A 288,358-nucleotide genomic window follows, 5' to 3' on the forward strand; every position below is an offset into this window, starting at 1 on the left:
TCTGATCCTCGGTCCGTTCCCGTATCTGGGCAGAGTTTCTCTGGGCGGCGTCCTCTGACTCCCTTGACGCCTTTGAGGAGCAGTGGGCGCTGTCCGGGGTTCTCTGCTCGATGTCCCCGTCCAGTTCCCTTTGTTTGACTTTCTGAACACACTCCTGTCCCGTTATTTCATTAGTTGTCCCCCGAAATTAATTGGAATCTAGGTCCTGTGGATCCCCTTCTAGGCTTCGCCCACCCACTTCCCAGATCCCAAAAGGACTATTCTTCCATAGCCATCTTGCCTTGCCCCGTCACACAAGGTAGGTGAGGGAATATATTTTATTGCACCAACTTCTGTTGATGAGAGGATGAGCTTACCCAGAGCTCTTCTTTGGACCAACAGAAGTTGGTTCAGTACAAGATATCGGTCCAGTACAAGATATCACCCTCCTTGCCTAGAGCCACATTTAACAAAAACGGTGACTAGTTTCAATAGTACAGAAACCCACTCAAAACTTCAAACTGATTTTAGTGGGGAGCTTATATATGAGAAGTGAATTTTTGTTGAAACTGAACTTGTATCCAGAATATATCTTCATTTATAAACTCCTCTTTTGGAAGCAGAAAGCAATATATTGTGTTAAGCCTGATATATATTATCTGGAAAAAATCAGTAACAAAGATTCCTCAAAGGATTCCATATCTACATGCTACATAACTTTGATAAATATGATCTCATAATAGCACACGAGGGAATAAACTTTCAAAAAAGCTTGCTACTTGCTTGTTTCCTAATTAGAAGGCTGTATGTAATTTCCTGTCTTCTGATCGTCATATTATGTATGGTTTACATAATTCTTTGGAGATGTAAAACTCTCAAAGTGTTAAAAAATAGGACCACTAGTAGTAGTATTTATTGCATTCTTCCCCCCGTGCAACTGAATGATTCTGTGTGTTTCATATTTGAACATGGGGCAGTAGGTTAGTTGTACTATCCAATTTATATTTTTGTGAACTATCACTGTAATACACTTTGGGTTTGATCCTGAGAAGTGCTGCACTTGCCCAACTTCTGTGGACTTTAATGGGAATTGAAGGTGCTCCGAAGTACACAGGATTGGGCCTAGGTTCATGGGTTTTGTTTTTTTTTGGGTCAATCACTCATGAGTTTCTCTAAATGATTAAGAACAATATTTAGTCCTAATGGATCTTTTTATTCCTGCTTTCTTTTAAATCTACTTACCTGAAATCTGTTGGGCTTGTTGTAACAAGCATTTGGACTCATTATTCAGTGGAGGCATTGACTTCCATCGTAAGTGTGTGCTCAGCCACATGAAAGTACCACACCCAGAGCTGTAATGTATACAGTATTATACACAGTTACCTACTTCGAACCTCATTTAAACAGCTGCATAAAACTTAAAACAAATGAAAAAAACTTTCCCATATAAGAGAAATATTGGTAAACTAGGACCCATCTCAGCAAAAACACTGGTATTTTTACATTGTATGTACTGTACTTCAGATGCCATATACAAACCAATACTTGTTTATTGCTATTAATAGTATCTTATTAAATATGAACATCTCTTTCTCAAGAGTCTATTTTATCTAGATAGTTGAAAACGTAATACTTAAACAACAGGAGCCTATGATCCATAGATCCAATAGTGTGATTTAATGTAATTTCTTGTCACATATCATCAAAATATTTTCTTCTGAGTGAGGATAAGTGTCAGACATCATGTGTGCTTGAGTGATGACAGATGCTTGCTTTTTATAACTTAATTTATTTTTTAAACTCAGTTTGCAGCACATATTGTATCTGGGGACTGCAATAGGGATTAAAGAAAAGAGCGGCTATATTACCAGAATGCGTTGCCTTGAAGATGTAGGCAGTCACAGTGAGTGAGTCTGCTACCAGCTGCTCTGAGTGCTGAGGACTCTCCTTTAAGAAACAAAAATAGCAGCTGCTGCGGCTGCTCCTGAAAATTTTGCCACCTTGTTATGCAAATCTAATTTGTACGTACAGTTTAAATCACTCAGACAATTAAGCATATTTGAAGTTGTTTATGGAAACTTTTCTCAGCTATTTGTTGGGGACTGTACTCCAGAAATATCTGCGACAAAGCTAAGAGTATATAAACCAAAGTATTATTGGTTAGAGCTAATCTACTGCATATGCTAGGTGTATTTTGCATTATCAAGTTGAGTCTGACTAAAAAAAAAACCCAACAAACAAACCTCCATACCTCTTTTCCTTCAATTTTTTTTCACTGATGTATGGCTTACAGCAAAGTTAATACTTTATGTGGGCCCAGGACACATTACAACCTAAAAGGCAAGGTTCAAGGTATACGGGATTTGAGAAGCGTTTTAAAAGAGTTACAATATATTTTATCAGTATATATACTATCACTTACGTAGCATTTCTGGAGAGGCAGTCTATTAGCAAATCTAAAAGAATATTTGAAAGTAGTCAGCCCCCAAAAAATTGGCACACCCATTTTCTGGGATGATTTCAATGTGAGGCATTTAAATTATTTTAAAATAATGGCTAAATAGCATCTTACTCTAACACTTCCGTAAATGTGACTGAACGATTTTACCTTACATACATCTACAGATTTGTCAGTTTTTCAGGACTAGACATTCAGATTAAATCATTACTACTTGACTCAAACTGGTGTACCAATATATCATTTACACATTAGTGTATTTTATTGAGGTAGACAATCACACAAATGGACAAGTTCTTCCTTCTTGAGCAGCAACACCAGTGACCCGAAAGAGGTATATTATAATTGTACCTAAAGTGCAACTGAGATGTTTGTCAGTCTTTCAAACACCAGGGAGAGTTTGTAGGGCTGGCAGTGAGGAAATCCAGTATTTGTAAACAGAGCAAAACTGACATGGAATCATGGACGACAATAAACAAGGAACCTCAGGATCCATTTATACAGTCACTCTTCAGAGCAGTCATGTGGTTTCTGAAAGCCTCCCTTCACAATTTTCCACTTTTCTGGTGGCCTGGTTGTTTCTCTCAGATGTATACAGAATATAAGGAATCATATTATCCAGGCCTGGGGTGACCAAACACTGAGACCTGGAATGTCACATCTCCGGAAGCCTGACAATTGTACTTAATGTGCATACATTTGAAAATTTTAAAAAAATGAACATCTGACTGGACCTGTGCCTTCCTTAACATGACACAAACTGTTACTTTGATTTATTGTATAGTGCCCAGAAGCGTCACAGGCACTTCACAGAAGAGAGAGAAATTCATAGAGTAAAATCCTGACCCCACTGAAGTCAATAGCAAAGCTGACTGATTTTAGTCATGCCAGAATTTACCCGTTGTCTTTGACCCAAAGAGCTTAGGCCCAAATCCACAAAGGTACTTACATGCTTAAGTCCCAGTTTTAGGTTCCACTGCAATCCACAAAACCCCAACCAAACTCTGTAGGTGCCTTAACTCATTCAGCACCTCAGTTTTCAGGGTAGAAGTGCCATAAGTGATTGTTTCTGCCTCTGGGCACAAGTGCTGCTGCCTCCCTCTAGGTATGTCACACCTAAGCCCCAGGGCAAATCACAGACTTTGGGAAGATAGGCATTCATAGTCATGCATGGGGCCTGATCCAGTAGGTAGCCTTTGAATACTCCAATGGGATCAGATGCCATTCCAAATGGCTGGAGGTAGTGATGAGGCCCAGCTTATAAGTTTAGCCCCATGATTAGCATATTCACCTGGGATGTGGATGACCTAGATTCACTTTCTCCCCTTTCTATCAGAGGGGAGAAAGGATTTAAACAGGCTTCTCCCACATCTCAGGCACTCCGTGCTATGGGACTCCCTCAGTCTCTCCTGTTGAAGCTGCTCCCTGGTGGTTAACTAGTGAAAGTGATAGGAACTGGGGGACTGGAGCCAGGGGTCTCCTACCTCCCAGATGGCTGCCCTAACCACTGGAGTGGTTTCTTTCTCTCTCTCTGGTCCAAAGACCATTTAAGTAAGTATCCACAGTGGAACAGTTATTGGGCCTGAGAGAGAGCAAGCAAGAGAGAATGACTATAATCCCCTGGTTAGAGCACCCACCTGCGATGTGGGAGACCCTGGGTCCAGTCCCCCAGCACCTATCACCTTTCCTTGGCATCTCCCATTGGCTACTTTCGGTGACTCTGCACCTAGTGTGTTGCCTTTTGTGGATCACATTCTTAGGCACCTGTCTCTCCTCAAACACTATATAGGGAGGCTGGTGTCTAACTCAGCTTTCTGGATCACAGTGTTGTTCGTGTGCTTTTCTAGGTGCCTAAAAGTTAGATGCTGCAACGTTCAGTGATGCAATGCCGAAGTCCTTTCATAGATCCCTCCTGGCCAAAGTAAGTGTAGACATGAAGCAACGAGTTAGAATGACAATCAGGAGGAGATGGGGCAGGAAACGATGAGAGCAACATCAAGATGATCATGTGGTTAATCCATTTAAGGCACGTGATTGTCTTGGTGTTTTCTTTAAATATAAAGCAATAACTGGAAACAGTAAATGTAGTTCTGGCTGTTTAAGTTCATCAGCAGCAATAGACATTGGAAGTTGATTATCTCTGTGTTTCCCCTGTAGTTAGGGCAAGAATGCAGAAGCAACACTTCAGGACTGCATGGACTTCCTTTGGCTAAAATATCTAGATTATGGTGGCCTGTCAAAATCTGTGGGAAGCAAACTGCTCAGCCTCCCACTCTGATAATGCTATTATTTTCTTTAAACATGGATTACTAGAGATCAAAATACCAGACTTTACAAGTGACCACACATTAAAAAAAAAAAAAAAAAACCACGCTGAGAATTTCATGCAGCTTCTCATAAAAGTGGCATGGCTGTAGGGAAGAACCCCTGGGAGGTATCTATGGAGCGTTCTGGGGGAATGGAGGGGTCATAAAAGTGGCAGAACCAAAATAACTGTGCGCCTCCCTTGTCTTCTCGTATGCTTGCCAAAGCTCCTTTATTTTCACACAGCACTGCTGCATGTCCCTAGTATAGTCCTTCTCCCCCAAGCCCTGTGCAATCTTGGCATACATGTCAGCATTTCTTCTGCTGGATCGGAACTCTGCCTACTCAGACTCTTCTCCCCCACCCTCCCAAACAATAAGATCCACCACCTCCTGTGTCCTCCATGCTGGAGTGGGTTTGCAGCCTTGAGTCTCCATGATCAGCTGTGCTGGCGAGCTCTCCATACTGATCAAACAGGAACTGAATATTCCAAAGTTTCCGGGGCTTTAACAGAGAGCAACCATTTCCTGCGTACCTGGCTCACATGCAGTAGAGTTAACCACTCTGGAGAGTGCTTACAGCAGAGCATTGTGGGACACCTCCTGGAGGCTAATTCATTCAAATTGCACAACGCAGTGTCTACACTATCCCCATGTTGACCCATGGATGTCAAATCAGGCACTATGCCTCTTGCAGAGGTGGAGTACGGAAGTCGACTTTACAGGCCACTTAAGTCGGTGGAAGGGACTTGGTAGCGTAGACACATACAGACGCTCCCCAGGTTACACAAGACCCGACTGACACAAATTCGCACTTACGGAAAAAGTTCCATCAGCTAGAAATAGGAGGAGTTTTATTGGCGTAACATTCGGGTATACATTTCCGACTTACACAAAACTCAAGTTATGCAAGGCTTTCTGGTCAGACGCAGGTCAACTTAACGCAGGTTATGTCAACCTACGTTTGTAGTATAGACCAGGCCTGAGATTCTGCTCCATAGCAAAAAGCTGTATAATCATGGAGGACTCCAATTTGAGTGATATAGGCTTGAAATCTCATGCAGCCATTAAAAAAAAAAAAAATCCTTGGAATTTCTAACATTTAGATTAGTTTCCTAACTCAAAATGTGTTGGATGTCTTCGTGATATATAAAAATTAATGGTACCTTAGGTACAAATTGATCATGACATTTTTAATGTACAAACAGAAAGTTCAGACCAGTGATTTTTATATATAAAATAAAAAAGTGTGTGCGCGCGCGCACACACACACATCCTTTAACAGGACTGAATTCACAAAGCTGAAAACGATTCTGAGCCAAAAATCAGCTGGGAGGAAGAACAAATCAGAAAAATGTAAATAATAATTAGGAATTGTTTAAGAAATCTTCTCTAGATGCCCCCAAAGCCACAATCGAGGAAGATGGCTGTTAAAAAACCACTTTGGGCTAAAAGGGAAGTGAAGGCAGCTATAAAGAATAGTAATATGGAAGAAAGGGGAAGTTGACAGTAAGGAAAATAAACCAAACTAGTAATTGTAGAAAGTAGATAAGGGAGGCAAAGGGACACAAGAAAGCTATAGTCAGGAGAGTTAAGGACAATAGATGGTTTAAGTTTTATAATTAACTGTCAATCAACATGGGTTTGTGGAAAATAGAACCTGACAGACTAAGCTGATAAAATATATCTTAAAAAAAAATTATTTGAGATTACAAATTTCGTTGATAAAGATAGTTGTGTTGATCTACCATACTTAGACTTCTGTAAGGCATTTGACTCAGTACTGCATGACATTTTGATTAAAAAAATATATATATAAAATTAACATGGCACACAGGTCTCAAAATGTAAATGGGGAATCATCATTGAACAGGTGAGTTTCTAGAGGAATTCTGCAAGGATCAGTTCTTGGCCCTAGGCGCATTAGCATTTTATTAGTGACCTGGCTGGAAACATAAAAATTTGCAGAAGACAAAAATTGGGGGAGTGGTAAATAAAGAAGACAAGTCACTGATACCAAGTGATTTGAAAGCCTGGTAAACTGGGCGCAAGCAAACAATATGCATTTTAATATGTCTAAATGTAAACATACACATCTAGAAACAAAGAATGTAGTCATGCTTACAGAATGGGGGACTCTATACTAGAAAGCAGTGACTCTGAAAAAGATTTGAGGATTGTAATGGCTAGTCAGCTGAACAAGAGCTCCCAGTGTAAAATAATGGACTAATGTAATCCTGGGGTGCACAAACAGAGTAACCTTGAGTAGGTATAAGAGAGATTATTTTAACTCTGTATTTGGACTGCTGCTAGAATACTGTGTCCAGTTCTGCTATCCACAATTCAAGGATGTTGATAAATTGGAGGGGATTCAGAGCAGGCCTACAAGAATAGTTAAAAGGATTAGGAAACATGCCTGATAGTGATAGACTTAAGGAGCTCAATCTATTTAGTATAACAGAGAGTTAAGGGGTGATTTGATTAGTACCTAACACAGAAAAAATATATAATAATGGGCTCTTCAATCTAGCAGAGAAAGGTATAAACACAATCCAATGGCTAGAAGTTGAACAAAGACAAATTCAGACTGGAAATTATGCATACGTTTTTAACAGTGCAAGTAATTAATAATTGGAACAGTTACCAAGGGTCATGGTGGATTCTCCAGCATTGATAATTTTTAAATTAGGATTGGATGTTTCTCTAAAAGATATGCTCTAGGGAAATTCTATAATCTGTGTTATACAGGAAGTCAGGCCAGATGATCACAGTGGTCACTTTTGGCCTTGGAAGCCATGAATAAAGCTTGAACTGTTCATATAATACCTAATTTAAAATAATTTCTACAAAAATGTAACTTTTGATGAACAGTACTGGAAGTAATTTTTCTTAATTATATTTAATCTGGTATGGATAATCTATGGCCAAAAAAAAGATATTGTGTAGCTCTAAGAGCAGAACAACCTTCAAGTGTTCATATAGCATATTCCTTACAGGAAGAAATCCCTCGAATGCATGGCAATAAACATTTGCAACAGATATTTGCAAAGTCCAATAGATATTTTCCACCTAAGCAATGTTTAGTTCATTGTTTAAAGTACATACATAATGTATTTCATTTTTTAATGTTCTTTATGCAGTGAATCTACAAGTTGAATTTTAAAAGTACCTTTATGGACGAAATATTGAAAAATCTCAATGTTTAATGTTTCAGGCTTACAGAAAAAAATTAAAATGAAAAGCAATTATTTTAATAGTGTGTGAATCAGACATATTGAACCACATATACAAACTAACCCTAAACATCTGACTTTGACCAATAAGGGAAAGAAAATTAAGAGTCAGGTTGGGTTTGAAATAAAATTTCAGCCCTATTTTATTTACAAATTACAACATATCAAACATAAAAGTAGTTGCCTGGCATTTTAAATACAGGGAAGATTAGAAACCTGGTTTTACTATTTAAAAGGAAGAAATTAAGTACCTTATTTTGGTAAGCTTATATTTCTTATCCCAACTTTGAAATGGCCAAATCAATATACGTTACATTTTTAAAAGGCTAAAACTTTCAGGGTACATTTTAAGAGGACATTCATGACTCATAGAAAGTTTTGCAAAGTAGTGTATTCAGAGACTTGTCATTTTCTACAGGATCCATTTTAAAACAAACCAGGCTCCTCCAATTCTCTACTACTCTATTTATTCCCTGGTTGTAGTGAAACTACTGTTTTCTTTGACGTTGCTGTGGATTCATTATGTTGTCGGAGACAATCAGGGAGCAAAGAGAGAGCAGATGAATGTCTTCAAAACACTGATCTTAACGCAAGCAACTTTCTTTACAGATAATGTCCCTCTGAAGTACTTCAACTAATTTCCCTCAGACAGGCATTCTGTTGCTATTGCTTGTGTAATGAAGTCACATATGATGCTTGGTTTCTTATTTTCATTTCTCCCCACCAAAGCATACCCATATAAAGACATTACCACCACTGTAGCTTAAATTCATGGCAGGTATTATTAAAGTATAACTGAGTTAAAACAATTAACAAAAATGTAATTAACAATACAAACCTTCACAATCCTTACATATAAGCACACATAGATTGTATCTTATAAAGGCTAAGTCCTGTATAAAACTGCTTTTCATATAAGAAAGTGAAACAACAAGGAATTCTATAAACAAAACAAAACAATCTCAGAAATAATGATCCATGACTTTTTCCTTACTAAAGATGGTATTTTAATTATGTCCATCTTTGCTGGGGAGGAGAAGGAAAGTTGTCCCATTATATCATTAATTATGGCTACAGTCCCACAGTTAGAACTGTACATGTGGAACCTCTGTGCTATGTATTATGGGATGAGAAATGAGTAGAGGTTTTGTGGAGATTCAGATATTACGTGGGAAACTTTTCAGCAATGAGTGATATACAGTACTGAAGGGTAACAGAAAAGCCCACCCTGAATTATGGAACAAATCCAAAGCCCATCAAACTCAATGAAAGACTGACTCCATCTGATTGTAGGACTGGGGCCTGAACATGTATATTTAAATGTGGTTGTATGTGTTAAAATTAAAGTGATCTTACAGTGGTTCTGACAAAGCAATATACCATGCAACTGTTTCTCACACAGAGACTATAGAGCCTGATCTAAAGCCTATTGAAGTCAATAGGAATTTTTCTATGGACTTTGGACTGGTCCTATATGAAGCATATTTCAGACATTTATTTTTCTGCAGCAGGCAGAATTTAAGCCTCAATTATTTAATGCTGAAAGCCAATTTGCTCCAAAACAAAATAATCATTTATATAAGCCATGCCAGTGAAAGAAAAATAGAGGCACACATTTGATTTGGTTGTTTTCTTATTTTAACTGTGTATCAGAGTCAACACGGAAAACTTCCTGCATAATAGCCATCCCAATCTTTTCTAATAAAATCTCTGCTTGTTTCTCATCCCCAACTACATAGAGTTCTGCGCCGATAACAAATTTTGTATCTGCAAACATGGTCTGTGGGTATAAAGTAGATAGCTACAGATTTGCAGGGCTCTACAAATACACAGCTTTTGTTCTTGTAGTTTAATTTTTTTTTCTTAATGCTGTTGCCTCAACATTCAGTTTCTGGAGCATTTTTCAATTTATTCATTCATTCTTGGTTGGTCCCAAGTGTGTGTGTGGGGGGGTGGACAGGGGAGAAGAAGACCCTCTCCTTTTTAAATAGGGTTTATTTTAGATTTTTGACTGCAATAAAGAGCCACATGGTTTATCACTGAAGTCAGACACTATAAGTCTGATAAAAGAAAAGGAGTACTTGTGGCACCTTAGAGACTAACAAATTTATTAGAACATAAGCTTTCGTGAGCTACAGCTCACTTCATCGGATGCATTTGGTGGAAAATACAGAGGGGAGATTTGATATATACACACACAGAGAACATGAAACAATGGGTTTATCATACACACTGTAAGGAGAGTGATCACTTAAGATAAGCCAGGCTTATCCACCAAATGCATCCGATGAAGTGAGCTGTAGCTCACGAAAGCTTATGCTCAAATAAATTTGTTAGTCTCTAAGGTGCCACAAGTACTCCTTTTCTTTTTTGCGAATACAGACTAACACGGCTGCTACTCTGAAACCTATAAGTCTGATAGTTTCTTATTGCTCTCTAAAGCGCTCTTTGGAAATATGTAGACTCTATGTAAACTGTCTCTTCTTCAGCATATTAGGTATTTATTGTATTTCTTAATCAATTAAGTCCTTGCCCTCTGCCCCGCTAAGAACCCAACAGCCACATGTTTTTACCATGTGCTTGGTCTTTTAAGTTCAGTCTTATAGGCAAAGCCATATATGGATTTCAGTTATTTCTTCTCTTCCCCTGCATGCCCCTCCGGGGGATCTTTAAACTCACTCTCCACCTGCACTATTAGTATTATAGTACCTAGGAACACTAGTCACAGCCCAGGACCCCATTGTGCTAGGTGCTGTACAAACAACGAACAAGACAACAGTCCCTGCTCCCATGACCATACAATATAAGAGACAACAGATGGGAAACAATCAGACAATATTGGGCAGCACGAAGAAGTGGTTTTCATGATCTTCAGATCAAGATAACAGGCATTCTCACACCCACTTCCTTTGTGTGGACTGGCTAGCTCACTCATGGAGGTGGTTTCTAATTATACTGTTGGTTTGGAAATTGAAGGAATGTTTTTATGCAATAGAATATATCACAATTTCTACAATGTTGTTCAAGCCATTCTTCTTGCACAAAAAGGTTTCTTAAAACTTATTTGGGTTTCAAATCGCAAACAAATTAGAGAACCCTTTTAAACATTTAATTTATGCATTTTGGCTGCATCAGTATAATGCCTAGAATTTATTTTAGTGATAGAAAGGCAACCATGTTTGAAACATGAATAGACTATTCATGAAAGACACCCAATTCTAAATGCTCTCTTCCTATCAAATATTTTGAGGGGAGGAGAAAACGATAAATCCTGCACATGCTGAGAAGGCTTCAATAGGAATAATATCAATAGATCCTTTTGTACGTATGCAAAACAAAACAAACTTATAAAACTAATTGGGCTGAAACAGGAAGATGCTTCATTTAACTCCACTATTGGGTATAAGCTTCTGTAGTAAGGGAAATTACCTACTGGAAGTTTGTCTGAGCCATGACCAAGGTGGGTAACTAATAGAACATTGCCCATCCTGTTTTATTTAGGAAGGGCTAATTCTTATACTTCCATGCTGTGGGCAAAGAAAGACTGGCTCATTAGAATGGAAGACCACACTATTTTCCCTTCTCAACTCCACACCTTCTACACAGTAATTATAGGGAGTGTTTACTCAGAATATTACATAAATTACAATATTAAAGAGGTCAGATTAAAATTTAACGGGATGGATACAGCTGCCTGGTTACATTTCCACCCCATCCACCCATTTTGTAGATGAGCCATTTATTCTCCCTGCCTATGGTATAAGCAGCACTGAAACCCTTCATATTGAACAATTAAAGATGGAGCCTCCAAATTCACACTTCAGTACGGAGTTTTAGTACACTCGGTATTTGTACTGCCAACTTGTAATTTTCATCATGAGTCTTTCAATACTTAGAGGGTTTTTTCCTTGAAGTTCCACCCTCCTGCAATTGAGAGAATCTCAGATTTCAATTAATTAAAAATAATAAATTTCTAGCCCTTACCATTGCAGGGAAGAACTGGAAAATATGGAACTTCAATGCTCAAAAAAGCAAACAAGACCCAGCACTTTTTTTTTTTTTTTTTTTTTTAAGACTCCGGATTTAATGCAATCTCGTGATTTGTGTTCTGATTCTCATATTTTGAGCATTTAGGATTAGCAATGCTGATTCAGTCTGTTTGAGCTTACTACAGATTCAAGGCAACATTACAGCAGTTAGAGTCAGATTTGGAATTGAGAGAGCTATGAGTTTAAAGATTAACATTCTAAGCATTGCAGCAAAATCCACAAAGCCACCCTACTCCCACTGCTTTTTAAGAAGTTTGCCTCATGATTGTGCCCTAGAATCGAAGAACTACTCTACATGAGGGATTTTTGCATCTATGCAATTTACCACAGCCTGCTGTACTGTATGAGTATGAAGTGGGGCTTGCACTGGTGCAATTAACCTTGGTTTCAAGTTGTGGTAAGTCACACCAGTGTACTGTCTACACCAGGGACTTGCACCAGCCTAGCTGAACCAGTGTTAAGGTCCGTAATGTAGACAAGATCTAGGCCAGGGGTTCTCAAACTGGGAATTGGAATCCCTAAGGGGGTCGCAAGATTCTTACATGGGGGGGGGTCGTGAGCTGTCAGCCTCCACCCCAAACCCCGCTTTGCTTCCAGCATTTATAATGGTGTTAAATATAAATTAAAAACACTTTAAATATATAAGGGGGTGGAGGGTGTCACACTCAGAGGCTTGCTATGTGAAAGGGGTCACCAGTACAAAAGTTTGAGAACCACTGACCTAGGCTTTCATAGGGAGGATGTTTGCCCTCACATCTATTCAAAATGCTGTTTCTTCAAAGCACATCACATCCACCACCACTATGTCCCTCCAGTACATTAAGCACAAGCTGCTTGTCTTTACCAAGAAGCAGTTCTGGATTGCAATGGCGCCAGTGGCTCCACGGAGCCAGGTCCATGCTCAGAAGGGGCCCTGGCCTGCTCTGCTTGCACTGCGCCCCAAGACCCTGCTAGCTTCCCCCCCATACTTGCTCCTCTTGGCCTGCCTGCCAGGTGGCAAAGGGTTCCTCTCCGCTCCCTGGCCCCACCCCCTGGCCGGACCCCAGTGCACCTCTGCCTCTCTGCTTCCTACCACCTGTGGGGCCCTTCCTGTCTCCCCAGAGCTGAGCCACCTGGGACTGGTGCAGACGTCTGGCCAGTCTCAGCCGAGGAGGGGAGGGGGGAGAGGGCACAGCAGAAAGACAATGTGGGGGCCTTGGCTAAGCCCCTCTAGGCAAGTGCATCTTGAGAGAGCCTGGCAAGGGCAGACTCTGGCCTGGCTGATCGCACCTCTCCTGAAGAGAAGGAGCAATTCCTGGCCCTGGGACCAGCCTTGGCTGCGCTGCCAGCTCAGCCTTGCAGACACAGTTGCCTCCCAGCAGGCCAGTGAGTGTGGCCAGGAAGCAGGGTGTGGGGGAGTAGGTCTCTTGGGAGCTGGGGGTGGGGCTGCGCTGTGAGGGGGTGGGGAAGGTGTGTGTGTTAGGGCATGTGGGAGGGTGCTGGGCAGTTGTAGTGGGGCTGTGGCAGGGGTGGTGCTGTGCAGGGCACTGTGCATTTGTGGGTGGGTCTGGGGGGGCTCTGGCCATAGGGAGTTGGGAGGGGTGTTGGGCAGGGGGACTGTGTGATGTGGCATGGGCCTGCCCCCAAGGGGAAGAGGCATGCTGGCAGCATAGGGCTGGGCAGGCCACTGTGCATCTGGCAACTGCCAGTTTGTAAATAGTGCCCTCACACTGGGCAGAGTAGGGCCGCCCCCGCCATGGCATGCCCCATTGCCTCTAGCTGTCCCCTCGCTCTGGAGACTGACCTCCCCGCACCATGCTCCATTGCCTCCATGGGGGCCCACAAATATGTTTGGCACTGGGCCCACAAAAGGTTAATCCAGCCCTGCCAAGAAGCACTTCTAATCCCACTCTACCTAGCTGATTGATAGAATAATAAGGTACTGTCTCCTTCACTTGGCTGACATTCCCAGTCTTCACCTTCTCTTTTGCTGACCCATATACACTGGAAAGCCTCCAACAAAAACTCATCTAACTATGCTGCGAGGCCTACAAGACACCCGCTGGCCCATTGTCACTGGCAAGCCATGACTCACATTCATTGTACTAAGTCAATAACTTACTGTTGTCTCCTAACAACCCTACTCCCCAAAACAACTCTAATTTGTTTGAACCACTTTTCTAACACATGGTTGATTCTTTGTGAGGGTAAGGACTATCTTTAGGAGTGTGTAGTCTCTCCTTCCCCTCCCCCCACAACTTAGTACAATACCTCCCCTCCACCCTGTGGCATCCCTGAAGCCAAATGACCATTAAATATCACATTTGCCAAAAACAAAAAAACCCAACAAACCACACCACCAGCAGTTAGTTATCAGCAAGCATAAGAGCTTGCTGTTGGCAGTAGTAGCACATCTCAATGGATCTGGTGAGTGGGGGAAGAGCAGGGAGGAGACAGAAAGCACTAAAAGCCACTGGAGCTAAAAGATCATCTCGCATGAGCTCAACCACCCCCCACCCAACTGAAATTTCCAGCCAATAACTGTAGTGTAGTCATGTGTTTTCAATACAAGTGAATCTGCAAATACTGAAAATATACATGCAACAAGTAAATAGCAGAATAGAGGGAGACTTTGGTAGCTGCTGCCAAATGTTCTGGTTTGCTACTGGGAGACAGAGCCTTGCAGCAATCTCCAGGTCCAGCATGCCATACATGACGCCTTGGTCCCAAAGTACTCCAGAATTAGGGTTCCCCAGAAAACAGACCAGTGGTTAGACTAAGAAGGCATGATGGGATCAGAGAGCTCTACTCTTGTGCACTTCTAGAAAAATCAAATACAGAAAGAAAAAAAAATCCCAATGAAAAAGAAAAAGTACAACTCTGAAAATGCTTCAAATGGGCCTTGGAGCCTGAGTTGGGGGATTCTTGTCATATAGACTGAAGTCTCTTTAGATTAATAGATATTGGGTCTGGACAGTAGCATAAAGGAGTTTTGCTCAAAAACAAGAACCCCAGTTTGTTTTGCAGCATTTCAACCTGGACAGGTTTAGCTTATAGTGAGTCTTGGAAGTCCTTGTTCAAGCTCTGTTCTATTTGAAAAATGTAGACATTAAGATAATCTTAACCCTTTGCCTGTTTATAAAAATGATGACAGAGCAAAAAAACAGTGGACCAGTTCCCCTATGTAAACACATATTTCTATTACCCTACTGTTACACACACACACGTGTGTGTGTGTGCATGCATCTGTGCCTCATTCTAAATTATATATGTGTGTACACACACACGCACACTTATGAGAGTAGGGTCTTCATCCCATTTACAGCTTCTGGGAGCTACTGCAATACAAATATCATCTTTGCTATTTTATGTACCAATGGTGGCCATTACAGTGCTCTACACCATTTTCTTCAAACATAACACTACAGTTTGGACAGGATCTCAAGTCCTCACAAGTTAATATGATGCCAACATACCTTGTTAAAGAGACTGCAGCCTTACCCCCTCCACTCCCATCAAATATATGATTTGGGAAGGCTGTGCGCAGAACCTTATTTGGAGGCATTTTAAAATCCAAACCTTCCCTCTCGCTCCCCCCCGACTGACCCTATTTTAATAATAAATTCTATGCTGAATTATATAGCTGGATACTCAGTTCTTTGGCTGATCTTAATAGTTGCATTCAAAGTTACTCTATGTGAGACATATTTAGAAAAGATATTTATACCTGGTATTGATACTCTTTCAAGTACTCTTTTAACCTTGTTGGTAAAGGCAGTTCCAAGATCTTATTTGTACATTTGTTTATAGTTATTCTACAGTGATGTTGCAGAGATGGAGTTGAAGTATATAGAGGTTTGTTCAAATAAAGATGCACTGTTCCATTTGATGGAGTTTCAGGCCCAGTTTTTCTATCCTTGCATGTAAGAACATAGTATTCAATCAGATGGACCACACTATCAAATTGTTTAAGCCGAGATCTGACACATACGATGGAGTCCAGTCTGAATTTGCCGTCTTGATACTCGATACGCAGATTGGTTGGTCCAGCTGATGTTTTTACAGAGATAGTCAGTAGGTACTCCGAATGGGAGCTGTCTCTAACCAAGAAAGTACCTTCAGGAGTATCCTGTAATCTCTCTTTGGCTTCAGCAACATTCATACTGCCCCAGTACCACCCTGTTAGAAGAGGGAGATGTTGTTGTTGTTGTTTTTTCTCCACACAAAAATTGCAAAAAGTTTTTATGGTATCTTATTTCCTTTATGACTAGAAAAAGCAAGTACTATAACTTGCCAAGAAGCAAGCATCGTAAAATGTCTATTAAATATTTAACTTAGTTTATTGTACAATGTATCATCATGACCCTGTCAGGTCACTATTTCCATGTGTATTCCTGTGTGAATAAGTATTAGATTTCAAAATTTGCTGACAACTATAGGGGGAAACTATCATATACCATCCTGTGTACAACATCCCAAATAAGTTCATATCAAACTACATAAATGCTTAAAGTCAAGAATGATCCTACTTTTAATAATTCTGGTTAGCTTATTAGTCAAATGATATCTGTATTAATTAGAAATAAAACAGTACAAGTAAGAGGAAATCTATGTTGAGAGACAAGGCTTCCATTCTGGCAGTCTAATGAAGATAAAAATCTGCATTTTGTAATGCCTTTGATTGTCCCGTGACCTACAAGTATCCTTCACTTTAAAAACCAAACATTTCTACAGCTGTATGATGAGTTATTTTTCCTTTTCCACATTTGAGTGATATAAATATAACTGAAGAGGTTTTTAAAAAAAAAGTGTATGGGAATTTCAGAGGGCTAAACTAAACTCTTCTGGAGTTTGGGAAATTCAAGTTTGATACTATTTTTAACAATTTATTTTTCCCTGGACAGTAATTCCAAATTCCATCTGGGATAACAATGTAATGTAAGTGTTTCATGATTTTATTAAGGCTTAATTTTTATATATAAAGTGAAGCTATCTTTAACAAAAAAAGATGGTTCTCACAGAGAATTTGTAAGAGTAGTTTTTCCACCAGATACCATCTTTCCAAAACAGGCAACTTGAAGTTAGAGGATTTAAAAAAAAAAAAAAAAAAAAGTTTTCTATTTATTTTTAAAATAGAAACCCAGTAATCTACAACTGGATTTATTTCCTCCCCCCTTCATTGCTGCCTATAGGATTAAGGTTTTGTCTCTTCCTTCTTCTCTACCTAAAGATAGAGAGACAGGAAACAAAGCCCCCGCCCCGAGCTGGTTTCTAAGAAGCAGTCAGCACAGCAAGACAATTTTTTTTTTAAAAAACCAGCAGTTAAAAGCGACGTGGTTGCAGGGCGCGCAGCGCTGGGTGACTCAAGGGCGAGCGGATTAGCATGAAATTGCTACAAATCGCTAGTCCGCCCGCAGCCCGAGGGAAGGGAGCGCGGGCAAGGCGGCTCCTCGCGAGTCTCCCGCGCCCCGCTGTCTGGCGCAGAGCTGACCGGGCCGGGGCTAGCCCGAGGAAGCGGCACCTCTGCCCGCGGAGTCGGAGGGGAGGGCAGCGAAGCCAGCCCCCGCCCAGATGGGGATGTGACCCAGCCTTTGGGCTAGCAGGCAGCTTATCTGCCACTGAGGGGAGATACGGGACGCTCCCACCGGCCGCCCGCCCGGCCAGACTCCCGGGGCCCGGGGAAGCAAGACCGGCCCTGCAAGGGGCAGCGATAGGTTGAGGCACCTCCACGCCGCGGCTACCTCCGCCTCCCCAGGCGGGAGATAAGTGCCCCGGGACCAAGCCCTGCGGTAGCCCGGCTCAGCCGCGATGCATATGCCCGGCCGATTCCCCGGGGAAAGCGCTTGTGCCCCCGGCTCGCTCGCTCACCTGCCCGCCTCAGCTCCTCCATGGCCGCGGCCAGGCGCTCCGCCGCCGCCGCCCTCTCGGTCACCTCAGCCCCGGGACCCCGCCACTCGGCCCCGGCCCGCTCCGCACCATCCGAGGACTCGGAAGAGCGCAGAGTCATTTGGGGGGGAGGCAGAAGTCGCCCGGGAAGGCTCCGCTCCAGCCCCGCGGCGCCCGGCTCTCAGCGCCGCTCGGACATGCCCCCAGCCCCTTGCCCGGGGCGCCCGGCCGCAGCCTGCAAGCGGAGAGGGGAGCGAGATTTACCGCCGAGCCCCCCAGCCCGCGCTTCCCCGCACCCAGCCCAGCGCCCACTTCCCGAGGGCCGGAGCGACCTCTCCCCGCGCCCAGGCGGGGAAGGAGCCGCCCGCAGGCAGACGGGGCAGCCCCCCACTCGGCGCCGAGACTCGCCTCTCCCCCGGGGCGGCGGACCTGGCTAGGAGCCCCGGGGGCGCAGCTCTAGCCGACGGGCCGAGTCCGCAGCGCGGGGAGGGAGCGGAGGGGCCGCCTCGCTCCAGCCAGGGCACCGCCGCTGTTGCTGCTGTCGAGGAACACGCGGCCCCGCCAACACCACCACCTGGCGCGGCCGCAGAGGAAGGCGCCTGGGGAACCGAGCCCGGCTCTTACCTTCGCCTCACCAGCGTCCCTGGGTCAGTAGCCGGGCGGGGGGGCGGGGAGGGGACTTGGAGACAAGAAGCCAGGCGGGGGCCGCCGGGCGGGCTCAGGTGGGGGGCAAGCAGGTTGCTCTTATTCGCTGGGCTGTGGCTGCGCGGAGCAGGGGGCGCCGGGGCGAAGCGGGAGGCGGACGGGGAGCCCCTCTCTCTCCCCCCCCCCCACCGCGCAGGCCTCCGCTCAGGGGAGCGGGCTCGGGCCGCCCCGGCGGCGCGGAGCCGCGTGCACGTATTTAGCCCGGGGCGCCCCCCGCCTCTCCGCGCTGGTGACTGCACAGGCTGCTTTCCAGGAACTTTCCAGGAACCGCATCATGTGACAGCGCCAGCTCTGGCGCCTCCGCGCTGAAGGGGAGTCGGGCCGCCGCCGCCGCCGCCGCCGCCAGGCGTGGAGCTGCCCCAGCAGCCGCCCCTCCCACCCCGCACGGCAGGGAGAGGACACACCCGGCTGGGGTAGGGCACGGGGCCTCCCGGGGCGAGCGAATCCTCCCTCCGCCGGCGCATCGCTGCTCTGCGGAGCCCCGTCCTCGGGCCCACGCGGTCGGGGGCGCGGCCGGAGGTCGAGGAGGATAGGCTGGGGTCGGCGGGCGAGGCAGCGCGTCAGGCGGCTGCTGTGATCGCAGCGTGGCTGGCGGCCGCAGCCCCGGGCCGGGTGCCGCTGTAGGGTCGAGCCGCCCTCCCACGCCGTCTGCCCCAGCGTCGCATGGCCGGCTGCAGCCCACACATGCTAGCTATTCCCTGTGTCCCTGGGCTGACTGACCCAGGAAACCCTCTTCTCCGCCCGGGAGCAGTCGTTGCTTTTCGGGATACAAAACAGGGTCCCTCCTTAAGAGCCGAGTGGCGCTTCTGGAGAGACTCCCGCAGCAAGCGGATCGCCCTCGCCCTGCCTGCACGCCTCCGGAGTTGGGCGTCCCAACCTCTCGCTACGCTTGGTGTTGTTTCTTTTTCCCAGGGAAAGTCGGCACTCGGGAGGTGTAGTGGCACCTGAGCCTTGCGCAGTGATAACAGTGCTCGGGAGTTCCCTTTGGGGAAATCAGTCTCAGGCCCATTAGGTGCTTAAAGGGGCACTGCCAAGAGTTACAGAGTAGCAACCTGTATCCGCAAAAAGAAAAGGAGGACTTGTGGCACCTTAGAGACTAACACACTTATTTGAGCATCACAAACAGCCACGTGGGGCAGGTCCGTCTCCCCTGGGGACCCGGGGAGCCAGCACCCTAGAGACTAACAAATTTATTTGAGCATCACAGACAGCCACGCGGGGAGGCCCGTCTCCCCTCGGGACCCGGCACCTGCCAGGCAGGCCCGTCTCCCCTCGGGACCCGGGAGCTGGCCGGGTCCCGGGTCCCGAGGGGAGACGGGCCTGCCCCGCGTGGCTGTCTGTGATGCACAAATAAATTTGTTAGTCTCTAAGATGCCACAAGTACTTCTTTTCTTTTTGCCAAGAGTTAGAAACTCTTTACACAGATGTTTTTATAGTTGAAACTCCTGCCCCCCACACATCCAGGCACTAAAATATCTTATTATTACAACCATCTACTAGGCTGTTATTCCATTTTTATATAATCTGTAAACTGCCTTTGGTGGGGCTCACAAAAATGATGCACTGTAGTCCCTCCCCTGGCTTTGCATTAGCTCCTAAGTAACCAACACCATTCAGCATTGCTCAGGGCCGTTGCTGTTTTGGTAGGAGGCTTGTAAGGATTAGATTTTTGCCTGGAAATGTTGATAAATGTGGATTTCACTGGACAGACACCTGTGGAAAATATTTCCATTGATGATAACTGAAATTTACAGATAGGCAAAGTAAGAAAAATGCTGCTTGATAACTGCTTGATTTAAGTGTATTTAGTTTGTATATTTTGATGTGAGTTGACAGCTAGTGTTTTACCAGTTATAAAGTTATGTCTCAACATCTACTGTCATTGAATAATTATTATCAAACCCCCCAATTGTCTGATCCACCATAATTTCTGACCGCTCTGAACATTTAAAATTGATAAAAATAGAAAAATTATGCTTAAAAATAAAAAATATTATCTGTCAAAATTATAAAATAAATATTGATTTCTGCCAAGCCTGTTTATTATTTAAAAGCAAACAAAATTATAACCATGTTAATATCAGCTCTGTTCAAAACTGGAAAAATGTCACCAATTGCCCAACAGAAGAGGGCAAAATTGGGATGGAAAATTGTTTTTAGGTATCATGAGATAAAGGATTAGAAAGATTTTTTTAAAAAATCCTAGAGACTCCATTAAAATACTTAATTGTGTCTTTAAAAAAACTCAAAATCTGTGACACGGGGAAAGATGCAAACATATGTATAACATTGCTAGGTTTTGTGGCATAGCAAGCAAAAGGGTGAGGTCTCGTGATAAGGTAATGTGAACTTTACTATTAATATGACTTCTGAATAAAAGAATGTAGGTAGAATATGCATATGGATTCACTATCAATACAGAGAGAAAGCTCTGGGAGTGTCAAATGTCTTTTGAGTTCTTTTGGGGTAACTCCTGAAACAACTACTTTAACATCTGAAAGGGGGGGACTGTTTCAAACAGCTGTGTTAAAAAAATATTATTTGTAATATATAAACATAGTGTTGAGGATGTGGACAAGTGGAGAGAAAGATCTGAGTTTTGTTTAGTTTGATAGTTGCCAAAGAGAATTGTTAATATTTAGCTGGCCACTCATACAATTCATGAGGCTCCTTTGAAAAAATCTACTTTGCAAAGTGACACTGTAACTATGGCATTATGGGCTTCCATGTTCATAATGTTTCAGTGATTCCAGATCACATTTGTTTAGTTTGAACAAAAAGATGGTTTTAATTACTGCTAGCATCTCAAATTCAAGATGGGAGTTCAAAATCAAGCAGGCTTCTTTCTGACTCATGCATCGTCACCAGTGATATAAAGTAATAAAGATTTTGAAAACCATATTCTGTTCCTATTTTCATCTATGCAATTTCAAATGTTTTCAAATTCACTCTCTGTTACTCCTGTAGAGCCCTTTTGTTTCCAGCTGCACACGTGAAGGGGATCAGAATATGTCCATATAGTTTGGAACTTAGTTAACAATTCTCATGTTGATGATGTGAGCACTTGAATAGGATTTAGCTCACTCTTTCAGAACTGTGTTACTTCTCATTGTTAACAGGAGTTTTAAAAAAAGTAGTGCAATTGTATTTTTGTTGCTAAAATAATTGTGTCTCTGAAAATATGCTGGGAGCAGATCTGTTGCTCAGGAAAATGCTATTTTAATAAGGGAGCTTTTCAGATTACGATCACATTTTAAAGCCACTCTGATTCATGCTGGAAAACTTTGTAATGTATCCCACCTAGAGAAAAAGCTGCCCTTATTACAGATTTTCTGTATGTATCTTCTCTTGTTTTGTTAGTGGCATTTGTATGTAGATTGTATTTTAAGATTTCCTTTGCTCTTGCTATTTATTTCTCATTTGAAGTACTAATCCCCTGTTTGTAAAATCACAACTGGCTGCTGTAAAAATGATTGTGATATCACAAGAAGGAAATTATGACTTCAGATGGAGAATAAACCACAAGGACAAAGAAAATTTTAAGAAGTAAATAAATTATTTTCATTCAAATATCACTATAAAAAGGCTAGAACAAAAATAAATAGAAAGTATAACAGCAGGATCTCTTATCACACTTTTGTGTCTCATTACTGTAGTTCAGTACATGTTTAAGTTTATAGACTGTTTTGAGACCTCCATAACTAACTGTAGGCTTGACAGGATGAGTTAACAGTTCTTTGTTCCTATCTATAATCTGTTAGTCTGTTTTCCTTTTTGCTTGTATGAGTCTTTCAAAATGAATAGGGGAGAGAAACATTTTTTTAAATGTAGGAAAATACAATTCATTTAAATTAGCTGTGGGATTTGGGGGCATGTGCAGTATGTTAAACTATACAGTATATACATTAAACTCCTTTTCTATAAATTGTCTAGATTGCAAGATGATGGTGCCCCTTTATCTTTTTTGACACTGTTATTTTGGGTGCATACGTGGTCTACCCTGTACTACACAACAAAATTATAGAGAATTGAGGAAAAGGAAAAATGGAGAGAGGGGAGAAAAGAAACACAGTAGTAAATGCAATTCTTAAAGTTTAACATGGAGTAGTGCAAACTGGAAAAAGGATTTTAAAATCTGCTCCCTGACAATGGTTCCTCTGGTCAAAGAGTCACAGATGTGAAGGGAAAAAGAGTTAATTTGTTACAAAACAGGGTGTTCAAAGTGATCATTTCAACTTGAACCAAAAAGTGTATTCTTCTGTCTCTGTGCTTTATGGGAACAATTCTAGGGGAAGTATCACATACATGTACAGCTGAAACTTTCAGTTCTTTGAGTGTGTTGACTAGTTAATATTCTGAAGCAGTTCTGAGTATTCAAGACAGGTTAAGTCAGTTTTTAGGGCCAATTCATCCAATGAAAGATTAAAAGCATGAATTTCAGAAGTCTCTTGGGAACCTTTTCCAGACACTTTCTACAATGCACAAATCTTCTTGTTTAATCCAGTGCACTCTCCAATAGTTGAACTTATTAACATAGTTTTTGTGCTACTGAGAATACTTATATTTTCAAAGTGCTATTGAAAATCAGGAACAGAATACACTGGCATTTCAGACATGCTTTCAGTGATGTGCTCACAAAGAGGAGAGGTGAGAGATGAGGATTTATTTGTGTATTTTCTCATTTAAACAAAATACTTTTTTTCATAATCAAGGAGGGAGGCAATAGCTTTTGGCAAAAACATGAAGTGCCTTTGATGGAAATGTTTTTACTTTGTTCTTGAAAAGTATGCTGAATTTATTGGCAGGTTAGCACAGTGTTTTATTTGTGTAATGGAATGAATGGAGGAGGGGGGGGCTTTGCTCAGATTATTGGCCAGGTTAAGGTTGCTTTGTGCTGCTAAATAGATGTAAAGCAGGTTTATCCAGCTACTGAGGGGAATATATGGACAGTGTAACTGAGCCTTTCCTAATTCTTTCCATCCCTGCCCCTCAAAGTCCCAGTGCAGGATACATAACTAGAACATCCTTGTATTCTGACAACCCCCAATTACTGGAATAGCTCCGTCGCCAGGGAATATATTTCTTAAAGAGTTCAGTATTGTTTCCCAAGCATCCACAATTACTGATTATTTGTTGTATTTTGACAACTCCTTACCAGAATTGATTTAAATAACACTATAACCACCAGCCCTCTACCCCATCCCACCTTTGTAACAATCAACCAAACACCCTAGCCCAGGGATTGGCAAACTTTTTGGCCTGAAGGCCACATCGGTGTTGCAAAACTATATGGAGGGCTGGGTAGGGAAGACTGTGCCTCCCCAAACAGCCTGGCCCCCACTCCCTCCCACTTCCCACCCCTGACTGTCCACCTCAAAATCCCTGACCCATCCAACCCCCCCCCATCCCCTCACCCCCCCCCCCAGGACCCCACCCCCTTTTCAACCCTGACGGCTCCCTGTCCCCTGACTGCTCCGACTCCTATCCGCACCCACACACCCTGACAGGCCCCCTGGGACTCCCATGCCTATCCAACCGCCCCTGTTCCCTGTTTCTTGACTACCCCCCAGGAGTCCCTGCCCCTTATCCAACTCCCCCGCACCTTTACCGTGCCGCTCAGAGTGGCAGGACTGGCAGCCATGCTGCCCGGCTGCAGCCATCCATGCCGCCATGCTGCCCAGAGGGCTGGTGGCATGGTGAGCTGAGGGTGCAGGGGAGGGGGGAAAGCAGGGGAGGGGCCGGGGGCTAGCCTCCCCTGCCAGGAGCTCAGGGGCTGGCAGGATGGTCCTGTGGGCTGTAGTTTGACCACCTGTGCCCTAGCATTTCGGCTGAGAAATGGGCATGCCAAATTTCAGGCCTTGCAAGTTTTACATACACCCCAAGAACAGGGTTTTTGATGGAACCCCTGAAGACTCCTTTGGTTCCTGACTGCAGCCAGAAGAAGAAGGGCTGCTTCTTCTACAGACTGTTTTTGTTCTTTCCATCGGTTTAATGGATTGAGTTAGATAGTTCCTAAAATGTAAATAAATTCAACAGAGATACAACAAATATTTTTGTAAATGGTATTGACCTGCTCTTTCCAGCCACTGAAGGAACAGAATGTTTTTGTGAAATAAATCATGATTTCTATCAAATAATTTTCCTGTTAATCAGCTGCCACCAATATTTCCTGCCATTTTAGCTATTTAGATGTGAATTCTTAATATTCTTTATGAATATGAAAGTGCTAAATGAGAATACTCATAGATTCAATATACTCAAAAAGAAAAGGAGTACTTGTGGCACCTTAGAGACTAACAAATTTATTAGAGCATAAGCTTTCGTGAGCTACAGCTCACTTCTTCGGAAGTAGCTCACGAAAGCTTATGCTCTAATAAATTTGTTAATCTCTAAGGTGCCACAAGTACTCCTTTTCTTTTTGCGAATACAGACTAACACGGCTGCTACTCTGAAACCTGTCAATATACTCAGTCATTTTTCTTTTATAAATCACTGAAGTTGTCAAGAGACTCTAGTTATAAAAGAAATCTAGATCAGGAGATATCTGAATTAAAAGAGCAAAATTAAATGACAAAATAAAAAGACCTGAAGAAGGGCTTGAAAGAAGCTTGAAAACTTGTCTTTTTCACCAACAGAAGTTGATCCAGTAAAAGATATTACCTCACCCACCTAGTCTCTCTAAAATAAAAATATAATTTTCCTGCAGAGATTGTGGTGAGAGAAAAGGATCATTTCCTTTTTTGGATGGCTAGATGAATGTTGCCAGCAAACCTAGAACTCTGAACATAATCATCTTCCTTTTGTCATTCTAATTTGTTTTCCTCTGTCTGTTCCTCTGCTTTGGTGGTGGTGGTAGTGTGTGGGGTGAAGATATGGCACTAGGACCCTTCTCTCATCTCATGATATGCTTTATATTATCATGTTTATATTGTGGTAGCACCTAGAGGCCTCAGCCAGGTGGGGGCCTCATTGTGCTAGGCGCTGTACAAACATACTTAAGGAACTTTAAGAAATATGTCAAATTCAATATTTTCATAAGTTTTGCAACTATAGTAACTGCATTTTAAAGTAAACTAGAAACATACATTCACTTGATACTTTGGGAACTGATTGGAAATGCTGGTGCAGGAGAGGTGGAATCTGATGGCACAGAGAATCAAACATAAATCATAGCATTCCATACACTTATACAGGTCTTGTCATATTAAAGGATCTCTAGGACTCTACCAAATAATGGGGCAAATCCTGTTCTTTGAGTGCTTATTCATGTCAATTCCAATCATGTGTGTGTGTGCGTGTGCGCATGGCAGCCGGAAGATTTTTCCCCTAGCAGCATCTGTCGGGTTGGTCTGGGCACCCCTTGGAGTCACATCTTCATGGTGCTCAATATAGAGCCTTGCTGACCTGCCACTCCCTCAGTTCATTCTTACTGCCAGTGATGGTTAGCTGGAACATCCGATAGCTCTTGCCTTGGCAAGCACTGTTAGCAATGTCCATTGTATATAGTTCACATACATTAGTTAGTGTTAGTTATTAGTAATTGTAGTGTAGATATAGGTAGGTTTTCTTTGGGGGTTCCCCCCGCCAGTGCTCCCAGTGCCATGGTATGCCACAGTCCCTGGGTTTTAAAACTTGTGAGGCCTGTGGCAAATGTATGCCTAAAAGTGACCTGCACACCTCGTGTTTAAGATGCCTAGGAGAGAGTCACCAGAAAGACCAGTGCAAGATCTGTTGCGAGTTTCACCCTAGGTCTTTGAAAGACAGAGACCAGCACCTTAAAGTCCTTCTGACGGAGGCTGCGCTCCAGCCCCAGTCAGACCCCAGGTCATGGGATCCCACGCATAGCACCTCCTCCTCGGTGTAGAGTACCCCGGCACCATCTACAGGGGAATTGGTGCCAAGAAAGGACTCATCTTGAGACTTTCGGCACCATCACAACTCCTCCCAAGTACAGGTGGCGAGCAGGAACTGGTCGTAATTGCTGGTGCCACAAAAGAAAAGGAGGCCAGAGAGGGGGTGCTCTCACCCAGCCAAGACCAAGGAGCCGGCCGCTGTGAGACCCCAGTCGGGCCATACCACCTCGGCCCCTTCATGTGCTAGGTCGCGTCGACCCCTGCCCTAGTTGCAGCGCAGTTGAGTCCAGACCTTCCCCGTTTGCCGGCCTCATGGAGCCAACAACTACAGCTCCCATCGACTCCTGAGACATTTGTGGCAGCCCAGGACTTGTTACGCCATTCGGCGCCGTTTTTCCCTCCCAGAAGGGACTAATCACAAGCACTGGGCTGTCCCATGGCACCGACAAGGGGAAAGCCAGCTATGATGTTGCGGCACTCACCATCCCCAAACCTCCCCCCAGCAGCAACGGCCCAGATGCAGGAGCCATGCCGGTCCATTAGCCCATGCCACAAACTGTCAGTGCCCCTCATTGCAGTTCCTCCATGGTCCTCTTCAAAGACCTCCGAGTCAGAGTCTGATCCATTTGCTCAGACAGGAGTATGAGCCAGAGATCAAGGTCGCTGCAGGATCATTGTGCTTCCCCGGCACCATAGCCTGCTCAATGGCAACAACTGACGCAGTGGCCCTTCTGGACACCCTGGGCCTTGCACCAAAGCCAAGGGCGAAGCCAGGGGTCCCAGTCTAGAGCGGCATTGGTAGCTTCGGTTACCTTTGTACCACCTCCAGCTTTGTTGTCTTCCGGAGTACCAGGAGTGGCTCTGGCACTTACTGATAGCAGGTTACCACCATCCACGGCACTGACGTTGGTTCCCACGATACTGTCTCCGATCACATGGACGCCATCGGCACCAATGCTGGCACCAACAGTCCCAGCACCGGTGGTCCTGATGTCAGCACCAACTCTCCCGGCACTGGCTTCTATAGTCCCAGCACCGAGAGTCACAGCACCATTGGGGTTGACATCAGCGTCCCAGGAACCACAGGTGCCGCAGGACCCCCTGGGCGTGGAGGGAAGAGAACAGCCACTACTTTGGGGGTTTTCTTCCTCTTCCTCACCAGATGAGAATCTGGCGGGCACTGCTATAGCCCCGGCCCTAGAGGACAGCAGTGTTCTGCAGCAGCTTGTGTGGCGGGCTGCCCAGGGCCTGGGCATCCAGGCAGAGGAATTTGTGGAGGACGCCGATCCCATGGCAGATATCCTCATCCCCTTGGGACCTGCACGCGTTGCCTTGTCCCTCATAAAAGCTATCTCTGACACCACAAAGACTTTGTGGCAGACCCCAGCCTCATTGCCCCCTACAGCAAATATTAGTGAATATTCACTGAATGTGAATTTTAAAGCTCAGATCACAATATAAGGAGGTATAGCTGTAACATTCAGGCACTTGTATTTCTGGCTGAGATAGAGGGCACAGACACTATCGTGTTTCTTCTATATAAACTCCCTTGAATTTCTGGATATTTTTAGAATAGTGTGTGTGTACATACCCACACACACATCTCTCTCTTCCAAAATCCAACAGATAGCACAGTTGGATGCATTACAATATTTCTGCATTAGTGTTCTAGAAGTTGCCAGGAAAAAACAAGAATTTACACTTCAAGGAGCCCAAAAGTTTTTCTTCACAGTTGTTAGTTCTGTTGTTCAAAGTAGAAGAAAGGAGTTAATGTCTGTGAAACATGCTTTTCTGGCAGACAACATGTAGGCAGTTGTCCTGTCCCCTGCCAGACTATGGGTAATTAGCATTTGGTTGGTGGCAAAAAGTCAGCTCTGAAGCTAATAGGGAAAATTAAAACAGGACATACAACAGACAGTTCCAAAGCAGAGAGCTGGGAGTACCCAAAGTAAAAGAAAGACAGTACTTAAAAAAGTCTCTGACCCATTGGTCTCTGTTCTGCGTAAGAGTATGGTAACGTTAAATTACTGTTCTAAATCTTGTATTAAAGAAGATAGTTTCAAGCACACTGAATAAGTTGAACTTCAAGCTGAATTCTCTATAATTAATTCTTTCTCATTAAAATAACTAAAACAGGCAGGTGAAGATCATACAGGAGTGCTGTGAATCATCGAATGGTTTAGAAGATAAATGATTACTTCCCTCACTTCATTGTAGACAGGGTTGGACACGGAATATCATACTCACAAACCAGACTAAATTAAGAACATAAGAATGGCCACACTGAGTCAGACCAATGGTCCATCTAGCCCAATATCCTGTCTTCTGTCAGTGGCCGATGCCAGGTGCTTCAAAAAGAATGAATAGAATAGGCAATCATCAGGTGATCCATCTTCTCATCTACTCCCAGCTTCCAGGAAACAGAAGCTAGGAACACTCAGAACATGGTGTTGCATCCCTACCCATCCTGGCAAATAGCCATTGATGGACCTTTCCTCCATGAACTTATCAAGTTCTTTTTTTGAACCCTGTTATAGTTTTGGCTTTCACAACATCCCCTGTCAAAGAGTTCCACAGGTTAACAGTGTGTTGTGTGAATAAATATTTAATTTTGTTTGTTTTAAACCTGCTACCTATTAAATTTCATTGGGTGACCCCTAGTTCCCATGTGATGTGGAATAAATAACATTTCCTTATTCACTATCTCCACACCAGTCAAGATTTTATAGATCTCTATCATATCTCCCCTTAGTCATCTCTTTTCCAAGATGAAAAGTCCCAGTCTTATTAATCTGTCCTCATCTGTATGCTGTTCCATACCCCTCATCCTTTTTGTTGCCCTTTGTACCTTTTCCAGTTCCAATATATCTTTTTTGAGATAGGGCGATCAGATCTACATTCAGTATTCAAGATGTGGGCATACCATTGATTTATATAGAGGCATTGTGACATTTTGTGTATTGTTATGTATCCCTTTCCTGATTGTTCCTAACATTCTGTTAGCTTTTTTTGACTGCCACTGCACATTGAGTGGATGTTTTCAGAGCTCTAGTCACAGTGACTCCCAGATCTCTTTAATGAGTGGTAACAGCTAATTTAGACCCCATCATTTTGTATGTATGGTTGGGATTATGTTTTCCAATGTGCATTACTTTGCATTTATCAACATTGAATTTCATCTGCCATTTTGTTGCCCAGTCACCCAGTTTGTGAGATCCCTTTGTAACTCTTCACAGTCTGCTTTGAACTTAACTGTCTTGAGTAATTTTGTATCAGCTTCAAATTTTGCCATCTCACTGTATATCTCTTTCTCCAGATCATTTATGAATACTTTGAACAGTACTGGTCCCCGTACAGATGCCTGGTGGATACCATTATTTTCCTGTCTCCATTCTGAAAACTGACCATTTATTTCTACCCTTCATTTCCTATCTTTTAACCAGTTACTGATCCATAAGAGGACCTTCCCTCTTATCCCATGACTGCTTACTTTGCTTAACAGCCTTTGGTGTGAGACCTTGTCAAAGGCTTTCTGAAAGTCTAGGTACACTATATCCATTACATCACCCTTGTCCACATGTTTGTTGACCCCTCAAAAAATTCTAATAGAGTGGTGAGGTATGATTTCCCTTTACAAAAGCCATGTTGACTCTTCTCCAACAACTTGTGTTCTTCTATGTGCCTGATAATTCTGTTCTTTACTATAGTTTCAATCAATTTGCCTGGTACTGAAGTTAGACTTACCAAGCTGTAATGGCCTTAGCATAATTGATGTAGACGGGCATGTGGGACTTAAACATCTCTGATTGCCATGTAAACTGACGTTAGCATTTGGTCCAGTGTAAACCAAATTCAGACCTGCGGTTGAGGTGACATTGTCATCACTGTCTTTTTTAAAGATGAACTCGAAAACAAGCAAACTTGAGATCCCTGAACAATAACAAAAATAAGTGAGATTTTTAAAAACACTATATATGTGAGCACACACGTGTGTTTTGGTAGAATATCTTTTCTGACTGCTCTGAGCTATTCTCATGCATTGTGGATTTTTAGCACTCATTTTCTTCTCTGAGCTCACTTTCCCGATCAAATTTATTCATAAAGGTATAATTTATCTGGAAAGATGCCTGAAGCACAGTAAAATTTCAGGCCACATCAGTCTAAGTCCAAAGAAACTGCAGCATCTTCTGCTGCAGAACAGTTTTCATTCTGGTAAAGCACTGAAGAGACAGTAAATCATTAAATGAAGTTTTTGAGACAGGCTGGACACCATGCAGGATGTTGGCACAGATACAAAGGTATTTAGGTGCCAAACTCCCAGGAGTCTCTGTGTCTAAAAGGGGGCCAAGAATAGATTCTCTGAGCCAGTGTCAGCAGCACTGTACTACAGGGTGGAATTTAGGGAAGACATTGCCCCTTCCCTGCAAACTGCAAGCCTCGGGAAAGCATGGAATTTGCTCCCCCACACATATGTGGCTCCAGCGATGAGCTGCCAAAATCTTAAAAACGGGTTCCCACCTCACCCCACGAGGGGGTCATTGCCCACCCCCACCCCCTGGGACTCCTGCCCTATCCAACCCCCCCGTGTTCCTTGATGCCCTTCCCAGGACTCCTGCCCCATCCACCCCACTCCCCTGTCCCCTGACTGCCCCCAGAACCAGGCAGGAGGGTCTTGTGGGCCACCGTAGTGGGTGCCCACCCTGCCCCACCCCTAAGAGCCAGAGGCACCTGCCCAGGGGTGAGGTGGGGACTCCCGGAGGTGCTTACCTGAGGCAGCTCCCAGGAAGCATCCGGCAGGTCCCTCTGGCTCCTAGGGGTGGGGGAACGTACTGAGGGGGAGCAGGGGGAGCGGCCGCTCCCCCACTGATCACATCAAAAGTGGTGCTTTAGGCGCTGACTCCCTGGTTGCTCTGGGGCTGGAGAACCCACGGGGAAAATTTGGTGGGTGCAGAGCACCCACCGGCATCTCCCCACCCCGCGCCCAGCCCCAGCTCACCTCACCTCCGCTCCACTTCCTCCCCTGAACGCGCCGCCCCGCTCTGCTTCTCCGCCACCTCCCCGGCTTCCCGCGAATCAGCTGTTGGGCGGATGAAGCTGGGTTGGAGAAAGCTGAGAAGCAGGCGGTGGCTTCCCACTCAGGCCGAGGATGGCCTAGGTGAGCTGGGGCGGGAAGCGGTTCCCCTGCACCCCTCCCCCACCTGGGTTACCTGCTGTGGCGCGGGAGGCCCTCCTCGCGCCCCCCCTCCGTCCCAGCTCACCTCCGCCTCGCTGGGCCTGAGTGCGAAGCCGCCACCTGCTTCTCAGCCTGCCCCGGCTTCCACATGAACAGCTGATTCGCGGGAAACCTGGGGGGGGGCGGAGAAGCAGAGCGGGGCGGAGTGTTCAGGGGCGGAGGTGGAGCGGAGGTGAGCTGGGGCTGGGGAGCTGCCGGTGGGTGCTCTGCACCCACCAAATTTTCCCCTTGGGTGCTCCAGGGCTGGAGCATCCATGGAGTTGGTGCCTAAGGTGCCGCTTTTGGCCGATTACATTTAGTAGCCCTTTTAGAACCGGTTGTCCCTCACAGGGGCTTCTAAATTTAACAGCTGGTTCTAGTGAACCTGTGTGAACCGGCTCTAGCTCACCACTGTGTCGCTCCATTGGCCTGACTGGAGCTGCCCCCCCCCCCACCAAGAAGTCAAACTACACCTATACAGTACTGCTAAATCAAGCAGAACTGGCCCTGGGAGGATCAGGTCAGATGCTCTCCAGTACCCACAGCATATCCCTTGTAGCTGGAGAAGGCGAAAGTGGTAAACACTTGTTTGAACCCCAGAGATCCTTTGCTGCACATACAACCCCTTGTGTACAACAGCATGACATACATACACAAGAGCAGAGGACTAGACCAGCACACAGTCAGTCCAGAGTTGGGAGTTCAAAAAGGGCACCTGTGCAGTCGCTTCCTGAGTTGTGCTGTGCTCCTTGGCCAGAGCTGAAGATCTGGGCCAGTATTTAGATCAGTACAAAAGCTGGAGTTCAAAATGATAGATCCTGAGCCTCGTAGCTTTGACCTTGAGGGTACTGTACCACCTGTGCTGAAAGATAAAATAACTATCTTCACATTTGGATGACCTAAAATTTAAGAGTGGTGAGGCTTCCAGAGGGAGCGGAATCCATGATGAAAGAGCATTATTGTATCACTTTGATCTTTTGGACAGATCTCTCATCAGAGGAGTTTTTGTTGTTGATAGCCTGAAAAATGGCTAAATGAAAACAGATGGGTATCAGGGTCTGTGTTTGAAGCAGTCAGTTCTGGTGGTTAGAGCTATAGTCAAGAACAGGTAAAGGGTTGAGCTGGTTGTAGAGGTGGGACTGGGCTGAGAGCAGCTGAAACCCAAGGTTGGGGACAGACTGTGGGTCAGAACCAAGAGTTTGTAGATGAGCCAATTCAAGATGGTAGTCAGAGTCCAAACACAGGGCAAAGATCAAAGCCTGATAGGAGTCATTCTGGGGTTAGAAGGTAGCTACAGGCCTGGAGTGGGTCAGTGAAAGGGCATGAACAGTCAAAGTAGGGCACAGGAAAGGCTGAAGCAGGCATGAATGAAGCTCAGGCAAAGTCTGGTCAGGAACTGGATCAAGGGCAGGCTGGAAGCCATAGAAGTGAGAAAGCAGGAGGGTTCCTGGCCAAGAAATGCTGTTGTGCAGACTCTGGCAGCTCTGGCATGGTCAGATACATACCAGTGCCTGGGGGTCATCCGATCCAAGTCTTACCCGGGGATAGGCTGCTGAAGTACACCTGAGTGCTGAGTTGCAGCAGGCTCTGCTTGAAGGATGAGTCAGTTGCAGCAGGCTCTGCTTGAAGGATGAGTTGTAGCAGCATGCCTGAATAATAAATCACTGCAGGCTCTGTTAGGAGTGCAAGTCACGGTTGCTTAATGAGCAGCCCCAGTCTGGCTACAGGTTTCCCATCCATTGGGTATCCTAATCCACATACGGCATTAGTAAAATGTGAATTCTTGGTCATGAACAAGTTTATAACACCTTCTATATCTATTTAGAACCTTTATATAAATCTCCACCTCCACCTCTCCTGCTTCCACAGTCTTGTACTAGAATTGTCAGAAGGTGAGTACACTGCTGCCTGTTTTTTAAGTTAAAGGTTAAAATAATATGCAAGTTACCCTGTTCTGCACCCGTTACTATTTTGTTATGCTTTGTCTTTAGCTATGTTTATTATACCAATGAATGTGCAGTACTGTAAAGAAAGTCAAACAAAAAATCCCACTGTTAGTTCACTCTTACTCCTATCCCAGGTTTCAGAGTAGCAGCCGTGTTAGTCTGCATTCACAAAAAGAAAAGGAGTACTTGTGGCACCTTAGAGACTAACAAATTTATTTGAGCATAAGCTTTCGTGAGCTACAGGAATGCATCCGATGAAGTGAGCTGTAGCTCACGAAAGCTTATGCTCAAATAAATTTGTTAGTCTCTAAGGTGCCACAAGTACTCCTATCCCAGACACCCTGACTCCATGTATGACAGACTGAGATAGGTCCATATCAAATTAGGAACTCTATTCTTTATTATGTTGTCAGAGGCCATGCCTGCCCTCTAGTGCTCCCTTCTGGCCAAATATGGCTCTGGTGAGGCTATACTCAGTTTTCCATTTACTCAGGAACCCTTAAAAAGTCCACATTGCCAAGATATTTAAAACATTCCTCATCTGGGGTCCAATTTATTAAGTCCTACACAAAACCTTACAAAAGAAAACTCACAAGGGCTTCCTCCTAGTTTCTACTGAGCTGACTCCCCAGGGTCTGTCTTCCTTCTCTCCCAGCACCTCTTGCCTAGGGCTTGGCCTTCTCCAGCGGTAAACTAGGATCTTTCCCCTCCTGACTCAAGGCACTGCAGGAGCCTTCTTAGCCCCTGCAGTGTCTGCAGACATTGGTTACCTACAGCTGTCTTCTCCTTTGTAAGGCCCAGGTGCCTTCCCTTTCGCCCAGTTGGGGAGCAGAAAATCAGCCCAGGTCACTGGACTCCCCTTTCTCTTAAAGAGACAAGTCATCCAGTGACCTCTCCCCATCCACAGAGTCTTCCTATGCCCAAAGTTAGGCTCTGTTATACTCTTTTTGTCAATTCTCCAGCCAAGGGGGCACTTTTGACAGGAAAAGGTCTTGTAAATGTTTATTGATAGCCCCCATCTTGGCATCTACAGTGTGATCAAAGCTTGGCCAGCACTATGTCTGGTGCACTTCATACAACTCCTATGGTCTTCAAGGGTTCTTGGCATGTCATAATTTGTACCTTTCTATATATTTTGAACATCCAGTCCTTGGGCTACCTGTGAAGTAAGTCAGCAAGGTCAGGCTGTGACTGGTTAAATTTGTATAAAGCTATTTCACTACTCTTCGGGAGTTTTCCCAAAATATGCATAACCCCCATCAGCATTGAGAATGACCGTGACAATATCTAGCCTCTTCTTGGGGTTTCCAATTACTCAGGTCAGAATCACTTTGCCTCAAACTTTTAGGGTTTCATTTTTCATAGATTCATAGATATTAAGGTCAGAAGGGACCATTCTGATCATCTAGTCCGACCTCCTGCACAATGCAGGCCACAATCTCACCCACCAACTCCTACGAAAAACCTCACCTATGTCTGAGCTATTGAAGTCCTCAAATCGTGGTTTAAAGACTTCAAGGAGCAGAGAATCCTCCCTCAAGTGACCCTTGCCCCATGCTACAGAGGAAGGCGAAAAACCTCCAGGGTCTCTTCCAATCTGCCCTGGAGGAAAATTCCTTCCCGACCCCAAATATGGTGATCAGCTAAACCCTGAGCATATGGGCAAGATTCACCAGCCAGATATTACAGAAAATTCTTTCCTGGGTAACTCAGATCCCATCCATTTAATATCCCATCTCAGGGGATTAGGCCTATTTACTCTGAATATATAAGGATCAATTAATTACCAAAATCACCTTATCCCATCATACCATCTCCTCCATAAACTTATTGAGTAGAATCTTAAAGCCAGATATGTCTTTTGCCCCCACTGCTTCCCTTGGAAGGCTATTCCAAAACTTCACTCCTCTGATGGTTAGAAACCTTCGTCTAATTTCAGGTCTAAACTTCCTGGTGGCCAGTTTATACCCATTTGTTCTTGTGTCCACATTGGTGCTGAGCTTAAATAATTCCTCTCCCTCTCCTATATTTATCCCTCTGGTATATTTATAGAGTGCAATCATATCTCCCCTCAACCTTCTTTTAGTTAGGCTAAACAAACCAAGCTCCTTAAGTCTCCTTTCATAAGGCAAGTTTTCCATTCCTCGGATCATCCTAGTAGCCCTTCTCTGTACCTGCTCCAGTTTGAATTCATCCTTTTTAAACATGGGAGACCAGAACTGCACACAGTATTCCAGGTGAGGTCTCACTAGTGCCTTGTATAATGGTACTAAAACCTCCTTATCCCTACTGGAAATACCTCTTCTGATGCATCCCAAAACCACATTAGCTTTTTTCACAGCCATATCACATTGGCAGCTCATAGTCATCCTATGATCAACCAATACTCCAAGGTCCTTCTGTTTTTTTTAACCAACCCCCCATCTATTCTTCTTCCACCCACATTGTTATATGAGTAAGACCTCTCCTCTCAGCTCCACTGGTTTCAGAGTAGCAGCCGTGTTAGTCTGTATTCGCAAAAAGAAAAGGAGTACTTGTGGCACCTTAGAGACTAACAAATTTATTAGAGCATAAGCTTTCGTGAGCTACAGCTCACTTCATCGGATGCATTTGGTGGAAAAAACAGAGGAGAGATTTATATACACACACACAGAGAACATGAAACAATGGGTTTATCATACACACTGTAAGGAGAAAGAAAAGGAGTACTTGTGGCACCTTAGAAATTTGTTAGTCTCTAAGGTGCCACAAGTACTCCTTTTCTTTTTGCGAATACAGACTAACACAGCTGCTACTCTGAAAACTGAAAAGGAGTACCGGTGGCACCTTAGAGACTAACAAATTTATTAGAGCATAAGCTTTCGTGAGCTACAGCTCACTTCATCGGATGCATCCGATGAAGTGAGCTGTAGCTCACGAAAGCTTATGCTCTAATAAATTTGTTAGTCTCTAAGGTGCCACCGGTACTCCTTTTCTTTTTGCGAATACAGACTAACACGGCTGCTACTCTGAAACTCTGAAAACTGTAAGGAGAGTGATCACTTAAGATAAGCCATCACCAGCAGCAGGGGGGGGGAAAGGAGGAAAACCTTTCATGGTGACAAGCAAGGTAGGCTAATTCCAGCAGTTAACAAGAATATCAGAGGTTTCAGAGTAGCAGCCGTGTTAGTCCACACAAAGATGGACTACAAGCCGTCAGGAACAGTATCCCCGATACTGTCACGGCTAACCTGGTGGCAGAACTTTGTGACTTTGTCCTGACTCATAACTATTTCACATTTGGTGACAATGTATACCTTCAAATCAGCGGCACTGCGATGGGTACCCGCATGGCCCCACAGTATGCCAACATTTTTATGGCTGACTTAGAACAACGCTTCCTCAGCTCTCGTCCCCTAATGCCCCTACTCTACTTGCGCTACATTGATGACATCTTCATCATCTGGACCCATGGAAAAGAAGCTCTTGAGGAATTCCACCATGATTTCAACAATTTCCATCCCACTATCAAACTCAGCCTGGACCAGTCCACACAAGAGATCCACTTCCTGGACACTACGGTGCTAATAAGCGATGGTCACATAAACACCACCCTATATCGGAAACCTACTGACCGCTATTCCTACCTACATGCCTCTAGCTTTCATCCAGATCATACCACTCGATCCATTGTCTACAGCCAAGCGCTACGATATAACCGCATTTGCTCCAACCCCTCAGACAGAGACAAACACCTACAAGATCTCTATCATGCATTCCTACAACTACAATACCCACCTGCTGAAGTGAAGAAACAGATTGACAGAGCCAGAAGAGTACCCAGAAGTCACCTACTACAGGACAGACCCAACAAAGAAAATAACAGAACGCCACTAGCCATCACCTTCAGCCCCCAACTAAAACCTCTCCAACGCATCATCAAGGATCTACAACCTATCCTGAAGGACGACCCATCACTCTCACAGATCTTGGGAGACAGGCCAGTCCTTGCTTACAGACAGCCCCCCAATCTGAAGCAAATACTCACCAGCAACCACACACCATACAACAGAACCACTAACCCAGGAACCTATCCTTGCAACAAAGCCCGTTGCCAACTCTGTCCACATATCTATTCAGGGGATACCATCATAAGGCCTAATCACATCAGACACACTATCAGAGGCTCGTTCACCTGCGCATCTACCAATGTGATAAATGCCATCATGTGCCAGCAATGCCCCTCTGCCATGTACATTGGCCAAACTGGACAGTCTCTCCGTAAAAGAATGAATGGACACAAATCAGACGTCAAGAATTATAACATTCAAAAACCAGTTGGAAAATACTTCAATCTCTCTGGTCACTCGATCACAGACCTAAGAGTGGCTATACTTCAACAAAAAAGCTTCAAAAACAGACTCCAACGAGAGACTGCTGAATTGGAATTAATTTGCAAACTGGATACAATTAACTTAGGCTTGAATAGAGACTGGGAATGGATGAGTCATTACACAAAGTAAAACTATTTCCCCATGGTATTTCTCCCTCCCACCCCACCCCACACTGTTCCTCTGATATTCTTGTTAACTGCTGGAATTAGCCTACCTTGCTTGTCACCATGAAAGGTTTTCCTCCTTCCCTCCCCTGCTGTTGGTGATGGCTTATCTTAAGTGATCACTCTCCTTACAGTGTGTATGATAAACCCATTGTTTCATGTTCTCTGTGTGTGTGTATATAAATCTCTCCTCTGTTTTTTCCACCAAATGCATCCGATGAAGTGAGCTGTAGCTCACGAAAGCTTATGCTCTAATAAATTTGTTCGTCTCTAAGGTGCCACAAGTACTCCTTTTCTTTTTAAGAATATCAGAGGAACAGTGGGGGGTGGGGTGGGAGGGAGAAATACCATGGGGAAATAGTTTTACTTTGTGTAATGACTCATCCATTCCCAGTCTCTATTCAAGCCTAAGTTAATTGTATCCAGTTTGCAAATTAATTCCAATTCAGCAGTCTCTTGTTGGAGTCTGTTTTTGAAGCTTTTAGAACAACGCTTCCTCAGCTCTCGTCCCCTAATGCCCCTACTCTACTTGCGCTACATTGATGACATCTTCATCATCTGGACCCATGGAAAAGAAGCTCTTGAGGAATTCCACCATGATTTCAACAATTTCCATCCCACTATCAAACTCAGCCTGGACCAGTCCACACAAGAGATCCACTTCCTGGACACTACGGTGCTAATAAGCGATGGTCACATAAACACCACCCTATATCGGAAACCTACTGACCGCTATTCCTACCTACATGCCTCTAGCTTTCATCCAGATCATACCACTCGATCCATTGTCTACAGCCAAGCGCTACGATATAACCGCATTTGCTCCAACCCCTCAGACAGAGACAAACACCTACAAGATCTCTATCATGCATTCCTACAACTACAATACCCACCTGCTGAAGTGAAGAAACAGATTGACAGAGCCAGAAGAGTACCCAGAAGTCACCTACTACAGGACAGACCCAACAAAGAAAATAACAGAACGCCACTAGCCATCACCTTCAGCCCCCAACTAAAACCTCTCCAACGCATCATCAAGGATCTACAACCTATCCTGAAGGACGACCCATCACTCTCACAGATCTTGGGAGACAGGCCAGTCCTTGCTTACAGACAGCCCCCCAATCTGAAGCAAATACTCACCAGCAACCACACACCATACAACAGAACCACTAACCCAGGAACCTATCCTTGCAACAAAGCCCGTTGCCAACTCTGTCCACATATCTATTCAGGGGATACCATCATAAGGCCTAATCACATCAGACACACTATCAGAGGCTCGTTCACCTGCGCATCTACCAATGTGATAAATGCCATCATGTGCCAGCAATGCCCCTCTGCCATGTACATTGGCCAAACTGGACAGTCTCTCCGTAAAAGAATGAATGGACACAAATCAGACGTCAAGAATTATAACATTCAAAAACCAGTTGGAAAATACTTCAATCTCTCTGGTCACTCGATCACAGACCTAAGAGTGGCTATACTTCAACAAAAAAGCTTCAAAAACAGACTCCAACGAGAGACTGCTGAATTGGAATTAATTTGCAAACTGGATACAATTAACTTAGGCTTGAATAGAGACTGGGAATGGATGAGTCATTACACAAAGTAAAACTATTTCCCCATGGTATTTCTCCCTCCCACCCCACCCCCCACTGTTCCTCTGATATTCTTGTTAACTGCTGGAATTAGCCTACCTTGCTTGTCACCATGAAAGGTTTTCCTCCTTTCCCCCCCTGCTGCTGGTGATGGCTTATCTTAAGTGATCACTCTCCTTACAGTGTGTATGATAAACCCATTGTTTCATGTTCTCTGTGTGTGTGTATATAAATCTCTCCTCTGTTTTTTCCACCAAATGCATCCGATGAAGTGAGCTGCAGCTCACGAATGCTTATGCTCTAATAAATTTGTTAGTCTCTAAGGTGCCACAAGTACTCCTTTTCTCTCAGCTCCACTGTGTCCTTTCACCACTTTCTCTTCTCCACGTTTTTGTTCTTCCATCACCAGAGCTGGGCAACTGATTCTCAGTCACAAGGTGGACCTCATGGTCTTACCCCCCTCCTTTTGCTGTTTCTTAGAGCTCTCCTCTTCCTCCCTCTGCCTCAGCTTCTGGTACATCTCTTTCTGCAACTACTCCTGTGTATCCTGAAGATGTGATTGTAGGGTAACAAAAACTTCAATGGACTTGAGTGACCTGCTTTCTTATTGGCTCAGAAGGCCTCTGACATTGTCTAGCTCGCTTTGCAGTCTGGTGACTTTATTAACCTGCTCCATGTACTTTCTCTCTAACTCAGCGAGTACACTGGTTTTGCATACATGTGGGGGTGCCTTATGTAATTTTTTAATAATTTAAAAAAAATGTTTGGAAGTGGCTTCCTTGTGTTCCTCTGCATGTGTATGTCTAACTTTCTGTACTTCAATGTGTGTGACTTGCCTTGTCTGTGGCACTAGCGGGCTCGGGAATTATTTTACTGGGTAAAATACAAATCCATTGACAAGTAAATTAATAAAAATGCACAGTGGCAATGTTTATTGGTTAAACAAAGTTACGCGGTGGCTGGAGAATAGAGCAAACGGTTTGCCCATAAACAATTCAAATTATACAACCTCTTAGGTAAAGGGGAAGGAGGGGGAGTTACAGACTTAAAGGTGATAGGAAAAGTTACATACATACCACACATCTGAGCCAACTGACCAGCAGTGCAGACACCAATCGCATGGTAGGCATAGGATAAGTTACAATGAACACGACATGACACGGGCCGGCGCTAATGGGAGGATTATCTCGGCTGAGGGATGATCAGTCTCCTTGCCGTACACACGGAAAATACCCCTGTTTCACTTGTTGGCTGCTGTATTTTATGGGGCTTTGTTGGGGTCGTCTTGTTTTGCTATAAGTCACTTAGCTTTTCCGCCTTCCGGGTTGCGGGTTGGGGCCCTTTTACGTCAGCGAGTCTGCTTTTGGTTCTCTGCACACGACACCTTTGATTTATGCACTTGACATGCTTTTTTGCCTCCCGGGTCCCGGGTTGGCACCCTTTATGTTAGCGGGTCTGTGCACGGCTCCTTTTGGTGTATGTGCCAAGAACCTGCTTTAAGATGGGGGGGGGTTTGTTGTTTCTTGTGGTGGGCCAACAATTGGCCAGCTCGGTTGTTTACCTTGGGTTGTGACATGCCCCCATGGCCAATTGTCGGTTGCTGCGAAAGGGTCAACCCACGTCCAGGGAGGGGATGTGAAGCCGGAGACGGGACTAAAACTTTATTAATGGGGGACTTCGGTGTCTGACTGGTCGTCTGATGCTTGGAGTGTGGAATATTTAACATTATTAATGGGGAAAGCTGAGACGGTCTTTACAATTAAGGCCTTTGTTCCTGCAAGACTTAAACAAAATACAAGAATAACAATAGCGATAACAATTAGCCATTGCTTAATAGATTGTGCCCAGGTTCCCAACCCCCATCCCGATAGGGTGGTTTGCCACCAGTCCCAAGATTGGTGCTCCTCATGGTTGCGAACGGCTAGAGATGAGAGCTGGCTGGGCAATAGCAGAAATGTTGTTCCATCCGGGACGTAGGCGAAGACAACACTGGCCTTTGAAACGGGGGTCAAGGTTTTCCAGGATCTCACAAAACTCTTGGTTGAGTAAGGTTTGTAACATGAAGTGGTTCTGCTTGGCATACTCAGCTAACACAGTAAGGGAATCATCAACGTGCAAAAATCCTTTGGCAGTAAGGTTAGTAAGCATTTCTAAATTAACTGAAAGACTGCGAAGCTGGTTGAGGGTAAAGGCGTAACTAAAGGGGTTAAACTGTACATAACCCCAGAAGAGGGCTTAGGTGGTGGATTTTAAGCGGGTTCACCCTGTGACTTCATGCTTTTGTAGACCAAACACGGGTGCAGATCGATGAAAGACCCCTCCTCCCTTAATAAAGACTTGCCCGAGGGCGCAGATGCCCTTGGGGGAGTGGAGTTGATTACAAGCCACACTGTCCCCACATAACCAATAAATTCCGGGGGGGGGCATACAAGGAGGATGTGTTGAGCCAGTTGGCAATATAGCCAGACGTTAATTATGCCGCCCACGGGTTGTTCAGGTAAAGGGCCGCCGTAAGCCAATATCGGCGTGCCCAGTCAGTGGCCTTGAGGCTAACCGTGCGAATAGTGGAATTCGTTGAAAAATGGGGGGAGGACCACCATAGGGAAGAGTTAAAGATAGTGATAGGCACGGATAATTGCTGGAGAATAGAGTAGAATCAAACTGTTGCTTATACCAGAGGGGAGAATTAATGATAGAGTCCGGGGACCATGTTGAATAAGGGGCCGGAGGCATATAGAAGTGGGAACAATTGGGATACAATCCCCAAGGACGAACTGAATTGGGATTCAAAAATACGAAACGGGCTAGCTGGTAGTTTGGGGCCAATAATGGCGATTGGGGTGCTAAGAGTTACAAAGTGGTCCGAGTTGGAAGAATTACAGGTAAACATGTGCGCCAGGGCCAATCTGTCTGGTTACACCAGGACGCAGGTTCCTCGCGTGTTACATTTTTCATGGGCAAAAATGAAAAGTAAAATAATGATTTTTCAGGGTAAGTGCGGGAGCTGGAACACACAATACAATGATGGTCTTGAGGGATGGAGGAGACATCGCTGCTGTTGGCCGCGAGGAGTTCCTGGCGGGCATATGCCAGGACCCAGTTGACCAGAGGATTCGGATTTGGCCGGGGTGGTCGGGAACAACCCTGAAACGATGAAACAAAACTAGGACGAGCTCTAGGTGGGTCCTGTTATGATCTCCGACTGAGCCAATTGTGATGAACCAGCTGACTTTCTGACTGGCCGGTGCACACAACATGATATGTATTGGGAAAATGGCCAAGCCCGGAGACAGTGGCCGGAAGGGGCTGAGAGCGCCCAGATGCCTTTGGGGCGCATAGCCCTACCGGCTCCTGGGGGGTAGAAACCGGCTTCCAAGGCGTGGGTGGTTCCGGATCGATTTGCGGTCACCGGCTGTAGGCTGCATTTAAGGTAATTAGGACCTGGGGTAGGGCCAGGTGCCAGCCCTTGTAGTCCGGTTTTCCAATAATGGCACGGAGTCGCGTTTTGAGAATTCCAATGCGGCATTCCACGACACTGTTGCTATGGGGTTGATAGGGAAGGTGGACGTGAAGCCGGGCGCCCCATTTGGTGACTATGGCTTCGAGGCTATGACTGGTAAATGGGGGGCCTCCATCAGTTTGGATTTCAGAGGGAATGCCCCAGGCTGCAAAAACCTGAGACAATGCTGTATTAACTGCTGGGCCTGTAGATCGTTTTAGAGGCAAGCAGTAAACTTGGCGGGAGCCTAGATCCACCACTACGAGTCCCTTTGGGAATAATTTGGCCCCGGCCAGGGGACCAATTAAGTCCAGTTGCCAATGATGCCCTGGCCTGAAAGGCTGGAGTCGTAATGCTCCGTGAGCTATGGCAGGCCGGGATGTTTCGCGACTTGCCTGGCACTGCTGACAGGCCTGGATGGCTTCGTTACAGCGCTGAAGGGTTAGATCTGCTTTGCGGCGCCCATGAGCCGTAAGCACTTGGTGGTGGGCTTGGCCTGGCAGGTGCCCCCACTCTTCATGTATCCATGTTAGGAGGGGGTTCTGAGGGCCAATTAGAGTAGTGGATGACACCTTGGGGTTACCAAGGGTCTCAGTCTTAAAGGCCCGGAGGTGCTGGTCAAGGGCGGTGTGTAGGGGATTGCTGTCAGGTCGGTGGGAGGGGCAATGGGTAATAAACCAGGGTACCTTGGTTTTATAAATGAGGGTAAAGATTTGCTCCCATAGATCCTCATGTGCTCGGGGCTGCCCCTCGCGAGTGAGGATGGATGCTCCGTAAGCAGAGTCGATGCCAAGCACGATCCGAGTGCGAGGATGGGTACAAGTGAGATGGGAGGCAGCCAGAAATATTCCTTGGACCTCGGCCAGCTGAGCTGAGGCATGGCTTGGGAGGAGTTCGGCCCGGAACATTTCACATCGTTGGCAAAACATGCCAGCGCAAGGGGAGGGGGCTGTGCCCCCGTCGGACATGATCCATGGCTCAAATGCACTAAGCTCCGCTAGGCTGGGGTTCTCCTTAATTGTGGAGCTTGGACTTAACTTCCATTGGCTAAAGGCTTCTTGTGTTATGAACACTAGTTTTTCCCAGGTGGCTGAGGAACCTTGAAACTGCGGGGCTGGAGTAAACGATAGCTAAGGAATAAGCTGCATGTGGGGCCCCTTGAGCTGTCCATGAGTTAACTGAGCCCAGGGGGCAGCCAGCCTAACCCCAAGAAGCATTTGTCCTACTGACCCATACCGGTGCTCTGGACCATTAAAAGCATATGTGCTATGATATACTGCTTGGTTCTCCTGGATAATGACGGCGCTGACGCCGTGGGCTGTGACTGATAACTCAGTGAGGACTGGGTTGCTTGGGTTCCACCGATAGAGGGTTGGGTTAGAGTGAAGCCATGCTGCTAAACTGTATATGGCCTGATTAGCTTCCTCGGTCCAGAGTAGTCGTTTGCTTTTTGCAAATTGCTGGATGGTGGAAAGTGCATTGACTAAAGTGGCCAGGAGGAAAGCTCGGTGATAGTTAAGTATTCCAAGTACCTTCTGAATTTGGTTTCGGGAGGGGGGGCGGGGGGATGAATCCCCACCGCAAACTGTGGCTGCAGTGCATGGTACGAGGAATGCTGGAGGATTCCCTCCCGAACGTTAAACCCCAAAAACTGGAAGGAGGTTGTCGGCTGCAGGAAGCTTTTTACTTTATTAACTTCCCACCCGTCGTCATGTAGGGTCTGAAGGACCTGATCTGTGAGAATTTGGACAGGGCTGGGATCAGGGCCGCAAATGAGAATGTCGTCGACATAATGGACGACTTCAAATCCAGGCTGGGGCGAAATGATCTTGAGGGTCCGACTTAGGGCCTCAGTGGTGCAGGCAGGCGAGTTTCAGTACCCCTGGGGGCAGACCCGCCACTGATACTAGGCACCCTCATAGGCAAATTAAGAAATCCTTGTGGGTCATAAAGGGGGATCTGATATAACATATCTTTAACATAGAGGGCACATTGCCCATTTGGCCTGACGATTAAGCAGGACATGTTCAATTGCGGGTAGATCCCACCGACTTGCAAACGCGATAGCTTTAATATGTTGATTAGCCGACCGATAGTCGATGACCATACGGAACTCATGAGGCTTGTTGGGTTTTGGAATGCCCCATGCGCTGGACAGGTATCGGCTGGTGGTAACTCGCAGATACGCTGCGCACTCTCTAGCTGGGTTAAAAGTTGATTAATAGAGGCTTTTCCCGGGGGTGGGGTGGGGATAGGTTGATACCTCCATGGGGTCAGGTTACTTGCACGGGGCTCGTGGGGTTTAACAATTAAAGTAGCAGATAGGATTTGAACAATGACAGGGGCCAATTTAAAAGCCCTTAATTCACTTACTCCAAGAATGGCCTGTTCCCCCAAGAGGGCGGTAAACTGAACGGGAGTGCCTTGAAGGGTGGCTTTTACTTGACCTCGGGTCAGAATTCGATACTATTGAGTCCCTGGACGTGAATGACGCGGCCAGTGCGTTTATTGGGTATGGACAGGGGAATGACGGACACTTGGGCGCCCATATCTAATAAAAATTGAACCTCCTGATTATCGGGGATAACAAAGGGAAAATACGGCCTGGAATCATGAGACCAGGCGTCGGCCGCCATTACGCACTCAGTCCCGTGTCGTTTCCCTGCTGTGAATTTTCTGGACGATCTTCCCACCCCAAGGTTTAGGCCATCTCTTTTTATTGTGCAGGACTTAATTTATGGGCAGCGTCCTTACTAAGCCCCCCTTTATTGAGTAAGAACCCAAAAATCTTTTATTCCATATAGGAGCGTTCTGGATACTTAGGTTTGGCCCCGGGGGTGACGACACCGGCAGCTGCCACAGTGGGTCGGGGAGTAGGCCATTTTAGCCGGTCCACGGCCTGAAACAGTGAAGTTACCGGTCGTCCCTGGAATCCGCACAGCTACAGCAGGGTGCCTGTGTCCCCCAAGGGGCTACTATCAAGCGCTATGTCTATGGCCTGCTCATTTACAAGGATGCTGGCGGGGTCAGTTGCGTGGCAGTAGGCTTGATATGGGGGTAATTGTTGTAGTGCCTGCATTAGCCCAGGGGTGTTTGTATTGGATCCCAATAAATGAGAGATTCCCCGGCAATAGTATAAACCAAACCGCTGGGGGTGGATATGCCTTCTGGGTGAAAGCTGAAACACTTGGGGGCTATTTTGGATTTGTAAATATGCAGCCGCCGGTAAAGAGATTGGCCAAACTGAGGCAGCGAGAAGAATTCTGCGGGCAGTTCCTCTAGACCAGGCGGCGCTTCGGGAGAGGAGGGTTGCCTCTTCCTGATCTACTAATTCCTGACCAAAGTCCAGAATGAACCGCCCTAACCAGGCAAATACTGGTTCATTTGGCTCTCGACCGGTGTCGTTGATAAACTCCTTCATCTCTGCCTTACTGCGGGTGCACCATTCAAAGGTGGTGGTTTGCGCTCCGGTTGGGTCTACCTTAGTGCGCATCAACTGCACCGGCATGGCTTCAACAATTGGGCTGGAGTCTGGTTTCTTTAGACTTGTCTCAAGGGTTTTTTTTTCTAGAGCTGGGGTACAAACTGGGAGCGGATGGGTACGGTAGGGGAGGGGGTTCATGGGTTTCGGGCGGTGACAGTGGATCAGGGGATTTAGGGGTTTCAATTAATTCTCGTGAGGTGGAAGTTAGGGCTCCCATAACCACAGTTAGCTTATCCAGAGCCAGACCCAAGATTTTATGATAGGCGCTGACTACGGCTTCTGGTTTATATTGGTCAGGGCGGAGTTTTTTGGACACCTTTCTGTCCTCCAACTCCTGTAAGACTTGAATTATGAGTTCGTGAGTGGGGTCCCCGCATAGGAGCCGGGGGGTCGGAGTGGTGGTTGGACAAGTGCCCCCAGCTGCCTTTAAGATTTTTTGGGCATCCTTCCATAACCGAGATGGGTCGCTGCCAGCTCCGGCCTCCCCAGTTTTCGTACAGACTGGTTGGTGGCGGGGCTTCGTGGGAGTTAAATGGAGTCCCATGTGGAAAGTTAATAGACAACCCGCTGCGGCCATGGATAGATTGATGATATAGGTTTGGCTGGAATAACCGGTCCTGATGATAGTGTTCCAAGTTAATGTGTTATGGTGTCCCTGGTCAAGTAAAACATGATACTGGAGGTGGTTAAACTCGTCCTCGGGGCTCCTGTCGGTGGTCATGGTTCGCCATGGACAATCAGTGGGACTTGTCAGGGGGCTTTTAACAGGGTTTGTGTTTTCCCATCCTGTTCGTGACGCCATGTCTATAGCACTAGTGGGCTCGGGAATTATTTTACTGGGTAAAACACAAACCCACTGACAAGTGAATTGATAAAAATGCACAGCGGCAACGTTTATTGGATAAACAAAGTTACGCGGTGGCTGGAGAATAGAGCGAACGGTTTGCCCATAGACAATTCAAATTATACAACCTCTTAAGCAAAGGGGAAGGAGGGGGAGTTACAGACTTAAAGGTGATAGGAAAAGTTACATACATATCACACATTCAAGCCAACTGATCAGCAGTGCAGACACCAATCGCATGGTAGGCATGGGGTAAGTTACAATGAACACGACACGACACGGGCCAGCGCTAACGGGAGGATTATCTTGGCCGAGGGATGATCAGTCTCCTTGGCATACATGTGGAAAATCCCCCCGTTTCGCTTGTTGGCTGCTGTATTTTATGGGGCTTTGTTGGGGTCGTGTTGTTTTGCTATAGGTCGCTTAGCTTTTCCACCTTCCGGGTTGCGGGTTGGGGCCCTTTTATGTCAGCGGGTCTGCTTTTGGTTCTCTGCACACGACACCTTTGATTTATGCACTTGACATGCTTTTTCGCCTCCTGGGTCCCGGGTTGGCGCCCTTTATGTTAGCGAGTCTGCGCACCGCTCCTTTTGGTGTATGTGCCAAGAACCTGCTTTAAGATGGGGGGGGTTGTTGTTTCTTGTGGTGGGCCGACAATTGGCCAGCCCAGTTGTTTACCTTGGGTTGTGACAGTCCTGATTACAGCTGATGTTCATGAGGTCCCTGTATGTATTTGCAAAATTGTCAAAGACCTGTTAGGTAAAAATCTATATATGCCTTAACTTTTCCACAAACTCCAGTTTTCTATGTTTTGAATAAAGAGAGGGAATGGGTGGTTGGGGCAATGTAGTCCGCCAACATGTGTGCCTTGCTCACCAAGTATGGGCTATAACTTCTGCCTCATTGGTCGTAGGCACAAGGGCTAGATGCACTCTTGCAATCAGACCTTTTGACAAACTAGAAGAAGTCAGAAAGAAAGCAAGGCAGCTTTTTCTGAAGATCAGTCATGTGAGCAATTTGTTTTCATTTTAAACTAGTTAACTATCAACCATTATGTACGTTTAGTTTGCAGCAGTGTGTATGTGTTTGTATCTGGGGGGATGTGTATAGTGCAATCCAAGATGTGACCACACGTCAGTAGACATACTTGTGCCAGTTTTACCTATGCTAGCACTGCTAAACATAGCACTGCAGATGTGGTGTGGGCTGTACAAACCCTCCTGGAATATGGCTGCAGATCTTTGCTGAAGCCCACACTGCCACCTCTACACTGCTATTTTTAGGCCTGCTAGCGCAGGCCTGCCTACCCCAGTTGCAGTTACACCTTGGATTGCACACCCTTAGGCTATGTCTACAGTGCGAGGGTGTGATTGTAGCAAGATTAAATATTTTGCTCATGTAGCAAACTACAAACAGAAAATAATAAGCATCAACCCCTTATGTGTAAATTGCAAGTGAAACTGTGATTGTAGCAAGGGTAGGCGGATCTCATGCTAGCTTTAATTTAGCAGCATAGATAACAATAGTAGCCATGGTGGCACAGGCTTTATCACAGGCTAGCAAGCAACTGAGTATATAATGCAGGCTCCCTGGACGCTTAACTCAGATTGCTAGCAGGCACTACCATGTCTACACTACTGTTGTTACTTGTGCTGGCTAGGTTAACCCTGGCACAGTTCTGTCTACCCTTGCTACAATCATACCTTCACCTGCAGTGTAGACCTATGCAAAAGGGATTCATGCTTTTTGTTTTCTGTATGTCGTTTGCTACATAAGCAAAATATTCACTGCTAAAGCATTTGATGTGCTGAATCTTACAGAAAGCCTTTTGTTTGTGTTTACAGTCTTACAAATACTAAAATGTACATTCTGAAAGAGTCAGTTTGTTAGCAGAATGGAGATACTTTGTGATAAGTACAAGCAAAAATGTTATCAAATCCTTTTACCAAGAATAGTTTAAGCAAAGAGTGCATTTTGTCTCTTAATTTACTCAACCCATCTCTTTACTCACAAGTTGAATAATGTCTCTCTCTGATAGAAATATACCTTAGGTATTTACTGTTAATTTCTTTTAAAGTAGGATGTTTGTGTTTTTACTATGCAATTATTTTGAAAAAACAAATATGAGTGTGTCTGCATGCTTTGGGGTTTATCTACATTAATGTTATCAAAGCTGGGTGTAAAACATGGGGAAAAGGAGAGGGGGAATTGGGACCAGGGTGTGATAGGAAGGTGACCTGGGCACCCTTGCCACCAGTGATTCAGAAAGCAATACCTTTTCTCTGTGCTTTATAAAAACTAGTTTTAACAGGTGTCTGAGTTACAGTGGAAACCTGCTACCTGATGATCACTGATAAAGCCCCTCTGAGAGGGTACAAGAGTGAAATCAATTGCCCCTTCAAGAAACTTTTCTCAGGAGTCTGGGACAGTTTAAGCAACAGTCCTATGACCCGTGCCTCCTGCTTGTGGGGGTGGGGAGGCAGAGTGAGGGTAGCTGTCTTCAGCAGTATCACTGAGCATGTTCAGTCTGTGCAAACATGGTCAGAAAAAGCCAAGAAGCAGGTGGGGGGGGGGCACATGACCTTGCATGCCCTCCCACATGCCTCGCCTCAACACGTCTGCAGTTTTCTTTTCCATTTGTCAGTGGGCAGCCACAACTAAGAATGTAGTTTTGTATTTTCAGTGCTTGTTTCTCTTCAATTACTCTGTGTGAACACACACTGGGGCATTTTAGTGAACATTTAGATTTATTTTTCTGTATTTTTTCCTTTATATTTTATCTTTTCTCATACTTTTAGTTGCAGCTCTTTATCATTGCTAAGGTTGGCACTACATGTAAATTATTGGCTTAAAGGATCTGGTTCATGAACTAAATCCTATTGGTTTCCTTCCCTAAAAAAGGTGGGCCTTGGGTGGGGTCATAGGATTTTAAAACAGCTTTCTGCTTTTGCATTTTAGCTCTTTTTTTCATTATTTTAGCTGCAGTTCTTTTTCATTGGTAGGGATGGCACTATAGATTGGTCTGGTTTTGTGGTTCTGGGCTATACACCAAATCCTATTGGTTTCCCTACATAGGGCCCTTGGGGAGGTCATAATGGCTTGGGCCAGGCCCATCTCCAGTTATTCATATGGGATCATTTAGATTTACAAGTATCTATTTTAACAAACCTCTGCACATATTTTAAAATATCTCACTGTGTTTATGTTCTAGCTTTTTTCATGCATTTAGTTGGGCGTCTTTATAATTTCTAGAGATAGTGATACTTATCAGTCACTGGTTTAGGGGTTCCATCCATCCAATTCTGTTTTCCCTTCCTAAGTGAGGAGAGTCTTTCTGTTGGGGATCAGGAGTAGAAAGGAATTAGGACAGAACCTGAAGGGCAAAGGTTTAGGTCAGAACATCAGTTTTGGGATATCATCATTTCCTATGCTGCTGTTATTTCTGATTAAGGCAAGACTTCTGATGACATTGAGGAAGCTGGGATTCATCCCTCCTTCTATTATCCCTCAATCTCCTTGCCATGTAGTACTACAATACAACTTGCAGGGCATGAACCAACCTCTAACTAATTGAAGAAAATTTTGCCTATGGGCAGATTACCCCATAACTGCCTACTGCAGGGTTTTTGTACCACCAGCTGGTGCTGGCCTTGGGTCATGCTGGCTGGGTCTGACCATGTGTCTGATCCAGTATGGCAATTCCTATATCTGCCCATTCCAATATAAAATTCCTAGCCATTTCTTTAACAGATATAATAGAGATTAGAATTATTTTAAAAATGATAACTGTTGGATGAAAGTTCACACCCAGATATTTAGCTATTTATACATATATATATATATATATATATATATAATATGAGTAGGAAATAAGTGTGAGAGAGTGAATAAAATGAACATTCTTTATTGGTTTCATAGTTAAAGTATTGAGATTTGTACTTAGAAACAGTATTTACAATCCTTCTACTTCACATGTAAATAACTAAATGTAGTTTACAAATCTATCACTAACTTTTCATGGATCCACTGAATTTTCCACAATATTTTCTAACTTTGGCAGAGTAACTTATGAAAATGAGCTCCATTTGAAATTTTTCTTGAGAGGCTCACATTTCTGGGGCTCTCTCTCTCTCTCTTTTATAATAGCTCAAGGACAAGGCCATTTAAAAATGTAAAACTTCAACACAAAAACAATTATTCCCCATATTTCATATTCACAAAAACCAGCTGACAGAACAGTCAAGTTCTGCTAGCTACTTCTATTCTCTGACACCACCAGCCTGTCTGACCTGCATCACTCTTCACAATGACCCTGGGGAGCCAGTGAGACAGGCATGGTAGCAGGGAATATGTTTGAAAGCTAAATGTGGTAAGGGATTTGAGAGTCCTGTGATGAGAAGCAGAGTTAGGAGGTGAAGTATGTTAAGGTGTTGTGCTGTGCAGATGTGGGTGCTTGGGGATAATTCCAGCTGTTGGGGGGATTTGGTGGTGCAGGGAACACAGGAAAGGACAGCATCTATGTGGGGGGTGGAACATGAGGTCCTAAAGAGGACATGTACATGACAAGCTATCAATATTGATATATTTTAAAAAACAAACAAAAACCTACCAGCTTGGAAATCCCTCCAAATTAAAATAAAATAGAATAAAAAGTCAAGATTGTATTGACTTTTGCACTTATGCAACCTTAACTCTGACCATTATTTCATAACATTAACCCTTCCTAATACATTCCCATCTAGTTACTACAATGACATCTTACACCATTTTTATTTCCTCTGTTGCACTGCTGTCACAATAGCTTCATATGCAAATGAAAAGAAACCATAAGACACTTGGGATCTGAATCCCTGTATTCATCCCTTGTACACTATTATGACAATCTTCATACAAGAGTGCCTTGTGAGGTATCATTTGAAACTCATAACTCACTGGTCAATATTGTCCTGATAAAATATGTCTAGTTTAAATTAGGCATTAGTTGCATTTTACTTTTATTTTTCTTGTAATCAATTCTGAGTTTTATGCCTCTTTATTAACTACAAAAGGATAGATTTTAAGTGAATATAAGTCAACTAGTTTTATTTTATCTAAACCAGTGTGTCTGAATGGAAGTGTTTGGGAAATTAAATTTGGGATAACAGGATTTGTGCATATCATTTTTATTAATAAAATGATGGACTTTATATGCACTTGTATTGTCCAAGAGAGAGCTGGGCAGTATAAGACATACATTTCTGGGGAAAGTCTGGAACTGGGAGTTGCTGGTGTCGCTCTGTAGTAAGATTCAAGAGTGGATGGCTGCAGCACTCCTACAATATAACTGGGAGTAATGTACAGGCTGGAGGCTGTGTCAGAGCAGAGCAGGAGTGGTAGCTCTCACAGAGAAGCGGTGTAAAAGGCACCCCAGGTTAGAGAGCTGAGGTGACACAGCTGTTCATCAGTCCATTGTGCCCTGGGTATGTCACAACACAACAATGCTTCTTCCCACAAACATTGGTGCACCTCTTATTGCCATCTTGTGTGTGTCTCTCTCTTGAGAACACATGTTCAGCATTAAGGTTGTGAGTAATAAGGAGGTATAATTGCTTCAATTATAATTTATTCTTAATCATATCACAAATTATACACATATATAGACTAATACTGTAAACAGGACCAATTTGCAGTCAGACTGGTGATATGCCTCTGTGACAGGGTGTAACAGGCCTTTATGGCCCCTTCTGCCACACCCTGCCCCAGGAAGCTGCAAGGTGGGAGGAGAAGAGCAGCAAAGGTAGGTCCTCCAGGCCTGCCTAGAGAGGCCTCACTGGGGCAGCCATCTTTGAAGCTAGAAAGCCCTGGTCCTCCAAGGGCTACAAACAGCAAATCAGTTTCCAGCAGGCTCAGATAAAAGGAGATGCAGGGCCTTAGCCTATTAGTTCCTGACTGGGACCAGAAGAGTGAAGAAGGGAGCTCCTCTTTAGCCTAAGGAGCGTGACAAGAAGAGGTTATGGTTGACTGAACTCCCACTAAGATTGTAGTGGGAGAAGAACCTGAGGATGTTGGCCCTGAGATGGGGCTGGAGATAAAAGGGCCCAATAGCAACAGTTGATTGGATTTGAGCAGTATGTGGCTGCTGTGTCTAGGATTCCTGGGTTGGAACTACTGGCCACAGGTAAAGTAGCATAAACTCAAAAAGGGAGCAGGGCTGACTTGGGAGCCCAAACAAAGGGCTGAATTTAAAGGGCCCAGAGCTTGGCTGAAGACCCAAGCAAGGGCAAAGAGACTTATCTGCTGGACTGTTTAATATCCCAGACTAGATTTTGTGACTTGACTGGAGGGCTAAACCACCGAAGAGATGCCAAGATCAGTCAGCAACCTGCAAGGCTCAGTAAGGGCAAGAGAAGGACTGTGATACCTCATCCAGTTGCTTGGAAGCTTCAAGAGGTGAGTGCCCTTTTACAGGCCCTTTGTGATATTGCCCTTGTTATATGAGAAACAATAAAATGTGATTATAACATCGTAATTATATCATGCTATGCCTCAAATCAAAATCAGGTGGCCCACTTTTTACTAGTTTAAGAAGCATAGAAGTCAAACCTGCAGGCCCATCATCATGCTTGTTGTACGAACGGTTTTCATTTGTTTTCTACTGCGCACAGTGTTCTAAATACCATATAGTTAAATATGGTAGAACTAAGTCTCTAAATTCTATTAAAAGTAGAAGTCAATGAAAGTTACTAATTGTATTTTTCAGAAGTGCCTGGAGGCTGCAATCAGTATCAGAGCCCCATTATGTCAGGTGCTTGAGAGAGATGGAAAACTTAATGTCCATGTTATGGGAGACCGGTGAACAAATATAAGGAAACTAAACATAACTCCAATTATTTGTAGTCTGTCTTTGAGACTTAAGGGGTTGATCAAGGTTTAGGAGTAAATGGGAAACTTAAAATGAAGAATTGGTAAAAATCAGTAACTTTGCAGAACAAGCCATCTTGTACAAAGTTCTTTAGCAATAAAGTTCTAAATATCCTTGTGGGTGTGTGTGAAGACACTTAACACACTTCACTGACTCATACACATCTGTATATGTTGATTCTTTTATCTGAATAATGTGCTAATGAGACTCAGCAGCAGGAAGGATCATCTTATCACAGGTCTAAATAGAAAGTCATTTTCCTCTTATATGAATACTATTGTAAGTAGCAAGAATGGTTTCAGATAGCTGTTCTATTTCTATGCTTTTAAGACTTGGAAACCTGCAAAATGTACAGAAATACCATTCATATAATATAGGCAAAGCCTACTTAGGTCCACCCTTATTTTCCTCTAGAGATTAAAAAGTGTTTTAAGACTGATGTGCAAATAACAACTACTATTGCTTGACAGTAATGCTAAAGATCAGTACCAGCTAATTCTGTCTGATATAGAGACAGAAGTGGAAGAGAATACCTAGAAACAGACATATGCTGTTCTTTAATATTTGCCATATGTAGCCTTTTTCAATGTACTCATTTGTCAGCCCTGCCTGCATGCACACCAGCACACCCCTTTTGATAAATGGAAAGGACAATAAATTCTGTTCAGAATAGAATGACTTTTCTGTGTAGAAAATATGGCCTCTAACTCTCCTACTGACAAAAGATATCTAAATTCTATAAAAGCGGCAAAGAGTCCTGTGGCACCTTATAGACTAACAGATGTATTGGAGCATAAGCTTTCGTAGGTGAATACCCACTTCCTCAGACGCATCCCACGAATGCTTATGCTCCAATATGTCTGTTAGTCTATAAGATGCCACAGGACTCTTAGCCTGGATCTGTAAAAGCGGCAAACACTGCTACCCTTCTGATATTAATTTATCTAAAGCCCATTAATGCCAATGGAAAGACAAAGATGATCCCTTTCTTCTTGTGCTCACTCAGTCTCGTACTAATTTTAAGAAGGGCATGAAAATATTAGAAAACTCTAGTAGAGCAGGCCCTTAAAGATTCAAAAGCAATGGGGACTTAATTTAAATTAACTGTAAATGACAGTTATTTTAGGATAGTAAAAATCCTGACTAGAATTGTCAAAACTTGAAGTTTGTTTTGTTGGAAATATGTTTAGTTCTGAATAGGAACTAAACATAACTTTTTTTGAAATTTCCTGCAAAATGAAAATTCCAAAATTTTTCTTCGGGGGTGGGGGAAACATTTCAGAATGTCGAAATTTTTCAATTTATTTTATAAATTCTATAAAATAAAACATGAAATTTTTGAAACTCCAAATTTTTTCCAACACTTTTCATTTCAAAATTTTTCACAGGAAATTGTCCAAATTGATAGGATTTCTGTGAAAATTTTCAGTTTAGATGAAAGGCTTTTCCCAACAAAAACTGTTTACCCAAAAGTTTTCTGTCCAGCTCTAATCGTGACTAATCAAATCACTGAGATGTGGTGATAGAACAGTGGTTATTTGTAGTATAGTAGAACCTAGTGTTCACAATTGAAATCAGGGCCTTATTATACTGGGCACTGAAAACAACATACGAGACCATTTTCTGTGCCAAAGCATTTACAACCTATGTAAACAAGGCAGGCAAAGTAAGAGGAAGGAAATATTATCTCCCTGTTAAACTTTAACTTTCTTGCCCAAGGTCTCTTCAGGAGTCTATGGCAATCCAAGACCCGAGCCTAGATCTTCTGCATTCCTGTCTCAGTGCCTTTGCCAAATGATCATCCTTCCTTTTCTAGTAGCTCATAGAAGAAGGAAATGGGAGGCAGCAACAGGTGGAGTGGGAAGGGGACTCAGGAGGCACTAGATAGGAAAGAAGTAGGCACAGAAGAGGAGCTTTACCCCTTTTATTGGGCTCAGTACTGGGATAATTGGATGACACGATGGCCTGTGACATATAGGAGCTCAGACTAGATCTAATGGGCCCTTCTGGACTTAACCTGTGTTTTAACCGGTGTGAAAACTCCTTGGTGCAACAAAGCCCAGATGTGTTCACCTTAAAACATCCTCCAGAACCTCTTTAATTCAAGCCTTCCTGAGGAGGAGGGCTGAATTGGAAGGTCTTCTATATCTTTGTAGTTGGGGCAGTCTTTTACAGCAATGGCTGATAATAGGTCTGCTTTGCCTTTTTATTGTAATGTATATTTAATTCATTTATCTGAACTCACTACATGCTGGTGGGAGAAGGGAAAGACATTCCCAAGGCTGGGTCACTGCATTACAAACCGCATCAGGGGTGTTACTCATCTCAAAGTCCCTCTCTTTTGTGCATGTGTCCTCCTACACACTTCAAGCTACTTGCTTGCTTGCCACAGATCCACTCCTGGCAGCAAAGAAATCAAGTGAGTATCCTCTTTTCTCTAGTGCAGGGAATGAGAGCGCCTCCTTCTAGCTGATTCCTGCCTACCTAGTGCATTTTCCAAAGTAACAGTGATTATTAGATTACTTTTTTTTTAAATAAAGGTATAAAAAGGCTCTCCAGTACCTTTGGCATAAATTACAAAAAACAAATCGGCTAAAACTAGCAAACACTAGCCATAGCCATCAACACCACTCCGCCCACAACAGAAGAACCCTCACTCCCATTCAAACACAGCCCCCTTCATACCCCTCCATCCTCAACATGCAAGGCATACCAGTCTTGCTGCATACATATGGATGGGTTAGTTCTCTTCTCAAGTATTTCAAAGCCCTGAGTCTACTTTAGAAAAAGCTGTTTAAAATAAATCATGCACTTCCACCATCCCTCCTTTCACAGTATTCAAGTATACAATTCTTTTAGATCAGCTCTGAGACTAATCTAATTGAGCTCTTTTACAAGACTGCCCTCTGCTGGTTTTATTAGTAATCTACAGAATTGCATCATTTGTACCTAGGAAAGGGAAGGCCTGGTTTGACAAATGAAAACCTCTTCTTATGCATTGCTGTGCTGTCTCAGGTGTGTTTGGGCAGTTTAAGATGAAACAATCTTCCTTGCACGTGGAGATAAAGAACTCAATCCACTTAAATTTATACATGAATCTGGGAACAAGCTTTCTTTGGTATTAGACTGAAATCAAACTTTCCCAGTCATAGGGTAGCAAGCATAGAGGGCTTTAAATCAGAAATAAATGAAGACCACAGTAAGCTGGAAGGAGGCAGTATACCAAACTCTCTGACCACAGATAGGGGCAGGTTTTTAAAGGCAACATTAAAAAAGCATCAGATACATGTGCATGCAAAACAGTGTCTATTAGAACTGTACAAAACTCTTGTAGCAAAACTCACAACTCAGAGAAATGTGCCTGCTTTCAGGTTTTATTGCAAACATAAAACTAGAGCCAAATGCGTAAAAGATTTTGGTAATTCTGGTCTGACTTCAAATGGACCTGGGTTGACTAGTTTCAAGTGAAAACTAAACCATTCAAACCCAGTTGGTTGGGTATGTACCCCTGTCATCTCTTGTCTTGTACTTAGATTGTAAGCTCTTTGGGGCAGGGATAGTCTTTGTTCTGTTTGTACAGTGCAGTCCTGCTTCAGGACTAAGGCTCCTAGATGCTACAATTAAACAAAAAAATCAAAACTAAGTCCAAGTGAGCTGAAACAATAGTCCAGAAAGCTCTCTTGCTAACCTCTAGTTTCTACACAGCTGTTTAAAGCATGGAAGAGAATCAAAGAAAACTACCATTGACTGATTTGGGTTTTAGAGCATCCAACTGGAATATTGGTATAGGATGATAATCTGGAGATGAGACAAAGCAGAATGGATAATTTTGACACCACATATGCCACCAAAGACTATGGGTTAATACAAAGAAAAGAAAGCAGAGGGGACTTCATAATAAGGATGTGTTTTAGACTCCAAATATCACTGAATAGGAAAGAAATGCTATTAATCTCAATATTTAAAGTCTTGGTGGCTAAAAATGTTCAAGGATATGTCTACACTGCAGCTGGGAATGAGCCACCCAGGCTAGGTAGACAGACTTCTGCTAGCAGGGCTTGAGGTAGTGGCCTCAAAAGTGTGTACATTGCAGTTTGGGCTAGAGTGTGGGCTCTGAAGCCCACAGCTATTTTAATTGCGCTAGCTCAAGGTTTGCCAGCACAAGTCTCTATATGTGGCCTGAGAAGATGTCAGATGTCTTGGGGTATGTCTACATTTTTAACTCTAGTTGAAGATATTTGACCACAAACTAACTGAATTTAAGATGCAAAGAAGGGGAAGAGTAGCAAGTAATATAACATGAGATTTCTGTAAAGCAAACTGTCATTATAATGGAGAAAGGCATTGGGCAACATAAAAGTATAGGTGGAGAAGGGAGGGGGAAATGGAAAATCTAAAGAACTTGATCAGAGGTGTGTTTTTTTTTTTTTTTTTTTTTTTTTTTTTTAAATTTTGGGATTAAGCCAAGGAGGGGTAGGTTTAGGCTCCATGATTGATTGATGGAAGTTTTAAACCATCTCTCTATTAGGGCTTTCTGTAGCATATCGTTGTAGTAGTAATGCTTAGGACACTCTGAATATTTAATAGGTTTGGGGAAAATTACTGAAGGAAATAATGCCAACTGGAAGGGTAAAAGGCAATTCTAAACATAGCAAGTTCTCATCAGGGGATTTTGCAGGACAGCATTATGCTATCACTGAGTATTTGCAGGGGAAAAAACAAACAGGAACAGGTTAAGATCAAGACTGACTTATTCCTCATGGGAAAACTTGACACGGTATTTCTTTGTAAGAGACAGCATGAAAAGGTAGGGGCAATATATTCAGAAGTGCAGAGTATTACCATGTTAATGGCATCGAATCTCCCCCACTATGTCAGGCCCATTTTAACAATGTCTCCTCTACAGTCTTTAGTATCTGGGGGCATAATCCATGTGCAAGACAATACACCCAATACTTTAGTCATAAGATCAAAAGTTGCAGGTCCAAACTACACACTAACACTATCCCTGTGCAATGTAAACTGATATGAACATGGACTTTAGACATTATGCATTTCTAATGGGTATTTCATAGGAAATAAGCATTTTGGCAGGTAAGGGGGGAAGAAATCCTCTCTCATTCAACTTGATTGTCATTTAATGTCTGGAGCAGACAACATAACCCTTTACACTGGCATACCAAATCCTCTTTCATGGTAGCTTGCTTTGTTTTTTTGCATGCTGGATAACTAAAGTACAATATCCTGCCAAAAGTCACCAGCCAATTTCAGAATTTTAAAGCAGCTAGCTTGACTGCACAGCAGCAGGGGGTAGCGTGACCACTTCATGCTCTGCTAGCAAGAATGTCTGTCTGGGGGGCTGGCTCATCAAGCCAACTTGCATTCAGATTCGGATAAAGCTTTTAAATTTTATGGGTTATCTTCTAAATACATTGAATTACCTTTTATGTATAGCTTTTCCAGGAGTATATATTGTCATGCAAAAATCATTCATGGTCATGTAATTAAATAAAATTGAATTATTTGCTACCAACTTGTGTACTGGAACTTTCAACTTCACACATCACTTGTGCTCTCTTTGGTAATATCTCCATTATCCCATTACTGTTTACAGCAACCTCCTTAGTGTACATAGCTCTTTAGAGGATGTTTAACCCTTACAGATTGACAGACCAGTTTTTCCACTCCCCCTCTCCTATGGAAATAAAAATGCTTTGTAACTATTACTCCCCCCCCATAGGACTTGTTTGCAGAAACAGTGACCAAAATGAACTGATGATTAAACCTGTGTGGTACTCAGTCTATGAAAAAGAACAGGTAACACACTAGAAGTGAGACTAGATGACCATGATTGCTTTTGGCCTTGGAATCTATGATTTGGTAGTATGACAGGCAATGCAATTGTGTGGGTAGGACAATGGACAGACTCAGACCACAGTTCTGTTCCTGGCTCTACCATTAACCTGTTTGACCTTAGCCTTCTTGTATCTGCTTGTTCCAACCCTCTTTCTATTTTGGTTTAGTTCTTCAGGGCTGTGTGACTGTACAGCAGCTGGCTATGACCTAGTTTGGGGCATCTAGGTGCTGCTCTAGAAAATGACCTGATCCTGCACCAAAGTCACTTGGATCTCTCCAGACACAAGGATCCATGCTAGCACTGCCTAACACAGGACTGGTGTCTAAAACAATAGTAGGCATAAGAGATCCAAAGAATCTCCTTATATTATTGAGAGGTGGCTGCTGTTGTAGAGCATTTAATATAAAAATACTTGAGCAGATGGTGTGCTCTGTATCAGTTTTTTCCTCTCTGAATTGCACTTAGTACCCATCTAATATCCAGCAACCATGACAGTTTCTTACCTAGGTAGGTCAGGCCTTAAAAGCACTGAGGACAATGATGCAGGAATAGAATCTGTAACGGTTGCTGGAGGCTTCATAGAAAAACAAAAAGCAAACAACCTCAAGTGCCCCAGCCCCATTTTGCTAGACACTATACAGACATTTTAGATGTTGGCCTGGAACTGAGCTTCAGTTACACTGAAGTGTTCAGAAGTAATGTCAAATACAGCAACAAGCATTTATATTTTGCCATACAGCAGAAGTCACTTAAACAGATTCAATGGGGCTGGTTTCAGTCCTCTGCCTCTTCCCATAAAATGGAGTATTTGCCAGGCTTTCAGCCTTCCAGGGTCCAAAAGGCAGCTAAGCTTGCCCTCTGTAGCATTAATCTATTAGCTGAAATTGCCTGTAGTCAAACCCTATTTTCTACTGTCCTGACTACCTACATGAGGCAAACTTCAACTAGGACATGTAGGATATAAACATCAATCTTCTGAACTTTAGAGACTGTACGAAAAAGTGCTTAAGGGCCAAGCCATCCTATGACAGGTTGGAAGGCTCTGGTATAGTCTGACTACCCTGCCATGGCAGACATCCCTTCCTCCACACAGCTACAACCATACAGTCACATGTATCTGACAACCTTACTGAATGTTAGCTATATTTGGGAGCACCAGGCAGTCTGTAAAAATGAATTATACCTTTAAACTAAGCTGGAACTAGAGCTAGCCAGTTTCAGTAAGATAATTTTAGACACTTTAAGATAGTACCTGGAAGCAATTAATTACTTGCAACTAACAGCAGTAGGAGCCTAATATTCTTTTCATCTCAATCTTAAAGGTCATCTATGTTTCACTTATTTAATTTCAGTCTTCTAGGAAGCCTGAGGCATTCAGCTCTATTGCTGGAACTTTCCATCCTGATTTTCTGTTCCTCCCCATACAAGAACTTAGAATAAGGTTTTATTTATGGAAAAAAGACAATGCAGAATTGATCAGTAAAACTTTTATTTCCAGTATAGTTGATGACAGAGCAGACACACAAATTACTGTAATCATCTGTCTTTAGGAGGATTGAGTTTCTTGCGTCTTCTGTGATACCTGGAAGAAAAAAATTGCAGTGATGATGATTTGGTATGTCATCTTGGATTTTCCTGGCAGGATTTGTTTGTAACCAGTAGTCTACAGCCTATGTATTAGAGCTTTAAAAAGATATACAAAAGATTAACACTTTTCTCCTGTTCACAAGGCATTACCTACATAAATAACATTGCCCCATCTACTGCTGCATGAACAAGTACCCAATACAACCAACTTGAAAATTCACAGCTGAATTTTGTATCTACTTTAGTTAGAACCACCACCAAGATTTAAAGCAATTGGCAAATGAAACCTCAGTTTTTCCAAGCTTATTTACTCTAGGCACTTGACAGCATTTTGGATAAAATTCATTTCACTAGATGGTCAGCTTCTCCCTTGCTTAAAAAGGGTCCTCAAACATCAAGGAAAAGTGACCTGCTCCTTCATCAGGATCTCCTCATGACTCCACCAATGACTCCCTCCCACTTTCTAAAAGCTTTAAAAAAAGTATGGCCTAACTGGTATCTTTAAATAGGCAATTTAACTAAAAATTCAAGTGGAGAGTGTCCTTTCAACTAAACACTACACTAGATCAGAAGATACCCAATTTCATATACAAGGAAACAATTTTGTTGCTTATTGTGAAAAGTTTAACTGGAACAAGTTTCTACAAGTTCCTCATCTAGTCCCACATGCTCTTATATAATTGCAATCATTCAGGGAATAATTCAGCTCTTCAGTGCTCTGTTAACTTCAGCTAACTTAAAGTGTTATGAAGCCACTTTAGAAAGGACTCATGACAGACTAAAACAGGCTTTTGCAAAAAAGGAGTACTTGTGGCACCTTAGACTAACAAATTTGAGCATAAGCTTTCGTGAGCTACAGCTCACTTCATCAGATGCATTCAGTGGAAGATACAGTGGGGAGACTTACACACACACACACACACACACACACAATGAAACTGGGTGTTACCATACACACTAAGGAGAGTGATCACTTGATGAGCTATTACCAGCAGGTGGGGGGAGGGGGGGGGAAGAGGAAGAAAACCTTTTGTGGTGATAATCAAGGTGGGCCATTTCCAGCAGTTGACAAGAACATCTGAGGAACGGTGGGGAAACATGGGGAAATTGCACAAAGTAAAACTTTCCCCACTGTTCCTCAGACGTTCTTGTCAACTGCTGGAAATGGCCCACCTTGATTATCACCACAAGTTTTCTTCCTCCCCACCTGCTGGTAATAGCTCATCTTAAGTGATCACTCTCCTTACAGTGTGTATGGTAACACCCATTGTTTGTGTGTGTAAAAAATCTCCCCACTATTTTCCACTAAATGCATCAGATGAAGTGAGCTGTAGCTCACGAAAGCTTATGCTCACAAATGTTAGAGTAGCAGCCGTGTTAGTCTGTATTCGCAAAAAGAAGAGTACTTGTGGCACCTTAGACTAATTTATTAGAGCATAAGCTTTCGTGAGCTACAGCTCACTTCATCGGATGCATTTGGTGGAAAAAACAGAGGAGAGATTTATATACACACACACACACACACACACAGAGAACATGAAACAATGGGTTTATCATACACACTGTAAGGAGAAAGAAAAGGAGTACTTGTGGCACCTTAAATTTGTTAGTCTCTAAGGTGCCACAAGTACTCCTTTTCTTTTTGCGAATACAGACTAACACGGCTGCTACTCTGAAAACTGTAAGGAGAGTGATCACTTAAGATAAGCCATCACCAGCAGCAGGGGGGGGGAAAAAGGAGGAAAACCTTTCATGGTGACAAGCAAGGTAGGCTAATTCCAGCCGTTAACAAGAATATCAGAGGAACGGTGGGGGGTGGGGTGGGGGGGAGAAATACCATGGGGAAATAGTTTTACTTTGTGTAATGACTCATCCATTCCCAGTCTCTATTCAAGCCTAAGTTAATTGTATCCAGTTTGCAAATTCCAATTCAGCAGTCTCTCGTTGGAGAGAAATGTTAGTCTAAGATGCCACAAGTATTTTTTTCTTTGAATACAGATTAACAGCTACTACTCTAAAACAGGCTTTGTTTCCACTGGCACAGCTGAACATTAGTGCTTAAAGTGGAAGTACCTTGATCAGGAGTGCTTCCTCCTCACAAATCTTACCTTTTAAGAGACTGCAAATAGAGCTGACACTGTTTCCCTATCACAGGTCCTTTCAAACAAGGAGCATCCAGTGTTTTTCACAGTAACTTAAGACTAAAAGCAATTAGTACTGGGAAGGATTCTAGAAAGTTATCACTGGAGAAGGTAAGTGTTCAAAAGGGGTAGATAATGCTGAGTACTTTATTTCCTAAGGGCTAAGTCTCTGAAGAGAAAATTTGACCAAAGTGGGAAAACTGAGGTCAGTAACTAAGGTCTTGTCTACACTACGGACATATTAACAAGCTTATCACCACTGCTAATTGGTGTAATTCCACTGTTCAGCATGGTGGAAGCTCTAGTGTAGACGACCACCGGTAAGCACCATGTCAGCTAACACTGCTCAGAGCGGGTCTAATCTACAGAGATACTAGGCAGAAACTCAGGTTTCAGAGTAGCAGCCGTGTTAGTCTGTATTCGCAAAAAGAAAAGGAGTACTTGTGGCACCTTAGAGACTAACACATTTATTAGAGCATAAGCTTTCGTGAGCTACTGAGCTGTAGCTCACGAAAGCTTATGCTCTAATAAATTTGTTAGTCTCTAAGGTGCCACAAGTACTCCTTTTCTTTAGGCAGAAACTGATGTTCTTGGTCAAAGGTACTTTACATAATTAATTGGTTTAAAGTGAGACATTAACGAAGAATGAGAATAATCATCTAATCAAATGAAGAAATCTCCCTTGACATTACAATACTCTTTTTGGGGAGATTCTAAGACAGTATCTCCAGTGAAAATTCCTTAAGGAATTTATCCCTACGCAAGTATTTTACATAACACTTAAATTTAACAGTCTGATGCTAACATTACTAGGTCATACCTAATGAGTTACAGTAGGGGTGAATTTAGCCCATGTTATTTATTCCTCTTTTCAACCCCCACAAAGAACAAATACTTCAGAAAAGACACTTACTGTCCCACAGGGTACCAGCGATGTTTTGTTGTATAAAACATTTTGCTGAGCTCCTCAAATGTAGGACCTTTGCTATTTAGCTCCTTTACTTCCAATCTGGATTTCAGCACTTGATCATATGTTTCTTCTTTGTTATCCACTGGATCTGGTCGAGGTATGGGCTACAAAATCATCAGTAATGAGCACATTACTTTAGTAAATTTTTAGTATTCTTTAACTCAAAGATTTTAAACACTGCTCTGAACTGTTTGCAATCCAATCATTGTAGTATTTTACTAATACATAAGAATTAGAAAGTGAAACTATCTAGTCTGTTTTATCTTATCCAATCTGAATAAGTGCAAAGAATACAAAGGGCACAAATGATGAAAAGAAAATTAATTTCTCAATCTAAGGTTTTAGAGACAGGTTAAGATCCCATAGACTGCCAGATTTGCTTTGATTTAAATCAATCCACTCTGCCTGTCCTACTCTGGTTACAATCTTTCCCAGAATTCCATCTCCCATGCCTACATGGGAATCTATTTGCATCTCCTGCAGGTGAATCTCTCCTGTGGAACTACAGCACAGAGACATGAACTGACTGGTCTAAGACCACACAGGAATGAGTGGCAGTCAGGAGGAGAACCCAGATCTGTTCTATTCAGATTCATATACTGCACCCATCTTCATGGTATATTTTCCCTGCTCCCACTAACAGTCTCAACTACCTCTAGATCGTAGCCAAATTCATTATAAAATTATATCACAACATTCTGGCTGTTACAAAGTGTATGGGTACACTGGATAAGAGCTAAAAAAAGGGATAGCTCAAAAGAACGTTATTGGCCAAATTAAAGATTGTCTGTGCTTTCAAGCAAACAGGAAACATAGTTGTGCAATCTGTATATACCTTTGTGTGCTCATATGGAATTTCAACTGAAGGATGGTAGCAGACAATTGTCCTTCCATCTGATGTCATGGAAAGTTCCACTTTACTATAAAAGATGAAAAAATTATATAGATCAGTGTATCCCCGTATTCCTATAAAGTCCACCCTCTTGCTCAGGTGAGAGCACTCTGGAAGAGACATGAGTCAGATTGGCTGACCAAGAAACCGGTGGAAAGGCTAGGGTATTCTGTGCACAAGTTGTCTGCTGTCTGAAGTTCGAAAATCTCGAAAATCTTACTATGTGGTTTAGCAGCTTAAGAACCACAGACTTTCAATGAGACTTAGACTCCTGAGGCCCTTAGACATCTTTGAAAATTGTACCCAGTACCAAGGTTAAGTACATAAGATTTCCAGATAGTTTCCTCAGAGTATTTTGCATAGTTTGGTTTTTTGAAAATATTTGAAAACTACGCTTAATGTCTACAAGATACCTAGAAACGCAAAAGACCATGACAACTAACCCCTCTCAATAAATTTCAGGGCCAATGCCCTACAGAAGCGTCCAGCACCTCTAATCCACTGGGCAGGAAAGGGAGCTGGGATTTCTACCAAGTGCTAGGCCCTACCGGTCAGCTTCTACCTAGTAAACATGATAAATGTGAAGCTCCACCAAACTCATTCTGCTGGAAGAGATGAGGCTTATCTCATCTTCCCTGGAGAGCCTGTTAGCGTCTGAGGTGAGAGGGTCTACACTATTCTACCCTCCCTTCTCCACCTTTTTTAGATTTTTACTCAGTAAAGAACTCCAGTAACAGATTATGTTGCTACTCAACTTTCCCAAGCAGCTGCATGAAAGTGCCATGATTTTTGTCTAAGTACTGAAAAGCAGCCATGCTCTTTAATTTCACCGGGCTTCTTGATAAACCTATGAGTATCAGCAGAGGCACGACAGCTCTTTGTCTATAGATTCAGGAAGACAACACTGCATTGATTTTTCACTTGATTCACATTTGGAACATTAGTTTTACAAGCCTTATGTCTAGGAACAAGGCTCTTCTTCAGAAAATGGCTAGATCAATCCAAAACTTGCAAAAGGAATAATTGGCATAAAGAAAACAGCAGGTAGGGCAATTACTCCAATATGTATCCCTGAAGCTATGGGTCAAATCAAGTCCACAGTGGGTCAAAATAGATTTAAGTGTGTACCAGTTATAATCTTCTGGAAGGACTGAATATGTAGACTTATGGCGAGCACAATGCACTGCTCCATCTGCAAAGATGAGAAAAAATACCAATGAGAACAAATGAAGCTACAGCAGAAATAACTTTACACCTGCATTCTGTTATCTCAAACATGAGTGAGCTCAACCAGAAATGCACGTTTAGTTTAAGTTTAACCAATCCATTTAGAAAGTGTCTGGAATATTATGCCAATATTTCAATCCTATTAGAATATATATTTCTAAAACTGCAACTGGCCCAGTATCTGGGTGCTATCCCAGTGTTATCCAGGTACTATTTCTAAGAAGCTGCAAAAAAACCCATACCATACCGGACAAGCACACTACTCCTAAAGTAAGTTTTACACAATGAAAGAAAAGGAGTACCGGTGGCACCTTAGAGACTAACAAATTTATTAGAGCATAAGCTTTCGTGAGCTACAGCTCACTTCATCGGATGAAGTGAGCTGTAGCTCACGAAAGCTTATGCTCTAATAAATTTGTTAGTCTCTAAGGTGCCACCGGTACTCCTTTTCTTTTTGCAAATACAGACTAACCCGGCTGCTACTCTGAAACCTTACACAATGAAATAACATTGCTATACTAGAAGGTTGCATTACTTTGTTGCTTCTGTAGGCCAAACTTGCACTCAATTACAGAAAGTCCCATCTTAAGCCACTTCCTGTTGTGAGCGTGTGTATGGGAACTATGACGGGAACCATGAGGGAGGCAGGAATAGGGACTGGGGAGATGGGGGTTACATTCCCCAGCCCCTGCTCACAGAGCTGCCTTGCCCTTTACCCTCTAGTTACTCAGCCTATGCCTCCATTGTCTTCTCACCTGATCCCAGAGGTTGACCCCTTGCTGGGAATCGGTTCCCCCAAACACAGGGCCTGCCTTTCTCCTTCCAGGCAATTTTTGCAGAGGTGGAGCTGAAACCCTAGGGTTTGTTATAGACAGTCTCTCCCCTGCCCCCACACTTCTGGGCCCTGATTTGTCCATCTCTGCTTCCCCCATTCCTGGTCCCTGCTTCTTCACCACTACAACTCCCAACCCCCTGCCTCTCAACCCCCAGGTCCCTGCTCTCCCCTGCCAACCCAATACCTGCTGCTTTCTCCAACCCAACTCCTCCCTGCTCCATGTCTGTTTCTCCCCGACACCCAAAACTCCTTCCTCTAAAACCCTTACTTTTCTTATACTCAAGGCTAGACCATCTCCCCATGCAAGTTAAGATACTGCCTCTGATATGCCACAGCAGGAGGCACCGCAGAGATCCCTCTGCCTGCAGTACTAGGCAGTCTGATTTTCCTGTAAAGCTGGCTGTCCTAGTTTTCAGATTTTCACCAAAATCAATACAATTCTGCCCACTGATGCCTAGAACATTCCCTGAAATGTTAGAATTGATCAGATGCAGTGTTCAAAAACTATCACATTACATACAGACAAATAGAAATGCCAGGAAGTTATGTAAAACCTTGCTTTGCCAGGCTAATAGATACATAGAATGAGGAAATTATGAATACAAAGACTTATCCATGACATCCAATTCCAAAAATGCTTTCATGTTTCATGGAATTGCAGCATCTTCACTTTTCCCCAAAACTGTATGGGGTTTTAGCTCAACAGTAATTCATGAGCTCATGCATCGTTTCTGGGTTCTGGCCAGATCAGAGTAGTAAAGTAAATTTTACAGCTATCTTATGATGTACTCTTCCACTGGTGTGGGTTGGGTTTTTTTAAAAAATACTTGTTTCAGTGCATCTCCACTTTGAGGATGATTTTATCAAGTAGCACGTGTAGTAGTAACCTGAACTGAGTTTTTTTTTTTTTTTAAAACTGATATTTTTCAGGGATTTGTTAGGATGATATGCTTATCTATGTAAAAAAATTAGGCTCAAGAACTCCAAACTCATTACTGATATCTGAAAGGGATCACAAAAATAACTAGTCTGGGTACAGTTCTTCTAATGTTCCATTATTTTACTATTTACTACAAATGTGGATATTGTTAAATACTCCATTGCTTATGGCAGATACAACACAAGTGTCTTACGTTCCACATATTTCACAAGAACAGGCACAGAAACCTAAAGCTAGGCCTAGTCTACAACAAGTTTTACTGGCAAAACTCTACATTTGTTGGCACTGCCTGGTGTTCATTCACACTTAAGCTTCAGTGTGGTGAGAGATATTACCGCTACACTTCAAGCTCTGAATTACATTCACAGGAAACAATAAGGAGTTTTGGAAGCGGAAAACCCAGAATCAGTAAAACTGACAATGTTTTTCTTCCAACTTTTGCTGTCACATTTTAGAAGAAGCGACATAGCTCATCTTTGATTTTATATCAAGATGGAGATACAAATACGGTGATCTTGGCACTGCCTACAACTCCAGATTCCCAGCACGTTTTCTTCCACATATTGCTACCCTCAAATAACACCTCCCCAAAAACCATTCTGAAATATTGCAAAATCAGGCAACATTACATATTATTGTTCCTTGTCCGCTTATGTCAAGGAATTACATTTTCTTAGACTCTCAGCATTATTTTTTTCAGTTCAAGAGAAGGTAAACGTGAGCCTGAGAAATCAAGTTTTCAAATCTCAGATTCCTCCTAATGTTAAAATGCTCTTTAAAGCTTGGTTAATGGAGCTAGTCTATTTTAAAGTTCAACACTGGAAACTTCAAGGGCAGCCAAGTTGAAACATGACTTATTAACACAGCACACAACTCCATAAATATCAAACTTTAAGCAGGTGAAATATAAAAGATCACTTCCCTGCCTGTGTTACTGTAAATTTTGCTCAGAAGTAAGTATCAATGCAAGAAGAGTCTTTGGGGAAAAAACAAAAACCAGAAAATTTCTAAACATAGGATTTTTATAAATCAGCACTATTTCTTACTCTGTACTGAGGCCTGCCTACTGAATGTTGCTAAATGCATCCACATGGTTCTGGACCACACAGCTCTTCTCAATACTGCTGCCATGCTCACAGGAGACAGAAATATTCTGGACATAAATGGTATCCTTTTTACTGCAGAGCACACTTCTGAAGGAGCAGGTTTCATCACTGTTCAGGAGACAAAAGGGATGACGATTAGTTTATTAATAAAAGATTCAAGATCTATGAAAAATATGACTTGCACAGCACCTTAAATATTGTTCAAGTGCTGGAAATATTTGTAATGAATTAAGAATTAGTACTCCTGAGGGAATTCTGTGCACATTATAAAATTCTGCAAAATAACACAATATAATCGCACCACTTTCAATTATTTGCTTACCAGCATTTTGAAATTAATTACCAAAATAATTGAAAATGGTGCGATTATATTGTTATTTTGACAAATAAAACTGTGCAGACCTTTAAAATTTTTAGGCACAGAATTTTAAATTTTTGGTGTAGAATTCCCTCGAGTACATTGTGCCACACAGAACCAAGCTGGATGTGGCCAGCTCAGTGGGGGATCCAGGTGTGTGCACGCGCGTATATGGGGGGGAGAGATCAGGATGCATAGAGGCTTGTTGGGGGGTTCTGGGTGCAGGGGGAATGGGGCTCAGGGCTCAGCCAGGGGGGAGGTGTGGGGGCTCAGGTGGTTTGGGTGCTGGGGGAGTGGGGCTTGGTGGGGTAGGGGTCAGGGTACAGCTGGTTGGAGTTCAGTGGGGCTCCCAATGCAGAGAGTGAGGCTCGGGGGGTGAGCGGGGTGCAGGGATTCTGGCTGCAGAGAGGTCTGGTGCCAGAGGCTTCTGATTCAGGAGGTCAGGCTCAGTGGGGTGGCTTGGTGGGAGGGTTCTGGGTGCAGGGGGGGAATGAGGCTCAACAGGGAGGGGGTTGGAGGTGCAGGGGGGGGAAGAATCAGGCAGACAGGGGAACTGAGGAGCAATGGGGCCGGGAAGGGATCACTGTATGCAATGCTGCTCCCCCCATCTGCCCAACCTCCCTGCACCTAACCCCTCCCTGCCAAGCCTCACCACCTCACTGATCCTGACCCCCGCTTCATGCAGACCTCCCCGCAACAGTGTAGAGCTTCCTGCAGTTGGGGGGAGATTTCTGGTGGTTGATTTCACCCAGCCCTGGCTGCTCCCTGCAGAGGAGGGGAAGAGAGATTTATCTGCACTGCCAAGGAGGGGTGAGTGAGCACTGGTGCACTAACACCAGAAGCTTTGCAGGAGGAGCCGCCTATGGTGAGTGTTCTACCCACTGTGCTAGAAGTTATACGGTGGATACCACCACCTCCTAAGCCAGATTTTGAATGGGACCCACTCTAGTAAGCAGCCTCTAAACACACCTACCAGATCAGGCCCAGCACTTGACTTATGTGGACAAATTTTTATCTTCCCTTCATGAACTGCCCTGCAGCTTAAGCAGGAGATAGGCGTCTGGATGCTTAGAGTAAGGAAGCACTGCACATGCTCAAAGGCAGGAAGTTAGATGACTTGGGAACTTTTATCCTGGAAATGTAGGCACTGAGTAAGTTTAGGCACCTACAAGGTTCATTGGAAGTTTTAGCAACATAAAACTTGGACTTGGGCTTTTAAGTATCTCTGTGAATCTAGGCTTCAGTCTCTCTAATGTGGTTATAATATACAGTATATGGGCCTGGCTTCTTCAGATCTTGGTAAGATCAGCATCCTGTTCAGAACACTTCAGAATTAGTGTTGTCAGCAAAACCACCCCCACAGCAGACATGTATAGCATCTGGCACTGCTGTCAAACAGATATATTTAAAACATTTCCCCTTAAGTCCTAATAGCTATGCCAATCAGGTGTGTAAAGAGGCAATGACTTGCCAGGTAGCTTGCCTATAATGAAAGACATCCTATGCAACTTCATGAGAAACAAATGCAGAGTATGTCTAGTAACTGCCACACCCCATTTCTGGATCAGGACATCTGCTCTGCACTTTTCAAATGTGCTAAGACATAACATCACAATGTGTAGTGAGCTGAAAATATTTTTGTTGTAGCCTATGCAGACTGTGTTCTTGCATGTTTGTGGGTATCGCACTAAGGACTCATTAATATTACCATCATAATGTAAGAAAGATGTAAGATAATGCTGTGTTTGTAAGTTAAATCTTCCTGGGAGCACATAGTTAATAAAGATAAGGTTTACATCATGTGTGGGCTGAGAACCAAAAGGAATCTTTACAGTTTAAAGCATTAAACTGTAGATGAATTGGTTAATTCTTCTGGGACAAGAGTGCCATCACTTCGTGTGCATTGCTTATACAGGGGAGTGCCAACAACCTCTGCATGCCTGGCAGGATCTACCATGATACTGCCAGGCCTTCATTGTCCTGAACAGCCCATAGCGCAGAGAAGGAGCACAGTCACTTTAAATTAACTTTGAACCATGTAGTGAAACTTTTTGTCAGCACAAAACAGATACCTGTGAAATACTGTAAAGGCTTTTTACAAAGAGCTGTACTCAGAAAAATTAAGCTCCATCGTTTCCCTCCTTCTCTTTGGACTTCAAATAAAAAACAAAACTAATTTACACTGGAACTATAAAAGCCTTTAGAAATGGTCAAGACCGATCAAAGGATGGATGATTAATATATCGTGTTTTGGGTAAAGACTCCTGTAATCTTCTAGATTGCTCTGTCATCAAAATTAAGGTGACTTTACTTATGAACAAGAGCATCCATACAGTGATTTAAAGAGCTGTAATCGATGTGCATTAACTTCACACCTCTATTGTGTCCATATAGACAAGCCCTTAGTAAGGGAAGGGAATTTGAGGGAGGAAGAGCCACTATTAATTCCTTTACATTAAAATGCTTTAACTGGTTTTCCATAGGTTTCAGAGTAGCACCCGTGTTAGTCTCTAAGGTGCCACAAGTACTCCTTTTCTTTTTGCGAATACAGACTAACAAATTTATTAGAGCATAAGCTTTCGTGAGCTACCGATGAAGTGAGTTGTAGCTCACGAAAGCTTATGCTCTAATAAATGTTAGTCTCTAAGGTGCCACAAGTACTCCTTTTCTTTCTGGTTTTCCATGACTCCCATACAAATGGGGGGCGGGGGGGATGCTGCAGACAATCAGATGCAAATGCTTCTGATGCAGTATTAACCACACAATCAGCATGAGAGTTGCAAAGCCATGAACAATAATGGTGCATCTAATATATGAGTCAGCATTATAGTCTGTCCCATATGCTAAGACAGTGTGTGTTTTTACCATGGAGTAACTAACGTGTATTCGCTATCCCACTGTAAAAACATAATGGACACAAGGCACTTCAGTTTCACCAAAAGACAAACTAGTTAAGGTCAGCACTAGGACTCCATCCAACCAATATAAAGGATTACGGTCCCCTTGCAGTCTTTTTTCCTCAAGACTAAACATGCCCAGTTTTTTTAGCCTTTCCTCAGAGGTCAAGTTTTCTAAACGTTTTATCATTTTTGTTTCTCTCCTCTGGGCTCTCTCCAATTTATCCACATCTTTCCTGAAGTATGGCGCCCAGAAGCGGACACAATACTCCAGCTGGGGTCTCATCAGGGCTGAGTAGAGTGGGACAATTATCTCCTGCATCTTATATAAGACACCCTTGTTAATACACCACAAAAAGTTATTAACCTTTTTCCACAAAGGCATCACCTTGTTGATGCATATTCAATTCCTGATCCACTATAATCCCCACATCCTCTTCAGCAGTACTACAATTTAACCGGTTATTCCTCAGTTTGTAGCTGTGCATTTGAGGTTTCCTTCCTAAATGCAGTACTTTGTACTTATCTCTATTGAATTTCATCTGCTTGATTTTAGACTAATTCTGTAATTTGCCAAGCTCACTTTGAATTCTAATCCTGTCCACCAAAACGCTCATCACTCCTGCCCAGCTTGGCATCATCCACAAATTGTATGAGCACACTCTCCACTTCCTTCTCCATTTCATTAAATGAAAACATTGACTAGTACAGGACCCAGAACTGAGCGCTGCAGGACTCCATTAGATATGCCCATGTACTCTGACAATGAACCATTCATAGCAACTCTGAGTATGATCTTTCAACCACCTGTGCACCCACCTTACACTAGTTTCAGAGTAGCAGCCGTGTTAGTCTGTATTCTCAAAAAGAAAAGGAGTACTTGTGGCACCTTAGAGACTAACAAATTTATTAGAGCATAAGCTTTCGTGAGCTACAGCTCACTTCATTTCGGTCACCTTACACTAGTTTCACGCAGGCCGCTAACAAGTTGTTAGTTTGCTTATGAGACGATCGTATGGGGACGCTCGAAAGCCTTAATGCAATGAACTCATCAGGTCTAATGCTTCACCCGGACAAAGGTGGTGATTCGGTTGGTTGGCATGATTTGCTCTTGACAAATCCCTGCTGGCTACTCCTTCGAAGCCCGTTATCCCCTAAGGGCGCCTTACGCACGCAGTGTTCCGGAGTCGGTCGGCCCCCCGGAAGCCCGAGGATCCGGAGAGCGCCCCAGAGACCCAACAAACGCGTTCGGAACCGGAAGCCACAAAACAGCCACCAGAACAGTTGTTTGACCCTCCGGGGCTCCCAGACCGCGCCTCAGACCCTGCCCCTCCCTCGCCTCCCCCTTCCAGCCCCGTGAACGGCAGGGACCAGGCTGGAAGAGCAACAGAGACGACAGCAGACGTTACTGCGCATGCTCAGCTCGCAGGCTGATTAGCCGCCGAACAACAATTCGGTTTGGCGGCAGGAGCAGATTGTGACGTTACGTCTCTGGCCGCTCACGCGCTGTTCAGGCTCCCGCCACAGCCCATCATCGCCTTCCATCCCTCTGCACCCCCTTCCCCCCAACCCGTGAGCCACGGCCCCGCCGAGCCCGCCGGTCACACAGCGCCGCTGGAGCGCAGAGCCAGGCCGCGCCCGGCCGGTTGGGAACGGCAGCGCTGGGGGAGCAGCGGTTACCTGGCCCAGCCCGGAGAGCGGCGCCATCATCTTGCTCTGCGGGGCTCTACAGATGCGACGGAGAGACGGTCAGTCAGTACGTTCTGGCCCGAGGCCTTATTCACGATGACCGGACGCGGCGCGACGCACATTTCCGGTGACGTAGACTCACCCGCAAAGCACGCTGGGAAATGTAGTCCGAAGCCGTGTATAGGCAAAATACAAACAGCCAGCGTCCCAGCCTCCCTCCCGCGGGGTGTTCTGCCCGGCCCAGACCTACCCGTCACTCCCACCCGCCCCCACCCAGGGGGGCCAGGCCCAACCCCCCCCCTCAGGTGCCACCAGTGGGTGTGCCAAGTCCAACCCTGCCCACCATCAGCTGGGGGTGCCAGGCCCAACCTCACCCCTAGGGGTGTCACGGGTGCCAGGCCCAGCCCCTGCCCCTGCCCTGCCATAGGGTGCCAGGCCCAGCAGCTCTGTCCCACCACCAGCTAGGCATGCCTGCCCGCCACCAGCCAGGGGTGCCAGGCCCAGCCCCACCTCTCTCTCCCTCCAGCCACCAATCAAGGGTGCCAGGCCCAGCCCCCGTCCTGCCTGCCACCAGCCGGGGTGCCAGGCCCAGCACTGCCTCTGCCACCAACTAGGGATGCCAGGCCCTAGTATCCCCCCAGTCCTAGTTGTGTTGGGCCCAGCAGTGCCCAGCCGCATGACCATTAGCTGAAGTGCAAGGTCATCTCTGTAATGTTACCTCGAAAGTTGTTCTCTTCAGTCTTTATTCAGATAATGCTTCCATTAATCTTCAGTGGTAGTCTTGCCTGAAATAAGGGTTGCAGGATTGGGCCCAGGTTATCTTCATAGGTCACTGATAAATACCCAGCATTAATTCTAGGCAGTTTACAGGCAGTGGCTTGTTTAATTTTTGGCTCCTTAAATGCTTCATGCTTAGATTCTTGTTTACTGGCTTTTGTTTCTCTCCTAATCGTCCCTATATTTGGACTAATATTTAACAGCTACTTTATTAGATGGAAACAGGAATTTCCACAGAGGAGATCAGACAAGTGGTCCATTTAGGCAAGTTGCTAAATGGAGATGTTTCAGTAAAAGCATAAAATCCTGACAATGTATAATGACATATTAACATGTCCATGGGGAATTTTCTTCCTAAGCATTTAGTAATAATTCAGTGATAGCTAGAAAATAAAGTATATTGATACAATAATTTGATGTTATGTTTCTAATTGATAATTATTACTGATTTCATAAACTTATGGCTTGGCAGCAGCTTTCTGCATTAAATTGCATAGAAGTTGAGGGCTTCAGTCTATCAGCTTGCTGAACTGGGAGAATAATTGTAACCTTATTTTGTAGTAATGGTACAGGATCTTTCAGAATGGAGTGGCTTCTGGAGCAAGAGCCAGTTCCATTGTAACTGCTTGGGAGGGGGAACGAAGGCATTTTTATTTCTGTTGACTTATAAAATTGAATTAGTTACATTTCAGATGCTTGAAGTATAGCGATTCAGTTGCTGTGGAGATGCAGTATTGATTTGGCATTTGAGTCCCAGCACAATTCAAGTGTGTCTTTATAGTCCCAGTAACAATGATAAAACTACAAAAATGAAGGAGACAGATCAATGTCATACATTACTGGTATGCCATTGAAACATCCCTGTCCTTCAAGGTCACTTCAGCCAGTTCTTAACTCCTTCAGTGGGGTCGTTTCCCATTTTGGAAATACTGAGATATTCTCCTATTAAAAGTCTGTAGGGCAGCAGTTCTCAACCTGCGGCCCAGTTAGCACACAGCTGCAGCCCAGCTATGTGCTAAAGGCCACCGGGCTCGCGCAGTGGGGTCTGGGTTCCTGGCTGTCCAGTTGTCTGGGGCGGCCAGCCAGCACGGTCAGCGGTCCGGGACACCTGACTAGCCTGGCGTAGGCAGGGGTCTGGGCTGGCCAGCAGGGAATATGTGGCCCACAATGATAAATATGTTGAGAACCACTGCTCTAGGGCCTTCGAGACATCTTCACACCATTTGATCTTGTTTACCTTTGATCCTAGGTGTCATCTTTTTTCAGTGCAGTCATCTTTGGAAACCTCACCCTCTTCAGCAAAATTTACCTCATTTTGCAATTATGTCTATTGCTGCAGAATAATTAGTTGCCCTGCTAAATTTGCAAGGCTACATGTAGGATTTTAACTAGAACTCACCAGTCAGTGATCTCTCAGTTCCAGCAGAAAAACATTTTTGCCCCTGATGATCTTCTCTTGTCAAAGGCAAACATCCATTCTCATCCTCCTGGACCTCTCTGCAGCTTTCGATACTGCTGATCATGAGATGCTGCAGTCCCACCTGAGAGAGGTGGCAGAGATGCTCTAAAATGGTTTAAGTCCTTCCTAGAAGGACTCAGCCAAAAAGCAGTGATGGGAAACTGCACTTCCACCACTAGACTCTGTCACTTGTGGAGGATCAATTCTCTCTCAAGTCTTATTCAGCTTCAACATGCTGCCTCTAGGTGACCTGGTGAGATGTTTTATTAGACAGAGCTGGCCAAATAACGAAGTTGTTGCTTTGCTGGCAATGCTGCAGTCAATAAAACCTTTGTTTTGGGTCATATTGAAAATGAACATCTTTTTAAATTGTGGATTAAACTAAACATTTTGACCTGAAACATTTCATTTTGGTTTCACGCATTTTTATATATGTTTAAATGCTTAAAAATAAGATTGGAGATTTCTAAATGAAAAGTCATTTTGAATTGAAAAATCTGTTAATTTCATTTTGAAAATAGCAAAACAAGACATTTCGATTTAAAAAAAAGTTTTTTTCCAACTCAAACTATTCAGCAAAACTGACACAAATTTGTAAAATGTTTCAGTGTCACACAATCTGTATTTTTCACCAAGAAAAGTTTGTCAAAAAATGTTGTCCAGACCTAGCTATGCACTCATGTGCCAACAATATGCAGATCAGACACAGGTTTATCTATCCTTCACCACATACCACTACCACCAAGATAGCCCAGTGATTGGAGTAGATCAGCTCATAGGGTACATCTACTACTCCTGGGGAAATTCTGTGCCAAAAATTAAAAATTCTGCATAGTATTTTAAAATTCTGCATATTTTGTCAAAATAACACAGTGTAATCACGCACAGCTGGGACTTGGGCTTTCAGCTCCAGGTGGTTGCAGCTCGGGGTATCAGCCCCAGCTACCTGGGGCTGACAGCAGAGTCCCAGCTGGAAAAACTGGACAAAGGAAGCATTCTGATGGAAATCACAAATTCTGCATGAAAAAATAAAATTCTGCAGGGACTATTAATTCTGTGCAAATTCTGCGTTATGTAGTGATAATCTATACTGCATTCTCCTTTTGGCAGCATGTATATACCTGCATAGCCCGCTAGCATGGGTATAAATAGCAGTGTAGATGATGAAGCATGGTATAGGCAAGTAGGGTAAAGACACACCTGAAAAGTGTGGGTATTTACGCTGTTATTTTTAGAAGTGAAGTGTCCTGCTGCCGGAGCCTTTCCTTCTCGCAGGGAAAAACTCTGGCAGTGGGGAAAGGCTCTGATAGCTTCTTGCTGATGGAGCCCTTCCCCTACCTTAGGGAAGTACTCCAGCTGTGGGAAAAGGCTACACCCTGCCAGGGCCTTTTCTCATGGCAGTGAAAGGCTCTGGCAGCAGAGAGCTACTAAAGCCTTTCCTTTCTATTTCACCCCTGACAGAGCCATACACTGTAGCATGTAGCTACATACCATGGTATAAACGCAGGTTGCTTTCCTCTGCGGCATGTAGTTACAAGTACACTACATGCAGCTACCAGTAGTGTGTAAAGTAGACATAGTCATAGGTGAACAGTTGGTTGAAGCCAAACCCAAGCAAGACAGAGGTTATGCTGTTGGGCAGAAGAAAGCACTTTGAAAAACTTGCAACCATGGTGCAGCTTTGTTTCATTTAAGGCATATCACAGGGTGGCACTGGCCCTTTGACAAGGAAGAAACCAGTGCATCTGTGTCAGCTGCTTTCTAACTGGGTCAAGAGAGGCACATGGGCCACATAAATGGGAGCTTCATGGAGGGTCAGTCAGGAAAAAGGAGAAGGGGGAGAGCTATTAAAGATCAGAAGACTGTAGGAGGTTCCTGAGGAAGGCTGAAGGCAGCAGACAGATTTGCCTGCTGACTTCTGAGCTGGAGAAGGCTGCGGGCCAGGGAGTGAGGGACGCTCTCCTGATAGGGATGATCTCCTAGTAGAGAGGCTGTGGAGGTTCCCGCTGGGAAGACCAGGGTTGCATTCCAACTGGCTGGCAGTCCTAGCAGAGGGACAGAAGAGGACTGACAAAGAGCCCAGGTGTGATGGAGTGTGGTATGAGGGGTGCTGAAGGACTAGATGTCTTGGGATTTTAAGGAGTACATGCAGGGAGGTGAGAAATGGACTGTGTGGGGGACTTTTGTTATGGACTATTTGTACTATGTTTTTGTAATAAACTGGCTGCAAGGAGGGTATTTCTGAGTCAAAAAAGAATGTTGTGGAGTCCCTGGGGTGTCTTAAAGGGGAAACTTAAGCAGACAGATCTGTTTGGCTGCAGGAGGGTGCTCCAAGTGGGATGACAAAGCAGACACATCAATTGATCAGTTCAGTCCGTAGCTTAGGAATGCTCCTAGATTCTTGCCAATTCTAACCTCTCGCATACAACAGCATCCACAAGTAAAGCTTTTAGTATCTCCAGGTGGCTAGAAGACTGTCCCATCCTGGCAGACAATGATCTGCTTTGGTTATACAAGCCTATGTCACCTCCTATCTGAACTACAGCCAGGCAATACACCTTGACATGAAACCATCAGTACTTAAGAAACCTCAGCTAGTACAGAATGCTGTAGCATGTGCTGGAAGCACATCAGACCTGTCCTCTGCTCTCTACAGGATAGATATTCTATAGTTCAAGACCTCAGTCTTATCCTCCAGATACTCCATAGCCTGGGCCTAAGATATCTACAAGATAACCTAATGCTTTGGAATGAAGACTACAGTTGACAACTCTGCTCCTCAGGCACAATGGAGCTTTGTACAATAAGGGTAAAGTTCAACTATTCAGGAGACAGATTTTTCTTGGGACAAGACTGTGGAGCAAACTCTCCCAGAAATTAAAGATCATCACAAACCTCACCACCTTCCAGTCCAAAGTTTACTTCTTCAACCTGTCTTCTCTAATTTAAATACAGACCAGCATGTGAATTAAAAAAAATTAAGCTCTACCAAAACAAAACACTACCCTGCACACACAGTTCTTCCCCTAGAGTGAGCATGAGAAAGAACAAACCATGTGACAGATGTTAGTCATGTTGCTTAATACACTACTGGAAGGTACATAGGTTCTTATACTGCCCTTATCACCATAGTATCTATGTAGAAAGAACAAATGCTATTTATATCGGTGTATTTGCTTGTACAAACATCATCTTTATCTTGAAGTAGTGCTATGTGAATTTGCTGGAGATGATATACGCGCGCACACTCTAAGTGTTCATTTTGATAGAAGTCTGGAAAATGCCACAATTCTAGAGTTTGAATATAACAGGTGGCTGTGAAATTACATTTTCCCTAACACTAGAAACCTGTAGCCCAGTGGCACTCAATCATGAACTGAACATAACATAGGAATGGACATACTTGGTCAGACAAAAGGTCCATCTTGCTCAGTATCCTGTCTTTTAACAATGGCCAATGCCAGGGACTTCAGAGGGAATGAACAGAACAAGTAATCATCAAGTGATTCATCCATCCCCTGTCACCCATTCCCAGCTTCTGGCAAACAGAGTCTAGGGATACCATCCCTGCCCATCCTGGCTAATAGCCATCGATGGACCTATCCTCCATGAACTTATCAAGTTCTTTTTTGAAACCTGTTAAAGTCTTGGCCTTCACAACATGCTTCGGCAAAGAATTCCACAGGTTGACTGTGCATTGTTTGAGGAAATACTTCCTTTTGTTTGTTTTAAACCTGCTGCCTATTAATTTCATTTGGTGACCCCTAGTTCTTGCATTATGAGGAGGAGTAAACAACACTTCTTTATTTACTTTCTCCACACCAGTCATGATTTTATAGGCCACTATCATATCCCCCCTCCTTAGTCGTTTCTTTTCCAGGCTAAAAAGTCCTAGTTTTACTAATCTCCCCTCATATGGAAGCTGTTCCATATCCGTAATCATTTTTGTTGCCCTTTTTTATACCTTTTCCAATTCCAATATATCTTTTTTGAGATGGGGTGACCACATCTGCACACAGTATTCAAGATGTGGGCGTACCAGGGATTTATATAGAGGGAATATGATATTTTCTGTCATATTATCTATCCTTTTCTTAATGATTCCCAACATTCTATTAGCTTTTTTGACCGCTGCTGCATATTAGGTGGATGTTTTCAGAAACTATCCACAGTGACTCCAAGATCTCTTTCTTGAGTAGTAACAGCTAATTTAGAGTCAATTAATCAGAGCATATCTCAACGAACCATAAAAAATACATAATTTGCTATCTCACTATTTTCAAAAAGTCCTCTTCTATCAATATACCTGCCACCCTGGCTGTGTTACTAATTTTCCATTGCCATTTTTTCACAATGTAAACACCACATGGTCCTCTGCAAGGGGTAGGATGCCTTACTGAACTCAGAAGAAGAGCCACCTGCACGAGTATGAAGAGCTGGTAGCCAGGGTTGTGTCTCACTTCTATACTCCTATCTTTTTGGTACGCTACTGGAGTGAAATACATTCAATTACTCCTGAGGGAATTCTGCACCAAAAAAATAAAAATACTGCACACAATATTTTAAAATTCTGCAGATTTTGTCAATAAATAAATGTGGAGACTCCAGCATGGAGTGGAGAGCACAGGCCACTGGTTACACAGAGATGACCCTGAAGCTCCTCCCCTCCCAGGGGCACAGACTTGGTGGTAAGGCTACATCTGACCCTGACACAGCTCAAGAGCTGGGCCTTCTCCAGAAACACCCCAGGGCCTTGCACCTTCGCACCAGGCACATCAGGTGTGGGACAGGCAAGCCCAGCCCTGCAGGATCCACATGTAGAGTGGCTTTATGTGGGGTGAGACTCATGAGAAGTTTCGGTGTGGGGCAATCTGGGTGCAAGTGGCTCAATGGGTGGTTCAGGGGGATCTGGATGCACAGGGGCTCATGGGGGGGTGTTTTGGGTGCAGGGGCAATGGGACTCTGCAGGGGGGTCTAGGTGACAGTGGTAGGGGCTCAGCAGGAGGGGTCTGGGTGTGGGGAGCATAGTGGGAAAGTTGGGCTTGGTGAGGTGGGGGTCCAGGTGCAGTTGCTTGGGGATCAATGGGTTGGGAGGTCCAGGTGCAGGGGGTTTGTCGGGGTTGTCCAGATGCAGGGGTGTTGGGGCTCCAAATATAGGGCGTAGTCTGGATGCAGTCATGGGGTCCAGATGCTGGGGGGGGGAAGAGACTCACTGGGGGGTCCGTGTGCAGGGGGGCTCCATATGCAAGAGGTGAGGCTTGGCAGGGTGGGCTTGACTGGGGAGGGTCCAGATGCAGAGGGTGAGGTTTGGGGGGTGGGATTTTCAGGAGTGGTGGGTTCCATGCAGGGTTGTCGGTGTGTGGGGGAGGTGAAGCTTGGTGGGGAGTCTGGATATAGGTGTGGTGACACCCTCACACCCCAATATTCATCACCGTCACGTAATTAAGATATGTTTTGTACAAAGTATGCCTTGTGTGGTATCATTCTAAAAGTCTTGATCTGCTAGACATTAATATCTCATTGGATTGTATGCCTTATTGTCATATGTGAAGTTATGAAGTTTGGCTATGTATGTGTTACTGAAAAATGTTGTGAGGTTGAAAACACCCACAAGCAGCCTTTCAGGTACAACAGTAAAAAGGCCAAACAATGTTAATGTTATTGAAGAAATTCACACAAGCATGAGGATTACCCCAGGAACTGTGTACAATAGAAACCTCTCAGAGGTAGCCCTACACAATGGGAACTGTTTGGCCCAGGTCACAGCAAAAGAGCTTTCCAGCAAGTGGGAAGAAGATATAAAAGGGGGGACAATGACATCATGATGGTACCTCACTCCCCCTACAACAACACACCTGGAAACATCCAAGGAACAAAGACGGAACTGTGGGAAGTCCCACAGTGTGTGTGGATGGTCCCAGGCTAGAGGGATTTCTAGCCTGTGTATGAAAACCTGGGAAACCCAAGCTGAAAAGCCAAGGCAGCTTGTGCTTTAAGAATCTGCCAGCCTGTTTATCACTCAGGGTGAGAATTTGCTAAATCATATCCTACCTATCTAGTGTGTTAAGCTCAGTTTGCAGTTTTGTTTATTTGCTAGGTGAGAATCTGCTTTGATCTGTTTGCTATCTCTTGTGATCACTTAAAATCTATCTTCTGTAGTTAATAAACTTGTTTTTGTTTTGTATAACACCAGTGTGTGGAAATTATAACTGGGGGCAGAAAGCTCTTGCATATCTCTCTCCACATTAAGGGAGGTGGCAAATGGTATGATCTTACGCTGTACAGTTCCCTGTGCAGCACAAGACGGTATAATTTTGGGTTTACACTCCAGAGGGGGCTGCGTGCCTTAGGAACTGGGAGGTGTCTTAACTGAGCCTTCCCATGAAGAGCTGATCTCAGCATGTGTGTGTGTAGCTGCAGCTCGGTTTGTCTCTACCCATATATGTGCTGGTGGGGGCCAGAGGACCTGTCACTGCAGTACAGTGTAAAGGGAGACCAGGCTGGTAGGCCAGGTGGGCTCAGTGGTACCCCAGTTCCAGGTGGCACCCTGGGGTGAACCCATCACAGGAGGTCTGGATGCATGGGGTTTGGGTGGACAGGGGAGCAGCTCCCTGTACAGGGACGCTTCCCCCACATCTGAGGTGTAATGGGGGCAGAAAGCAGGGGGGTGGGTGCTTCCTGCAGCTGGAGGAGGTTTCTGGGGGTGGGTCTGACCTATCCCCGGCCCTAGTCACTTCTTGCATGGGGAAGAGCAAGTCCTGTCCTGCCCGTCCCTAGCTCAGCTGGGACTAGCAACTGAGCCCGCTGCAGGGTTGGAGCCACCGACTGGGGCATTCTCAGCCCCCATGGTGATTTACCTCTCTGCCAGCTGCTCCGGGTGCCCAAAACAATGCACCCATACTTCTGGAGAGGGGTGCGTGACCGCTTTTACGTCTTCCCTTTTCTTCCCCATCAGAAAGTCATTTTTCTGTGGGGAAGCAAAGAAATCTTGGGGGAACATGAATTCTGCACACATGCAGTGGCACAGAATTTCCCCAGAAGTAATATTCTATGCAATAGTTTACCACAGACTACATGTAATCAACTATCCCATGTATAAACCTAATCTACTTGCCAATAGCTCTGGAACTGTGATTCCCAAGGCCTCCTTCCACTGGATTTTAAGATTCTCTAATTTTACATCCTCTGACCTAATTATTTCTAAATGAAGTAGCCCCTGGATTACTGAGCTATTCCCTTCCTGAAAAGTGTCCATTTCAGAGCTACGACTGAAGTTGAAAATCCTGTAACCTAACCCCTCTCTAAATTCTAAAAGGTCACAATTGGCGGTATCTGCAAAAAAATCTTTTCCAAGTCAACCAAATTCCCCCAGTATATTTCAAGATTATTTCTTGAAAACAGCAAACAGTTATTTAAGCTACAGTGTACTAACTCCATTTTGCCTCAGACACATAATGTTCCTAAAATCTATTCTTAGAAACAGGTTCTGCCAGATAACAGCTTTCTGGGAGACCGACAGGAATTGCTTCAGGACTCTTAAGAAGCATGACTGCACACCTCTCAAGTACGTCTGGAAATACAGTTAATAAGAAATGGTTTCTTACTGGAACTGTGGTTCTTTGAGATGTGATGCAGATGTGTATTCCACTTAGGGGTGCGCACATCCAGCATGCTGGAGCAAGAGATTCTGCCTAGCAATACCCTTTAGAGTTCTGCCACTTGCACCTTGTGGCTGTGGCCCCTCCCCTGGCTATATGAGGTGGTGCTGCCCTGACCCCCCTCAGTTCCTTTGCACCAAACACCCATGAAATGAGACTCTGATGCAGAAGGGACAAAGGGTGGATCACGGAATACACAATCTGCATCATATCGCCAAGAACTAGTTACAGTAATTTACCATTTCTTCTTTTTTTGTGTAGATGCAACATGTATTCCACTTAGGTGACTCCCAAGCAGTACCCCCAGGAGGTAGGGTTGATTGCATCCACTCTGGAAGATGCAATAATGGCATAATAGTCCATAAATATATGAATGGAAAACCACAGGGCAGCCTTGCAAATATTCAATATGGATATGTTACTGAGGAATGCTACTGACATTGCTTACTCTCTTGTTGGATGCACTCTTATCTGCCGAGGAGGCATAGCCAAAGCTATTTCATATGCAGTCTTGATACAGGATGTTATCCACTGAGAGATGGTCTGTGAAGAGACTACTTGACCCTTCACGTGGTCTGCATATGATATGAACAGGAAAAGTGAAATACAAAATGGTTCAGTCCAAGATATGTAGACTCTGCTCCTCCACAAATGAATGCAGCTTAGGGAAAAAAAACAGGTAAATATACTCCTGGTTCAAATGAAACTGAGACCCCACTTTAGACAAAAATTTGGGGTGTAGTCGTAAAATTATTTCGTCTTTGGAGAACTGTGTCTAAGGAAGCCCTGTCATCAGAGCCTGCAGCTCACACACCCTCCTTGTGGATGTAATTGCTACCAGGAATGCAGTTTTCTATCCCAAGAGGAGCAGTGGACAAGTGTCAAGGTTCCTTTCCCACTCTGAACTCTAGGGTACAGTTGTGGGGACCTGCATGAAAGACCCCCTAAGCTTATTCTTACCAGCTTAGGTTAAAAACTTCCCCAAGGTACAAACTTTGCCTTGTCCGTGAACCGTATGCTGCTACCACCAAGTGTTTTAAACAAAGAACAGGGAAAGAGCCCACTTGGAGATGTCTTTCCCCAAAATATCCCCTCCCCCAAGCCTTACACCCCCTTTCCTGGGGAAGGCTTGATAAGAATCCTCATCAATTTGTACAGGTGAACACAGACCCAAACCCTTGCATCTTAAGAACAATGAAAAATCCATCAGGTTCTTAAAAGAATTTTAATGAAAGAAAAGGTAAAAGAATCACCTCTGTAAAATCAGGATGGTAAATACCTTACAGGGTAATCAGATTCAAAACATAGAGAATACCTCTAGGCAAAACCTTAAGTTACAAAAAGACACAAAAACAGGAATATACATTCCATCCAGCACAGCTTATTTTACCAGCCATTAAACAAAAGAAAATCTAACGCATGTTCTAGCTAGATTACTTACTAACTTAACAGGAGTTGTAAAGCTGCATTCCTGACCTGTTCCCGGCAAAAGCATCATACAGACAGACAAAATCTTTGTCCCCCCTCCCAGATTTGAAAGTATCTTGTCCCCTCATTGGTCATTTTGGTCAGGTGCCAGCGAGGTTATCTTAGCTTCTTAACCCTTTACAGGTGAAAGGATTTTGCCTCTGGCCAGGAGGGATTTTATAGCACTGTATACAGAAAGGTGGTGATCCTTCCCTTTATATTTATGACAACAAGATACTAGGGGCTCCTCCATTTCTTTGGAGAGGTGCCTGCTCCCGAACATGAAGCGGCAGAGCTCTCAAAGCCCAAGGTTGATCTTTGACCCCATGAGGGCCTCGGTACCAATTCATGCCACATGGTCTTTTCTAGCAGGTGCTGCTGGAGGCGAAATGAGTCACCTGAGTTCTTTTCTTGAAAAATCTAGAGATCATGCAACATTCCTTGAGATGAGCCTTGCCGAGACAGCATCACATGTGGGGATCGCTCTTCCACCTGAAGGACAACGTTTAAACCCCGGTGAGGGCATCACTAGAGAAGCAGACAACTAACAAATACTAACTACTAACTACCACTAACTATATACAATAAGTCTATTTGCGAGGTTGTGAGGCTACAATCACAGAATGTTCTGGCTCCAGCCCTGGGTGGTGAGAAGGAACTGAGGAGGGTTGGGGTGGCGCTACCTCATATAGCCAGGAGATGGGCCACAGCCACAAAGCATGAGTACTGTCCTCTATGGGTACTGCTAAGCAAAATCCCTGGCTCTGGCATGCTGGGCACGCACACACCTAAGTGGAATACAAGTCTGCATCTACTCGAAGAACTACCAACTACTTCATTTGCCTTAGCAGGTCATGGATAGTGAAGAGGAAAGTCTCACTCTCTGTTAACTAAATCTAAGATAGACTGTGCTGCCCACTAACTGTTCAGTGATGAGGGCCAACGTAAAGGCATATACTTGTAATAATATGGGACTGTGAGTCTCGGCCCCTGGGAGCCTACGCCTTTGGAAAATCATATGGTGGTAAGTTTTATTCTAGACTGGCTTTTCTGCCAAATCAAAAACACATCTATACTTTCCTAAAAATTCAGATGAGAACGTTAGTAGGAAACATTCTGAGGAATTAGCTTATCAGCAGAGCAATACTCAAGCAGGAAGTGTTCCATGGTAATTAGTAGAGGGGCCTGAATGTCAGGACTTCTAGTGCTAGCTCTCCCATTGTCTTGCAATGTGACCTTGGGAAGCCTCTTCTCTGTGTTTCAGTTTGCCCATCTGTGAAATGTGTCCAATAGCTACCTATCTTACAGGGGGTTTGTGAAGCTTAATTAAAGTGTATGAAAGTCCTCTGAGATCCTTAAAAGAAAAGGTTATTACATTATTACAAAAATAATCATAGTTAGAAGTGCTAATTTAGAGGCTAATTAATTAAGATGAGCTATTATCAGCAGGAGAAAAAAAACTTTTGTAGTGATAATAGTTCATCTTAATTAATTAGCCTCTTAGAATTGGTGTGGCAACTTCCACCTTTCATGTTCTCTGTATGTATATATATCTTCTTACTATATGTTCCATTCTATGCATCTGATGACGTGAGCTGTAGCCCATGAGAGCTTATGCTCAAATAAATTTGTTAGTCTCTAAGGTGCCACAAGTACCCCTGTTCTTTTTGCGGATACAGAATAACACGGCTGCTACTCTGAAACCTGCCACAGATATTTAGGTACCTACTCCCATTTAAATTAGCTGGGGCTAGGTGCCTAAATATCTTAGAGGATCTGGGCGTGAGTAACTTGACCAGAACCAGAGCCGTCACTGAAGGGTGAACAGGCACACTGAAGGATTGCCATGGGAGAACTGCATAATTAAATTAATTATTTATGCTTGCAGCCTACAGTGGGACTGCAGCTGTGCAGAATGGAACGTTGGTGGATGACATGATGCTTAGCCTTGTTCTCAGAGTGAGTGCAGTCACAGTGATGGGGTGAAACACTAGTGCACCATTGTGAAAACTGTCATGTGTAGCTGCATGGTGTGGTACAAATTTCCTAGGGGTAGCAATGCTAACATTCTCCTAAAGCTTTATCAGCTTTAGAGTCAGTTTTCTAGTTTTAGTTAAACTAACATATCAATCTAAATTACTGCCAAAAAGGACAATCCTGGATAATTACCAGATCATGAAAAATTACGGCTTATGTCATGCTAGGGAGCAGCTGTTCACATGACGTTGCATAATTTCATTAATAATAATACTTTGGACTTGTATAGCACTGCTCATTCAAGACCCTCAGAATACAGTAAAATCACTCTTAAATGACCTCAGGGCATAGGCAATAATCAGTTGCTGAAGGAGGTGTGTCAGAGATGTACCTGGTGAGCCAAATTTATGCTTGGTGTAATTTCACTGACTTCACTGGATTTACATCAGCAAGAGGTTTCACCTAGAGCTCCACTGAAGTCAATAGAATTCCACCCATATGGAACAGCCTGCAGAATTGGAGTGTAAGACAAGACCTGGAGGATACTATACCCTGTTAAAATGTAGGGGAAATTTGGGTAAGCAGAATGTAATTATTCAAGTAAAAGCTTAGGTAGAACTAGGCTTTTTTGGGCAGGGACTATCATTTATTATATGTTCGTGCAGGACCTAGCACAAAGGCCCAACCTCGCTATGACCTTTAGGAGCTATCACAATATAAATGTTAAATAATAATAATGAACATATATCTATTATGCATCATTTTCATAGAAGCTAAAATAATGTATCTTTTGGTATAGCTAAGGGGAAAGCCCCCCTTTCCAGTAGGAAATGGAGTAATAAACAATGCTGGTATGAATTTAAAGAAAGGATAATGGCACACGTAAGAAATCAACTAGAACTGCTTCTAGAAAGAAGGACTTCTTTCTCAAGGGGACTAAAACTGGATAAGCCATTGTAGGAAAAATATTGCCATATAAGAAGAAATGAGGAGATAGAGACCCTACAATCTGCTTTCAGAATGCTGTCTCAGTGACCATGGCTTCAGAGTTACTATTTAAAAACTTGCTATTGTGTGGGGGAGAAAAAGCATATTGAGCCATGCACACAATCAAATGTTTTTAATACAAGATAGGAAATTTTAAAGGACAATGTGCATTTGTGTCAAGCTGAAAGAAGGCAACTCCTACTACCTGGATAACATTTAAAAAATGTTGTTTTGGAACACATACATTATAGCCTGTGTGGAAATCCATTTTTTCAAATCTATTTTTTCTTGCCCTTTTTCCCTTCAAACACACTTTTTAATGACACACAAACCAAAGAAGCACCATTTGTGTCATTGCATAACTATATGGCTGCTAGAATTCCTTTGCCATGCCATTTCAAAGTTATGATATAACAGAAAGGAATTAACTCATTTGGTACCTAGATAGTAACTACCTTGAAAGCCCATGATGCATGAACAAACCATTCCACGCATAAGTGCATTAAGACGCCTCTTAGTAGAATTTAAAAAGACCATGAATGAAGGGCAATTCTTACTATACTCCCTTGTGGAAGATACCCATTGATAGATGGAGCTCTGGATTTGTCCAATGATCCCAGGTTTAAGGCCACATTTTAAGCGGTGACCTCTGTACCCAGAGGTGGTCCACAAAATCATTGTAGGTCTTGGGGCTAGGTCTTTGTAGGTCTGACCACAGAAGACAAAGTTTATTCAGCAGCCAAAAAATGTTGATGGCTCCTTTCCTGTACATACAGATTGCAATATTAATGAGAAATACCTTTTCCATCTTCAGACAGTCAGGAAACTGTCTTTTTCTTTTAAGTGAAGACTTTGCCTCTGTGATCTGCCCTTTTGTCACATCCAGAATAAACAGTCTACAACAACTCATTCTACATGTGTATGAAGGTAAATGCCACAAGAAAACAAATTCGCCCAGCATACAGCAGGTCACCGAGTGAGTGACAAAAACTAGCAAAACATCATGTACCCCACTGGCTCTCTTGAATTCAAAATCCTAATCTACAGTACCTTTAATTTTAGTGACACCAGAAACACCACACCAAGACAACTATACTCCAATAAGGATGCTGCTGCTAGATAGACATGAGATAAGACTCTCAGGGCAGAGAATAGAGTCTCCTCAGCAAACTATGCAGCTCATTATTAGAAGACATTACTTTGTTTATAATCTAAATGCAAGACCAATCTTTTTTCCCGTGCCCGTCTTCAGTAACACCAGCCCCTGCTACGACCACTATTCAAGGCGGAGAGAGAAAGAGGAGGAAGAGGAAAAACAAGATTAAAAGGAATACTGAGAAAAATGTGCTGGAATATGAATAGATGGAAGAATGAAACTCATTTAGACTTTCTTTAAGATACCTAGAGTTATCATATAGAGTTTAGATAGCACAGTGATAACCACCCTAAAAATACCTAGGGCCCTTTGTTTTCGGTTTTTATTTTAATTTAATTTTTCTCAGGAATTTATCAGTGTTTATTACTACAACAAAAACAGGTGAAAATTAGTGCAAAAACTATTAATAATAATTGTTCTGGGTAAATATCATGGTTTATTTTGGTGGATGGAAGGACAGGAGGGAAAAGTATTCATTAGATTAATGCTTTGATGAACAGAATTCAATGTGGTTTGCTGCAGAACTAAAACAGAACTCAAAACAAAATGCCACTGATAAGTTTAAGAAAACAATATATCTCTAATCCCCAAGTAAAACTTTTCATTTGAATAAACAATTTACTGTTGTATACTTAGAATGATTAGCCTGTAACTTCGATACTACAACATTTGCAATGCATACACCCAACTTCATCCTTTTCTCCCATTTTTGTTTTTTAAAATCTTTTGAATACAGTATTTCTTTCTGTTCTGAAATGTATTCTGATATGGATTTTTGTTTTCTTCCCATTTTAGTTTAGATCTTTAAACCATTATCTGCTAACAACTTGAAATGTGTGCATGGTAGGTGTGAGACTCATCAGTAAATTCGTGCCCGTTTGTTTATTGCGTATATATATATATATCTTCTAGACTAATACATAGCCTTACTTCAACATGCAGCTTTGCATATACAGACTAATGTATTATCACAATACATATATCTCATGAAATGTATTGTATTTTCCTAACAAAACAAGTTATTTTTTACATATTTGAAAGATACAAAAGTAGGGTGAAAATTGGAAAAAAAACCCAGATAATACTTTTTGTAAAATCTGGGATTTTTTTCGGTAAAAATCAATTTAAACTGAAAATGAAGATGCTTAAAAATATGTTAAATAGATATGTTGTTCATAGTCCATAATTAATAGATCTATTAAGTTAGAATAATGATTCACAGTTACCATTGAATAGCACATCATTATTACAAATAAACGTATATGTTTTAATAACTAATTCCTTCTCAGTTACTAAGGCTGTCTCTGGATGATTTGAATACTAACTTCATCTTTTTAGTAATCGCCTCCTCCTACCCTCCTCTTCCATCTCACTGATAAGCCACCAGTGCAACCCAATCCTCCTCAAGTGGTCAGATATCTCCTTCTGTAATCCCATCCCTCTGAAGTGATCAGATCCTCTAATCCTTCCTTATGCTGGACAGTGTTAAGTAATTATTAATATGCAGACCCTACAGTTTGTTGTCTGAACTTATTTATTTATCCCATTCCCACCATTTTCCAAAATGCTAAAATTCTTGAGAATGCCACTGCATTTTATTCTTTGTTACAATTTGCGGCAGGTTTGTCATGTCTGAGAAGATTTAATTTTGACGGTTGGAAATGTGTGCTAAATAGGGGTTATTTGTCTCAGAATTCCCTGAGTCAATTAACCAAAAGTTTTTTGAGATGACACTTTTAGTACCATATGGATTTTTTAAATGAGTAATAATTAAAAAACCTGTATGGTTCTAAAACTGCCATGTCTATTCACAAGATGAAAGCTCTTAAATGTAATAATTACTTGGACCAAGATATGTCTCAAATTATCTTGATTTCATTTCAGCCAGGGTCCAGCTGCTGACAGTTAGACACACAATTGGAGTAGCTGGCTGCTTTCAAGCTGCTGCTGGATCAGTCTGAAAAGGAGGAGATTTCAAACTATGATGAATAAAACAGTATGTTTCTCCTGTTGAAAAAACACTTAGCAAATCGTAGAGTATCCCCAGAGAGAAGAACCCGTGCTAAACATATAGTTATTTATAAGGGACTGGGTTGACAGTTTGGTCTGCCTATATGCAAGGACAAATCTATGCTAACACCCGATTAAAAACATAGTTTAGTTCAGAAAGGTTTTTCTTTGTTTGTTATAGCCTCTTCCTCTAAGGACTAGGATTTCATTTGTGTACTGTATGACAGCACTCATCTAACCTGTGAAACTGATCCCATTAAGTTTGGTTGCTTAATACCTGACTAACTGGTGGGAACCAAATTGTTGTAACTAGGTTAAAAAAAAGTCCTAGACTTTTTTTTTTTAAATAAACAATTTGGGTCTATATACATTGGCAAGACCAATATGTTATACATCCATACTTAAACATGCTGTTTTGCAGGCCCAGCAATGCATTCAGGTTGGACTCTCTTCTATCAACACATGACAGAGGGCAAATAACTCTGCAAACACATGCCTAACTTTAAGTAGGAGTAGTCTCACTGAAGTCAATTAAGTCAACAGAGCTACTCACATGCATAAAGTTAAGAAGGTGTATAAACATTTACTGGATTGGGACCTTATTCAAGAAATTTTGATCCTTTTTCATGAGTTGAGTGCAAAAAGATTAGCATTTTCTTGAATTTATTTGTAATTTGAAGTCAGATCATTTCTGTCAATAACCCTAACCCACAGCTTGCTCAAAAACAGTTGCAAGATTTTGATACAGTATTCAGAATTCAAATTATGGACACACAAGTTGCATGTTGTATTTCTGTTTCTTGTTTGGAGGAGGACAAAATTTGCTTTCTGCAATATTCCCTTAAATTAAGTTTGTCAGAACTTGATTTTTTGTGTAATTGATGGATATTATCAGTTTTTATCTTTAAGAATTTTTTTCTTTTTTATCTACTTAAATTTTCACAGTTGCACAAAATTGTAGGTTTTAAGCATTTCTTTTTCAATTTTTATTTATTTAAATTTTCACAGCTGTGGGCAGCGATAGGGGAATCAGAAAATTATTTAATGACAGTAGACCCTGAGATTCAAAAAGTTAAAGCTTTATAACCATTAAAATACAAGCTGTCAATCTTATGTCAAAATATACAAAGTAAATGTCCTTAAATCAAACGCTAATAAGTCCTCAAGCAGCATTTTTTGTACTTTGCCTATCTGTAAATTTTGATGATCAATGATGGAAATATTTTTAATCAGTTAGTGGGTACAGGGAAATCAACATTTTACTGATAAGAGTTTAATCATTTCAAGCCTACTTATAATGTGCTCTTTTGGTAAAGGTTCCTGATAATAAATTCACCTGCAGAAAGCATAAACACACAGTTGAAGGTTTCAGAGAGGTAGCCATGTTAGTCTGTATCACCAAAAATAATGAGGAGTCCTTATGGCACCTTAAAGACTAACAAACTGATTTGGGCATAAGCTTTTGTGGGCTAGAACCCACTTCATCAGATGCATGGAGTGAAAATACAGGAGCAGGTATAAATACATGAAAGGATGGGGGTTGCTTTACCAAGTGTGAGGTCAGTCTAACGAGATTAATCAATTAACAGCAGGATACCAAGGAAGGAAAAATAACTTTTGAAGTGGTAAGAGAGTTGCCCATTACAGACAGTTGACAAGAAGGTGTGAGTAATTTGAAAGATTATTTGTGGAAAATCTTTTTATCTTGTGTAACAGAACTATACCTTGCTTTAAAATTTATTTTTATGAGACCATAACTCATAGTGTGAGTGTGAGACTAGAATGACCTGGAGATAAGAAAGGCCTTGAACAACAGAGAAAACTGCAGTAAATTTAACACCCATACGTGTGGAAGAGCCTATAGCTGCATGTGGTTGACTAGGTCTGTTGGGGAACCTGTAGCTTAGAGGCAGGAGGTCTTTTCTTGGGTGTTGCTGGTTGGCAGCACCTCTGTGGCTTGGTGTCTAGGCACAGCTGTATGTGTGCGGGTTAGGTGCGCCCGGGTGTACGTGCGGGTGGCTGCAGTTACGTATTGCTGGGAGTTGCTGTGCGTATGTGTCTGGGATCCGAGTGCTACCAGGCATGGGGGTCTGGGTGTGTACGGCAGACAGTCGGGAGTGCGTGGTGGGAGCTGGGTGCTGCAGGATGTGGTGGGGTCTGGGTGCTGAAGGGTGTGTAGGGGGCCTGGCGCGTAAGGAGGGGGAGCTGGGGACTACAAGGGGCGTGTGGGGGGGGGGCCTGGGGGCTTTAGGCCGGTGGGTTTGGAGGCTGCAGGGTATGGTGGGAATCCGGGAGCTGCAGGGGATCTAGGCACTGCTCCGTGAGGGGCAGCGGTAGGTCCCCGGATTTCACAGCAGTTACGCCCCACTCACCCGGTTATGGCGGCGGCGCCTGAACCTAGACTCGCCGCTCGCTCCTCCCCGCGGCCGTGACTACATTTCCCAGAAGGCTGTAGGTAGTACAGTGACGTCAGCGGAAATAGAGCACGCGTTCCTTCCGGTTGTGCGTGAGTGCCGAGCGGAGCCGAGACCCAGCGGAGCCTGAATCCCGATAAGACAAGATGGCCGGGCTGCCCCGCAGGATCATCAAGGTAACTACCACCCCCTCCCCCACTCGGCCCGTCCTCCCGGCACCCTTATGCCGCCATCCCCCTGTGCCGGGGCGCAGTGCGCGGAGCTGGGTAGAGCGCGGGGAGCCGGGTTCGGCCGCTCCGTTCACCAGGGGAGCCACGGGCAGGCCCTGCCGGGCTGGGAGCGGCGCGGCAGCGGGTGGGGCCCGTGCCTGTGGAACCGCCATTTGCTTCCCCTTCCCTCCCCCCCCCCCCCGGGGCTATGTGAGCGAGCGCGGCGCGGCTGGAGGCCCCATGCGGTGGCCAGAGGAGCGGCTGCGGGGCTCGGGCGGAGCCTTGGCGCCGCCGCTGCCGACGCGGCGCGGGGAATGAATGAACAGATGAGGCCGCGGCCTGTGCGCCGCCTCTGGGCCCCCTGTCTCTGGGGCCCGGGAGCGGCGTCAGCCGCGAGCACCGCATCCGTCCGCCGCGGCGTGGCTCCCCCTGCCAGCCCCACCCCGGCCTCGGTGCCTCTGAGCCCCCTCGTGGGAGGAGACGCTCGGCTACTGCGCAGAGCGCCCCGGGCTTCTCAGCGGGGCAGGGCCCGGGAGTGGATTTCACAGGGGGCTGCACCTTCTGTGACAGCGGCAGCGAGGAAACTGCGGTACCAGGCTGAAGGAAACTGAATGCGCTTCAGTGCGTCGGCACCAACATCCTGCTCCCACCCGGGTTTTCCAGGAAAGGTTGTGACACACACACGCCACTGAAACCCAGCATCAGCCTTGCAATTAGGGTTTCCTAGTTTGCGCTAGTGACGATTTGTTAATCTCTTGATGACTCAGGACTGACTGTCTGAGGAAGTAAGGTTACACCAATTAGGAATTGTTAACGTGTTGGGATTGTTTTCAGTACCTGTGAAGTATGTTTTGCTTGAATTTTAATTTTAAAATGTTTTATTAAATAACTCCAGCAAATTAGCTGTTTCTGCATCTTTAACACTTGGAGTAGGTCTGAAATTATTTTCATTGTCGATGCTTCTTCCTAAGTGGACGGTAATTTGTAGGTAGTGAGCAAGTTAATTCTGAAATGACTTTTTCTATGCATCTAATGTAATAAACAAGAATTCAGACTAATCTTTAAACTGTATATTAAATTGAAATGTCAATAATGAAGACCTCTTGAATTCCGGATATTTGGTGGTGTGTACATAAAATTGTATATGGAATAAGGGCTTAAATATTTTTGAATATTGTGGATATTGTAAGTAGAGTACTTTCAGTAGCATTTGTATAAACCAAGCAGTGTGTTAATATCATCTGCCTTGTGACAATACATTCATGTAGTGCAATGTGAATCCAACAAATTTCTTGGCTCACACTAATATGATGTTTGCTAAAATAATGTAATAATATGATTACTTCAGAACTACTTTGGTTAGTTCAAACACCTGAGTGCTCTAACTGAATCTGGTAAACTTCTTTGGTATCAACTTATATAAATGTTATACCAGATGGAAGTAAAATCACACAATAAAAATTCACGAACGCAGCATAATGTTGACCTGATGTGGATCTGTCTCCTCTTACTACCTACATCTACAACTCCAACTTTTTAAGAAATGATGTGATGACTAGTTCTATAAAAGTAACTTACCTTATTCAAGTAAGGTTCATTAGGTTTTATGGGAAATAACACTATTGTTTCCTGTTAAATTGAATGAATGTTATACAAATAATTTATAATGCTGTGAAGCTGTTCTTGGCTGAACACACTGAAAGTTTGCAACCAACGCAAACAGCAAAGAACAGGAAAATGTGCAAGTTAGTTTGTCTTAAAATGAAAAGTTGCATAATAAATGGCTGGGATAATGAAATTAGAATGGAAAAAAAATCACAATAAAACTATGCAAGGGTATTATTAAGACTAAAGTTTATTGTCGATTTCTTCATGTTTACAAGCCATGTTAAGAATTTTTAAGGACAAAACTGTATGTATTGATTTGTCACTCATTCAGCTATCTCAATGAACAGCAAACACTGGAAATGTTACTGATATGTGTAAGGATAGAATACTTAGTATTATAAAATGTTGTGGAAACAAGATTATTGGGGCTGAAAAAAATCAATGATTTTAATTTAATTTTTTAAATCTGTTTAAAATTAAATTTGAAATTGACAACCTGTTAAGGCCTAAATTTATAATCTAGTACAGTCATATAAATAAAAAAAAATACGTATTTGCTACCATCTTTTAAAGAAAGTTTAATCATTTCTTGATGGAACTTACTGGCAGAGCATCTAGAATTGGAATTTGTTGAATGCTAAACCAGCTTTTGACAGCACCTCTTCTGCAGGTATAGAGAATATTTTCTTCACTTCTGTTTGTTCAATTTAGTTAAATGACTGGTTCATTCAAAGTTAAGCAACTAATTGAGAGTTGAGAAAGCAAGGAAGCTACTTTTTCTCTTCCAATATGTGTATAAATACTAGGTGTGAGGGAATGAAATATATACTAGATCTAAACTCTTGAAGGAGATGGAAACCAGAAATAATTGGTTCAACTCACTAACTACGGTTAAACTGATTTAACAGAGTATTATATGCAAAACATGTTTTTTAAAAATTCGTTTCCAGCACATTTAAGATAATTTTATTTAATCCAGAAAAGTTCTCACTTAAATATATAAAATGTTTTTGTTCATTTTTAATTGTATTTGGTTGAAAATTCAAAGCTAGACTCATCACAAATGAAATAATAATCCTCTAGTAAATAAGAAATGCAATATACACCATTCTCAAACAATAAAACATAGAAAAAATAAGAGTCTGAATACATGTAAATTAAGCTATGTAAATTGCTTAAATAAACATGTGTAGTATGGTGTATCCTCCTGGTTAACAAAAAGAAGAATAAAAATTAGTGTAAAGGATTTATTTAATTGTAAATCAGCATGTTTTAATAGTTACCAACCAGGAGAATTAACCTTTTCTTCAGGAGAACAAACTAAAGTACAAATTCAAAACACAATTAAAATTGAAGATTTAAATAAGTGTCCTGCTTGCTGATTAAAATCCCTGATTTAAATTGCTTTGGTTTACATAAGCCCACACTGTTTGTTATGGAGATGCAGCAAATGCTCTATAGTTGAGCTGAATCTCCCATTATGTTTTAGAGGGCTTTAGATTCACCTCCTTATCTTCACCAAAAATTAATGAAACTACCTCTGAGTTGGTAACAGGTTCCTCTCCCTGAGTTTTTTTGCTTTCTTTTCATGAGAACTTTGAAGCAAATAACACAATTTATTTCCAAGGTATGGATGGAAATGTGACATCTAGAAAAGTATCCCAATCCTTTTTTGCCCCTTGCAGCTTAAAACTAGACACTCAATATTTGTCTGATTTTTTTGGGGGTGCTGTTTGATCTTTTGGAGAGTGCTGATTATTAAGAGGATAATGTGTGCTTTAGGTTAAGTATATAGATGAATGTATTATGATGCCTCCATAGACTCCAGAGCTTTTGAATTGGTCATTGTGGAGGTCCATTTTGTAATGTCCATACTGTGCCTTGAAATGGGGGTGTCAAACGTACAGCCTTTGGGTCACATTTGGCCTACGTGGCAAAGATTGTCTAGAGTCTATTTGTCTAAATGAAAGTTTCTAGCCACCATGGCTGCAGAGAGAGATCCTTCCCAATCTAAACTGGTTATGTCTGAAACAAATAGCTATGGTGAATTCCAGAAGCTCAGTGATACTTGAATGTCAACATCAAATATTTGATTGCTGATCGTTTTGATGGCACAGGAAAGGGAGTGGGAGTGAAACCCTTGGTGGTTGGATTTTGGAGCTGTAGGGAAGCAAATGCAGAGAAAAATAGAGGAAGACAGGTCAAAGGGAGAGAAACAGAGAAGGTTGGAAATAGTGGTGGCCTAAAGGAGAGCATTTTTTTTTTTATTGAATGTGAGTGTATGAATAAGTTTTTAGTTACTAAATAAAGACTCTGTTCTCCCCTTGATATCTTTGCAAGCCTTCCACTGATAGCTGTGGATTGAGGAGAGTGTGAAGTTCTAAATGTATGTTCTGGCCAATGGGCCATATGGAATCCAGCCCTCTCTCTTCTGCAGGGGATTGACATTCCTCTTCTTGTTGGTCTGGTGTTGGCAGAGGACTTGCTGTTCCTGGTCTTCAGTTTGCTGCTTTGTGTTTTTGTACAGGCTGGGTCTCCTCCAGGAGGAGGGAAACCTGCTCCATGCCTCCTCAGCAGAGGACTCTGCATGTATGTGGGACTTCTTGCTACTCCAGTAAAGGATTTTGGAGGGTAGCATAAAGTTATTTAATGGCACTACTGCCAAGCATTAATGTATTATAGGAGGTAAAATTAGTTGATTTGTTGTGTGTGTTCATCAGCATTAATTGGGAGCACTGAGTTCAGGCAGCAGGAGAGACTAGGCTGTTTGGGCCTTCACAATGGGGGTGGGAGACAAGGCTGGATGGGGTGTAGCTTGAGGCTAATGGCTGGTGTATTTCAGCTGGGTAGGTAATTTTTTCAAGTCCTGAGCCTAAGACATTGTTTGTTAGAGAAACCAGAATAGCTACACTGATGCAGTGTTTTCTGCATTAGGGACTTCATTAATGTAAATGGCACATCAGTGTGGTGGTTTTTTTTTTTAATTCAGTGAATTTCATTGGAGTAGTGCATCTGCATTAGAGAAATTTGCACCAGTGTAACTACATCAGTGTAATTACACCAGTGAAACCCATCCCCAGTGTAGACAGGAACTCTGCTTCATTGTATAATACTTCTGAGGAATGGTTCTCAGTGGCGTCACTTTTGGTGAAGAGATATAAGACTGTTTCCAGTTACACTGATCTTAAAGAACTGTTTTGCTACAATGAGGTAAAAGCAGGTGTACTTTGCAAAATTGCTTAATTGCACTACTAATCTTCAGAATCAACAGTATGGTGATGATGAGCCTAAGGATAGAATTATCTTTTGGTTTTTGATGGTTCTGCAGGTGATGGTAGGTGCCTAATTAGGGATAGTTGACCTTCACTGTGCACATTCATACAAACATTTCTATGCTGCCTTTTTTTTTTTTGAGAAAAAGTATAGCACTCTGTCCAGTGATTCTTTCTTAAAAGTAACTAATGAAAGCTTACAATCAACTCAGATGTTTTTTACCTAAATGTTTTAAAACTTGAGAATATGCCGTATTGTATTAAGATATTAGCAAGTAAAATAAAACCAGTTTGGTTCATATCATACAGTGCTGGCTATGGCTACTTTGTTTTCTTCATCATTACCTATGCATCTGCTAAACTCCTTTTCTAGACTTTGTGTGTGAAAATACAGAAGACGATGTATTGCTATATGAAGTCAGTGAAATAGGTCTGCAGTTGCATCTCCTCAGACAGCTCTGTCCCAAAACAGGAAAACTATTTTCCCATCAACATTCAATATACTGACAGGTTTCGGAGTAGCAGCCGTGTTAGTCTGTATTCGCAAAAAGAAAAGGAGCACTTGTGGCACCTTAGAGACTAAAATTTTATTTCAGCATAAGCTTTCATGAGCTACAGCTTACTTCATCGGATGCATGAAGTGGAAAATGCAATAGGGAGATTTTAATATACACAGAGAACATGAAACAATGGGTGTTACCATACACGCTCTAAGGAGAGTGATCAGGTAAGGTGAGCTATTACCAGCAGGAAGGGGGGGAGGGAAGTTCCCCTGCCGCCCCTTCCTGCTGGTAATAGCTCACCTTACCTGATCACTCTCCTTAGAGCGTGTATGGTAACACCCATTGTTTCATGTTCTCTGTGTATATTAAAATCTCCCTATTGCATTTTCCACTTCATGCATCCGATGAAGTAAGCTGTAGCTCATGAAAGCTTATGCTGAAATAAAATTTTAGTCTCTAAGGTGCCACAAGTGCTCCTTTCCTTTATTCAATGTACTGCTACATTCATAATGGGATGAGTGCTCCCTTCCCCCCCCCCCCCCCCCGAACACACACACATTTTACCTTCTTACATAGAGCCAATCTGCCCTGGAGAGGGAGAAAATCATATTTCCCCACTCTGACAGAATATGAAAAAATTAATGTTCACTCATGTCATGCAGCTGGCTGCAATCTGTTTTTTGGTCCTCATGCCAGCATGCTGCTTAATAATTTTAACCCCAACTGCTCTCTAACCAGCTGTAGTTTTCATTCCATATACTTCAGTTTAATTCTCCTACTGTGTGATGGATTTAAATAGTGGTAGAACATCTTAATTTACTTTATTCCAGATTCTTACTAACCATAGGCAAATTTATGATGCATTTATGTTAGTCTTAATTCAAACAAGTCCTGGCAAAATATTATATCAATATTTAATATTAATGTTTAATATTTTAATATTGATACAAATATTTAATATTTTAATATTTAGTTTAATATTAATATCAACATTGTAATAAGATAGGTAGATGGGTAGTGATTACATTGGTTTACCGGTGTATTGACTAATTGGGGCAGGGGGAAATCCCCAGACAGTTGTGCTCAAGTCAGTTATGTGCACGTGGGAAGGAAATGGTGGGAAGCCAAAACTGGGAAACAGGTCCATGACTTGCATGAGCATGGCCGGGATGAAAGGGGCCTATGACTCGAATTGAAATCGCAGGGAGGAGAAAAATGGGTCTAACTCAATGGGGGAGTCAGTAGTTGAAGGCAGGGTAGAATAAAAGAAATGACCTGTTCTGCATGGTTGGCAGGTGAGTGATAATTTCAGGTTCTTTAAATGATCACTTGACTGATCTCTGATTACTGGCTAAGACTTGCTGTTTCTGTCTCCTTCAGACATTTTTCTGGAGAGCAGGGATCACACCTAAATCTCACTAGACAGCAAATATTAAAGAAACAAACCAGTAGGCATTTTAAACTAAAAGCCATTTCTCTTCATTCTCATCGTTCCTGCATTCTTACCCCAACTATTTGCATGGCATCTTCCAAGTACTAAATGTCATCTTTATGACTGTTGCAGAAAGTGAAATTGAAGAGACCCAGTCTTGAAGAATGGGTCAGTAATATTTTCCATTTCAATTCAGTAAATAAAGGTACAATAAACCTTTTTTAAAAATCATAATTTTCAAAGGCAGTCTCCAGAACCTGACACTGACAAATGCAGCTTTAATAACAGGCGTTTATGTACACCAGTTATCATATTTGAAACTTATTTTGGTGATTTACACAGATCTAGTTACTGTTAGCTTAGACCTGGTCTAAACACAGTTTGTACCATTTTAACTAAATCATTGTCTAAACAGACTTACTTAATATGGTGCAACCCCCTTTTGTGGGCACTCTGGTTTGAGTGCTTGATATTGACTGTAACTTGTCTGTCTTTTATGCCATTTTAAGAGTTCCCATTTGAGGTTACACTGATGGAACTAAATCATTTCTTAAATTAATTTGATCATATCAGTAGAATTTTTGTGGGTAAACAGTCTTTTATTATAGATATCTTTTACTAGATATTTCAAATGTGTGCTAGGGAGTGATGCATGCTGATGAATCTTGATTTGGACTTTTGTTTTAAAATTCTACTAAAAGGTAGCACATTTATGTAGCATTTAAAGTGTTAATTATGAACACTAATATAAACTGGAAACCTTAAGATTAAAACGTTCACTTATTTTTGAAAATTGGACTTGTATTGGATGGGTTGTGACAGTTATTTTTGTGGAAGTTGTTGGAGCTTTTTTTTTTTGTTTGTTTTGCCAAAAGATCTCCCTTTTGAATGACTGACTGTAAAACGAAAAATATAACTAATCCCTTTCAAATGTGGGTGAGCCTTCTTGGCATAACTGCCACTCAATATGTAATGAGGAGGAAAAATATAAAATGGTTCTCTAACCAACTGCTGTGTAGATGTTTTTGTTAACTACATAGTGGCTAAGTGACTATTCACCCATCACAGTTAAACATAGTGAAAACCTTTTAAAATAGGTGTGAGGAGGAATAGAAGAGGTGAGATCGGGGTAGAGGTAGTGGCTTAAACTCTATTGGGGTGGGGGCGAAGATATGTTCAGAGTGAGGAGAAAGGATACCAGAAAAGAACCACGAGGAGAACCAGTAGATGAGGGTGAGGAGCCATTAAAGAATGCACCAAAAGATAGAACCAGTAAAACATAGGCAAAAAGTCAAGAGGGGAGTGTATAGCGCAGTCAGCAGCTACAGAAACAGGCAGATTAAGGAATTCTTGTATTGTAGCACTAAACTATTGCAGGTTTTCCTGAAGATGGAAAACTTTGCAGATAACTAGAGGGGTAGGATTTACAGCCAGTACTGCCTTTATTTCTGCTGGTTTGCTAGTCATGCACAATAAGATCAAGCTGTTTGCATGTACAGTAGGTGGAGTTGATTTAACTTTCACCTTGATAGGCTTTAACGGAGTGCATGTATACTTTTTATAGCATTTATCCTGTAAAGACTAGGAAACTCAAATGGGAAGGCAGTGTGTGTGAAAGGACTTCCATATTGGCTCTGCAGATCAGCATTATAATTATAATCAATATAAAAGGCACTTCTGAAATTCATGTAATTATTGTGGCTCAGTTTCCCCTCTAAAATAAAAATACTTTCCCATCTTTGTCAAATGCTTTGGGATCCTTTGATGTAAGGTGCTACAGCACTCGGCAATAATCTGTATATACCCTTGTGTATATTTTAGTAGCTTCAGCATGCTATTGCTCGGTGGCATGGTATAAATAGAAAATATTGATCTTCTCTGATCTCAACTCTCATTCTCTAAACAATGAGAACAACGTTGTGGAGCTTAACCACACTGAATAAAATCTGTCCCATAGGTGAGATTTCTCACTTTGCTGGGGTTCACTTTCAGTATGTTGAGAGGAGAATCTTTTCCCTGTGCTATCCTCCCTTTCTCCCAACCCAAATCAAAAAAGCCAGACACCTGCAAGGGGTGGAGTATTTAAGTTCCTTTTGGCTATAGCAGTTAACTGGATTGATTAATTAAACAAATCCATGTACTCTGTTCTTCTTAAAATAAAATAGTTGAGCCTTTCTCCTTCCAACATTCCCCCCCCCTTTTTTTTTTGCATGTCTTCCATCCCCATCCCCATTCCTGTTCCCTATACATCTCTTCCCTTTCCCCAGACTCAGTCTGCCCCTCTTCCTTTTGGGGAATTTTCTGGGATCATCTCACTATCAGTAAAAAGAAAAGGAGGACTTGTGGCACCTTAGAGACTAACAAATTTATTTGAGCATAAGCTTTTGTGAGCTACAGCTCACTTCATCAGATACTGTAGCTCACGAAATAAATTTGTTAGTCTCTAAGGTGCCACAAGTCCTCCTTTTTCTTTTTGTGAAAACAGACTAACACGGCTGCTACTCTGAAACCATTCCTTTAGGAAGTTTCCTGTTTTTCTCCCTCTTTCTTCTCAGTGAATATCTTTGTTTTGTCTTAATCAGCCCTGCAGCAGGGATTGTGAATCTTCTCCTGTTGGTGAAACACTAGATGCATGAACATATATCTGGTTCTCTCCTGGTTTCAGGAATTTTTTGTGGGTGGAGAAGTATGGGATATTCTATCACCCATACCATGTAAATACCTAGGCTTGAGTGAACATTCACAATTGCAAAAGCTCTGGCTCAGTCACACACAACTGGTCTCAGGTCTTGACTTTTACAGTCTTATGATAAGTTATTTCTGCTAGTGTATATATTTCCCTTTCTGGCTTCACAATGTCACCCTTTTCAATCATTGATCACTGTCTATCTTTTCCTCTTTCCTCCTTGCTCATTCTATCTCTTTACCTTCCTCTTGCTTTTATTACTTGGGTCTCTCATCTCCTAGATTCTTCTCTCCTTCTCCCAAACCTTTCGGTCTTCTACTTTTGTTGCATTTTTGAGCACCCACAAGTGTGCATCTCCTCATTCTTTCCCTCCGTCTCAAGCATACATCCACTCCCCCTTCTGCCCTTCAATCTCTGCTTCTCTCCCGAGAAAAGACCAGTGGCTTTTGGGCCACCAAGGTATGTCTACATTGCGATTAGACACATTGGGCTTGGGCCAATGGTATGTTTAATTGTGATGTAAACATTCAGGCTCAGTCTGGAGCTCGGGTGCTAGGACCCTGTGAAGTGGGAGGGTCCCAGAACTCAGGCTGAAGGCCAGTCTTGAACATCTACACCCCAATTAAACAACCTCTTATCCCAAGTCAGCTGGCATGAGCCAGCCACATATCTAATTGTAGAGTAGAGACACAGCACAAATTTTTTCTCTACAAAGAAATAGCTTCCTGGCAGTGCGCTGAGGGCAGGTCTACACTACAAACTTGCATTGGTGCAGCTGCATCACTGTAGCAGACAGGGGAGAGAGCTGTCCCATCAGCTTAACTCCACCTCTGAGATTTGGTAGCAATGTCGGCAGGAGAAACTTTCCTGCCAGCAGAGCATTGTCTACACGGTGGGGTGGGGAGTTACGATCGGTATAAAGATGTTGCTCAGGAGAGTGGATTTTTCACACCCGAGTAGTATAATTGTACTGAAGTAAGTGTGTAGTGTTGACATGGTCTGAGTGGAGTTTTCAAGCCCCAGACTGAAAGTTAGGGTTTGTCTACCCTGGCAATTTACAGCGCTGCAACTTTCTGGCTCAGGGGTGTGAAAGAACACCCTCCTGAGCGCAGCAAGTTTCAGCGCTGTAAAGTGCCAGTGTAGACAGTGCATCAGTGCTGGGAGCCGCACCCCTTGTGAAGGTGTTTGGTGTGGTTGGTCTGTATTTTTTTTTTATTTTTTGTTTTTGGAGACAAGTACTAAATTTGCTTTTTCACAAAATTTGCTTATTGTTACAAGTAATATCACCTAATTCCTTGAGTACTCTACTATACATGTTGTCAAGACTGGTTGAATTGTACATGTTTAAATCTTCTGAGCATTCCTTTTAAAACTTTTTTTCCTCATTTCTTGTCTTTCTCTTATCTTCAGCTGGTACCAAAGTTGCTGTGATTAGTTAATCCAGTTTCTAAAACATATTTAGAAGAGTGTTTTTATATGATACACTTTGGTTATAAAGTGCTCTTGTGAATTGTTTGGATGATAGGAAACTCTAAGCTGCAGGCAAGTGGATCTTGGAATTGTTTAAGTGAGCAAGAGTATGTGATATGTGAAAAATCAGGCACTCTAAGTCTTGCAAAATACTGGTGAATGGGAGGGAGGGTGGGAATGGTTCCCATGCTTTTGTCTTTGCAAAGGTACTAACTAGTGTGTGTGTGTGTGTGTGTGTGTGTGTGTGTGTGTGTGTGTGTTAGGGTTTTTTTTTTTTTGCTGGATGGGAGGAGCTGTGCTCTGAGGGTCCACTTATGAATGTGGTGAGGTGTTTTAACTGGCTTTTTGGCACAGAGGTTTTTTTTTTTTATTTTTTTTAATCCCAGGAGCACAGTGGAGCAGTCTCCTTTGTATGAACTGACATGTCTCTTGTCTTGGAAAAAGGTGTCGGAATTTTAAGCCAGTAGAGCTGTCTAGTAGAATGCTCCATGATGCATCTGAGAATAGTCAGTCAAATTGCTTGATTGGCTGAAATTTCCATATAGGAAGGCTTTCTCTACTAGCAATTATGTATTTTGGTGAGGAAGAGTCATTGTTTGGTGACTCTGGATTTAAAAAAAAAAAAAGGAAAAGTAACGGTTTTAAAAAATACTCCTTGGTGTTTCTGAAATTTTTAACTGACCTGTAACGTGTTTTCTTTCGAGTTAGGGCGTGTTAACATTAATGTTCAAATTAACAGGCTGTGGAAATGTGAAAACTAATAATTTATGTTTAGAGATTTCAGACTGCTCAGATGATGCTTCCATTTGGTAATGAGCTGATTCTGTACTTAAAACAAGGCAGACAGTAACAGTAAGGCACAGTGTTGTAAAGTTACTTCTCATAAGGTTGCTATACCCATACTCTTGCTACTATAAAAAGTTGCTGAATTGGCCATTTATAACACATAACTGGCTGGGATAGTTTTTGAAGCTGATCACAGAAGAAAGAAAATGCAGTATTCTGATATCTACATCAACCGCTAGTTATAGCAGGGAAATAAATTCCTCTTAATGAATTCCATGTCCCAGTACTGGTGCCAATTCATTCAATAGCCAATAGGAAGATATGTCAATCAGGATAGCATGTTAAAGACTAAAATGAAATAAGAGGTACAAAACAGCCCCCCCCCCCACAAAAAAAAACCATCCCACACTTACAAGATGTTGTCTCAGAGGCTAGTGTAAATAGAACTCTGTTTATGGATTTCTTGAATTGACATTTCCTTTGTGAAGACCCTTGGAAGGCCCTATATCTTTAAAAAAAAAAAAAAAAAAAAAAAGTCAATGAAGATTAACAGAAGCTAAAATGTGACTAACTGGTTGGGTAAAAATCCAACCTTACAGATACCCTATAGCAGGAAATCCTCTTAATTCCTTTCATTCAGGGAAGTGTGTCAATTTACGTGCATAACATAGCTGAAGTTGACATACTTAGACCTACCCATTGCACTGTCTTCACTACAGAGAGTCAACTGCTGCCGCTCCCCCGTCGACTCTGCTGGCGCCTCTCGCGGTGCTGGAGTATAGGAATTGATGGGAGTGCTTGAGGGTCGATTTTATCGCGTCTAGACTAGATGCAATAAATAGGCCACCCCCCACCCCCTCACCATCTGGATCGATCACTGCCCGCTGATGCGGCGGGTAGTATAGACATACCCTTAGGTATATATTTTTGCAATAATAGAGAATACTGCATATTTTTTCTATCTTGTATAAAATAGGGAGTTCAGACATAATTTAAATTAAAAATCTCAGCCTAAATAAATACTTGATGAAATTTAGACTCCTGACTACCTAAATCCCTTTTGAAAATGACTTAGGCTCTTAAATCAGTTAAGCATTGTGACGCTGAGCACAGTAATGCCTAAATACCTGTAAAAATCTTGGTCTGTCTCTTATTTTTCTGTGAATAAGTCTCTGATTAAAATCTCATATTAATTCTAAATATAGGACTTTCTTAGGTCCTGATCCAATAAAGTACACAAGCACATGCTCCAAGTTTTTGAGTACACCTCTACCCCGATATAAGGCAACCCGATGTAACACGGGTTCACTCTTCACATGCCTTCCTCTCTCCCTCCCCCCCCCCGGTCTGGCACTTTTGGGGGCCCTGCAGGTCCAGAATGGCCCGGGTGATTAGTGGGGGGCTGGGAGCAGCCCACTCTGCTTCCCCAGCCCCAGGCGTGTCGCTTGGGGGAAAGGATCCCCCCCCCGCACTCACCAGCAGCGGTGGAAGCAGAGCAGCTTGGCTCCAGCCCACTCCACTCCACCAGCTCCTAGCCGTGGCGCTCCGCTTCCTGCCGCCAGTGAGCGTCCTGTCCCCACGCTCACTGGCGGCAGGAAGCGGAGTGACACGGCTGGGAGCTGGTGGAGTGAAGCGGGCTGGGGCTGCGTTGCTCCGCTTCCCGCCGCAGGTGAGCGCAGGGGGCGTCCTTTCCCCAATCTCCCCGCACTCACCGGCAGTGGCGGAAGTGGAGCAGCCCGGCACCAGCCTGCTCCACTCCGGCAGCTTCCAGCCGCGGTGCTCCGCTTTCTGTCGCTGGTGAGCGCATGGGGCCTGGGGCCAGACTGCTCTGCTTCCGCTGCTCCTGGTGAATGAATGCCTGTTGGGGCGGGGGTGTGGATAGGGGTCGGGACAGACAGGGAGCAGGGGGATTGGGTGGGGTCCTGGGGGTGATTAGGGACAGGGTGTCTCTGGAAGGAGCGGTCAGGGGACAAGGAGCAGGGTGGTCAAGGTAAGGTCGATATAAGGCTGTTTCACATAAAACATGGTAAGAGTTTTTGGCTCCTGCTGATCGCATTATATCGGGGTAGAGCTGTAGTTACATTGACGTTATTCGCAAAAAGAAAAGGAGTACTTGTGGCACCTTAGAGACTAACAAATTTATTAGAGCATAAGCTTTCGTGAGCTACAGCTCACTTCATCGGATGCATTTGGTGGAAAAAACTTTTCCACCAAATGCATCCGATGAAGTGAGCTGTAGCTCACGAAAGCTTATGCTCTAATAAATTTGTTAGTCTCTAAGGTGCCACAAGTACTCCTTTTCTTTTTGCGAATACAGACTAACACGGCTGCTACTCTGAAAATTGACGTTATTGGCACTCTTCACATGCTGAAGTGCTCTGTAGGATCAGGGCCTTAGTGAGTTGAATTTATGGGAGACTGGCAAATACTTAATATGGGGGCATATGAAATATTCTTTATTTTCAAAATGGCAAGTACAAGAAGGGCATTCAGCATTTGTCTGACAACTTTATTTTCCAGTCACTTCTAGTTCCCACTGTAAGAATCTAGCACATGCTGTAAAAAGGTATTAAAATGCAAGCATTACCTTTCCTTTTATAATTAATCTATGCAGCATTCTCTAAAAGGTAATGATTAATAACCTTTGGTTTTTTTTAAATGCCTGGCTTCATATTCCAACAAGTTTGTGTGTTATAGTGCCTTGCTTGGGTGTTTTGCTCAAGTATGAGAATCCAGAAATCAGGGCAACCAGGGACAAAATTTATTGTACTTAGATGCTGCATAACCTACCAGTGTGGTGTCACTACTTCTGTGCCTATATCCAACATTTTGCTTCCCTTCAAAGAATTAAAAAGTTCCACAAGGCAGAAAGCACTTCAATGGGAGCTTTGCTGCTGGGACAGCAAACATTGGGTTAACAAGCAGAAGAGTCTGCAAGAAATATATGAAGTGCATAAAAGTTGTTCTTCTGATGTAGATAAAACAGTTATAACCCCCCCTCTGGTGTGGGCATAGTTTTATTGTGTTTATACCAGTATGGTTTATTCCCTCATGGGAAAGGGAATAAGCTATCCTGGTGTAAGACATCTCTTTACTGGAATAATTGTATCCACGTTAGGAATTGTATTAGTATAACTATGTTGATCTAAAAATAATCAACACACCATTAACCAAAGTAGCTATAGTGGTACAACTCTCAAGTTCAGACCTGGCCAAAGACAACAGCCTGGTCTGCATCACACGGTTAGGTCGACGTAGGTTGCCTTGCATCAACCTAGCTGTGAAAGGTTTCAGAGTAGCAGCCGTGTTAGTCTGTATTCGCAAAAAGAAAAGGAGTACTTGTGGCACCTTAGAGACTAACAAATTTATTAGAGCATAAGCTTTCGTGAGCTACAGCTCACTTCATCAGATGTATGCATAATGCATCCGATGAAGTGAGCTGTAGCTCACGAAAGCTTATGCTCAAATAAAATTGTTAGTCTCTAAGGTGCCACAAGTACTCCTTTTCTTCTAGCTGTGAAAGTGTCTTCACTTAAATTTGGCTCCTGCTGACATAAGTTCCTCTCTGCTCCAGTTTAGTAATACCACCTCCCTGAGCGGCAGCGTCACAGTCAGTGCCATATCAGTGTAGACATTGTGTTGATTACATCAGGTGTTGGCTTTCAGGCATTATCCCACACTGACAATACAAGCGCTCCCAGTGAGGATGTGCACCACTGACACAAGGAGACAAGTGTGCGCACGCAGAAGTGATTTAATAACTATGGTGGCTATATGCCAGAGTAAGTTAGGTCAATATAATATTGTAGTGTAGACATGGCCTAAGGCTATGTCTTCACTGCTCTCCCCCCTCTTTTTTTTTTTTTTAAACATAGATAACTAATGCAAGTTAGCTATCTTGCTTTAAAAACCTAGCAGAGACCAGACTGCTTGATGTAGCTAGATGAGGTCAACCCTAGGTGGGGCTATAGTATTGACCGTGCCTCGATACCTCATGGTTTGTAAAACTAGCTGTCACTTGTAAATCCTGGTAGAGATAGCATGATAACTAATGTGAATTAGTTTTATTTCTGTTTAAAACAAAAAACCAAACGCCCTTTTTGGCAGTGAATACTGTGCCAAATTTCCTCCTCTACCTTGGTGGGTCCTGTGCTTATTGGCGGATTTTCTCACCTCAGAGATTCACAGCAGCCCTCAGTTTGGCCACTTTCATGGCTCAAATCTGCCGTTCACTCAGTTAGCCTTATCATTGGCCAGCATGGGGAAAGGAAGAACAACAAGCCCCACAGTCTCTGCTGATCCACCTAGTGGATCGGGGAACAGGCCAGAGACCTTCCTCTCTGCTGGAACCCACAGTCCAGTTCAACTCCTCCGGTATCAAGTAGGGAGTTGGAGGGATGGGGGGAACCTGGGCCGCCCTCTACTCCGGGTTCCAGCCCAGGGCCCTATGAATTGCAGCTGTCTACAGTGGCTCCTGTAACCGCTGCATGACAGCTTCAACTCCCTGGGTGACTTCCCTATGGCTTCCTCTCAACAGCTTCTTTATTCTCACCACAGGACCTTCCTCCTGATGTCTGATGCTTGTACTTCAGTCTTCCAGTAGTACGCCTTTGTCTTCTCACTCTCAGCCTCTTGCTCCTTGCATGCACACCACAAACTAAAGTGAGCTCCTTTTTAAACCCAGATGCCCTGATTAGCCTGCCTTAAGTGATTCTAGCAGCTTCTTGATTGGCTGCAGGTGTTCTAATCAGCCTGTCTGCCTTAATTGTTTCCAGAAAGTTCCTGATTGTTCTGGAAGCTTCCCTGTTACATTAGCCCCAGGTTAAGTAGGTCCCTTTCCCTGGGTAAGGTATCTGCCTTCTATCGCTCTCCTGTAGCCATCTGGCCCGACCCTGTCACAATACATAGATAGCCTTACACCAAACTTGTGACTCAGCCCTAGGCAGTCATTGCTTTCAGTAGGTGAAGCCTAAGCCTAGCTTTTCTCCCCGACATCCGATTGGCAAAATTTTGTTGATGAAAGTTGAAGAAAATCAAAATTTAATGAACACTTCTGTGAAAAGCTTCCCACCATTTATACCTAGTTACTATCATTCAGAGCTTTAATCTGGTTGATATACCAAAAAAAGTGTTAATTGTCGCTTCTAGAAAAAGATGAATACTACATTTGTTGATACAAAATAAGTAGTAGTCAAATACAACATATTTAGCCAGAGATTAAGGTCATGAGTGTTATATAGCCTAGCAGGTGTGTTTATAGACTTTTTTTATATATTTAATTAAGTAATTTGGTGTGGACTGTCTGTTGTGATTTGGGTACTTTTTTTCCTTTCTCGATTCTATTTTCATTTAAGACTCTTAATTTAGTTTTTTCTCATTTTGTGGGTATTATCTGCTTAATCATAGTTGATCAAGAGTGGTTTTAACAGTGACCTTTGAATAAAACATTTGTATTATCTTTGTCTTTTTATAATATGGCTTGTAGCAGATTTTTATTTGGCAAGTGCTTTACAGCTAATTACTGTATGAGATGAGTAAACTGATATTACTTGCCATTAATGATTGTGGTTCTTTACTTTTCTTTATGATCTGATGTTTTTCTATAAATTGAGGTTTTTCTGCTCAAAGTAATGGATGCCCTTTTGGCTCTGAGAGAGACACCTGTGTTGAAATGATAAACATAGGCTTTTAAATATTGTTAGTTTCCTTGTTAATTTAATAAGTGTATTTTATCAAAACATTACTTGTGCCTCTTTGTACTGGAGTGAAATCCATCTTGTTTTGTAATCTTGCTGATTTGCAGCTGTAGTAGTGCTTCAGTCTTTGGGATTATGTTTTGTGGGCACCCAACAGAAAATATAAACGTCATGTAATGTGCACTGCATAAGATTTAATTCTTGTACAACTTGTTTTACTTTTATACTTTTCTCTCCCTTATTGCTTTGTGAATGATTCAGAGGGGAAATAGTGAAACTGACTAGATAGAAGTAGTCAAACACACAAAGGAGAGAGAAAACAGCTGTTTTTCTTTAATATTTCAGTTACAGTAATTTTAAATATGGTAATAGTTACAGTTTCAGGGTTAACTACACCTTTGACCCTCTCTCCTTCAGATCAAGGATTTAGGCTTGCAGTCCCTCTGTATCTCACTGTGATTTTCCCCCAGTGGATCTGAGCATGGTCCAGCATTTGCTTAATCTTTATGGTTAATCTTTCTCCATCACTTATCAAGCAGTCTTCGCAAAGTAAAATAGACTTAGTTTTAGGGTAAAAGCATTACATAAAAAAAAAAAAATCCTATATACGTGCTAAAAGCTTACCAGAGGTCATGTTGCGCCCCCTGTCCAACATATGGCTCTGGTAGATATCAGTCTGTCAAACCCCTCAACTTGGTCTGCTCTCCTGGTTACCAGTTTGTCAGGTTTCAGATCCAGAATCCTTTGCACAGTATAACTGTTTCTTTATTAGTTTGATCTTTTTTGATCTCTGATCTCCTGTAACAGGTAATACAAGTCAGTGGCCCTTTCCGCCCTGGGGGAGCTTCAAAAGCTTTATTTTGTTTGTCTGTCCCTCCCCCCTCTCCCCCCCGCATTAATCACCCCTTAGGGGAGTCCAGATTCCACAGGTTTTCATGTTCTAAACACAAAAAAAGATGCTGCATGTGTTTTGCAATATCAGTAACAGAAATAGATTAAAAATACTTTAACACCACGATGGGTTTCTCTTTAAAGTGATATACCCCATAAAGCTTTTCAAGTTTAGTCTGATACCTTAAATTGGATTTATGGCTGTGAATACATTCACAGATGTTTGTTTTATTGAATCATTCTCAAGTCCTCACTACTACATAAAAAATATGAACATTGCATATGAAATAGCTCTTCCTTCTGATTCTTTGTCTGCTAGGCATTTTTGTGTAGTGCAGAGTGAGAAGCACTTTCCTCAGCATCATGGTGGTGTGGTTTTTCTTAGAGAGTTCTCTGTAGCAATCCATCCTGTTGATAGGTTCATCAGTTTTTAAGGTCAGATGGGACCATTATAATGATCAGGATGGATTTGATTTAAATCACTAGTCAGGAAGACTAGATTTAATCATGGTTTTCCACATAAAAGTGCATTTTTGTTGGTTATTATAATCTTAATACGTATTTTTCACAACTCAGAGATGTAGGTTTCATTTTTAGAAGGTACACACTATATATTTTTTTAAACAGTGATTTATTTTGAAAACTTTTCAGATTAGTTTTACAGCTGTATTAGAAAATGAATGATTGTTTGGTTGTTTCGTTCACCAAAGGTAATTGAAGCAGATAGTTCACCTCCCAATGACTTCATAAATATCTCCAATTCAACAGGTTAATCATTAATATTTGGAGGATTTTCTTGCCATGCTGTATTAGGAGAACATCATGAGACAGACATTTTGTTGTTTTTAGTTAAATAAAACAATTTTACATTAAATATTCTGAATTTTTTTCTTCAAAAGAAGTGTATGTTTGCTGTTGTTAAAATATTATGTCCTTCACTTCTCACATTTATCTCCAGACTTTTCCTTCTCCAGATCTATTCCGCCCCAAACAATCTTCTATTCATTGAACTTTTTGAAACCTTGCACTTTTAGAGAGAGGTAAGGGATTGACTCTGTACACACAAATTTGCAGAGGGACAATAGAGTTGAGGTCTTATTTCTCACCTGTATATGTTTATTTTAAAACATTTTTTGCTGTTAACAAGCATGTTACCTCTGGGGAGACACATCCACAGTTTGAGAACTGCAAAACTATGCCTCTCTGATGGTATCTTCTAGACCAGAGGTGGGGAAACTACTGCCCGGGGGCCACGTTTGGCCCATGAGACCATCCTGCCTGGCCCGAGCTCCTGGCCCGGGAGGCTAGCCCATAGCCCCTCCCCTGCTGACTTCCTGCAGCCATACGCAGATGGGGATCAGGGGGCGGTTGGATAGGGCAGAGGTTTGGGGGGGGTTAGATAGGGGGTGGAGTCCCGGGGGGCAGTTAGGGACGGGGGTCCTGGGAGGGGGAGGTCAGGGGACAAGGAGCGGGGGGGGGGTTTGATTGAGGGGGGTGGGAAGTGGGAGAGGGTGGTTAGGGGGAAGGGGCCAGGCTGTTTGGGTAGGCACAGCCTTCCCTACCTGGCCCTCCGTACAGTTTTGCACCCTGATGTGGCCCTCGGGCCAGAAAGTTTGCCCATCCCTGTTCTAATCTAACCTAAATAATCTATACAGAAGCCTGTGGAACCCCATAAGATTGGGTCCCTAATCTTTGAACTATTGGAACTCATTAACAAAACTTTTTTTAAACGTGACATGAATATGTTGTCTCATACTATAGAATTAGAATTTATAATCCCTGTTCCATGATGAGATGCATTATAGCTCAAAGATATCTTAATTAAAACTATCTTTAGATAGGTTTTTCCCTCAAAAGGCTTTTTATCAAAAAATCCAATTTAAATTTTAAAAAAAAGTGTTGGTTTTTAAAAATTTTTTTTAAAAAATCATTGATTTTTATCCACCCTGGTAATGATCTAGTCTGACCTCCTGTCTAGCAACATTCAACCTTAATTTAAAAATTGTCAGTGATGGAGAATCCACCATGATGCTTGGTAAATTGTTCAATGATTAATTACTCTCATGCCTAATTTCCATTCTGAATTTGTCTCGTTCTTCCTATGTGATTTTTTTTGTTGTTGTTGTTTGTTTTTCTTTTTATACTTCACCTAATATGAAAAGTCATTTTCTATGGTTTTGCATAAATCTACTTAAAATGAATATTTGGTATCCTGGTAGAAATTTTGTCTAAATATTTGCTGTGTTTTAAGTAGCTTGCCTTTGTTACACCATGACTCCTTCCTCCTCCTCCTCCTCCTCCAGGAAACCCAGCGCTTGCTGGCAGAACCAGTCCCTGGGATAAAAGCAGAGCCAGATGAGAGCAACGCACGTTATTTCCATGTGGTCATTGCAGGTCCACAGGATTCCCCCTTTGAGGGTGGGACATTTAAACTTGAACTATTCCTTCCAGAAGAATATCCAATGGCAGCTCCTAAAGTACGTTTCATGACCAAAATTTATCACCCTAATGTAGACAAGTTGGGAAGAATATGTTTAGATATTTTGAAAGGTAAGTACGTTTCTCTTAATTCATTCTAAGCAGGGAAAACTGACAATTCAGTTGTTAAAAGGATTACAAACATTTTTTTATTTTAGCTTGGTCACGAGGCTGGTTTAAATGACTTTAATCTGAGAGGAAAACATATTAAATCTGGGGGTGGTAATAAAGAATGTGGTATTTCATACTACTGTAAATCTTTCTCTTTAGATAAATGGTCCCCAGCTTTGCAGATCCGTACAGTTCTGCTATCAATCCAGGCTTTGCTAAGCGCTCCCAATCCAGATGATCCTTTAGCAAATGATGTAGCAGAGCAGTGGAAGACCAATGAAGCCCAAGCCATAGAAACAGGTAGTGTATCATACTGTTACTTTTGTATTTGTGTGAAATTTTATGAAAACTAGATTACTAATGTGTTTTTATTTTAGAACTTAATTTTAAAACCTGACTCCGGTTTAGTGCTTGAGACTCACAAGAACAATTGTTTGCTTGTGCAGTTGATAGCCCTGAATGCAGGTGCAGAATCAAAGCCAGAGTGGAGGTCTTTCTTTTCTGAGGATCCACTTAGTTTGCACATTTCACATTGCTAAAAGTGCAAGAGTATTTGACTGAACTCCTAATTGGGAAAGAGAAACCATTCAGTTTTGTACTTTATATCCATTCCTTGTACATCATGAGAGAGATTCTTTAATAAATTGCAGTTTAGTTCCACAGAGCTCTGCTGCATCTCTGAATCTGCTTCTGTTGCAGGCTCTAATAGAATGTAGTTTCTGAGGTAATAGAATAAATAGGCTGCATTACGCCTTCCCATTACAGGATCCTCTGCAGCCAGGCCATCTGTTCCCAGTGGCATCTGTTTCTGTGAATCTTGTGGGCTTGGATTGTGACTAACATTCCACAACTAACATGCTTATATTTGTGAAACAGTGACATAAAACTTAATTTAAAATACTTGGGTGCCTCTGTTTAACAAGCTCTTCTAATCAAAAGTTTGGGAAATGGAGTATATTGAAATGAATAAAATGAGATTTATTTCACTTTAAGAGTATGCATCTTTTTTTCTTTACAGCCAGAGCATGGACTAGGCTATATGCCATGAATAATATTTAAATTCACTCTGAACATCAAGTGTGCATCACTTCTCCTATTCTGCCAAGATCTCTTTTCTTTTTTCTTTTGTTTGCATTTAATGGACACAGTCTTAGAAACATTACAGAATAAAAGTCCAGACATCTTCAGTCCTTTGGTGATAAAATGCACATTAGCAAATCTGTGTCTTGTCCTAATTCACTGTTGTAACGCATGAGCAGAGGCTAGAAGTATCATCTGGATTGTTGTGAAACTGTTTAAGAGCAGTAGCATATCTCTGCTTTTAATCATTTTTTTCCATCATGGTTTAAGTATAAGCACTGTGAATGAAGGTAGTCAGGGTTAGCTGCAGGGTTTTTTGTTTTAATTTTGTGAGCTCCTCCTTTTCCCTTTTTTATGGTGATGCTAAATGCATTGGTTAAAGCAGCTAACTGGTTACACTTTAGGGTATGCCCTCTAGCTAAGTCTAACTTAGATGCTGTAGATGGACAAGCTTGATTGTTTGAACAAAAATGGGAACATTAAACATCCATCACCTTCACTAATAATATTGTGATTCTGCTGTCAAGTATAGAAACCTCCTTTCAAGAAAAAGCTTGTGACTATTTTGTATGGCTTTTCTGGAAAAATCTTCTGTAAATCTTATGTTTTAGTAAAATATTTTTTGTTATTCTACTTTGCTGTTGTACAGTTTATTTTGCTGTGGTTTTCATTTCTCTACTGTGACAATTGTATTTAAAAAAATTGAAACCAGAACAGAACAATTTGTTTTCTCCAGTCTGACAGATTAAATAGTAAGAGAAAATGGAATTTGCAAATTCTTTCTATTTTGTTGCTGCTGACTTTGTATTACTAGCTCATGCCACAGTGTGTTCCTAAATTGGCCAAGATGGTACAAAATTATATTAGTAACTGATTCTTTCAAAATGAGCCTCTGATGAGTATAATTTATCAGTCAGAAAGGTTTGACAATGCTTTAGCGTATATACATAAGATGTTATGTATCATTAAAGCAGGAGGCTAACAGAGCAAATGACAGCAGTAATTGGGTAAATGTGTGACTTGTCTGTTTTGTGCTGAATATTATTGGGTATTACAGTATGCTCTTTAATTCTAACTCGTGTCTCAAAAAAAGCATATAGAACACCAGTGTACAATACAACTGTTACAGACCAGCTAATCAGTCAGTTGATATTTGCTAAGCTACTTTCAACTAGCCCCATTTACCACTGAGTTATCTATAACCCTATTTAAGATAAATATCACAAGAAAGGTTTATTCATTTGGAGGAAGTAAATAGCTTCTTGCTTCCTCGCTCTTACATTTATAATTTTTCTCACGTCTCTTGGAAGCCCATTTTAATCTCCTTTTCAGTTCAACTTCATATCCTTTTAAATGCTTTTTTTTTTTTTCTAGTTGCCCCCACTTCCACCCACAAAATGTTTTCTAATCTCCTAAACTTTGTGTGGCCAGTCTGAACTGTATAAATGACAGCCTGCAGTGGGAATGTATGTCTTGCAATTCACGGTGATGGTTATGTAGCCTATTGGTATTCTCTGCCTCCCACACTCCTATTCTAGTGTCATCTGGAGTTTCTATAGAATGTGGTGTATTTATTGTGCTCTTATGTAAGATGAAGATTATCTATTAAAGTTACATTTTCAACATACAAATGCTTTCAGTGACTGGTGACTGGTAACTGGTATTGTCCCTCAAAGTGCACTGCATAGTAACATCACAAAACTTGGTTCAGAATAATCTAGTTCAGCACAAGATTAAGACACTTAAAAAGATGGATTTAAAGTTAATTTCCTTATTGGATATAGTTTCTCACATCTGTGGCTTGCAGCAGAACTTTAGTCTTCAGGTTGAGTAGGCCTCTTTACTGTTACTAACAAATCAGGTTTTTTGTTATTGAGATGAACATTTGTGCAGTTTACCTGGTTTAGTTCTCTTGCATGTTATTATTTGGGTGACTAGTTAACTGAGCATACATGTACCCTTAGTAACTGATTTTTAACATGGTAGGTGGCTCTTCTGAATTCTTCTAAAATGAATCTAGCTAAAGGTACACTTAACTCCCCCCCCCAACCTTTAATACTATTACTGATCACATTTACCAATTAATACTTTTATTAGCATACTCTGACTATGTAATTGAATGGAAAAAGTACTCCTCCAGTTAAGACATGGTAAAGGAAAGGGTAGTGCAGTAAATTTCATTGTGTGCATAGAGAAGCCAATGCATCCCAGGTTTTTGAAGTATCTAATTCTGGAACATAGCTGAGAGATCTACTGGTTGGGTGTTTAATAGCTTCCCACCCTGCTTTTTCTTGGTGCTGTTAGACAATGTAAATGTGTGGATAAATAGCTGTGATGTGTTTACAGATTTAAGCTGTTTAAAAGGACATGCCCTTAAATTCTTATTTTTAAAACAAGTGTGGATTATAAAAACTTCTCATGGCATAACTTCAGTGATATGCACTATGATTGTAAGAATCCTTACATGTGGACTTCAAGTCCAAAGTAAATCAAAGTAGGATCTATGAAAATATAATTTTATATTACAATAGTCACTTAACATCTGAATCTCGTGCTTTTAATGAAGCTTAAAATGCAATGTCAGATATTTTCTGCCTTGTATCAAGAGATGCTTGCAGATATTTGACTTCCTGACTCATATCTGAGAATGTTTTGAAGTTCTTAGCTCATCTGTATAGTTGCCTGAATTATCTGAAATGAGATTAATGGAATTTATTTTTCAAATGGTGATTGGAGATGCCCCACTATGTTCTGTTATCTAATGCTCATTCCGTGATCTTTAGAAGTAACATTTGCCACAAGTACAAATGTGGTTGCCTTACCATAATGAGTACTAGTTAGAATTTTTAACCTTTACAGAAGAATTACAGTATTTCCATGTATAGCTTTCCTTCAATGCTATTGGTGCTAAGAGTTAACGGGCCTGAAAGCCTAAACAAGAGTCGAAACTGTATTTTACATATTAGTTTATGGATGATGATTGTGTAGGTAGAAGGCATACATTGTAAACCAGCCCCTAAACTTTTTTTTTTTTTTTTTTTTGCAATAACTTTAATCTAGGTCAAGGAAATACACTGGAAGGTCCTTTTTTCTTGCATTTAACGTTCTGAAATCTGAACTGTCATTTTTAAACATTTAGCCATGATTTTACATGGAAATGAGGTTGTGTATAAATCACTTAAAACTGATAGAATAAATGTCTTGGATATTAGGTGAATTCTGTAGCCTAAAACAGTGAAGTGTTGCTTCTATAGCTTTCAAGAAAGCGTATCTCCAACACATTATGGTTACTGTAAAACATCTTAATGGAATAATAAAATCAAAAGTTGTGAAATCTCTCTCAATTTGTGTGTTCCTACTTGGAATTATTTTGAGGGTTACTTTAAAATAAAATGTCTGATATGTTATAAACAACCTGTCATGACTGTAATGTAATAGACACTTGAAATAAAAGGAAGAGTGATTCATTGCATATACATTGAGCATCATTTAAAAAAAAGTGGTCCCTTTTGTAGTGTGACCATGGTATTGTTCAGTTTCACAGTGGTCTTTAAATAATGTCTGTGCAAAATAAGAAAATAAACTTTGACAAATTTTTAAGCCCTCTATAACTCTTGTTTTTCCATTTGCTGCTGCTGCTTTGTAGTGGGAAGAAAAGTAAACCATTCTGTCCCAAACCTCTCGGACAAAGGTTAGACTGTTTCCTTGCTCTTAGTTATTTTTGGGTTTCTTGCACAATATAGGAGTTTTTGAATGCTTTGGAAGTGTAATTAAACTATCCAGCCAACATTTTCTAATTGCTTACTGTAAAAATACATGCTTACAACACCTGTAAAACACTGAGGTGTTAATACAACTGCATCAGACCATGACAAGTAATGGACTTCAGGGCATAAATACACCTCACGCTATCAAAATGTTCAAGATTTTCCTAGTGACCACTTAATTCTGTAGTACTGCAGTTTTGTGAAGAGTGGCACACAGTAGCAAAATTTCTTTATTCCTGATGTTTGTGTGCTTGTTTGATGCTGCATCATCTATAGTAAGTAGCAGCCTGGACTTGAGTGGAATGAGTAATGAGGGCTGCTTTACTTTTTCCAAGCACTGACCAAACATGAGGTATGTGTTGTGACTGCAAGAGGTAGACTGAAAGTCTAATTATTTTAGCAAAACACAATTACTCAGGTAACATGCACTAGTAAAGGACAATAATATACCGGAGTTAAACTGGTATACGTAGACATCTGTTTGTTGGCAAGAAGCTGTCAATTTGACTAGCCCCAGAACATCAGATACTAGAGGAAGGAGACATGTTCACATTAAAAAGAAAGTTGAGGGATTAATTTATGCAAACTTGTATTTATAAAGCACCCTTTGCCCAAAGAAGAGGTTTGCACATGACATGAAAACATGGTTGGTTGGTTTGGTTGTGTGTGAGATAAATATGAAATAAGACATCACTGGAAGATTAATCACATATGGGTCTTCAGTTGTGGTTGCAGTACCTGCAGAAGCATTCTTGCTACACAATGTTCTAGAACTTGCATTTTAAAAAAAGTTTGCCTCTGAGGTTGTGGAAAAATTGTAAAATGATGTACCTTCCTGAGGCTGCAGATAGTCCAGAACAGTTAAGCTGACAGATGCAACCCAGTACAACAAGCAGAGTGGTTTAACTATATGCATCTTATTGATACCAGTTTAGATGTTAGTGTAGTAGCAGGCACACCTAGCTAATTGTTCATCTTTGATGGGTTTCAACTGCTGCATCTCCAAGTATGAGGAAGGGAGCAGTCCCTAGATCAAGGGCTTGGTCACTTAAGATGGTGGTTCTGTGCAGCTAACCCCTAGGGCAAGACTTGACAAAGCTGGTATAAGTAAGGAAAAATGTTTGGGAACAACAACTACTTGGCATGATTGGATGTAGGAGTTGAACCTAGCCCCTTAAACAAGTAGAAGCTGATTATACAACAGGTTTGTTCGTTGCCCTTGAGGTGTTCATAGCTTTGAATCAACTGCCTCAACCACAGGCAGTGCAGTTCTTGGATTCCATTTCTTTTGACAAACGTTTCCTCTTATGTAAAGACCAGGGAACAGGTGGGAAAATTGTCCTAAAATGACAGCTTAGCTATATAGCAAAAGTAGTTGAGATTGCAGTAACAAGGTTAATACCCTACCTGCTGCTTTCCAAGGGTTAGCCAAACTGTACCTGTCCTTTCCAGCAGTGAGAGGTACTGAATGCAGCCTATGTCCTTGAACAAATGTGGCAGAATGATACCTCTTACCTTCAAAAAATACAGAAGCCCCAGCTCTGACAGTTTTAAAGAAGACAATAGCTGTTCCCCTCCTGCCTCCAGTAAGTACTCTGCACTCACTAGGAGACTACACAGTGGAAATCTGGCTTTATGCCTGTGAGGTAGGTAAGTGCTATCCCTGTGTAAGGATGTTAAGACCTATTGGTGCCTCTCACCTCTAAGGTATGCACCATTTCAATTGTGTTACTGATGCAGCCTTCAAAAGAGTAAGGATGTAGTTTAGGGTCAGGGATGAGATGAAAACTGCTGCTGGCCCACTCCTCTAGTTTGTATCTATATACTGCTTTATCAGGTGCTGAGGTTAGGTAAGGGATACATCAGGCCCACTTGTGCCTGCAGGGTTGCTGACCAAAGCCACCTCTGGCAATACCACAGAGGCAAGCAGGAATGTTGAGATACCCATTAGTCTGTCTGCCTCCTAATGTAGAAAAATCAAATACAAATTTAGGCCTCATCACTAGCACATACCAATTAAAAAAAAAAGCTACAGTAGAGGACCAGCTGCCCAAACAGAGGTAATACACCTTCATGTCTTAAGAGATATCTAGCCCTAAATATCACATATGTAAGGGTTGTGCTTAAGCAGCAACAAACAGGGTAGACTAGGATGCTCTCAGGCTTCCAAATTGCTTAGATTACATATAACCAAGCAGACCAAAGGGGCACAATGGCTGCCTAAGACCACTCTGACTCTTATTACAAGTCAACCAGAATCAGAGCTTCAAACCCACACAGCAGATAGAGATGTTAAAATATACTCTAACACTTCCCAAACACACCATATGCACCCACTTGTCAAAAAGTTCTCCAGCTTCAGTCTTGAGTGCATCAGCTGGTAGTGGTTTGTCACAGTGAGAGCAGTAGGGAGGTGAACATTGCAGGATACACAGCCAGTCCTTGGCCTCTTTCATACTCCCAGCCTCATCCATGGGAGATATGGGGAGGCATACATGGGGGGAGATGAGATAGACAAGAAGAAAAAGCAGTTGTCAGGATGGGATTTTTTTGGGAGCAGCACTTTGAGGGACAGTAAATATAGACTGGCCCTTGATCCCATCTTTCAGAATGATACACAGAAACATGGTGCTTGAACCTCAACCTCTGCAAATGGATGTGACCTTTCTAGATGTTCTCCAACACTATTCCTTTTAGCATAGGGCCATCCTACATAACTTCCTGCAGGAAAAGAGTGAAATGTTTTCGTGCTAGCCTTCATGGTGCTCTCAGAAAGTACCATTGCTGTTTGCTGGGTGTCCTATATAATATTTATCATTGGGAGGATGTGGGAGAATGAGTATGAAGCTTAGTTAAGATTCCCTCTCCCATAGTAGAATAGATGAGAGAAGAGAACCTGCCCTCCAAAGCTGGCACTAAAAGACAAAAGGAAGCTTTAAAACTGCTTTTCCTACAAAAGTCCTAAACTGTAGCACTAGTTTGGCTTGTCAACAACTGTCTACATGGTAGACAGGAGTAAGGAATATGACTGATCTGGCTGGAGCAAAGAGGTCTTGAACATTTACACACCCTAGCAATAAAATAGGTGGCCTGAAGAATGAAAACAGCTTAACTCAGCCAAGTTCTGTTTTTAAAGGTTTGTGGCTAGACAACTCCTACAGCACAGGTCTGTAGAAGCAGGAGTTTTATTTCTCAATTGCATTTGCACTCACACTATTACCTGGACTATTCAGAACACAACAAGAACACATGTGCATGACTGTCAGTTTTAGGCCACATTTACCATGTCTGAACTGGAGCATGGAGAGGGCTAACCAAGGTTATAAAGATTCTTGATGGAGCTATATTTAAGCAGGCCTCAAACCCTTTTCAGATGGGGCATAAGCATTGTATATTAGCACTTTGCCATCACTGGTAAAACTAGTGCCTATCAAAAGATGACACCCACAGCACTAGTTCAGGTTTTATTTTGATATTTATCTCCAATATAAAAAGTCAAAATTCTTACATCAATCTTTAAAGAAAATCCATGCAAGCAGTTCAAAATGTTTACAACAAATTAGGGGGTTTTCCTTCAAATTTCTCTTCTGAGAACCATGTTTATAAACAAGCCAACTTGGTTTTTCCTTTTGATTTTCTCCAGTGACTTGTCAATAGGCCAACTTTGGGTAAAGTTAGTGTGCAATAAATCACCAAATTATGCTTTTCACTTTAACAGCTTCTGTGCAATATACTTGATACTTTTGCAGTGTTAAAATATCCATTTTCAAGTAGGTATTTATTGTAACAAAACTTCCACTTCAGGTGGAGTGGAAGCTATTTCCATTGGCAATAGCCATCACAATCTTTTATCTTAGGTCATGATTATCCCAAACCATGGCTGCTACAGGAAAACCATTGGTGCAAATCAGATTTTTTCTGTTCACATAGCCAGGCAAGCCTCAGAGCTGCCAGCAGCTCACTTTTTTGGGGGGGAGGGGGGAAGAAATGTAAATTCAGTCTTATTTGCACAAATAATGCACCACAGTAAGCCATAAAATCACCACTAGTTTACTTCATAAACCAAACTGGAAGCCTTTGTAAGAATGTGAGGAAACTACTGGCAGCAACATGCTTCTATATTTAATCTTGACAGCAGGAACTGGTGCAAAATTTTATCAGTCTTATCCCAAGTTTTACACCATCCATTTCTGTAGAATTTAACTTTAGTGTTCACTTTGATTCTTAAAAGTCTCAAAACATACAAAAGGAATTTGCTAGAATAGTTTCCTGTAGCATACGTAAAGCAACAGCTTGCACAGTATTGTCCGTTTACCTTTACGGTCACATACTTCAAAGTTCTGTGAATAGAAAAGCATAGGAAATCAAATTGAACAATATGGGGCTTCACTTTGAAAGCTGCATAGAGACTGAAGAGATCTGTACAATGAATGGCATTTAAGAATTCAAGTGGCACTATTAACAGTCCAAATGTGTGCAACCAAAATATTAAAATATTTATAGGCAATCAGTTAGCAACAGCAATTCTGTACATTTTTACACCATTATCAAATACAGAGAGCTACAAAGTAAGATCATGCATTACCACTATTATCTTGTACAAGTATGGGTTTTCTTTTAATTCCAGGAGTCTGAAGCTGTTTTGAGATACAAGCAGTTATGAACTAGAAGCCAAGTAACTACTTTGGACTTTTGTATATAGTTTCATGGATTTTGTACAATCAAAAGAAACTTCTCAAAAGACTAATAGTTATGAGCTCAGTTTAATGTGTTAATGACTACTGCACAAAAATGAGTGTCAATGTACATGACTGAAACGTTAAATGGCTCACTGTTTCAAAAAGGCAGACTAGATCAACTTAATGACATTTCTATTACCATTAAACCATTCTCTGTCATAGTACATTAGACATTCTTTTCAAAGCACCTGACTTCAGCTCTCTAGATGTTTTAGTTAGCAAGTCCCTCCAATTTTGTAAGCCCTTCAGTCAGGACAAAAGCTAGGCAATGTTGGTAGTGTTTAGATCAGAAGAATTAAAATGGATTTAAAAATCTCATGAATTGTTGAGATTTTGGCCCTCAAATACCTGAAGTATCATGAGATCAACTGTTCATGATGATTCCACCATTTTGTGGTGCATAAATAAAAAACATACCTGCTCTTCCCGTTTTAGAAGTGACCTGGAACTAGAACCATAGGGCTAGTGCTAATCTAGGGATTTAAAAAACACCCCACCTTAAAGTTCAGGCAGCTTCTGTTTTGTGGCTCACGTTCAGGGCCATCTCTAATCAGTAGTACTTATGGCCTCTTAAAAAAACAGTTTACATGAGGTGAAACCTCTAAAACATTACTATCCATGGTTTAAATGCATTTATATATGGCACAAAGATCTCATTTTTCAAAAAGGATCACTTGTGGCACCAATATTTTCCTAAAAAAGTGTAACAGCACGCAGAAGTTTAATTTATAGCAGCATTGTACACAATTTGTGCTAAAAAAGTAGAAGTTGTGTATTGAGTAACAATGTTTAAATTACATTTACTTTCCATTTTACACTCACTATTTACCAGTTGGACTATTTACAAAAAGGGTTCAAATGCTATGTAAAAGAATGAGTTTACCCAAAACAGCCTTCACAAGACACGTTTACCACAACCTCAGTTTTGGCTTGCTGCCCAGAAAGAAGAAGCAGATGGAATTAATATTTAGATCCTACAAATTCCAAAAGTTAAGTATCTGCATGAGCTAGGTGGCATTCTTTATAGAAAACTGTCTTAATGGCACAGTGGCAAGAACATGTTGGGACCCATATTCAGTTTCCATCGTTTTTTGGTTGACAGATACAGGGGGAAAATGGTAATTATAACAGGATGCTGTCCCAAGTTTACACCAGCTAAGTTGTAGCATTAGCTCTACTTTCACTTCAGAGAGCAAAAACAGTTATTTTGAATGATCAAAAATATTTCTGAAGTATTACAACTTTAATTGGGAATCCAGCAGAGTCATTAATAAGGTAACGAAAATTTTGGTACATCTGAAATGTTAATACCAGCCCTTTCTGCTCCTACTCCACAAAGTGCCATTTCCTCTTGATCACTAGTTTGCTAACAGACTTAGACCTAGCCGTGTTGTTCCCTTATAGGTATAATTTTCTTCCAAACCCTGTACTTTATTCTTATATGCCACAGAAGCTACAAGAGACACAAAACTGGAAGAAACTGATGCTATTTCTTTACTGATTGAACAATCCTAGAAGACTATGGGATCGCATCATCAGCAAAATGAATGCTAGGATATCAGAGGAAGGCAACATGGAAAGGGGGAGGGAGATCAGCAGCATGTTTTCAGTTTTCATGTACCTCTTTCTACAATTATGAATTTCTTGCATATTTGGCCAAGTACTACAAAAAAAGTCTTAGAACAGCTTTTGGAATTGTAGCAACAGAGCATCATCAATGGTTGAGCCTCTTTTCCAAATCTTTGCTCAAGCTGACTACATTTTGTATGTTAAGTTTCCATAGGTCCAGGTAACAGAGGGGAAAACATTGCTTGATGATTGAATCCTTTGCTGTGATTGGCTGGATGTATTTAGTGCTTTATTGTAGTTATGCTTATGTAATCTAAGCTGAATAGCATGCTCAGTTTCCCAGATAGTGGTAGTATTTTAGAGGTCATCTAGCACTTTAATTGTACACTGAGTGGAAGTTTAAGAGAAACGTTACTGCCATTTGTTCAAGAACTTTCCTGCTAGTGTGTGTGTTTTTTTTTTTGTTTTGTTTTTTTAAGACTACCTGACTAAAAAAATTTAAACCAAAATCTGGAATAAGTTCCACTTAACTCAGATGTTCGTTATTTTAGCAGATGTGTAATTTATATATTGATAGTTTTTAAAAAATGGCCAGTTAAGGCATCTTAAAAAATTCCATATATGGCTTTAGTTTGCTGAAATACTATTTTACATTGCTAAAAGGAAAAAAGTCAGTATCTGAATGTTATGATGTATTCACACATTTTGCTGAGGACTGATAGTCAAAGATGTCTGCATGTGAACACAGACATTCTCCCATCCCCCACCTTGTGATGGCCCATGAGTAAAAAGGTAATCCAAATTTTTATCTCACAGTAGAGGGCAACCCAGAAGTCTGTGCAGAAGTGACATATAAGGAGTTGTTATCAGGAAGATTGGGGACCACAGAATTCCCATTGGTTGGGGAGCAGCCCAGTTTCAGTTTTTCCAGGTATTCCGCATGAACAGGCTTATGACACTGAAGAACCTTGATAGCATCTTCTACTTTAAACCATTCTCTTTTCCTTCCTGAATGAGTAATTTACAATCAAAGAAAAATATGTTACAAACAAGTTTCAATAGCAGTTCAGCTACAACAGCCAGTTCCAAAAACTCAAGGTCCAAAAACTTAAAAGTGCAAAAGTACGAACTGAATTAAGATCATGCATCCTCCCCACAAGTGTAAGTGGGGGTAGCATGTAACACAGGAGTAACAGCTGAGCAGCAGAGGAAAAGTGGTCTTTGTGCCTCCCCGTCTTTAGTGTATAAAGTTCTAAAAGGTTTGTTTTCCCTTGTTTCTTTACATTGGAAATCCAGGTTGTCTGAGCTCTGGTAGACTGACAACTGGAGAATGGGAAAGTGACATCAAGAGAAAGTTGGACAACAAAGATTTAGTCAAATTTATCTTGTTCATTGAAACTAAATAGATGCTAACAAAACATTTTAGACACAGGGTATCTTTTGTAGAGGTCCTATACCTACTCTATCCAGTCCATCAGTTTATGCAGAATCCATGCTCTTTAAAGATCTAGTCCTAATGGCTGGGAACAAGAACAGAGATTCATGGTTGGCTTCTTTATGGCATAGGGCATGTCTACACAAACTCCTCCTGAATAACTCCATGTGTGGACACTTATGAAAGCAGTGCCTTTTTTCAAAGTAGCATAATCCACTTTTAAGTGTTCATGGCTGAAGTTATTCTGGAATAGCTATTTCACTTTAAACATACCAGAGGGAACACATGCATTATTCATCTGCCCTCTTCAAGAGGATAGAAGGGTAGTAAGTTTAACATCCGACATTTCAGACATTAGATTAGTAGCAGAACTCCAGGCACTGGTAATTGATAAGGAAAAACATGCAACTCCTGAGGAATACCTCCAGCCAATGAGAACAGAGCAACCTGGAAGTTTGCTGAAGCAACCCCTTCAAGTTGCTAAAATGCTCTTAAACCTCATGTCTCAGCTGATAAACTAATTGAAGCCATCTAAAACACAGCTGTTAAGAAGCATTTCCTTTAAGGAATATTTTAAAAATATTTGAATTAGTTAAGTACAAGTCATTCCATTTTGTTTTTCAAATATATTGACAAAAGTTGTCAGTATTTCTTTACCATTTGTATTTGTATGTTTGTGTACCAGACTCGAACCACAAGCCCAATCCTCTTCCACTAAAATAGCAGAAATGTTGCTGCTGTATCCTGAAATCAATGTGTTCCTTCCTGGTTCATGAAGAGTATCCCAAATTGAAACACTAGTATTCATTTTAACCCATACAATCTTATTTGATACCACAAAATATATAATTGTGACACCTTTAATGATCCAGAAAGTACCATAACGCACTAAAACAGGGGTTCCCAAACTTTTCTTATTGTGTATCCCATTCCAGATCTACCAGCTGCCTGCATACCCCTACCCCACTGTCTTAAGCCATCTGTCCATATTTCACTGTTACATACAGTTATAGTTATAGTGTGCCACATAGAACTGAAAAAACCCTTTTAAGTTCTGAACTCAGTAGACGGGACAGTTGTTGGGCAACTGAACCCGCACTGTATAGTGATTGGAGGTGAGGGCTCTGTACGTCAGCATTGTGTTTTCATTGGTATATCTTGAAGTAAATTAAACTACCATATTTTATATAACAAATGTCCAGCGTTTTAAAGCTTAATTTGAGTAGCCTACTATGAAAATGCAATAAATAAAATACACCGTTGCACAATTTCTCCCACATACCCCCCGGAGATGACTTCCATATCCTGGGGGTACACTTATCACAGTTTGGGAACCCCTGCACTAAAGTGGGTTTTTTTTTTTGGTTTTTTTTTTTTGAGTTATTTCTGCACTGAAAACATGAAAAATCTGTTAATTCCATTTTCTGTACAACTTGCATTACATATATTGCGCTGCTATTGTAATTTTTAAAACATTCTTTTAAAGGGACACAGTCATGATTGACATACCACTCGATGGCAAAAAACTCTATTCTATAATTTATAGTATTCTGTTAAAGTATTAAAATTCCAGTTCCTGAAATGGGAAAGCCATCAACTAACCAAGGATACTGTTTTGGTGCAGATTCCTTTGTGATCTGATAACTGACCAACATACTGCTCAATGAGTGCAACATGTTAATATTTAGGTAAAGCCATATGGAAGGCAGACTAAATAGTTAGGGATCTCTGTAACTGATTAACTTTAGCAAAAGGGTACAGTCATGTGATACATTTCAAAAAAATGCTGTTTAACTAGACTGACTACATCAGTGGTTCTCAATCTGCGGCCCATGGGCCGCTTACTGTCCAGTCAGCACATAGCTGCAGGCCATATGATGGCTTCAGGGCCATACAGGTAGTACACATTGTGTGGATGCAGCCCACATAATACAGGGAACTGCATATGCAGCCCACAATGGTAAATGGGTTGAGAACCACTTGACTAGATACTCTATGCATATAAACTTAGCAGGCTTTAGCCAGTAAACATAACTTGTGTCTAAGGTTAAAATTTTCTCAGTTATTTTTAGTAAAAGTTACGAACAGGTTGTAGGCAAACAAAAATTCACAGAAGCCTGCAACCTGTCCATGACTTTTACTAAAAATAATTATGGGGAGAGGTGTGTGAGACCAAAGCCCAAGCAGGGAGAAGAGAGCCCAGGCCCCACTGCAGGAGGGGGAGCCAGTGGCTCCAAGTACCCCACTGCCGGCTGAGAGCTCTGGCCCTGCCACCCTGAGCCTGAAGTGGAAAATGTCACCGAGGTCTCAAAGTTACGGAACCTGTGACTTCAATGATCTAATCTTACCCTTACTTATGACTAATACTGGCATTGCTCAAGAGCTAGGGAAGTGATGAAGTACAAGTTTGACTAAAGCTAGCCAAAGTTTTTCATTAAAGTTTGATAATGGCCTTTTCATTGTTTTCTTATGGAAAATCAACACACCTTTCTGTTTTCTGGAAACAAATTGAAAATTTTTCAACAAAAAGCAAAAATCTGCTTCAAAGTTTTCCATAAAACACACCCATTTTCTGAACACTTTCAATTATGACTAGACTAATTATGACTAGACAACTGGGGGTTCTAATTATGTCTAAAAAAGTTGCCGTTTTCCCCATCTTATTGCTTTACAAGACCTACTTCCTAGATGCGTTACTTCTACATTGTATTTGAAGGTTAAGTTTTGTACAGTTGAGGAAAAACCATTTACAATCATTTCAGTTTTGCCACAGATTAGGGTTCTCTCCAGATTTAGAAAAGAATCCACTGTTGTAGGTTCTAGAAAATAAAACACACTTAAAGTTAGCACATAGCAAGGATAAAAACAAACTTGCCTATATTAACTGAATCCTCCCAGTCTTCCAATATTTCAGTCACCGTAAGAACATATACGTAAGTTCTATGCTTCCGGTCTTGGTTCTGCTTGAATGTTAGAAATACAAATTTCAATTCACAGTAATTTAGAAGTTATTTTTAAAGACATACACTTTTTAAAATTCATGTTCTTAAATTATTTACCTTAAAGCGTGCAATGTATCTGCTAGACAACACAACCAACTCTTACTTACTATATTTGATATGGTTATAAAATCCTTCATAACTCTTACTATTGCAGTAAGAAACACAAGAGTATTTAAATTTCCATTTTCCCATCAAACTGGAAAGCCACCCCTAGTATTGAATAGAATCAAAATTGAAAGCATAGTGGATGCTATGGTGTGAAAACTGGATGATATTCATTTAGTTATCTTTCAAACATCTACATCTAGGAGAGAGTCCACGAAGGACCATCATGATCTAGTCTGACCACACCTATAATGGAGACTACAGAATTTCACTCAGCATAGGTGAAATTGACAAAGGTAAGTAAGTATCCAAATTCATGAGCAAGACGGAGTACTCTATTAATACTGAATCTAGATTTGCCAATAGTAGGGTGTGACAATGCTCCCTCTAATTTTTTCCATCCATGTGTGGAATCATTTTTATGTACATCAAGAAAATGTGCAGATGTGCGCTACCAGTAGAAACAAAAAACCTAGATTAATTTTTTTTTTTACGTTCTCATAGGAATAATTACTCCAGCCAGCACAGGTTAAGCATTTTAGAACTCACTAAAAATTAAATTTAAGTGCAAGACATAAAAGTTGAAAATGCATAGACCAGTCAAAACATAAAATAACACACTTTGAAAGAATAAAATTACAGAGACTATATGTGCATTGCAGGAAGTACCAAGTAGTAACACCACCACCACCACAAGTATGTATTGGGAGGTGAGTGTGCCACAGACTGAGTGTGCCAGACCGAGTGTGCTGGCTGCTGGGGAAGTTTGAGAGATGCTGTGTTGTTGTCTCCTTAAGGCACTCAATGAAGGCCCTCCTGCTCCTATCCTGAACCACGTCCCCGCTCTGCAGAGATGGGGTATGGGGTGGAGACAGGGGGATAGCCTGCCATCAGCACCCCCTTTCCCCACTCCACCCTTCCCTGCACAGCCAGCAGGAGGGTCCCAGGAGCAGCTGCAAGAGCAATGTGGCTGCAAAGCAGCTGGGGGGAGAAGCACCTGAACACACACACTACTGGATGTGCACAACTCTGCTAATCTAGTGCGCAGCACTTAATCACTCCTGGGCGGCCACCAAACTGCGCAGCTTAAAGGAAACACAGGTGACTGTACTATACAACAGAATGCTGCATTCACCCTGGAGGTCTGACTGGTTAGCAGACCCCACTAACCTATTAGAAAGGGCCTCTTTCCTTCTTCCCCAGTCACCCAACAGCTTACAGTTATGGGTAACTCATGGACAATATCAAAGTAAGTACTGTTAATGGCTGCTCTTTGGGGAGCTCCAAAGCCAGTTTTGACAAGGTAGAACAGAGAAACAGATTGAGCATCAGAGACAGGAGGGATTGTAGGGGAATTTTTAAGTTGGCAACTGGAACAAAACTGAACCATCTAACTTGGTATGTAGTGACATATGAGACTTCTGATTTATCTACACTGGATGTTACTGTGTGGCAAGCCGAGGTGTGCATCTACAGTGTATTAGATTGCCATGCAGTACTGTCTCGTGTAGACGTGCCCTAACAGTGCACATGTAGGCTGTTTTAAGTAGTTTAATGTTTTGTTCTAATTACTAAATAACATTCTAAGAAGGTTGTTGGTCAACATCATTGTCAAATTCCTAAAACCCTGTTAGAGCTGCAGGCTAGTAAGCAAGTAGTGTACCCAGATCCCAGTCTAAGGGTAGAAGAATTGAAAAATTCCACACAGGGACAGGTAAGGACAAGAGACCAAACACCTAAAGTGGGTAAACTCAGACTAAAAAGGGGGGAAAAAAGGTGTAGTTAGCCATGTAACCGCAACAGTGGTAGAGGGAACTTCTCCAATTCAGTCAACGTAGTCCTCACAGTGTAGGCATCTTTATTGCTTTACCAGTGGAGTCCAGCATGCCTGCCCAAAAACAACCTATTCAAATATGTAGCAACTCCTAGCTTTAAACCTTTCTCCTAAAAGAGGCTCTACTTAGTGCCTGGTTCCTTACCTTATAGCTTTGCTTTAGAGATGAAGCATCACAAATTGCCTTTAATTTAAAAAGTTAACTATATTAGCTGGTAAGGAGCTCCATCCAATGTGCCCTAAAACTGAAGTCTGTTACCTAGGGGGAGTGAAACTGTTTAAGGTGTGGCCATGCCTCCAGCTGAAGAGCCGAATAAGGGATGAGTAATAGACAGATATTGTACAGCTGTGTTACCTAGATCTGCATGCTAAATTGGTACCACTACGATTGATGCCGCAGCACTGATTTAGCAGGTTTGGTGAAGATGTGATAAGTTCATGGCAGAGTGCTCTCCTGTTTACTTCAGTGCTCCACCTCCTTGAGAGGTGGAAGCTAAGTTGGCGGGAGAGCATCTCCTGCTGACATAGCGCAGTGCAGACACTGCGCTAGGTCGATGTAAGCTACATTGCTTAGGGGGGTGATTTTTTCATATCCCTGAGCGACATAACTTACATCAACTTAAGCGACTGTGTAGCCAGGCCTAGGAGTCCTATAGTGTTAGATGCAGCCTAAAAGAAATGCAAGGGCTACACTATGAAACAATCTGAGCAATAAAGTGGAAGCAACCAAAAAATAGAGGCACCAAAAAAAAAAAAATCTTGGGTGTTCTCCATTGAGGGGGGATCCACAGGAATAGGCTGCCTGCAATTAGGCTAATCCAAATCTTACCACCTTTAGGGCATGCCACAAATCCTGAGTAAGTTTTTTTTTTTTTTACCAAAATGATAGTTTGTGTATATAACCTATACAAGTTCAGGAAGAAAACAGCACAGAAGCTTCCAGAAAGTCTATCTTATTTACCTCTGAAATATTTGGACACTATGGCGACACTTGCACAAACAGTGGCTGAACTTGTAGAAAATATTCACCAATGAGGCTGATCTCCATCAGCATTTTATTGGTTTCTGGAAGCCTACAGCTAAAGTAGATATGGCAGATGCAGTAATCTCACTGCCTCGCTCCACATGACTTGGGCATCAATCCATCAGTTCCACAGTATCCTCCTCAAGGGATAAGAGTATTATACTGTTAAAGATGTTAGAGAGACAAGGTGAGTGAGATAAGAGCTTTTACTGGACCAACTTCTGTTGGTGTCATTTGACATGGAATGTGGAAGAGGTATTTTAAGTATGGGAGACAGATTTTTGCCATTTCCAAAGATGGAAGTGTATCCCTAGGCCATTTATGTTTTAGCTGATTCAAAGTTTGTCATTCAGCCTGTGAGTAGGATAAAATGCCTTTTTTTTTTTAGTCTGTTCACTGGCAAATTGCTGCTCTAGATAAACTCCACACAATATTTGATTCTGAATTTTTGTAATCTGAGTGCCTCTCTCCTTGATGCATTTCATGCCACCACATAGAAAAATAGTATGTCTCTACTAGGACTGCCATTTACAATCCAAAGGAGGAAGAAAATTTGAAGCCATCTGGGTTTTCAAAGTGGAAAGAAAAAATTAGGAATGCAAGTACTCTGACATCATTTAGCCACTGAAACCATATTTTATCTCCGATGGTATATGAAGCCGTATCTTTTAACTCATGTCTTAAAACTCAACATCTGACAATCAAATAAATGTGTTAATTTTATTTCTAGTTTTTAATCTGTTGATTCATAACTGTTCAACAGTCATTGCAGTTCAACATAAAGTCTGACAGTCACATGACTGTAAATTTTGAAACAGGGTATCAGCCTATGGGATTGACTGCTGCACAATATGGAAAACATAAGAGTCGGATTAAAATAGAAGCACTTTTAGTTTAACTAGGCTAAAAGTTACTCTGAACATCAGTACTATACATCCAAGCTTACTATCAGCTCTCAAGGAAGAGGAGGGATAGCTCAGTGGTTTGAGCATTGGCCTGCTAAACCCAGAGTTGTGAGTTCAATCCTTGAGAAGGCCATTTAGGGATCTGGGGCAAAAACTGGGGATTGGTCCTGCTTTGAGCAGGGGGTTGGACTAGATGACCTCCTAAGGTCCCTTTCAACCCTGATATTCTAGGATTCTATGATTCTGCTCTCCATGGTATAGCATATCAAAATATGCAGGTATATTAGCTTTGTCTTCCTCTGAGGCAGCTATATGTTTCTAAACACTTGTTAGGACTCCAGTTCAGAACTTGTGCAACAGTTGACATAACCATCTAAAATAGAGCTACATTCACTGCACTGCCTGGTGTGTTATGTCATCAGCTAAGCTACTATCTGAGAATCAGACCCCGAGAGGCATGATTTGGGGAGGTAAATAAGGTGGAAATTGAGAACTATTTTCAGGGTCTATGTAAAATAAGATTCGTAATTTTTAATGTATTCTTTAACAATCTGTAATCCTAAACATTAATTTTCTTTAAGCAGCAATGCTATGCTGAAACTATTTTCTTGTTGACTAATTTCATCTATCTTTTTACTTACTCCAATGTAGTTTAAGATCACACCACTTATATTTCATACTGGCAATGAGTTCAAGTGCATGTGTTAGATTTCAGCCATGAAATAACGGTAAAGTTATCACACTGGAACCTTTTGTAGTAGATGTAACTCGCTTCTACCTTTCCTTATAACTTAATTTCCTGTGCCAGACAGCATCTGTTAGCTTATATGTAACACCTTCTCCTAATAAAACTATTTTCATACAGTGGCCGGTCAATGCAATGTGTTCAGCATGCCTTTTTCAGTAGACACCTTTATTTTGTATAGCATTCCTTTTCCAGGACAGCCTGGCATAATTTAATAGATCCCATTACACTCTAAAGTGGCACTTCAGGTGCATATTGTATTATGTATTAAATTGGAACATATAAACTATTTTAGTTATTTTGGACTTGTTAATATAAGCTATTTATTTACAAGTTCCTGGAAATGCTTTTACATGGGAAGATATAATTAACACATCTACTCAAGATTTGATTTGTGCTTTGCTTTGATTGTGGAGCAGGAGAAGACTCCACTTGTCTCTGAAACTATTGATGTGTTACTCTTTTAAAGGAATAAAGAACTTAATGTCTGGCCTGCTACTGTGGCAAACATTTAAAATAACTATAGAAAAAATTAGAGGTTTTATTCCAATTCTTTTGAGCATTGGACATTACTTTGTATCAATTCCCCCATTTGTGTGGGTCTACCACAAAGCATCAGGGGAAACATTTAAAAAAAAATATAGTGACCGTCAAACCACAAAAACTGGAAGATGCAGTTGTACCACCAGAAGTTAAAAAGTAACTCAAGCTGACTAGATTGGGTCCCTTTGTCACCCACACTTTGAGAAAAGGAATTTGTTCTTTTTGCCTGATTTTTAGAACTGATTTATTAAATCTCCAAGATACTAAGAATGTTTAATCTTATCTTGCGTGAAGCCAAAAGTAAAACCAAGGAAATTGACTGAAAGCTCTCAGAGACCTTAAAAGGACTAAGTATTGAAGCTGAGTTTTCCCCACTTTTTTTTTGGGGTCTTTCATATGAAGCACAAGAGATGGCCACAGCTGGAGAAGGGACACTGGATGGTATTGGCCAGTGGTCTAAGGTGGTATCAGCCATTTTCTTGGGCCTTGCTCAACAACTAATGATGCCCATATTCGAGTCAGGAAGGAATTCCCCCCTCCCCTCCCCCATCTAGCAGTGACTAGTTTTTTTGGTTTGTTTAAAAAAAAAAAACACACACACCCCCCAAACAAAACAAAAAAAACCAACCACCTTCCCTGCAGCATGGGACTAGTCACTTGCTAGAATCACCTGATGTCTCATTCTCTCATTTCAGAGGCTTCAGGCACTGGTTCACCTCAGTCTCTCCTGTTCTATGTGGCATACAACAGAGAAGTCTTACAAGGGCAGTAATACTTTGGTTTAATTCCAGTGAACTTTAGTGTGCAGGTGCTTGGGTAGTGTTCTGTGACCCGTGATATACTGGTGGTCAGACCAGATAATCTGGTGGTCTTTTCTGGTCTTAAGATCTTTGGCTATTTTAGAAAGTTGGGTGTTGAACAAAATGTTTAGTCTGAATTAAAAAGCCTCTCCCCGCTCAGTCTGGTTTCACTTTTTTGATTTTCAAGTGTCAAACCTATTAGTTCTTCAGATATCCATACATTTCTTCCCAGAAAATAGGGAAAAGAACACCAGAATTTCCAACATCTTGAAGACTTTCTACTTTCCAGGCTCTACACATTAGAGAAGCAAAACAGCAGAAGCTCATTTCCCCTCCTCCTTTTCCAACCACGTTTAAATCTCCTTTGGAAGATTAAAACAAGTAACATTTGATTTTCTTGGAGAACTTCTAATCTGGTACTACTGCATAGATGTCGGTTTCACCAACCTATCTACTTGCACAGTCAACACATCTGTAGTTAGGTATGTGGGGTTTGTTTTGTTTTTAAATAGCTCACCTCAAATATCCCCAGCAGTCTGCCTAGTTTTCCCTTTACTCCAGCCTACAAAAAAAAGAAAATGTTACCAAGTCAGTTTTTTTAGTTCAAAGCTGAAGTCTGACTTGTGCTTTTGTAATGGAGTTGTTACAAGCCATATAAAAGTGGATTACAGAGTTATCAGAAGATACTGTAGATTAGTAGTTTATAGAGAAATTTTACCTAGACACCATTATATTACTTCAAAATGACCCCAAACTTTCTGGCATCTGAATATATTTGTGGTGCAACAAGTTTGCCTGTTCAGTAATTTGTGGGCCTAACAGGAATAGGAAGGTACATATCTGATCTTATTGACTTAAGGTGGTGTGCAAGAGTATATTAGCACCAAAGTGCAGAGAACAAAGAATAGCTTAACTCACATATGCATCTGGACCTAAATGTTATTTTATTTGCCAATGTTCCTCGTAAGCTTACACATCAATAAGAAACCAAATGGACAGTGAGCTACGGTGAGTAGAATGAAATAAATGAAAGTATTAGGAGGCATAATTTACTGAGGTTGAGTAATAAATTAAAACTAAAGAACTAACAAACCCCTTTAACGGGTCAATAGTCATTCCACAAGTAGAAGTCCAGCCAGTGATGTCTGAGAATATTGACCTAGCTACCACCTCGAGGGGTTGGATTTACTAGTGATAGAAAAACCCTGTCATTGTAGTGAGTGTCTACGCTACAGCAGCGTAGCTGCAGCGCCACATCTGTCCTGCTGTAGCTGCTTGTTGTGTAGTCATACCCTCAACGAAAACAGCAGTGAGCCATCTGTTGAGCATACTTACTAAATAATCCTTTGTATACCACTGAATACAGCAGAGATTCAGAATATTTACCACCTTATGCAATTCATTGGAGGTCCCCGTGTCTATTGCAACTTCAGATGGAATTTCTCTGGTTGTTCTGCTCCGAGGTGCAGCTGCCCAGACGTTCTTATTTGACCAGTCTACTCTCCTAGTGTACAAGTAAAACTTGGCAATTTAGTAAATTGCCTGAAATACAGACACTTGTATTTTTAACCATACCCTTTTTAGCATGTGTCAATTCTAAATTTTATTGTACAAGATCAGAAGTATTCATTTTTTATTCTTTCCAGAAGTTCTTGTCTTGTCACTCCTAGAATCTGAAGCCTGAAAGAACCAGCTATTCTGTAGTAAAAATGACAGTTTATTGGAAGTAAAGTTAATGGAGAGTGTGGCTACAGTTAAGGCAAATAAAGGAAACCTGTTGATTCTCTTCTGTAACTGTACCAAGACAAAAATGATAGGCATTTGAGAAAGTCAGAAAAATGTAAAACAAGAGTCATGCAATTGGAATCCCATAGAATGGTCCAGTGAACTGAGAAAATTGTGTCATTCCGGAAGCTATCCTACTGACAACTTTTTTAGTATATAGTTAGGTTATGTTTCATCTGACCAGAAAAGCTTTAAGTAAATTGATTTGTTTTGCTTGCTTGTTTTTCAACTTTGTCCTGATTCTAAAGCACCCTAGTCTGACAGACCATATTAAATTGGGTTCCAGAAGTCTGGCAGAGTTAGCTTAGCGCACTTCACTTCAAGTACACCAGTATGGCTCCTCCCTACCTCAAACGCCACAGGGACTCTTCTACAAAACCAGTTAAAAATTGGTAGGAAGTATTCAACTGCTTAGAGCAGTGGTTCTCAACCTATTTATAAATTGTGAGGTGCATGTTACCTGGGCCACAGGTTGAAAACCAGACTCCTCCCCCCTCCCACGCCTCCCGCCCAGAGATTCCTCCACAAAGTGGGGCCAGGAGGGGAGCCCTGGGCAGGGGGCCTGACGGCAGCCCCAACACTGAACCAGATTATGTGGGGCTCAGTGGTAGCCCCACTATGAGGGGCTGGCCAGTGACCCTGACCAGACCAGCCAGGCAGCCTGGACCCTGCGGCACTGGACAGCTGGTAACCGGGACCTGCGTGGCCACAGCCTTTAGCACACAAGTGGGCTAATTGGGCTGCGAGTTGAGAACTGCTGGCTTAAAGTTTTAAAACAACATATTTGTCTAATCATTTAGCAGTATTAGTCAAATCTTCCAGCAACTCAGGGTTGAGTCTGTAAATGACTTAGTCTATATTATAGGAGAGCTGCATTTTATATTGGAAAATCTGGATAAAGGCTCTAGAGGTGATCCAGGGAATTACAGATCAGTAAGTCTTACACTTGTTCCTGGCAAATAGGATTTTTCCTATTTTTAATTAGTTCAACACCTAGGAGATGATGCAACTGATCTAATCAGCATGGTTTCTACAAAGGAAAATCATGTCTCACCAATCTTAGAATTCTTTGATCATGTCAGTAAAGTAATGGATATGGGAGAACTGGTTTACAAATGTGGAATTCCAAAAAGGTCCTGATTTTTAGTAGCCTTTTGTGCAAGTCCTGAGGCATAGGTAAAAGATTGGCTAGAAAACAAGACAGTAGAATTATATTATCAGTTTTCATCAATGAAGGGTTAACAACAAGCAGGGTTCCTCCAGGTTCCATACTAGGTCCATTGTTCAATATATTTACTGGAACTGGAAATTCAAGCAAGTTGTGTGGTAGCAAAGTTCGCAGATGACTCAGTTTAGATTAGATTAGTCAGGACCAGGAAGGATAGAGGAACTTCAGAGAGACCTAAGCAAACTGAGCAAATGGGCAACAGGATGACTATTGAAATTCACTGTTGATAAATGCAAGATAATGCACACTGGAGGGGGAAAAACTGAAGTGCTCATACTCTTTAGAAGGTTCTAAATTAACACAGGAAAGGAACCTAAGTGTCACTATAGACAGCTCAATGAAGACCTCTGTTCTAGGTGCAGTTGTAAAAAAGTGTTAGGATTCATAAGGAATAGGATTGAGTGTAAGAATTTATAATACCTTATATATACACACATGGTGCAACTCCTGCAGTATTGGTCACCTCATCTCAAAAATATTGCAGAAATAGAGGGATTCCAAGAAGCAATATGAAGTAAAGGGGGAAAACTGGGATTATTTATCTTAGGAAATGAGTAAGAAGGGATGTGACAAAAGTATATAAAACAAATTGTTCAGAGAAAGTAGACAGCTTCTGTTTTTCCTGTCTCAAACAGGAGAGAGATCAGCTGGCAGGTCATCCCTTCCTGAGTCCAATGGCATCTTTGGTGTCTGCTTCTTGGAGCAAGTCTGTTTAAAGCTCTAAAGCCAACAGATCCTAACTGAGGACTGACACTAAGCAGCAATCTAGAATATTCTTTCCCAGGAGTGGGGTGGAGGAGAGAGAAGAAGGAGAACAGAGACACAGTGTGTCAGACTAACAGGGCTTGAAGATAAAAGGTTTTGGCTCCACCATAAGACAGGAAGAGACTTAGTACCCAGTTTTTGAGCCTGAGAAGAGGAAAGTTACTCATCTTGCATAATAATGATGGTTCTTTGAGATTGTGTCCCTATGGTTGCCCCACTTTAGGCGTGTCTGAATCCCTGCACTTCTGATCAGAGATCTTTGGTAGCAGTGTCTGTTTGGCCCACACATATGCTCTTCCTCCCTTGCGTTGAGGCTAAGTAGCGCTGCATGGGTAAACCACCCTTAGTTCCTTCTCTACTGCAAAGTCTCCACTGAGAACTCTGAAGTAGAGGGCAGGAAGGTGGGTTCTGGAGCACCCATAGGGACACATCTCAAAGAGCCTTTGTTGCTGTACAAGATGAATAACTTCCTCTTCTTTGAGTAGTGTCCCTATGGGTGCTCCACTGTAGGTGACTCCCAAGCAGTATCTCTGATGGGAGGTTGGAGCTTCAGAGTAGAGTCTTTTATGGATGACACCACTGTGGAGCTGAAGATTGCTGGAGACTCTGCTTCCAATGCTATCGCATAGTGTTCTGCAAATATATGAGCAGATGCCCAAGTTGCTGCCTTGCAAATTTATGAGATAGGAATATTCCTGAGGAAGGTGATGTATGTGACCTCATGGAATGTGTATGGATTCCAGAGGGAGATAACCATTGCTGTCATGCTTGCGATAGGTTAATACAGTTCAAGACCATTTGGAGAATTTCTGGACTGGTATCGTGGAGCCTTTTGACATTCCTGCAATGGAGAGGAAGAGCTTTGGTGATTTCCTAAAGGCCCTCGCCCTATCGAAATAAAAGACCACGGTCCTCCTAATGTTGAGTGTATGTAGTATAGCTTCCCTGTTGTCATGGTGAGGCTTTGGGTAAAAGGTGGGGAGGTGAATGAGTTGGTTTATGTGAAAAGATGAGGACATCTTGGGGATGAACTTTGAATATTGCCTAAGAGTGACCTAGTCTTAAAAGAATACCATGAAGGAGGGGTGGGGTGTGCCATTAGTGCCACTATCTCCCCTATTCTCCTTGCTGAGGTGATAGCCCTTAGGAATGCCATCTTCATGGACAGGTAGGTAATCAAGCAGGTGGCCACAGGTTCAAAGGGCAGTCTAGTTAGGTTTTTTTAAACTAGATTTAGATCCCATGTTGGAATGGGGTGTCTGGTTTGGAAAAATCTTGAGGAATCTATTTGTAGCTAGGTGAGTGAAAATAGAGAATCCCTCTATCTGTTGATGGAAAGCCATTACGGCTGCAAGGTTTACTTTGAGCAAACTGAGGGATAGCTGTCCTCTGATCAAGTATGCAGTCCAACATCACAGGGAAGATGGAAGATGTCAGAGTGATTTGTTCGGAATCACACCAACCCGAAACCTTGCCCACTTTTGCAAATAAGTGAAGTGGGTAGCAAATTTTCTACTGTTTAGTAGCATTTCCAGTAACTCCTCAGAGCAGCAGCTCTGTGTTGGAATCATGAAGGAGCCAAGCCTTGATCCAGAGTATCTGCAGGTTGGATGGAGAGTTTGTCCTGTAAGAGGAGTTAAGGAGTGGGTTGAAGAATTGATGGACACATCACAAGCTGTGACAGGTACAGGTACCACATCTGTCTCAGCCAGGTAGAAGCAATCAGTATAATGTTTGCTTTTTCTCTTTATTTTTATCAGGACCTTCTGCAGCAGAGGGAATGGGGAAAGGCATATAGGAGGGCCTTGTCCCATGGAGACAGTCTCCTAACAAAGGTTTTCCCAGTCTGGCTGTGGAGCAATATATAGAGTGGGCATTTCCTGTTCAGATAAGCAGTGAATAAGCATTGTTGTGGTCCTCCATTGATAGAATATGCTGTGGAGTACTGTTGGGTTCATTTCCCACTTGTGGTCATGTGAGAACTTGCAACAGACTGTCTGCTGTTGTATTCTGTACTCCCAGTAGGTAAGCCACTGACATCAAAACATTGTGGCAAATGCACCAATTCCATAGCTTTAGTGCTTCTGTGCACAATGGGGATGACTTGGCATCCCCTTGGTGGTTTGAGTACATGCACACTGTTGTCTGTCATGGTTTTTGTGTGTGCAAGAAAGTGAGCACACACATTTGACCACTGAATTCAAGTAGGATAATATGGAGAGTCGCCTCCATGGGAGACCACTTGCCCCGAGTCTTGAGATTGTTCAGATGTGCTCCCCAGCCTATTAGGAATGTGTCCTTAGTCAGAAGCAAGGTGTGTGTAGGGGGAAATGTGTGAACAAGACTCCTGTACAAACATTTGTTGGGTCTTTCCACCACTCCAGGGAGCGTGACCCTGGAGGGCATCGACAGAGGTTTGTCTAATCTGTGTCTGGTCTGTAGGATAGATTGAGTCATGTCTGTAGGCACCTCATGTGTAGTCTGGCATGAGATATTACGAACATGCCTGCCACCACATGCCCAAGAAGCTGGAGGCAATGTCTATCTGACATTTGTGGGCTGGCCTGAACTGTCTCAGAGTGGCCAGGCTGTGAAATCGGTGTTGGGGAGAGATTGGCCCCTGTAAACTCCAAGCACTGTACTGGAGTTAAGGTTGATTTTTGGACATTGATTTGTAGACCCAACTTTGTGAATAAATCCTTAGTTCCCTGTAGGGCATCTTCAAAGGAGAGGGTTCTGAGGAGATAGCTGCCTAAGTGTGGGTAAATCACCATTCCCAGGGTGCTTAGATGAGCTGCTACTATGGAGAGGACCTTCAAAGATACTCTGGAAGCTGATGAAAGGCCAAAAGGAAGTACTCTACTGGTAATAGTCCTGACCTAGGGTAAACCTCAGGAAGAGTCTTTTGAATGATTAAACGGGTATGTGGAAATAGGCATCCTGGAGGTAGACGGCAAGAACCAAATCTCCTTGTTCTAGAAATTAAAAAAAAAAAACCTCTCGTGCACGGCTAGCGTGACCATCTTGAATTTTTGTACCTTCACATATTTGTTAGTGTTATGAGGTCTAGTATGGGTCTTCAATCTTTTTCTTGGGAAATCAGGATACATTGGGAATAAAAGCCTTTGCCTCAGAGGTGTACCAGAATGGGTTCTATGGTTCCCAGGCATAGCAAGTAACCTATTTCTCATCTTAACAATCACTCTTGAGAAGGGTCCCTGAAGAAGGATGAGGAGAGGAGGTGGTGAAATGGACAGAGAATCCATTGGAGATAGTCTCCAAGACCCATCAGTCAGTTTTCCCAGTTTGGAAGAACAGAGCAAGGCAGCATCCAAAGGGATGCAAATGGTTTGAGAGTTGCAGCTGTTGTAGGGAGTGGTGTCTCAGGGCCTTGATCAGAGCACCAAAATTGGTATTTTGAGGTGAAAGGCTGAGATGTTGAGGATTGAGAGGCTGATTGTTTTCACCTATCAACTTTAGACTTCTTTTGTTGTGGCTCACAATAGTGCTGCAGCAGGTACTGGGGCAGCCATGATTTGTCAGAAGACTGAGGATTAAATTTTCTTTTCTGTCCCAGTGTGTAGATCCCCAAGTATTTCAGTGTGGCCCTGGAGTCTGAGAGGATGGAGTGATGTGTCACTCTTATCTGCAAAGAATTTGGAGCCCTCAAACATGGTCTATACCTTCTTTGGCAGCTCCGAAAGATGTGATGCATAGCAGGCCGCTGTATCCGCAGCATCTAGTGCCGTCTGGAGTGCTGTTCTCTCCACTAACTGCCCTTCAGGAATGATGGCCTAAAACTGTTCTCATTGTGCTCCTGGCAGGTGATCAATAAAAGCATTAAGTTTGGCATAATTCATATGGTCACATTTTGCCATCAAGGCCTAGTAATTTGAGATTCTGAAGCACAAGATTATCGAGAAATATGCCTGCCTTCCAAAGTAGTAAAGTCTTTTCCAGTCCCTATCTTATGGGGGCGTATTTTGTGTGATGTTGGTGGCCATAGGAATTCACTGAATCCACAACGATGAAATTACATGAAGGGTGTGAAAAAAAATTCTGTATCCATGGGCATGTCTGTAGTTTTTAATCAGCCCATTTTCGTGTTGGTGTGACTGAGGCTAGTGTTTGTCATCTTACCTCAGCTGGACCCAAAAGCACCAAGTTAATTGGGAGGGTGATCCTCGAGAATGGTGCAGTATGTCCAACAATTTATGGCAGGTGTCCTTCACCTCCAGGAGAGGGATCTGCAGCGTCTGTCACCCTCTTTGTGAAATCCTGAAAGTTTGAAATAGTTTGCCATGGACAGTTGAGGGGGCATCACCACGTCTGGAGATTAGGATGAAATTTGTTTGTGGTTTGTATTCAGAGCCTCAGAAAAGACAGCGTCTCAGACTCCGAGTTGGTGACAATAGATACATAGGAAGTATGGTGCCTGTAGACTGCCCACGGATCCCAATATGGCCCCTGGGATTGTGGAACCCTTGGCTGGTTATACCATGGGAGTGGAGGCTCAGAGCGAGAGTATATCTGGGAAGTCCCCAACTGGTAGACAGCGGAACCATGGTGAGAATACAGAGAAAGTAACCAGGAGGACATCCTATCTGAGGATCTGCTGGATATTCATGGAGCCATTCAGGAGAGTGGAAGTGAATGCCTTGGTGCTGCTGTTGATTCCGGGATTCAAGATGCACTTGGTACTGGTACTGAGTAGAGGGGACTACTGGGATCTCATACCACCAGGTCCCTGGAAAAATAAAACTCCTACCGTGCTGTGGTGATCTGTTTGTCAGGGTTGATTTGTCTGTACTGAGGCAATTGGCAACCTTACTCAACATGGATAATCTGACAAGGGTTGTTTAGAAGTTGTTGGTACAGAGGATTTCCATGCTGATGGCAGTCTTCGTAGGGACAGTATGGTCTGCGCTTTTGCCTCTGACAGGTGGTGCAGCTGTTTTGAAAACTGCTACTACACAATAGCAACTTAATGTTTCTTAAGTTTTACTCCCCATGTTATTAAGTATACCTGGTTTCTTAAATTGACAGTTGTCCTAGTCTAAGATTTTCTGCTTAAATATTGAAGTATATAAAAGTCTCCTAAAATGGAAACGTATCACTAAACATAGGGCAGTTTAGAGTTTCCTGCTTTTTGCCCACTTAAGCCACTTCTATTTGTGAAAATTTGAATTCTTTACAAAGAATTAGATTAAATTATACAGAATGGCAATCCACATGCTTTCAGTTTTGAGATACTATTAGGTAAGAAGCCCTTGACATGCTGTCAAGCAGGCTAGCTTTCATCTTACTAGTTATGACATTGGGTTTCAGGGACTAAGAGCTGTTGCCTGAATACTGTGTACACAGGATGTATTGTTGCAACATCTACATAAATTACTTGTCCTGTTTTCATATTTCAAAATCTCAGAAATAATTACTGAATCACATTTAAGAACTTAGTTTGCTTTTAGATTTAAGTTGTGAACAAGAAAGTCTCCCAATGCCCAGGCAGTCAGCATCCTGGTTTGTCTGGTTTATTTTACTAGAGGTTTTCTACAAAATGGCCCTTATGAAAGAAAATCTCTTCAAAAAGTGATTCAGTTTCAGTTAGAGGCAGCATTATAAAAATCTTAATTTGAAATTATGTCCAAGAATTAAATATATCGTAGAAATAAATTTCAAACTTTTGAACTGAGTTGATATCAGGAATTTGAAGTTTATCTTAGTTTAGTGGTTCCCAAGTGATTATCTTTAGAGATGGCTGGTTTCAAAGGAGCAGATGTTTCCAGCTGCTTTTATAAGTGGCCAGAACTTTACAAGACTACCTGGAGCCCTGTTAAAATTGTTTAAAAAAAGATAAGTTCCCTCTGTAGATGCTGCTGCAAACATAGTAGTGGGGACTAGAATATCCAACCACTAGCAGAAGATCAAGGTGGCTGGGCAGCACTTCTAGGATGAAGGAAGCCCTATGCTGATCTTAAAAGGGTCAGCTGTGTCACCAGATTTGCTCATTACTGAATGCTTATCCATTAGCTAGCGTAAAGCCTTGTAAATGTGTTCTGCAAGTTATATTATTCCAGTCCCAATTCCACTGACTTTTTTTTTAGTATCTGAACACTGTCCCTTAAAACTATTGTGGCACCCATGACAGTCACTGTCTCACAAAAATAAGTCACTTATGTTTCTTAAAGGGCTTGTTTTGATCAAAATGCCAGTTTAAAGACAAGGTAAAATGATTCAATTTTATTTCTGGCCCTCTTCTGTAGTAGAAATAAGTTTTTCCCTCCTCCCCATCTCTTAACAAGGAGAGAGATTTTAAACTCGTATTAAAAGTTCTTACTCAAGACAATCTTAAGAGTTTTAGAATAGTTTGTTTAGTCTTTACTCCTGGAATGTTTAGTAAACAAAGGAAGTCTTTGGCAGAATGTGCCTAGATTTGAAGTTTCAGGGCATTTACAAAACTAACTCACCCAAAAGTTAGAAAAGAATGGTTGTTTACCTTACAGTTACCATGGTTCTGAATTGTCCACACAGATTGCACTCTAGGTGCACATGCACCATGTGCACACAAGATTGGATTCTTTTGAATAGCAATGTCTTGGAGCAGTGCTTGGGCCCTGGATACCCTCATGACCACCAGTGCTGAAGGTATAAGGGTGGGGAAGCCTCAACACCTCAGTTCTTTTGCCAATGAAGAATCCCAAGTTATCAGGGAAAGAGGATGGGTCATGGAATTTGTATGGTCAACACATCTTAAAGATTCAGAGTTACTATAAGGTAAATAAATTGTTCTTTTGAGTGACTGTCCTTACAGTATCCTGTTCCTGGAGGTGGGTAAGAGTCCTACCTATACAGGTAGGAGGACCACGCTTCTGAAGCTTGCATCTGATCCAGAGGCCTGCACCAAGGTATGGATGTAGGGAGGTAGAAGTGTGGAGTGGAGTGAACTCCACGTTGATGCCCTATAAATCTCAGTCAAGGGGACATTGTTCAAGGTGGCAGCAGTAGTCCCCTGGGCTTGAGCTGAAATAGACTTAATGTGTCCAAGGGAATTTCTTAGACAGCAAGCACTTGTGCAGTCCAAAACCCATTTCGACAGCATCTGCATGGCTATGAGTTTGTCCTCATCTTCTGCAAATGTGACAAATAGCTTTGGCAAGATCCTAAGCAGGCAAAAGAACAATGTTTTAACCACATCGAGCACAAGAAGCTTTCAGTGAAGAACATTGTTTGGGAAGAGAAACTGGCAGAAGAACAGGATGAATATGAAAGTGATACTGCCTCACTGTAACCTTTACTTGTTTAAGAAGGAGCCCCCCACATAAGAGCCTGGATCTCCTATTCTTCTGGCCAATGGTGCATTAGGAAGGTAGTCTTCATGGAGAGGTAGCCATGGGCTCAAAGGGAGGATCCATTAAACTAGCTAGTGTGACAGAGATCCTACAGAACAGGGGAATCTGACTGGTTGAAAGGCATGGGTCAGTCCTTTAAGAAACCTCATTATAGCTTTTGTTTTAAAGCAACATTATACAGAATAGTCATCAGATCCTTCTATTTGACAAGGTGTTACCATATGGGAAATGACTACCTAGGAACGAGTACTGTGGAAAGGGATCTGGGGGTCATAGTGGATCACAAGCTAAACAGGAGTTACCAGTGTAATACTTTTGCAAAAAAAGCAAATATTCTGGGATGTATTAGCTGGAGTATTGAAAGCAAGACACTGGAAGTAATTCTTCCCTTCTACTCTGATTAGGCCTCAACTGGAGTATTGTGTGCAGTTCTGGGCGCCACATTTCAGGAAAGAAGTGGACAAGTTGGAGAAAGTCCGGAGAAGAGCAACAAAAATTATTAAAGGTCTAGAAAACATGACTTATGAGGGAAGACTGAAGAAATTGGATTTGTTTAGTCTGGAGCAGAGAAGACAGGGGACATGATAACAGTTTTCAAGTACATAAAAGGTTGTTACAAGGAGGGGGGAGAAAAATTGTTCTTAACCTCTGAGGATAGGACAAGAAGCAATGGGCTTAAACTGGAGCAAGGGCAGCTTAGGTTGGACATTAGGAAAAACTTCTTAACTGTCAGAGTGGTTAAACACTGGAATAAACTGCCTAGGGAGGTTGTGGAATCTCCATCATCAGGGATTTTTAAGAGCAGGTTGGACAAATACCTGTCAGGGATGGTCTAGATAATACCTAGTCCTGCCTTGAATGCAGGGGACTGGACTAGATGACCTCTTGAGCATAACAACATGTCAACTTAATAAAATCACTTAAGTGAAATCTCTACCTATACACATTTAATAGACCAGGCATGTCCACCAAATATTAATATTCAAAGAAATTAGATAAGTACACTCACCTACAAGAAAAGCATACCTAGAGTATTAATATAAGGTACCCAAATATCAAAGTACTTATTTGTCTATTTTGGAAGCCTGTTTTATGACACATGGTTTGACATTTCAAGGGTCCCCAATAGAGCCAATGTTGATAGAGCACTGAGGGAGTGGGGATGTGTAGACCAGCTTGATGGTGCCCTTCTGAACTCTGAAAAATGATGGGATTCCTTCCTCCATTGTGTAGCCATGTCCCACTGTGGTATCCTCAGTGGAGATGGGTCATATTTCAGTGAGGATTGTCTGCTGTGTTCCCTGGGAGCCAAAGGCAGCAAAATCCTCCTCCTCCTCAAGTGGGGCATGCCATTCAGGTGTCTTGTTCTTAGTCAGATCTATGGCTAGTTCTGATCAGTCATGAGGGACCTGTCTATCTATTGATTGCCTCCAAGTCTTTCCAGGACTGGAGACTCTGGTACTGTTCCTACAGCCAAGTCTGCTGGTGTGTAGAACTGTCAGTGCAGATAAGACTGTTGGTACCAAACACACTGCCAACTCTTGAGTGGTCAATGCCAAAGTTTTCCTCAGCACTGCATTCACCAGCACAGCACCATCCAAAGCTAGTGTATGGTCAACCACCTGAATGGTACCAGTAGCAGTGTGGTGCTTGTTGTGGAAAACGACCATCTTTTGTAGAAATTTTGCCTTGGAGCTTAGGCACGGCTCAGCCTTGAAGCCCTGATATATGGGAGATTTAGGAGGGGCTGTGTCTTCTGGCTGAGAAGGGAAACTAGGTCCTTCCCTGATCCTTGGAGGAGTGCTCTTTACCTCCCCTCTCATGTCAAAATCAGAGCATAGGAGCAAGGTTTCTGAATGTCCCCCAAATTTGGGGTGACATCATGGCTCACTGGACAAATGAGTGACATAGGGAGGTGGCCTCTTCAGTTGCTCGCTGGAATCAGATGCTTCTGTGAATGTTTAAGAAATGAAGTTTCCATTTGACTTTTCTTGACTTCAGGGTGTGCTCTGCAAGTTCTGCACACTGAACAGTGCTCAGTACACGTCCCCCTCCCAAGCATGAGGCACCTCAGGTGTGTCATTGTTATGCACCTCGCAATACAGCAGTGCCTATTTTAAATCCTGTAGACTTGCTTTTGCCCATTTATACCTATGTGCAGGGAGTCGAGCCCTTGCACAGAAGGTGGAGGTGGTAAGAAAACCCATCTATGCCTTGAACCTCACTAACTACAATAAAAACTTTACAAATGGGTCTAAACTAACTTATTCTAATAGTTAACAGTTCATAGATAACAAAAAGGTCTAACTATACTGTCAGCTACAGTGGCTGCAAAAGCTCCTGCATGGTCCCAATGGACACTATTCAAAATAATTTGATTTTGCATGTTTGAGGGGGCATGCGCAACTACAGTGTGGGGACAATCACTTGAACTTTTTCATGCATAAATATTTAGTCATTAATTTGTGACTCTACTTTTTTAAATTCTAGTTCATAGCAAATATTTCATGATTAAAAGCAGTGTTTGTCATGATCTCCTTGATATTTCCATATGAACAGTGAGCAATACCAAGTATTTAAGTATGCCTTTTGCCAATACGTGAGCTGTTCAAATATATAATTTTACTTGCAGGATTGTGGTTTGTTCATTCAGCTATTCCCAAATCTAAGCTATACAAGAATCCTAGAGAACTATTTAATGAAAAACAGCTTAGAAGTATATTTTAGTATGAATTTCAGGATTTCATGTAAAACAGAAAGGAGTCCAATATAGTCTACAAAGCCATATTCAAAAGGCTCTTTCCAAATACTCAGACATTTACTAAAAATAAGATGCTTCAGAAGATGAGACTTCAGGCTGGGATTTTCAAATAAGCTTAAGGCCTTGTCTACAGTAGGAAGGGTTTGCTGGTGTCACTTACACCAGTTCACCTTCCCCTAAACAAAATAGACACTCTCAGCCAAATGACCTTTTTGCTGATATGCTGCTTTTAGTACAACTTTCATTATTGGGGGTTCGATTCCCACCCGCCCCGCCCCCCGACATAACTATGCCAGCAAACCTTGAGTAGAGAAGGCTTGAGCATCTCTGCTATGAAAGATCATAAATTCTCTCCTGACAAGGTTACCTGATCTATATATGCATTAACTGCTGAAACAACTGAGACCAGTCCACTAGTTAGTGAGCCAACAGACTGATACCCAACTCAAACTCATTAATTCATTTTGGCTTTCTTTTCTGGATCAACCAAGATAAATCAGAGCTGGGAACAAGCATGTCAGCACAAAAGCTGTTGACATGTTACTTAGGACAATTTTATGACAACTCTTCAGCATTAAGAGAAAGGGGAAATGATTCATCTAAAGGGCCCAGTCAGTGGTACTTTGTAATATAACATCACTTCCATCCAGCACCAGGCTTCAGTTAAAGATGTTCCGCATAAGCAATACTACAAGTTGGACTGATCAATATTGAATACCTTTATGCTTATTGGGTAAGCTTCTATTAAACCGTAAACAGACAATATGCTCCTGAAGATAAGTGAACAGGCTTCTCTCAAGATAAACATTAGGTGACATTCTATTTGATTTCTTGATTTCCACTGAACAAGCGTCAAGCTACTGTGCAAATAGTGGTTTAACAGGTTGCGTTAAGCAGCTATAGGTAGCTTCTTTGAAGAACTGAATTAAAGAGCATTTCCTCGTTCTAATTTTGAGGAAAGGCCAGGAATATACACTAGCAGGTTCTAATAAAATCCACTCTTAAAAGAGCTTCTATTTGAGCAACTAACCAGGACTGGGTTAAGTAAGATAAGCAGTCAGAAACCACCTACTGATTTTTTTTTTTTTGTTATAGTCCCATCTCTAGGGCTCTTCTAGTTTGCCTAAAAAGAAGTGTAGTTTTTGTTGGAAGCTGTCTACTAGCTAGAACAGAAAAGGTGAGAATTAAGATGAATTTTGTGGTTTTCCTTGTAGAATAAATAGTTCTTTGCTTGTCCAAGTCACAGCATTGCTTGAAGTATGAAAATAAGCACAAATTTTCATGCCCTGGAATATGAGAACATGATTTTGTTTACATTACCTTTTCTTTAAATTGCCACCCCCCACATTTTGTTTCAAACATATAAAGGCAAGATTTAAATGTTAGGGAGGATCAAAGTAGTTTATGCTTTGTCCTAGGAGGCAAGGTAGAACTACACTTCTGGAGTGTGAACTCCTACTCTAATCCATCAGTTGAATCACAACCCTTCAGCCACTTTACTGCTGCCCAATATATAGTTTTCTTTTTGCCCCCATGTGCATATTGGTGGCAAAGTCTTGGTTGTAAAAAAAAAACAAAACAAAACAAAAAAACCACAACAGCTGTGTTGTAAACTACTTAAAAAGTAGTTATTCCTGCAGGTGAAAAGAATTTTGTTTTTACAGTTGCAATAGCAAGTTAGAGCCTTTATTCAGGTTTTGGGAGTCAAATAGTGTTAGCTTGTTACTCCTATGTAGGATAGGACTGTCAAGTCACTGCTTTGAAATACCTGATGCAGGAGAAGTGTTTAGTTTAAGACATTGCTTTATCAGATTTTATGCATTCAAAAATATTGGTAGCCTTTAACATGCATCTAAATTGGAAGATAAATTCAGTTTTAGCCTGTAATCTTTCAGGCCTAGGAGCCATAAACCATCATCTGATTTATACATATATTGCAGTGTCAGGCAACAATGCTGACAGTCTTACCTCCTGTTTCCTCTAGGTGGAGCAAAACACATGCGGTAATTATCTAGTTTAATGAAGCAAACTCCTGTATATTTTATAACAGTTACAAGCTTTGAAGTTTGATTTTGTGAGCCAAAATTAAGATGGCATCCAAGCTTCGCCAGATTTATATTCCAAAAACACTGAATAACCAAGCAGTAAATGACTTTGATATGACACTATTCTTGCACTTTTTTGCATGCTCATATAAAGTAAAATCCAATGAGTTTCTCCTGCAGAGAACACAATTGCTGCACATAATGAAGAATTGCAGTCAGTAGATATCATACATACTGCAGAACACTTTTTAGGGAACGTTTTTGTAGGCATTTATGTATCCCTCCATCACTTATGTTTCATTTTCCATGTATTTAAAAATTGTTGGAGTGAGTTTCCTAATCTAAATTAATCCCCCGATGAAAGTTCTCTCAGACATGGGACTACCAATATGTTAAATTTCATTGCACCAGGGGAACGTAGCTGTTGTAGAAGGTCATGTTGGGGGGGAAAAGGGGAGAGGGAAGAGAAGAGGAGAAGAGAAGTCAGGTGCTTAGAGTTAATAGAGATCTAATATAATTATAGATCTCTATCCTTATATTCAACCTTCTACAATGTCAAGACTCCCTTTGTTTCAGGCACTCTTATTTGTTTTGCTGAGAGACAGGGCCTGGTCCTTTCAGCTGGCCAATCTTTTACTACTTTTGGAGCCCTTCCCTTTTGCAATCACAGCCTGTTTTATTTCCATCCTCCATACTTAAAGAATGAAGCCCTTGATTAATAAAGTGAAACCCTTAATTACTGGAGTGGCTTCCCAAGGCCTCTTCCTTAACCCAGATTTTTTTTAAGTGCCATTTAAGATGTTTTGCATTCCTTTTTAAGTATACTCAGATGCCTCATTATATAGATATCTATCTGTACAAGGACATACAAAGTTTCTTTCCTCTAAATGCAAACTACAATAGAGAACTCAAGGTGTCAAAGGATCTTAAAGATTGTTACTTGTTTTTGTCAGAGGATGAAGCCATCCTTTAAGGCTTGTTTTACACTATAAAAAAAGCAATTAAACCTGGAATAAGTGTGATTTAAAATGTAAATTAATTTAATTGAAGCCCAGATTAAACATTTGCTTACAATACCTAAATATTTTAAATCTGTGGCTTTTATGATTTTAAATAAAGGTTGAAAGAATGCCAGTCCAGACTGCAGTCTTTCACACATAGGCAGAAAGCTTACTAAAGAAACCAACTAGTTTCTACTTCTGTTCACGAGATACACGCAGCAAAGATTAGGAAAATGTGAATATGCAGCAATAGTTACCAGTACCTCTCAAACTTGTTCTCTAGAATCTCAACATTCATTTAAAATAAAGCTAGCTACCATAGTTGGAAAAAAGCATAAAAACAAACTAGTTTAGCCAATGGAGAGATGTTTTGCTGAGTCTACAGAGAGCTTGGAACAGTTTAGAATTGCGAACTGCCCCCTTCCTCCTCAGTGAGATATATTACCTTGTGTTTTGGATATTTTATTATTTGTTCTAGAAATATCTCCATTTCCTCCTTATTTGAAGATCTACAGAAATCCCTTACCAGGACATCATCCCTGTATTTTTTCCTTTCATGGTCAACCAGGGACTTCACTGGTCACCACCTTCTGGAGGTCAGAACAAATGCATATATTTTTTATGTACAATGCAATAGCTTCTTTTTAACTTGACTGTCCTTCCTGAAGTTATAACCCTCTATACCAGTATTCCAGTCGTGAGATTTATTAGTTCATCTGACACTTTCACTTTAAGTTTAATTATACACATTTCACTTTACTGCAGTTGATCATTGATGTACTTATTTTAGCTAGAAACTAGCAATGCAAATCTAGTTGTGAAGTAGCTACCAAAAATTAAGTATGATATTCTTGAAGTATTTCTGCAGACTAAAGTTACAGATGAAGCCTGTAACTGTTTAGATAGCATTTTTAACTAGTTTGCCTAAGAACAATATTTAAAACTTGATTAGCAGTTTACTTAAAGAAAATCCTCATTTGCTTTAAGTGTCAAGCTCCTGAAAGGAACTGTTTGTTCATCAAAACTTAGACCTCTAAAGCTGGCTTTAGAAGAAAAATGTGGGTTGTTCCTGTCTTGCTTTATTGATGGATAATGGCCAGAAGCACTATTTTTACCGTTGAAATATCAAGTCTCTTCTTGAAGAATTACCACGATTGGTGTTCACCACATGCCACTTGTAAATTGTTTAACTTACTATACGTGATCTTGAAGAAATTGTGGTGCAACATTTCTAGCAGCTGTGCACATCAACAAAATATTCATTGCCAGAACCTTTTACAGAAATTTTAGGTACTAAGCTACTGCCTATATAGTGTTCTCACACAAGTTTACATACATTACATGATGCCAAAACATTAGATTTTCTTGTAGTATTAGAACAGAAACTCAGCCCTCAAATGAAGAGGCAGAGGTTAACTATTCAAACATTTTCTCAATACTTTGTCAGGAGTTTGAGTCAGATTATTTTAAACTGAGGAACACACTAAGAATCCCTTTCCTTCCAACTACTCAGGTCTCATTACTTGATTTAAGAGATCTACTAGTGCTCCAGTAGTCCATAAAGTCTTACAGGTAAGACCGAAAAATCTGAAATTAAAGTAAAAATAATCAGAAAGGGTTTTTCCCCCCCCACTACGATCTTGCAGGCTTCTTTACAACTCTTCAGGGAAAAAAGGAACTCCCCCCCCTTTTACTCTTTGCATGTCACATTCTTTAAGAATTTACTATAACATCTGCAAAATCCAGGTTTCAATCTAATCTAAATATTGACTATAACCTATTTCCAGAGCAATATATTCTGATCATTTATTTTATGACTCATCTCATTTTGAATTCAAATTAAGTCTGTGAAATAGGATAAGCTATAAATTCTTTGGAGTTCGGGGATCATTTGAATTTTGGCAAATTAAATTGTGAAAAGTCGCTGAAGTTCCTTTTCAAAAAGGAAAGATCCCTATCTGAATACGAGTGGGACTGTTAAATCTATGTTTACCTCTTCATAAACCTCTCGGACTGCAGCACCTCCTGGTTCCTCCTCTGGCTCCATTCCTCCACCTGGTACAATCCACTGATCTGGGTACCGACTACTACTCACTAACAGCACCTGAAAGGTCAAAACACACATTTAAGCAGTCATTTGAAAATAATCTGATTGGAGAGTCTGAAGGCTACTGACCATTTTCCTACAGTGTACTTGTTCATGCCAGATGGATTATAGCTTTCAAAAACGTAAATCAAAAATAAATAACCTGCAGCTAGATTTACATGTGAAGTACCAACTCTTATTAAAAATCTTGATATTAATGAAGGTTAAGAGTATAGGACTGAGGACCTTGACTCATCTCCCTGCACATGTTTAAATAGGGCATTTTCTTACATCATATTGGTGAGAACTTTCCTGACTACTGTACAATGAAATATATCAAGTTGATTTAGAGGGACACCTTTCTAGACTGTTGATGAGGCTTTTGTAAAAAGTTCGAACAAGTAGAATTGTCAAAAATATAAAGTTTAAACTAGATATTTCCCTGCAATTTTTACAATATTGACTTTGCATGATTTAATGATGCAACTTCACTGGAAGTTGTTGTTCAAGTTAGAGAAATACAAAAAGCAAGAATCAAAAACAAGTTAATTATAAAAGTGTTTTCAAAATGTACTAATCCGTTATTAGTAAATTAGGAAAAACCTATTTAAAATGTGTTTTTGTCTTCACGTTTAGCCATCTATTTTGCATTAAAATTGGAAAGGACATATTGGGCAGAAAGGTACAATAGATCTTTAATAAAACTATCATCATCATAGTGCCTAGGAGCCCAAGTCGGAGTGGGACTCCACTGTGCTACGCAGTGTACAAAAGGGGACAAAGATGGCTTCTTGCCCAAGGAGCTTTCTTGTATAACTATTGCTGCAATAGAATTTTAGCACTGTGCAGTTGTCACCATTAGCCAGCCACTGCGATTTAAAATATTTTACCATTTATCCAAGAATGTAGGAAGTTAAAAGTTACATTGGATAGTTTTATATAAAAGTGAAATATGGTAAGGAAGACCATGAGAATGGAACTCCGATGGAAAGAGCATCTGGAGTTAGTAAAAGATTACCTGTATTTGCGGACATTTCCACTCTGAATAGTAGATTCTATCTATAGTAGTTTAGTATGAAGCTTCTTGGAAGTTAGCACAAAATAGCTTATGTAACCACTTTTCTCCTTGGGAAATACATTTTCCTTTTTTAAAGATGGAAAGGAATAAAAACGTACTATAAGCAAGCTATTTGCAGAAATTAAGCCAATAAGTGCAAAAAAACAAATTATGTTCTATTGAAAATTCAGATCCACTACATATTGCTCAGTTTAGCTATGCTAGATGTTTGGATGATCACATTTGGCCTTACTGGGAGATTGGCCCAGGGAGAGGAGGGACCCAAAGACATTTTACAGAACAAAAATAAATCAGAGTAAGGAGTTATTTATTATTCTAGAAAATATGCAGACTACTATCTGATTGCAATAAAATTAACAGAACAATGCAACAACCCAAGGCTGGGATATGTGGTGTTTTGTACTCGGGGGGGGGGGGGGAGGGGGGAGGGGGGGAAGGGGGCACAGCTGGGAGAGAGCTTGTTAATTTCACATACATACCAGTATTACCACCAATGGATAACATTTTCCCCCACTACCACTCAAGTGATTTTTAGACAGAACTGGCTTCTATTTTAAGGACTTTTGTCTTTGACAAAGTACAATTTGTAGAGACAGTTGTCACAGCACTATAATGTTCTGCAGTAACTTTATGGTCCAGTTATTGGTGGTATAGTAGAATTAAGTTGGATTCTTTCTCACAGCAGGGAAGGGAACCCACTACTTACTGGGCCTCTGAAGTGAACTCAGTCTCTTGTATGGAAGGCCAGAACACTGACCACAGTATCACCCCACATTTTACACAACCTACTTTTGTTAGCATATTAGCAGTTTAAAACCTAAAACTACTAGTAATAGAGATTACTATGGCTCATGAAGTTACCTATATGGATCCATACTATATACCCCTAATTTCTTCCTACTAAGTCAATCTATTATAAGACTATGGGGAAGGAGATACAGAACAAACATAGGGAGTCTTCAAAAACCAGTTATGTTAATTAAATGTAAGAGCATTACCTGTGAGGTTCCCAGACCAGATGATTACAAAGTAGTCTTTAACCCAGGGAGGAGTGTGAGAGAAGAACAATGATTGTGGAACTGCTCTCCTACTCAAGTATCTGCTCTACAAGCTAATTACAAGGGGGTAATGCTGTGTAAATGTATCAATATAAGTCCAGGTAGCATATTTGCCTCTCTGGGGAAAAGATGTGTTTTAAAAAGATGGCTAAAATGCTGCCCTAGCAAGGTCAATATTTACTCCTGGAGGAATTCTGCACACTATTTTAAAATTCTGCATATTTTATTTGTCAAAATACTACAATATAATCATACCAGTTTCAATTCTTTTGGTAATTTATTCCAAAATCAATGTCAGCATCAACACCAAAAAAAAAGAAAAAAAAAGATTCCCCCCAGGAGTAAAGAATTAAAGAAACCCCCTACAACAACCCAGTTCCAGTTCTTCTTATGCTTTTTGTTGGGTGCCTCAGTCTGGGTGTGCCACAAATGCCACCTGGGCACATGTGCGCGTGTGTGGGGGGGAACTATGCCCCTGTGGTCTCAGGCACACCCCCCACCCCCAGAGCCTAAGCTGTGAGGCATCCCCTGGCCCAGACATCCACACTCCCTCCTCCCCAGAGCCTAGAGATCTTGAGAGCATGCAAGAGCTAAACAGCCTGATGCTGGGTCCTGAGCTTGTACAAAGCCACCTCCTTCCTTCAGGACATGCTGGAAACCACAGCTGCCCAGAACCCTCCAACTTCCTCTCCCTGACAGAGTCCTGTATTTGCAAGCCAGAGAGCCAGGCTCTGCTGGGTCCAGTGGCTCCTAGTGGTAGCCAGCAGCTCTGCGACACCAATTCTGCAGGGAAAAATTAAATTCTGCACATAACCTTAATTCTGTGCAAATTCATTGCACAGTGGCACATAATTCCCCCAGGAATAAGTCTTACTGCATCCGATGCAGTGAGCTGTAGCTCACAAAAGCTTATGCTCAAATGAATTTGTTAGTCTCTAAGGTGCCACAAGTACTCCTTTTCTTTTTACTGAAACTGTTGAAGCTACCTTAGAACAGATGGGGTAGGAGCTGGAAAGGAACAGTGGCAGATTACCAAGCTGTTCCTACAGCAGGGTACCTCTGTGCTTTCATTAGTTAATGCTAAAGTTAACACGGAGATGGAGTCATTCACAATATTTGTCTTAAGGCTGTAGATTCATGCAGACATCAGTGTGTTAGTTTACCATTATTCTATCAGGAATGCCTTTATTTGCATTTAAGATTTTGCAACCACAAGAGCCACAGTAACACTCTTCCAGAAAGAGTACCAGCCCACACTAGACAGTTTTACCTCCTGGGTTTGTGAATGTGCTCAAGCAACCTAGTGATACTAGGATCCTTGGTCTCAAGCAAGAAGTCAGTCTTCATCATTTAGTGTCTGGGTGAAAGCCAACTCACATCAAGTGCCACAAATCTAAGACTTTGGAAATTTCATGTATTACAAAATGTCCTCTATATACTTTAATATTGCAGCCTAGTCTCCTCCCCTAGTCTCAAGTGGTGTGTGGGAGAAAGACAGTATGGTTAGATTAATATAAAGAGGCTTTGCTAAGAGCTTTGAGAGGTCAGAGCAGCATCTTATCTTTATAGAACACACTGATGCATCAGCATGGAGAATGGAAAAGGCGTATGCATCAGCTTGGACAGTCTAATAGGAATGAAGACTAAAAAAATTTGATGTAAAAAACAATCTTAGCAGATAAGTGGTGCCACTGATTTGGTTTGCAGCACATGCAAGTTTCAGGACAGGGACAACTCCTGAAAATGACAGACATATGCCTTTTGAAAGTCTCAACACTGTAACAAGGAGAGATCATCAAAGATTCCTATACTAGTGAGACTGAAGACAGAAATTTGAAGCCAGGTGTGCACTCAAGCCCAGGAAGAGAATAGGCTGCAGCAAAGTAGGCAGTCCAGAAGAAAGGGAATGAACGGAAAACTGGAGCGAATCATATCCTTTATCTTGTCCAGATGAAATAAAATTTAATAGAAGGTTTTCTGCTTTCTAACACCATTTTCTGGACTTTTACAGAAGAATCTGTCCAAGTTGCTTAACTAGTCAGCAACCAGACTGTTGTACTCTGGTACTTCTAGTTGGGATGCAGTATCTAGCTGAAGAAAGTCTCTCAAAGACTGCTTGAATTGAAGGATGATGAAAAGTCAGATCTTTGTCATTCATTATACAGATAATTCCAAAAGTTCAGCAAGTCACTTTTAAGAGTTCATGGAAACTTGAAATCAGGTGGAAAGACTAAGTTTGGGGACAACCCTCCAGAAACTGAAGATGGCAACAGCCCTTCTAAATGCAGCTACTAGTTGTTCAGAGAATGGCCAACCTTTATAAGGACACCTGAGATGCACGAGTCCTTACAGAAGCTCAAATGAAGATCTAACTGGAGGCAATCCTTTTGGGGGCACTGGGGAATCTTTTGCTTTTCTGGACCTCAAACTGCTTAGTCTGTATTGCCAATCAGGTCAAGGAGCTCACAGTATCTCCATTTTGAAATCCAAGGGCTAACAAATCCTGTAAGTGGCACATCTCTTAACCCAAATACAGGTGTATAGTGTTCAGTCTAAAGAAAAGGAGTACTTGTGGCACCTTAGAGACTAACAAATTTATTAGAGCATAAGCTTTCGTGAGCTACAGCTCACTTCAGATCTCTCTAAACATCAGACCCCCATCATGATTAAAGTTGAGGTTGACTACTCCTCTGGGTCTTTCAATCTGATATTTGTGAACTAAATAGAAGATGTATGGAAAGGGCAAATAAGAGTGCCCTCTCCTGAGGACAGCAGAGGAAGAAACTGCCATATGGAAAGGCAATAAAAAGACCACCACCACAGATGCCAGAGACATTTTGAATCACCAAATCTGATGGTGTAGAAGCATCCAGCAGTGAATACTACCTATCAAGATTATATCCAAAAGCAAGGCATCAGATTCCTGTCACTAAATGAGTCCCTCAACCCTGCCTCCTCCCCAACACCAAGCTTTCAGTGTGAAAGCAGTTACTATGTTGGAAAGAATCACGAGACTCATGACTTTTTACCCCTTCTCCCTTGGTTCCAAAGAATAATGGTGTCGGAGAACAGCATCACTTGAAGGCACCTCAAAGTTGCTGTGAAGACTTTACATCAATGCTGACAGTGCTCAACGGCAGCATTTACCTCTTCTAAAACCATTAACAGAAGCTTTGAGGAATGGGAAAGTTGTATCTGAGAATTCTCTAGAATATTCTTATGTACTAGAACTTGCTTTACAGGACCTTGAGACCCCCGACATCAAGGCTTCTCTGGCTGTAGAGTGTTTGACTGCTGATGGTGGACTCAACATCAAGGGTCTGTTCCTGATCAGTGCCTTCTATGTAGGCAATAAGACCTGCATTGCCACCTCCCACAAATTGTTCTTGAGAGCTATGCTTATCTCCACATACGAATTTGGAGAAGCTCAGGCACATGAGTAGAATTTGGAATTGTATTTTTCCAAGGCAGAGCAAACACCAGGAGTATTCATGTCATTAGCATGTGCTAATGCAGGGGGACATAGCTTGAAGACTGTCTCCACCGTCCCCCAAACAAGGAAGCAGACCCATAACAAGTGGGCAACCATAAAGACTAAAGAAAACAGCCAAATGAGGCCCCCAAAGTAGAAGACCTTACTTATTTAACTGAAAGACCAGAGTAGTTTTCTAGCAGACAAAAACAGGGTTAAGATTCTGCTCAATGCTTATGTATTAAGGCTGATTCCCCTTATATCCTTTGGTATGGGTGTATAGGCAGGGTGCATACATACGTAGCGTTATTCAGAAAGTTTAGCACTTGTAACCTGAGGGCATGTATATTTCCTTGAGTAGGGATCCACTTAAACAATGCTCAAAGAGCAACGTTAAAACCTTACAAGAGGATTAAATGCTAAGCACAGCTGATATTCCACATAACATGAACATTACACAACTTCATGCTGATCAAACTAGCATTCATTGGAGTCTCAGACTCTGATATTAAGGTCAGAAGGGACCATTATGATCTAGCCTGACCTCCTGCACAATGCAGGCCATGGAATCTCACCCACCCCCTCCTGCAATAAACTCTTCACCTACATCTGAGCTATTGAAGTCCTCAAATCATGGTTTAACGACTTTCAGGTGCAGAGAATCCTTCAGCAAGTGACCCATGTCCCATGCTGCAGAGGAAGGTGAAAAACCCCCAGGGCCTCTTCCAATCTGCCCTGGAGGAAAATTCCTTCCCAAGCCCAAATATGTTGATCAGCTGAACCCTGAGCACGTGGGCAAGATTCACCAGCCAGATACCCAGGAAAGAATTCTCTGTAGTAACTCAGATCCCAACCCATCTAACATCCCATCACAGGCCATTGGGCCTATTTACCGTGAATAGTTAAAGATCAAATTGCCAAAATCCTATTATCCCATCATACCATCTCTTCCATAAACTTATCGAGTTTAATCTTAAAGCCAGATATGTCTTTTGCCCCCACTGCTTCCCTTGGAAGGCTGTTCCAGAATTTCACTCCTCTAACGGTTAGAAACCTTCATCTAATTTCAAGTCTAAACTTCCTGATGGCCAGTTTATATCCATTTGTTTTTGTGTCCACACTGGTACTGAGCTTAAATAATTCCTCTTCCTCTCCGGTATTTATCCCTCAGATATATTTATAGAGAGCAATCATATCCCACCTCAGCCTTCTTTTAGTTAGGCTAAACAAGCCATGCTCCTTGAGTCTTTCACAAGACAGGTTTTCCATTCCTCGGATCATCCTAGTAGCCCTTCTTTGTACCTGTTCCAGTTTGAATTCATTCTTTTTAAACATGGGAGACCAGAACTGCACACAATATTCCAGATGAGGTCTCACCAGTGCCTTGTATAACAGTACTAAAACCTCCTCATCTCTACTGGAAATACCTCGCCTGATGCATCCCAAGACCACATTAGCTTTTTTCACGGCCACATCACATTGGCAGCTCAGTCATCCTGTGGTCAACCAATACTCCAAGGTCCTTCTCCTCCTCTGTTATTTCTAATTGATGCGTCCCCAGCTTATACCTAAAATTCTTATTAATCCCTAAAATGCATAACTGTACACTTCTCACTATTAAATTTCATCCTATTACTATTACTCCAGTTTACAAGGTCATCCAGATCCTCCTGTATATCCCGATCCTTCTGTAAATTGGCAATACCTCCCAGTTTTGCATTTTCCACAAACTTTATTAGCACACTCCCACTTTTTGTGCCAAGGTCAGTAATAAAAAGATTAAATAGGACTGGTCCCAAAACCGATCCCTGGGGAACTCCACTGGTAACCTCCCTCCAGTCTGACAGTTCACCTTTCAGTATAACCCACTGTAGTCTCCCTTTTAACCAATTCCTTATCCACCTTTCAATTTTCATACTGATCCCCATCTTTTCCAATTTAACTAATAATTCCCCCTGTGGCACTGTATCAAACGCCTTACTGAAATCTAGGTAAATCAGTTCTACTGTGTTTCCTTTGTCTAAAAAAGGAATCTGTTAACTTTCTCAAAGGAGGAGATCAGGTTGGTTTGGCATGACCTACCTTTTGTAAAACCATGTTGTATTTTGTCCCATTTACCATTAACCTCAATGTCCTTAACTACTTTCTCCTTCAAATTTTTTTTTCCAAGACCTTTCATACTATAGGTGTCAAACAGGCCTGTAGTGACCCAGATCACTTTTTCCCCCTCCTTTCTTAAAAATAGGAACTATGTTAGCAATTCTCCAATCATAAGGTAGAACCCCCGAGGTTACAGATTCATTAAAAGTTCTTGCTAGTGGGCTTGCAATTTCATGTGCCAATTCCTTTAATATTCTTGGAAGAAGATTATCTGGGCCCCCTGATTTAGTCCCTTTAAGCTGTTAGAGTTTCGCTTCTACCTCAGATATGGTAATATCTGCCTCCATGTCCTCATTCCCATTTGTTATGCTACCATTATCCCTAAGATCCTCATTAAAGACTGAGGCAAAGTATGTGTTTAGATATTGGGCCATGCCTAGATTATCCTTAACCTCCACTCCATCCTCAGTGTTTAGTGGTCCCACTTTTGTTTTCTTCTTATTTATATGGCTATAGAACCTTTTACAATTGGTTTTAATTCACTTTGCAAGGTCCAACTCTACATGGCTTTTGGCCTCTCTCACTTTATCCCAACATGTTCTGACCTCAATAACATAGCTTTCCTTGCTAATCCCTCCCATCTTCCACTCCCTGTATGCTTTCTGCTTTTTCTTAATCACCTCTCTGAGATGCTTGCTCATCCAGCTTGGTCTACAACTCCTGCCTATGAATTTTCCCCCCTTTCTTGGGATGCAGGCTTCCAATAGCTTCTGCAACTTTGACTTGAATTCCAGGTCTCCTTTGCCTTTAGATCCATAAGTTCTTCAGTCCAATCCACTTCCCTAACCAATTTCCTTAATTTTTGAAAGTCAGCCCTTTTGAAATCAAAACCCCTAGTCGCAGATTTATTTTTGTTTATCCTTCCACTTAGTTTGAGCTGAATTAGCTCATGATCACTTGAACCAAGGTTGTTCCCTACAACCATTTCTTCTATGAGGTCCTCACTACTCACCAAAACCAAATCTAAAATGGCATCCCCTCTTGTCGGTTCAGCAACTACTTGATGAAGGAATCCATAAGCTATCACATCTAGGAAAATCTGAGCCCTATTATTACTAGCACTTGTCCTCCAGTCTATATCTGGGAAGTTAAAGTCTCCCATGATCACGCAGTTTCCATTAGTATTTACTTCATTAAAAAACATTAAAGAGGGCTCTATCCATATCAGATCCCAGCGGTCCATAGCACACCCCAAGCACTATCAAAGGGGAGGCTCTAGTAGTTTTCTTCCGCAATGTGATTTTTGCCCAGACAGAGACTGTCTTATCCATTCCATTGCTTCTTATTTCTTAATGGTGAAATCCTAGCGGATCTTAAACATAAAAAAGAAGCTTACAAGAAGTGGAAGGTTGGACATATGACCAGGGAAGAGTATAAAAATATTGCTCGGGCATGTAGGAAAGATATCAGGAGGGCCAAATCGCACCTGGAGCTGCAGCTAGCAAGAGATGTCAAGAGTAACAAGAAGGGTTTCTTCAGGTATGTTGGCAACAAGAAGAAAGCCAAGGAAAGTGTGGGCCCCTTACTGAATGAGGGAGGCAAGCTAGTGACAGAGGATGTGGAAAAAGCTAATGTACTCAATGCTTTTTTTGCCTCTGTTTTCACTAACAAGGTCAGCTCCCAGACTGCTGTGCTGGGCATCACAAAATGGGGAAGAGATGGCCAGCCCTCTGTAGAGATAGAGGTGGTTAGGGACTATTTAGAAAAGCTGGACGTGCACAAGTCCATGGGGCCGGACGAATTGCATCCGAGAGTGCTGAAGGAATTGGCGGCTGTGATTGCAGAGCCCTTGGCCATTATCTTTGAAAACTCGTGGCGAACGGGGGAAGTCCCGGATGACTGGAAAAAGGCTAATGTAGTGCCCATCTTTAAAAAAGGGAAGAAGGAGGATCCTGGGAACTACAGGCCAGTCAGCCTCACCTCAGTCCCTGGAAAAATCATGGAGCAGGTCCTCAAAGAATCAATCCTGAAGCACTTAGAGAAGAGGAAAGTGATCAGGAACAGTCAGCATGGATTCACCAAGGGAAGGTCATGCCTGACTAATCTAATCGCCTTTTATGATGAGATTACTGGTTCTGTGGATGAAGGGAAAGCAGTGGATGTATTGTTTCTTGACTTTAGCAAAGCTTTTGACACAGTCTCCCACAGCATTCTTGTCAGCAAGTTAAGGAAGTATGGGCCGGATGAATGCACTATAAGGTGGGTAGAAAGCTGGCTAGATTGTCGGGCTCAACGAGTAGTGATCAATGGCTCCATGTCTAGTTGGCAGCCGGTGTCAAGTGGAGTGCCCCAGGGGTCGGTCCTGGGGCCCGTTTTGTTCAATATCTTCATAAATGATCTGGAGGATGGTGTGGATTGCACTCTCAGCAAATTTGCGGATGATACTAAACTGGGAGGAGTGGTAGATACGCTGGAGGGGAGGGATAGGATACAGAAGGACCTAGACAAATTGGAGGATTGGGCCAAAAGAAATCTAATGAGGTTCAATAAGGATAAGTGCAGGGTCCTGCACTTAGGATGGAAGAATCCAATGCACCGCTACAGACTAGGGACCGAATGGCTCGGCAGCAGTTCTACGGAAAAGGACCTAGGGGTGACAGTGGACGAGAAGCTGGATATGAGTCAGCAGTGTGCCCTTGTTGCTAAGAAGGCCAATGGCATTTTGGGATGTATAAGTAGGGGCATAGCGAGCAGATCGAGGGACGTGATCGTTCCCCTCTATTCGACACTGGTGAGGCCTCATCTGGAGTACTGTGTCCAGTTTTGGGCCCCACACTACAGGAAGGATGTGGATAAATTGGAAAGAGTACAACGAAGGGCAACGAAAATGATTAGGGGTCTAGAGCACATGACTTATGAGGAGAGGCTGAGGGAGCTGGGATTGTTTAGTCTGCAGAAGAGAAGAATGAGGGGGGATTTGATAGCTGCTTTCAACTACCTGAAAGGGGGTTTCAAAGAGGATGGCTCTAGACTGTTCTCAATGGTAGCAGATGACAGAACGAGGAGTAATGGTCTCAAGTTGCAATGGGGGAGGTTTAGATTGGATATTAGGAAAAACTTTTTCACTAGGAGGGTGGTGAAACACTGGAATGCGTTACCTAGGGAGGTGGTAGAATCTCCTTCCTTAGAGGTTTTTAAGGTCAGGCTTGACAAAGCCCTGGCTAGGATGATTTAACTGGGACTTGGTCCTGCTTTGAGCAGGGGGTTGGACTAGATGACCTTCTGGGGTCCCTTCCAACCCTGATATTCTATGATTCTATGATTCTTTAGATTCTACCTCATCATTGATATACAATGCTACTCCTCCACCTTTACCTTTATATCTGTCTTTCCTAAACAGCACATACCCTCCAATACCTGTAGTCCAGGTTTCTATTTCTATTTTTATTTATATTTCTATTATTGTACTATTTCACCAGGTTTCTATTATCCCTATAATATCTGTTTTCACTTCCTGCACCAGTAGCTCTAGTTCCTCCATTTTGTTACCGAGGCTCTCGCATTGGCGTACAAACATCTTAATTTTTGCTGTTTGGCCTCGCTCCCATTCTTTACCCAATTAGGCACAGACATTCTGCAGCCAGTATGACCTATTAGACTGGTATCCACACTGCCCTTCGTCCTTATGTCCATTCTCCTACCCACAGCTGTATCCTTTTTTACTTTGTTTTCTTCCCTCTCAATGTTAAAATCCAGCGTGGAGATTACCTGGACTCCTCCCAACCATCTCCCCCAAATTCCTAGTTTAAAGCTCTCTTATGTGAAAGCAACTAGTAATAGTGATGATTATTACATTAAATCATTCTGAGCTTAGTGGAATGGTTTTAATCAGCATTTATTGTTTAGTTAAGGGCTGAAAGCAAATTCCAGTTTACTAGTAGGGAATAAATCAGGCTGCTTGTCCTGACTGGAAGCTTAGCATAAAGCCATGCATTTTTATACTACTGTATAAAATGTTTGATTTTACCACTGACCTGAAGAGTTACCACTAAATTGTGTTTGTATGATGGATTGTTTATAGCGTGAACATACCCTTTGAGAAATGGGCACAAATGCATGTTAAGATGACCAGATTTCACAATTATAGGTACAGTAAGGAAACCCACAAGTGTGAAGGTCATTCGTTACAAGTCAGCAGTACTCACTTTGAAGCTTTTGTCTGGCTCACACCCCTCCTGCCACTCCCATTTGTCCTTGAAAGTTTTGTAAAGTGTGTAATGTGAGGCAATATTAACTAGATTAAATATCCAAAAATATTACCACCACCCAAGAGAAAAATCTTAAGGCACAGATCTCATTCAATTCATTCTAATTTTGCACCATAATACCATAAGAGTATCTCCATCTAAGAATTTGGTCCATTCATGGATGAGGAAATCCTGCAAGTTCCATACTCTTCATGGCTAGTGGAACAGTTAGTAATATCTGGGACCCCTACCACAAGTAATTAGCACCTTCTTTGAAGGAGGAAGTGTAATTGAACCAGGCAAAGACATGTGAGCAAGCCAATATTTGTGAGCAAGCCAATAGAGGTGCTAACAGTCACTTCTAATTTGTTAACTAAAAAAGACCCAGAATATTGGCAAGTAAGTTTCAGCCAGGATACAGGACAAACAGTATTTATTGTGCCAATAGAGGACTTCATCTTTCAATGGGCAGACATATTGCTGGATTTCTCATCTGATACAGGTTTCAGAGTAGCAGCCGTGTTAGTCTATATTCGCAAAAAGAAAAGCAGTACTTGTGGCACCTTAGAGACTAACAAATTTATTAGAGCATAAGCTTTCGTGAGCTACAGCTCACTTCAAATGCATCCGATGAAGTGAGCTGTAGCTCACGAAAGCTTATGCTCTAATAAATTTGTTAGTCTCTAAGGTGCCACAAGTACTGCTTTTCTTTTTTCATCTGATACAGTCAGTCACCAAATATATCTGTCCTGCCTCAAGAGATGTATCAGTATTGAATGAGTGAGCACAAAAATCTGCAACCCTTCATGCTCTGAACCCAGAGGTCATGAAGATGGACTACACCACACCTAGGAACCTCACGTGTGAAGTTCCACAATGCAAAATACTCCCCCTTATCCTATTAAACATGAAGCTATGGGACAGTCATGAGACCCTATGGGATGTGTCACCAATTCACTGGCACCTAGTTCTTACCAATATAAAAACCAGCATCATCTCCCAGCAGAGTATTTTCTGCACCAGAATAAATAAATTGGCTGAAAATGAAGTGGGAGATAATAGGTTATGCTGATGGGGAGAAGGAAGTGCTTTGGAGAACTCACCACATACAATCTCCATAGAGAGCTCGCTTCCTCCAATTAAGGCAACATGCAATTTTGGACTCAACTCCTCACTAGCTCTAGATATCAGATTAACTACAGCTACTAATGACTCCTGCCATCTATAGCTAGCTAGAAGATGCATCCCACCCCATCGGACTGATTTGACCACAGTAATCCACGCATTTGTGACTTAAGAATGAAAGCATTGAAAAGCTCCAACTGTTCAGAGTACAGCAGCTCACCAACTCAGCAGCACAAGTTGCCAAGAACCCATTTCCCCACTGCTCTGCTCTTTAGAGAATCAAATTCCAGGTTCTGATAACCTGGGGCAACCTGTGAAATGCTAGCCGAAGGCTTTTCTCTACACAATCATTACCAATTCTGTTTTAGTGAAACAATGGAGCTGTCAAATGATGAGATGAATGCAAGCAAGAAAGCAAACTTTAACACATGGCTTACGACAGTTCCTGGAGTTTTACATCAAAATCTCACTAGGTTCAAAACACAACGCAACACTTATTTGACATGGTCACAGCTTGAGGAATTTTTCTTCTTGTCCATGAAGGAAGACTCAAATTGTATAGCAAGGAATTAGATTTCTTGCCATACTATCACTTATTTGGGATCCCTGACCCAAATTTTGTCCCCTTTCCCAAAAGCCTGGGGAGGTTTTGCCTTTGATGACCAGTTCCCTCTTCTTTGGAGATTCTCTCTTATGTGAAATGAAGGTGATTCGGATAGGTTAGCTAGCTACACCCACCTCTAACTTTAACTTCTTCCAGAAGCTGAGAGAAAGTTAATCTCTTCCACCTGCCACAGAAGATAAGTGAGCCAGCATGGCAGCAGGGAGGCAAAAGCTGGTCTCCCAGTAGGTCTTCCTGAGCAAGTTTTTACCCCGTATTTGAAATACAGAAATAGTTGTACCCTGCATTCAAGGAGGAAGAGAAGCTGCTAGCAATTTCCTGGTTATAAGCAGCAATTGGAAGCTGCCTAGCCCAGCTGTGGTTAACCGAAAGTCACAGGTATATACCAATTGACAGAACATGTAGCATCATGGGGCTTTCATTATACAGAAAGCTCTATTAGAAAAACAGGAGGATTTAAAAAACTCTGGGAAGAAACTCTAGACGCAGCTGTAAAAGTTTTGGACTAGTCTTTAGTAACTGAAGGAAACATTATTGCATGTTTCTTTTCGGCTCTTTTGATCTCTTGGCTTGTAATAAAATGCTTAAGATTTAACACCTCATGTTCTGGAATAACACGTTATGTAATAAAGCTATATATAAAATTCAAAATCTACTTTAAAAATTGTAAGGTTGCAAAGTCAGCCACTCAAAGTTAGAAAATGCCAAAATCAAAGTTGCCTTGCGCATACTCTTGTACCTGAATACCGTCGTATCCTAATTTTTGAGTGCTTGCCTTTGGAATCTTACCACTCAAGTTCCTTGGATACAGTTTTTAAAGGTTTAACAAAAAAAATCCAGTCTTGTAGAACCATATCACTCATCCCCAAATGATGGAATCAGCAGGGTTGGGATCTTTAGATCCAGAACATAGTCCTCTACCCCTTTAGCTAATGGAATAACGGGCAGCAGACTGCTATTTTCTATGTGGTCTAGCCACTAGAGGGGGATGAAGACACTTCACAAGTGGGTTTCACTATTATTTGCTGGACAGCAAAGGAGTGTTTATACTCAAGAATAGTTCAGTTTCAGGTTCTGTAGGGGGGAATGCCCTAGTGGTTAGAGACTCATCTGTATACTCTCCCTCACACGTCTCCTCCTGGGTAGCTCTTGCCCCACAATTTCTCCCCCACACATTTCTTCTATCTACCTTGTTCCTCAACCTGCTGCCACCGCCACCTCCTCCTCTCTGACTGCATGTCAGAAGGATTGTTGAAAGACAGGAGAGTTTCCCTTCTCTTCATTCCAATGTTTTATGCCATAGTGACCCACAACAGCTAGAAAGCAATTGCAGGGTAAGTCCTGCTCAGCCCTTGCAGCCCTGGGAATGCTCAATCACTCTATGGGGATGGCACGTGCAGTTTGGACAGCACACAGGTTGAGGGGATAACTCGTGCTCAGTGCTAGGCCTGGCAAGCTGGTCAATTTGACCATAATCAGGTATCAGTAAATATTCCTGCAAGAAAGTCCTAATGTAGGCAGCAGCCTGCCTTTTTGGTTGCCACCTGCTAGCAAGATGAATTAACTGAAAGTTGAGCATCTTAATTGGCTAGAATCTTCTACAACACACACTACCTTTATTTGTATACTAGGCTATCAACGTATAGTAGAATCTCAGTTAGGAATACAAGAATTACAAACTGACCAGTAAACTACATGCTGCATTTGGAACCAGAAGTACACAATCAGGCAGCAGCAGAGACAAAAAAAGCAAATACAGTTCAGTATGGTGTTAAATGTAAACTACTAAAAAATAAAGGGAAAGACTTTTCTTCATAGTAAAGTTTCAAAGCTGTAATAAGTCAATGTTCAGTTGTAAACTTTTAAAAGAACCACCATAACGGTTTGTTCGGAGTTATGAACAACCTCCATTCCCAAGGCATTTGTAACTGAGGTTCTACTGTACTTGGCAGTTTACAAAGCCCATTGAACAGACATGGTCCCTGCCCCGAAGAGCTTACAATCTAAACTGACTAGACAAACAGAGAAGTTAACTCAACAGAGTGGGGGGGAGGGAGAAGAGAGTTCATGGTCATTAAACTTCCTCCCCCAACAAAAAGAATGATGCATAGCCATTAAGCTGCTTGAAAATTTGGTAGGCTACCTACCTATCATAACTGCATTAAAAATGCCTCAGTTGATATGCATTTGTTTAATTTCATACATCTTTTGTAACTGTTTAGTTTGAAAAACTTTAGCATTTAAGTGCTAACCTCACATTGCTAAAAAGGGTAGGATTTTTTTTTTTTAGAACTTCATTTCACTATCCCATTTTTCTGAGTTAAAATAACTGTTAACTTGTTTTTTGGAATTAGGCCTAAGTATCTAAGGCTAAGCTTACTGGAAACCGCAAGTTACTCTTTTATTACTATTTTTAAAAATTAGTGCTTTAAATTACTACACCATTTTTGACATTTGACAGTATCTGACTTGTCAAATGCCTAACCCAACTCAGTGCAGACAGAATATTTGGAAAATTGTTACTACTAAACTAGCTATTCTGAGTATCTGAAAAATCTAAGTTTGCATAATCTTGTAACTTGACCAAACTTGGTCAAATTTGCACAGGGCAACTTCTATGCCAAATTTCAAGTTTCTGCTCCAAAGCTAGAGCTCCTCAACAAAATGGTTGTAAATGTTTAATATGGGCCAAATATTTTTCCCTAATCTCAAAAACCAAGAAGCCACTTCAGATGATTTTTTTTTTAAATAAATCCAAGATGGATAACCATCATGGAAATGACAGGTTTCAGAGTAGCAGCCGTGTTAGTCTGTATTCGCAAAAAGAAAAGGAGTACTTGTGGCACCTTAGAGACTAAAATTTATTTGAGCATAAGCTTTCGTGAGCTACAGCTCACTTATCGGATGTATTCAGTGGTTTTCCACTGAACGTATCCGATAAGTGAGCTGTAGCTCACAAAAGCTTATGCTCAAATAAATTTGTTAGTCTCTAAGGTGCCACAAGTACTCCTTTTCATGATGGAAAATTTCAGCTTGTGTGGTTAAAGTTTATAATGGGAAATAGTGAAACCTTAACTATAATAGTAACTTATAATACACCTGTAATACACATATGCCCCATACCACAGAGCATAGAAAAGCTTGTGTTCTTGACTACGTGTCACAGTAGATGCTTTTACAGTTTCTGGTGGGATTTTGTTCAAAGGGTTTATCACATTTTCAAGAAGTGATGTATATGGGGTTTTGGACTAAAGAATTCTGTTAAGCCTGCTTCTCTAGTTAAGTTAAAATACTATTAGATATTTCCTTGCTCTGTCTTTAAGAATCACTGCCTAGTTTCTGTAATTCTAAAATAGTTTATCAGTTTCTCTTCTGTAACTGAGCTTACCATGGATCCATATTACCACCATTTCAGCTTGGACTCCAGAAAACTGATATCTGAGGAAGACTGCAATGACAATTTAAAACTGAACCTTTCACTGAAGACTGGTGAGGACCAATGCTATCAGGCTGTGCAGCTTTAAGTAGCATTTTACATGTGGTTGATGCCTCAGGAATTGTCTATATGGGGAATTTATTGGCATAACTTAGTTATCAGTGTAACTCTGGTCACCACACTTGCTCCAGAGTGCCTTTTTTCCACTTTGCAACAAACTAAATTGGAAAAAAGCACTCTTATTCTGCAATAACTGTCCATATGGGAAGTTATACTGATAATTACAACAGTATAGTTATGCCAGTAAATGTTCCCACATAGGCAAGCCCCAAGACCATGGTTCTCAACCAGGGGTACACATACCCCTGGGGCATGCAGCAGTCTTCCACGGGGTACATCAATTCATCTAGATATTTGTTTAGTTTTACAACAGGCTACATAAAAGTCAAAGTCAGTACAAGCTAAAATTTCATACACAGAAAATGAGAAAGCAAGCAATTTTTCAGTAAGTGTGCTGTGACACTTTTGTCTTTTTATGTCTGATTTTGTAAGCAAGTAGTTTAAGTGAGATGAAACTTGGGGGTACACAAAACAAATCAGACTCCTGAAAGGAGTCCTTAGTCTGGAAAGGTGGAGAACCACTGCCTTAAAACATCAATATATGTGAAATGCTACTTAATAAAACCTTAGATGCACAACCTGATAGCATTGGTCCTCCCCATTTTTCAGGGAAAGCTTCCAGTTTGCTAGTGGCAAAGAAGGTAAGATATTTAAGTTTTACCTAAAATTTGGGGGAAATTGTTTTCTTCAGTTCCATGTAAAGTGCCACAGAATGGCTGCCATGCTAAATTCATAATCATGTTACTATGACAGAACAGCAAAGCAGTCTTTTTGGCTGATGTGATTTAACATGAAATGCTAAAAGGTGCCTCTCAACTCAGACAACAGTAAGTAGCTGTATTTGTGAATGGGCTAAAAAGGTCACTTTTTTACAAACATTTCATTAAGTTTGTAACTTCATTAGCTACATTTACACTGTTATAGTTATCAAAACTTTAAATTGAAAGTTTACCTGCATTGTAGACCATATTAGAGTTAGATAAAACAATGTGGAGTAATCAGCATGCAGCTGCTGCATTGAAAGGTGACCTCCAAAGGAAAAAAGAGTTTGCCCTTATGTTGAATGAAGGCCAGAAAGGTCTCAAACTCTTCTGGTTGCACTGCCTTCCCCCTTCATACACACTCATCCACCCTTGGAAACAAAACATGGAAGTTTAGCCTAACTTTGTCGGAGGTCCCAAATTGGGAAGTTGCTCTCTCCTTAACTGATGATTCAGGAAAGGTGACTGACAGACACATTCCCAATTATTTGTAAAGCATTTAAGTTAAATTAGTGTTCAATAAATAAAAATATCCCTCCATTTAATCACTTTCACTATCTTTGTACCTGTGACCACATGATCCTACTAGTCCTTACAATTGTACCTCAAGCTGTACTCTAGTTGCCCAGTTTTGTTACAATCTTAAATCCATCCTGAGTACAAACTGTTGTAAACAGGTTCCCTGATTTTTATTTATTTTTTTAATTGTAGTGCTGGAAGGACCATAACAGGGTGGTGGGGCCATTACTTACAGGTGACGTGAACTCAAGTCCCTTTACATACGTTAATACCCGAGAGCTTGAACAGGACAGTCTTTGTATGGTTAAGCTAGACAGATTTATACTCTACTGAAAATTGGTTGAGAAAATTAAATGACAAAGACTTGGATCACTATGCAAACATCTCCCCCACCTTAAATGCACAGCACAGCCATACCAAATAGGATCTCACTTGAGCTTGAATAGTGAGCCCAAATTGCAGCAGAATATGGTTTTTACTGGTCATTCAGTATCGCAATCACTTTGGGCTCTTTGCAAGAGCCATTTTTCCTCTTGGTGTTGTGCTTACCGTTGCTTGTAGTTAGTGGGGAAAGAGTGGTTTACGGCTCAGCATGTCAATATTTCCTTTGCAGAAGTAGGAAGAAGTTCCATACCTATGAGAATCATTCATTTTTGGGTAAAATCATTTCACTGATTTAGGAGGACCAATTAAATATCAGTGACCTGTCTTGGCATTAAGATACCTAGAAGAGCACATTACATTTTTGCAGAGTAGAGATATTGCTTCTAGATGTTTGATTGTATTAGTATTTAAATTTAGAGAGAGTGGCTCCAAAATTCTTTAGGTCCAAAGAAACCAAAACTTAAACAGGTCAAACTGGTCAAATATCAACATTGTAGAACACTACAAAACCATCCTCTGTCAAGCCAACACTAACAGAAAATTCCACTGAACAAAAACTTTGCAATATACCTGTGAACAAATTCTACTCTGACAGTTAAGGGAGCGGCGTATGTTCTAGTCAAAAGCCCTATGCCCCCAGATTTAGGTACTATATACTGCCTAAAGTACATTTCAGATTTAGGTACTATATACTGCCTAAAGCACATTTCAGACACTCAATTAGGACTTGTATTTACTGGGGGAAATGGTGGTTTTAAAAACAAGGTCACAGTTTTTTAAAATTAACAAACATGACATCTTGATGAGACAAGATGGGTGAGGAAATATCTTTTATTGAACCTTGTGTTGCTAATATCCTGAGACCAACACAGATGCAACACCGCATACGACACCTTAATGTCAGATTAGCTAATTTTTAAAAACACTCTCCCATAATCAAGACAGGGTATGTGGCCATGTTTTCTAGGCAAAAGAAAGCATTTTTAACATGTATTAGCTAAATATTAAAATCTTAGTATACAGAAGAGATTTGTGTTTTTAAACGTAGCTCAGGTAAACCCTAATTCAATCAGATAAAGTTTTAAAACTACACTTTTTCCTAGTGCAGATATAGCCTAAGTGACTGCAGTCTGCAGGGATGCAACATGAACAGAACTGGTCTTTCAAAAGCACAGAAGCCAGACAGATTTTTACATCAAAGCTAACCATTTGGAAAGCTAATTCAATGCAGGCCTGTACAAAAGAAAAAGTGATCCTACTAATAAGGAGACATTGTTTGAAACAACTCCGAGGTGAAATCAGGCAGGAGATCCTTCTATTTTATTAAGTTCCCCACAAAAAAAGAATACAGAGATCAATAAGGACCAAGAAGCTACAATACAAAAGGAGGCAAACATTCACTACATGTACATGCTAGTTGCTTCTTTGAGCTTTTATATTATGCTAATCAGTAAATGCTTTTATATATGATGCTACGTAAGCAACAACATTGCTTTTAAGAAATGTATTGACATTCAACACAAGTCAAAATAGATAACCTGTGCATCTTTCTATACACTTCTTGTTTGGGGAGTTTGGCAGCCTTGAATATGGTACATAAAAGATTTAATTTACAATTCGACAGCATCACATTTTAAAGAAGTGTACACTCTCAGGGTGTCCTGGACAGTACCAAAAAGAGGTTAATGCATGCTAAATGCAGATGAATTCTAATTACAGCAGCTAATTGTTTGGAATTTACTGCAGCACTTGGCAAGCCCCATATCAAAAGCAAACTGGAGAGGCTATACTAGAGAGTACACCAAGTGTTCCTGAAAGCACTAAGCTAAGTACTATGAACAAGTGAGGAACATACACCAGGAGCCTAACAAGAGGTTTGAGGAACACAAAGAATCTAATTAAATGTTAAGAATTTTAAGTTACTGCTTTTTCATACCTTCTATTGATATATAATGATATAGTTCACGTGACTTAAGAGTTAATTCAACAAATGACTAGCTGTTCAAGGGAGCTGTCTGGGTGGAAAGGAGTATGTGAATGTAAAGTAACAGTATATTTCTGAACACCTAAACTAAGGCCATGTCTACAGCAGCACTTATGTCAGCAAAACTTTTGTTGCTCTGGGGTATGAAAAAACAGGTTCTGTCTACACTGCAATTAAACACCTACAACTGACTAATGTCACCTGATTCAGTGAGACAAGCAAGCTGTAACAGTGCTGAACAAAACAGGTGTTTGGGCACCAAGAAAGGCAAAAACCAGCAGTTCCCGAGTACTGAGCTAGGCACTCAAATTTGAGAAAAACAACTGCAGAAGCATTGAAGTGTGCCAAAACACCTGAAGTGCTGCTGGGATCCAAAGAAAAGGTGGTGCAATAACTGAGGAGACATGGGGCTTGTCTACACCTACAGTGCTGCTGTAGCACTTACTGAAGATGCTACTGACCAGAGAAAGCATGAACACTATCTACACTGGGAGTTTGGTTAGTATAACTGCATTCCCCAGGGGTGTGGATTTTTCAAACCCTTGAGCGACACAGTTATACTGACAAGTTTGTAGTGTAGACCAGGGCATAGTCTCTTGCATAGTCTCTTTGCAGACCATGGTAAAGGAGGAATTGAGTGGAATGTCCAGAAGTTAGGATAGTCTCCCCAGCTATTGCAGATCTCAAGGGTCAATACTCTGATAAGGAACTTCTGCTGTCTCATACTAAGGTGCCATGTCCTAGGAATAAGAAACCTGCAAGACGGTATCTTTAGAAAAGACATCTTCCCATATGCAGATGAAGGGGGGAAAATCCAAGTCTTAAATTGCTGGTAGACAAGTTTCATGACCATTTTAGTTAGTTATTTAAAAACCAATATAAACTCAAGTTTCTAGTGTTCATGCTTCCAAGTCACAGATAATGTCTAATTACACTGTGCAATGCAACCATCAAGAAAAGTTCTTAAATGACTGCCTGTGCAATTGACCTTGATTAAGGGTACAGAACTTTGTTGGCGCCTGTATTTGCTGCAAGAGAAGACACTGATCACATCTATATTCACCATTTAACTTTCCTCTAAAATTCAGTGCAATGTAGAAAATGTCTATACAATATATTTAAACTATAAAGTGTTCATTCTCCACAAAACTCTGTGCTAAAGACTCAAAGTTCTCTCAATGAGAAGTAAAAATCCAAGACAACTACACAAATTCACTAGAAGGGCACAATCAGGTTTATCCCAAATTCATCATAACACTATGTTGTCACATACCAAGCATGCCTCATCTTCAAATATATGCAGTACAATCTGTTAAATTACAAATCCCTTTACCAAAGGTTTGGTAAAAAAAAAAGTGCAAAATAATGAATATACATTTAATTGGGAGTCCGCATTCAAGAAGTTACTGTAAGCTAATCACGTTCTGGTTAACGTCAGCACCAAGACTGCTGTACAGTCAAGTCATAATTCTAAATAGCCTACAAACTAAAAAGACAATAGATTCAGAGACACCGTTTTCGCCCACTATAACGATTCCGGCCACAAATCAGAGCTGGTGCCGCCTATCTGTCAGCACTCCGCTTCACACGCTGGGTTTGTTGATTATAATATGGTGACAGACCCAAATATCTGTCCCCCGAAATAATGAAGTTAAAACACATGAAAGAAAGTAATCGAAGCGATGTTTCGCTACGTTATACTTTGAAAGAGAGCGAGCGAGAGAGAGACATCTGTTCGCCTGCGGGAGCCCGACGGGGGCGTAAGTGGAAGGAGGCGCCCGGGTTATGCCGAGATGATGCCGCTTTTGCCACATGCGCGGAATCAGCGCTCTGAGCAGACGGCTTTTAGCCCCCATTCGCCCTACAACAGCCGAGAGGTCCGAGAGCCCCGCAGCCTTTCTTCACAGCGGCCCCGGGACACGTTCTGTCTGAAACCCGGAGCGGGCCGCCCGCCTCCCAGCGCCCCGGGCTCGCCAGGGCGAAGCGCAGCGCTAGGAGCGGCGCCCTAGCCCGCAAAGCGATCCGATCGGGCCTCAGGCAAGCGCCGCGGAGCCTGGGAGGGACGGCGTCTCGCACCCAGACCTGCGGCTGCCGCTACCCTGCCCTGGGGCGAGGGAAGTGGAAAGAGAGCGGGACTCGCCGCGGAACAGCCCCTTCCCCCGACACCCCGCGCGGGACAAAGGGACCGGCGATGGGAGCCCCCCCCCCCCCCAGCCTGGCTCCGGCGCGGGGAACCGGCCCCGGCCCCACCCCAGTGCCCAGCTCACGGCCCTGCCCCGCCGCTGCCCCGGGCCGCTCACCTCGTCCTCCCGCTCGCTGCGGAAGCACAAACACGCCGCCCGCTTCTTGAAGCCCTCCCGGTCGTAGGTCCGCGTCTGGTTCGGCTTCAGCTTCATCATAGAGGCGGAGGTGGCCCGGCCGCCGCCCGCCCCAAGCCCCGGCGCGCCCGGCAGACGCGGCCCCGCTCCGCCCGGCACCGGCAGCGGCCAAGCTCCGCTCGGTCCCGGTGGGGCAGCGTCTCTCACAGGAGCGAGGCGCCGGCGCCGCCACTGCTGCTGCTGCTACAGCCTAGGGAGCCGCGCCGCGCCATGGAGCGAGCCCGCCGGCCCCTTGCCCTGCCCTGTCCTATCTCCCGGCTCCCCAGCCGCCCCGCGCTGCCCGGCTCCGAGCGCCGCGGCGGCCGCCCCTGCGCCCACTATTTAACTGTAACGCACATTCCTCCGCCCGCACGGCCCCCCGCGCGCCGCCGCCTCCCCGCCGCACTGCGCAGGCGCCACCAGGCCAGGGCAGGGGCGGGGGAGCGGAGCGCAGCGCGCGCGCGAGAGAGAGAGAGAGAGAGAGAGGAGGGGGGAGGGAGCTCAGAGGCGGGCGGGGCTGGCGAGGCGAGCGGAGCTGGAGCACGAGGGAGGGCAGGGCAGGGCAGGGCGTAGTGGCGCTGGCTGGAAGCGATGAGTGGCAGCTGGAGGGAGCTGGATGGTGCCCTGAATGCGGAGCAGGGACCGAGGCACTGGTGGATGTGGCCCATCCTTCTCTCTGCTTAGTCAACCGGTAGGCCGGGTCTACTTAGTGGTTTAGCTTATAGCCTAAGTGCTGGAAGTAGGGATGCTGCCACACCCCTTGACTTGAAGTAGTTTCCATCCTATACATGGTTTACTGTTTGGGTCAGTGGCTCTCAGCACCCCTGAGCTGTAGATTCACTCCTGTGCAAGTTCCTGGCATGCCAGTAGCTGTGTTGGGGGGAGGGCTCCATTTGCCAATATAACTTTGTGGGTGCTAAGGCTTTTGCTAGCTGAGTTGTTTTGGCTGGGGTTGATCATGCTCCGACTGTCTTAGCTACGCTGGCAAAAGTTTTAAGCATAGACCAGGCCTAAAAAAGATAAGCCTGGCAAACTGATGTGAGGCTGCCCATTTAAGGGTTTGTACTGGAATAACTAAGGGTTTGTCTACGCAAGGTTTTCAAGTTATACTAGTAGTTAAACGGCTATACTGGTATAACTCTCCCATGTGAACACCCTTATTCTGGAATAAGCATGGCTTTTTTGGCTAAGGGCTTGGCTACACTTGCGAGTTACAGCGCAATAAAGGAGCCCCGGGCGCACTAATTCACTACCTGTTCGCACGGGCAAGACACGTAGAGCACTCTGACTCCGCGGCTACAGTACTTCTGGTACTCCACCTTGGCAAGTGGAATACGTTTGCTGCACCCCCGCTGGGGAGTCGCAGCGCCAGTGTGAACGAGATGTTGCTTTACTGCCCTCTGATCAGCCTCCGGAAATGTCCCATAATCCCCTTAAGTCAAGTGGCCTCTCTTGTCATTGTTTGGAATCAACTGTAGGAATGTGGAAATGTCTGTTGGAAGCTCTGTTTCTGACAGCCGGCTGCTTACCTCCTCCGAGACAAAGCAACCATTACTGTGGAATGCTGTGTGTGAGAGAGTGAGGCGGGGGGGATGAGGGAGGTCTGAACTTACAAGATAGCATGCTGACATGCTCTCAGCCCCCCAAAAACCCACTCTCTCTCCCCTCACATCCACACAACACACTCCCTGTCACACTCCACCACCCCCCCCATTTGAAAAGCACCTTGCAGCCACTTGCAGGCTGGGATAGCTGCCCATAATGCACCACTCCCAATGCCGCTGTGAGTGCCGCAAATGTGGCCACGCCAGTGCGTTTGAAGCTGTCAGTGTGGACAGACTGCAGCGCCTTCCCTACTGCACTCTACAAAGGCTGGTTTAACTCAAAGCTCTCTACATCTCCAAATGTAGCCATGCCCTAAGGCCTAGTCTACACTAGGAAATTAAGTCAATATAACTATGTTGTCACAGGTTAAAAAATCCACACCCAAGTGATGCAGTTAAACTGGTCTAACCTCTGGTGTAGATAGTGCTAGGTCGACAGGAAAGTTCACTGAAGTGCTAAAGTGGTGGAGCTGCAGCATTTTAAGTGTAGGCAAGCCCTTAGTTTAAAACACTTTCAAAGTGACATAAGCTAAACTGGAAAAAGGCACTAGACTTAAGCTATGTCTACACTAGCACTTTTGTTGGTAAAACTTTTGTTAGTCAGGGGTGTGAAAAAAACCATCCCCCTGATCAACAAAAGTTTCACTGACAAAAGTGCTGGTGTGGACAGCACTATGTCGGCGGGAGATGCTCTCCTGCTAACATAAGTACCTCTGCTTCTTAGATTTAATTTTGCTGGCAGGAGAGCTTTTTCCTGTAGCAGTACAGCTATGCCGTTGTAAAATCCGTAGTCTAGCATAGCCTGATTCCAGAATAAGAGTGTTCAGGCAGGGAGATATACCAGTATAACTAAGGAGCTTTAAATTCATACCCTACCTTATGCCAGTATAACTTCCCCATGTAGACAAGCCCTAAATCAATTTGAAATCTGATTTTAGTTAATCTGGGGCAAGTTCTGTCTGTAGACCAACCTCAATTCTGCAAACTCACAGAAACATCATGCCATTGGTTGTATCTGAGGCCTGATCTACTCTATAAACTTTGGCCAGCAATGTCTCTTATGGTGTGTGGTTTTTATGACATATTTATACAGACAAAAGCCCTTGTGTAGATGCAGTTGTACCAGCAAAATGCTTTCGCCAGTAAGTTTTCTTTGGGGAACTGGTATAGCCCATGCATCTACACAAGGAGGAGTTACCAATATAGCTATACAGGCAAACCCTTTCAAGTAATACTATGCTGATTTAATAATTCTTCAGAGAAGTGTGAGCTGGCCAGTCATCTGGATGGGTGTTAATATAGATGCCTATTACTGGTAATTTAAATGTCAGCATTAACTATTTCACTTTGATCAAAGTATGTAGAAGGGAGTGGGAGGATCTGAACAATTTGCTGTGAGTGGCACAGTATTGTCAATCTCAAGTACTCAAAAATCCTGAATCAGCTGCTAAAATCATCAGCAGCTTGATCTGAGGCAAGACTATCACTGTCTAACCCAAGGAAGTTCTTTACACAGACATCTTCAAAACAGCTTCATGCTGCTCTCGCTACACATTTACATAGCATTACTATTAGGATTTGGCCTTACTGCTGCGTTCTTCTGGTCCAATGAAGATCACAAAGCCCAGGATGAAGCATATGAGAACTCAGAACAAAACAGTTTTGATCAAGGCAGTCTGGCTATGCACCGAATTTGCAGAGGAAATCAGGCAGTGCAGATTGACTGTCTTCGTGAAATGTTGCAAAACCTTCATCTTTGAAAAAGTCACCATAAGAATTTTACACTCACTATACTGACACCTTCTTCTACTCCGTAATCCCTAAAATCAAGCAAACAAAAAAACAAAAATTTACCTGAAATGGAGGTTTTTACCCCCAAAAGGGAAAAGAACTAGCAACTGCATGAACTCCCATGGGGATTACTGTATTATTATTGATTTTATGTGGAAGGTGTTTGGCTTCTACAGTCATGGGCAGAAGTATAAAACCCTAAAATAGATAGATTGAGTTTTGGTTCCATTTCAGCCATTTTACATCTCTTAGTGCAAGGTAGCTGGATACACAGAGCCCTGGTTGAGAACCACTGCTCTAGTGGCAGGGGCATGAAGAGAATAACAGCCTAGGACTACTATCAGTTAGTCTGTTAGCTCCTTTGGCAGAAATCTATGCTGTGAATCTAAAGGTCCAAACCCTGCTGATGACTTAAGTTTGGGATCCACATGATCAGATTTCTGTTTTTTCAGTTTGTTTTCTAAGAAACTTAGGAAAGTACACCCAAAATAAACAAATAAAACATTAAAATAACGTTGTTTGCAAAGTCAAAGACTCAAAAGTTGGAAAATACCAGCATTAAGGTTGCTTGTGCAGCATGCACTATGATTCAGTATTTAATTAATGATTGTATGCTATTTTTTGCACACTCAGTGCACAGGATGGACCTACGCTGGGTATGAATCAGGACTGTGTAGTGAATAAGGTTGTTGGCTCTAGTACCCCTGTATCATTTGTTGCAAAAGCTGCTGAATGCAAGCCTGGAGAATTGGACTCTATCCCTGCCTCTGCCACAGAGTTCCTATGAGAACACTAGTCTTAACCAGTTGAGCCAAAATTTTCACAGTTAGCCACTAATTGTGTGTTCCTCATTTTCAGAGTGTTGAATATGAAACACCTCAGGTCAGATTTGCAGAAGTGCTGAGCACTCGCATCTTCACCTGAAGTCAATTGACACTGTATTTTGAGCATATAATGTCCTATTAAAATGGTAAGTACTCTGGAAAATCAGAGCCTTAGATGTCTTAAGCTGTCTATCCAAGTTCAGTGCATACTTTTGACAGTTTTGGGCCTCAATCTCTCTGTGTCCCCATTCTCCCACTATAAAAGGGTATGGGTGGGTGTTAAAACCACCTCACCTTACAGGGGCATTGTGAAGATAAATTCATCAATATTTGTGAAGTACTCAGATACTATAGTGAAAGCACCTTAGAAATTCCCATGAGGTAATTAATTTTGTATTCAGTGCAGGGTTTGAAGGTCTGTGTTAAATAAGGGCTGGGTCTACCCTACAAAGTTTTGCCAGCATAGCTATGGCAGCTAGAAGTGTGAGAAAATTCACACCCCCTAAGCGACATATCTATGCCAGTAGAACCCCTAGAGTAGATACACAACTATACTGACAGAAGAGTGCCTTTGTTTGCACAGCTAACGTTAGCCATCACTGAAAAGTTTAAAATCAAGATTGGATGTTTTTCTGAAATAGATGATCTAGGCATTATTTTGGGGAAGTTCTATGGCCTATGTTATATAGGAGGTCAGACTAGATAATCACAATGGTCCTTCTGGCCTTGGAATCAGTGAGGTGGGATAGCTACATGGGTAGAAGAACTCCTTTGCTAGCATTTGCTGTATCTCCATCAGGAGGCTTTGCTGGCATAGCTCTACCCCAAAGGCTCTGTAGTGGAGACAAGCCTGCCTGTGTCTACGTGTTGAATGAGGAGAATAAAAAGAAATATTGAGTAATTACCCATTCATTGACTTGGCAACCATAACGTTCTCTTTACATAGTTTTTTAATATAGTGTAGATAAACATAGCGTGTATATAGTCTCTTTCTGTGTATATGTAAAAAGTTTTCCTGTACAGACTGTTAGCATAGCAGTTGTGCTCACATGTTCTTTTGGGACATCTCTTGAGCTCCAGGAGTTGGAATCCTCCTCAGATAGTAACTTTAGGGGCTGGCTACACTGGAAACTTCAAAGCGCTGTAGCGGGAGCACTCCCATGGCAGTGCTTTGAAGTGCAAGTGTGGTTGCGCGCAAGCGCTGGGAAAGAGCTCCCCCAGCGCTCCTGGTAATCCAGCTCCATGAGGGGATTAGCTCAGAGCGCTGGGAGCATGGCTCCCAGTGCTCGGAGCCTGTTTACACTGACACTTTAAAGCGCTGTGACTTGCTGCGCTCGGGGGTGATTTTTCATACCCTGAGCCAGCAAGTTAGAGCGCTATAAAATGTGAGTGTAGCCAAGCCCTTACTTTTGTCCCGTACCCCAATTCAATAAGGTATTTAACTTCAGATACATGAGTAGTCCCACTGTGTTCAACATAATTACTCAGGTAATTAAGGGACCATATCTTGTCATTCTGCTTTTCTAAAAAGATAATCTTGCAGGATTCTTAGGCCTGGTCTACACCTAAAATTTAGGTCAACCTAGTTACGTTGCTCAGGGGTGTGAAAAATTCACACCCGAGAGATGTAGTTAAGGTGACCTAGCTCCGGTATAGGTATGGCTAGGTTGACAGAAGAATTCTTCTATTGACCTAGCTACCACCTCTTGGGGAGCTGCGTTACCTATGCCAGCAGAACTCCCTGCCCTTCAGGGTCAAAAAACTTTAAGAACTAGGTAGTTCCATTAATATTGTATTGATGAGATGAGAGCCAGGAATAAGAATCCTGCAAGATGATGCATTCAGAGAAGCAGAACAACAATGTGTCTAATTCCTTTTAAATTTTAGATTCATAGTAGCTAGAGATGGAAAAGACCTATTACCTCATCTAGTCCATATCCTTTCTAATGCAGCAATAGTATATTCTTCTTGTCCAGTCAGTGTTGCCAATTCTTATGATTTAATCATGAGTCTCATAGTTTTTGTGTTTTCCCAGAAGCCTTAGTTTCGAGAGGCATGTGATTAGGCTTTCATTTAAAAATTTCTAGTTGTGGAAAAAAGCTTGAAAATGTGACCCAAGCATATAATAAAGAAAGACTCAAAAAACAGAAGGGAAGTAAGAACACATTTCTCTTTTAAAATTACACAGTTTTGAGGAGCCTGAGTCATGATTTTTGAACATCATGGTCTAGTTTTAAATGTCTGAAGTGATGTGGCTTCCATTACAGATGGAAATCTTAAATTATTATAGATTTTGTAATCTTTAAAGTCTATTTTTTTTAAAGTTACAAGTTTTGACCATTTTATGTTCTTGTAATTGTAAAAAGGCCATGTTATTTAGAATTACATATCATTAAACTTTAGAATTTTAAACCAGTAGCTGTAATGTGGAGCCCTTGTGGCATATTTTAAAAGAAATAAAGTAAATAATGGTTATACATTGTATATTACCATGCAGTCACAGTATCTGTCACATGTATTTCAGCTTTATAATGATTTGGTTATAAAGTAAAGTTGGACACCTTGAATTCAAATTTATTTAGAACTAGTTTACACAATGTTATATGTAATGATGATGCAACAAAGGTTCAAAAAGCCTTGGTAATCAAACAAAAATAGATCTCCAACTAGTTTTAACTAAAATCTTGAGTGAAGCAAAGTTTACCTTGGTGTGACTATGAGCAAACCTTTTCTTCCTTGAGATTGAAGAAATGGTTTAAAAATTTACAGACGTAGGTTTTCTGATTTCCTTGACCTACATTTATTGCCCAGATTAGAAACTGCAGGGTTTAATAACTGTGTTCTGGGAATTGATACCAGAAAAAAATATATTTTGCACTCATGTAGTTTATTATGATTAATAAAAATAAGATATTTGTGTTGGAGGTGCTTTAGTCATTTGTTTACCATTTATCCTGAAAACAAAGAAAGCCCAACTTTGTTCTCAAATCAGTGAGTCAGATTAATTAGATCTCATTGTTTTTAACTGTCTTCATGCTAAATTGCCATTTGTTCCTTCATGATTATAACCCTTTTTGGTATGTCATCAGTTAGACTGCCACAGAAATGCTATAGTCCAGAGGTAAACAACCTCTTTGGAGCACAATGAATGCCTCAGAGAATACTATATCCTAATTCAGCTGCATCACAACCTAGTAAAGAGGCTGCCCTGTAATCATATCAATAAAATTTATCAAGAATTGTAGTGATCAGGAATGGGAAGGTCAACTAGACAGTCATATTGCGGAACTTTTATCACCTTTTCTATGCCAGGACACAGCCTTAATTGTTTTTTTTTTTCCTTAAAAAAAGGTTCAGAGTGAGGGAAGAGCAAAGATTCATTAGCTAGGTTCTTATTTTAACACAATTCACCTTTCCCAAGTTACAAATGAAATGGGTGATGTTTCTTCTGAGATTTAATAATGCCACTTTGTGTTATGATGAGGTGATCAAGAGAAATGCCAATCTATTTTCACTGTAAATAGAGCATCTCTATGATACTTTCACCAGTTATAAACGTGCTAACATTAGACTTACAACCTTTGTAAATGCCACTGCCATCAGAGAAGCCTACCAAGAAACACACACTTGCTTCTTTAATTAACATGCAACATAGGAAACTAGTAAATATTTATTTCCAACTCTTACTCCCAATTAAAGCAGTTTTTAATACTAGGTCCTATGTTCCTTAGCCCCAGATCTACAATCTGTTTTCTTGAATCTAATATACTAGAAAAATATTTTTTCAAAATTCAAAATGTACAGGTTTACCAGATATGTGGATTAAACTTCCAATATGCATATCACCACTTTTATTCAGACTGAACTATTGCAGTTGTTGATAATCATATCTCTAGCCAATTTGTTATTGAGAGGCAGGTCAAGTGGCTTGGGTGATAGTTCTGTGATTCTGTTACTGAAAATTATAATCACTGTATTCCTGTGAAGATAGCTACTCTCTTAAAAGGTTTCAGAGTAGCAGTCGTGTTAGTCTGCATTTGCAAAAAGAAAAGGAGTACTTGTGGCACCTTAGAGACTAACAAATTTATTTGAGCATAAGCTTTCATGAGCTACAGCTTACTTCATTGGATGCATTTGGTGGAAAATACCAAAAAAAATTTTACTCTCTTAAAAATGTCACAAGATGCTTCAGGTGCTATTTATCCATAAAACAACTGGATAAATACTGAAAAATATTTTGGTGAATAATGGGCCTCATTGTTAGTTACCTTATGGCCCCTTTGTACTCTGCTGACATCATAAATGGGCCTTGAAAGGGGAGAAACAGTCCCCAGCAATATCCCCTCTGTAGGAGGCCTCCCAAGCTGGTATAGAGCTGATGTAATAGCTTTGTTCCAATCCCTAGGATAGTGGGCATGTTGGGGATGGATCAGTGGTGGAGAATAGGTGTTTTTGGTTTATTGCATTACTAATTTAGCAACATTTCCTGATATGAATCCAGTATTTTGAAGATTTATGTTCAGTCTGAAAAACCATTGGTACCATTGTAGCAGCTCAGTGGACCCATACTGTGACCCATCCCCATTCTATGACCCATGATGTAGGTAGTTCACACTGGGGATTAATTTTATGCCCCTTACTCTCCTATGCAGGTGCAAAAGGTAAGGGATAATCCTGCTCTAAACAGGTAATGCGGGGGGGGGGGGCGCGGAAGAGAGTACAGCCGATGAAGTGAGCTGTAGCTCATGAAAGCTTATCCTCAAATAAATTTGTTAGTCTCTAAGGTGCCACAAGTACTCCTTTTCTTTTTTGCGAATACAGACTAACACGGCTGCTACTCTGAAACCTCAAAATATGGAAATGTAGAAAATGCTGGTACATACATAATCCTTTTGGGCAGGACACAATGTCAAAAACTTATACGATAGGGCTCCAGTGACCAAATGGATCAGAGAGGGAAATTAGCCCTCTTTTTGGTGAAGATTATCCCTCATGCTCCAGAGCACCAATCTCCTACACTAATTTACACCAGTAATGCACTCATAGTTTGGATTTCCAGAATTTTGTACAATATAGTATGACTTAGAACAGAAACCAATTAATGAGCTGGGCACCAAATGTGCTGAAACCAGCCTTGTGTCTAGCATTAGCTATTGAGTTTTTTACATCCTCTTGAAAGACATATAATACCAAGCAGAGCCATGACGCGTGCAGATGTGTCCCTGGGCCAGCCTGTACCCCCATACAAGAAAACTTGTAGGAGGAAGTACCATTACAAGCAAATTCTTCTGATGGGGTGAATGAATCCTACCCTGGACCAGGGCAGGAAGAGATTAATGGTCTATCATGGAGACAGGGGCTGAAGCTAACCTTGCTCTGTAAAACCTGCCAGCAATATCAAAATAAAGACCTGTCCTGTCCAGGTTGGGCTCCTAGTTGCAGAGAACTTCCCTGTTGAGCTTCCTCCCCTGGAAGGTCATTGGTAGAAGGTCATTCTGGCTAGAAAGGCAATGATACTATTCTTATTAATAGAGGAGCTTATAAAGGATACACAGACCAGTGACAAAAGATTGCTTGAGCAAATTTCTTTCCTTTTCTCTCGGAAGCTTGGAGAATCTACTTGGCTAAACCTGATAATCAAGCCCTACAGGTTAGGTTGTTTTGTTTATTTGTTATATTTATGTTGGTATCTTTGTGTAGCCAGGCAATGGGCAGGGCATTTGAACTTCTCTCGGATATGAGGTTATAGAAATCTAATATGTGAGGTTTTTCCTAACAACCAGGGGCACTTTCTTTTGTTTAAGCAGAGGAGCCTGTGGTTATTTATGGAATAGAAATGTACGGGGTGGTTGACTACAATACACTGGATAAAGATTCAAACTAAACACAAGTAAAATTATATCCTGTTTCCATGAGTACCGAGAAAAAACCCACTAAGATGGATCAAATGACACTGTGCATTGATCTAGGAATTTTTTTCTTGAATACTTTCATCCAAAGAAACTCCAGATTTTTGCAAACTTCGGACACCTTGCTGCAAAATGTCGAATGCTAGAATCATTGAAATGCAACCATCTTTACAGTGGAACAAAGCAGTCCTTTAACAGTTGATGGAAACTCTATACAATAGATCAGGGAAAGCAGTGATGAAGGACGTCATACCCAATGGAACTTGTGAAGCAAACTTTAGTAGACAGAATAGAATGATGAACTCTCCTAAATAAATGTACCTCTTGTATCACCTCAGTGTTTTGCAGGATTGTTGTTTTAAACATCAACCAGATTATTGGAAAAAAAAATGATTAATGCAGGGGTGAGGTGGCAGAAAAAGCAATACAAAAAATTTGACCTCATTTCTTTGCTGTTTTCATCAGAAGGCTTCTCTTCAAAATGTTGACTTTTGACTGCTTTGTTTAGTCAAGCACAACCTTTCTCCTACAAAACACTCTTTTGCAACCTTACATGAGAGTCTGGGAAAACTCATCACATCTGCCCTATCAGCTTTTTATGGAATTTTGTCATAAGCTGTATTACAAAAGGATATGCCTTTGATAGTCTAAAACTTATTATGAGATATCTGGAAGTAGGTAGACGCACACACATCAGCTTGTTGCTGCATTTTCAAGCTGCAGAGCTGGCAGATGATGTTAGAATATGTTCCAAACTCTGGTGCCAGAGCACTGGGTGGCCTGATACTATCACTTTTATTTCACACAGTGATTTATCATCTTTGCACATACAGTCAAATTCTGCTCATTGTGGAGGGCCAGCACAAGATACCACTAAAACCCAGCTTAGGGGTTTTATAGGGTGAAGTTAACAGAGTGATCATGGACAGGTGCCGGTGTACCCCAGCACATCACAGAGCTGGTCTCTCAGCCTACAATGGACTGACATGAAAGTTTGTAGGCAATCTATAGCAGTGGTTCTCAACCAGAAGTACACGTACCCCTCAGGGTACGCAGAGGTCTTCCTGGGGGTACATCAACTCATCTAGATATTTGCCTAGTTTTACAACAGGCTGTTGACAGATGTTTGGCTGTGTGTGTGCGCACGAGGCTCTCTTCTTACTACACAGGCTACATAAATAGAACTAAAAGTCAGTGCAAACTAAAATTTCATACAGACAATGACTTGTTTATACTGCTCTATATACACTATACACTGAAATGTAAAGACAATTTATATTCCAATTTATGTATTTTATAATTGTATGGTAAAAATGAAAAAAGCAAGCACTTTTCCAGTAATAGTGTGCTGTGCCATGTTTGTATTTTTATGTCTGATTTTGTAAGGAAGTCATTTTTAAGTGAGGTGAAACTTGGGGGTATGCAAGACAAATCAAACTCCTGAAAGGGATACAGTAGTCTGGAAAGGTTGAGAGCCACTGATCTAGAGACTAGGCCTGGAGGGAGGTTTCCAATCTCTGTGCATGTGGCTGCAGTACCCCACACAGCTGCTAAACCAGCCAATGCAGCTGTGTGGAATAGCTGCACTACTTCATGAAAATGAGACTCTGCATCTCTGCGATGGAAAACACTGTTTGCAAACAGCAGTAGTGTCACAAGATGTTGCCCCAAAGACACATGAGGTTGTCACCCTAGAAGGATATGTATGATCAGAGAAATGTAAGTCATCTAGTTCAGGCCCCCTGCACTGAGGCCATGCATATTTAGACCATCTCTGATGGGTGTTTGTTTTACCTGTTCTTTAAAACCTCCACTGTCAGGGATTCTACAACCTTCCCTGAATCCTATTCTAGTGCTTAGCTACTTTATAATTAGAAAGTTTTTCCCTAATATTTAATGTAGCTCTCTCTTTTCCTACCTTCGGTAGACACTGAGAACAATTGAGACCCATCTTCTTTACAACAGCCCTTAAGATATTTGAAGAATGTTATTAAGTCCCCACTCAGTCTTCTTTTCCCAAGACTAAAAGTGCCCAGTTTTTTTAAACCTTTCCTGAGAGGTCAGATTTTCTAAACCTTTTATCACTTCTGTTGCCATCCTCTACCTCTTCCCCTCTTCTCTCCCCGCTGCCACATGAAGGCAGAGGAAGTGCTAACAGTGGTGTTGCCAACATGTCTATTTCCTCCTATTGCAGGTTCTTCCAAGTACCTGCAAATTAAGGGGAAAATCCCTCCCTGCTTTCTTCTGCTTGCAAACTCCCTTCGCCTCCTAGCCACCTATCTTACCAGCCATTGGGAGCCTGTGTTTTTTAAAGCCTGGACCCCACACCCAGCTGGAATGGGTGACTCAACCTTCTCAGCTGCCTCTAATCACTGGCCTATTCACTACTCTCACTTTAAAGAGTCCTGCTAGAAATCAGGTGCTACCCCACTGAACTGCAGGGCAATCTAGCCCAGATGGTCAGCAGTTTACCCCAGAAGGTTGGGCATCCAAGCCTAGATTTCAAACAGCAAACAAGCCCAGAGTCCTATCAAACTTGATAAGTTCCCAGCACAAAGTGCACCTTCCTCCCTCGCCCCCCAAGTTAATCAATAGCAATAAGACAGAAGTACTCAAGAGATATTCAACAGCTGGGTAACTCCCTTAGTCTCCCAGCTGCCATCATTTCACCAGCCTGTGGAGGAACAGATGACATCTTCTCAAAATCCCAGAAGGAACGGACATAAGGGACACCAGGATCAAGGTGTAGGGCAAAATGGTAGACTTGGATTTCATGTCCTTGTTTTCCACCTCTTGAGCCACAAAACACAACCTTCATGCAAGTGGCATGAATTTCACCTATAGAGGCACAAGACCATGGCATCTAATAGCATTAGTATATACAGTAACGGGTAGAAAAAACTGCATTATGGCCAGTTTCAGAAGCTTTTTGCATTATCTGTAGAATGACTAGACTGAATTTTGTAAAGTCATAGGGCAAAATTTTGCTCTTACATATCCATATGATGGATCTCAACACAAGTAGTCTGATGTACATGCATAAATCTCCCAGTGACATGCCTGTTACGTAGAGGTATACCCTATATATCAGAAAGCAAAAGTTTGTCCTTAGTTCAAACTACAGAGTAAGATCTCTTTGGTACTTTGTGTGAGTGCATGTTCGAGTTACTATCCCCATTTAAATTTTGAATGACTCAAATATTAACTCTGTCAATGGCACTAGGAGGGAATCTGAATTCATTTACTTGCATAATGACAGGTTTCAGAGTAGCAGCCATGTTAGTCTGTATCTGCAAAAAGAAAAGGAGTACTTGTGGCACCTTAGAGACTAAAATTTATTTGAGCATAAGCTTTTGTGAGCTACAGCTCAGTTCATCAGATGCATTCAGTGGAAAATACAGTGGGGAGATTTACACACACACACACACACACACACACACACACACACACACACACACACACACACACAGAGAGAGAACATGAAACAATGGGTTTTATCATACATGCTGTAAGGAGAGTGATCACTTAAGATGAGCTATTACCAGCAGGAAGGGGGGGAGGGGGAGGAGGAAAACCTTTTGTGGCGATAATCAAGGTGGGCCATTTCCAGCAGTTAACAAGAACATCCGAGGAACAGTGGGGGGTGGGTGGGGGGGAGAAATAACATGGGGAAATAGTTTCACTTTATGTAATGACCCATCCACTCCCAGTCTCTATTCAAGCCTAAGTTAATTGTATCCAGTTTGCAAATTAATTCCAATTCAGCAGCCTCTCACTGGAGTCTGTTTTTGAAGTTTTTTGTTGAAGGATAGCCACTCTCAGGTCTGTAAGCATGTGACCGGAGAGATTGAAGTGTTCTCTGACTGGCTTTTGAATGTTATAATTCTTGATGTCTGATTTGTGTCCATTTAGGTTTCTGATAAGGGGTGACTTTGTCCCCAAATGTGAAATAGTTATGGGTGAGGACAATGTATACCTTCAAATCAGCAGCACTGCTATGGGTACCCACATGGCCCCACAGTATGCCAACATTTTTATGTCAGACTTAGAACACTTCCTCAGCTCTCATCCGCTAGTGCCCCTACTCTACTTGTGCTACATTGACATCTTCATCATCTGGACCCATGGAAAAGAAGCCCTTGAGGAATTCCACCATGATTTCAACAATTTCCATCCCACCATCAACCTCAGCCTGGATCAGTCCACACAAGAGATCCACTTCCTGGACACTATGGTGCTAATAAGTGATGGTCACATAAACGCCACCCCATATCAGAAACCTACTGACTGCTATTCCTACCTACATGCCTCTAGCTTTCATCCAGATCACACCACATGATCCATTGTCTACAGCCAAGCTCTACGATATAACCACATTTGCTCCAACCCCTCAGACAGAGACCAACACCTGCAAAATCTCTCTTATGCTTTCTTACAACTACAATACCCACCTGTGAAGTGAAGAAACAGATTGATAGAGCCAGAAGAGTACCCAGAAGTCACCTACTACAGGACAGGCCCAACAGAATGCCACTAGCCATCACCTTCAGCCCCCAACTAAAACCTCTCCAAAGCATCATCAAGGATCTACAACCTATCCTGAAGGATGACCCATCACTCTCACAGATCTTGGTAGATAGGCCAGGTTGGGGGGCTGTCTGTAAGCAAGGACTGAAGCAAATACTCACCAGCAACCACACAACAGAACCACTAACCCAGGAACCTATCCTTGCAACAAAGCCCGTTGCCAACTCTGCCCACATATCTATTCAGGGGACACCATCATAGGGCCTAATCACATCAGCCACGCTATCAGAGGCTGGTTCACTTGTGCATCTACTAATGTCATATATGCCAACATGTGCCAGCAATGCCCGTCTGCCATGTACATTGGTCAAACTGGACAGTCTCTACGTAAAAGAATAAATGGACACAAATCAGACGTCAAGAATTATAACATTCAAAAGCCAGTCGGAGAACACTTCAATCTCTCCGGTCACACGCTTACAGACCTGAGAGGCTATCTTTCAACAAAAAACTTCAAAAGCAGACTCCAATGAGAGGCTGCTGAAGTGGAATTAATTTGCAAACTACAATTAACCTAGGCTTGATACAATTAACTTAGGCTTGAATAGCGACTGGGAGTAGATGGGTCATTACATAAAGTGAAACTATTTCCCCATGTTATTTCTCCCCCCACTGTTTCTCAGATGTTCTTGTTAACTGCTGGGAATGGCCCACCTTGATTATCACCACAAAAGGTTTTCCTCCTCCCGCCCCGCTTCTTCCTGCTGGTAATAGCTCATCTTAAGTGATCACTCTCCTTACAGCATGTATGATAAAACCCATTGTTTCATGTTGTGTGTGTGTGTGTGTGTGTGTGTGTATGTGTGTGTGTGTGTGTGTGTATAAAAATCTCCCCACTGTATTTTCCACCAAATACATCCGATGAAGTGAGCTGTTGCTCACGAAAGCATATGCTCAAATAAATTTGTTAGTCTAAGGTGCCACAAGTACTCCTTTTCTTTTTTACTTAGAATCATAGTAGTTGGAAATGAAAGTGACCTGTTGTATCAAATTTGTCCTCTCCCCACTTTGCAAGATCAGGCTCCTGTCAGAAGATGGAACACATGTTATTAAGCCTGTAACTTTGTTACTATAGTCGAACTTCAGGGACCTTTGTTACTGGTACATTTTAAGCCTGTGTCTGCAACGTATTTATGGCAAACCTCAGACTAGTAGGACATATAGTGACCCTTCCATGAATACTGAAGAATTTCCCCCCTTGGGTTTTACAACTGTGAAATCTTGTGGGTTCCACCTCCCCATGATTGTTTTCCCTATTATGCGACAACTGGGAACAGGCCCACTTTACATCCATATATTCTTTGAAAAGTATTAATTAGTCCTGTATTTATTCTGAATTCTAATGCACATTTTAAGTAGATCTGCTAGGTCTTAGATGCTTGTGGCATAAATGAAAAATACAATTGCCTAGAAAAAAAAGTTAGCAGCTGCCCTCTGAAACCCAAAAATAAGCCAGCCATTGTTCCCTTTTCACAAATACCACCCACTTCCCAAAAATGGGAGTCAGTAGACTTTGTAGTGTGCCCTGAAGGTTGACAAATACAGGCCATTTCAGATCAAGGCTGGGGGAGTGGGATCTGAAGTTAAGTTCCTTGTGGAAATCTCTATCAGCAGTTTCCCTTCCCTTATTTTAATGAGGCTCCAGCTTTAGTGTCTCTGATGAGAACAACTCTGGCAATATTGTCTGTAGTCTGAGGTGGTCTCTAGCATAAGCACTGTATAAGTGAAAGCTTTATGCACAGTTACTGTTTCTAAAGCTAAACCACAAATACACCTCTTGATTATTTGTTTGGTGTTACTGATCACAGTTTCAGGCTAACTGCACCTTTGACCCTTCCTAGATTGAGGACACCCCCCAAGGCATTATTCTGTCACCTTTCTTGGATGAAATCATATTCTTCCACTCTCAAATGGGCCCTGGCTGCAATCCCCTGGTACCAACTATGATTACCTCAGGAGGTATGACCCATGTTCCATACCTATACTCTTGGAGCAGTGGCAACCCAGTGACCAAACAGCCTTCTTGATGCAATGTATAGTTTATTTGAACAAAACAATTGAGAAAATACATCTTAAAACAATAGACAGTCTACATGCTTGCCTGTCTTTCCTTAAAGTTTTCCATTCCCTGGATCTGGGGAAAGACTCAGCTCTTTCAGACTCCTCCACGCAGCCTCTCAGTTAACCTGTCCTCATGACAGATCCTGATAATTGACTCCTCCTTCTTCCCCAAAAGGGTTTAACTGCTTAGTATACTATACTTTTGATCTTTGTTTTCAGCTTTGGCAGAAGAGAGCTGTGTCACTTCAGCCTGAGGCCTGGAGATATGCCATTGTCCTGCAATTGCCTCCCCAATTGTTTGGGGGTTGCTTATCAAGCACCATTATGTTGCTTCCCTACATGTTTTTCCAACAGTCCCATTTTGAGTTAGATCATTACAAGAAATAATAACCCACCATAGTTGTACAGTAACTTGCCCACACTGGCCAAGTCAGTGTTCATAAAAATTACTACATCTCAGTATTTGTAGGTAGCAATTGCACATTCATCACAAGATGTTCTAAAAATATTGTCTTGGGTCCCAAGCCATGGCCCCCTTGAAGTCAATGGAAACAGGAGCAGGCCTTTTAAACTTTTCTAGCCTGATTTTGCAAGGTGCTAAGCATGCTCCACTGCCAGTAAAACTTCTGGGGTGGTAGAGCATTTATCAGACTTTAGAAGGAGTTCTTCCTCTTGCAGAATCAAGCTCTCAATGCTAAAATATGGTTTATAAAAACCTTTGCTTTTTGGTACATGTTTGGAGTATGATTCTGATCTTGCTTGAACTGGTGTAAATCAGGAATATTTCTAATGTAGTCAATAGACATCAGAATCAATCCCTCTGTATGGATTTATACTACTTCCTGCAAAGAGTGAGGTGAATACAATAGGCCTGTTTTTTTTTTTTAAACGATGATGACAGCCAATATATCTTAGTTCTCAAACTTCATTTATATTGTTTTTCATGCTGTACAGATAGCAAGACATACTCCTAGTGAGAAATTTCTTAGCTTAACAGATACCTTATTTCTCATTTTTTGTTTCTGAAGTGATTTTTAAAATTTCTGGCAGTATAGTGGAAGCTGTAGACAAGCTGTAGAAGAATACAACCGTTGATTTTTACACTTTCCTGAGACTGTTCTTATGAATAAAGGAGTTAATAAACAGATTTAGTGCAGTTCAAAGTCTACAGAAAATATCAGAAATATCTTGACAAGAACAATGCACTACTGCAGACATAAAATTAGCCATTAGCAGGGTCTTTGTTTTTCAAAAAAGATATGATTGAGGAAAAATTAAAAAAAGAGACCTGAGCTCTACCCACTGTTCATTGTTTGTTGCATTGCTTTGCTGTTTGCAAAATGAAGACTCCTTACAGGGAGGGACTGGTAAAGCTGGGCGGTTGCAACACAGTACATCTGGTTTGTTTTTACTAGCATTTCCACTTGAATTTCCTGCTAAGCCCACCTTTTGCAGAGTGCTCTGCAGACATATCTTACAAGGTTTGCTATTAGCTAGAAAAGAAAAAGTTGATGCTATATTAAAGATGAGCCAAAGAAATGGCATTTTAAACCAAAAATTTAGGTTTAGAATAGGGGTTGATACTTAGGACTTGTCTACACTGGCACCGTTAAAGCCCTGCCGTGGCAGCACTTTAATGTGGCTTTTGTAATCACAACACCAGCACTGGGAGAGAGGTCTCCCAGTGCTCTAAAAAAAAAAAAAAAAATCTACCTCCACGAGCTTGTGTCACTTCAGCCTGAGGCCTGGAAATAGTGCAATTACAGGACAATGGTCTGTCTATACTGGCATGTTACAGCACTGGAACTTTCAGCGCTCAGGGGTGTGTTTTGTCACACCCCAAGCAAGAAAGTTGCAGTGCTGTAACGTGCCAGTGTAGACAAGCCCTTAGACCAAGGGTGGGCAAACTACAGCCCATGGGCCAGATCTCTGGCCTCTCAGAAGCAGTGGGCACCACATCTCTGGGGCAGGGGCAAAGGGCTCTGTGCATTGCCCTTGCCTCCAGGCACCACCCCCTGCTGCTCCCATTGGCTGGGAATGGGGAACCACATCCAATGGGAGCTTTGGGGGAGGTACCTGGAGGTGTGGCAAGGGCAGCACACAGAGCCCTGTGCCTTCCCCACTGCAGGGGCCACACAGGGACATGGTTCTGGCCACTTCCTGGAGCAGCATGGTGTGGGGCCAGGGCAGGCAGGGAGCCTGACCTGGTGCACATTGCTGCCACCCCAGAGCCACTTTAGGTAAGTGGTGCCAGGCCAGAGCCCAAGCCCCTCCTCCCCCAACCCCCTGCTCTAAGCCCCTTGCAACCCCCAGCACCCTAAACTCCCTGCCCTGAGCCCCCTGCTGCACCCTCATGCACCCCTACCCTGAGCCCCCTGCCACACCACACCCTTCCTTCACCCCAACCCCCTGCCCTGAGCTCCCTCCTGCAGTCCACACCCCTCCTGTACACCTGTCCTGAGCCCCCTCCTGCACCCCAACCCCCTTCCCTGAGCCCCCTCATACACCCTGTACCCCTCTTCTGCCCCAATCCCTCGCCCTGAGCCTGTTCCTGCACACTGCACTCCCTCCCACACCCCAACCTTCTGCCCCAGCCCTGCACACAATTTCCCCACTCAGATGTGGCCCTTGGCCCAAAAATTTGTCTGCCCCTGTCAGACTGAGCCAGACTGAAGATTAGATGGATGGACAGTGCAGAAATCTTTGAGCTATTACCAAATTTCATACCCTAATCATAGAAATGTAAAAAGATCCTGTAAAATTAGTACTACTTTGAATGTTGGAAGTCTTGTGAAATCAGTTATTAGGACAAGTTTTCTGCTATCTTGGACTGTGGCTGAACTAGATCTGGAAATAGGATGTTTGCTATGTGGTTTCTGTTTCTTTGAAACCAAAACTGGTGGATGGTATTACCATACCAATACAACACAAATTTAGAGGAGAATTTACAGAGATTTACCATGGGATGCTCCCAGGGAAGTCTAATAAAAATCAATTATCCTGAATACCATAAATAAAATTTAACAACCTAGAAGCTGTGCATTTCTTGTAGCCTTTATGTTTCTCTTTCTCTATACCCATTTTCTTATTCTGTGTCTAGTTTGTTCTGGCCAGCTACCTCTCATTTTCTCTTTTCTTTTGTCTTTTTTCTTTGAAAAATAGCATCCCTCATCATTTCTTCTTCTCTCTTATACACATACACACTACTGTCTGGACCTGGCTCTCTCCTATGTTATTCTCTTTCACCCTTACTCACCTACTTCTGAAGTCACACCTCTGCTCCAGTCTCACCTCTGTTACCGTTGCATCTACCTGTATTCCATTGTTTCTCTAATACTAATTAGCATTTATATAGCACTCTACAAACAAACAGTCCTGTAATTTAAATCTTTCAGGTGGACCTTTGCACTACCGAAGTCAATGGGGCTCTGTGAAAGTGCCAATATTTCCCTGCCCTGATCCAGTTGCAGAATCAGGAGTATGCTTAATGTTAGCAGTGAGAACAGCATTGTGAGGTGGTGAGTAAGTAAGTATTACCCCATATAAGAGATCTAAGTTGACCTGAAGAAATAATGGATTTTTAGTTTGCTAGAAATTCCAAAAAAGGATTTTAAAAAGTTTTGTTTAATGTAAAATCAAAAATGAAAAATTTCAAAAAATATTGGTGAATCAAAAAAGTCAAAAAAGATAGAGTCAAGTCAAAATAAACCTAATTCAGAATGTTTCAATTTGGGGCATTTTGACAAAAGGTGGACAAGATTAACTAAATGATGGGGACAGGGGAAGACCTCGCCTCCCTTATAACCTTTAGCCCAGTGGCTACGAAACTCATCCAGGACATAGGAGATTTGGGTTCAATTTCCTCCTCTTCTTTTCACATGGGTCACAAAGTGCAGAAGAGTGCACTATCACTAGTCTTTAGAAGTTGGTCCAGTAAAAGAGATTACCCCACCCACTTTGTTGCTCTATTAGATGATAGTCACTCACTTTCTCTGTCCCAATGACTATTGCCATTATGAATGACAAATGAATAGTGATTGAGTCGAGGAAAGAGTATGATAATGACTTTAGTGCCTGATGGTCAGGGCACTCATGGAGGATGTGGGAGACCCATATTCGAGTCCCTACTCCAGTGATGACTTATAAGTGGAACAGCTTCAACAGGAGAGATTGAGAAAAAGCCATACCAAAATAACTTATAGCTCAGTGGCTAGGGTACTCTGCTGTGATGTAGGAGACCCAAGTTTAAATCTCATCTCCACCTGAATGAGAAATTGAATCTGGATTTCCTACAACGCAGGTGAGTTTCCTAACTACTGGGCTAAAGATTACAAGGGTGGCCACCCTTCTCCCTGTTTTACGAATCTAGTCTTCCTTTGCTTTTGTCCAAGTGCCTGAAACGGAAAGAAAAAAATTTGAGTTGGGTTGAAATGAAACATTTTGACATTTCTGAAAACGTTTCCATATTCTCAGTTTTGTCAAAACTATTCAGTGACCTCAGCACAAATGCGTTAATCATTTTGGGTTTACTGAAACTACATTTTTACTCATGGAAAATATTTCACCCAGGTCTAATCTTAATGTCACTTTCACTCCAAAGCATTACAGAGTGCCATGCTAATTCTGTGGTGTCAACTTCAAATATAGTTTCTCCTGATTCAGAAACAGTTAAGCATTCCTATTCACTTTGATGTAACAGCTGCCATTAGATTGTACATCAAGTTAAATTGAGAATCAGACAACTTCTTATATAAAAAGTTAGAACAAGCATGATGTTGCAAAGACTTAATTTTGCATGTTTATGTTTAATAGCACTGTGAGCTGCAGAATACTGGTATTATGTCTCATATTAAACAATTTTAAATATTATATGCAATCATTAAACCAAAATGTTAATTTTATTCTAAGATAATTAGAAATACCAACTTGTTATATAATCATTTTGGCTCAAGCTGTGAAACTATTTCAATAGCCTTAGTCTTAAAGGCATACAATTACTGTGAAATGCGTACTTCAGTGTACTTCTATGGATATGATCAAACCATGATACAGCCCTCACAGATACCTGAAGATATCTAACTTACATAAAATAGAGCCGCTGCCATCATAGAAATTGTAACTAGTTGTACAGTATAGATTACCTCATCACATTCCAGAATGAGTGAGCTATTATGAATAGTATTACTTTTTTTTTAATAGTAAAACAATCTAGATAAATATTTCAAGCACTTTCTTTAAGAAATTCTTCATAAGGTAATGAATATTATATTCAGAATAACTAGGCCGAGATTTCAGTGGTTGGAGTGGAATTCTGCTGTTTTTTACATAAATGCAACCTCACCCAGTGGGGAAAACTGAGATCAGAATCTGTCCATGGTGTGCAAACTTTTCCTTCCTGCACTATCAATAAACTGCAGATTCTGATTTGTAGTACCTCTGTAGGCTGTTATATAGTGTTGCAGTCAGTATTGAGAGGAGAATGTGTTTTAGTTCCCTGTTACATGAATTAGGAAGTAGAGCCGAGCAAATTTTTTATATATTTGTTCAGTGGCTGAACTGAAAAATTTTGGGTAAAAAAGGTAGTTTCCTTTTGAACAAACTGATTTTTGTTTTTTCTTGCCAAAATGAAAAAAATTCATTTGGGTCAAGTTAAATGTTTCAAGTTGTCATTTCTAAATGAAGTAGGATTCAAAGTGACATTTTTGAAATAAAATGTCTATTTGAAACAATGTTTCAAAAAAAGACACTGGTTCATTTTGAAATGAGAGATTGAAAGTTTTGAAAAAACAAGTTTTGCCAGAAAATGTCCTTTTTTTCGCAGCTCAAAGTATATACAGTATAACTTTTGAAAGCCACACACCTTGTATTGCAACGACAAATATAAGATTGGAACATATTGCCAACAAAGGTGGTCAGAACTCAAGGGTATGCACTCCTTTTTCAGGGTAAGGGTAGAAATATGTCTGCTGTAGGTGGTGTAATGGGGGGATAGTTGAGGCTGAGAAGGGGAACTGGAAGGTGGATTATGGATGAGAAATGGGGAAGTTGCATTATTTAAGTGGTTATTTCCTTGCTTTTATGGCTTGTTTTGATGGGATACATAGTCTAATCTTAACGCAGAGTTGACTATGTCCTCTCTGCTCTCTAATGCTAGACATGCCTATAGTCCAGGGATTAAAGGCGGGAACATGGGGGACAGCAGCTTCTTCTCCCCATTGAATCCAGACTATACATGTGTACAGAATTATTTATTACAGATCAGTCATAACTCACGTCATCTTTCCAAAACGCAATTTTGTGAAATCTAGTTGACCTTCCCATTGAGCCGTACCCGTGGACGCTCAGGTAAACAAAGCTTACCCTGAACAAGCCATGAACCAAGTTTGGGAACCCCTGATCTAGAGCCCTTCGTCACTAGTGAAGAGAGTGACATAACTGTAGACTCAGAGGTTTAAATTTTCAATCTGATAGTATGTAATTGTATTAGTGCACACTTTACTATTTTCAGTATGTAGCTCTTAAGAGATTTAAACCTTCTGGATGCCTAACTGGCCACAAATATAAGTGGGTATGGCTAGAAGTAAAGCCATCTTAAGTATGCTTATTCATGTTCAACATAATTAGGCACCTAAATTTGTATTTGAAGAAAAATAAATTGATCTTGTTCTTGCATTTTCAGGCAGGTAACACTCATTTTAAGTAGAAATTTTGCCTTCATCAAAATTGCAGCATTAGGCCTGCTGTATTTTTTCAATACTTTGTTTTCCATTTTATCCAAATAAAATGAAATATGAATATGATTTTGGAAAGCGTGACAAAGCTCCAAGCCCGTATTGGTGGGTCCTATGCTTCCAGGCAGATTCAGTGGCCTCAGAAGCTCACTAAGACCCTCAATATGACCTCCCTTTCTCAGTATAATGGCAAAGGTCACAGCTTATTGAGCTACTCTCATCACAGGCCAGTATGGGAGGTGGAATACCCACAGTCTCTTTTGCTCCTTAGAGCTCAGTAGGTGCAGTTTAGCCTCATACCTGAGGCTAAGTCTGCTTTCCCTCTTAAGGGGATCTCTGTAAAGCATGGGGGGAAGGACAGGAAACCAGGCCCACCTTTATTCTGGGTTCCAGCCCAGGACCCTAATGGTAGTAGCTGTTAGAAATTTTCCCTTCACCCCTGACTCTGCTTTGATTCCCTGAGCCACTTCCCCATGGTCCCCTTTTCCTAGCTTCACCCTTACCTCAGGATTCAGTAATGCTTCCTCTCCTGCAGGTCCTTTCACCTGGACTTCCCCCAAAGGGGTTGGGAAGGAGAGCTTTTAAGCAGTTTGAGTGAGACCTCAATTGGTTCCAGCTGTCTCCATTAGCCTAACGGCCTTAACTGGTTAATTGGCATCAGGTGTCTCGATTAGCCTGGAGTAGCCTTTGTTTGGCTATCCAGGGAACAGGGACCTGCTCATTCTGAAGCTTTTACTACTCTGTTATATCCTTCTGGTCTGAGTCTGTCAAAAGGTTTTTATAGTTTGCAAAATTAAAAACTTAAATTACTACTCTGCACTTTTCACACCTTCATTCAAGGCAATGAAAGCCTCTTACTTCAATGTAAAGCAAATAACCCATTTGAAGCAACATAGAATAATGTCAATCAAGCTTGAAAATATAGGGACAACCTCTTCTCTTTAACTGAGATGAATCTTCCCACATGGGAACATTATTCCATAACTTCCCACTTCAGGTCTTCTTGTTATACCATATGAAGTATCTTTTAGTAAAATTAGTAGCCACTATTAGAGTAGATCAGTCGCTGACCTGACAAATATGGTAAGTCCTATGACTTCAGTGATAATTTTACTCAGTTATAGGACAGTGACAGTTGCAGCAATCTCACTCTAGGTGGTAAAATCCTTGCTTATATTTTGCTCAGCTGATATGTCAAAAGAGTATTGGAGAAGCTTCTACTAGAGACCCAATATGGATTTAGATCAGGTCAAAGCATCACAGACATGCTTCATTGTGAGATAGATTCAGGAAAAATGCATTGAACAAAACTGTATGCTGTCTTCATTGATCTAAAAACCAGTGTTCAACGACTGTGAGTAGAAATGGCCTCTGAAAAATTTTAGGAAAGTTTGGCTGGCCCACCAAATTTAACCTCATATGTCAATTCTACAAAGACATGACTGGTCAAGTACTGTCAAATGGTGGTCTCTCTAATCAATTTCCCATGTTTAATGGGGGTGAAACAAGGCTGTGTGCTGGCATCAGTCCTCTTTGGACTCTTCTTTGCAGCTGTTCTGAATTATGCAGCTAACAATCTTCAAAAGGGCATCTACATAAGGTACAGAACTAATGGAAAACTCTTCAGTCTCTGAAAGTTTATTGCAAAGACAAAAGTCCTTGAGGAACTCATATGCGAAGTCCTTTTTGTGAATGATTGTGAAAGTGACCTACCACTTATCCTTGACATGTTCTCAAAAGCAACTAAACAGTTTGGACTTGCCATCAATCTGGAAAAAAACAAGTCCTCTTCCAAGCAGTCCCATCAACCACTATCACAGAGCAAACATCACCATTGATGGTACAGAACTAATACACATCAATCATTTTACATACCTTGGCAGTACCATCTCAAGTGACAGTTCCTTGGATCAAGAAATATCAAATAGAATCTGAAAGGCAAGCCTGGCTTTTGGAAGACTTTGCTATAGGATACTCAGCCGTATACCAACAAACTGTCAATAAAACTGATGTACAATTCAGCTGTCAGAGCATCTCTTTTATACAGACATGAAACATTGCTAGTTTACCCCAGACACATCAAATAACTTGAAAAATTTCACATGTGCTGTCTTTGCTCTGTTTTGAAGGTCCATAAGTGTAAACCACTATCATCCTGGAAAGAACAAAACCAACCAGCATTGAGGCAATGATTAGGGAAGTTCAGCTTAGATGGACAGGTCATGTTATCAGAATGGGTGGTGACTGAGTCTCACAAAAAGTCCTCGGTGATAAGCTGAAACTCACACAGCACAGGAATAGTGGTCAACATAAATACTTGAAAGATACCCTGAAGCAGAATCTCAACTTGCGTGACATGGATCTAGATAACCCTCCCTCTCAGCACCTCCTGCCCACCACAGATCAGCTGTTCTGTGGCATGCAGGAGGCACTGGGGAGAAGGGGGAGGAGATGGAGTAGGAAGATGTGTGGCGGGGGTGTAGCCATGGGTGGGCCTGAGCATTCAACCAGGCCCACCCAAATCAGGGCAGGAGGTCCCCGAATCCACAGGCTGAGATTCCTGACCCTGGCTCATTGTCCGTCTATCCACCCAGCCACGTTCCTCTCCTGCCGGTGCTGGGTGCTGCTGCCCCAGTCTCTACCCCCAGTGCCTGAAGTGTGCCTCGTGGGAGCGGGGCTGGGTGGGGTTAGCACTGGAGCCAGAGACCAGGACAGCAGCGTGTGGCACCAGCAGGAGATGGACATGGCTGGGTGGCCAGACACCAAATTGGGATCAGGAGGGGTGGGCGGAACTCAAGGCCCGGCAGCCTCATCTTTGGGTTCCTGCTGAGCGGTAAGGTCTGGCTGGATCAGCCAAGGGGAGATGGGCCCCCCCTCCTTTCTGTCCCCATCTCATTGCCCGCCCACCTGGTTTTCCTGTTCTGGCTACGCCAGGGCAGGAAGAGGCAGGGCAGGGGAGTGGAGGAAGGGGTGGAGTGGGGGAAGGGCCTGTGGCAGAGTGGGGGCGGGAAGAGGCAAGGCAGTGCAGAGTGGGGGGCATGGAGGAAGGGGTGGAGTGGGGGCAGTGCCTGGGGCAGAAAGAGGTGGGGTGGGGCCTTGGGCCAAGTGGGGGTTAAGCATCCCTTGGCAACTTGGTAAGTCGGCACCTATGTCTACAGTAGAGACCTTACAGCAGTACAGCTGTACTGATGCAGCTGTGCCACCGTAAGATCTCTCGTGTAGCTGCTCTTTGCCTATGGGAGAGAGCTCTCCCATTGACCTAATTAAACCACCCCCAATGAGTGGCAGTAGCTATGTTGGCGGAAGAAGCTCTCCTGCTGACATAGTGCTGTGTGCACTACTATTTATGTTGGCAAAACTTATGTCGCTCAGTAGTGTGTTTTTTCACACCCCTGAGCAATGTAAGTTTTGCCAACATAAGTGGTAATGTAGACATGGCGTAAGTCTCATTGACTGTCATTGGGATTTTGGCTCCTTATGCACTTCTCAAAATTGTATCCTACATTCTTTTACATCAGTGTAACTTCTTGTTTCTGCTGCTAGCAAATTACTCCTACTAACCAGAATCCCAAAATCAATTTGTCTCATAGACCTAGTAAGGCTGCCAGATCCGTCAATATAAATCCCAGTGACCACCTTTTCACTGAAATAAGTGAAAAGGAAACAGTCTTTTATTACTATACTAATATATGGCATACAGAGATCTTGTTTCTGAACTCAGTTGAGAAAGCTTTTCGAACTATTTCATAGGCGGTATAGGTTAGACAAACTGTAGCTATACTACAGTGCTAATAAGTGACGGTCACATAACCACCCTATAACAGAAACCTACTGACTGCTATACTTACCCACATGCCTCCAGCTTTCATCCAGACCACACCACACGATCCATTGTCTATAGCCAAGCTCTACAATACAACCACATTTGCTCCAGCCCCTGAGACAGAGACATCTACAAGAGCTCTATCAAGCATTCTTACAACTACAATGAAGTGAAGAAACCTGCTGAAGTGAAGAAACAGATTGACAGAGCCAGAAGAGTACCCAGAAGTCACCTACTACAGGACAGGCCCAACAAAGAAAATAACAGAACGCCACTAGCCATCACCTTCAGCCCCCAACTAAAACCTCTCCAATGCATCATCAAGGATCTACAAGCTATCCTGAAGGACGACACATCACGCTCACAGATCTTGGGAGACAGGCCAGTCCTTGCTTACAGACAGCCCCTCAACCTGCAGCAACCACACAACAAAAACACTAACCCAGGAACCTATCCTTGCAACAAAGCCTGTTGCCAACTCTGTCCACATATCTATTCAGGGGACACCATCATAGGGCCTAATTCCATCAGCCACACTAAAAGACATTACCTCACCTACCTTGTCTCTCTGATATCCTGGGACATGGCTACCATTACATGGCATAAAACTGATTCTTTTCTGTGGATTGTAATAGTCAGGGAAGGAATCTAGACTGAGAAGTTAGGGGGACTTAGGTCAGGTAAAGCAATAGATGTGAAGCAGGGGGATCAAGTGAGTGGATGGGGTGGTCAGTGTGATAGGAGCTGATGGAGCAGGAGAGAGTGCAGGTCAGAGAGGTAGATGGAGCAACTGCTGAGCAGTGGAGGGGCAATTGGAACGTTGGGTGGTTCAGCAGCTGGGAGGCTTTAGATTGGATGCAGCTGCAGTTATTAGAATAGTTTCAGAGTAGCAGCTGTGTTAGTCTGTATCCACAAAAAGAAAAGGAGGACTTGTGGCACCTTAGAGACTGACAAATTTATTTGAGCATAAGCTTTTGTGAACTATAGCTCACTTCATGTGACCCTTCAGGTGCTCGCCTTGAAGTTTTTACCTTTGTGACAGTAAAAACAAATTCTTTTACTGTGAACTTCTAATTTGGTTATAAAATCTCCTATGAGGAAATGTTTTATCACCTTGAGGACATTCCACCCTGAACAGAGGGCCATCACTTCACCCTTGGTGATTAGGGAACAGAAAAAAATTCATCCAAAGCTTTGCTTGACTTAACAAGTTGTGGCTTCTTTCTGTGTGGTTTTTTGTTGTTATTTTGTTACACAGAGGCCAGACATGCAGATGCAACAACAAAATATAAAACTCTTCTGAAGAGAAGCATTCATTTAGCAAATTTTACAGTAGGATACTTAAGAGGAATGTAAGCAATCCAAGTCTCTGAAATAACATTTTTATCACCTGGTTGATTAAACTGCATTGATTACCATTACCCTTTGGGTAGGGAAAGATTGTTTGTTTACTAATAGGCTAGACATGCCATATCCTCTGTCTAATGATAACTAAGTTCTTTGGCATAAAATTCCTAATAGAGAATAGATGCAGAAAGTGAAGCATATTCCTTGTTTTTCTGCATTGTACTATAACCAGTGTTAAAACTGTGTCATGATTTGTCCTTAATGTTGTACAGGGACAGGTTATAGGAAAACCACTTGGAAAGAGACAGGGGTTGTAGTTTTGGGGTGTTTCTGCAATTTCATGAAACCAAGTTTATATTTTACAAAAAGGATTTCCAAGATTTGATTAGCAACATAGAATTTGCATGATAAACTGATGTTCTCTAGCTAAACAATAGTATCACCAAACTTGTCAACTCCACCCTCCAGACTCTCTTACCTTTGGTGTTAAAGGTGAATTGCAAAGGAAACAAGTTTTGACCTTCGTTGCAGCTTCATGATGTCTAATGCATGCCAAACTTCATTAAAAAAGTATACAACACCTGAATTTCTATCCTGGAAGACCCTGCTTATGGGAGAACTAGTAAAACCATGACAAGGGTAAGAACGGAAAGTGAAATGGAGAGGGGAGAGGTTTTTAAGTCAGACATTGTAAAACTTTTTTGTTAATGCTTGTTTAACTCTAATTGCCTAATAAGTATTTGGAAAAAAGGATGACTTAATTTCAACATCATTTTATGACAGGTTTCAGAGTAGCAGCCGTGTTAGTCTGTATTCGCAAAAAGAAAAGGAGTACTTGTGGCACCTTAGAGACTAACAAATTTATTAGAGCATAAGCTTTCGTGAGCTACAGCTCACTTCATCGGATGCATTTGGTGGAAAAAGCTCACGCACTTCTGATACCTTTAAGAAAGTTCTGCAGCAAAAATAGAAATATCACCTAATCTAATGCATCCGATGAAGTGAGTTGTAGCTCACGAAAGCTTATGCTCAAATAAATTTGTTAGTCTCTAAGGTGCCACAAGTACTCCTTTTCTTTTGATCTAATCGAGTGTAAACAAACAAAAACCCAAGCAGAACAAACAAAATGTATCTTTTCATAATTTGTTGCCAATCAACTCTAACTGCAAACCCTTTGTGATGAAGTGAAAATTTTTCTGTAATATTTTTATGATTCTGATGCATGCCTCAATTTTATCTGCATTGCACATTGCTACTCAGTGGGAGCAAAAAGATTAACAGGGCTCCTGGAACAGCACAGGAGGTATGATTATCACCTTGCTGTCTGGGTGGAATGGCTGGATCATTAAAGAACTGGCTGAAACTGACCCAAATTAACAGAGTATCCAGGAAAACAAGGAGCCCCCTCCCCCAGCCAGTGAACAATTAACACCTAAAAGCAGGAAACCCCTGCAGACAAGATATGCAAACTGAACTGGAAAACCAAGAAGAAAAGGTGCTGGGTGGGTGTGGCTAGAATAAGAGCTGCCCTTTGGAGAGACTCTCAGGTGCTCTCTCACATGGGACTAAGAACAAAGAGATGGGGAGGGAGTGCAGGAACTGGAGTCCATTACAGGTTAGGTTTCAGAGTAGCAGCCGTGTTAGTCTGTATTCGCAAAAAGAAAAGGAGTACTTGTGGTACCTTAGAGACTAACAAATTTATTTGAGCATAAGCTTTCGTGAGCTACAGCTCACTTCATCGCTGAAGTTAGCTGTAGCTCACGAAAGCTTATGCTCAAATAAATTTGTTAGTCTCTAAAGTGCCACAAGTACTCCTTTTCTTATTATAGGTTAGCTGGCTTGTGGCACTGCCTGGCCAGAATGGACTCTGGTTTAACCTCTGCCTCTCTATACAAATGTAAAGACTTTCAGATTTTGTGTGCCAGGTGACTAATAAACTGTTACCTTGTTTTGGAAAGGCTACCTGGTGTCACTGCAAATACTCAATGAGATCATTGCACCCTGACGGGCTACAGCACAAGTCTCCCACAGGACTCTGGCTCGGCTGGATTCACTGTAGGGAGTCAGAGAGAGAGAGAGAGAGAGACTGAGAGAGAGGAATTACTGGTGCTGAAGGCTGGGTCTCAGAGTTGGGACCCTGCACATTAAAGGGGTGACTCCCAAGAGACTGGTTACAGGCTGGGACACAGACCAGAGCTGTGGATCCATGACATCCTTGTTGGATTTAAATCTGAATTGAACCAAGCTCTTAGCTGGAATAATTCTGTATTGTTTTCCAGGATGTGTCTCTGCTCACCTAATTGTCAAAATGTGACTTTCCTGCTTCACTGCTGTGACTTCAGAGACTGCAGATTTCTAGTTCCTAAAATATGCTCCCTAGAAATTGTTCTGTGGAGTCTAATATGCAGCCCAAAGGATGTCAACCTGGCTCTTTAATTTTATTACTGCACAAATAGCTTGTCATGGACTGTTGTAGCTAGAAGCTTCATACCTCAACCTTGAAGATTTGGACTTTTATTAATTATAATTATTGACATTTATTTAGTAATGCCAAAACTTATAATGCTTGACTTATAATGACCTTTTTTGTGCTTGCTTTGCTTGATCCAGCTTCTACTGTAGTTAACTTAAGTTTTACCAGCCATTTCAGTGGGAGTAAGATATGTCCCTGTATGTACATGGGCACTGGAATTTGAAAGATTTGGATGAAAATAAGACACTTACCTTTTCCTACCTTATAAGGAGCCCCAGCCTTCAAACACTGAGCATGCTCAATTCTTTTTTATGTCAATGAGTGACAAGCGTTTGGCATGTCACAAGGAGGTAGTCATCAGCTTGCAAGATCCAGCCCTGCAAGTCAAAGCATTCCTAGGAACATAAAAAGCTTTTATGGTTAGATTATTTATCGAGATTTCTATAAATGCTAAAAGGTCACTTATTTACATGCTCTTCACTCCACGGTATAGTTAAAATACATTCTAAGTGCAACTGTACTAATTAAAATGATGAACTGCCAGTGAGCCAGGAAAGAAACCCCATAGTCAGCTGAGCAAGGAAAAAACTAGGCTTTGCAGTGTGCCCTGAAGATCATCAGATTTGGGCTATTTCAGACTGGGGAGCAGTCAGTTTCCCCTTGATTTATATCAAAAGGGCTCCAGTTCAACCACCTCTGCTGATTGTTACTATGACAGTATGGCATAGAGAGAGATGGTCTAATGGGTAGGCAGATCCTAACCCTTTTACGGCTTTAAAAGTTAAAACCAGAACCTGAAATTTGCAAGCCATCGTGGAGCATTTTTAAAAAATATTTTTGTGGTATGCTAAGACAATCAATGAGAGGGTTACTAATGGAATAAAGTAATAGCACAAGCAAGGGTGATGTAATATGATCCTTAATTGAGAAATAGAATAGAAATATATAATTTCTTAATGTAGAAATATAATACAATACTAAATTACTAAACTGATTAAATAAATCTAGTTGCGTTTCCAAGGCTGGTATATTTCATCATCAGTATATAGCTTGTTGTCTAGCATCTTATGCACTTAACTTTACCTCCTCAGCAACAAGAATTTCTGCTTCAATCCATGTTTTCTTAGGCTGAAACCTGGCAGGAACACATTCCAAAGAAAATGCTACAAGGCAAGATTCAACTTGTGCTGCTAGCATTTACAGTTTTCATTGAGGTTCATGTCCTTTAGTACTGTCTTGCTTTTTTGGTGAATATCATAACTAGGGCCCTACCAAATTCACGGCCATGAAAAAAAGTCACAGACCGTGAAATCTGGTCTTTCACAGATTTCACGGGGAGACCGACATTTCTCAAATTGGGGGTCCTGACTCAAAAGGGAGTTGCGGGGGGGGGGGTTTGCATGGTTATTTTAGGGGGGTTGCAGTATTGCCACCCTTACAACCATGCTGCCTTAGAGCTGGGCGGCCAGAGGGTGGCGGCTGTGGCCAGGTGCCCAGCTCTGAAGGCAGCACCCTGCCAGCAGCAGCATAGAAGTAAGGGTGGCAATGCTGTACCATGCCACCTTTCCTTCTGTGCTGCTGCCTTCAGAGCTGGGCAGCCAGAGAGTGGCAGCTGCTGACTGAGGGCCCAGTCCTTACTTCTGCGCTGCTGCCAGCAGGAGCGCAGAAGTAAGGGTAGCAGTACTGCAACCCTACCTTCAAGAACCTTGTGACCACCCCACAACTCCTTTTTGGGTCAGGACCCCTACAATTACAACACTGTGAAATTTCAGATTTAAATAGCTGAAATCATTAAATTTACTATTTTTAAAATTCTGTGACTGTGTGTGATGCTCCGTACCTCCGGTTAACACCAGCACCCCCATGTTCCTCTTTGCAAAATGATTGTGTGGTATCCAATGCAAAGTTTGTCATGTTGGGTGTCTTTGGAAGGCTCATGATGCACTGAGCATGGTTGTTTTAGTGATGTTACAGTAATTGTTACAGTAATGTTATAGCTTATAATTTCATGTGTATAGTTATGAGACTGAAAATGTATCCCCATGACTTAAAAGCAAGCCCAGGCAAAAACTCTCCAAGAACAGAGAGGCAGTTCACACCTCATCAGGGTAGGTATGGGACAAACCCAGCCCAGCCTCACAGGAACAAAGGACGCTGGCCTCGGCATCAACAAAAGAATCTGTTAGACTCTCGAGGGAATCACCCCCCTTCCTTTGGTCAGTTTGGAAATGTGATGAGATAATGCTCACCTGATTCTGAAGGGGAGGGGGGCAAAGCCAAGAGGGAAGAAAGGACATGATAAAAGGGAGAGACTTTTGCCATGCTCTCTGTCTCTTTCACCTACATCTACAGACACCACACCAAGCGACTGAAGTGCTGATCAAAGGGGAGAGCCTGGCTGAAGAGCAACCAGCCAGCCTGTGGTGAGAAGCATCTAAGTTTGTAAGGACATTGAAAGTGTTAAGAGCAGCTTAGAATGCATTTTTCTTTTATTTCATTTAACCAAATCTGACTTGTTATGTTTTGACTTATAATCATTTAAAATCAATCTTTATAGTTTATAAATTTGTTTGTTTATTCTACCTGAAGCAGTGCATTTGGTTTGAAGTGTGTCAGAGACTCCCCTTGGGATAACACACCTGGTACATATCAATTTCTTTGTTAAATTGATGAACTCATATAAGCTTTCAGCATTCGGCGGGCATAACTGGACATTGCAAGATGGAAGTTCTTAGGGTTGTGTCTGGGACTGAAGATATTGGCTAGTATTATTCTGTTGCACAATCCAAGGAGCAGCTTACATGCCAGAAGCTGTGCATGAAAAGCCCGGAGTGGGGGTTCTCACAGCAGAGCTGGCTCCCAGAGTCAAGGGTTGGAGTGACCTAGCAGATCACCAGTCCGGATAACATCAGAGAGGAACGTCACACTGTGAAATGGACCAAAATGGACCGTGAATTTGGTAGGGCCCAAATCATAACTTTACAATGTACAGTACACCCAAGATGTCCTGTTGCAAGCCCAATAATGGACACACACATTTTCTGACACAAGGCAGATGAAAATGAAATATTTTCCTTCAATTCTTTTGCGCTCACAGAAGTTTGAGTGGGGAGGTGGGGGAGAGGAGTTCAGTAAAAGCTGTAACAAATCCTCTGTTTGGAAATAGCTGCCTTGTGGTCTCTCTTTTCCTCAATATACTGTTTCCCCTCATATCCCACCATGTAGGAGGCTGAACTGCTATACAAGACCATTCCAAAGGAAGGTCACCTTAAATACAGCTGTACACTACTCCAACTTCTATTTCATTGTGTTATTAATAACTGATGCAAACAGACTGGTTGATAGACATGGTAACTATACCCAAGTTTACTTTCAAATATTTTGGTTATAAAATAGCTAACAAACATAGTTCATATGCAGTAGAAGTTTTTTAGCTATTTCAGGAAGGAGTTTGAAAAAAGAGGGCAAACAAAAATAAATAAGACCATCAGAGATTACATATTATAATGTTAGTGCAAAGTTACAGTTCATGAAAAAGACATAGTACTGTAGCAGTAACCAACTAATGCCAAACTTACTATTAAAAATGAATCCACCAGGATATGCCAATCAAAATGTCATTGACTTATGAGAGAAAACATAGGTAAACATGGGCTTATGGTAGATCACCCAGCACATAAGGTAATTAAAAAGCTGTACTCTTGCTTGAATCGTAAATGCCTCCCCAGTAAATATAGAGGCAAAGGTCCACCCAAATCCAGATTCATCAAGATTTATGACGTTTTCTTAATATTGTGCTTTTGCCCAATTGCAGAGCTGTGAGGGTGTTGTAGGCCTCAATATAATTTGCCACTAAGATTCATCTCTTGAATATCTTTTTGGCTACAAATTAAATACAGAAGGTACTTTATAACTGTTACCAACTTGTGCAGCATGCCCTCATTATGTGACAGTGTACACATAAGCTGTCTGTAGTTTTATTAGATTTTGTGAGATGTTCATTAATACTTGGCATTTTATGTGTTCAAAGTGCTTTACAGATACTCATTAACAAAACGTTACATATAAATAATACCCAAACCATTACATATTGTGTGCTTGACTATGAAATCTATTGTTCTGGATTTATAGGAATGTATCTCTGCTGAAGTCAATGCAAGATATTTCAGTTTTAGACCAGTATAATAGTTCACACTGACCAATTTAGCTATTGTATTTCTCATTAAATTATCCTGGTTCTTGTTTAAGGAAATATAAAATATTACTTCTGTGCCAGGTTTCTTTTGGGATACACATTTGCCATATTTTCACATCTTAATCGGAGATATAGTGACCTCTGTGCATTAGGATTTGATTCACCCTGAGGCATGGATGTTTGCTATTTGCATGCTCTCTCAGGCTTTGGGGCAGCTGCTTGAGAGTGAGGACGTGCCCATGAAGAATGGAGGTGTCAATATCTCATTTGTCCACTGGCTATAGGAAGTGGTTTTAAGTTCTGGCCAGGCTCCATAGCAAACTCACTAGTAGGAATTCCACAGGAGATGTGGTGAACCCAATGTCTACAGTACAAACTGACATTGACACAAGTTACGTTGGCATACAGCCGCCACAGTTAGTATGTCGCTTGTGCATGTGCACACTTGGCTCCTTGTGTTGGCGGTGCATGTACTCACCAGATATTCTTGTATCAATGCAGAGAGCGGTGATCCATGGGTAGGTATTCGACTCTACAACTCACCTCCATCCAGTGCACTGTCTTTTGGAAGTTTTGGCAATGGATGGTGGGGCTGAAATGAATTGTGCAGGGATGACTGGGAGCATGGGGTCAACTTCCCATTTTGCAACTGTCTCCATCTCATAATGTTATCTGTAGTCCATGATTTTCACACCTTTTTTTCAAAATCCCACAAATGCCTGTGCCCTTGTCTCTATCCACCATCTCTGACAGAAGTGTGGCGGCTGCACAGCTCTGCACTATTGTCATAAGTGTTGCAAACACAGGGCACATGATCCTGAAGTACTGCAGAGCCACAGGAAGAACCGAATGAGTGGGGAATATGATGATTTGTTGGAGGACAGATTGCGGTGGGACACAGCAAGAACCAATTCAAGGTTGTTGGTGGCATTCATAGAATAGCTGCACATGGTGGAGTGCTGCTTCTGGGCCTGAGAAACACATACTGACTGGTGGGATCTTATCATAACACAGGTTTGGGATGACAAACAGTGGCTGCAGAACTTTCAGATGCCAAGGCCACATTCCTGGATCAGTGTCCTCAGCTCACCTCAGCCCTCCAACATAGGGACACCAAAATGAGAGCTGTACTGACAATGGAGAAGTGAGTGGTGATTGCACTGTGGAAACTTGCAATGCTAGATTGCTACTGGTCAGTCAGGAATCAATTTGGAGTTGGGAAATGCACTGTGGGAGCCACTGTGATGCAAGAGTGCAGGGCCATTAATCACCTTCTGCTATGCAGGACTGTGACTCTCCTAATGTGCAGGACATAGTGGATGGGTTTGCAGCAATGGGGTTCCTGAACTGTGGTGGAGCAATAGGTGGCACTTATATCCCTATTTTGGCACCAGACCACTTTACCACTGAGTACATCATCAGAAAGGACTACTTTTCTATGGTAATGCAAGCATTGGTGCACTACCAGGGATGCTTCACTGATTCAGTATAGGCTGGTCAGGGAAGATACATCATGTTTGCATCTTTAAAGAACACGGGATTGTTCAGAAAGCTACAAGCAGGGACTTTCTTTCCCAACTGGCGGATTACCATTCGCAATGCCAATGTGATCCTGGGGGACCTAGCCTACCCCTTGCTCCCTGCACTCATGAAGCCTTCCCCCGTCACCTCATCAGAGGCAATGAATGATTCAACTACTGGCTCAATAGGTGCAGAATGACAGCTGAATGTGTGTTGGTCTTTTGAAGGGTCGCTGGCATTGTTTACTCATAAGATTGGACCCCAGTGGGAAAAATATCCCAATCGTTATAGCTGCCTGCTCTGTCCTGCATAATATCCATGATGCAAAGTGGGAAAAATTGCTGCCGGGATGGAGGGCAGAGGTGGAGTAGCTGTCTGCTGAATTTGAACAGCCAGACACAAGGGTTATTAGAAGAGTGTAGCGTGGAGCTATATGGCTCAGGGAGGCTTTGAAAGACCATTTTGACAATGAGCTGGAGTAGAGTGTGTTGTTGTAGTCGCCTTTTGTGTGCTGATAGGAATTGTGTGGTGATTGCTGTAAATGTAGGAATATAACATTGTCAATACTCCTATTAATTTTGTTGGTGAATGTTTCTATAAGTTGTGTGACACTGCAGTAATGTCTAATTGGTTGCTTTCAGAACTGCTGAGCACTCTGCGGCATATACTGTGAACTAAGAAAGATGAATTATGTTCCAAACCATAGAATTTTATTCTGTAACAAAATCAGCATTAAAACAAAAAAAAAAACAAAGAAAAAAAACCCTTGCAATTTTAAAACAATTAAATTAAAAACTTAATAATTAAGAGAGCAGAACTTATGAAGGGGAAAGAACAGTCATGTCCATTTCAGCTACATGTACACCAACCCTGGTCAATGTATGTGATGCTATGATTGTCTTTAATCTCCTTCTGAGTAGAGTGGTAGGCAGGCCTGGTGTTTGTGAGTAGCAAGTAGGGCAATTGCCCGGGGATCCATGCTATAGTGGGCCCCGTGAAGCTAAATTGTGATGGGCCTTGAGCTTTGGCTTCAGCGCAGGTGGTGGGGCTCGGGCTTGGACTTCAACAGGGTAGGCCCCACTCCTGAGTTTGTATCTGAGCCCCAGTGAGTCTAACGCTAGCGCTGGTGATAGTGGTAGTGCAGCAACCACTGACACTGTGTAGAATGAGAAGAGGGGGTATTGGGAGATCCCAGTATTGAGTTCTCAGTGGACTACAAAGAGAGGTGAGCCCTGGGTTGTTGAATCTGGAGGACCATCAGAGTCTGCAGCATCTGTGTTTGCTGCCTGAGAAGCCCCATTATGTCCTGGTGCAGCTCCCTCTCCTTTCCTTGCTGGAACTCCTGGGTCTTTCTCCTCTCCACTCTTTCCTTCTCCAGGCTGTCCGCAATATTCAACCTCCAGGCCCCATGCTCATGGCCTGATGCAGCACTGGTTTGCAGGATCTCACTGAACATATCACTCCCTGAGTCCTTCTCCTTTATCCTCCTTATCTGGCTCAGGTATTTCATGGGTGTGGAGGAGACACCCTGAAGGCCGCAATGGTAGCCACTGAAGATTAAACACACAGAGGTATCATGGTCAGAGGTACCATTTGTCAGAAAGCAAAACTTAAGATGATTAACCCATTTCTCTTGCTCCCCTAACATTGTAAGCCATACATTCTCACTTTGGTTTGGGTTGGCTTTTGCACAGCACCAGTCACAGCACCACCATGATGAGTGTGGCCCTCCAGGAGTTGGGGAAATGAGGAGGGAATTGCTTGGTTATATGATTCTAGTTGTGCAGAGCAATGGCACTGAATACTGGCACCGTTTTCCACAGGCAGGGATGATTTTACCTGGTATCTCACTCCTCAGAGTTAACAGATGCAGAGACAACACAGCCGCTGCTGGCATCCCGATGCCACCTGGACCCATATGCTGCTATTCTGTGTGCTGCAATGGTGCCTGCTGAAGTAATCGCTGAGTTGTGTGGGAAAGAAATAAAGCAGCCCTCCCTAGAAACTTTGGCAGAAGATTGCAGAGTCTCTCCATCTCTTCTTCGAGATCTCTCAGCAGGATTCAAGGGATATCACTGTACATAAACTTCACATACACCCCAACCCCCAATTCTAGAGGGGAATGAAAAGCAGATAGCAATTCTACCTCTCTTGGTTATACCACTATCTCTTCTAGCATGGGTAAATTAATGAAAAGTCAAAAGCTGTGTCCAGCTACTTTGTGGGTGCCATCCCTGTAATTGAAAATTTATCTACACACTTATCTCAGGTTCCTTCCCTTGCATTGGGCTCACCAGTGCCTGACTGGCAGGGCTGGCTGGACTGTGACAGAGTCAAAAACCAGGCCTGCCTCACTGCGCAGCTGGATCACCCAGTTTCCTGTCTCCCATACTCCTGCTCTCTGGTCACAGCAGGGACCTATAACTCAGGAGCCTTGGTGTTCATGGTGGTATGGGGGATAGTCGTGGGGTCTCCGCCGAGGATGGCGTGCAGCTCTTTATTAAAGCAGCATGTCTGCGTCTTGGCACCGGGTCGATTTTTATCCTCCCTGAACTTCAGATATGCCTGCTGCAGCTCTTTGGATTTCACATGGCACTGCTGCTGGTCCCTTCTGCACCCTCTGAGCAAGCTGCTCATAGATATCGACATTTCTGCTGCTGATATGTAGCTGTGCCTGCACAGCCTCTTCTCCCCACAGGCCTAGGAGATCCACCACCTCCTGTGTGCTTCAGGCAGGAGAGTGTCTGGAGCGTGTAGCTGGCATGGTCAGCTGGACAGGTGCACTCAACAATGGAGAGCTGCTAGGTGCCAAGCCAGGCCATCAGGAAAAGGAATTTCAAAAATTAGCAGGGCTTTAAAGGGAAGCAGCGTGTTGGGGGGGAGTGGGTCTTCCAGTCTACGTGACCCTTGGGCAGTGAAGTTCACAATGGTGACTTGAACGGTCAGCATGGGGCATTGTGGGACAGCTGCTTGAGGACAGTTAGGGTCAACATAAGTATCACAGCATCTACATTCACACTGCATAGATCTAAATACATTGACTGTGGTGCTACATTGCTCGGGGTGGTGGTGCTACTATGTCAGCATAACAGGACACTTGCAACAGTGGGAGACACATTTAAGTGTAGACACATGCACGACTAGGTTGACATAAGCTGCCTTGCATCGACCTAACTTGGTAGTGTAGACCAGGCCTAACTCACCGGAGGCTGGCTCCAAGGCATTTTATCACATTCCTCCAACCACATGATAGCACAGTAGTCTTGGGACCAAACTGTGTCATAACAATGTCATGAATCATATAGTATAGATGGGACCAAGTGTGACCTTGGGCAAATCAGTTCAGCTTCATTTACACTAAACTTGCTGAACCTGTGGAATTCATTTCTTGTTTGTTATACCTTGCAAGTGTGGACTGAACTGAAGAATGTTTTTTAAAAATAACCACCCCTCCTCCCCCCGGGTCCCAGGATCTAGCTTAACTAAATATGATTCTAATGTGGCTTGATCCAGTCCATATTGGCCAGTCAAATTATAAGAAATCAACCAAGCTGGAACTGTGTTTATAATAAGTTTAAATCTCATCTTACATTAGTATTTTTAATAGGATGATGCCCTGCTTTTGGCTTCCCGTCTGTAAAATGGGAGAGTAATATCTGCCTACCGCAGTGACACTGTGGCACTCACTTGATTGTTGGTAAAGTGCTTGGAAATTCTGATATGAAAGCTCTGCAGAAAATTTTCTCCAGGCAAACCACAGAAGAATCATGTTGTGAGAAAGACAAGTAACCATATAGTTGTGTCCCTGCTAGGTTTTTACATTATGTATGGGCCCTGTCAGAATGGGTTATAACAGTATGGGTTATAACAGCTTGTGTCACAAACTGTGCTATAGCTTAACTAGCGGTAAAGAGTCCTGTGGCACCTTATAGACTAACAGACGTATTGGAGCATAAGCTTTCGTGAGTGAATATCCACTTCGTCGGATGCATGTAGTGGAAATTTTCAGAGGCAGGTATAAATATGCAAGCAAGAATCAGGCTAGGGATAACAAGGTTAGTTCAATCAGGGAGGATGAGGCCCTCTTCTAGCAGTTGAGGTGTGAACACCAAGGGAGGAGAAACTGCTTTTGTAGCTGGCTAGCAATTCACAGTCTTTGTTTAATCCTGAGCTGATGGTGTCAAATTTGCAAATGAACTGAAGCTCAGCAAAAAGAAAAGGAGTACTTGTGGCACCTTACAGATTAACAAATTTATTTGAGAATAAGCTTTCGTGAGCTACAGCTCACTTCATCGGATACATTTCTCAGCAGTTTCTCTTTGAAGTCTGGTCCTGAAGTTTTTTTGCTGCAGGATGGCTACCTTTAAATCTGCTATTGTGTATAGGTTAACTAGTTTCATTTAGCATGTGTGCTAAAACAAAATTCCAATTCCCATTGGATAGACCCTTTTACAAACAGGAAAAAATGCTTGCCATTTTTCTGAAAATAGCCACTTTTGAGCAACCACTGTTGAAGCTATCTAGCTGTAAGCCTTTTCAACACTAGAAGTTGTGTGTGTGTGAAAAGCCCACCATTGCTAATGTCTTTTCAGCTGCACCCAGTGTTTCAATATTGGGACCCCAGCATAGATGGACAGCAGACACTGGAAGCTGTGGCTGAGCCATTTCTGTGGAGACTTCACTGACATGTCAAAAACTGGTGCTGGTGCCAGAAAAACACCTACTAGGACTTTCAGTGCAGCTAAAGTTGGATTAGCAACAGTGTGAGGGGCTATAGCGCAAACCATACTGTGGGCAACATCTGTCTCGAATCTTGCCTCTCCTGTAGCAAACGTAGAGGATGAGTAAGTGGCAGCTTCGTTTAATTGCTTTTTCAGAGTAGCAGCCGTGTTAGTCTGTATTCGCAAAAAGAAAAGGAGTACTTGTGGCACCTTAGAGACTAACAAATTTATTTGAGCATAAGCTTTCGTGAGCTACAGCTCACTTCATCGGATGCATTTGGTGGAAAATACAGAGGGGAGATTTATATACACACACAGAGAACATGAAACAATGGGTTTTATCATACACACTGTAAGGAGAGTGATCACTTAAGATGAGCCATCACCAGCAGCGGGGGGGGGGAGGGAGGAAAACCTTTCATGGTGACAAGCAAGGTAGGCTATTTCCAGCAGTTAACAAGAACATCTGAGGAACAGTGAGGGGTGGGGGGGAGAAATAACATGGGGAAATAGTTTTACTTTGTGTAATGACTCATCCATTCCCAGTCTCTATTCAAGCCTAAATTAATTGTGTCCAGTTTGCAAATTAATTCCAATTCAGGAGTCTCTCCTTGGAGTCTGTTTTTGAAGTTTTTTTGTTGAAGGATAGCCACCCTCAGGTCTGTAATCGAGTGACCAGAGAGATTGAAGTGTTCTCCAATTGGTTTTTGAATGTTATAATTCTTGACGTCTGATTTGTGTCCATTTATTCTTTTACGTAGAGACTGTCCAGTTGGACCAATGAACATGGCAGATGGGCATTGCTGGCACATGATGGCATATATCACATTGGTAGATGCACAGGTGAACGAGCCTCTGATAGTGTGGCTGATGTGATTAGGCCCTATGATGGTGTCCCCTGAATAGATATGTGGACAGAGTTGGCAACGGGCTTTGTTGCAAGGCTAGGTTCCTGGGTTAGTTGTTCTGTTGTGTTGTGTGTGGTTGCTGGTGAGTATTTGCTTCAGATTGGGGAGCTGTCTGTAAGCAAGGACTGGTCTGTCTCCCAAGATCTGTGAGAGTGATGGGTCGTCCTTCAGGATGGGTTGTAGATCCTTGATGATGCGTTGGAGAGGTTTTAGTTGGGGGCTGAAGGTGATGGCTAGTGGCGTTCTGTTATTTTCTTTGTTGTTCCCTGAAAAAGCACAAGAACAAATCCGCACAGACACACCCCTAGAACCGCAACCTGGGGTATTCTATCTGCTACCCAAGATCCATAAACCTGGAAATCCTGGACGCCCCATCATCTCAGGCATTGGCACCCTGACAGCAGGATTGTCTGGCTATGTAGACTCCCTCCTCAGGCCCTACGTTACCACCACTCCCAGCTATCTTCGAGACACCACTGACTTCCTGAGGAAACTACAATCCATTGGTGATCTTCCTAAAAACACCATCCTAGCCACTATGGATGTAGAAGCCCTCTACACCAACATTCCACACAAAGATGGACTACAAGCCGTCAGGAACCGTATCCCCGATAATGTCACGGCTAACCTGGTGGCTGAACTTTGTCCTCACCCATAACTATTTCACATTTGGGGACAATGTATACCTTCAAATCAGCGGTACTGCGCTGGGCACCCGCATGGCGCCACAGTATGCCAACATTTTTATGGCTGACTTAGAACAACGCTTCCTCAGCTCTCGTCCCCTAATGCCCCTACTCTACTTGCGCTACATTGATGACATCTTCATCATCTGGACCCATGGAAAAGAAGCCTTTGAGGAATTCCACCATGATTTCAACAATTACCATCCCACCATCAACCTCAGCCGGGACCAGTCCACCCAAGAGATCCACTTCCTGGACACTATGGTGCTAATAAGCGATGGTCACATAAACACCATCCTATATCGGAAATCTACTGACCGCTATTCCTACCTACATGCCTCTAGCTTTCATCCAGATCACACCACACGATCCATTGTCTACAGCCAAGCTCTACGATATAACCGCATTTGCTCCAACCCCTCAGACGGAGACAAACACCAACAAGATCTCTATCATGCATTACTACAACTTCAATACCCACCTGCTGAAGTGAAGAAACAGATTGACAGAGCCAGAAGAGTACCCAGAAGTCACCTACTACATGACAAGCCCAACAAAGAAAATAACAGAACGCCACTAGCAGTCACCTTCAGCCCCCAACTAAAACCTCTCCAATGCATCATCAAGGATCTACAACCCATCCTGAAGGACGACCCATCACTCTCACAGATCTTGGGAGACAGACCAGTCCTTGCTTACAGACAGCTCCCCAATCTGAAGCAAATACTCACCAGCAACCACACAACACATAACAGAACAACTAACCCAGGAACCTATCCTTGCAACAAAGCCCGTTGCCAACTCTGTCCACATATCTATTCAGGGGACACCATCATAGGGCCTAATCACATCAGCCACACTATCAGAGGCTCGTTCACCTGCGCATCTACCAATGTGATATATGTCATCATGTGCCAGCAATGCCCCTCTGCCATGTACATTGGTCAAACTGGACAGTCTCTACGTAAAAGAATAAATGGACACAAATCAGATGTCAAGAATTATAACATTCAAAAACCAATTGGAGACCAGTTCAATCTCTCTGGTCACTCGATTACAGACCTGAGGGTGGCTATCCTTCAACAAAAAAACTTCAAAAACAGACTCCAAGGAGAGACTGCTGAATTGGAATTAATTTGCAAACTGGATACAATTAACTTAGGCTTGAATAGAGACTGGGAATGGATGAGTCATTACACAAAGTAAAACTATTTCACCATGTTATTTCTCCCTCCCCCCCATTCTCCACTGTTCCTCAGATGTTCTTGTTAACTGCTGGAAATAGCCTACCTTGCTTGTCACCATGAAAGGTTTTCCTCCCTCCCCCCCTGCTGCTGGTGATGGCTCATCTTAAGTAATCACTCTCCTTACAGTGTGTATGATAAAACCCATTGTTTCATGTTCTCTGTGTGTATATAAATCTCCCCTCTGTATTTTCCACCAAATGCATCCGATGAAGTGAGCCGTAGCTCACGAAAGCTTATGCTCAAATAAATTTGTTAGTCTCTAAGGTGCCACAAGTACTCCTTTTCTAACTGCTGTTGTATCTGGCAGGGACAACCCTTGAACTCGATGCACTCTACCCTTTGAGTACATACTGTTGCAATGCCTAGTATGTTAAAACTTGTGATTGTTAGAAAGAAGATTAGTTGGTCCAAATTCCCTTCTCAGTTGCACTGGCCAACCTCATTGACCTCAGTGTGGTTGAACTGGTGTAGCAGAGAGGGCAATTTACCTCTTGAAGTCATAGAATTCTGTAGATCTTGTTTGAAAACCTTTGCCAATGTTTTCTTCACACTTGTTTTTTTTGGCCAGCAGTTTTTGGGTTGTAGTGATGGAGTGGGTGGAAGGGGTATCACACTCTTCATACCATACTCTCCAACCAGGCAAAGCTCCTGGTTACTCCAGTGGGAGTTTTAAGAGGAATAGAGCACTGAGTGGCTCAACAGTAAGTTACAGACAAAAAACAGGTTGGCCAAATTGGGATCCATTAAACTGATGTAATTCCATTGTAACAGCGTAACTGGGAGAAGGACCAAGTTCAGTGAGAACAATACTTCAGCTGACGGTCCAATAATCCTATAAGGTAATGCAAGAACAGGACAATTCCTAGCACTCTTTTTAAATTCCTCCTCTAATATGTCTGTGCCCTTCCCTTGGTGAATATACGTTTCACATCTTCTGAAATTAAAGCTTAAAATATGTGCAAGCAATGTTTATATCCACTACATCAGTGGTTCCCAAACTTCTTCCACTGCTTGTGCAGGGAAAGCCCCTGGCGGGCCAGGCCTGTTTGTTTACCTGCTGCATCCGGAGGTTCGGCCGATCGCGGCTCCCAGTGGCCGTGGTTCGCTGCTCCAGACCAATGGGGACTGCGGGAAGTGGCGCGGGCCGAGGGACGTTACCCTTTTCAGCCAGGAATCTGGCTCAACTCCTAGCTGCTGTTAGAGCAGATAGCAGTTCCAGCCAGATCAAGTTTTTTCTTTTATGTACAGTCAGAAGGCTATTTGTTTCTTCTAGATGCAGATCTTGCAACTGTCATCCTCGCCTTAGTCACCTCCAGACTAAAGTACAGCAGCACACTACTTGGGTTACGTCTGCACTCAATGCAGAAATCGAAGGTGGTGTAGAATACAGCAGATTGTTTGTTAGTGGCATGATTGCCAGCTGCATGCTTTCAAAAATCATGAGCCAGGCCCCAGAAAATCATGAGATTTTGAAAAATGTTGGGCTTTTCATTTGCTTCCTGCCATGTGAGCCATTAGAGGTTATGTTTTCAAGCTTTCCTCCACAACCGTGAAGGCTAGAATCTTTTTTTAAAGGAAAGTTGAAATTCTCATACAATCATGTGACTCCAGGGAATTGAGGCTCTAAAAAAAAACCAAATATTATGACATGAATAAAAATAGTTGGTGATACTGCCATGCATCTTTCCAGGAACACACAACACTAGTGTGTTTGGAGCTGCATTGGCTACTTAAGTACTGAGTGTAACGTAAGGTGTTGGTGTCTGCCTGTAAAGCTTTAAATGACTTTGGACGTACCTTTCTGAAAAACCATCTTTCTCTGCTATCCTGCAATAGTTGATCAGTGGGGGTACTTAAGCTGGAATCCCATTTCTGTGAGACGGGTCAGCTGGCAGGGCATTCTTCTCTGCTTTGGAGCTCACACCCCTGAGACTCCAAAATAGTCGTAGTTTATTAACCCTCAGAGCATACTGCAAAGGCCCACATGTTTTCCCTAGCATGAAGGGGTTGAGAGGATTCTGGTAAGAGATTGAAAAGGAGTACTTGTGGCACCTTAGAGACTAACAAATTTATTTGAGCATAAGCTTTTGTGAGCTACAGCTCACTTCATCGGATGCATTCAGTGGAAAATACAGTGGGGAGATTTATATACACACACAGAGAACATGAAACAATGGGTTTTATCATACACACTGTAAGGAGAATGATCACTTAAGATGAGCTATTACCAGCAGGTGGGGGGGGGGGGAGGAAGAAAACCTTTTGTGGTGATAATCAAGGTGGGCCATTTCCAGCAGTTGATAAGAACGTCTGAGGAACAGTGGGGGGGGGGGGAATAACATGGGGAAATAGTTTTACTTTGTGTAATGACTCATCCACTCCCAGTCTCTATTCAAGCCTAAGTTAATTGTATCCAGTTTGCAAATTAATTCCAATTCAGCAGTCTCTCCTTGGAGTCTCTTTTTGAAGTTTTTTTGTTGAAGAATAGCCACTCTCAGCTCTGTAATCTAGTGACCAGAGAAACTGAAGTGTTCTCCAATTGGTTTTTGAATGTTATAATTCTTGACATCTGATTTGTGTCCATTTATTCTTTTACGTAGAGACTGTCCAGTTTGACCAATGTACATGGCAGAGGGGCATTGCTGGCACATGGTGGCATATATCACATTGGTAGATGCGCAGGTGAACGAGCCTCTGAAAGTGTGGCTGATGTAATTAGGCCCTATGATGGTGTCCCCTGAATAGATATGTGGACAGAGTTGGCAACGGGCTTTGTTGCAAGGATAGGTTCCTGGGTTAGCGGTTCTGTTGTGTGGTGTGTAGTTGCTGGTGAGTATTTGCTTTAGGTTGGGGGGCTGTCTGTAAGCAAGGACTGGCCGGTCTCCCAAGATCTGTGAGAGTGATGGGTCATCCTTCAGGATAGGTTGTAGATCCTTGATGATGCGTTGGAGAGGTTTTAGTTGGGGGCTGAAAGTGATGGCTAGTGGCATTTTGTTATTTTCTTTGTTGGGCCATAAAAATGTTGGCATACTGTGGAGCCATGCGGGTACCCATCGCAGTGCTGCTGATTTGAAGGTATACATTGTCCCCAAATGTGAAATAGTTACGGGTGAGGACAAAGTCACAAAGTTCAGCCACTAGGTTAGCCGTGACATCATCGGGGATACTGTTCCTGACGGCTTGTAGTCTATCTTTGTGTGGACATGTCTGTCTATCAAGCATTCTTACAACTACAATATCCACCTGCTGAAGTGAAGAAACATTTTTATGGCTGACTTAGAACAACGCTTCCTCAGCTCTCGTCCCCTAATGCCCCTACTCTACTTGTGCTACATTGATGACATCTTCATCATCTGGACCCATGGAAAAGAAGCCCTTGAAGAATTACACCATGATTTCAACAATTTCCATCCCACCATCAACCTCAGCCTGGACCAGTCCACACAAGAGATCCACTTCCTGGACACTATGGTGCTAATAAGTGATGGTCACATAAACACCATCCTATACCAGAAACCTACTGACCGCTATTCCTACCTACATTTCACCCAGATCACACCACATGATCCATTGTCTATAGCCAAGCTCTACGATACAACCACATTTGCTCCAACCCCTCAGACAGAGACAAACACCTACAAGATCTCTGTCATGCATTCTTACAACTACAGTACCCACCTGCTGAAGTGAAGAAACAGATTGATAGAGCCAGAAGAGTACCCAGAGGTCACTTACGACAGGAAAGGCCCAACAAAGAAAATAACAGAATGCCACGAGCCATCACCTTCAGCCCCCAACTAAAACCTCTCGAATGCATCATCAAGGATCTACAACCTATCCTGAAGGACGACCCATCACTCTCACAGATCTTGGGAGACAGGCCAGTCCTTGCTTACAGACAGCCCCCCAACCTGAAGCAAATACTCACCAGCAACCACACACCACACAACAGAACCACTAACCCAGGAACCTAGCCTTGCAACAAAGCCCATTGCCAACTCTGTCCACATATCTATTCAGGGGACACCATCATAGGGCCTAATCACATCAGCCACACTATCAGAGGCTCGTTCACCTGTGCATCTACCAATGTGATATATGCCATCATGTGCCAGCAATGCCCCTCTGCCATGTACATTGGTCAAACTGGACAGTCTCTACGTAAAAGAATAAATGGACACAAATCAGATGTCAAGAATTATAACATTCAAAAAACAATTGGAGAACACTTCAATCTCTCTGGTCACTCGATTACAGACCTGAGAGTGGCTATTCTTCAACAGAAAAACTTCAAAAAGAGACTCCAAGGAGAGACTGCTGAATTGGAATTAATTTGCAAACTGGATACAATTAACTTAGGCTTGAATAGAGACTGGGAGTGGATGAGTCATTATACAAAGTAAAACTATTTCCCCATGTTATTCCCCCCCCCTTCCCCCACTGTTCCTCAGACGTTCTTATCAACTGCTGGAAATGGCCCACCTTGATTATCACCACAAAAGGTTTTCTCCCCCCCCTGCACCTGCTGGTAATAGCTCATCTTAGGTGATCACTCTCCTTACAGTGTGTATGATAAAACCCATTGTTTCATGTTCTCTGTGTGTGTATATATGTCTCCCCACTGTATTTTCCACTGAATGCATCCGATGAAGTGAGCTGTAGCTCACGAAAGCTTATGCTCAAATAAATTTGTTAGTCTCTAAGGTGCCACAAGTACTTCTTTTCTTTTTGCGAATACAGACTAACAGGGCTGCTACTCTGAAACCTGGTAAGAGATTGTAAAGATATCTCCAGCTGCTAGGTTATTATGTTGGGCAAAGGGAGAAGTTACTTGCCTGTTCTATTTTTAAAATGTGTGAGAGTGCCTAAAGCAAAGGATAGACATTCCTTTCTATGGAATGACTTTAAAAATCTGAAAGTCAATAACTAAATATAAATTGGTAGAGGCAAATCCATTCTGCTAAAGAAAACAGCAGGAGGCTTAGCAATATATCTACCCAAATACTCAAGTTTAGATATGCATAATTCAAAAGACCAGGAGATGAGCTCTTAGTGCACTGATGTTTACCCTGTAATTCTAGCTACAGTACATCTACTTACTAACATGAACTGGGGTGAGATTCTTTTTCTTCCATACTATTAACCTCTAAAATGACTTTAGTAACAAAATACATAAGTAGTGTATATGGAGATTCTACCTATGAAAGACAAATAGGGTTTTTTCCAGCTTATTTACATTTTAGACTTTTTCACTAATTAATTAAAATTAATTATTTTATTTTGCAGATCTAGAAACTCAGAGCTTGATCCCTTCCCTGCAAAGTGAATTGAAGGAAATGTGAGCTGCAGGTGCTCAGCACCTCTGAAATTCAGGCCCTTATTCATAATTGAGTTATATGCAATACAGTTCATAGCAGATATTCAGAAAGAAACAAGTTATTATTGGAAAAACACACTGTAGCTATAAATAGAAGTAAAGAGCAGAGATTTGCCATCAAGTAGATCTCTAATCATTTAATATGAGGGTGAGATCTCTCACTTAAGGCATGTCTATATGGTAATCAAGCTGGGGTGTAAATCTACAACACTCTAGTGTGTTGCATGCTAAGAGGCCATATGGACCCTGCTACTGTGCACTAAAAGTGTGCTTTGACTTACTGTTTAAAGAGCACTAGATCAAAATACACTAGGGGACTTTTCGTGCATACTAGCAGGGTATGGTTAAGGTATGTCTACACGGGTAGAGTTCTAGCACTGGCAGTTACAGCAGCCTGCGCAGTAACGGGTTCACACTTGTGGCACTTGCAGCAGTATCTGGAGCAGTGCACTCTAGGCAGCTATCCCACAGAGCATCTCTTCCTCTTTTGCCGCTAAGAGCTGTGGGAAGGTGGGGTCGTGGGGCATTCTGGGTCCTGTCCCAATGCCCCATGATGCATTGCTTCGCATCCTAGCAATCCCTGTGCTACTGCCCGCATTTGGCGCCATCTTTCAATCATTTGTGTGCTGTGCGCTCTGCTCTCCCTCTTTGGTCTGCAGGAATGGGTCCCGTATTGTTGACCAGTATGCTGCTTGCTCTCATTAACACGTCACGAGTGGCAGTGGAGTTGTTCCTTAAACTACAAAGGCAAGAGCAGTTTGGCATTGATCTCGCCACGCGTAGTAGCTACGACACGAGATTGGTTATGGCATTCACGGAGGTGCTGACCACAGTGGAACGCTGCTTTTGGGCTCGAGAAACAAGCACTGAATTGTGTAATCACATTGTGGTGCACATCTGGGATGATGAGCAGTGTCTGCAGAACTTTCGGATGAGGAAATCCACATTCATGGGACTGTGTGATGAGCTCACCCCAGCCCTGCTACACAAGGACATGAGAATGAGAGCTGCCCTGCCATTCGAGAAGCACGTAGCGATTGCACTGTGAAAGCTGGCTACTCCAGACTGCTACTGATTGGTTGCTAACCAGTTCAGAGTGGGAAAGTTGACAGTTGGACTCGTGTTGACAAAAGTGTGCAGGGCCATTAATCACATCCTGCTCCAAAAGACCGTGACTCTGGGCAAAGTGCGTGACATTGTGGATGGCTTTGCACAAATGGGCTTCCCTCACAGCGGAGGGGTGATAGATGGCACGCATATTCCAATTCTGGCACCAGACCACCTAGCCGAGTACATTAATCGGAAGTGGTATTTCTCAATGGTTCTCCAGGTGCTTGTGGATCACCATGGGCATTTCACAGACATTAACGCAAGCTGGTCCAGAAAGGTGCATGACGCACACATCTTTTGAAACACTGGCCTGTTCAGGAAACTTTCTTCCTGGACCAGAAGATCACCTTGGAGGAAGTCGAAATGCCCATTGTGATCCTGGGAGACCCTGCCTACCCCTTAATGCTGTGGCTTATGAAGCCATCCACGGGACACCTTGACAGCAGCAAGGAGTGGTTCAACAACAGGCTAAACAAGTGCCGAATGACTGTTGAGTGTGCTTTTGGCCATTTAAAGGCCCGCTGGTGCTGCCGATATGAGAGGCTGGACCCTGCCTATAAAAATATTCCTGTGCTTTTTGCCGCATGCTGTATGCTCCATAATATTTGTGAAGGGAACAGTGAAAGCTTCACTCAGGGCTGGACCGCTGAGGTTCAGTGCCTGGAGGCTGAATTTGAACAGCCAGAGACCAGGGCTATTAGAGGTGTGCAGCATGGGGCCATAAGGGTCAGGGATGCTTTGAGGCAGCAATTTGAAGCTTAAAGCCACTAATATTTGCTGCTATGCTCGGGATTGCAGTGCTTGTAATGCTAGCAGGTGATTGTGATTGGTGCAGATAATGCACTATGAAGGTGTAAGAAAATTGCCTGTTGCCTTACAGAACTCTGTTTGCTTTCAATTCATGGAATAAAGATTGCTTTTAAACCAAAACAATTCTTTTATTAAAAAACAACAACCAGAGGAGAGAGACAAATAAAAAAAATGCATCAGCACTGAGGGGGATGGGGGAAGGGAGGGTTCCAGGAGGAGGTGGGGTCCCGGGATGTTAAAGATTTGTGTATGTCCAGGTATCATATCCAACCTTCTTCTTTGGAGTACAGTGCAGTAGGTACTGTACTTCATCAGGGCTAAAGAGCAGAAGGATGGGTGTCGAGTGCAGTGATTACTGGGAGTCCACAGTGCTGGACTGTGACGGGGGAGGAGTGGAATGGCACCGGTACAGACTGGAGCCAGGAGGTTGACAGTGTGTTGTCGGTGTCTGGGGGGGTGCATGGGAAAGAGTTTTGTGATAGAGGCTGCAGGGGAGGGTGGGTTTGGAGCTGCTTGGTTTGCAGTGCTAGTAGTGCCTGGAGCATGTCAGCTTGCGCTCCATAACGTTTAAGAGACGTTCCACGGCTTCGTTCTGGTGCGCTGCATTCTCCTTTCGGTCCCTCTTCTCGCTGTTCCACCACTTCTTCAATTCTTGGTTTTGGGCCATGGAATGCATCATGACATCACGTAGAAAGTCTTCTTTAGTTCTTCATGGCCACTTTCTAATTCTGCACAGCCGTTCAGCTGGTGATAACAAAGAGGGAGACTGGACTCTGCAGATCATATCTGTGAAGCCAAAATGCATCATTTTACAGACGCAGTATTGTTTGCAACACACAGACCCGTGATTCAATGATTTAAAACACAGCCACTATTCACATACCTGTCACTAACTGGCTGACCTCATGCAAGCACACATGAGCCCCAAGACCCCCAGAATGATGAGTAACTGCAGGGGCAAGGGAAATCAGTGTTACTGGATTGTACTGTACACTGGGCATGTGGCTCTTGGGGAGAGCCAGCACTGAAGTGGGGGGTTATAATCATTCCTGTCCCCACATTTTCCACAGGCTGTGATCATTATGGAAGTTATCTCGATGCTGAGGGTGAGCAGGGAATCAAGGGAGGGTCTTCTCCAAACCTGTGTCCAGCAATGGTCCCCCACCCAGTTCCCCCAAGTGATGGCAGAGTGGTGTGGGAAAGTTATCCTTAATGGGGCAGAAACAAAGCAGTTCTGCCAAAGAACCTGCGACAGTAGATTGCCCAGTATCTCCATGACAGCTCTTTGTAGAACCAGCAGCTTGAGGGCATAGCACTGGAGAGGCAGTTTGCTTCCCGCGTCTTGTGGTAGGTGTTCCGCAGCTGCTTCACTTTGACTGTGCACTGCAGTGTGTCCCAGTCATGGCCTCTTTCTGTCATGCATCGTGAAATCTGTCCGTAGGTACCATAATTCCTATGGCTGGCATACAGCTGGGACTGGACAGCGTCCTCTCCCCAAATGCTGATGAGGTCCAGCAGCTTGGCGTTGCTCCAAGTGGGGAATCGTCTGGTGCATGAAGCAGGCCTGATCACCTGGAAAGATGCACTGAGATCACTGCACGCATCACTGAGCAAACAGGAAGGGAACTTTCAAAATTCCCAAGGAATTTAAGGGCCGGGGGGAAGATGATGGTTGGTCACCTGAGGTCAGGGCAGTAGAGTTCAAACCGATGACCAGAGAGGCGAGAACAGGCGTTGCGGGACATCTCCGGAGGCCAATCGTAGCGCTGTAATTGACCAGGGTGTCTACACTGGCACCGTGGTGCTGTAGCCCCGTCGCAGAAAGCTGTACACCTCTCATTGGGGTGCCTCTCATTTTACAGTGCTACAGCTGTGCGGTTTCTGCACACTAAGCAGCTCAGCAGTGTGTACACCTCGAGAGTTACAGCGCAGAAAGCTGCTTTACCATGCACAAACTTACCAGTGTAGACAAGGCCTTAGTGACAGGCTAAGAGCGCCATAGATTCACACTGCAGCTTGCTGTGCACTAAATCACCATATAGACAACCTCTTAGTCTTTACAACACCTCTCTCTTGCCTGACTCTCCTTCAGAATCTCTGAGAAGAGGGGGAGAAATGTGTTCTTGTGACATGGCTGTACCAAGTCTGTGCTGGGGATGGCTAACTTGTGTCTCATGAAGAAAACATATCCCAAGCCTCAAGATGCCAGGGGATGGTATTTCATTTACATTATAATTTATAAGTAATCCCTGCATTAACTTCCCCCTCCTTTGGTCTTCTGCCTTCCACCATTTTTCCAAACTGATTATAACCTGTTTTAAAAGTTACACTAATTTTGCTCAGGGACATTTCTATCTAATCACATGACCCTCTGTTGTACTTTTGAGGTTTTTATTTTAGTTTTCTCCCTAATTTAGAGACATAGAGTAAAACTTTCAAAGCACCTAAGTCCCATTTTCAAAAATGACTTAGGCACCTAAGTCCTATTGACTTTCAGAGACTTAAGCTCCTAAGTCATTTGGGTGCTTTTTGAAAATTTCACCCTAATGTTATATGTTCCTGTGTATATAAAACTACAGGTTTACAGGGAGCAGGTTTGAAGAAACTCAGATCTCAATATCTGAAAATACAGATTTACTATCCATTTAAAAAACAAACACCTAATCTGGAATTGTGTCCACCTTGGGCCAAAGCCTCAGCCCTGCTAAGGTCCCTTTGGACTGCTCAGAACAGCTTTATAGGGGCTGCTGAGGATTCCCTAGTGCTGGACATCTCTAGCGTCAGGAGCATGTAGCAAGGTGCCAAGTGTGCAAGGGTGCTGGGCCAGAATGTAGTGGTCTGGCTGATTTTTGGCTGATATTGGTTGCTATGAGCTGGCTGCAGCTGGCATGCCTCAAATCAGTTATTAGTTTGCACTAGGGACTCTTCTTCCCTCAGGATTAGGAAAGTTGGCTTAGAGCCACCTTCCATCCCAAGTCCCCAATTGTGTTAAATGTCAGCACAGCACAGCTGAGGATCTGTCTCCTTGTTTTCTTAGTTTTCATAATTTAACTTGGTAGGAGTAAACCAGGTTGCCAAAACCAACTGATCTTCTACCTACGTAGCTTTTATAATGAAACAGTTAAACAGAGGAGGTCCCGTTTTTAACATAGGGCTGTACTTGTGTGCACAAACATTTGCATGTTCATGAATGTTGTAAGTGTACAGTCAATTGTTGTGCACACAAGTGATAGTGCCAAGATTTTGGGAAATGGATAAAAACACCGAATGGTCTCATAACATCCTCTCTAGTTACTGGAAAGGTCACTTTGCTTTTCTTGTTATCATCTAATATGAGGCAAGGCTGCCCCCTTTACCCTCCTCTTTGATTTAATAATAGAACACATGGACAGACTAATTTGGTCATTGAGTACCTCTAGAATTAAAGTGGATGAAGTTAGTGATGAAGTTATTGGGCTTGATTCTCATTTACACTACAGCCACTTTACACTTGTCTGGCAATGCAAAGCTACCGTAAAGTGGAAGCAAGCTACACTTGCATTCACTTTAAGACTGCTGCTTGTGAGGTGTAAGGTGGCCCTAGTGTAAATGAGAATCAGCTCCACTCTGATCACTGGCTTTCCCCACTAATCCTATATTAATCTTTCAATACCTGCTTCAGTAGTGCTAAATAATCCAGTGCCCAGGAAATGCATGATTTTCTAAAATCAGAGGTGTGTGTATAACCTAATTCAATGAAATAGTATCTAGTATATTCCCCTTAATGCAGGGTAACGGATTCCAACTATTAGCAGGTGAGTATTTTTTAAGTTTTTGTCCCAGAAGATTTTTCTGCTTGGTACAACAAAGGTCAGCTCAGCTGGTGTTTGGAGTTACTGTGTGCTATCAAGTTGCATAAGTGATTCCAAATATTCTGGGGCCCTGACCACAACTACACTTCCAAATGAGACTTGGCTAGCGATGTTTCCTCCTGCCCTTTAACTGATAAATACCAGTTTGGCATACATGTCAGTGATATCCTAAACTATTACAATACAAATCATTATTGAAAAAGCTATTTGTCCATTGACATTTTAGTGACATGACTGTGAAGTAATGGAGAGCTGTGTAAAGCATAAGTTTGAACTTGATTTTGTAATAAGGGAGAGGGGTAAATGCATTGGACTAAGGTTAAACACCCTGCCGGTGTATGGCTTAACTGGGAGGCAGGTATATATAATTATAGTGGAATATGGCATCAGAATTAGTGTGGAGGTAAGAGTTAAATATATATCAAGACAGAGAACCCTAGATATGCATCCGATGAAGTGAGCTGTAGCTCACGAAAGCTTATGCTCTAATAAATTTGTTAGTCTCTAAGGTGCCACAAGTACTCCTTTTCTTTTTGCGAATACAGACTAACACGGCTGCTACTCTGAAACTAGCTATTGCTAATCTGTGCAGTAGTCTTCGTTACTGATTTGTTTGAATAAGCTATCTAGTTCTTTGCTTTCAATAAATCATTGTTCCTAACATTTAGCCATATAGCATGGGGGAGGAAAAGGAAGCAGGAAGGGTGAAAGGCAACGGGATGTGGGAGGGGTTTCTGTACTTGCACTGTGTCCATTCATGTTCAGTCCTTTTCTGTCTTGTCTAATTACTGTTTTACCCTGGCATGTTGTCTCCCCTTTGCAATAAGAAAGGAAAGACTAATCCCTACACACAAACACCGGGGTGCGCATAATATTGGTTACATTGCTAAAATTCTCCTATGGTGAAGGCAGCCACCACGCCTGTAAGTGGGGTGTATTCCTGACTACTCCCCTGGTTGTGGAATGAGCTGAAGGTGAAAATAGAGCTCCTTATATTAGTAGAGCAAGGACTGAGCCATACATTCACTCTGCCACCAGGAAAAAGTTATCAAAACAATCCACTTTATTGTACATAGTATCTGTCATATCCACATTTATTACCTCAAAAGTGTCTGGTGATATAAATTACATAGTTACATAGTAGAATCCAGTTATAGAATTGCATAGTAAAGTTACAACATGGTGACTTCCAGCACATAGTGAAATTTGGACCCAGTCCCTGATATTGGGTTGCACCAAGCATTTGAATGTGTGATGAAAAAGAAAAGATCAACACCCTTTCCCCAACTACCTTTTGTTTGCTAGCAGTGCTGCCCTTCACACTGTACTAAAGGGCTAGATCTGGCTTGTGAATAAAAGGCTGACTTTTGGAAAGGACACTACTGAATCTTCAACTTACCTGAAGAAAAAACCCAACATACTTCATATCAGAGGCTGATTATGGTGGTCTTGAGTTCAAAAAGAGTGGGAGAGAGAAGTGTAACTAATGAATAGTCATCTCTGAGTTTGCAGACAACCTGAAACAGCTTTAATTTCTGCAACACCTGGTTGGGGGAGGAGGACAGGGGAGTAAAGAACTCCCGAAACTGCAGGAGAAGCAGAGCTGAGGTTGGGAGGGCAAAACTGCTGTTGCTTTCATTTCTGTAGAAAATGATAGACCCCGCCCCCCACTTTCAGACCATTTTAAGCATTATGTATAAGAGTCATAATCCACCATATGTTGTGAAAAGCTTTATGTATCAAAAGTAGCATATGGCCCTAATTTTGCAGACTTGGCTAAAGAATCATAATGTAATTTGACCTGCAAGGGCAAGGGTGTGCAACTGATTAGTTTCAAGTTATAATACCAGTTTAAAAGTAACATAAGAGATATTGTTTGACTGGGAAAATACATGGAAACACAGAGCAAATACATAAACCTCTTGCATACCATAGTGATGAGCATGGTATAAATGTTGTAGGTGACAAATGCTAGAAATATATAGAGCTTTGATTGTCCTACTGCTTTGAAAATGTACTTCCTCTACAGAAGATAAATATGAATAAGCATCCTTCTCCAGGAATTCCAACAAATGGTTGTACATCATTTAAAAAAACAAAACAAAACCCAACCCGCCCCCCCCCCCCCGCAAAAAAAACCCGTATTGGATAAATACCTTCAGTTGGGCAATTAGTATGTGCCTCTTTTTCTAAAATCTCTAATAAATACAAATATTTATAATTAGGGTGACCGGATGTCCTGATTTTATAGGGACAATCCCGATTTTGGGTTTGTTTTTTTTTATACAGACACCTGTTACCCCCACTCTGTCCTGATTTTTTACACTTGCTATCTGGTCACCCTATTTATAATCCTATGTAATTTACAGAGTAAAAGTTTCAGCTCTGCATGAAATCAGTTGTGAGAAGGATTCATTGTTGGATTCGGAAAGTGTAGTTTAGCAAGTAAAATTATGCTGGGTAGTTTTGTCAGTCGTACTTAAATTTAACACAGTGCAGCCAGTTTCAAATGCCATGCTGCAAGGAGAGAACTCTGCCCTTCTTCCCAAAGCCAAATGAAAGAAGCACAGCTGTATGCCCATTTGAAAAAGGAAAGCCTGTATGTTGCCTGGACAAGGCTTCAGAACATCAACCCTTAAATATTAAAAAAGTATTTTTTTTAATTGACACTTGATTTGAGCTTTTTAAAATGCACTGTCATGTACCTACTAAAGTTGGAGACAGATCCACTCTAAAAACTAGAAAACAAATATGCTAATTATCAGACATGCTAAATCCCCTGCAATACTAGTCAGATCCTACAGCTGGAGCACTCAGTGTTGCAAGGGAATCTGATCTAAAATTCCTATTAATTAGAGGAAAGAATACATTTACAAATCCAACTCAAACTGTTCAAACATTTGGACTGTGCCAAATATGTTGAGTACAAACACGGATAATAAGAAAACCTTAGTGTCTCAATTTTAAGTACATGGAGGATAGGTCCATCAATGGCTATTAGCCAAGATGGTCAGGGATGGAACCCTATGCTCTGTGTACCCCTAAATCTCTGACTGCCAGAAGCTGGCATTGGACAACAGGGGATGGATCACTAGAAAATTGCCCTGTTGTGTTCATTCCCCCTGAAGCATCTGGCACCAGCCTGTGTCAGAAGACAGGGATACTGGGCTAGATGGAGCATTGGTCTGACCCAGTATGGCCATTCTTATGTAAGGCCCAAGCAGGCTAGCAGACTTTTGGGAGATGGTACTGCAAAATCTATTGACAGGCATATTTCTGAAGAGGTTAAAACAGGAAAGGAAACCTGAAGATCCAGCAGAGGCTTAAATTCTGCTCTCATAGTACTGCATCTGAAATTTGCATTAGTCATGAATTGGTCCTCAATATGTCTCATGAAGCAGTTATATAAAACATAAGCTTGACTTCCATTGTCACCGCTCACACAATGTAGGCTGTCTACCTAACGCATAAATGCTAGTAAAACTTAACCGTTCATGAAGGTACTTCTCATCAAGGAAATATCTACAGAAGTTTGCTAAACCAACTATTACAGTCCCAGCCCCAGGCAAGGCACTTGTTGAAGAACCATCCCAAAAACTGTAGGCAGTCCTGTCAATTCCATCTCAGCTGGCACAGGCAGAAAAGGTGGTTCTAAATAGTATTCTCACTTAAGGAGGCAGGCCCTAAAGGCACAGTAGCCACAAATGAGCCTCCAGAAATATTATCCCCTCGCACTTCCTATCAAGTTAAAGATTAACAAGGTGGCATGCGGAAACTACTTCCTTTTGCGAAAAACACGTTGATGGATTTGCTCCATTCTGGGATACTATCCATTGCTATCAATAATATTGAAGTCACAGAAAATTTGACTTTTTTTTTTCCTTACTGGTGACATGCACCAATGGAAGATTCAATTTTTCAGGTTTAACTTAATTCCTCTTTAATGATTTCTTCCATTAACTCTAATGTGGACAGCTGAGGATAGAGAAGCACAAATATCTGAACTCACCTTTCAAACCATTTGAAAGGAAACTCCATGCGTGACCCAGATCAGCAAATAGTAAATCTGCCAAGGCCACAGCCCTGTCAAAATTAGCTATCCCCTATCCAAAAACCTGAAAAGATGTTCAAAAATTGATTAGAGCAGCATTTTGAAATACTGAATGATGGGGCTATTATAAATAAATGCATGACTAAGAAGTAAATATTCCAGAGTGTTATAACACTTTCACAATTCCTTGAAAATTCACTATAGACTGAGTTAAAAAACCCACAGGCCTGATTATTTTCTCTCATATATTAATGTGAATCAGAAGTTCCTCCATGGATTTTAATAGATCTGGTATAAATGAGAAGAGTATCAGGCCCTATGTATTAGAAAAGCATTAAGCCTTGTCTTTACTGCAAATACTTTGCAAGTACAGCTACTTTGGTATAGCTATACTGGCAATGCCAGAGGCAGATTAGGAGTTTGTGGGGACATGGGCCAGAGCAAGTGGGCAGGTAGAGCAGGGCAAGCCCCCATGCCCTGACCCCACTTCCCGGCAGGAGAACTGGGTGGGCGGAGTGGGACAAGCCCCCACACCCTGACCCCACTCCCCGGCAGGAGCACTGGGCGGGCTGAGTGGGTCAGGACATGGGGGGCACCCATTTTTCAGCCCCCCCAATTGGCTGGGGCCCTGAGGCATAGAATCATAGAACTAGAAGGGACCTCAAGAGATCATCTAGTCCAGTCCCCTGCACCCATGGCAGGACTAATTATCTAGACCATTCCTGACAGGTGTTTGTATAACCTGCTCTTAAAAATCTCCAATGATGGAGATTCCAGAACCTCCCTTGGCAATTTATTCTAGTGCTTAACCACCCTGACAGTTAGGAAGTTTTTCCTAATGTCCAACCTAAACCTCCCTTGCTACAATTTAAGGCCATTGCTTCTTGTCCTTTCCTCAGAGGTTAAGAAAAACAATTTTTCTTCCTCCTCCTTGTAACAACCTTTTACATAGTTGAAAACTGTTATTATGTCCCCTAGTCTTCTCTTCTCCAGACTAAACAAACCCAATTTTTTCAATCTTCCCTCATAGGTCATTTTTAGACCTTTAATCATTTTTGTCACTCTTCTCTGGACTTTCTCCAATTTATCCACATCCTTCCTGAAATGTGGTGCAATACTGGACACAATACTCTAGTTGAGGCCTAATCAGAGCGGAGTATAGTGGAAGAATTACTTCTCGTCTCTTGCTTAAAACAGTTCTGCTAATACATCCCAGAATGATGTTTGCTTTTTTTGCAACAGCGTTACACTGTTGACTCATATTTAGCTTGTGGTCCACTATGACCCCCAGATCCCTTTCCGCAGTACTCCTTCCTAGGAAGTCCTTTCCCATTTTGTATGTGTGCAACTGATTGTTCCTTCCCAAATGGAGTACTTTGCATTTGTCCTTGCTGAATTTCATCCAATTTACTTCAGACCATTTCTCCAGTTTGTCCAGATCATTTTGAATTTTAATCTTATCCTCCAAAGCACTTGCAGCCCCTCCCAGCTTGGTATCCTCCTCAAACTTTATAAGTGTACTCTCTATGCCATTATCTAACTCATTGATGAAGATATTGAACAGAACCGGACCCAGAACTGATTCCTGTGGGACCCCACGTGTTATGCCCTTCCAGCATGACTGTGAACCACTGATAACTACTCTATGGGAATTGTTTTCTAACCAGTTTTGCACCCACATTATAGTAGCTCCATCTAGGTTGCATTTCCCTAGTTTGTTTATGAGAAGGTCATGAGAGACAGTATCAAAAGCTTTACTAAAGTGAAAATATACCATGTCTACTGCTTCCCCCCATCCACAAGGCTTGCTACCCTGTCAAAGAAAGCCATCAGGTTGGATTGACATGATTTGTTTTTGACAAATCCATGCTGACTGTTACTTATCACCTCATTATCTTCTAGATGTTTGCAAAGCGATTGCTTAATTATTTGGTCCATTATCTTTCTGGGTAGAGAAGTTAAGATGACTGTCTGTAATTCCCTGGGTTGTCCTTATTTCCCTTTTTGTAGATGGGCACTATATTTGCCCTTTTCCAGTCTTCTGGAATCTCTTCCATCTTCCATGACTTCTCAAAGATAATTGCTAATGGCTTAGATATCTGCTCAGTCAGCTCCTGGAGTATTATAGGATGCATTTCATCAGGTCCTCGTGATTTGAAGACATCTAATTTGCCCAAATAATTTTTAACTTTTTCTTTCCCTATTTTAGCTTCTTCTGATCCTACCTCATTTTCACTGGCATTCACTGCATTAGATGTCCAATCACCACCAACCTTCTTGGTGAAAACCAAAACAAAGAAGTCATTAAGCACCTCTGCCACTTCCACATTTTCTGTTATTATTCTCCCTACCCCTTGCCACTGAGTAACGAGCCTACCCTCTCCTGGGTCTTCCTCTTGCTTCTAATGTGTCTGTAGAATGTTTTCTTGTTACCCTTTATGTCTCTGGCTAGTTTGAACTTTTTTGTGCCTTGGCCTTTCTAATTTTGTCCCTACATACTTGTGTTACTTGTTTATATTCACCCTTTGTAATTTGACCTAGTTTCCACTTTGTGTAGGACTCTCTTTTGATTTTTAGATCATTGAAGATGTTCTGGTTAAGCCAGAGTGGCCTCTTGTCATACTTCTTATCTTTCCTATGCAGTGGGATAGTTTGCTCTTGTGCCCTTAATAATGTCTCTTTGAAAAACTGCCAACTGTCTTCTATTGTTTTTCCCCTTAGACTTGCTTCCATGGGATCTCCCTGCTAAAGTCTGCCTTCTTGAAATCCATTGTCCTTATTTCACTGTTCTCCTTCCTACCATTCCTTAGAATCATGAACTCTATCATTTCAAAAAGAAAAGGAGTACTTGTGGCACCTTAGAGACTAACAAATTTATTAGAGCATAAGCTTTCGTGAGCTACAGCTCACTTCATCGGATGCCTCCGATGGGCATGGGGTAGTAGTCAGAGGGCCAGATGATCCTCAAGAATCCCTCCATAACATCTCAGATACGGGTCCCTGGTAGGCAGCGTACCTCCCGGGATGCCATGTCAGGGCGACAGATGGGTGCCTCCATCCCTCTCAGAAGAGAGTCACCATCTACTACCCTACATTTCCTCCTCGGAATGGTGGCTGTGATCCTCCCAGCCTTGGGGGTAAATGGCTTCTCCTCCTCCACTGGGGGTAGTTCCTCATTGCTCGTTGCCAAGGCAGCATATTGGTTTTCCATCACCACAGTGGGTGGGTTGGGAGTAGAGGTAGAGCACTGCCTGCTGCCAGAAGTAACCAGCTGCCAGTGTCCTCCTGAGACAGAGCCATGTCCTCCTCCCCCGGTGGTGTGACAGCAGTCGTCTGTAGCTGGATATCTTCCTCAGCTTTAGATGTCTCCATGTGAAGACTCTAGAAGAATCCCTCGTGTGCATGGATGCTCCTCAGCCTAGCCACCTCCTCCTGTAGCTCTCCCTCCTGCTCCTGAGAGATTCCACCAGCAGGCACATTTCACACTGGATGATCTGAACAGCTTGGCTTTCTGTGAGTGGGAAATGCAGGCCACAGTGTCTGCAAATCCACACCAAGATCTGGGTAGAGGCATCCATGGTTAGGTTGTCTGTCTGGATATAGGCGCAGGAGGAGGAGACAGGAGCAGCGTTGGCACTGGTTGGCCCTTCCTAACCATAGTGATTACATTATGTCTCCTTCCCACAAACTCCCTCTCAAACTCCTGTTCACTAGCTCCCCTTGGTCACTTAGCCTCTGGCTTTTAAGGCCTTCTCTCCTAGTCAGCCCTACCCCTTCGGTAATCACACAAGGGGAGTGTGATCACAAGGCTGATTGAGGCTGATCAAAGAGCCCTCTAGAATAAATGCAACTGATGCTGATGGAATTTTTCTGTCTGTATAGTAACACCTCCTCCCTAGTCAACATTAGCTATGCCAACAGAAGCATTCTTCTGTCAGCATAATTCCATCTACACTGGGGGTTTTGACTGACATAGTTATACACTTGTCATGTACACCTGACCTTAAACAGGACTAGGGTCTGAGCAACAACAGAGTCTCCATGTCCTTGCTGAGTTATTTTTGAATATCACTTATATCATCATTTACTTAGGCTAGAATCTGTTGCAAAATCAGGTTCTTCAGGCCAACTTGTAGAATCAATAACATTACAGCTTCCTCTCCTCTCCCTTACTAGTCTCTTTTAGTAAGATAGAAATAGCAGCACTTTATTCAATTCCCCCTGAGCTCTGACAACCCCATGTGAAGTCAATGGAACTGCAGGCATTTGGTGCCTCTGGAAATTAGGTATTGTGCCATTTTCAGGGAGCAGGAACAACAGAGTGAGTTAGCTTTAAGCTGTTTTTTTGTGCCTTGTTATAGTAATAAACAGTTTACATGCTCTACAGTACTGACTATCTATTAAATGGAACACATCTGATTTTTTCCCAGTGATACATTATGAATGCCAGGAAAGAGAAGAAGTAGGTTTCTGTAAACCCCAAAGGGGAAGGAGGAAACACACACCTTTTCCCTTACAGCCAGAAAGGTTATTGCACATATTTTTCTGTGTTGTGTTAGAAATGGGAGGCCTCTCCCAGATTATGAGATTCCAAACAAAAACAGGTTTCTTCACTTAGCAGACCCAGGTGTAATAGGAGCTGGTCTTTTTCACAAAGCTTCCCATACAAGATGGAGAGCATAAGTGTTCAAAATAATAAAGCAAAGTGTAATCAATGATGTTTAATGAATGCTCAAATACTCTCAAAATTTCCAGGAACTATTGATGTACTACTTGTTTGTTACAAAGTGTTTGACCAATTAGACACAAATTATATTAACATTCATTCAGAAATCTACTACCTAAGGAATATTGGGCTCTGATTGGCTTTGGAAAGCCCTAAAGCTTTAGGATCTGTGAACCTGACTGGGACTTTCTTTCCAGTAGATTTATTTGTAATTTAAAAAAACCTGGGCAAGATCATCAGTTGGTATAAATTGTCATAGCTCCATTTCATTCAGTGCAGTTTATTCCCACTGGGGATCTAACAATCAATATTTAATAATCTACAGATTTGTTCATTTGTCTTCCCAAAACCAAGACTCCTTTCTATCCTCTACTTTTTGTATGTGTGCTTGACTCTGTTTGCTTTCATCCATATTTATCTTGAGTTGAAATTTCCAAAAATGTAGGAACCCATAATGTTTTAAAACAGTAGTTAAGAATCCCGTAGTGCAGCTAGCCTAAATGTAGCAATGAGTTTTGTGTATGACGCCCCTGCCTATATTCTGCTCGTTAGGGAAAACAATTCAGCAGGTTCTCAAATTCATGAGGTGGAAACCAAAACTATTTGCAAAGATTTCCTTTTTGGTCATCCTCATAACTGTCAGAAAATTGCTCAGGTTAGATGGCAGGGGGGATACAGAAAACAATCCAGTTTCAGTATCTGTTTCTTATACTACTGAACTTTTCAGTTCACAAACACTCTTGTATGAGCTCTAGGCAACAAGCAAACTTTTCCAAAGATTGTTGGCTAGACCTCTAAAGAGCTGCTTGATGATGACACAAGTATGAAATTTTTAATCAGAATGACAAAATACACCCAATCTTCCAAAACTTCAGACACTTATTCTTGCTCCAGAAATATTTGTTCTTAAAATTACAGTCAAGATACCCAATCTTTGACACTCCAGAAAAGCATATGTAAGTGATAAAGGTATAAAACTCAACAGAATAATGTTCCTTTAATGGTAGTTACTGACCCACTAATGTCATGTATTCTCTAGGACAGGGGTGGGTGAACTTTTTGGCCTGAGGGCCACGTCTGGGTATGGAAATTGTATGGCGGGCCATGAATGCTCATGAAAATGGAGGTTGGGGTGCGGGTGGTGGTGAGGGCTCTGGCTGGGGGGTGAGGGCTCTGGGGTGTGGCCAGAAATGAGGAGTTCAGGGTGCAGAAGGGGGCTCCAGCCTGGGGTTGCGGTGTGGGATGTGTGTGAGGGCTCTGGGCTGGAGCTGAGGATGAGGGGTTGGGGTTGCGGGAGAGTGTTCCAGGCTGGGACCAAGGGATTTGGCAGGTGGAAGGGGATCAGGGGTGGGGCAGGAGCGTGGGGCACGGGAGGGGGTCAGGGGTGAAGGCTCTGAGGTGCGCTTACCTCAAGCAGCTCCCAGAAGCTGAGGCGTGTCCCCTCTCCGGCTCCTACACGGAGGTGCAGCCAGGTGGCTCTGCGCGCTGCCCCATCTGCAGGTGCCACCCCGGCAGCTCCCATTAGCTGTGGTTCCTGGCCAATGGGAGCTGCGGGGGCGGCACTTGGGGCAGGGGCAGCGTGCGGTGCCCCCTGGCTGCCCCTATGCATAAGAGCTGAAAGGGGGACATGTTGCTGCTTCTGAGAGCTGCACGGAGCGAGGCAAGCCCCCAACCTTGCTCCCTGGCTGGAGCAGGGCAAACCCCGGAACCCGCTCCCCGGAGGGAGCTCGAGGGCCGGATTAAAACATCTGGAGGGTCAGATGTGGCTCCCGGGCTGTAGTTTGCCCACTCCTGCTCTAAAAGTTGACTCAGATGACACTATCTTGTCACATTGATCCCAATAAGAAAAGGAGTACTTGTGGCACCTTAGAGACTAACAAATTTATTAGAGCATAAGCTTTCGTGAGCTACAGCTCACTTCATCGGATGAAGTGAGCTGTAGCTCACGAAAGCTTATGCTCTAATAAATTTGTTAGTCTCTAAGGTGCCACAAGTACTCCTTTTCTTTTTGCGAATACAGACTAACACGGCTGCTACTCTGAAACCATTGATCCCAATGTAATTGATCAGAGTTTTGCTTAAATAATGACCAACTAAGGATGTGTTACAAAGACGTGAACTCTGTCTACATTTACCACTGATATATTTTTGGGCCATGTCAACACAGGATTTTAGGGAATTTTCTCACAGTTCTGTTTGTATTATGGTGGTACCTCAAGGCACTAATCAAGAATTGGAGCCTCGTTGCGCTAGGTACATTATAGAAATATAACCAAAATGTTCCTGCCCTTAAAAGCTTACAGTCTATAAGACAAAAGACAACAAATACGTACAACAGACGGTAAGAGCATAGAGTAACAATGAGACAGTTATGATTAGTGGAATAAGCAACAGTCACAGCCTGTGAATTAAACATATTAAATCTTTGAATGCATACCAGGCCTTGATGGCAGTTTCTGTAATATGTGCACTAATTTATCTAGTGTAGATAAATTCTAGAGTGTGGCATGGGGCATTTACTGAACATTGATGCTGCTAACTCTCGGGCACTTCATGCTTTATGCACCTTGTTTAACCTCACTCTGCTGATGGTTAGAAACCTTCTAATTTCCAGCCTAAATTAATTCATGGCCAAATATACCCATTTCTTCTTGTGCCAACATTTTCCTTTAGCTTAATTAGCAATTCTGCCTCCCTGGTGTCTACTCCGTATTGATAGAGAGTAATCATATACCCTCTCAGCCTTAATTTTGCGAGGATAGACAAGAAAAGATTTTCGTCTCCTATTGTAAGATAGGGTTTCCCTCCCCCTGATCAACCTAGTAGCCCTCCTCTGCATCTATTCCCATTTGAATTAATCTTTCTTGAATATTGGTAACCAGAACTGTACAGGGCAACACATTATTTAAATCCACTTCTAAGTGATGAAAAAAGAATGCCAAATACCATTTTAGAAATAGCCTTGTGTTTGTATGATTCAGGCAATACAACACTTGCAACCTATAGGACTTATCTACACTAGATTTCAGCACTGATGTAGATATTTTGGCAGCTGCACCAGTGCAAATCCCTAGTGCACTTGCACTGCACTAGCATAAAGAGTGATTTGTGCTGGTGAAGTCACTTTTTATACCAATGCAACACATCTATATTAGTGACTTGCACTGATGAATACCAATAAAGCCATGTGAGCATGTGGCTTCATCAACATACGCTGGATGTTTGTTTGTGTGGATGCAGTGAGCCCATAGTGGATGCATCAGCAAAAATAATCCCAACAAAGTCTTCTCTCAAATTCCACAGTTAAGTCCACAAAGCATTCATGGATTTTAACAGTGACTCATAGATATTTACAGCCTTTGTGTTAAGCAATTGAATGTGAATGGCTGTATAAACTAATTGACAGGCTGGCTGGTTCTGCTCTCTAGCAACACATATGTAGGAAATCAATGTCACCTTACTGGCTAAAATGTTAATGCATCAATTAACAAAAATCTTGGTTTGACTTCCAGCGTCTTTCTGCTGCTCTGTCTAAGGCCTTGTCCAAACTAGAAAGTTTTAGCAGCATAATTTCCGCTGCATCCTGCAACCAACATGGCTCTTTTGGCAGAGAATGTTCACATTTGGTTGCCTTTGCTGAGACAGTATATCCTCACAGTATCAGGTTTTACTGGTATTGTGGATAGGCATCCCAGTGTCACCCATGTCATCACCTGGTGCATTACCTTATGAAAAACTTCTGCAGTGCTTTGTGGCACTGTCACAATTACTGGTTGGGAATTATGGGGGTTTGGATCAAATTCTCATATCCCTCTGGCCCATCCCATAGTCTACACTTTTTTACACCTTTTTCCTTCTCACTGTCAGAAACATGGCTTTTGTACCAATCAGTGGAACTGCCTTGTCCATTTTAAGGACAAGGGAAAGGGATTCTTTTGTATTTTCAGAATCACAGCAGGAACACAGAGGATACGTGCAAGAGAGAGAAGTGACCAGCTAGAATATCTGCAGGTATTCACTAACCAACTGCACAGAGTGGAGTGGCAGTTTTGAGTCCGGAGTGGAGGTACCAGCTCATGGTGCAAACCTGGGAAAATCAACAGTGGCTGCAGAACTTTCACATGCAGAGGGTTATGTTCCTGGAGTTGTGTGCCAAACTCACCCAGCCCTTCAGTGGAGAAACACTCAGATGAGACCCATTGGTGGGTCATCATGGATGATTTAGCAATGCTAATGCTGACTGATCAGGAGAAGCCCTTGATGCTCACATCTTTAGGAATACAAGACTTATTGAAAAGCTGCAAGCAGGGAGATTTTCCCCACACAGTCTTATTGACATTAATGGGGTTCCAATATCAGCTGTGATTCTTGGGGACTCATCCTACCCTTTTCTTCCCTGGCTCATGAAGCTGTAGACCAGGCACCTGGACAGAAGCAAGGACAGAGTTAACTATCTCCTGAGCCACTGCAGAGCGTGCCTTTGGAGGATCAAAGGGCAGGTAGAAAATGTCTCATGACAAGGCTGGATCTCAGTGGGGAAAATAGTCCTGATGTTGCATGTTGTTTATTGCATAACATCTGTGAGGCCAAGGGGGAAACATTACCGCCAGGGTGGAAGGATGATGTGGCCAGGCTGTCTGCGATTTTGGGCAGCCTGAGACACGGCCAGTTACGATTGCCACTACAGGTGTTGTGCTGTTGAGGAAAGCTTTAAGACAGCAGGCAGTAGTCAAGCAGTGCTTTACTTTGTGTTAGTGCATGTACAGTAATTGGTTTATCAATTGTTTGTGGTGGGAGAATAGGGGCTATTGTTTTAGAGGACTTTCATGTCTGTTGTAAGACAGACAATCTATTTTGTTTCAGAGTAGCAGCCGTGTTAGTCTGTATTCGCAAAAAGAAAAGGAGTACTTGTGGCACCTTAGAGACTAACAAATTTATTAGAGCATAAGCTTTCGTGAGCTACAGCTCACTTCATCGGATGCATTTGGTGGAAAAAACAGAGGAGAGATTTATATACACACACACAGAGAACATGAAACAATGGGTTTATCATACACACTGTAAGGAGAGTGATCACTTAAGATAAGCCATCACCAACAGCAGGGGGGGGAAGGAGGAAAACCTTTCATGGTGACAAGCAGGTAGGCTAATTCCAGCAGTTAACAAGAATATCAGAGGAACAGTGGGGGGTGGGGTGGGAGGGAGAAATACCATGGGGAAATAGGTTTCAGAGTAGCAGCCGTGTTAGTCTGTATTCGCAAAAAGAAAAGGAGTACTTGTGGCACCTTAGAGACTAACAAATTTATTTGAGCATAAGCTTTCGTGAGCTACAGCTCACTTCATCGGATGCATTTCCGATGAAGTGAGCTGTAGCTCACGAAAGCTTATGCTCAAATAAATTTGTTAGTCTCTAAGGTGCCACAAGTACTCCTTTTCTTTTCATGGGGAAATAGTTTTACTTTGTGTAATGACTCATCCATTCCCAGTCTCTATTCAAGCCTAAGTTAATTGTATCCAGTTTGCAAATTAATTCCAATTCAGCAGTCTCTCGTTGGAGTCTGTTTTTGAAGCTTTTTTGTTGAAGTATAGCCACTCTTAGGTCTGTGATCGAGTGACCAGAGAGATTGAAGTGTTCTCCAACTGGTTTTTGAATGTTATAATTCTTGACGTCTGATTTGTGTCCATTCATTCTTTTACGTAGAGACTGTCCAGTTTGGCCAATGTACATGGCAGAGGGGCATTGCTGGCACATGATGGCATATATCACATTGGTAGATGCACAGGTGAACGAGCCTCTGATGGTGTGGCTGATGTGATTAGGCCCTATGATGGTATCCCCTGAATAGATATGTGGACAGAGTTGGCAACGGGCTTTGTTGCAAGGATAGGTTCCTGGGTTAGTGGTTCTGTTGTGTGGTGTGTGGTTGCTGGTGAGTATTTGCTTCAGATTGGGGGGCTGTCTGTAAGCAAGGACTGGTCTGTCTCCCAAGATCTGAGAGAGCGATGGCTCGTCCTTCAGGATAGGTTGTAGATCCTTGATGATGCGTTGGAGGGGTTTTAGTTGGGGGCTGAAGGTAATGGCTAGTGGCGTTCTGTTGTTTTCTTTGTTGGGCCTGTCCTGTAGTAGGTGACTTCTGGGTACTCTTCTGGCTCTGTCAATCTGTTTCTTCACTTCAGCAGGTGGGTACTGTAGTTGTAGGAATGCATGATAGAGACAAAGGAGGTGCTGTCGTCATCATGAATAGGTCAGAGTATGAACAAGAGGCTACTAGGCAGCTCTCCAACACCACTTTCTACAAGCCATTACCCTCTGATCCCACTGAGAGTTACCAAAAGAAACTACAGCATTTGCTCAAGAAACTCCCTGAAAAAGCAGAAGAACAAATCCGCACAGACACACCCCTGGAGCCAGGACCGGGGGTATTCTATCTGCTACCCAAGATCCATAAACCTGGAAATCCTGGACGCCCCATCATCTCAGGCATTGGCACCCTGACAGCAGGATTGTCTGGCTATGTAGACTCCCTCCTCAGGCCCTTCGTTACCAGCACTCCCAGCTATCTTCGAGACACCACCGATTTCCTGAGGAAACTACAGTCCATTGGTGATCTTCCTAAAAACACCATCCTAGCCACTATGGATGTAGAAGCCCTCTACACCAACATTCCACACAAAGATGGACTACAAGCCGTCAGGAACAGTATCCCCGATACTGTCACGGCTAACCTGGTGGCAGAACTTTGTGACTTTGTCCTGACCCATAACTATTTCACATTTGGTGACAATGTATACCTTCAAATCAGCGGCACTGCGATGGGTACCCGCATGGCCCCACAGTATGCCAACATTTTTATGGCTGACTTAGAACAACGCTTCCTCAGCTCTCGTTCCCTAATGCCCCTACTCTACTTGCGCTACATTGATGACATCTTCATCATCTGGACCCATGGAAAAGAAGCTCTTGAGGAATTCCACCATGATTTCAACAATTTCCATCCCACCATCAACCTCAGCCTGGACCAGTCCACACAAGAGATCCACTTCCTGGACACTACGGTGCTAATAAGCGATGGTCACATAAACACCACCCTATATCGGAAACCTACTGACCGCTATTCCTACCTACATGCCTCTAGCTTTCATCCAGATCATACCACTCGATCCATTGTCTACAGCCAAGCGCTACGATATAACCGCATTTGCTCCAACCCCTCAGACAGAGACAAACACCTACAAGATCTCTATCATGCATTCCTACAACTACAGTACCCACCTGCTGAAGTGAAGAAACAGATTGACAGAGCCAGAAGAGTACCCAGAAGTCACCTACTACAGGACAGGCCCAACAAAGAAAACAACAGAACGCCACTAGCCATCACCTTCAGCCCCCAATTAAAACCCCTCCAACGCATCATCAAGGATCTACAACCTATCCTGAAGGACGAGCCATCGCTCTCTCAGATCTTGGGAGACAGACCAGTCCTTGCTTACAGACAGCCCCCCAATCTGAAGCAAATACTCACCAGCAACCACACACCACACAACAGAACCACTAACCCTGGAACCTATCCTTGCAACAAAGCCCGTTGCCAACTCTGTCCACATATCTATTCAGGGGATACCATCATAGGGCCTAATCACATCAGCCACGCTATCAGAGGCTGGTTCACTTGTGCATCTACTAATGTGATATATGCCAACATGTGCCAGCAATGCCCCTCTGCCATGTACATTGGCCAAACTGGACAGTCTCTACGTAAAAGAATAAATGGACACAAATCAGACGTCAAGAATTATAACATTCAAAAACCAGTTGGAGAACACTTCAATCTCTCTGGTCACTCGATCACAGACCTAAGAGTGGCTATACTTCAACAAAAAAGCTTCAAAAACAGACTCCAACGAGAGACTGCTGAATTGGAATTAATTTGCAAACTGGATACAATTAACTTAGGCTTGAATAGAGACTGGGAATGGATGAGTCATTACACAAAGTAAAACTATTTCCCCATGGTATTTCTCCCTCCCACCCCACCCCCCACTGTTCCTCTGATATTCTTGTTAACTGCTGGAATTAGCCTACCTGCTTGTCACCATGAAAGGTTTTCCTCCTTCCCCCCCCTGCTGTTGGTGATGGCTTATCTTAAGTGATCACTCTCCTTACAGTGTGTATGATAAACCCATTGTTTCATGTTCTCTGTGTGTGTGTATATAAATCTCTCCTCTGTTTTTTCCACCAAATGCATCCGATGAAGTGAGCTGTAGCTCACGAAAGCTTATGCTCTAATAAATTTGTTAGTCTCTAAGGTGCCACAAGTACTCCTTTTCTTTTTGCGAATCTATTTTGTGAAAACTCAGAACTTGTATTTGTTGTCAAGGATGTTTAAAGTGCAAGGTGCTGGCCACATGCAGCTGCATCACAGCATGCACTAGGTATATTCATAGCAGTTCTTGTTATTCACTGGGGTTGAATGCCAGGAATGCTGCTGCTTGAAGGGGTCAGGGCATATGGTCCTAGCCAGATGATTTGTTCTCCACATTGTGTAGTGGTGGCTGAGTTGCTGATCAATAATGTGCTCCAGCATCTCAGTAAGATTTAAAGTCTTTGTGCACCTCTTATTTTCTTTCCGTATCTCCTTGAGCATGCACTCCTGCTACTCCAGAGTCTCATGGACCCTGGCCTAGGCTGCCTGGATCAGTCTGGAAAACATGTCTCCCAATCTTCTTTGTCCTCATTATGCAAAGTCACTCAACAGGTGTAGAAGGGATACTCAAGGATACCCCAGCAAAGTCTCTGATAGACAGAGCCATTGCTAGTTGTAGAGGAGATACCAGATAGCTGGGAAAATGTAAGGAATTATAGCAGGCAAAGGTGTATGAAAATAATAAGTCTCACAATCACCATTGGTCCAGGAGCTGTTAGCAGCATACAGCCTGGTGCATATATTGGGGCTGCTTTCTAACCCTTGTAGCTGTGAGAGGCCTGGCGTAGGGGGGAGGATAGGTAACTTCTGGATACTGTAGTAAAGACTGCTAAACTTATTATAGGCAGTTGTGGTCCTTGAGGATAGATCAATGAGGATCTCAGAGGGCCAGGGAAAGGAGATGCTTGAGAGGGCTGGCTGTCAGCTGAGGCCACATACTGCCAGGCTCTTGAAAGCTGATCTCCCCTCCTTCTCCAAGAGCTTATTAGAGTGGCTTGGGAAGGTGTCCTACAGTGGCAGGAGAAACAAGGCAGCTCTACTTAGAGACGTCCAGGCAAAGATTAAATACTACTTGCCGGAAAACTTATGTGAAATGGTGCCAGCAGATTGCAAGACTCTGACCTAAGACGAATGGCCTTCTTTGAAACCCGAGTATCTATCCTGTGGGTCCAGATGGGTCTCAAAGAGCACTTGGCTCTTGCTTCCTGCACCATCCATGTCTCCATCCTCAGTGACCTCTTCCTCAGTTGCCAGTTAAGGGGTATCCACTGTCATTGATGGGCAGGTGGTGGGGTACCAGCTCAGCATGGCATCAAGCTGTTCATAATAGGGTGTGTTTTGGGAGGCAACACCAGCCTGCAGGTTGTGCTCCTTTGTCTTCTGGTGAGCCTGATGCAGCTCTTTCCCTTTTGCTTGGTACTGGCCCTCACACCTGCTCTGCCCCGAGCCTTCATAGTCTTTGCAATTTCCTAGTATATATCTTTATTCCTGTGGGAATTCCAGTTATGTATGCACATGTTCCTCCCTCACAGGTTGAGAAAGTCTAGGACATCTTTTCTAGACCATGCAGCAGCACCAGAGTGAGGTGGAGATATGCCTGTACAGATGTGCTTTCAAAGGTGGGACAGACGGCAAAGAAGCATTTCAAAAACATACTGTGGATTTCAAATGGGGAACAGCCTTCCGGTCACTGTGACCCTCTGGACAGTGGAGCTCAGAAATTTGACTAGAGTGGTCACTGCTGCGGGGACAGTTGTTTTGGAGGCTTGTTGCTGGAGGACACTAGTTCAGGTACTTCTGCATCCACAGTGGCATGTTGCTGGTGGAAATATACCACTAGGAGACTTACGTTGTTTGGGGAACTGGTTTAACTTCCCTGGCCAAAGCTGAGGGTTTTCTCAGCAGGGTACAAAATTGAGTTAGATTCATGAAATGCTGTGCCAGCTGTTAGAGTTTGCAGTGTAGACCAAGCCAAACTATTGCTTCAGAACGGTTTAGAATGAAGTGTAAAATTCATCCCACATCTAAACTTGTAAGCATTATTACCTGTTCCTGGTTTGAAAATTTAGAGTGCTCATTAGTGCAGTAGACCTAACATTGTCAAGTACAATTCTTTGTGGATTTTTTTGGAAAACACCTTACTTGGTTGTCTGTTCCTGAGACTTGAACCCTTTGCCCCAGTTATTTTCTGTAGCACTGGATTTCTCTTCCTGAGGGAGTATGTTTTTTTTAAGAGAGAAATTCTGACAATTTGTTGTTAGCATTTCACCTCAAGATTCTTGGAGTTAGAATTATATGTTTTTTTAACAAGCTACTTGGGTCAAAGCAGGCATCTGGGAGTCAGACTCCTGGTTCTACTTCTATTCTTCCCACTGACTTATTGTGTAGCTTGCGGTTACGATGCAGTTACATAAATAAAGATGAGGGAGTGAAGATGTAAAAGGTCAGGCAACCTCACTGAGGTGGAGATCAGCAGGACAGTATAATGTTGTGATGGGGTGTGTGTGGAGAACATGTCATCTGTATTCTTACTCAGTGGGGACACTTATTGCAAGTCAGCTCTGTTTGCCCATTGATAATAGCACACATAGCACTCTTCTGCCACAGATCTTGGCATTTTACAAAGGAAATGAGTCTCATGAACCCCATGTTACAGATGCGGAAATTGAGGCACAGAGGTGACGTGCTTTGTCCAGTTTCACACTGCTGGTCAGTGGGAGAGCTGGGAATAAGAGCAAGCTCTTCTGTGTCCCAATCCAGTAACTGATTTACAGGGTATAATTTACTATTACAGATAATTGATTTTTTTGTTTACTAATGATCACTACCCCCTCATCCTCTTTATTTTTAAAACTCTGAGTTAGTAACAAAGACAATGGGGCCTAGTGGACAGACCATTTTACCAGGCAACCTGCTGTGTACTCCTGGCTCTGCTACTAGCCTGCAGTGTGACCGTGGACAAGTCTGTCTCTAGTTCTGCTCTTTGTCTTATCTATTTAGACTGTACGATTTTGGGGCCAGGGACTAGCCCTTACTAAAGCCTTGTCTTCACTGTCTTACCTCCGTGTAACACACATTAGCTGTCCTTTTGTAAAAACATAGCAACAACTAGGCACTTTGGTTTGACTGCAAGGTCAAAACTAAACCCCTGCCCGTGATTGTACTTGCCTAGTTTACCTCACGATAAAACTAAAGTGCCTTGTCTTTACTGTTTTTACAGCAGCATAGCTAACACTGAGGTAAAAACACACTTATCAGCAGTGAGGACAAAGCCTAAGTGCATGTACAGTGTCTAAACAATGGGGCTTGATCTCTGGTGGGACCTATAGGCCCTACCGTAATGCAAATCAGGTCCTTTCTTACTTTCTTATAGACCTTCATAGGTATCTTCAGGAAGATGACTCCATGTTCCCAGCTGTAAATACAATATCACAGTTCTCACATACTTAGTGTTTCTTAAAGCCCCAACTCCTGGAATTATGTGAGACGATTAACTTAATTTTTAAAAATATTTTTTTAAAAATGTAAATGGAAAGTGTCTAGCCACTTATGGTTGCACAGAGAAGCTTAAAAATGTGAACTCTAAAGAATCAGAAGGCAGCAGAACTCTGAATCTATTTTAAAAATCTCATGGCTCTTCGACCAATCTCAGGATTTTCAGGGCAGTGGCAAGCTCATGACTTCTGAATGCTTAGGTCTTGCAATACTGATTGTTGTGGGATCACTCATCCTTTCACACTATATCTCATTTATGAAGATCATTTGGGGACTTTAAATGTAAAAGTAAGTTTAAAAGTATGCAATACATGTTGTGAACTTTTGGTGTTTTGTCACTCGGTACAGAGTGACTCAGATAACTTCAGTGAAGGGACTGGAAATATCCACCACATCCATAGCTCAGTCTGACTACATCTTATTTTACAGGATTTGGGCCAGGGCCTGCTCCCAGTTGAAGTCTATGAGAGTTTGGCCTTGGATTTCCATAAGAGCAGGTTTGGAACCTTCATGTTCAAATGAGGCTATTTTCCCAATACCCTACTGATTTACTGTGGTAATTCAGGAAAATCTTCACAAACAGATTGCCTAACAGGTTTTCAAGGACTCTGTCATGTGGGCTTAGCACACAGTCTGAGCTCCTAAATGTAAACTCCCTTGTATGGGATATTTACATTTGGCCTCTAGACATAAGCATTAAAACTGTATGTTTAGGTATTAAATATGGTGTTTTCAGACTCATTCCAGTGTTTATTTTATTCTTCAGAACTAATATAAGCAGACCAAAGCCTCCCTAGTACTTGGAGTGTTGGGATAGCAATATATTTGTTTAAACTCCCACTTTTTTATCTGATAGAAGACAAATCCGATACATCTTTGCTTGCTCCTGTTATCTCTCTGGATTTCTGTAGCAACAGAATATCTGTAGCAACAGAATGGCTAAGCATAGAAGCATTAAAATATATGCATAAAGACATCTGTCAATCCTCTAAAAAGAGAATCAGAGAAGTAAATCAAGTGGGTATTTAAAGGAGAGGTCAGGTCTGGGGAAGGGGTGTAACTGTTTCTCTTTCCAAACATAGGAAAATTCAGATTTGTGTGTGTGCTAAAAACAGCAAAACCACTATTAAATCAAAATATTATATACTGCAAACTTCCTATTAAAAACAATTCTTTCCCTTTTCACTTCATTATCAATGTATCTTTCCCCTTCTATAATTTCCTTTTTAAAACATTTGTTTTTTCTCTCCAAAATCCTTTCTTAAAGATTTCTTTTATGTCTGACCTGATCACTTCTCCAAATATAGGTGATTAGTATTTCAGAGACAGAGTTGGGTGACAGAGTTAATCAGAGGTTAGAAGGACAAGGTGGGTGAGGTAATATCTTTTATTGGACCAACATCTGTTGGTGAGAGAGATAAGCTTTTGAGCTTATACATCTTCACCAACTCAAAGCAGTACCAGACCCTGCCAGAACAACAGATGCAAAACCTGCAGACATACCTCTGCTACTACAATGATCAACACTCTCCACAACACACCTGTCAAGATCCATGGTATGCCTACTACAACATGTGGTGTACCTCATCCATTGCACTAAATACCCCAATAGGAACCCTATAGGTGAAACCAGACAATCACTTCCCTTTAGAATGAACTCACTCAGGAAAATGAGAAAAGGTTGTTACTTTCCAAATGCAGCTGAGTTGAGAAACCTGACAAAGGAACAAGATGGTGACTGACTAGTCTCTGTATTCAGATGATACTTGTATTTGGAGGTTCTATTTGGAAATATTGAGATTCAGAGGAACTTACAATGGAATCAAGAGATGTAATGTGAACCTGTCTTTCAGTATTTAAGAGCTGTGGCTAGCTGTTGGATAAAGCCAGCTTCTTCAACTGTTGGACAAGGCTGAAGACCTAGTGTCTTCTTCTTCCAAGTTACCTATGCAATCTGCTGCGTAGTGATGTGAGAGGAACTAAATTTGGTCTTAGGAAGAGAAGACTGCATGGCAGGACGGGTAGAAAAATAACTAGGTTTTATACAGTGCTTTTTATCCATGGGCCTCAAAGCACCTTGCAAGGGAGACAAATATCAGCCACTAATACTAATGCTGTCGTTACTAATGCTGGCTTTAGTTTTTTTGTTAGGGATGGCGGCAAAGGAGAGTGAATTTGGGAAGCAAAGCTGACATAAGGGCAGAAGCAGTGGAGATGGTGCTACCTCTTTGGAGGGTGAAAACGGAGAAGGTGAGTTATATTTGGCAGGCATAACTCCTAGCTCTCTAGCTCAAACACAAACAATAGTCTTTCCAAACATGGATAACCAGAAGGTTAAAAAGTTCTTTTTTGTATCCATAGGTTTTAGAGTCTAATAAAAGCAGATGTCTTTGACCGATATTCGTTTGTAAGTGCAAATGATTATTTGGAAATCTAAAGCCATTTCATCTTGGTTAGGATCTATAAGAATTACTGTAATACAAATAATGTAATGAGCTACTTAGATCTCTCAAACTAAACTGTTCTTTCATTTTTTTATGCTGCCCTTCTAAGTCTGAGCTGAAAATTAGATCCCTTGGAATAATATTAAATACATTCAGAACTAAGCCCAGCAGCCAACTTTATCAACTGAGCAATACCAGTAACACCAGTGATTAGAAACAAAAATAGTCTCATATACTGCTTTATTTACTGTCTTCTGTTGAGATATATGTACATTTCTGACTGTTTGGGCATGTGACACCTTTGTCTAAGGTGAGGACAGCTACTAAGGATAACAGCTTGGTTCTCTCTTTGAACATCTTCCCATTTCTGTGGGGAATCAAGAAGAATAAAAACCTATTTAACTTTGTCAGAAGTTCTCCTGACAGTTTACATAATGCTTGTTGCCTTGTAATAATGAGAGAATCTGTTGTAAACCTCTTCTTGCCAGGAAGCAATCTCAATGGCTGCAAAATGGTTCAGGCACACACCTGATAATCTAAATACTGTCACTGAGTGGCTGGTTTGCCCTTATGAGACTTCAAAATGTCTCAATAACTTCTATATCTAACCCTATTTTTTTGGTAATATGTATTGCCAGATATCTGGCAGACTTTGATTCAGCTAGACAACTATGATTGACATACATATTTAGCAAATGTATTAGTTATCCCATCTCCAATAATCTCTCAAGATGTCGAAAATTAGTCAGTCTTGAAAGTAGCATGATGGTTAGAACCATGGGAACAGAGCTGGGCCAATACCAAATGCTTTTGAATTCCACACTAAACATCCACAAACTGAACAGACTAGAGAGATGTACTTTGCTCATGACAGCGTATGGTACAAAAGAGGTTTTGTTCCATCAGTTAACTGAGTCATTCCTATAATGCTATACAAAAAGACAACTGGGAATTTATGAGTATTGGGTTGTTTGTCCTCTTAGACATGGTAATGATACACAAAGTCCTACCTGTCTGATTTAGATCTGCTTACCTTATATTTTAAGCATAGGTTGGAGCTGTGACAATTTTCAGAAAGCTCTTTTCCATTTATTTCAAGGGGCCAAGATCCTGAAGCATTTAAACCTTTAACTTAACTTGTGCTCCTAGTGACTATAACAATAAAAACAATTATAGCTAGTAACCCTAAACAATAACTAAATTGGGAATTTGGGTGTCCTTTGCCAGAAAACTGATTAAATGCCTTGCATTTTACATCAAGATATTACCAAACACTCAATTACAAATGTTTTTAAATATGCTTCCCAGGCTACTGCTATACTCTAACCAGAGTGTCAAAACACCTCTGCATTAGGAATAGTACCTGGAGTGGCAGGGCATTTCCCTGATCCTTGACCCTATTGAAAGGCTGCTCTAAGTTCTTCCAGCCAAACCAGTTCCCTAAGGGTTGCTTCACTGACCAGGGATTGTTGGATCACATTATACTCTGGCTACTCCCAGAAATGCCCTTTATGCTGGCTTTTCACCACCTTGGGATTCCTCTTAGTTCAGGGCAATTCTCTATTCCCTTTAAAAAGAAAAGGAGTACTTGTGGCACCTTAGAGACTAACAAATTTATTTGAGCATAAGTTTTCGTGAGCTATAGCTCACTTCATTGGATGCAACAAGCTTATGCTCAAATAAATTTGTTAGTCTCTAAGGTGCCACAAGTACTCCTTTTCTTTTTGCAAATACAGACTAACACGGCTGCTACTCTGAAATCTATTCCCTTTGTGTCACTAGACCAACACAAAAACAGTGAGAATCTGACTTATTAAATAAATGCAAAGTGCTGGATACACCATTAGTATTCAAGAATGTACAAGAATTTCTTCACCCTTTATGGGGCAGATTTTGTCAGTGCCTTTGGGGATAAAAAACTAAACACTTTTTATTCCCTGAAAGCAGGTGCTCCTCCTCAAATTTTACAAAGGATCTGAGGTATTACAAGCCCATCACACTTGCAGAATTTGGCTTCACAATGACAATATATGTAGGTAATGCTACATTTACATGCTCATTATCAGTTTAAAAACAATACTTTGCACTTGTACAAAAATATGGTGGAAGAGAATTAATGATGCGTAACAGCCTTGGTAAGAGATTTTTCTTTGCGTTACTGACCTTTTCTCAACTTGACAGGATCAGCTGTTTTCATTTATCAATGTCCATTTTAATAGATTCAGTTACAAGGTTGTAGGTATATTTTAATTACAGTTTAATTAGTTATTGGTTTTGATATTTATATCTGAGGTTCACCTGTTTACAATTCCAGCAAGAGAATTCTGATCTATAAGTTTCGTTGCTGTCCAACTTTCCCCAGTTAATTTCATAACTTGAAACTTTGCTAAATTTTGGCAAAATATCTAATTTTGGCAACATACCTAGTGATGTTGATGCTTGTGGATCTGTTCCAAAAATTCTTGTCAGGTTTTGCTCAAAGTTAGTCATGTTAGTACAAATATGACAGACCTAAACAAATTTCATGGCAACAAATAACCAAAAAGTCCTCTCACAGCAATTACAAATTGTAGTTCAATTCATTACAAAACCAAGAAAATAGAAAGCAAGCGTAGACTAGGCACAGAGGGGAATGCATAACTGGCCATCTCACTTGTACTGAGGCAGAATATCTGCTTTATTGAAACGCATATAACTAGCAAAAGAGAAATTCTCCATATCATTCTTTGTTTTTAGCAATGCAATAAAAGCCCCTCTCTTTCTTAATATTTTTATTTCCCCCCTACAATCTGTAGAGTGAGAATCTACCATAGCACCATGAAACTCAGAAAGGGTACTGCTGAAACCCTGGTTCCCATGCCAATCCTGTTTATAATCTCTTTTGATCTGTTTTTGAGATAACTGAAAAATAATTTTATTAATCATCTGGGGTAAATTTTAAGCTCACTCATGTAAATGACAAAATTCCCACTCATTTCAATGAGACTTGAATTTCATCCTGGGTTTATGATGTCTGAGTACTTCATATTGCTCACACCAGTGTCTTTGATCAGACAGGAAGAACTGGTTACCCTTTGGTTAACTCTCAACAGGCTTTTGTTATTGGAATTACAGTACTGCCAGGGGTTACTACTGTACCAAATTACTACTTCACAAAGAGTACTAGCCTAAGGTTATCTACCATACAAGGCCTCTCACATGTGACGGAGCCTAGAGGCAGCAGACAGCAGTTGAAAACTAATTTGACTTCACGCTATTAAAACTGTCATCCTGACCTCACTGGGCAATAGTGCCTTCTGTCGTGAGAGCTGCAGAGAGCAGAAATTATCTTACCAATCATCAGTCCTCTCTCACCTGCTAACACTGCAAGCAATGCTACAGCATCTGCCAAAATTTAGACAGCCACTGTCAGCTTAAAATTCACACTTCAGTCAATATTTTTACCTGCTGTTGTTACAAGTAATAGCTAGAATGACTGACTGAGATCAGAAAAAAACTGTTTACTTTTGGCATTTGACAACATTTTGATTTATAAAAGGGAAACAGGAAAAATGACTATTCAAAATTAGGCCCCAATCTTGCAAACTGTCTGGTCAGACAGTCCCCTATTGACTTCTGTAGATAGAATTTTTCCAGAAACCTTCTCTTCCTTTGCCTGCAAAAAAAACCTGGCTATTTTCCAGGCTAAAACAAACTTTAAAGGGTTTATAATTTGAGCAGGTTGCAGCCTTAAGTAGGAGAAGCAATTTCCCGTTTGCAAAATTTAGTGATGTGGTAGTGTCTGTTTCTCTCCCTCATCCCTGAACGCTCTCTAATCTGATTTGAGGAGCCATGAAGGACACTTCTTGAGGAAGGGGAGAAGAGGGGGCAGAGGAAGGGGTACATATGTCATACCATATCTTCAAACTCATTACATCTTGTCATGTGCAACAACTACACAACATAAAACATGGTGGGTGGGGGTAACTGGAACAGAGATAAGAAGAACATGTTACAGTTCTGTAACATCCACAACTCATCCATCTTCAAATCCCTCCTCAAACCACTCATCTGCCATGATACCTATGTAAACTTGACATTGATTAGGCTACTGGTGCTGAGACCACTGTTATCATGCTGACCAATATTAATTCCTCCTACTGCTCATCTGTATTAATCTGTTGTCTCTTGTCTTACACTTAAACTGTAAGCTTTTTGGGGAGAGACCATCTTTTTGTTCTGTTTGTGCAATACCTAGCACAAAAGAGTCCTGATCTATGACTAGGACCCCTAGGCATTACAGTACTACTAATAAGGTAACAAACTCTTATCCTGTGTAGATTGGGCACATAATATACTGGCCATCTCACTTTTACCAAGGCAGAATATCTGCTTTACTGAAACACATATAACTAAATAAAAGAAAAATTCTCCACACCATTCTTTGTTTTTAGCAATGCAATAAAAGCCTTCTCTTTCTTAATATTTTTATTTCCCCCTGTGATGGAGTGTAACAATCCTGCACCGGTACAACAGGGATTAACGTAGGGATCAGCAACCTTTGGCCCATGGCCCGCCAGAGAAAGCCGCTCGCCGTTCCAAGCCAATGGGGCCTGCGAGAAGCAGCATGAGCCAAGGGATGTGCTGGTCGCTGCTTCCCGCAGCCCTCATTGGCCTGGAATGGCAAGCCGTGGCCAGTGGGAGCTGCGAGCAGCCGAACCTGCGGATGCTGCAGCTAAACAAACCATCCCGGCCTGCCAGCGGCTTTCTCTGATGGGCCGCATGCCAAAGGTTGCTGATCCCTGGATTAACCCTTCTCTCTTGCCCCCTCAGCTCTGTTGGGTATGCTCCAACTGGAGCCAGAATATAAAAGGCAGCAGAGTGGCTCAGTCTGGGCTGACCACCAGTGAGGAAGGAGGCGTGCTGCTGATTCCTGGGGAAGGACTGCCTGCACTCCAGGATGCGAATGCCAGCCAACCAGAGATGGACCCCTACGCTCAGGCTCAAGACGCCACGCAGAGGGGAAAGACTGCAGAGACCTGGAGACGGCGGACTGCTGAGCGTCGAGTAGGAAGTGACCCAGCAAGACAGGCTTGGTAGGATTCCCGCCGAGCAGGTGGCGGGCAATCCCACCACCAACAGGGCCCTGGGTTGGGACCCAGTGAAGAGGAAGGGCCCAGGTCCCCCTATCCTGGCCACTGCCCACCACAGGGTGGTGGCCCAGCTCCCTAGTACTATTGATTCTGGCCGCTAGGCTGCACTGAGTCCAGCCATCAGGCCGTATTGCCCTGACCTCAAGGCTCATCTGACTAAGGCCACAGGGCCATGCAGCCCCAAGACCGGGGACAGCCCTACAGATGCAAGTGTGGGGCCATAACGCTCCTCATCCCTGCGCCCCAAAGGGTGATGGATGTATCAACCCCGCGACACCCCCCTACAATCAGTAGAGTGAGAATCTCCATACCTGCACAGACTTGGCAGAAGTGCTACAAAGCTATTAAAAATCTCTTTGCCTCAGAAGTTTATTATTAATACTAAAACAGCTTGGTTTGTAGCCCAGCCAACACACTGTATATCCTAATCTGCCCTGGCTTTTGACATTCAGAGAATGATTAACTTGTAAGCTTGTATGGTTTTCCTCATGAATGAACTCTGCTGGAGTTACATGTGTAAGTACAGCTTCAGTACGTATTAGTCAAATGTACAAACATTTGCTAAGTGCAGCATTCTGCTTTCCAAAAAAAATGTGTAGGTCAGACTACTACAGTTCTTGGGGCTCTAGACTACATCAGACCTATGCACAAAAGTCCCCTTGATATTCATGTGAGTTGTGTACGAGGATCTAGGACAGTACATGGCCCTTAGTTATAAAATAATTGGGCAATAAGGTATAGCAGACCATGTGAGAGCACTAATTACTACACTTACTATTGCTTATATGACACCCGTCCTCTTGGCTGACATACAGTGGGGTTTGAACTGGAGACCTCCAGAAATAAAAGCAAGAACTGCTATAGCTTTAGCTCAGGAGCCAAGACTCAATAGCTAGGGGGATGTAGCAACTCATGTCTTCTGTGGATCAGCACAGATATGTAACACACACTCGCCAGTGAGTTCCATTTAGCTGGGCATTAGGAAAAGTAGAGTGATACCCATTCACCCAAAGTGCACATAAAAAGGTCTTCTTCTGAGGTGCCTCCATCACATAAATATTGACTTAATGGGAAATGCGGCATCTCTGTGTTTCTCAGAATCAGGCCCTACAGGCATACTACCTCTAGCCCCAACATTTTAGACATTTTGTTGGTTTTATTACACTGCCATGTTTACAGAAGTTTTCATGAAGGGTTGTTTTTAGATTTCAAAAACAACAATTTTTACTTGATTTAAAATGTCTCTGTGCTGCATTGATTGGAACTCAGACATTGTTCATTGAATGAAAGGGTGAAAAAACCATAACGTCTATTTACATTCAGTTTGGATAATGACGTACATGTTAACACAGTAGTTTTGTAAAAAAAAATTTAAAACCTAAGTTTTGGGACTATAGTTAGTATAAATAATATAAAATAGTATAAAAGAGAGAGAGCTGAGGGCGAGGGGACAGGTTAGCTTGGAGGGCATGGAGACCTTTATCTTTAGGGCGTGAATTAATTGCCCGTTAATCTGAAGCTGTTACCATTTAATGGCTTAAGTACTTGAAATTAGTTGGTGGTTCCAGTCTAGTCTCCAGTTGACAGGTATCTACAGCAAAAATAACACCATGACCAACACATTAATTAGCAATCTCAACAGGAGCCAAAGAATGACTGGTTATAGAGACTTAAAATTCAGTCTCATGCCTAGATGTTGATCCCTCCATGGCAGGTTGAGACACACTGGTAGGGCATTATGGGGTCTTCCTGTGGTCAAGAAATGAACTACTTTGGTCTCCAGTGCTGTCAAGCTGATACTCCACATGAACAGTCTGAGGGCTTAATTCCCCACTGCATTGCACTGTGTGGGGTTCTGTATACCAGAGGAAAATGAGAATGTATGGCTCCCAAATAAGAAATATGGCATCTTACACTCTCATGTGTTGATATAAAGGATCAACAAGGTAAGGCAGTGCAGAATCAAGCCTTTAGTATTTATATGGCCTTCCATTTCTACAGGAAAATAAAGACATATTTATATATCTTTATATATAAAGATTTTCATATAAATGATAGATGCTAATATTTAAAGTTCATGTTGGCTTCTGGACTGAATCCAGTAGACTTTTATTGGCATTATAAACATCACACTAGATTGCAGACACTTATATACGGAATGTGTATTAGCACAAAGCGAGCCCTGACCCCATATTTCCTAGGGCCCACTGTTAGTCAGGCCTTCTCTCTTCCAGAGGTGATCATATCCATGTGAACAAAATAAAAGGAAATTACAAAAACCAAGGACATAATCTATTTCTAAAAGTACTAGGAGAGGAAAGGGGAAAGAGGAACACAGCTCCCCGCTTTTGTTTTTAGAAGACAGCATTTCTCCTCTACTTCCCATTCTCTAGCATGATGGGGAGTGCTTGTTTCCTAGATCAAGACTGGTGAAGGGAAGATACTCCTGAAAGTGGAATTTTAAATGGAAGCAGCAAAAACTCTTGGGGCCTAGCTGAGAAATTTCTTGGCCTCAGTCTTCCCACCAATATGTGGAGAAGCAGAAGCACTTGACAAAAGAGGTGTGTCATCTGGGAGAAGACTATCCATGTCCTACTCTGAGGAAGAGATGGTTCTCCATGTCAGAATTGGAGAGAACAAGGAAGGAGACCACACCACTATCTGTACCCTCTGTTCACAGGCAGAAGGAAAGAAGTAGAGACATTCCCTTCCTCCGCTAGCCTCTGAAAGGAACAAGAATCTTTTATAATACTGTAGTACAGCCTTGCATGTCAGTCTAAAGCACGGCTGTAAAAGAAAACAAAGATATGTCGCCTAGCAAAAAAACCCTATGTTTCATATCCACACAGACACTGCTTTGTGTTTACTGCTTCATGTAATATTACCCTGTAGCTGCAAAGATCTCAAATACTAGCCCAAAAGCTGTTATACAAGCAGTTAGTACCAACTACCTAGCTACAGCCACCAAAGCCTTGCAATAATCAACATGGGCAACTGCAGTACTCCTTAGTAGAGCTGAGAGAATGATTGACTTTTCAGTTCAGTAGCTATATGACAAATGGCCAAAAATTTTGTTTCTGGTCAACCTAAAAACCTAAACAATTAAAAATGAGTTTTCAGATGTATTACTCTTTTTAATTTTTAATATCTAGCTAAATTCTAAAAGAATTGTTTGTAAACAAAGTCAAAACATTTTGTTTCAAAAATGTCAAAATATTTTGACTTTTTTAAAAAAAAATTATTTTTAGCTGAAATTATCTGCCAAATTGGACCTGAATTTGTGGCATTGAGGTTGACCCGAAACTGAATTTTTAGTGAATAAACTATTTGTCTACAAAAATTGTGCCCAGCTCTACTCCTTAGCAAAGGGATCCCAAAGGTCTTTGTTTTATGCAAAACGTTTGCCTTGGCAGGCAGACAAAATAGTGCCAGGAGCTGACTTTGGAAGTTAGAGGTAGGCCTGCAAAACACCTTTTTATGGCCACCAAAGGTAACTGACTTCTGCCTAGTAGGATAACCAGGACCAGCTGTAGCATTCTTGTCTAGGAGTAGCTGCCAAGATCCTAAAATAAAAAAACAATGGAGAAGTCTCTAAATTAAACTGGCATTTGGGCATTGTTAGGTACCTGGTCATGGAAGGGCTTTGTGCACATCCTAGTGAATTTTAGGTTATTTTTGGTCTTTTATTACCACCAATTATTTAACTTTAGAAACAAGAGATGCCAGCTATAGTATAAGTACTCAAAATAGCCCTCTGCCTAAAAGCTGTAAACTTACTCATTGCCTTCTACCATTTCCCTATTCCCTTTCCTTATTCCATATCTGACCTATCTAATCATTGCCATCTCTTTTCTCAAGTCTGTCTACAGTTTTTATTCTTTAATTCCTTCCTTTATATTCACCTCATTTTCTGTTGTTTACCCCCTTGTTCTTCTACATCATATTGGCTTTGCCTTTACTCTCCTTCTGTTCTCTAACTTGTGCTCCTCATTCTCTTCTATCACCCTGGCTCTTGACAGTCCATAACAATTATTATTTTTTCCTTTCTTTCTAATAAATAATTTTTGTACTCCACTAGACAGACATTATCTAATCGTCAAAATAGCCCTATGGAGTAGACATGTTTTATCCCACTTTCAAGAAACTAAAGCAAAAAGCCTATATGATTTAACCAGGGCTAAAAAGCAGGAATCAGTGGCAGACTGGGAATTAGAACACAGCAGTCCCTTAACTAGCTCCAGCACTAACCTATGCTGCATCTCATATTGCTGAACTGTTCCTCCTTAAACAGGAAACCCTGGATGCCCCATCATCTCAGCCATCGGCACTCTTACAGCAGGATTATTTGGCTATTTGGACTCTCTCCTCAGACCCTACGCTACCAGTACTCCTAGCTCTTTTTGAGACACCATCGACTTCCTGAGTAAACTACAATGCATTGGTGATCTTCCTGAAAACACCATCCTGGCCACCCTGGATGTAGAAGCTCTTTACACCAATATTCCACATGAGGATGGACTACAAGCTGTCAACAACAGTATCCCTGATGAGGCCATGGCACACCAGGTGGCTGAGCTTTGTGACTTTGTCCTCACCTACAGCCATTTCAGATTTGGGGATGACTTACGCCTTCAAGTCAGTGGCACTGCTATGGGTACCCGCATGGCCCCACAGTATGCCAATATTTTTATGGCTGAATTAGAACAACGCTTCCTCAGCTTTCATCCCCTAGCGCCCCTCCTCTACTTGCACTACATTGATGACATATGCATCATATGGACCCACGAGAAGGAGGCCCTTGAAGAATTCCAGCTGGATTTCAACAATTTCCATTCCACCATCAACCTCAGCCTGGACCAGTCCACACAAGAGATCCACTTCCTGGACACTACAGTGCAAATAAGTGATGGTCACATAAACACCACCCTATACTGGAAACCTACTGACCGCTATACTTACGTACACGTCTCCAGCTTCCATACAGGACACATCACACGATCCATTTTCTACAGCCAAGCCCTAAGATACAACCGAATTTGCTCCAATCCCTCAGACAGAGACAAACACCTACAAGATCTTTAACAAGCATTCTTAAAACTACAATACCCACCTGGGAAAGTGAGGAAACAGATTGACAGAGTGAGACAGGTACCCAGAAATCATGTACTACAGGACAGGCCCAACAAGGAAAATAACAGAACACCACTGGCTATCATGTACAGCCCCCAGCTAAAACCTCTCCAGCACATTATCAACGATCTACAACCTATCCTGGAAAATGATCCGTCACTCTCACAGACCTTGGGAGGCAGGCCAGTCCTCGCTTACAGAAAGCCCCCCCAATCTGAAGCAAATACTCACCAGCAACTACACACCACACCACAGAAACACTAACCCAGGAACCAATCCCTGTAGCAAACCTCATTGCCTACTCTGTCCCCATATCTTCTCTAGCGACACCATCAGAGGACCCAACCACATCAGCCACACCATCAGAGGCTTATTCACCTGCATGTCTACTAATGTTATATATGCCATCATGTGCCAACAGTGCCCCTCTGCCATGTACATTGGCCAAACCGGAAAGTTCCTATGTAAAAGAATAAATGGACACAAATCGGACATCAGGAATGGTAACATACAAAAGCCAGTAGGAGAACACTTCAGTCTTCCTGGACATTCTATAACAGATTTAAAAGTAGCTATACTTGAACAAAAAAACTTCAAAAACAGACTTCAAAGAGAAATAGCAGAACTAAAATTAATTTGCAATTTAACACCATTAATTTGGGCTTGAATAGGGCCTGGGAGTGGCTGGCTCATTGCAAAGCAGCTTTGTCTCTCCTGGAATTGACACCTCCTCATCTATTATTGGGAGTGGACTACATCCACCCTGATCGAATTGGCTCTGTCAACACTGGTTCTCCACTTGTGAGGTAACTCCCTTCCTTTTATGTGTCATTATATAATGCCTACATCTGTAATGTTCACTCCGTGCATCTGAAGAAGTGGTGTTTTACCCACGAAAGCTTATGCCCAAATAAATTTGTCTTTAAGGTGCCACCAGACTCCTCGTTGTTCCTCCTTGTGGCCACATTAGCTGCAGGCAGCTGGCCATCAACCAGAAGGGAGCTTGTGGCAGTCTTAGTGCTTTCAGAGCAGCCTTGTTGGCAGCCTCTCATAGTTATGAACTGGTCTGTAGGCTTTCTGGAAATGGAGGGACCCATGACTATGTTTCACAGGCCTCCAAAATCCAGCACTATGCAACTAGAAGGTGAGGGTGGGAAGAACATGACTAACACATGGCTTTTTAAAGGAAAAATCACTAACTAACTTTGAACATTACTGATTGACTTACATTTGTAATGAAAAGGGCAAGATACATCTCCCCCTTCTCCCTCTAGATCCTCCCTCACACACAATAAAAGTTGAAGATTAGTCTTGATACTTCTAGAGTCCCCAATATCAGGAACATAGTTGTGGGCTTGGTGATCCCTACAGGCTTGTTGTGATAACATACTTCTATCAGCAGTGTTGCCGTGCTGCCTAATTCCATGGTATCCAAGCACTCTGATTTATTTGATCATGTATGCTCATGTTCAGATGAAATGTGTATGGAAGAGGTAAGTGGAAGTAATGACACATGAAGGGCCTTGTAGAAAACTTCTAGAAGTTGTCATTCTGGTAAGACTCCATTTTTAGTTGAATGAGTAACTGTTGCACTTCTGATAGCATGAGGCTTAAACATAAATATGATCTGTGGCAGCCTGTCACATAACTGAAAAGACTCAGCCATGAGCGGTGTGTGAGTAAACTGGGAAGAGATGAGGTGGCATGGATGTAAACAAGATCGTGGTATTGGAATATCTTCTCATTGGTGATTTGTTGTAGCCAGATATGGGTTAAAGTATGAAGACAGACATGTATCTGGGTCGTCCCTGTCAGTCAGAATGGTCAGCTATACTGGTTTCCATGAGATCTGGTTTTGGGCCTTTTAGAGTAATAGGATATTCCTGGGGGAATGTGAATCAGCCAAGGTTCCTCTATTGGCTCTCGAAAGTTCAACTTATATGGCTGCAGGAATGCTGTAGCATTAAAAGGGAAATCAGTTTAGCTGATTTGCAAAGAACTGAAGAAATGTGTGGTACCAGTGAAATACTAGGGGAAATTATGCAGCACACTTCAGCACCAGCAAATTTATGAATGATTGGAACAACAGAAGTGGCAGCCTGCATCCATTCTTCATACTTAGTCAGTTTTGTAGGTGCTGAGTTAAAGTAGGTAACATTACTTTTTAAAAACAGGCTTCAATGCTGTTGCTTTTGTGTGTGAGCCTTGCAGCTAGAAAGTGACTGGAACCTGCTTATAAGGGCTTTGCTAGGTAAAGATGAGGCAGTGTAGTCTTAGATAGTACTGCTTCCCAGGCTATCCTTCCCTACTGGGCACATGTGTTGTGGATTATTTTCTCCCACATGTAGTAGCTTGCCTCTTTCCAAGCTGAATCGAACTGTTATTCTCTGCTAATATTTCCAATCTTGCTCTGATAGGTCTCTGTGCATTGCAATAGCCAATGAAAAGGGCTATTGATGTCTTTCCAGAAGGAACCTGACTCTGCGCTGCCGGTCTGCTGCAGCTTCAGGGCTAATCAGAAAATGGGCAGCTAATTAGAATATAAAGAAAACAGGACAAGCACTTTCCCAACCAATCAGAGGTAGGTATTGGGGTAAAGCAAGGAGTAAGCCATGTTCTTTTGGCCAGCAGTGGAAGGAGAGAGTCAAGCAGTTATAATGCAAAGAGGGAGGATCCAGGAATTCAGCCTGAGGGGTGAGGAGAGAAGGAGACTTGAGTGAGGCCTATACAAGAAGCCTTTCATCTAGTCAGAAAGGGCCCAAGAAAAGCAGCAGGTTGGGGAGCTGCAGAACTGTCTCTAGGGGAACCAGTTGATAACCAGGGAGCTGGATTAGGACTCAGGTGAGCCTAGGCTAGGTGAGCTCAAAGAAGGGAAACTTCACTGCATGGGCTGGAACCAGGAAAATTCCTGAGGTTTGGAAGTGCTTGAAAGTGCAAGAGTTTGGACTTAAAGTGGTGGGGCCAAATTCTATGCTGGAGTAATTTCATTGACTTCAATGGAGTTATACCACGAGAAAATTAGGCCTGTAGTGTCCTTTGTTAATTTTGGAGAGCCTTTTGCAACCTTTCTGGCTTGCAGTACATGTGAGGTTATGTAAAACAGCAATGGGAAACTGCTGTAAGCTTCAGCCTCCCAATCTGGTCTGCCTCCGGAACCATCATCAACAACACCAACAGCTACTCCACAATCAGATGTCCAACTGGTGTGGATGATGATCCTCAAGTCCAGTTTGCAGGAGAGACTGCGTGAAAGTTATGTGAGCCCAGACAGGAGGAGGAATGACCACCAAATTGAGAGGACACCTCTAAGAGAAACTCTAAAGACTTAAGAAGTTAACAGTTCTTCAAAGGAAGTATTTTGTTATCCCAAAGGGTGCTTCCTTCCAGTGGAGTGCATAGAACTTCACAACTGCTGGCCTTGAAAGTAGAGTAGTCACTCGCTCACCACCATCCTGTAAGATGTCTCTGAAAGGAATAAGTAGAACCATTTAAAAAATCTGTCTGCCCCACCTCATGCAGTCAGCTCAGCAGCATCTCACAAGCAACAGGATGAAAAATCAAGTATTGGCAATGACACTTAGCCTCTCTTCATTGCTTCAAGCAGAACATTCATCACCTGAGATGAGTAATGATGTTTCTAGATATGAAAACTGACTGGTTGGACTCCAACGAGTTGGAGGATAGCAGATGTTGAAGATGCTCTGTCACATCCCTCTCAATTACCTTTCCAGAAAGGATGGTTAATCACATGACTGGCTTACCTACTGTGAACAGATGAGCAAAACCTAATTCACAACATATAAATGTTACCAGCAGCTTGGCCTCTTTCTGTAAATAAAGAGAAGGCATTCTACCATCATGAGGGCCTGGGTACAACCCACACTTGTTTTGAGCAGACCTTGCGGTATATCTAGAAACTCCAAGTGAGGCACTGAAAGTCAAACAGGGAAAGGAACTCTTGCTTACCCCAGCTCTGATGCTTCTATTATGGCTCCAGGAAAAATTGCCACAGATCTGATCAGTCTTATCTGCAACATAGATTGAAAGCTCTTCCATGTGAGAAACAGCAGACTCCGCCATTCTTTGGAAGCATTCTGGGTTGATGCCACCACTCAGATCAGTTCTGCAGGTTGGGACGTTACAGGTGCTGTGTCAAATGAGAAGGATCTCTTAGGGCCAAATTCTCAATCAAGACGTCCACGTTTGGGTGCTTCAGTTCTTGGATGACCAACCTGAAAATGATTTTTGAAAGATGCTGGGTACCTGCAGCTCCTCTTTGGTAGTGTGGGTTCTCAGCCCTTCCGAAAATCAAACCTATTGTATCTCAAGTTGGGCAGCCACAATTTGAGATCATATTTGAAAACATGCACCTTGATCTATAGCAGAGTGCCATTAGAGGAAGCAAGATCATCTTGTGTTGTAATAGGTCAGATTCACTACTGGATCACATTGGTGGTGATCTAATGTCCTCCCATGTCCCTTCATCTGTCATAGGTCATCTGTCATAGCAAAGTGATTCAGCAGGGCTGTGTCATCCATAAACCAGAGATCTTGGGTAGCTGTTTGTGGAAATGTAAAGGGATTGTAACAAAGTGCATGAAAGGATCACTAGTTCTTCAACAGAACTACAGTAGCTATTCTTGGAGGTGGGGTTCTAGCTGACAAGGTAGATAAATTAGCATAGTCATAACTAGAATCAAAGGATTTGGAGAAGGATATGAAGAACAGGGAAATACTCTTCTGTGTTCATGGAGAACTCTGAGGTGATCCAGTTAAAGATGTGCAAGGGCTTCCTCAATGGAGATCAAAACATGGTAATCCAGGCAGGCGTGCTTGCAGTCTCTTAAACTGTTGCTCTTTGACTCCTTTGAAGATAGGGCAGAAAGATCATTCTTATTGCAGCAGTGGAGAGAAAATATTTTGGAAAGTTTTATGTAACAAGCTGTATATTCAGTTGATTGTCCTGAATTAAATACTAGCAGCCAATCATTTCTATAAACACTACATACTCCATTTTCTTAAGATAGTACATTGAAAAAAGGTAACTTCTTGGCATGAATGGGCAAAATACATGGACAAACATAATTAAGTTAAACTCTTGAGTCCAGTTCTTTATACTGCACTGGATTTGTAAACTATCATGCAACCATACAAAATGATTGAGAATGCCTCAAATAAACTAGAAGATATAGATTGTCATTCAGGCTTGAGTCCTGTAGTTGTGGAAGCAGACCTTTTATCTTTGCAACCAGATGTGACCGCTAATGAGTCAACACACAAAGTTCTGCTTGCTCTTTTTTCTATTTGAATATTATACTGGTGATTATATCACTAAGGGTAAGTGGATTACAGGGTCATTCAACTTGGTGCTTAATTACTAGATCCTAAAGGAACTTAGAATTTAGCATCTTCCCATTTCACAGCCAGAAGAGGTACAATTAAAACTGATTGATTGTGCACAATGTTGGTGGCAGGATGGAGAGGGCAAAAAGCTTCAGTAAACAAACTTATTAATAGAAATCTTATGACAAATGTCAACATAGAGGCAAACCTGATATTAAATGCATGTGTCAAGTTATCAAGGATTAAGCAAAACTTTTTATAGTACAAATGCTTAGTATCAAATTTTGAAGAAGAGTGGCATCTAATAATATCACTATTTAGCGCTTTAACTATTTCTGATCAAACATTTATAGACAACAAACAGGAAACAAAGTAAGTGAATTAAACTATTTGTGTATATATGTTGAGCTCAGTGCAGGAATGGCATTTACAAACACTTGGATTTAATATATTTGAGCAAAACTCTTGGTTTAGATCATGTTCTCTCTCACCTTCATCTGCTCAGTGTGTTGATCTCCCAGTGATATCAGTGGAGATGGAGAGCATAGAAAGGAAAGATCCTTCCCCTGATCCTTCTCCCATTGAAGCCAATGGCAAAACTCCTGTTGACTTCAATAGTGCAGGATGAAGCCCTTAGTCTCTCTGAGCCTTAGTTCCCTGGAACTTAGTAACACTGGAATGCGTTACCTAGGGAGGTGGTGGAATCTCCTTCCTTAGAGGTTTTTAAGGTCAGGCTTGGCAAAGCCCTGGCTGGGATGATTTAACTGGGACTTGGTCCTGCTTTGAGCAGGGGGTTGGACTAGATGACCTTCTGGGGTCCCTTCCAACCCTGATATTCTATGATTCTATGATTCTATGATTCCCCATATCCAAAATGGGGATAATAAAGCTGCCCAACCTCTCAGGGGTGCTGTGAGGATAAATACGACAAAGATGATGAGACGCTTGGATACGACCATAATGGAGGTGGGGACCACAGAAGTATCATAGATCGATAAATGAACAATACCGTATTGTAACTCTTTGACTTGTGTTTCTACATCCACGTTCATCCAAGGACGTCAAAGCACTTTACAAGCATTCATGAATTAAACCTGTGAGGTAGGAGGTAGCTATTATTCATGTTTACAGATGAGGAACTGCAGAGGTTTCATTACTCACCCAAGGTCACACAGCAAGTCTGTAGCTGAGCCAGGAATAAAAGCCAGCTGTCATGATTCTGTCCTGTGCTTTAGTCACTCGATCAGTCCCCATTTTTGGAAAGAAGTGTGTGGATCTGAGAGGAAAGCTTTGTTCAAAGTCTACAGATTGGTTAATTCAGAATGTACATTTTGCCTCAGATTGCTTCATTCAAGTGACCTTTTCTTCCTTATCTATTAGTCTATCTAAACTTTGCTCTTTGTGAAAACATCATTATATCCAGTCAAAGCAGGACTATTGGAATTTCTGCAAGAGTCTCACAAATCTCTGACAAAGCAAAACTAAAACTGGTGCTAAAAGAGTACTAACAAGAGTACTGCAATGTCAATCTATTAACCTGTTTTTAAGACATGAAGTAATGGACCAGATGCATTCCTGCTTGAACTCTACTGGCTTTGTGCTTGCCTCTATCAAAGGGGACAAACATTTCACTGAAAGGAGAGCTGGCTTGCACATCAGTAGAGGTACCCTAGATGTGAATCTGGCGTGCTAAGTTGCTTGTGATTAATAAATGGGGGTTGTCTTTTTCTTAGGAGGCAAAAAACAGTGATGTTTTTAAAATGTTTTGGTATCCAACACATGTTCCTTTCTCTGTTTTGCGCACCTGCCAACTCTGGAAAGCTATAAATACAGATATTAGGGAAGAAAAACAGACACACCTTTTCAAATCTATTGAAGTACACTGAAATACTCTGAAGTGAAAGAGTGGAAAAATGGCAAATACACTGCTAGAAAAACAGAGATACTCTCTCCTAATCAGGGTCAGTGAGCATGAATGTTCTCTTCCTGCCTGGGTGTGTCACAAACATAGATTTCTGGCCTAGGGCATGTCCCTTCTCTTTTCTGGGGCCCTCTCATTCTACATATATAATACACTGATACTGTTCCTCTTTCCAGATTATCTATTCAACAGCACACTTGTCTCCCTTGGAGTCTGCAAGTATGAATTATACAATGGCTCAAGCCCAGGGGCATTGGCTGGTGCAGGATTTTTTCAGATCACTCTTGATTGCACTCATATTCCACTTGCATTTAAGAGCAAGTCATCACAGTGAATGGTAGGACTTTAGTAAGCTAAAATCTTGTGAGGACTGAGGGTCATGTTCAGCAGTGTTGGCAAGTCTGATTAAAAAAGTTCACAGCGGTGCTTAACAGAAGGGAGACCTGCTGCAGCAGCATTTATACCTTGGCGTGCTAGAGGTGGGGAAGGAGAGGGGCTCGATTGGGGCAGATCAGCACCAAATTGAAATGTAATACTTGAACCAGACAGTCACTTAAAACTGGATCAGCCTCAGATCAGCTATTCCAGCCTTTTAAGAGTACTAGACAAAGGAGCACTGAAACGAGTGAAAGGCTGAAAGGATAAAATATAAACATCAGACCCAGTGTGATAATTAATCTGAATTCTGCTTGCTATGTGGAATAACAGCTGCACCAGAACTGCCATTGTTATTCCTGACCTGGCACTCAGGAGGTGATGGCAGCTGGAGATCTTGCTTAATTTCTGACTAGTGTTTCTTCCACTACTTAACAGTTTTTCTTGATTTCTCAGATTACGTAACTAAAAGCCTCCTGCAGGTGTCTGTAGAATTTTAATATGACAATACTTGGCATTTGGTGTAATCTATCTTCAGCATCACATCAATTCAATTAATTAATCCTCACAACACCCCATAAGGTAAGCAATATTGGGCCAGATCCTTACTTGTGTCAGTGGAGCTGCACTGACTTACATTCAGCAGGGGTTCTCAAACTGTAGGTCAGGATCCCAAAGTGGGTCACGATCCCATTTTAATGGGGTCACCAGGGCTGGAGTTAGATTGCTGGGGCTGAAGCCAAAGCCCGAGCTCCACCACCTGGGGCCGAAGTCCGAGGGCTTCAGCACTGGGCGGTGAGGCATGAGGCTCAGGCTTTGGCTTGAGCCCTGGGCGGCAGGGCTCAGGTGGTTACAAGGCTCCTGCCTGGGGCTGAAGCCCTTGGGCTTTGGCTTTGGCCTCCCTGTCCGGGGCAGTGAGGCTCGGGCTTTGGCTTTGCTGCCGCCCCCTCCCTCCCAGGGCGGCGGGGCTCAGGTGGGCTCAGGCTTCAGTCCCCCTTCCTGGGGTCACATAGTAATTTTTGTTGTCAGAAGGGGGTTGCGGTGCAATGAAGCTTGCGAACCGCTGACAGCATATTATTCACATTTTGCAATAGTAGTATATTTTGGGAACTTTTAGCTTCTAGTCTTGAGCTCAGGCCATTAGCCCATGCTGCTTCAAACTCCTATGCATAAAGTCAATTTGCAGAACTTCGTAGTTTAGTCATTCGGTATCTAATGGAGAACTTTTACAAGTGGTGATTTATTCACAACCACACCCACACCCTGCAGTGATCTCTCAACACACACCCACACACATACACCCTCACTCTCTGCAGTGATCTCTTAATGTATTTGGTGGCTTTTTGGTTTTGTTTTATTTTAGAGAATAGATTTCTCTATTGATATCTTTTTGATTTCCCTCTTACAGATTTGGATCTGAAGTGACCCATGACCCTCAGTGTCTATGCCTGGGAAGAACAGAGAGAACACAGTGGAGTAATGGAATCTTAATCATAACAGATAATTTATTATACAAACTAGAACATTCTCTGGGACAGATTCTCATATATTTTCTCACACTATACTGTACACCTCAAGGTCCTATTAAAATGATTGTACTTAGATTGTAAGCTCACTGGGGCAGGGCCTGTCTTTTTTTGTTCTGTTTGTTTATCACCAAGCACAAAGGGGTGCTTGTCCATCACTAGGGCTCAGAGGTGCTATGGTAATAGATATTATTTCTAATACTAATAATTAATAATGGATCCATTGAAGTAGTAAAGTACTGCTCAACATGAATAACTGTGGTAGCATTTGGCCCAATGTGACCATGATGTGAAGTCCAAAGAGTGAAACTACTTTGAGCATATTAGGGAGAGCTGTCACTGAAGTTCAATGGCTGCTACAAATTCTATGACCCTGGAAAGAATAGTAAGATTGGATATAGGACGATAAATAGAGATTAAGAGAGACCTGATAAGGAATAACGATATCTATAGAAAGAAGTTACTCTAAACTTATGTGCTGAATGCCCATCTCAGAATTGTTATTTAGGACATTCAGTTTTACCGAATACCTTGACTAGATTTCTTTTCAAATGAGATCCTTATGCTTCTGCAAATTCACAAGTGCACTACTATCCCGAACAAAGGAAAAGGCAAAAATGGGCCACTGCCGTGTAAGGTTACTCATGCCACATAGCTTGTAAGTGCTGAAAGAGTTTAATTGGGTAAGACAAATTTTGCTATGATGGACTTGATGCTCACTTCCAAACGTGAAGTACTCCAACACTCTTAATCACATCGTGCCTCATCCTCTGAACCCTGTAACCAATGTTCCCTCTAGTTTTTGACAGGCTGCGTGTGCAAAAAATTTATTCTGTGCAAATTTTTGTGCTTCTGTGCAAATTTTTGTGCTCGTGATGTTTCACCGTGTGCGCGGGGTTTAGGATCTGTGTGCGCATGCACACACACACAGCTTAGAGGGAACAGCGTCTGTAACCCAGTGGTTCTCAAACTTTTCTGTTCGTGACCCCTTTCAGATAGCAAGCCTCCGAGTGCGACCCCCCCTTATAAATTAAAAACACTTTTAAAATATATTGTGACAAAGTTCCTCCTCTACCTTGGTGGGTCTTGCGCTTATTGGTGGATTTGCTCATCTTGGAACTTCACGGCAGCCCTCAGCTTGGCCGTTTTTCTGAACCCACAGTCCAGGTCGACTCCTCCTGTGTCTGACCAGGAGTTGGGAGGTTTGGGGGAAACCTGGGCCCGCCCTCTACTCCGGGTTCCAGCCCAGGGCCCTGTGGAATGCAGCTGTTTAAAGTGCCTCCTGGAACAGCTGTGCAACAGCTACAACTCCCTGGGCTACTTCTCCATGGCCTCCTCCCAACACCTTCTTTATCCTCACCATAGGACCTTCCTCCTGGTGTCTGATAGTGCTTGTACTCCTCAGTCCTCCAACAGTCTGCGTTCTCACTCTCAGCTCCTAGTGCCTCTTGCTTTCAGCTCCTCACACACACCACAAACTGAAAAAGCTTTTTTTTAAACCCAGATGCCCTGATTAGCCTGCCTTAAAATATTCTAGCAGCTTCTTGATTGGCTGCAGGTGTTCTAATCAGCCTGTCTATCTTAATTGTCTCCAGAAGGTTCCTGATTGTTCTGGAACCTTCCCTGTTACCTTACCCAGGGAAAAGGGACCTACTTAACCTGGGGCTAATATATCTGCCTTCTACTACTCTCTTGTAGCCATCTGGTCCGATCCTATCACAATATTTAACACCATTATAAATGCTGGAGGCAAAGCGGGGTTTGGGGTGGAGGCTGACAGCTCACGACCCCCCATGTAATAACCTTGCAACCCCCTGAGGGATCCCTCACCCCCATTTTGAGAACCCCTGCTGTAACCTGATAGCAAATTCCAGCCGTCATTAGGGAGCAGTAACCATCGGACCTTTGTTAGAGTTCAGTAATGTAGGCCAAAAGCGTAATGGTGGAAAATTGTCTTGAGCAAATTTTACTCCCTTTTGCTTATTTTGCTTCGTAATCCATTTTGCTAGTTTTGAATTAGTTAGAAGCGTGTGCTTCTTTTAAGCATAACAGTAACACACACTGCATGTACTTAAGCACACAAAGACATCATCTGTGTTTAGAGAGTTCCTTTTCTTTTCCCAATTGTCTTTTCATGCTTGGCTAAAAGCATCTATCTCTCCCTTCTTCCCACTACCTTTGGTAACCCAGAAATGATACTATTACTTTGTGATTATCTAGTTTCCCATGTGAAACTTGTTAATCAGTTTTACTTTTCCCTCAGAATGGTTGGATTCCCTGGAATAGTGCTCCATCCTGGTCTGAGAATTCCTTGTGAGATTTTCAGTTTTGACTGCAGTTAGGCAAATTTCCATTAGTTAAACTAAAAAGAAGATACAGAGATAAGATTTTAATATCTGGCTACTTAAGACCCAAATGATTCACAAGACAGGCATGGTGACAAATCCTTGGCAAGGGTCTAGTAAAGAGTGTCCTGGAGAGACCGTAGTCAATGAACAAGACTACCTTGGTGAGACTAGTTGCTGACTTCACACTGTGAAGAGGCAGCCTTGAAAGACAAATTGAAATGTGCTTTAGGAAGGAAGTACTTCCTAGTCAGTAAGCTCTGTAAGGCACTGAGGCATATAGGGTGGATATGTGCTCCGAAGTAGAGTTTTCAGTGGTGCTTGAGACAATCAGAGAGGACAGAAAAATGTATGAGGTCATGCTTACAACTTGTTCTCTTTGACACATCTCCCAGTAACAGAAGATTCAAACTGTCTGCTCTGCTGTCATTAATTACAGGACCTTTCTATCACTAACTTCAGTTAGGGAGATGGACTCGATGACACAAACTAAGGTCATTGAGTCCACTTCCTTCAAATGCAAGATCACCTGTCCCCTGTAGAGCAGTATTTTCTAGTGTCCTGGCTAGTCTAGTTTTTAAATGTCAGTTTAAAGTGGCATTTGGTCTCAAAATATCAATTGCTGCACTTGCTGCTATGTGTGCTGAATGGATGAGAGAACAATCCCATTTGAAATTCCTGCACCCTAAGTCTGCTGAATATGGATTGACACAGACCTCCTGTATTATTTACCTAGTAGTTGCTATAGGAAATTCCCATTCTCTGCTACAGTAGATTGATTTAAATGCTACTCTCTAGAAGTTCTCATATTTGTAGTGTATAGTTTTTAAAACTAGTGTAGATGAGGTGTCTTTCCAAAATGTACTTGGCTTTCAGAATACAGTGCTCGTATGAGCTCTGCAAGCCCAAGTATGTCAACCTGGGTTGGGAGGCTTGCGACCATGTAGTCATACGTTTTAAGGTTTCTGTGGACCCATTCCTAACTACTTGTGTCTGGCAGTACTCCCACTGCTATTCTACACTGCATGGTTTCACACTGGATCAGCCAGGAGATGGCAATCAGGTGAACCTTAATGCTGCCTCAGAGAGATAAAGATGGCAGACGCTTGCACAATGACCTGACCCCAGATGATGGTAAAAATGGGAGGAGGAGGAGAAGGAGAAGAAGAAGAAGAAGAAAAGGCCCCTGTATGTGTAGGCTGTGGGTAAGGTACGTGCTAAGATAAATCAGAAAAAGCATAAGTACTTATTGTCCCTTCAAATATTTTTGCGAATACAGACTAACACGGCTGCTACTCTGAAACTTCAAATACTGTAGGCCACCATTGGAGAATGATTTTCTGTTGCTACCAACATGGACTAGACAGGATTTTTCTCTTTTTCTACCTTCTCTCTCTGCCACAATTTTTTTTCTGTTTGTGTTTCATGTTTAGAAATTCCAGAAATATCAGTTCTGGCTTGCCACATTTTTGCTGGAACTCTTCTTTGTAGTCTCAGAATTATGTATGGTGAGTTTACTCAGACTTTCAATTCAAGGGTGTTTATTCATACATTTAAAAATCAAAGTTATAAATGTCATCTTACCAGTCCTCCAGTCATTAGAAAATTTTCCATGTCATCTTGTTGTTAAGGCAGTGGACTGGATTTTGGAGATCTGGGTTCACTTTCCAGCTCTGCCTTAGACGTCTTGTGTGATTTCTGGCAAGTTATAGTCTCTCTGTGCTTCAACTCCCTGTCTGTAAAATGGAGATAGTAATACCTCATGTCACAGCGGTCTTGTGAAGCAACATTCTGTGATGTCTGAGGTGCTCTCTCCAGGTACAATGATGGAAGTCACAAGTAGATGGCTGGTAAGTAAACAAGATATGAATTTTTGAGTTAAAAAACAAAGATTTTTTTTAAAAAAAAGCCTTTCATTATAAGAAAGCAAACATGGCACAAATCCAAATTGTTTTCTTTGCAGGTCACATTTTGAGGAAAAGGTTAATAAAAGGTCAGCAGCAGGTGGGAAACACTTGTACTTGATATAATCTAGTCTCAAAATTGAGTTACCAGAGAATTTAGATGCCTCAGTTTCCCCTGCTATAAAATGTGGATGATTCTGAATTCTTTTTGTAAAATACTTTGAGATCTACTAATTAAAGGTGTGATATAAGAGAATGGTGTTGTTGTTGTTCTAATTATTATTATTATTATTTATTATTATTATTTTATTATTTTTGAAATTATTTATATAGGCTTGGCAGAATTCTATTTTCATTTTTTTTATAATTTTGACAGATAGTATCGATGTTTATTTTTAAGTAGTTTTTTCTATTTTAATCAATATAAATCATCACAGCTGTGGGAAGTTATTGGGAGGGATCAGAAATTGGGAGATGTCAGACAATAATTATTTGACGATAGTAGAAGTTGAGAGTCAAAAAGTCAAAGTTTTATGACAGTTAAAACACAAATTGTCAACATCACATATAAAAATATACAAAGTGAATATCCTTAAACCAGACTCTAAATATGTTCTCAAGCTGCATTTTTCTTACTTTGCCTGATGTACATTTCAATAATTATCAATGGAAATATTTTTTTGTCTCTTTGTGCATGTGGTGAAATTGACGTTTAACGACATTTTCCAATAAAAATCCATCCAATCCCGCTCATACAGCAGATTTATGCATTAAATTAAGTAAAATAAGACTATTAAACTACAAATTATATTAACTTTCAAGGTGACTTATGTTCCTAAGTGCCAAAGTCATTTTTGAAAATGGGACTTGGTAGCCTAAGTCACTTAGGTTTTTTTTAAAAATGTACCCATAGTGCCCTTGGAAATGCAAGTAGTTCATACAACTGGATAGCCAGGGCCATCCTTAGGATTTATAGTGCCCTAGGTGGGATTATTAAACTGGTACCCCTGTGCCTGACTTACTCTTAGCAACACAAACATAAGCTTACAGTATTAGAAAACTTGCCACATGCAATTTATTAAAAACAGTTTAACTTAATTAAGCACACTGTAATGCTGATGGACTAGCACTAAAGAAGTAGCACTATAGAAAAAATTCTGATTTATTGACAGAATGATGCAAATAATATAATTTTTTTAATTTGTCAATATTTTATTGGAAATTTCTATGAAGAGGTATTGAAACAAGGATTTGTTTTTAATTAAAAGCAATCTTTCTGGCTTTTTTGGCTGTAAAATCAGTAATAATATCATCATATAACAAAGACAAACTGATGTCTTGTTTGATTGCAAGAAAAGCAAGACCAGTCAAGCGTTCCTGACTCATTGTAGAACAGAGATAGTTTTTAATGAGCTTAGTTTTGAGAAACTCCATTCTCCTGATGCTACTGTTACAGGAATTGTCAGTAGAATACGAGTGGCAATATACACATTTGGATATATGTCAACAAGTTTGCTGGTATGAATAAACTGTACAATGTCCATTGCCGATTTTGCATGTGGCAACATTGATGACAATGTACTCAAATCTTCGTACAGTTCAAGTCCATTTAAATCAAAATTATCACCGTGCTTCAGGAGGCTCTCTAGGTTCTTGCACTTTGTCATTTGCTGCTCTTGTTTTCCTATTTCGTTGAATTTAGTTATGTCATACAAAAATCCAAACTGTTCATGGTGTATTCATAAGGTATTAAACCTTTCATCAATGGCAGATATTGCTTTATCCATCAAAACATTAAAAAATTCGACCTCAGATTTCTTTTCTGGATCGTCTATGGGCTCATCTGCTCCTTCATATTCCACTTGCCGTTTTTTCCTTAAAACTCATGTCACGTTCGGACATGGAAATTTTGGTTCTACACCGAGTGCCTGTGCAAGCTCTCTTGCTGTAACCTGTGCTTCTTTGAATGCATTTTCTCTGTATTTCACTAAAAAGTCTTGTGTGTTGTTTAGTAAGGTAAGTGTTGAATCAAGCTGCATCACTGGACTCTGCATTATTTTGCTTACACTTGAGATTTTAACAAGAATGTCATACCAGATTATGACAGGTGTTAGAAACTTGAAGCTGGATATTTCAGAGGCCAATGACTGTGCTTCACTTTTAGCTTTTGGATCTCTGGCTTCTTCCGAAATAGCAACCAGTGCTTCATAAACTTCCTCAGATTGATATCTCTACGTTTTTGCACTTTCTACTCTGCTTTCCCAGTGTGTCTCAGATAGAGGCTTAACGGTAATACCATTGACATGTGCTTTGAATATTTGCCATCATTGAGTGGAAGCTGAAAACAGCACATAAATGCGTTGCAGCAAACCAAAAAAAGAAATAGCTTTTACAGAAGACTTGGCCATATCACACAACATCAAATTATGGCTGTGGCATGCACACGGAACAAAAAAGGCGCATGGATTTTCTGCCAGCAATCTAGCTTGCATGCCAGAAATGCATCCTCTCATATTGGCACCATTATCATAGCCTTGTCCTCTAATGTTCATTACGGACAATCCCATTCATTTTAGTTCGTTAAGGAGAGCTTGAAGAAGTCCAAAACCTGTAGTGTCCTCTACTTCTAAAAATGTGATAAACAATTCCTTAACTGTAATCTGTGCTGAATCACTAATGTCGACAAATCTCACTACTAATGACTTCTGTACTTGATGACTTATGTCCGGAGTGCAATCTAGAATTACAGCAAAATATTTTGCCAAAGTAACCAATGAAACAATTTTGTCTCTCACTTTATCACTCATTAGCATGATCAGTTCATTTTGAATACTTGGTCCCAAATAGTGGTCAGATATTTCATTTTCAGTTACTTTTTGGAGATGTTCACTCATCACTGTGTCAAATTTTCCCAGCAGTTGTACAAGGCCCCCCAAAATGCCATTTTGGGGCTGGAATAGTTTCTCAACGCTTCCTCTAAAAGCAAGATTGTTTCTTGATAGATATTCAACAATAGATAATAGACGTTCAAGAACATGACACCAATGCTGCTTCTCTGACTCCAGCAATCTTTGATTTTGGGCATCAAGAGTTGTCTGATTTTTTTAACCTTACACTCAGCTCACACCATTTGTAAATACTTTCAATGTGGTGTTGTGCCTTTTCATGTTGCGGTAATGTGTGACTAAGATTTTTCCAATCATTAATACCCATGATTGCTATCTTAAAATTGCAACTATTGAAAATCTTGCATGGGAAACAAAATACAGCATCCTTGCATTTAGAGTACACAAGCCACCATCTGCTGACAATTTCACCATTAGAAATTCTTTTGTAGTAATTCTGTTTCTGTGAATTTCCTACCTCTAATGTCTTTAGGATATTCAAAACCTTTTATTCTCACAGGGTTTTTCTCAAGTAAAATGGCATGGAATTCATTGTTTAAAGATTGCGGCCATTCGCCAATGGCATCTATATCCCATGCTAGTACAGTTTCAACTGTTGTAATTTCTTGTTTTGTGTCTGCATCTGTTTCAAATGATTGTTCTGTGTGTTGTTGCGTTTCTTGAGCTTCGTCTGCATAAAAATTTTCTTCGACAGTTACTTGATGATCTTTATCAATTTTGTTGTTTTCATGACGAACAAACTTAAGAATAGTACTCTTCTGTGCTTGTACAGCTAATCCTATTTTATCTTTCCATTTTCTTTTTTGTGACCCAGAAAGTTGTTTTCAATATGACATAACTTATAAGGGTGTTTTTTTAAAAGAAATAACTGTTTAAATTTTTATCAGATTATCAGAAATATTATTTAAAATAACTAATATAGGATAGCCATGAATTTGTGATCTTGAGCTAGTGTGAAGACACCTCACAAGGTGCTCCACCTTGACTGAGACACAGTAGAGTTGGAAACCCATGTCATTTTTACAAAGCCACTTTTTAGTTTTAAATGTATAGTGGGCATGAGTCTTATGTTAGTTACAACTCTATATCAATGTTATACTGTAAATAGATCAATGGCATTATCCAGTTTAATAAGCTGGGTTTCCAAGCAGTGGGAAAATATAACCCTAGTTTTATTCCTAGGTAAAGCACAAAGTGACCAAAACGAAGTCAGCACAGAATCATCTCATTTAGATTAGGGTAGCACAGAAATGTTACAGAAGTCCTATTTTGCCTTATTTTTGTTTGGCAATAGCAGTACATTTTGGGCACTGCCAGAAATACATGATAAATCACTGCCTCTAAAGTTCCATCAAAAATGGACATTTTCACAGCTCTAGCATGATCTGCTGCTAGATCGACCTCACCATGTAGTGTAGACCAGGCCTTAGATTCAGCCCTGAGTTATGCCAGGTTCTACCACATAACCCAGGATACAAGCTCCTCCCCTTTTCCCTGCAGTGAAAAGACTTCCTGGAGGGGGACAAGATGCCTGCAACACCACTCTACCAGCAAATGTCACTGCTGCAAACATGGGCAGCTGTAGCCAGGGAGGGAATACAGCTAAAACTCCTCCTGGCTGCCTCTACTGAGGAACTCCTGAGAAGCCCCTGTTGCAACTTAAACTGCCCCTCCAGCAAAAGCCATGAGGGAGGACAGAGATGCAGAAACAACTAAGATGTCTGTACACCAATGCAGGGAGCTGGAGTAACAAAATGGAGAAACTGGAACTACTGGTGCAGAAAGTGAAACCAGATAATTGGAAACATGGTGGAATAGTAGTCATGAGTGGACTACAGGTATTGAAAGGTATGTGCTGTTCTTGAAAGACAGAAATAAAAATAAAGGTGATGGAGTAGAATGGTATATTAATGATGATATAGACTGTAAAGAAATTAGAAGTAATGGAACAGATAAAACAAAATCTTTTTAGATAAAAATCACTTTGGGGTAGAAAGGTAACAGAGGCTCCACTGGAATAGTGCTTGGAGTCGGCTACAGACCCCCAGGATCCAGTTTGGATATGGTCCTAGACCTCTTTAATATTTTGAATGAAATAAATACTACTGGCAACTGTGTGATTATAGCAGACTTTAATTTCCCAGCATAGATTGGAGGACAAGTGCTACTAATAATGGTAGGGCCCAGATATTCCTGGATGTGATAGCTGACAGATTTCTTCAGCAAATAGTCACCGAACCAACAACGAGTGATGACATTTTAGATTTATTACTGGTAAGTAGCGAGGATGTCACAGAAGAATTGTTTGTAGAGAACAACCTGGGTTCATGTGATCATGAGCTAATTCAGTTTAAACTAAATGGAAGGATAAACAAAAATAGGTCTGCAACTAGAGTCCTTGATTTCGAAAGGGCAAACTTTGAAAAATGAAAGGAACTGGTTAGGGAAGTGGACTGTACTGAAGAACTCAAAGATCTGAACATGGAGGAAGCTTGGAATTACTTTAAGTCAAAGATACAGAAGCCTGAAGCCTGCATTCCAAGCAAGGGGAAAAAATTGTAGGGAAGAGTTGCAGACCAAACTGGGTGAAAAAGAATCTCAAATAGGTTATTAAGGGAAAGCAGAACGCCTACAAGGAATGGAAGATGGGATGGACCAGCAAGGAAAGATGCCTCTTGGAACACAGAGCATATGGCCCATCTGCAACTACTATTCGCAAATATCTCCAATGGCCAGAGATGGGGAGGGATCTGAATTACTACAGCGAATTCTTTTCCAGGTGTCTGACTTGAGGGTCTTGCCCACATGCTCAGAGTCTAACTGATTACCATATTTGAGGCCAGGAGGGAATTTTCCCCAGGTCAGATTGGCAGAGAACCTGAGGATTTTTTTTTTTGGCCTTCCTCTGTAGCATGGGGCACAGGTCACTTGCTGGTTTGAAATACAGTGAATGATGAATTCTCTGTAACTTGAAGTCTTTAAATCAAGATTTGAGGACTTTAGTAACTCAGCCAGAGGTTATAGGCCTACTGCCGGAGTGGGTGGGTGAGGTTATGTGGCCTGCAATGTGCTGGAGGTCAGACTAGATAATCATGATAGACCCTTCTAGCCTTAAAGGCTATGAGATATAAATACCAACTACCTTCCACAGAGGTCAGTCCCCCAGTGCCAGAGGAGGTGAATTGAATGCAATATCTGTAAAGTGATCTGAAGATAAAACACATTTGTAGGAGTGCTTGGCCGTCCCTCCTCATCAGTCTCCAAGGGAGGCCATGCCCCCTCTCTACAGCACTATATGACAATATATAAATGCTACATATTATTATTATTATTATTACTATTTATTATTATTAAACAAGAGTTAAGATCATGAAAATTTCAAAGTAGCACAAGGTGAAAGGAGAGATGGCGATAAATCTCTTTGAAGAGTT

The 288,358-nt window shown here is 42.1% G+C and overlaps 4 protein-coding genes and 1 long non-coding RNA gene across 10 annotated transcripts; 1 reads left to right on the plus strand and 4 right to left on the minus strand.

Moving 5' to 3' along the window:
- Positions 1–1,136: 1,136 nt before the first annotated feature.
- Positions 1,137–18,977, minus strand: SOCS2 (suppressor of cytokine signaling 2). Of its 2 annotated transcripts, none has more exons than XM_043492307.1 (4): positions 18,512–18,977; positions 17,870–18,122; positions 15,729–16,180; positions 1,137–1,331 (listed from the first exon to the last, which is right to left on the minus strand). In XM_043492307.1, exons 2-4 carry the CDS (start codon positions 18,006–18,008, stop codon positions 1,263–1,265), a joined length of 660 nt encoding a protein of 219 aa, XP_043348242.1. In that variant the 5' UTR covers positions 18,009–18,122; positions 18,512–18,977; the 3' UTR covers positions 1,137–1,262. The 2 variants fall into 2 exon arrangements, 1 of the variants encoding a protein (XP_043348242.1); XR_006274227.1 differs by lacking the exon at positions 1,137–1,331 and adding an exon at positions 7,926–10,025 and having other exon boundaries at positions 10,381–16,180; positions 18,512–18,975.
- Positions 18,978–61,801: 42,824 nt separating this feature from the next.
- Positions 61,802–75,119, minus strand: MRPL42 (mitochondrial ribosomal protein L42). The gene is made up of 6 exons (XM_038388049.2): positions 74,963–75,119; positions 69,968–70,135; positions 67,048–67,111; positions 65,863–65,947; positions 64,971–65,131; positions 61,802–61,911 (listed from the first exon to the last, which is right to left on the minus strand). Exons 2-6 carry the CDS (start codon positions 70,131–70,133, stop codon positions 61,866–61,868), a joined length of 522 nt encoding a protein of 173 aa, XP_038243977.1. The 5' UTR covers positions 70,134–70,135; positions 74,963–75,119; the 3' UTR covers positions 61,802–61,865.
- Positions 75,120–94,923: 19,804 nt separating this feature from the next.
- On the plus strand, positions 94,924–119,134 carry UBE2N (ubiquitin conjugating enzyme E2 N). The gene is made up of 4 exons (XM_038388051.2): positions 94,924–95,052; positions 115,733–115,979; positions 116,178–116,318; positions 117,037–119,134. The coding sequence occupies exons 1-4, from the start codon at positions 95,023–95,025 to the stop codon at positions 117,075–117,077; spliced, it is 459 nt and encodes a 152-aa protein (XP_038243979.1). The 5' UTR covers positions 94,924–95,022; the 3' UTR covers positions 117,078–119,134.
- On the minus strand, positions 96,671–113,296 carry LOC119850184. The gene is made up of 3 exons (XR_005290750.2): positions 113,163–113,296; positions 107,256–107,350; positions 96,671–97,900 (listed from the first exon to the last, which is right to left on the minus strand). It is a non-coding gene; the product is annotated as an uncharacterized LOC119850184 (long non-coding RNA).
- Positions 119,135–124,838: 5,704 nt separating the features above from the next.
- Positions 124,839–180,261, minus strand: NUDT4 (nudix hydrolase 4). Of its 5 annotated transcripts, none has more exons than XM_038409897.2 (5): positions 179,793–180,259; positions 156,494–156,604; positions 138,084–138,128; positions 131,484–131,571; positions 124,839–128,181 (listed from the first exon to the last, which is right to left on the minus strand). In XM_038409897.2, the coding sequence occupies exons 1-5, from the start codon at positions 179,889–179,891 to the stop codon at positions 127,979–127,981; spliced, it is 546 nt and encodes a 181-aa protein (XP_038265825.1). In that variant the 5' UTR covers positions 179,892–180,259; the 3' UTR covers positions 124,839–127,978. The 5 variants fall into 5 exon arrangements, with proteins under 5 accessions (XP_038265825.1, XP_038265834.1, XP_038265875.1 ...); XM_038409906.2 differs by having other exon boundaries at positions 131,484–131,568; positions 179,793–180,258; XM_038409947.2 differs by lacking the exon at positions 179,793–180,259 and adding an exon at positions 138,956–139,070 and having other exon boundaries at positions 131,484–131,568.
- Between the last annotated feature and the right edge of the window lie 108,097 nt (positions 180,262–288,358).

Source organism: Dermochelys coriacea, chromosome 1 (genome assembly GCF_009764565.3).
Source record: "Dermochelys coriacea isolate rDerCor1 chromosome 1, rDerCor1.pri.v4, whole genome shotgun sequence".
Taxonomy (NCBI): domain Eukaryota; kingdom Metazoa; phylum Chordata; order Testudines; family Dermochelyidae; genus Dermochelys; species Dermochelys coriacea.

Excerpts from the sequence above, each read along its gene's own strand:
- MRPL42 (XM_038388049.2), bottom strand. The coding sequence starts at position 70,133 with ATGAAACCTGCTCCTTCAGAAGTGTGCTCTGCAGTAAAAAGGATACCA. Across the intron at positions 67,112-69,967 it reads TAGGCAGGCCTCAGTACAGA|ATGGAGCAGTGCATTGTGCT; the intron begins GTAAGAAATAGT and ends TCATCTTTGCAG. Across the intron at positions 61,912-64,970 it reads CGCTGGTACCCTGTGGGACA|GTATCACAGAAGACGCAAGA; the intron begins GTAAGTGTCTTT and ends TTTTTCTTCCAG.
- SOCS2 (XM_043492307.1), bottom strand. The coding sequence starts at position 18,008 with ATGACTCTGCGCTCTTCCGAGTCCTCGGATGGTGCGGAGCGGGCCGGG. Across the intron at positions 16,181-17,869 it reads GGAGGAGCTGAGGCGGGCAG|GGTGGTACTGGGGCAGTATG; the intron begins GTGAGCGAGCGA and ends CTCTTCTAACAG. Across the intron at positions 1,332-15,728 it reads TGAAAGAGTATCAATACCAG|CTCTGGGTGTGGTACTTTCA; the intron begins GTATAAATATCT and ends TATACATTACAG.
- UBE2N (XM_038388051.2), top strand. The coding sequence starts at position 95,023 with ATGGCCGGGCTGCCCCGCAGGATCATCAAG. Across the intron at positions 95,053-115,732 it reads TGCCCCGCAGGATCATCAAG|GAAACCCAGCGCTTGCTGGC; the intron begins GTAACTACCACC and ends CTCCTCCTCCAG. Across the intron at positions 115,980-116,177 it reads ATGTTTAGATATTTTGAAAG|ATAAATGGTCCCCAGCTTTG; the intron begins GTAAGTACGTTT and ends CTTTCTCTTTAG.
- NUDT4 (XM_038409897.2), bottom strand. The coding sequence starts at position 179,891 with ATGATGAAGCTGAAGCCGAACCAGACGCGGACCTACGACCGGGAGGGC. Across the intron at positions 156,605-179,792 it reads GCAGCGAGCGGGAGGACGAG|GTGCTGTTAGTGAGTAGTAG; the intron begins GTGAGCGGCCCG and ends TTGACCTTTCAG. Across the intron at positions 138,129-156,493 it reads TCCGAGAGGTTTATGAAGAG|GCTGGAGTAAAGGGAAAACT; the intron begins GTAAACATAGAT and ends TTTTTTTTGTAG.